General features: G+C 47.6%; 14 protein-coding genes and 3 long non-coding RNA genes across 34 annotated transcripts; 9 read left to right on the top strand and 8 right to left on the bottom strand.

Annotated features, from left to right (window-relative positions):
• The first annotated feature begins 2999 nt into the window (after positions 1–2999).
• Positions 3000–20934, top strand: ASIC1 (acid sensing ion channel subunit 1). Of its 3 annotated transcripts, none has more exons than XM_010720537.4 (12): positions 3000–3523; positions 4084–4478; positions 5313–5508; positions 16930–17080; positions 17479–17606; positions 17788–17938; positions 18016–18072; positions 18155–18308; positions 18384–18475; positions 18692–18771; positions 18901–19005; positions 19150–20934. In XM_010720537.4, the coding sequence occupies exons 2-12, from the start codon at positions 4114–4116 to the stop codon at positions 19252–19254; spliced, it is 1584 nt and encodes a 527-aa protein (XP_010718839.1). In that variant the 5' UTR covers positions 3000–3523; positions 4084–4113; the 3' UTR covers positions 19255–20934. The 3 variants fall into 3 exon arrangements, with proteins under 3 accessions (XP_010718839.1, XP_010718840.1, XP_010718841.2); XM_010720538.4 differs by having other exon boundaries at positions 3000–3700; XM_010720539.4 differs by lacking the exons at positions 3000–3523; positions 4084–4478; positions 5313–5508 and adding an exon at positions 8105–16029.
• A 361-nt stretch (positions 20935–21295) lies between these two features.
• On the bottom strand, positions 21296–24370 carry LOC146542457 (uncharacterized). The gene is made up of 2 exons (XR_014880271.1): positions 24234–24370; positions 21296–23597 (listed from the first exon to the last, which is right to left on the bottom strand). It is a non-coding gene; the product is annotated as an uncharacterized LOC146542457 (long non-coding RNA).
• Positions 24304–31439, top strand: SMARCD1 (SWI/SNF related BAF chromatin remodeling complex subunit D1). Its single transcript, XM_085212441.1, has 13 exons — positions 24304–24524; positions 24666–24853; positions 25993–26035; positions 26132–26254; positions 26516–26638; positions 27130–27246; positions 27586–27687; positions 27785–27946; positions 28059–28156; positions 28576–28711; positions 29058–29180; positions 29415–29516; positions 29741–31439. The coding sequence occupies exons 1-13, from the start codon at positions 24357–24359 to the stop codon at positions 29792–29794; spliced, it is 1539 nt and encodes a 512-aa protein (XP_085068567.1). The 5' UTR covers positions 24304–24356; the 3' UTR covers positions 29795–31439.
• Positions 31440–32151: 712 nt separating this feature from the next.
• GPD1 (glycerol-3-phosphate dehydrogenase 1) lies at positions 32152–36950 on the top strand. Its single transcript, XM_010720536.4, has 8 exons — positions 32152–32299; positions 32424–32601; positions 33032–33172; positions 33517–33655; positions 34344–34456; positions 34738–34971; positions 35149–35255; positions 35466–36950. Exons 1-8 carry the CDS (start codon positions 32259–32261, stop codon positions 35560–35562), a joined length of 1050 nt encoding a protein of 349 aa, XP_010718838.1. The 5' UTR covers positions 32152–32258; the 3' UTR covers positions 35563–36950.
• A 244-nt stretch (positions 36951–37194) lies between these two features.
• Positions 37195–38851, top strand: COX14 (cytochrome c oxidase assembly factor COX14). Its single transcript, XM_085212444.1, has 2 exons — positions 37195–38551; positions 38617–38851. Exon 2 carries the CDS (start codon positions 38625–38627, stop codon positions 38781–38783), a length of 159 nt encoding a protein of 52 aa, XP_085068570.1. The 5' UTR covers positions 37195–38551; positions 38617–38624; the 3' UTR covers positions 38784–38851.
• Positions 38852–39546: 695 nt separating this feature from the next.
• Positions 39547–57568, bottom strand: CERS5 (ceramide synthase 5). 2 transcript variants are annotated; one of them, XM_085212443.1, is made up of 11 exons: positions 57288–57568; positions 51774–51879; positions 49678–49808; positions 48664–48721; positions 48032–48082; positions 47281–47373; positions 45851–45979; positions 45460–45566; positions 43605–43761; positions 42422–42451; positions 39547–40829 (listed from the first exon to the last, which is right to left on the bottom strand). In XM_085212443.1, exons 1-11 carry the CDS (start codon positions 57476–57478, stop codon positions 40677–40679), a joined length of 1206 nt encoding a protein of 401 aa, XP_085068569.1. In that variant the 5' UTR covers positions 57479–57568; the 3' UTR covers positions 39547–40676. The 2 variants fall into 2 exon arrangements, with proteins under 2 accessions (XP_085068569.1, XP_085068568.1); XM_085212442.1 differs by lacking the exon at positions 42422–42451 and having other exon boundaries at positions 57288–57557.
• A 2759-nt stretch (positions 57569–60327) lies between these two features.
• Positions 60328–83261, bottom strand: LIMA1 (LIM domain and actin binding 1). Of its 4 annotated transcripts, none has more exons than XM_085212437.1 (12): positions 83135–83261; positions 79709–79847; positions 77403–77448; positions 74966–75424; positions 70387–70495; positions 69437–69585; positions 67580–67687; positions 65424–65478; positions 64795–64910; positions 62756–62794; positions 61758–61891; positions 60328–61355 (listed from the first exon to the last, which is right to left on the bottom strand). In XM_085212437.1, exons 2-12 carry the CDS (start codon positions 79825–79827, stop codon positions 60362–60364), a joined length of 2328 nt encoding a protein of 775 aa, XP_085068563.1. In that variant the 5' UTR covers positions 79828–79847; positions 83135–83261; the 3' UTR covers positions 60328–60361. The 4 variants fall into 4 exon arrangements, with proteins under 4 accessions (XP_085068563.1, XP_085068562.1, XP_085068565.1 ...); XM_085212436.1 differs by having other exon boundaries at positions 79709–79844; XM_085212439.1 differs by lacking the exon at positions 62756–62794 and having other exon boundaries at positions 79709–79844.
• Positions 83262–83323: 62 nt separating this feature from the next.
• On the top strand, positions 83324–90726 carry LOC104913601 (uncharacterized). Of its 3 annotated transcripts, none has more exons than XR_795504.4 (3): positions 83324–83763; positions 85613–85785; positions 86673–90726. It is a non-coding gene; the product is annotated as an uncharacterized LOC104913601 (long non-coding RNA). The 3 variants fall into 3 exon arrangements; XR_014880270.1 differs by having other exon boundaries at positions 85613–86300; XR_014880269.1 differs by having other exon boundaries at positions 85613–90726.
• A 1288-nt stretch (positions 90727–92014) lies between these two features.
• Positions 92015–111643, top strand: LARP4 (La ribonucleoprotein 4). Of its 4 annotated transcripts, none has more exons than XM_085212429.1 (16): positions 92016–92220; positions 96421–96565; positions 97211–97369; positions 97719–97794; positions 98302–98438; positions 98704–98807; positions 99736–99846; positions 100187–100240; positions 100875–101084; positions 101562–101665; positions 104422–104655; positions 105047–105095; positions 105279–105437; positions 105991–106112; positions 106349–106526; positions 106726–111643. In XM_085212429.1, the coding sequence occupies exons 1-16, from the start codon at positions 92203–92205 to the stop codon at positions 107059–107061; spliced, it is 2196 nt and encodes a 731-aa protein (XP_085068555.1). In that variant the 5' UTR covers positions 92016–92202; the 3' UTR covers positions 107062–111643. The 4 variants fall into 4 exon arrangements, with proteins under 4 accessions (XP_085068557.1, XP_085068555.1, XP_085068556.1 ...); XM_085212430.1 differs by having other exon boundaries at positions 96418–96565; positions 106352–106526; XM_085212428.1 differs by having other exon boundaries at positions 96418–96565.
• A 244-nt stretch (positions 111644–111887) lies between these two features.
• DIP2B (DIP2 acetate--CoA ligase B (putative)) lies at positions 111888–173373 on the top strand. Of its 3 annotated transcripts, none has more exons than XM_085212425.1 (38): positions 111888–112160; positions 139242–139313; positions 144938–145078; positions 145518–145643; positions 146860–147072; positions 149345–149488; positions 150234–150353; positions 150930–151127; positions 151356–151447; positions 151971–152063; positions 152708–152831; positions 153344–153453; positions 154199–154301; positions 154821–154885; positions 155143–155236; positions 155739–155858; positions 156559–156673; positions 157295–157434; positions 157524–157660; positions 157971–158051; positions 158308–158435; positions 158794–158908; positions 159848–160049; positions 160688–160797; positions 160938–161018; positions 161582–161705; positions 162684–162805; positions 163349–163460; positions 164097–164206; positions 164840–164970; positions 165545–165713; positions 166682–166852; positions 167355–167416; positions 167538–167595; positions 167934–168008; positions 168477–168654; positions 168833–168956; positions 169471–173373. In XM_085212425.1, exons 1-38 carry the CDS (start codon positions 112073–112075, stop codon positions 169721–169723), a joined length of 4701 nt encoding a protein of 1566 aa, XP_085068551.1. In that variant the 5' UTR covers positions 111888–112072; the 3' UTR covers positions 169724–173373. The 3 variants fall into 3 exon arrangements, with proteins under 3 accessions (XP_085068551.1, XP_085068550.1, XP_085068553.1); XM_085212424.1 differs by having other exon boundaries at positions 151971–152081; XM_085212427.1 differs by lacking the exon at positions 146860–147072 and having other exon boundaries at positions 151971–152081.
• A 1741-nt stretch (positions 173374–175114) lies between these two features.
• Positions 175115–188809, top strand: ATF1 (activating transcription factor 1). Of its 5 annotated transcripts, XM_010720530.4 has the most exons (9): positions 175446–175882; positions 179151–179264; positions 179361–179437; positions 181129–181257; positions 183026–183126; positions 184109–184239; positions 184801–184980; positions 185076–185235; positions 185995–188809. In XM_010720530.4, the coding sequence occupies exons 1-9, from the start codon at positions 175858–175860 to the stop codon at positions 186137–186139; spliced, it is 1062 nt and encodes a 353-aa protein (XP_010718832.1). In that variant the 5' UTR covers positions 175446–175857; the 3' UTR covers positions 186140–188809. The 5 variants fall into 5 exon arrangements, with proteins under 5 accessions (XP_085068558.1, XP_085068559.1, XP_003214277.1 ...); XM_085212432.1 differs by lacking the exons at positions 175446–175882; positions 179361–179437 and adding an exon at positions 175115–175347; XM_085212433.1 differs by lacking the exons at positions 175446–175882; positions 179361–179437 and adding an exon at positions 175116–175347 and having other exon boundaries at positions 179151–179220.
• A 1092-nt stretch (positions 188810–189901) lies between these two features.
• Positions 189902–193908, bottom strand: TMPRSS12 (transmembrane serine protease 12). Its single transcript, XM_010720529.4, has 5 exons — positions 193294–193908; positions 192684–192882; positions 191791–192062; positions 190980–191122; positions 189902–190141 (listed from the first exon to the last, which is right to left on the bottom strand). The coding sequence occupies exons 1-5, from the start codon at positions 193394–193396 to the stop codon at positions 189902–189904; spliced, it is 957 nt and encodes a 318-aa protein (XP_010718831.2). The 5' UTR covers positions 193397–193908.
• A 140-nt stretch (positions 193909–194048) lies between these two features.
• TMT1A (thiol methyltransferase 1A) lies at positions 194049–195955 on the bottom strand. The gene is made up of 2 exons (XM_010720528.4): positions 195208–195955; positions 194049–194422 (listed from the first exon to the last, which is right to left on the bottom strand). The coding sequence occupies exons 1-2, from the start codon at positions 195709–195711 to the stop codon at positions 194186–194188; spliced, it is 741 nt and encodes a 246-aa protein (XP_010718830.1). The 5' UTR covers positions 195712–195955; the 3' UTR covers positions 194049–194185.
• A 5088-nt stretch (positions 195956–201043) lies between these two features.
• SCN8A (sodium voltage-gated channel alpha subunit 8) lies at positions 201044–252764 on the top strand. Its single transcript, XM_085212103.1, has 27 exons — positions 201044–201156; positions 209673–210002; positions 216721–216839; positions 218034–218123; positions 218285–218413; positions 220662–220753; positions 224565–224786; positions 225189–225252; positions 225671–225812; positions 226274–226480; positions 226669–226956; positions 227706–228065; positions 230241–230376; positions 232049–232287; positions 232812–232985; positions 233574–233930; positions 234698–235168; positions 235576–235693; positions 236382–236536; positions 236917–237090; positions 241167–241289; positions 244727–245011; positions 245427–245480; positions 245788–245925; positions 246590–246694; positions 247217–247487; positions 247983–252764. The coding sequence occupies exons 2-27, from the start codon at positions 209727–209729 to the stop codon at positions 249128–249130; spliced, it is 5937 nt and encodes a 1978-aa protein (XP_085068229.1). The 5' UTR covers positions 201044–201156; positions 209673–209726; the 3' UTR covers positions 249131–252764.
• On the bottom strand, positions 249578–255089 carry LOC146542455 (uncharacterized). Its single transcript, XR_014880251.1, has 2 exons — positions 252749–255089; positions 249578–252392 (listed from the first exon to the last, which is right to left on the bottom strand). It is a non-coding gene; the product is annotated as an uncharacterized LOC146542455 (long non-coding RNA).
• A 15-nt stretch (positions 255090–255104) lies between these two features.
• On the bottom strand, positions 255105–256896 carry TMDD1 (transmembrane and death domain 1). The gene has a single exon (XM_085212102.1). It carries the CDS (start codon positions 256283–256285, stop codon positions 255464–255466), a length of 822 nt encoding a protein of 273 aa, XP_085068228.1. The 5' UTR covers positions 256286–256896; the 3' UTR covers positions 255105–255463.
• Positions 256897–257494: 598 nt separating this feature from the next.
• On the bottom strand, positions 257495–274783 carry FIGNL2 (fidgetin like 2). The gene is made up of 2 exons (XM_085212418.1): positions 274574–274783; positions 257495–261746 (listed from the first exon to the last, which is right to left on the bottom strand). The coding sequence occupies exon 2, from the start codon at positions 261733–261735 to the stop codon at positions 259582–259584; it is 2154 nt and encodes a 717-aa protein (XP_085068544.1). The 5' UTR covers positions 261736–261746; positions 274574–274783; the 3' UTR covers positions 257495–259581.
• Between the last annotated feature and the right edge of the window lie 3943 nt (positions 274784–278726).

Raw genomic sequence — 278726 nt, 5'->3', positions numbered from 1 at the left:
TGCATGCTTGGGCCTCATTTCTGAGGATTTAGATGTGGATATTCCCGATGGAAAGGTCTCTGAAACGGATAGCCGTGGTTGAAATAACAGGGGCAAGTGTGTCTTGAGTGCCAAGAGAAGAAATGTGAAGTTTATCCCTGCTGCCATCCACCCAAGCCATGATGGCAACACCAGAGGTTGACAAGGAGCAGCTCTGCTCACAGCCTTGTTAGTCCCACTGAAGCTTTGCCTTTTGGTAGATAATTAACAGCATGCTCAACAATTAGGAAGCCCTGGAGCTTCACCATGACCTCTGTGCAGGCACAGAAGCTGGTTCAAAGGTGGAACAAAGCAATGCCACCCCAATGGGGACAGGGAGAAGTGGTGCCCATCCCCATGCAGATGGAACAGCCCCAGGCTGCCCCACCAGTGAGGAAGGTACACATAGAAAGTCCCCACACTGCCTCATTTGAATACAGTTTACTTTTGCTAATGGTGTTGATGGCTATTTCCCCAAGCTAGGAAGAGTTTGGCCCCAAAAATGGGCTCCAGGAAGCAATCTGTAATAGCAGAGCTGATGGAAGTAATTTGCAACCCATCGGCAGAAATGGGCTCGGAGGATATTTCATGTGTCGCTCAGCACGAGTTTTAGGGGGGCTTGGATTCCCCCACTGCCTTCAAGATTCCTCCCCTCATAAGATGGGGATGATGAGAAAGGACAGACACTGCACAGTGTTGCAAAGCTCCCCCTAAGTGCAAGGCTTGGAGCAGTGGCAGAGCATGGAGCAAGCAATGGCACCATCTCACTGCAGAGCAGTCAATGCCACAGTGCTGCCTCCAATGCCTTGGAGCAAGGTCTCCATGGCAAGCCATATTTTAAATCAAACTCCCACTTTAAATACATGGAGATTGAAGGGCTGGTCACCCCAAGGGTGTTTCCACCCCAGGAAAGCAAGCAGCAGCATGCAGCTTCTCCAGCTCACGTGGTGTTTAATAGACTGCTAGGAATTAAATTGCCTCCCATGGCACAGCTGGGTGGCAGGTGTAGATAAAGAAGCAATTTGCCTGATCCAAGGGAGCAATAGAAGGGAGCAGCCCGGCCCTATGGGGAGGGAGAGCATCGCTTACCCAGCTTTGCCCTGGGAGTGATTTTGCCCTGGGGATGCTCTTCCAAGAAACAGAATGGAAGTTTGTTTCCATAACAAAGATCTGCATGGTGGAATGGAGACAAGCATTGCTTGGAAGTGGAAAAAAACCTATGAGGTTGGAGCCAGCCCTGGGCCCCAGTTCACAAGGTGTACTCCAGACACCCCTGCTGGAGGCTGCGCTGGGAGGCTCAGCAGTGCAGCACCTTCCCTTGATTACATTTTTCCTGCTAATTAGATCAGTGAGCACGGCTGACGCACAGCCAGCCGAGGGGAGCTGAGCATCCACAAGAGCTGAGCAGCCCCTACAAAGGATGCAGCCACAGCAGCTTTCCCCCTTCACACCCACTGCGCTCAGCTCCCAGCCCCGACCTTCAAGCCTTCGTGCCTGCTGTCTTGCTGCTACCAATTAACGCCTGGGGCTAATCGTTAACTCCCCACCAGTCCCACAGCCCTCGGTTGGCCTCCCTGCCTCTCTCAGCAGGAACCAACTCAGTCATCACGTGGCTCTCCCAAAAAATAACACGGAAATGCTCGTGCTCCCCACGCTCCACTCCTCTCCAAAGATGCAGCTGCATCCTTCCTGGCTGGGGACCAGCGGTGGGGAAGTTTCCTCCCGCTGTTCACCTCCTCCCCAGCTCCTGCAGGAGGTGGCCCTGGAATATTTGGGGGCCCCGTCAGCCCCCCCAGGAAATGCAATTTCCATTTGGAGGTGTAGAGCAGCTTTGTTGGGGTTTCTGGCATGGTGGGAAGCAAAGGTTTGCAAGAGCATCTACGTGTGCGCCTGCTCCAACCTGAAACCCCATCGCTGCCACTGCCGGTGCATTTACTGTCAATAAAACCACTGCAGAGAATGAGCTGTCATCTGGAAAAAAAAAAAAACCAACACAACAGGGTGTGGGAGAAACAACCCCTTTGTAAAGGTTCTGATCCCTCAGACAAGGAGCACATCCTTCACCAGGTTTCCACTGGCAGCCCCAGTGGAGAGGAGGCTGTCAGGAGGAGGTGTTGGCTTCATAGCTCACTAACAGGGCAAGCAAGGGGGGCACAGGCTCAGTGGGGCATCCCCAAAACTCATTTCTGTCCCTACAGGGGTGATGTCCCTATAGGGACCCACTGCAAAGCAGCAGATTTCTGCTCCAGCAAGGGAAGGGTGAGGTCCAAGACTGGGACAATATGTTCCAGAGTGGGACCAAACCAAGAATGTCCAAGACATGAGATCTGGGGACAGGGTTCACCTGCCTGACTTCGCTGTACCCTGAACCTCCCCACATTCCCATGAGGTGTAGGGCAGACAGTGAGAATGTGCTGGGAGGGCACCTTTGGGCCAGGTGACACTTTCAGGTTGAACCCAGGCTGTCCTCCCAACATCACATTGGAACGTGGAAGCGCTCTCTTCCATCTGACTGCAGCCACCTTCCTGGGCACGGCAGACAGGTGCCTGCTGCATGCCTGGGGCTGAGTGGGGGCCCCCCAGCTTCATGGTGGGGAGAAAGAGGGGAAGGGGCTCAGGGATGCTGCAGTGCTGGGAGAACCCTGAGCCCTCCTGCACTGATCTGGGGAGGAGGAGAACACCCAGCACCCCGCAGGGAAGCACCCAGGGGACAAGAGCACCATTCTGACAGCTTCAGAAACAGCCAAATGTGCACAGCCGGAGAGGGGAAGGGACAGCAGCCCTGCAGGGTCAGGTCCCCCCTGCAGCGAGCATCATGCTGGCGTGGTGTCCGAAAGTGAGTGCCACACTGCTGCCCCATAGCAGACGGAGCCATCAGGTGGGATCGGGCCACCCGCGGGTGAAACCCAGAGGGCAGCGGAGGCCGTGGCCGAGGAGAGCAGGGTCAGGGCGGTGTGGGGGGCGCGGGGGGAACCGGGGGGGTGCGGGGAGCTGCAGCCCTGCTGCGAGGCGCTGGGGGATGGGAGCGGCACACGCATGCACGCACACACACACACATCCCCACACGCACACGGCAGCAGCACCAACAGCCCCTGCCAGCAGCCTGCAATCGCTGGAGCTCCCGGCTCCTCCGCCTCTCCCTCCTCCTCCTTCTCCTCCCCTCCTCCTCCTCCTCCTCGCTGCCCACCGGCCTGCGGCACCCCTCGGCGGCCTCCGGCCCCACCAGCGCACAGACAATGACTTCATGCGGATTATGCATCTGAAGAAATCACCAGCTCCCAGATAGCCACAGGGGGAGGCATCCATCCATCCATCCATCCATCCATTCCTCCATCCCTCCATCCATCGCTCCATGTGGTTGGCAGGGCAGCAGCCTCCCGCTCGCCTCCCGCTCCTCTCCTCGCACCCATCGGTCGCCTTCTCTCCGGCAATGGTCGCCTCCGGTCCCCCCGCGCGGCGCTGAGTGAGGCCCCGACGCATCCCCGCTCCCACGCTTGCACCAAAGGTACTGCCGAGGCTATTTTTATTCCCCCCCCCCCCTTTTCTTTTCCGGTTCGCCCGCCGCTGCCGGGCTCGGTGCCGCTCGCACCCTCCATCCCCGCTCCCGGCTTCGTCTTCCCACCCCGGCGGAGGGAGGTCGGCCCCATCCCCGGTACCCGCGTCGCAGCGGCCCTGACTCCAGGTTTGCATCCTCCCCTCCTTCGTCTCTTTGTCGATGCGTTGGTGCCATTTGGGGGAGGCGGAGGGGATGCGTGCTGCGGGGGTGCCGGGAGGGGGGGGGGGGGCACAACACCTCAGTCGTGCTGTGGGATGGGGAGGGCAGTGAGGAGGTGGGAGAAGGGGGGGATGCAAGATGCTGCACCCCAATAAATGCAGAGATGGAATAGAGAGGGTGCGGGGGGAGAGCGGGGCACAGTGAAGCGCTGCCCCATGCGAGAGCGCACCCCCAGCAGTGGGGATGGCAGGGCTCAGAGGTGCACCCCAGCATTCCCTCACCAGGATGCATCAGGCGGCGGTGACACCCAGGAGGTGGCACCGGGCACCCAGGGGTCCCTTTCCCCACAGAGTGGCCCCCCCGGGCTGCCGGCGTGGACCATGATGGACCTGAAGGTGGACGAGGAGGAGGTGGACAGCGGGCAGCCGGTGAGCATCCAGGCCTTCGCCAGCAGCTCCACCCTGCACGGGATCTCACACATCTTTTCCTACGAGCGGCTGTCGCTGAAGCGCGTGGTCTGGGCGCTCTGCTTCATGGGTTCACTGGCACTGCTCGCCCTCGTCTGCACCAACCGCATCCAGTACTACTTCCTCTACCCGCATGTCACCAAGCTGGACGAGGTGGCTGCCACCAGGCTCACCTTCCCTGCTGTCACCTTCTGCAACCTCAACGAATTCCGCTTCAGCCGGGTGACCAAGAACGACCTGTACCACGCCGGTGAGCTCCTCGCCCTGCTCAATAACAGGTGGGTGTCCTGAAGTGGCCCCAGGTGACACCTCTGTCCCCAGCTCAGCGTGTCACCATGTGCCCTGCTGCACTGCTGTGCGATGCCTTCATCTCTGCGAGGAAGAGCATCCTAGGCAGCTTGGCTTTGCACCTGGGTGCAAGCATGCACAGCCCTACATGGAGGGCGTCCTCCAGGTTCTGCACCTGGGCATGGAGTTGTTCCTGGGGGTCCAGAACACCCTGTTCCAGCCCCAGTGCATGGACCTCAGCACACCCTGTTCTAGCCCCAGTGCATGGATCCCAGCACACGTGGTTCCAGTCCCTGTGCTTGGACCCAGCACATGTGATTCCAGCTTCAGAACACAGCTCCATGCTGTAAGGCCAGCAGGTGAAGCTCCTGCATGCTACCATTACACTGCAGCCATCCCTTGGGCTGCAGGACCCCACGGTGCTGTAGTCAGAGTGACACCCCTCACCCACGCCACCCAGCCCATCCCCATGCCTGTAGCAGCTCTTTGGTGCTGCCGAGCCACCCTCATGTTCCTGGGCCAAGCAGCAGTCTCTGCCTGTGCATATTTAGGTACATAGGGCATGCACCAGGCTAACCTGAGCTGGGACCTCTGCAGGTCTGATTGTGGAGCGGTTGGTCTGGGTTTGATGCTGCCAAAGGGGCTGTGGGGACCCTTTAGGAAGATGCTGATGGCTGAATGCATGGGACACGTCTTTGCCCATCCAAGTTGTGTTGCTGAGAGCCCTAAAGATGCCATGTGCTTTTGCCCTGGGTTGGGATAGGAGCAGCTCATGTGAAGCCACCACAGCCAGGCCTAAGCCTCTGCCTGCTCTTTCCCCTAAGATACGAGATCCCGGACACGCAGACAGCTGATGAGAAGCAACTGGAAATCCTGCAGGATAAGGCGAACTTCCGAAACTTCAAGCCCAAACCTTTCAATATGTTGGAGTTTTATGACCGTGCCGGCCACGACATCCGGGAGATGCTGCTCTCCTGCTTCTTCCGTGGGGAGCAGTGCAGCCCCGAAGACTTCAAAGTGGTGAGTGCCTCCACAGCCCCCTCCCCAGGCTGTGAATTCCATGCAAGAAATGCATTGGTCTGCCTACCACCGTTCCTCCCTTCTTTTGGATCCCAAAGAAGGGGAAGCAGCATCGCTGAGGGGGTACCAGGGGATGCTGCTGGGGCTTAGCACTCTGGGTTATGCAGGGCTGTGCGTGCTAGTCTGGATATTTGAGCCGGAAACCACTGCACATGGAGCGATGGATGGAGGGGTGGATGGAGGGATGGATGGATGCCTTCCCCTGTGGCTATCTGCGAGCTGGTGATTTCTTCACGTGTTGGTGGCACAGCAGGGAGAGGCCTGGCGATGGCCAGCAGGGAGCAGGGGAAGCCCTGTGAGCCCTTGGGGACAGCGGGTCCCAGCAGTGCAGTACAGAGGCTGCATTTCACACTGACGCGTGGCTCCAGTGCACAATAACGCCTTTGTGCCCCGGGGCTGCCTCTCCCCATCAGCTGCCTTGTCTGTTTGGCTCTGGTGTGGAGCACACAGCTCTGGGGTCCCCATCCCTGTCCCCACTGTGGCCTTGGGGACATCCTGCTCACCTCCCATGACAAAGCTGCAGCACGTGCTGAGGCACCGGCTGGGTGTCCCCAAGGCTGCTGCACACATCCCAGTGCTATATGAGGGATTTTAATCTCCACTAAATTCCCTTGGCAGGCTCTTGGGATAGAGAGCTCCTCTGTTGTTTGGTTGTTAAATGGAGGCGAGGGGGCTGGATCCTCCTCAGCAGGGTCAGGTCCCAGCCCACGTGTGCCACCACCAGCTTTGATGCTTGGTGCTCCCCTGTGTTTTCTGCACCAGAGCATCCTCAGGGACCCTCCCGCTGTGTTCTTATATCCGCCGTTAGGATCTAAGCACCCTCCTTCCCCCTCTGCTCGAAGCGGGAGAAGCAAAATAGACGTGCAGCTGGTTTATTATTACTGCCTGGATTATTCTTTGCAAGCAGGTTTGGATGATTTAATGGATTTGATTAGAAAAAGCTGGCTCAGTGCTGTATTTATGTTGCTCGTTGGATTCCCCTTGCAGCCGTGCGCCGGCGGAGCTGTGTGTGCTGGGGATGGGGATGGTGTTGTATGGGAAACCTTGGCCCTGTCCTCTCGTGGGTTTGGCAGCAGCTTTTGGTTTGACCCAAAGGTTCATTCCTTCCTCTTCACCACTCTCTCCTGTGTCTGTCCATGCTGAGCTCCTCTGTGCTGCTCTGGGTCCAATGGCACTAACTGAAACCAATGAGTGACAGGGCAGCAGTGGGACCATCCCTGAGCAACGCTCTGCATCCCTACATCACATTCTACATCCCCATGTGATGCCCCATCGTCTCCATGTAATGTTCCATTGCTCGTGTGATGCTTCATGCCCTTATGCAATGCTCCACATCCCTATGTGTTGCTCCATCACCCCTATGCAATGTTCTATGTCCCTGTGTGATGCTCCATGTGCCCGTATAATGTTCTATCACCTCTGTGCAATGCTCTATGTCCCCAAGCAATGATCCATGTCCCTTTGTGATGCTCTACGTTTCAATGTGATGCTCCATGTCCCTGCTTGATGCTCCACAACACAGTCCAGGCAGGAGGGATGCCTTGGCAGACACTATCACAGACAGCACTGCCCCTCCTCTAACTGATATAGAGGAGATGCTGTATCCAGGAGCACTTTCAGGGGGATTTTAGGGCTGCCCAGACTCCATATGCTGGAAGGAAGCTGTCTGTGTACAGGTGGGGAAGGAGATTGGTCCCTTCTGCCTCCATCACCTTTGCAACCATCTAACTTTGGTCCTATTTAGAGCACCAAAGCCTTTAAAGAGATTTGGGATTGCAGCATGGGTGCACCAATCCCTCCCCTGGCTCTTCTCCAGCACCAGGTGGGTGCCTGGGGTCCATGAAGCTCCCCCCCCTCCACAGCATTCTGGGCTGGGGATGTGTAGGGAGCTGCAACCACCTCCTCCCCCAGCCCCAAAATCCCAGCATAGCCTGTGGGCAGCCACAAAGTGTGGAGCAAATCCTGTTCTCCCAAGGCTCCTAGTTCTGTGGAACATGGGGTGAGGGCATCCTTGTCACCAGAGCTGTGCCCAAAGCCAACTCATAGTTCCTTATGTGATGCTTCATGTGCCCATGTGATGCTCTATCATCCCTATTTGGTGCTCCAAGGGATCCTTTATGGGAACAGGGGATTCTCCCTCCCTATTGCCTCTTTTCTAGGGCTGTGCTCATTACCAGCAGAAATCAGTTTCTTGCCTGCTGCCTCATAATGTATAAGTTGGAACTCCCCTGTGTGGCCCCATTGGATCCTTGCTTGTGTTTCCACTCTCTTCCCATATCACAGCCCCAGGAACCTCGCTCACACCCCATGGATCTGCTCCTCACCCAGCAAGAGAAAGGCCCAGGAGTCACACCTATAAGCAGGGCTCCAGAGCCCATTCATTTTCTTTGCATCCCAGGGAAAAGGAGGAGAAACATCCTCTGCACCCTGTGACTTGGGATGGGAAGTGGGGCTGTCCCATGCAAACCACCCTTAAAGCTGGGGGCAATGCTGTGTGCTTGGCTCTGCAAAGTCCCTTTTGGGCACAGTGTTGCTGAGATGACGCTGCCGTGCCCATTATGATACGTTTGCAGTTTTCCTTCTCGCATCTCTGCAGCCCATCCTGAGGGAGAGCCATGTCCACATGTCCCCATCCTCATTGTGCTTTGGGGCTCGGCAGCCTCTGGGCAGCACATGGGGGCACCGTGGATCACTGCAGAGGGTTGAGACCTCTGGACCACTCCCATCGGGCTCTGGGGCTGAGCTGGCACTGGAGAGAATTGAGTCTGACACAGGGATCATGGCACTGCCTCGTGTGTCTTCTGCCCTGGAAGCAAAGAGCTCAGGGAGGATGAGAAGGGAGGGAGCAGGAAGGCTCTGGTGCAAACCCATACCATGCTCCTCCTTTTCTTCCTCCCATCTCCGGAGCTGCTGTAATGGAGAACGGACCAGGAACACTTTGTTGTCCCTCCAGCCCCTCTGAGCCCCCCAGCACCCACTGATGGACACCAGCATCGTGAGCCCAGAGCCCTGCACTGAGCTCAGTGTCCGCACAGCAAAGTGCCCACGGATAACCAGAGTGTGGAGCATCTCCGACACAGCTGGGAGCGCAGCACTGCTGAGACCCCGCAGCTGCAGGGAGTTCCTAAACAAAAACCACACGGCTCCATTCACACTCTGCAAAACCAACCGAGGGACCTGACAGATGAGCCCTGCAGAGCACCGCGTTTACAAATGGTGTAAAACACGCGAGCGACGCACATAAATGGCTCCTAAAAGCAGGCTCCTAAATAACTCATCAGCGCTTGAAACCGTTCGCGTGTCGCTGTGATCTCCATGCTGTGTTGCACCTCCGGCGGTTGTCCCCGGGGTCCCCCAGCAGCACCGCCCGGCCCGGCTCCCCCCACGTTATTCTGTTGAGCTGTGGTTCCATTGACCCTGGAGCTCGTAGCATTTTCCAAGCGAATCGCGTGGGATCTGACTGCGCTGTGCGGAGTAATCGGAGGTGACGGAGCAGAGGAGCGGCCGCAGGTGGGTCGGGAACAACCCGGCTCTGCCCGCTTAGAGGATTTCTGCATGTTGGTGTTTTGCTCAAAGCAAAGCAGCCCTTGAGCCATGCAGCCCTTGGGCACAGAGCAGAGGCACTGGGAGCTCTGCTCCGCATCTCCTTGGCTTTGCTGGGGCTTTTCCAGCAGTGGGTGCCCTCAGGGTACGGAGTTTGGGATCCCTCAGCCATGCACAGCTCTGCTCACTCCGTGCCGTTTGCTCGAAGCCTGTTGCATTTCACCTGTTTTCACCGTTCCTACTCCTGCATGGGAGCGATGCCACTGAACCCAGTGGGATTTTGGCAGAGCCGAAAGCAGCAGAGGAGCATTGGGAACACCAGCACTGGGCACAGCACAGCGGGGGCTCATATGTGTCTGCACCCTGCAGCTGCTTCACCAGCAGCTCTGCCACGGAGCGGCTGCATCATTTAGCACCTGAAAGCTGTGGGCATGGAGCAGCACCACTCCCACCAGGAGGTAGGGAGGTAGAGAGGAGGACAAGGAGCAGCAGCAGGAGCAGCACAGGGCATTGAGTCCCCAGCCTGGTGATGCAGCCCACCCGGAGCTGCTGCACACGTGTGTGCACTGTGCAAGTGTGGGAACAATGCACACCCAGAGGTGTTGTGCTCAACCAAAGCATTTTGCTCACCCCGATGCATTGTGAACTCTAAGTACTTTCGGTCACCTGGAGATGTCAAATTCACCCAAGCACTTTTTGTATCCCAGTGCATTTTGTACACACAAAATTCTTTACACACTCAGAGGTGTGGTGCACACTCCAAGCACTTTGCATACACAGAGGTGTTCGTACGCCTAAAGCACTTTGCATGCCCACAGATGTCTTGCACAACCACTGAGGCATGCACAACTGTGCACACTCAGAGGTGTCATGCACACCTCAAGCACTCTGCACACCCCAACGCACCATGCACACCTGCAGGTACCATGCACACCCAAAGCACATGCCTTGCACACCCCAAAAAACCTTGTACAACTAATGCACTTTGCACACTCCAGTGCACTGTGCACACCTGGAGGTGCTGTGCACATCCAACACACTGCACACCTTCATGCATCTCGTACACCTAAAGCACTTTGCACACACAGTGCATAGTGCACACCCGTGGGTGTTGTACACATCCAAAGCACTTTGCACACCCCAATCCACCATGCACACCCAGAGGTGGCATGCACGCCCCAAGAGCTTTGCACACCCAAAAGCACATTGCACACCCAGAGATGTTGTGCCAAGAGCTCAGATGCACGCTAGGGCCCTGCAGGGCTGTTACTGTTCCTCTTGAGATGCTTTTGCACACAAAACCATTAACAAATGAATTATTAATTATTATTAATAAGGTTAAATGGTATCTTCAGCTGCTGAAAGAGATGAGGAGGGTGTGCAGATGGAGGTGAGGAATCCACAACCACAGAGTTTTGGGCACAGCCCCATGGCCACCGGCTCCAGGGGAAGCTGCAGGCTGGGAATGCAGCACCGAAACACCAGCAGGAAATGGGAATTCGTGCAAATGATTTCCCCTTCATCTCCTTTCCATATTGATCAGAGGCCCCATTGGAGCAGCAGCACCGGCACACAGCGTGATGGGCAACAGCAGCAATCTGGAAGAAATGCACAATTGGTGCAATTCCCCCTCCGTCCCCCAGCACTGAGCCAGGAGCCGGGGCAGAGGGGCACACTGAGCGTGCAGAGCGCTCCGTAGGGAGAGCTGAGAAAATAACCACCCCGCAGCCCTTCGCCTCAGGTTTAATTTCTCTGCCTTTTTATAGCTGCCGTTGTTTTACCATCTGCAGAGAGTTTGGTCAGAGCCCTCCGAGCTGCACTGCAACTCCTGAAACAGCCGTGACTCGAGATGCTCCTCACCGTCTCAGGCTCAGGCTTTCTGTATTTATACTGGCCTTCACAACTGGATGTTACAATTCTTGGTTTTAAATTATCATTATTATTCCCAAACATTTTTTTTCTTCCCCGCTGCATCCAGGCTGTCTCCCTAAGAACCAAACCAGGGCAGAGTCCCACATCCCTTTGCTTTGTGGGGGTTTCAAACCCCTTCTTGCAGCACCCGGAGCAGCTGCAGAGCGAGGCCATGCGAGCAGTTCACCTTGCTTGGATTAGATTAGATGTGAAAACCACGCAGCACACAGCAAGGGAACCGGATGGGAATACAATTTCCCCCCCACCAATAAAACCGTCGGTTTGGATTGGTTTGCACCGAGCACCGAAGCAATCGTGAAGGATGTCAGAAAGAAATCACAACTCAGCTTACAGGCAATTTGCAAACAGCAGAAGCTACAGGAAGACTTTTGGAAAAGTATCTGCACGGAGTAAGGCTGGAATTCACAGCATCCCCTGCACCTCAGCACTGACCTCCATATGCAAAAGCAATGCTGCACATGGGGAAAAAGTCACGCAGAAATATCTCGGTATTACAGATGCTTTTGGGTATAGGAGGAGAAATCGGTGCTCAGCACTTTGGGTATGGCAGTGGGTGCATGGAGGAGCACAGCTATAGGGGTTGGCCCACAGACCCTCCCCAGCAGTGGGGCTGCAGAGCCCTGCAGTGCTGCCAGCGCCTGCACCGGGCTGGGAAGCACCGAGACGAGGAGGTTTTGAAAGATTAATGGAGTTTAAATGGGAACGTTTGGAAAGGAGATAAGGCTCGTCTGATAGGAAATCACACGGAACAGCCAGGGAGGCCCCAGGTCTGTAATGAAGTCCACTTAGTGCGTTACTCACCATAATGTGTTTCTTATTAAAGTCCTGTGCTGTGGATGTGGGTTTGCAGCCAACAGCCCCAGGCAGGGTGGCATGGGGCCATTGGGGCAGAGTGCCATCCCCACAGCAGCCTTTTGTCCCCATCCTTTGTCCCCTGAGTCTGGAGCAGAGATCCCACATCACCCACCAGCTCCATTCCCCACAGCTGCACCCACGGGGACAAAAGACAGCGGTGGGGAATCATACAGATGGACAAAAACTTTTTTATTATTATTATTTTTTATTTAAATCATCGTTTTTTTCTGCATTAGAATGTGACATGCTAATCCACTGTGAAGCATCTAATCTGGGGGATAAAGGGGCGGATAACACCAGTACGCCCAGCTTGGCCGGTGGAGCGAGCAGAGGCAAGGTGGTAGCATCTGATAAAGGCGGTGGGATTAGTGCCGCAGGATCCCCGCATCCCACCCCACTCCTCCGCCTCTGAGCGACGGAGATTTCCTTATCTCCGCCTCGTGGTGGGGCACAGCCCCTCCGGGCACCGGGGCGCGTTGCAAAGCTGCTTTTCTCCCGGTTGCTGCGCAGCGCAGGTGCAGGGCAGCCCTTTTGCCCCATCAAATATCCCCTCCCTCTCCTGCTCCCGGCTGCTGCGGGGTTGCAATGCGTCCCATCGCACCCCAGCGCCTGGATACGGAACCAGGCGAACCCGCGGCACCTCCTGGGGCCGGGCTGCGGTTTGCATGCCTGGGATAACAGAGCTCACAGTGTTGTTTTCTCCTCGCCTCCTCGGGGATTGGTTTATCTCTATGAATAACTCCATCCCGGCTTTGATCTCCTCTGCCATTAAAGCGTGACAGGCTGTGAAATGCGCTGCTGCCGCTGCTGTCAAATCCCCCATCCGCCTCCCTCCTTCCCCGCCGCCTCCGTGCTCCCCTGCTCCGGGGAACCTCGGTGCTCCCGGCCCGTGCCGGCGCTGCGGGATCGGACAGAGGGCAGACACCGCGATGGAGCCAGGAAACACCGCTCTGCTGCCACGGTCCCACTGCTGTTGGGGACACGATGGCACCGAGCATCCCCGTTCCCCAGGTTGGGGCACAGTGGTGGCATCCCGGCACATGCTGCCACAGGGGCTGATGTCACAGTTAATTATAGCATCCTCCATCCTCCTCCCCCGCAAAAGCGTTACCTGGAAGAGGGTAAAAAATATCTCCTGCTGAGGGAGGAGCTGGAGAGAGCCCAAGGGCTCCTCCAACATCTCCCAAATTTACAGAAATTGGGACGGGACACAGTCATTAATTGCCCCCAGCCACAGGGTCAGGATGGGTTCTTCTGAGTTCTGCTATGCTTCTGGCTGTGACCATCCCTGGTCACTTTCATCCCTTTGAGCATTCACCCCCAGGCAGCATTTGTCCTCCCCAGGAACAGCCCCAGAGCTCCCCACAGGTTTCAGCCAAGTGAGACAATGATGGAGTGCTTTCATTACAGCACCTCCCTCACCCTACTGCAATTGCTCCTGAAAAGCACAATGAAACTCCCCCCCAGCCCCTTTTCCATTAGACTGCATTAACAATTTGCTCACACCAGAACCAGAAGAAAACCCACCCTGATCCCAGCCAGCTCACACCTGCTCATTCTCCAGGGCTAGCTCCTGTACCCCTGTACCACATCCCAAACCCCTTGCCTCACAAAACTGAACAGCACAACATCCCCAAGCCTTCTCCCAGCTGATGCCTTTTAAAGCCTGGCCCTGCCCATGGTGCAGCTGTAGCTCATCTCCATCCAAATACCAAAGGGCTGTGACTGGGCCCTGTGGCTTGCTGGTTTCCAGCTCCCCAGTCCCTGCTGCATTCCCAGGATTTTTCCAGCTGAGACTCTCCAGGTTGCTCCCCAAAGGCACAACCTAGCTCTCAGCCCTATGAAATTTCATCCTGTGGCTCTGGCACTTGTCCCCAAGGTCACCCATGCTTGCTTGCTTTCCCTGGCTTTGTGTCTGGTTCTTCTGCTTTTTCCCTTTTACACAAAGGGCCCTTTGGGGGAATACTGAGTGTGGGGACACCTGAGGTGGACCCTCAGGTAACACAGTGCTGCACCATCATTGTCCCATTGGCATTTATCCTCCTGGCTGGTGGCAGTCCCCTGTGCACGCCCCACACATTTCATCTCTTGCTCTGGCAAAGCTGATAACTTCACACAGGGATCAGAGCCGTTCTTCAGTGGTTTCCTGATTTCATTTGTTCACCCGCTTTGGAGATACCTGTATCCATGAGCTCAGATGTGCACAGGGACCAGGAGCCATTTGGGGAAGGATGCACAGCTGACGCAGGGGCTGGGGTGTGCTTGTTGCACCCATGCATCAGCCAAACCCCCTTGCCCAGCTTCTGTGAATCGAAGTGGTGCCACATGCAGAAGCTCCCCCCACTTCGGGCTGCCGATGGCGGCTGCGGTGCTGGGATGGGGCTGGAGATTGCTCTGTGGTCACATTGGATGCTTTTACGAAGTGCTGAGCGCAGGAAAAAAGCAAACCGCAAGAAGGGGCTGTGCTGCCGCAGGGCTGCAGGGAGTGGGGGGTGATGCCTTTGCTCCTGGATTCATCCAGCTCCAGCCCCATGCCGTCCCAAGGCTGCCTCCCAAATCTCATCCTGCACACCTGAACGCCGACTCTGGGGGTTCCCTGTGGCCCACATGGAGCAGAGCATGGGACGATGCACTGCGTGGCTCTCCAGGAGGAGGCATCGCCCAAAACATGACAATGCCCAAATCCTGCAAAAAGCAGCGTGGGCTTGGAAGACACCCAACCTCAGGCATCGCCTACGCTCACATCGCTGTCCCACTGTGAGGGGAGGTGAGCCCATGGGGATGAGTGAGACCGGGATGAGCAACATGGAGCACTCAGGGACACCACAGCATCCTCACTGGCACCGCCCAGATGGACATGACAGTGACACAGAGCTTTGGGCAATCTCTGGCTGCCACGGTGAAGAGCTTGGAGACCCCAGTGAGCCGAGCAGATGGAGACTGCAGAAACAGCCTGGCACGCAGCGGGACAGCATGGATGGAACCTCTGATCAGGCTGCCGGGGATGGAAGATGCAGCATACCAGGTGCCTGCACGCACAACATCCATGTAAACCCATCCACGCACCCCTATCTGTGCACACCCGTCCATGCACAGCTGTGCACCCCGGATCTGGCAGCCCTTCAGCTCCCAGCACAGCAGCGCATCCCAGAGCCAGCAACGTCTTCACTCCGTCCTGCCAGCCGCAGCCGGGCTGCTCCCGTGGGAGCGGGGAGCCCGCGGAACCGCCCCTCGCTCCTCCCCAGCTCCTCGTATCCCCTCCTCTCCAACCCCCCCCCCCCCCCAGCAGCCCTCTGCTCTTCTTCTGCTCCTCTCCCCTCGCTCTGCACATCACCGCACACCTCTCACTCCTTTTCCCTTCTCTTTCTCTGCTCCCAACTTTCCCCCTTCCTCCATCCCAGTCCCTCTCACCCACTCTATGAGGCACTGATTCACCACTGGAGATCCCCAACCTGCAGCAGGATCAGGACCCTCACCCCACACCTGGGATCCCCATTCTGCATAATGCCCCTCCAGATATTCTGCACCATCTCCTTCTCCAGCGAGGAAGCACCAAGAGATGCCACAGCAGCTGGGAAAGGAGAGAACGGAGCCGATGAGTTCCTGTACAGGCAGGAGGAGGAAGAAGAGGAGGAAGAGGAGGACACAGGGGCAGCCACAGACTTCGTGGCCTTTGCCAGCAGCTGCACATTGCACGGGCTGAGCCACATTTTCGTGGAGGGCAGCCTGGGTGCGCGGCAGGCGCTCTGGGCGCTGGCTTTCCTCCTGTCCCTCTCCGTCTTCCTCTACCAGGTGGCCGACCGCATTGTGTACTACCTGGAGTACCACCACGTCACACTGCTCAGTGAGGAGGACAGCCCCGAGATGACTTTCCCTGCCGTCACCTTCTGCAACATCAACCGGGTACGGGTCTCGCAGCTCAGCCACGAGGACCTGCTCTACCTTGCGCCCCTGGTTGACTACGAGCCTGGGATGGAGCTGGGCTTTGTCCCAGCCCAGTTCAGCTCTTGGGATGAGGATGAACCCCTAAATTTGCATGGGTTTTTTAACCGCACTTGCCACCAGCTGGAGGACATGCTGCTGAGCTGCAGCTACCGGGGCGAGCAGTGCGGCCCCGGAGACTTCGTGGCGGTGAGTAGCCCTGTCCCATTGCTCTGGGGACCAGATGGTGACACAGTTCTTTTGCCTGGCACTGTCATCTCCTGGCTCCTGTTGCCCCTAACCTGCCCAACAATTGCACCTTCTCCTCTCCCCTTTCCACTACTTGGGACTGCTCAGTGTGACGAGTGCCGCGTTTGCAGCTTGGGATGGGGAAAAGCAAAGCTCTGGGCATAGAGCAGGCTCCTGGAGGATTCCTGCTGCCTGTCTTCTGGCCCCATAAGGAGAGGAAAGGGATCAGGGAGCAGCTCCCACCAGTGTCGTGTCGGATCAGCCACAATGGGTGATGCTGTTCATGCTTGGGGACAGGCACCCAGGCATCCTGCTGGTGTTGGTGTTGATGAGACACCTCCATCCTCATATCCCCACCACACCTCGGGATCTGGGCTTGGCACTGTGCAGCCTGCAGCCTGCTGGCCCCAAATGATCCCTTTGCCAGTGGCAGCTCAGCAGCATGGAGCTGTGCTGGCAGCCAGAGGTGAGAGCTGGAATGGGTGAGAGGAGGGTGGGGGTGTGTGTTGAGGATCCTATCCAGACCCCATCTGTGGGATTGGAGGTGATGATGGGGCAGATACTGGTGAGGGCACAGGGCTGAGTGCCACTGTCCTGGTGCTGCCGGATCACAGTGCTGCAAATCTGCAAAGCATGTTCACTGACCTGCACCCATCGCCTCGGTGGGGATCTTGTTCTTCTACCAGGGTAAAGGCAGCTCCGATGCTAAGAGACCCCATGGGGCAGGGGCCTGGGTCGGGCTGTCCACCAAGCTGGGCGTGGCCACATTCTGGGGCGGGTTCTGGCTCCATGCCGTAGTGCCAATGGCAGTCTGGAGCCAGAAGAGGAGCCCCAGCCTCAGCCTTGTGTCCTCTCCCACAGGTGTTCACACGCTATGGGAAGTGCTACACCTTCAATGCAGGGCAGGACGGCAAACCCCGGCTCATTACCATGAAAGGGGGCACTGGCAACGGCCTGGAGATCATGCTGGACATCCAGCAGGACGAGTATCTCCCAGTGTGGGGGGAAACAGGTAACTCAGCAGCTCCTGGGCTACTTTCCAGCAGCCTCCCAGTTCCACACCCCACAGGACCACATCCCCAAGGCTCCTTCCTTCTTCCTTCCTTCTCACCACTTCAGGTCTTTGGCTTCTTTTTTTCCTCCTTGTCTATGCTATTTGCCATGGCAACTCCCTGTCGCTTTAGACAAGCAACCATCACTTGTTTATAAATAGAGCCAGGCACTTTCCACACTGTTCTTTCCAAGCTCCGGACCACAGGGCTGGAGGGGACAAGGACACGGGGTGGATGGATGGATGGATGCATGGACATGTGAAGGAGTGAATTCACCAAAGGGAAGGGTGGGAGATAGGAAGAGTTTTCTTCCTTCTTGCACCAGGGCTCAGCTCCTCTCTGCTCCTCTCTGCTACAGATGAGACCTCATTTGAAGCTGGGATCAAGGTGCAGATCCACAGCCAGGATGAGCCTCCACTCATCGACCAGCTGGGCTTCGGTGTGGCACCTGGCTTCCAGACCTTTGTGTCCTGCCAGGAACAGCGGGTAGGGGCTGTGGGCCCTGCTCAATCCCTCCCACCCCCTGGAGTGCTGAGCCTCTGCACTCCCTGTCTCCTGCCTCAGTGTGGGATGGAAATGGGGAGCGGCGCACAAGGCTCCATCCCCTCACCATGCTGTGGGCTGCAGGGACGTGTGCTTCTCTCCTTATCCCTGGCTTCCCTCCCAGCTCATCTACCTGCCACCTCCCTGGGGCGACTGTAAGGCCACAACGGGTGACTCGGAGTTCTACGACACTTACAGCATCACCGCCTGCCGCATCGACTGCGAGACCCGCTACCTGGTGGAGAACTGCAACTGCCGCATGGTGCACATGCCAGGTGAGCTATGCATCACTATGTCCCATCCCAAACCCAGTGGATACGGTCCTATGGGAAACCTGTTCTGTCTCCCGCAGGCGATGCCCCTTATTGCACCCCAGAGCAGTACAAGGAGTGCGCAGATCCGGCCTTAGGTGAGGCTGCCTGGTCCCATGGGACTGAACCGATGGCATCGGGGTTTCCGACATCCCCATCTAAATCTCTCTTCCTGCCCAGATTTCCTGGTGGAGAAGGACAATGAGTACTGTGTCTGTGAGATGCCCTGCAACGTCACCCGCTATGGCAAAGAGCTCTCCATGGTGAAGATCCCCAGCAAAGCATCCGCCAAGTACCTGGCCAAGAAGTACAACAAGTCGGAGCAGTACATCGGGTAACACACCACAGGTATGGGGCGGCAGTGCCTCTCTCCAGCACCACAACCTGACGCCGCTTTCTGCCCATGCAGGGAGAACATCCTGGTGCTGGACATCTTCTTTGAAGCACTAAACTATGAGACGATCGAGCAGAAGAAGGCGTATGAGGTGGCTGGATTGCTGGGTGAGCACTGTGGGGTGGTGGCTGTGCCGAGGGCTCAGGTTGGCACCCTTCAGCGTGACCCCATGTGCTGTCCCCCCAATCCTGGGGCACCAGGGTGTGCACACAGCGTGGGTGCAGGGCAGAGCAACCCCCAGGGTCACAGCAGTGACGAATTCTGCCCTTTCTCTGCTCCATCTGCCAGCAGTGCCCTGCTGACAGCTTTCCTCTCCCCTCCAGGTGACATCGGAGGACAGATGGGGCTGTTTATCGGGGCCAGCATCCTCACTGTGCTGGAGCTGTTTGACTACGCCTATGAGGTAAGCCCCAAAATGCTGTGCCCAATTCCCGTGGGGTCGGCAAGGCCCCCTTGGCACCACGTCCCCCTGTCGGCTGGGACAGCCCCCCGTGGTGGGGTCCATCTTGGAGCTGAGAGCCATCTCCTGCAGGTGATCAAGCACCGGCTGTGCCGGCGGGGCAAGTGCCGCAAGAACCACAAGAGGAACAACACGGACAAGGGCGTTGCGCTGAGCATGGATGACGTGAAACGCCACGTGAGTGCCGGGCAGAGGGTCTTGTTGGGGGGCACTGTCAGCATATGGGGGAGAAGTGGCAGCAGGCACTGGTGCTCTAGGGAGATAGGGCTCGGTTCTGGGTGAAACCTGGATGACCACAGCATCCCATCTCTGCCCCTGCAGAATCCCTGTGAGAGCCTACGGGGTCACCCGGCCGGCATGACGTACGCAGCGAACATCCTACCTCACCACCCGGCCCGGGGCACCTTTGAGGACTTCACCTGCTAACCGACGTCTGGATGTACAACAACCCGAGCTACCAAAGCCCTCCGGAGAGCTGCCCTTCTCCCAGAGGAGAGATACAGCCAGGGGACCTCGCTCAAAGCCACGGCGGGACGCGGACAAGAGCGGCGGCCTCAGATTTTGGGGCAGGCGGCCGGGCCGGGCCGCGCTGGCTCAGAGACTCAAGGAGGCTGCAGCCCAGCCGCGGAGCCACGCACAGCGGGCCGGGGCGCGGGCCTGCCCCGTCTCCTCCCCTTCGGCTCCCCTCGGCCTTTTTAACTAGAAACCCAGAAGCCAAGAAGAAGCAGCCTTCGGGCCGCAGAGTCTCCATCCACAGCCCTGTTCGTCTGTCCGTCCGTCCGTCGTCTCCATGCTCATTCTGCTCCCCAGGCTTCAGCCTGCGCCTGTCCCCGTGCCTGGCATCATCTCAAGCCCCAGCAGAGCCCCCTGGGCCGTCTGTCACCACGACAGCCCTGCCTGGGCGCCCACAGCCGCTCCATGTGCACAAAACGGAGCAGCTCCACCTCTCCAAAATGTCTTCCTCGGCCTCCGCCCCGGGGTTGGCAACGTTGGGCTGCTGGGTGGAGGGCTGTGCCTTGGGGGATCACAGAGGACCTGCAGCCTGGTTATGGTGTAGGGCTCTGTTATGGTGTGGGGCGCCATCATGGTGTATGGCTTTGTCACGGTGTGGGGCCCCGTTATGGTGTGAGGCTCCGTCATGGTATGGGGCCCTGTCACAGTGTGGGGCCTCATTGCCCTGTCACAGCGTGGCCTCTCTACCCCACAGTCCCCAGGAAATCTGGGGTTCCCCCCATGCGGCCCTCAAAACAACCATCCTCGGGGAGAAAAGCATAACTAAAGCTCTGACTTCCGTTGGCACCGAGTTGCCTGGGCAGCCATAGGAGCCCCAGCATCAACAAGGAGACAGATTTAAGGGACACTCCATGGCACACTGTCCATGGGGCTGCAGGCTCCCACTCCACTCCCAACCCCCAACAACGGCCACCCCCGGGGGCCATGAGCCCTGGGCACCATCAAAGCTCACGGCCCGGGCCCCCCAGCTCTCCCCATCGCTGCCCCCTCCCAGCAGTGGGGCCATTGGCCACCCTCAGCCCCCCGCACCAAGCAAGAGCCCTCCTGGGGCTGAAGTGCTTCTTCTCTTTAAGAGCTTTTGCAATAAGTCTTTTTAGTAGTTATTATTTCTAGACTTTTTTTTTTTTTTTCCCCCCCATTATTATCCTCATTATTATTATTTGCTTCCTGACCAAAATTAGGAACTGGGGGTCAGTCCTTTGTTATCCAGCAATCACCCAAAGACAAAAGGTTGGCCGCATCCATAAATTTTCTTATGGATTTTTCCTAATGTTTCACTGCATTTCATGTATTTATTTTCTTCCTTTTTCACCCGTTAAAGCTTTTAAAGATGGGGCTGGGATGTGACCTTGAGGCTCGCCTGTTGGAACATACAACTTTTGGTTTGTTTCTATTATGCCATCTGCATTTTATATTTCTTATATATAATATATATGACTATATATATATGTGTACATATATATATATATATATCTATACATGCATAATATCAGTGTAGATATCCATTCCATAGCATCTAGGCCTTGTTCTTGTGCCATTTTTTTTTCTGTTACTGATCTCTGAATGCCTTCAAGTGTATAAAGTGTTGAATTCTCTCTGGTATCTGTACTATGTACACACATTTTCATAGGAAGCACAATAAGATGACAGATGCATTGTACATCAATACCTGCTACTCTTAACGACGATATAAAGAATGATAAAATTGATGAGCACCGAGCCTGTCTGTGCTGGGGGAAATGCTCCTCAGTGAGCCTGGTGCTCAGGTGGGCTCCAGCCCCACATCCCGGGCCCTGTTCCACCATGAGCACACGCAATAGATGCTTTGGGGAATCGACTTCTGCTCCCAAAGAGAGGGAGGAGGATTCACATCTGTGCAGATGCTGATCTTCAGCAGCTCCAACGCTTCCGTTTTGGGACAGATCTCTGAGGTCAGCAGAAACGAGTCACTGGCTCAAATATTACCTGGTTTTATTTTAACCAAGTTAGTAGCAGCTGTAGTACAAGCCATTTGTAAAAACAGTTTCTGTCCTTTAGATTTCTAGCTCCAAAGAACAAAAGTAGCATGCCAAATCCAGCACTGGGCATTCAATCCATGGAGATTGAATAATAGCAAATGGGCAGTGGGCAGGGGATGCTGAAATGCCAAACTTGCTCCTGGAAATAGCAGATGGGTGGTGTGCATTCAAACTAGAAGAGATTTGCTGCTATTCCAGTCCTCCTCTGCCAGAGCTGGTGCTGCAAAGGCCACAGGGTGGGCTTTGAATAGGAACAGGATGATATAGCTAAGCCCAGAAGGGAATTAATGAACCTAAATTAATTGCAGGCAGACACTGTGAAGTCAGAGCAGCTCACTACGCTCACTACCTCTGCAGTGGCACTCAGCAGCTCCTGCTGCAGGGGCAGGCAGCAGCCCTGGCCCACAGTCTCTTCCCCAGCTGCCCAAGAACGTGCTGGGTTCCATCCGCTGCAACCTTGCATTGAATCCTCAGCCTCTGCCTGAGGTCTTTGCTGCTGATGGAAGCACTGTGCAAGCCACAGCCTGGAACAGCCTCGCAGAGGGGTGCAGGTACCCCAAAAGCAGCACAGGCAGAGCAATTCCCAGCCCTGGAGCCGGCAATAGGTGAGGGATGGGTGCATGGACAGAAGCCAGACAGGACCCAACGTGAGCTGTGGACAAGTTGTACATTTTCTGACTCCAGGCTCCAACGTGCAAACCATCCATATACCACCAGAGCAAGGAACAAGGATCATTGCATTGCTCAGGATTACAGGGATGAACTGCGAACAGCTGGCGGGTTGCAAGGTGTGTGATGCATGTAGAGTGTGCATCCAAGGCTGTTGGTGCACACTGTGCACGAGACAAGGAGTTAATTACACTCCCCAGGAAGCATCACTGACAATGCACGCGAGGACAAGGTGCTGCACGCCTCAGCCTGAGGTTGCTGGGAAGCACCTGCTTGCACACCGCTGATTGTGTGGCTGCTGAAACCCTACAGAGCAAGGATTAATCACGCACCATGCAGATAGTGGCAGCACAGATAGCATCACCTCCTCTCCTCCACAGCAATAACTCCTGGTTACCACTTGCTCTCTGCTAACGCTGCCAGCAGAAACAGGCTATAATTACACAGCCCTGGATGCTGCTCGGCTGCCTGGAGCTGGAGCCACGCGGGCTGGGGAAGGTTTCAACAGAGCTGCCTCATGCCAGCAGGTGCAGGAAATGAAGGTGCACGGGTAGCATTTCACTGAGCAGTGAACCAAGCAAACCCTCAGGCAGAGGGAAGGAGAAAGGACAAGTGTAAGGAGACACTGGGGTTATTTTCCCCCCCCGTTTCTTATGAAACACAGCTAATGACAGGGGACAAGGAGAACTGGCAACAGAACATCCCTGGAGAGAGGGAGCTGGGGCAACACTACACCCAGCTCACGCACTGTGGGATCTCTTAGTACCCTGCATTTTGTAAGTGTGGGTTACAAGAGTGGACAAGGGCTAAGCTGCTAGAAAGGAGATCTGCAGAAAAGGACATGGGTCTCCTGGTGGCCAACGGGGTAACCATGAGCCAGGAGTGTGCCTTGGTGGCCAAGAAGGCCAATGATTCCCTGGGGTGCACTGCACAGCAGGGTGAGGGAGGGAGGTGCATTCCCCCTCTACTCTGCCCTGGGGAGGCCACAACTGGGGAGCACTGGGCGCAGTGCTGGGCTCCCAAATTCCAGGCAGGCAGAGAACTGCTGCTGGAGAGAGTTCATCTCTCAGCTCAGCCCTTCCTTTCTCTCCCTCCCTTTTGTCCCTCCCAGCCACTTCCCAGCCTGCCCAAAGGCTCCTGCCGGGCTTTAAGCCTCACTTGAAGTTGCTGCATCTGAACAATACAGAGTAGATAAGTTCCACCGCTTCTCCTCTCCATGAATATTTCATCAGGCAGCCAGGCGCCAAGGCTGTCGGAGGTGGCATTACATTAACTGCATGGACACACGGATGCTGAGACAACAGCTAATGGCTGTGCTCACAGCATCGAGTTTTCCATCGAGGTCAGGAAACACTGAATTTGGTGGAAAAGGTACCAACATCTCCCCACTTCTCTCCTCAGTCAACAATGCCACGCAGTGTACAGGACAGCCTCCTAAATGGCCCATGATCATCATTAATTGCTTAATTAATACTTGCGGTGTGACTGCTCTCTTGGTTTTTATTCATGGATTAATGCAGGCTGGATGCAGGTCCCTCTGCTCTATGAACAACCACACGGATGAATGCCCTGGGGACAGGGAAAGTAATGCTAATACTTGCAAAAAGTGGCCTTTAATTCAGCGCTGTGCCTTCTGCAGCAGCTGCTGAGGGAGGGAGGAATCCCCCTCCGGGCATCCCCAACCCTGAGCAAAGCAGTCCCAGATAGGGGCACAGAGCACCTATGAGAATGGGGGACCCAGGGCACCCCCACCCCCACTCAGTCACAGCATCGAGGCTCGATGCCGCGAGCGCTGTCTCCCAGGACCCTGCACCCTCATATGCACCTCCCCATGCTCAATGCACCCCCCCCAGGACACTGCCCCTTCCCACACCTCCTGCATCCCCCCCACAAATACCCCATCCCCTCCGTTGTCTCTGAAACCCCCAAACCCAACGCCCTCCCATAGCCCTCTTCAAGTCGTCTGCCTCCCCCCCAAAGCCCCTGCCCCTCACACTGCCCTCCCCACTGCCTGCACACCCCCCAGCACCCTGCCATACCCCCGTGCACTCCCCCCTAGGACTCTATTCCCCCACAGTAGTGATCCTTGAACCCCCCTAGGATCCCTGCAGCCCCCGGGACCCTTCACGCTCCCAAACTCCCCCCAGGACCCGATTCCCTTCCCCCCCTCTCCAGGCCCTACTTCCCCCACCCCCCGCTTCCCACCACCATCAGCTCCTCCAGCCGGCAGGGGGCGCTCTCTGCAGGCGGTGCCGCTCTAGGGCGATGTCCGCGTGCTCTCTTTGTCAGAGCTCCGGTTCCGGTCCGCTCCCCTTTGTGCTGGAGAACATGGCGGCGCGGGCGGGCTTCCAGTCGGTGACTCCCAGCGGTGGCGGCGGCGGGGCCGCTGCCGGGGCCGGAGCGCTGGGCCCGGGCACGCCGGGCGGGCCGGTGCGCATGGGCCCGGCCCCGGGACAGGGCCTGTACCGCTCGCCGCTGCCGGGGGCCGCCTACCCGGTGAGGCAGGGGAGGGGCCGGCGGGGGCGTGCGGGCCGCGGTGGGGCGGGGCTGGGCGGGAGGGAGCGGGGGCGGCGGGGACGAGGACGGGGCCGGCCCCCCCCGGTGGGCACTGGAGCGGTTTTCTTCTTCCCCCCGCAGCGCCCCGGGATGTTACCGGGCAGCCGCCTGGCGCCGCAGGGCCCCTCCATGGGGCCACCCGGGTACGGCGGGAGCCCGGCGGTGCGGCCCGGCATGGCGCAGGCCGGCCTGGACCAGGCCCGCAAGAGGCCCGCGCCGCAGCAGCTGCAGCAGGTGCAGCCCCAGGCGGTGCCCAATCGCAACCACAAGTAAGGGCCGGGGGCAGCGGGGGGCTCCGGGCGTCGCCGGGGCAGCGGGGGGGGTGGGAGCTCAGGACATCCCTGGGACAACCCTGGGGCAGCCAGGCTCGTGGGACATCTTCGGGTGTCCCTTTGGCAGCAGGGAGTTCTCAGGGCAGTGGGTGTCCACAGGATGCTGCCAGGCATCCCCAGGGCAGTGAGGGGCTTAGGATATCCTTGGACATCCCTGAAATAGGAAGGGTCCCTGGAGCAGTGGGAGCTCTCAGGTCTTCCCCGTGCTCCTCCAGGGTGGTGGAGGGCTCAACATCCTTGGGCATCCTCAGAGCAGCAGGGATCCTGAGGACATCCTTGGGACAGCAGAGGAGTCATGGGTGCATTCTTGGGCGTTCCTATGGCAGCAGGGTTCCTCAGGACAACCCCAAGAGCAAGGAGGAGTCTCAGGGCATCCTTGGGTCCAGGGGATCTTCAAGGCATTCTCTGTGCATCCCCAGGGCAGTGAGAGTGCTCACGACATCCCCAGGTGGGCGCAGACACATTACTTTTCTCCCCACAAAGCCCCATGGGACAAGATCTGTGTTTCAGGGTGTGGGCAGGCACTGAAATCAGAGCGAGCTGAGTCCTCTCTGAAGGGGCAGACGCTGACTTGGTGTCATCTGCTGGCTGCTTATAGCAGCACAAAGCTTTTCTGTGTGTAGGGCCAGGCCTGGGCCTCTCATTGCTGCTTTTTGTTGGGTGGCTGAAAGAGACTTTGATGTTCTTGTGCAGCTTCTTCTCAGGGAGAGGGGAGATTCCAGCAGATAAAAGAATAATGTGCAGCTGCTGGACAAGAGCAAGTTTACGTTTGGTTTCTGGCAGTACAGTGTGATGCCTTGGTAACATTGGTAATGCATCCCTGAGTCTCCTAGAAAAGTGTCTAAAGCAAATTGAGCCATAAGCCCCTTTGGTTGCTCTGTCAGTGCTTCCTTTTCAATGTTGCAGCCCTGTTTTCAGTGCTTTCCTTGGGGATGTATTGAGGTGATCAGCTGCTGTAGGGCGGAGAGCATTGCTGATGCTACGGTCCTAAACCAGACAAACCTCATCTCCTTTTTTGAGAGTCCACTGTTAATTAGCAGAGTGGTTGTCATTTTAATGCGTTTCTTACTTTACAGTGCTAAAAAGAAGAAGATGGCAGACAAAATTCTACCTCAGAGGGTGAGTGGCACGTGCAGTTGACAGCCTCTGTTGATATAGAGATGTGGGGGAATTGACAGTGATTTGCATTTTTGATTGGCTTGTGCTCTGCTGTAGATTCGTGAACTTGTGCCTGAGTCTCAAGCTTATATGGACCTGCTGGCCTTCGAAAGGAAATTGGACCAGACGATCATGAGGAAACGCTTGGATATCCAGGAGGCTTTGAAACGACCCATTAAGGTAGGCAAGGGATGTTTAGAAGTTCTTACTGTAATCAGGAGAGTAGGAAGGCTCTGAAGGTTGTGTCATATCCCTGTAAGCATATAAAGAACCGTAGTGCTCGAGACTTAAGTGGGGGTAGAACAAGGACTGTGCTGTTTGTCCTGAGAGAGTGGATATATGAGGAAAAGAAGAATATTAAGCTTAGTTTTAACAAAACATAAGCAAGATTCTCATCTCTTTGCTTCAGAATGAATACTGAGCTGATGCTTTTTCTTGTAGCAAAAGCGAAAACTACGTATTTTTATCTCCAATACCTTCAATCCAGCCAAGTCTGATGCTGAGGATGGTGAAGGAACGGTGGCCTCCTGGGAGCTTCGAGTGGAAGGACGGCTGCTAGAAGATGTGAGTGTGAGACACCAAACCACAGAGTTGATTTTATGGATCTGGAATTGGCAATTGAACCAGTTTCCTAGTGTCTGGGAGTGTAGCTAAGGGCTTGATATCCTCCTTCATCTCTGTTTTCCAAGGAGTCTGATGGTGACGAGACCGAGAGCCCAACTCGGAGACCGATGGGTATCCCCATGGCAGAACATGAGTTATACAAAGTTCTGATAGCTATAAGAATTAATGGTGAGAGCCTATCAGTGGCACTTGTGTACCCTGGCTCTTAGAACCAGGGCACTCGCATTTTATGTAATTGCTGAGTAAGTTAATTCCTCCAAGCTCGTCTTTATCTCCAGTCTTTCACCATTTTTGACTTGGAACTTGATTTTCGAGCATGTATTGATGAATGTAAGTGTTCACAACTTAAAGGAACACTGTCATATGCCTTGCCTATTCTTGAGTCCTGGAACATGCTCTCCTGACTCTCTTCCTTCCTTTGTTGCTTGCAGTCTGCTTTGTCCAAATATGATGCCACCAAACAGAAAAGAAAGTTCTCATCCTTCTTTAAATCTCTGGTCATTGAACTTGATAAAGACCTCTATGGCCCTGACAATCACCTGGTAGAGGTGAGCTTGCTTCTTTTTGCTGGATTATCTCTACAAATGGGTTGCTGTTCCAGCAGATTGAATTTGTATGTAATTAGTAACTTGTGAAGTGGGGTATTTAAGGCTTTAACAAGTGGCTGGGAGCCAGGGCTGAATTCTCTTGAATTCTTATCTTAGCTTTTCCACTGACTTGCCAGGGCTCTGAATAAATGCATTAACTCTTGTTTCAAACTATAAATGGGAATAAGATGAATCTTCTGTTGTGGGTGAGGTTGGGAGATTGGGTGGCAAGCAGCAGGAGCAAAAGGAGTCGAGTGTGTGGGTGCAGCTAAATCCCCCCTCCTGTTGCACATATTCCAGTGGCACAGAACTGCTACAACTCAGGAGACAGATGGCTTCCAGGTGAAGAGGCCAGGAGATGTCAACGTGCGCTGCACTGTCCTTCTGATGCTCGATTACCAGGTGAGATGTTGGATAGCAGTGCTGGGCTATGCGGCATTTGCTTTGCTGTGTCCGTGGCCGTAAGTCCCACCTCACCTCTCTTTGCTTTTTCTTTCAGCCTCCCCAGTTCAAACTGGATCCCCGCTTGGCTCGTCTCCTGGGGATCCACACTCAGACTCGCCCAGTGATCATCCAGGCTTTGTGGCAATATATCAAGACCCACAAGCTGCAGGACCCTCATGAGCGGGAGTACGTCATTTGTGACAAATACCTCCAGCAGGTAACGGGATTTGTGGTGGGAATGAGCAACTGCTTCAGCTTTCCCTGGTCGGCAGGCAGCGGTCTCTGGCACAGCTTGTGTTCCTTCCCTTAGCCCTGTGTTTCTGTCACAGATATTTGAATCCCAGCGGATGAAGTTCTCTGAAATTCCACAAAGACTTCATGCACTGCTTATGCCTCCAGAACCGATCATCATTAATCATGTGATCAGGTGAGGCTTCGTATTTCTAGAAAGGAGAGAGGAAAGGATGGATGAGTCTGGCACAGGAAGATGATGTGATGTGCTCTGATTTTTCAGTAGTAGTTTCCCTGCATTGCCTGCCATTATTTCTTTACATAGGAATGGGCACTTCTGACATTTACTGTATCCCCTTCTTTCACAAGGAACTCATACTGCCTTTCATTACAGGGTGTGTGGGTAGAAATTTGCTTGGAACAATCACTTAGTCCATGTGCAGCAAAGATATCAATAAAGTCTTGCTGTTTGGTATTAGAGCTGAAGCTAACTCTGGCTTGACTTAGCCCTACTGGCAGTCCTTATGCTGCATCATCCTAGAGCAGTCACAATTTGATGTGGTGGCTTCTTGAACTACTCACTCTTTCTGGTTCCTTTCTTGTGGATGCCCCCAGTGTTGATCCTAACGACCAGAAGAAAACAGCCTGCTATGACATTGATGTGGAGGTGGATGACACCTTGAAGACTCAGATGAATTCATTCCTGCTATCAACTGCCAGTCAACAGGAAATTGCTGCTCTGGATAACAAGGTAAGAAGAGCTCCTTCCGGTCTGCCATCCTCTTTACCAGATAGGAGTGTATCTGTGGAGCAAGATGAGCTCTGAATGTGACAGTTCAGCTTTGCTCTGTTGGGCATTTATAAGCTGGAGTAGGGCAACAATGGCTAGATAGGTGGCTTTACCTGGAAGCAGAGTTTTAAAGCAAATGGTCAATGGAAAAACCAGTAACCTTTACAGCAGGAACTTGGGAGCTGTGAATCCTATCTGATAAGCCAACCAGAGAGTAAAGAATTCACCTTCACGTGTTGGATCTCTTTATGTTTCTCTGATACTTTTCCCTTTTCAGCAGTCCTGATGCTGTGCTTATCTCCTTCAGATCCATGAAACAATAGAGACAATTAACCAGCTGAAGACCCAGCGTGAGTTCATGCTGAGCTTTGCCCGAGATCCTCAGGGCTTCATCAATGACTGGCTCCAGTCCCAGTGCCGGGACTTGAAGGTAAAAGCTTTTCTTGTGTGGAAAGTGGATCCAGTCACATGCTTCCCTCATTATAACTAGCTCCCACAGAGAGAGAAAGGCAATTTCCTGCTCAGAAAGCAAGACTTGAACTGAAATCAAACATAAGGACTTGACCTGACTGAACTGAAGTGTCTTTCAGGCAAAGGAGGTGTAGTTTTGTTCAGCACAGAGCTTTCATACTCCCTGAACTGCTTTGTCCTTTGTGCTTTCCAGACGATGACTGATGTTGTTGGGAATCCTGAAGAGGAGCGTAGAGCCGAGTTCTACTTCCAGCCATGGGCTCAGGAAGCTGTGTGCAGATATTTTTACTCCAAGGTGGGTGTCCCCAGGCAGGGGTCCCTTCTAGACCCAGAGGCTTGGTTACCTGCCACTTCTTGGGGCTCATGCCCTGGTGAAAAGGGGCAGTGTTAAGCCTTGCTTTCAGACACTGCTAGTGCATTATGATCCCAGTTTGTGTTCAGCCCCATCCAGATGGGCCCTGTGGTACTTGAACTCTGCGCTGCTGTGTTAATGTTAATGCTGCAACTCTTCTCTTCCAGGTTCAGCAAAGACGGCAGGAGCTGGAGCAGGCCCTGGGAATCCGCAACACATAGGCCCTCATCTCCTCCCCAACCAGAAGGCATCAGAGCTGCTTGTGGAGACAGGGTGCTGCAGAGCACGCAGTTAAGGCTCACGTAACCACACTGTGGTGCCAAGGCCTGCACCATTGTCCATCCTGGCATTGTCTCTGCTGGGGCAGCTCTACGACACCTGGGGTCTTCTGGGGTGTGGCAAGCAGACAGGCTCCAACAAGTACACACTTCTACCTGGTTTTCTTCCTGACTGTTGCCTTGTCAGTCCCAAGGCTTCCAAGAGCCTCCCCTTGACTCCGTGCTGCCTGTAGTGTCCCCAGTAGCCAGTATGAATGCTGACTTTGAGCTCCTCTCAAGTTCAGAAACTCTTCCTCTTCCCGTTCCTCTTCAACTAGCATCTAGTTGTGGCACACGTGAGACCTGACTGGGAAGTCAGGATCTGCTCAAAGGGCGGAGTTCTGTGGCTAGTCTGGTCTCTGCCTCAGTTAGTAGCAAGGTGCCAGGAGATGGAGTGGGCAGGATGCTGACATACCTCCAGCCCTCCCCTCCCTCGCTGGGAGGGGGCTGCTGCACTGGGCTGCCTCACAGGTCACTCTCCTCCTTGAGGAAGTTACTGGACTGTATAGAGAATTGTTTCTTCCCTTGTCCCTTTTTCCTTGTCCTGCTCCCTTCACGTTTATGAAAGACTGCCTTGAGCTGGGAATCACAGGGGAGATGAAGCATTGTCTTACTGCACAGATGTGGAAGTGCTGGAGAGCTGAGAAAAAGACTCGGCTTATGGTTCCAGCAAGCCAGCTGCCTGCTTGCTTTCCCTGTAGCGGGGAGGGAACGCAGCAGCTGCCCAGTGCAATTGTGCAGGGGCAGAGTACTGTATGCTCATTCCTTTGGGACAGTTATCATGTGTCATTTGCTGTGGGGACCAGAGGCTCCTTCCTGTGGATCTGGGAGTGTGGATCCATCCCTTGGGAGTGGAGGGTAGCCCCAAGCATGTATTGAGTTAGCAGATGTTTCCATGCTGAAACTCCTGTGTTTTTTAGTCAAGTTATGGATCAGGAATGTACAAGTAGACTTTTTTACCATGGGGAGTAGCAGCCCTTAGGCCTCTTCATGGAATTATTTACTAGTGAACCAGTGGTCAGGTGTAAGAGAAGTACCTCTCTCAGCCTAGATCTCAGTATTTCTGCTTGGAACTGTAATGCAAATGGACTGTAATGCCAAGTTGGTCGCGTTCTCTTGGAACAGCTGCAAAACCATGTTACTGACAACCCCCTCCATCCCTGCACCCGGTTGTGGTGTGGTTGGGAAGGTTGCTGTGATTTTGGGAGCCCTACTCGTGTCTGTGTTCCCACATGTCTGTGAGTAATAGACCCTCTCCTTCTCCTTTGCCCCCTTTTGAAACTGCTCCTCTGTGGTACTGGGGTGAAGGTCTTGGTGCTGATGAAGCAGCCCACTGACTCCTCAGGGTAGTTGCACATGAAGGATGCTGAACACTGCGTAGGCAAACATAGCTGTTGCAGAATAACTGCTTTTCTTAACTATTACGTTGGTTGTTTTGTTGTTTTTTTTTTTTTTGGTTGTTTTTTTTTTCCCATGGACCAAACTTTTTTTTTTTTTGTACTGTATCCTTGTAGATGTCACCCAGTTTTAATAAAAGCCTGTGAAGGAAGCTGTCCTCCTTCAGTGCTGACAGTACACTTTCTCTCAGCAGCTGCCTTGGTGGATGACAACTTGTGTATTTGCCTGGGAAGGGAGAGGATTAATTTCACTTTTTAAACAAAGCCAGCTGGTTTAAGGAACTGCAGAGAAAATGTTCTTCCCACTTTAGCCTTTTACACAGTGCCTTTCTTGAAAGGATCTCTGGCTGCTCGAGTCCACTGAGCCTTTCCAGGGTGCTTTTGTGGTAAAAGAGCAAAGGATTTTGAGCAAAAAGGGAAATCCAGTGGCCAAGCTGCTGAATGCTGGCCAGCCTAGAGCCCACACCGCAAAACAGGGAGAAAAAGGTTATCTGGATGGGTTACGAGCCATGCAGAAGGGCTTTGCCCTTAGGTAACGCTTTGCACAAAGCTTGAGGACGCTCATGAGATCCTGAGCACAGAAGCAACGGCAGCTCCTACGGTCAAGCAGTCAGCGCTGCTGCTTACCGCGGAGGTTAAGGCTGGGTTGCGTTCTGGGTCTGCAGTCCGACGGTTCATGTTTCCTACTGGGGGGGGGGGAGAAGGGGAAGGCACTTATCGGGAGGAAAGAAATGGCTTTTCTGCAGAAGATGGAGAGGGGGAGAGAGGCAGGACAGCCGTACCGCCGGCTGCGAGCGGCCTGAGCCGCTCCTCCTCCGCTCCGGGGCTGCGAGCACCGCGGCCGGGCCGGTGCCTAGTTCGGCGGGGCGGATCGGGGCGGGCGGGGGGCGGGTCGGGCCGGCCCCACCGGGCACAGCCTTCAAATAGCGCCCTTGGGCTCCGTGCTGCGCAGCGCCCTGCGTCCCTGAGCCATGGGTGGCAAGAAGGTTTGCATCGTGGGCTCCGGCAATTGGTGAGCGCCCGCCAGGTCCCCCCATCCCAGCTGCCCTCCCGAGGCACTGCGTCATTCCCGGTGCCCTGGGATCCCCCGGTGCCCCCCGCCCACGGCTCCTTTCCTTCCCCCTCCCCACACACAGGGGCTCGGCCATCGCCAAGATCGTGGGCAGCAATGCGGCACGGCTGGGCACCTTCGAGAACACGGTGAACATGTGGGTGCTGGAGGAGGAGGTGGGCGGCCGGCGGCTCACCGAGATCATCAACACGGAGCACGAGAACGTCAAGTACCTGCCGGGGCACAAACTGCCCCACAACGTGGTGAGTGCCTGCTGGTGGCCTGCTGTGCACGAGAGCCGTGTTTTATCACCTTGATGACAGGTAATAAAAGCTGCTGTGCTGTCGCAGCCCCATGTGCCAGCAGCGTGAAGGAAGGGGTGCGGCGGGGGTCCTGCATTCCCAGTGGCCTCGTGGCACGCTTTGGGATGAGCTGCTGCCCTGGTTGTTCTCGCTGCCCACCTCTGCCCCTGCTCTGGCATCTCGCTTCTCTCGAGGCCACGTGTTGTTACCTCCAAGCTGGTGTGCAGGGAGCCAGGCTGAGCCTTTCGCTCTGCGGTTCTCCAGTCCCTCTAGAAGGGGAGCGTGGGGCAGTTTTTCCCCCAAACCCCCTGCACCCCTTGCTGTGGATTAGGGCAGACCCTCCTCTACAAAGCACTGGGGACAAGTTCCTGATGGCAACCGTGCTGTGCAGGTGGCAGAGCCCGACCTAGTGAAAGCCTGCTCCGGGGCTGACATCCTCCTGTTCGTGGTGCCCCATCAGTTCATCGGCAAAGTCTGCGACCAGATCAAGGCCCACGTGAAGAAAGGTGCTATCGGGATGTCACTCATCAAGGTGTGAGCAGAGGCATGGCCAGAAGGGTGATGAGCTTTTCAAGGAGAAACTGGAGTCATAGAATCTTAACATCATAAGATTTTTTGAGTTGGGAGGGACCTTTAATGGTCATCTAGACCAACTCCCCTGCAACGAACAGGTTTTGGGTTTAGAGCTGTGTATGTGGGAATAGGGCACTGCTTTGCAGGGATTTGGAGGTATTATGGGGTAGGAATGGGTGAGGGCCCATGGGTGAGGAGTGGGGTGCAGCTGAGCATGGGGGGCTTCTGGGATGGCAGGATTGGGGTGAATGGGGCCAGGACTCCCAGGCCACGAGCTCACCTCTGTCCCTGGTTGTCTCCCAGGGGGTGGATGAAGGACCGGATGGGCTGAGGTTGATCTCAGACATCATCCACGAGAAACTGGGAATTGAGATGAGTGTCCTCATGGGGGCCAACATTGCCAGTGAAGTGGCAGAGGAGAAGTTCTGCGAAACAACCATCGGTAAGGAGCCAACATCTGGAAGCTCCTGACAGCACTGACTTTGAACATCTGGCAGTCAGCCTGGCTGAAATGAATGGGGTGGCCACAAGGGAGACCCTTTAGGAAACAGTTCACTTACTTTCATTTCATTGGGCTTCAAAGGACACTCACCTGGACTTGTGTTGCTGCAAGCCAGGGCTGCTTCAAAGTTCAGCTGGTGGCAGTTCCTGTCATCCTCCACACTGTTTGTGAATCACACACAGCAGCCAAAACCAACAGAACTGTTCTCTGGGTTAGAAGTTACAAGATTCAAAGTGCCTGCATTTAAAACAAAAGCAAACAAGCCATGCAGGAGGCTGGAGAGGTGTAAGCAGGGCATGCTGTAACTGTGAACACGCAGGGCACTGCAGAGAGAATAGCAGTCTCCAAACCTAAATTTTGCAATCTCTGAAGATGCCTTTAAAAGTGGACCTGCCAATTCTGTGGTAGGGATCATCCCTGTCTTCTGGGAATTCCAAGTTTGAACCTTGGTTATCTGCCAGGCAATGTGTGCTTGGCACTCTGTGGGCCTGCAAATGTTTAGCCATGTCCATCATTTGGGCAACGGATTCCTCTCGCTGTGCTGAATGCAGCAAGACAACATGGGTGGGTTGGAATGCAGTTCTCCTTTAGGGTCTGCTTCATCATCTTGTCCCTTCTCTCTCATTAGGCTGTAAGAATGCACAGTATGGGCAGATCCTGAAGGAGCTGATGCAGACACCGAACTTTCGGGTCACAGTGGTGCAGGAAGCTGACACTGTAGAGATCTGTGGTGCTCTGAAGGTGGGTGAGCTGCTCACTGTGGTTTGCAGGGCTTGAGCTCTGCAGGGAGCACTGAGTGATCTCCTCTGGATATTGCACTCCAGCTTGCAGAGACAGCTGTGCAGAAGGTCTGGCTTCGAAGGAAGCTCTGCGCATATCCTGCTCAGCTGCTTGGAGGGTGGTGGTGACCAGACAGGCAAGGGCAGGCAGCAGTCTGTTGATGGGATCACACTGGCACCTGTGGATACAGCAGTGCCCTGGGCTTTGCTGGGAACACATCGCTCTGTGCTGTTGTTTTCCAGAACATTGTGGCTGTAGGGGCTGGTTTCTGCGATGGACTTGGCTTTGGAGACAATACAAAGGCTGCTGTTATCCGTCTGGGGCTGATGGAGATGATTAGCTTTGCCAAGATCTTCTGCAAGGGCCCCGTCACCCCTTCCACCTTCCTGGAGAGCTGTGGGGTCGCTGATCTCATCACCACCTGCTATGGTGGTCGCAACCGTAAAGTGGCCGAGGCTTTTGCCAAGACTGGGAAGGTGAGCAGAGCAGGGAGCAGCAGCGAGGGGAGCCTGAAACCTGCAACAACGTGGGGCCAGTTAGCACCAGGGTATCGGCCTTCGCTTGCCCAGTGCCATAACCCAGCTCTAGGGAGTGAACATGGGGTAGTGGATGGCATGGCAGTGTCCAACTCCCTCTCTGTTGGGTTGTTGTAGTCTATTGAGCAGCTGGAGAAGGAGATGTTGAATGGGCAGAAGCTGCAGGGTCCCCAGACATCTGCTGAGCTGAATCACATCCTTAAAACCAAGAACATGGTGGATAAGTGAGTGATCTCATCTCCCTTGTTTGATTTTTTTTTGAGGTTGAGCTGGGGGTGGAACTCCCCCCCCCCCCCCCGTCTCCCTCACTGTCTGCACTGCACTGGTGAAGCTTTGCACTGCCTGCACCCAATGAGCTGCAGTCCCACCTGCTGCTGCCCAGTGCACCAGGTGCTGTGACTCTGCTCTGAGAGATGGTGTTGGTCTTCCTGTAGGTTCCCCCTCTTCACAGCTGTCTATCAGATCTGCTATGAAGGCAAACCTGTTTCTGATGTCATCAAGTGTCTCCAGAACCACCCTGAGCACATGTAAATGGGCTCTGCCTGCAAAACAGATCCTGTTGAGAGGAGGGATGAGCTCCCACCTACACCACCTTGCTGCTGCTACAGCTTTGTGAGGAGTCCAGACTTCTGGGAGCCTTTGCAGAGCACTGCAAAGGCAGAGGTTCCCCTGTCTGAGCCTGGCATCTGCATGGAGGTACCTGCTGATCTCCCTTTTTCTCTGAAGGGCTCATTTAGCTTCTGCTGCTGCCTAGGTCCTGCCCTGAGCGGGGCTGAGTGTCTTCCTCCTTTCCCTTTCTTTTGCTTTGGTGGATTCAGTTCTCAGAGGGACTGTTAGGTCGTTGTGATCGATCCAGGCTGTGCAGGAGGCACTGCCTGGCAGGTCAGGCTTTGCTATTAGCCCCGTGGGGCCTCTTGGCATGACACCAGCTCTTCCCTGCTTGCTGCTGTTGCTTATGTCTTAACTGTCTTGCAGAGGGGCTGTGTCAGTTCCTTCCAGGCTCCACAAGAGACTGAAGCTCCCGAGGACTTTCAAAGGAGTTGATCATCACTCTTTTAAGAGGCACCAGCATATAAAATAGCTCTTTGACCCCTGCCATGTGCAGCTTCCTCAGTCACCACCAGCTGCTTCTGCTGCACAGCACAGCCAGCACTTTGCCTGTGTGAGGGCAGCTCCAGAGAGAGCCCTTGGACTCAATGATTTCACTTTTTGTTCTCACAGCTGACCCTGGCCTCTGACCCCTTTTGTCACTGATCTGCCTGTGCTAATTCTGTGCCTGCTGGCTGTCCCTGGCCAGCTCTCCTCCCTCGTATCAGCTTGTTCTCTGGCTAGCTTTGGCAATGCAGGGACCAACTGCCCCGAAGTCTTTCTGAGCAGCTGGCAGGCTGCGTAGCCCTTGGCAGTGTACCTGATAAAGCAGTTGGGCTGTTGCTCTTAGAGGAATGATCCACAGCAGCTTTTTGCCTTCTCTCTGGCTTGTTCCACTATGTGCCTTAGGCTGGCCTTTGCTTCTCTGTGTGCATTTACAAGAGCTGAGAAAGCAGGTTCCATGCTTTCCCTGCTCTTGTGAGACTGCCCACGGGCAGGACAAGGGGCAGCAAAGGACGTGATCCACAACAGGTACAGAGAGCCCTCCAGCAGCACAGCAGGGGACAGAGGTCTCATGCCTTGTGCTGTGCTTTTGAAACTTGCCCCTTGTCCAGCTGGCTGCCATGTGCCCCTCAGACACTGACTGTGACTTGCTGCTGCTGTCGCTCAGGGCACCGTGTCCAGTGGCTCGCTGTTCCCATCTGGGGCAGGCTGGAGCTGTTGCAGGTCTTGCTGAATGCCCTCAGGCCAGGTCCCAGTGCTCCAGGTTCTCTGACTGGCAGTGAACTTCATGAATGTGTAAAATCATAATAAATTTGGAGAGGGAAGGGGAGGCTGTTCATTCTGTGGTTCTGGTGCAGCGTTGTCTTTGGGTTGGTGCCTGCTGCTCTTGCTAATGGTGCAGATGAGGGCAGTGTCAATTCCTTCCTGGGGATGCAGCTTTGTGTGCTGTTCCAGATGTGAGTAATAACACACGGCAGGACAGTGCTGAGTGAGAACACAGCACAGCATCTCACTTGATTTTTTTCAGCAGCAGTTCCAGCACTAAGTCTTAGCTGAGGGCTGCAGAGTGTTGAGATTGCACTGCTGAGCAGGGTACAGAATCCCAATCCTACCTGGGGCCTGCAGGAACCAGGTCAGGATTCCGCTGTGCTGCCTGTACCCCAGCCCTCCCCTTCTTTGCTGTTTCAGTTCCTTGGGACATTCTGTGCTGTTTTATTCATCTCTCCCCAGCTTCTCTTCCCTGCCTAGTCACTGTCTTTCTCTGAAATGCATCTCACACTGAGTGACCTTTCCAGGCCCGTTAGCTCTCCACTCACCCTCTTGCTAGGGGAATTTAATCTGCTGGCACTGCAGTTGTTTCTGTGCCTTTTATTAGACACGCGTTCTTGGTGGCACCCTACGACCTTTAAATTCAACTGAGCTGAAAAGCACACAAAGTAGCCAGCTCTGGCTTTCTCTGATGAAGAACTTTTTTTAGCAAGGTTGAAGGGAGGATAAAGGAAGTCCAGTGTCTCCTTGCAGGGCTGGCACGACATCTGCTCCCCTTTGTCTTGATGGAATCCCACTTGCGGCTCATTCAGTGTGGCTGAGCTCTCCTCCCTTGAAACACTGCAGCTTCTCACCTCAGTTTGCTGTTGTCAGCACCTGCAGCAGGATTGCAGAGCTTTGTTCTGGACTGGAATTCAGCTGTTAACCCATCTGTTGTGGAGGTGCATCACTCTGAGTGGGCGTTTCTCCACCACTGCGCCATTCCTGCAGGCCTTGAAGGCCCCAGCTCTCACCTGGGGGTGCTCCATGTCCCCTGCTTTCCAGCAACCCACATCTCACACCAGTGTTGGAGTTCACAAGCTATAAAAAGTCTTCCCTTTGCCATTTGGAGTTATGTTCTGCAGCCTCAGCACATCTGCGTGCTGCAGCTCCTGCATGGCTCAGGGTTCTGCAGCCTGAGGAGCGAGGAGGGCTTGGGATGGAGGACAGGGACAACTCTCAGCGTCCTCCTGGAGAAACTCCTGAGGTTGGGAGCCCTCAGGGAGGGGGAGAGGCCCGGTGCCCCCTCAGTGGGAGTCCCTAAGCTGAAAGCCGTCTCCTCCAGGCCGCTGGGCCTCAGCCTCGAACAGGGCCCCTTTTAGTGAGCAGAGGCACCTCAGGGTGCTGAGAAAGGTCAGGAGAGCCGCGGGGAGCCGCAAAGCAGGGCAGGGCAGGCCCCGGGATGCAGCGCGGGGACCTGAGCGTCTGCGGCTCCGTGGAGGTGAAGGAGCAGCCCCGCGAGGGGGCGCTGTGGTGCCGCCTCCCGCCTCGGCGGACTGCAGCTCCCAGCAGGCGGTGAGGCTTGCCGTCACCCTCTCACGTGACGCGGGGAGGCGGGGCGTCGGGCGGAAGCGCGGCCCTGAGGCAGGCGCGGCGGCGGAAGCGGAGCCGACGGGCGGCGGTAAGGAGCGGGACGGGGCGGGCGGACGGAGCGCTGCCGGGTGTGAGCGCCGCGCTGTGTTGCAGGAGCGGTCATGGTGTCCGGCAAGCAGCTGGCTGATTTCGGCTACAAGGCCTTCTCCGGTTCCATGATGCTGCTGACGGTGTACGGCGGGTACCTGTGCGGCGTCCGGGCCTACCGCCTGCTGCAGAACCGCCGCGCCCGGCAGGCCTCGGCCGGCCCCGAGAGCTGAGGGCCGCCGCGGGGCCGAGCTGCGCTCTCGGAGGGGCCCGGAGCGCAATAAAACCACGTAGAAACGCCCGAGTGTGGTTGTGCGGCTGTCTGCGGGGGGAGCGGGGCGCTACGGCCTTGTTCCTAAAAACGCGCTTCACCACGGGAAGGAGAACGGGGATCTCGGGTCAGCACCGCCGCTGTGAGAACCACGGGGAAGGGCCCTCTGAACCCAAACCCTGCCGGCAGGCTGCAGAGGAAGCATCCAGGTGGGTTTGGGTCTCCAGAGGAGCCCCCCGACCTCTCTAGGCACTGTGTGCCAGGGTTTCCTCAGGGAAGTTTTTCCTTCTGTTCAGGTGGAATTTCTCTCGTTCCTGTTTGTACCCGGTGGCCCTTTGTCCTGAAAAGAGCCTGGCCCCGTGCTCCTGACCCCCACCCTTCAGACGTTGCTGAGCGTTGATCTGATCCCCTCTTGGCCCTCTTTCCCCCACGTAAACAACCCTCGGGCGCTCAGCCTGTCCCCACCAGCTCTGCAACTCCCACGGGGCTCTCCCAGCAGTTCCCAGTCTGCCCTGAACTGGGGAGCCCAGCACTAGGCCTAGTATCATCCTCAGTGCAGAGAAGGGAGAATCTCCCTTACCCTGCTGGTCCAGCACCGTGCAGTGCACCCTATCGTCCCATTGGCCACCAGGGCACACTGCTCGTTCACAGTCAGCCTGCTGGGCACCAGGATGAAGTCACTGATTTCATTTTCTTCAAATTAACTAAGTGAAACAGTTCTGAAATGCTTTGTTGGATTTTTTTTTGTTGTTTTTTTTTTGTTTTGTTTTGTTTTTTTAATCGAGATAAGAGTAAACAACAGTATAAAACGGTAACAACTCAAGAAGTTTCCAAAATTCTGCTCGTGACTGACATGCCCCCAAGTACCATCGAGTAAAAAAAGAAGCAGAGCCCACAGTGTGGCTGCTTTTCCAGCCCAGTGATTTCCTCCACAAAAATTGCAGAATGAGAGCAGCACCATTCTAACTTCTGTCCTAAAACACAGCTGAGCAGGACCAAAACCCCTCATTATGTGGAAAGCTGAGAACAGCCCCCAGCATTGGTCTGCCCTCAAGTTCCTCGCTCAGCCAACTGCACCCAGCAGATCTAGAAATGTCTTCAAAACCACAACTTGCAAAAGAAAAAAAAGATTTAAAAGGTACATACTGTGATACTTGTCTTAGGGGCAATAAGGAATCCCCTCCCCTGTTTCAGATGGCTGTCACTGAGGCTTCAGGGGGGCTTTCAGCACCAGAAGAGGCAGCAAATGCTGGCCTGGTCCCTCTTGATAGCAGAGTTAACAAGCTATAGCCTCCTTAGCACAGAGCACCCCAGAGAAGTTGGAGCAACTTTTCTGTTGTAGCACAACGCAACAGCAGAGCTTGGCTGTAGCACAACGGGATGAGTCTGCTGCAGCCAGTATGTGGGAAGCAGAAAACCAGGCACTCCCCGTGCTCTGAGCAGCTTATGGAGTGCACCAAGGAGACGATGCTGACCCCGCGTTGAATGAGCCGTCGTCGCTGGCAGTGCATTCACCAACCGTGGCCAGCTGAGCCCAAACTCATTCCACCTTGAGTTGATCCCAGTACAAACCAGTTTGTCAAATACAAAGATACCTCTGCAAACGTTGATGGGGCTAAGATTGAAGTACAAAATGGCTTATAGTGAAATCTGCAGCTTGCTCTTTGCCCTAGTAATTGGCTTTCTCCCTTCTGTCGTGCCAAGCCTTTGACTGGTCTGGATTATGCCCGTTTCAGATTTGCTGGAGGTTTCTGGGGAAGGGGTATCTTGATTAAAAATCACTTGGGAATGCAGAGTTCAACACATCTAAATATGTAGAGACAAGTTCGTGTTTGCTCAAGGCCAACCCAGGGCCTTATTCCTCCTCTGTCCACTGCCCGCCGGCCACGTGGCCGTTAATGCGGTTGGAGCCATTGCTCGAAGTGCTGAAAACTCCTTTTGTGCTGTTGGATGTCACATCCTCCTCCTCAGAGCTGCTTTCTACATCGCTGCGGTCATCTTTGGATACCTGAACAATTCAAGTGAGATTTGGTAGTGGAAAGGGGAGGAGAGAATTTGATAAATTCACAGAAAGTTACAGCAGTAGAGGGTTGTATGGAAGGGATTAACCAGCCCCAGTGACAACTGCCTTCTGTACCCCACCCTTATTAACTTAAAGCTTAAAGAGCCTGTTATCACATGCAGAACACAAGACAGATGTAGAAAAAGACAGTTGGGAATCAGGAGCTCTGCTTTCCGAACAGTGTACACTGTGAGGCACCACACTTCACGTTCACCACATCAGAGGACGTCAGAGATCTTGGCTTGCTTTTGTCTTCCAAGAGTTGCATTCTAGACTGGTTAAAGGCTGCTTTTCCAGATAAATTTGTTTTCAATAACAATAATAATAAATCTTCTCACACCATAATAATCAGCAAATACAATGACAAAATACATATCTATCAGTTCTAGAAAGAACACTTTGTCCTACAGGGACTGCCTTTGATATTTTAAAAATTAACCAGCTATATTTATCACATTATTGTTTGCACAAAGTGCCTCCCATTTTCACTGCTTGTCATTCATCCGTGAGAAGTCATTTACGAGGAGCAGCACAGTTGGGCAGCAGGCTACAGAACAGAGACAACAACCTAACACCAGCCCAGGAGCTGAAAAAGCATCTCAGCCTATGGGGAACTGCCCATGGTTATGGCTTTGACTGTAAGGTGACTACAGAATCAGCCACTGCATTTGTATGTGTGGTTCTGAACCTTTGGAACTACCCTCAGGCACAGCTCTGGTTCACATCGCTGCTACCTGCTGTGGGAGTGCCATGGAAATGCAGTGCACCAGGACACAAAAGAAGGGACCATAAGCCCGGCCCCAACTGCAAATAAGCACCTTGTTCGCTGGCTGGGCTCCAGGGCCATAAACTCACCATTGCCACCTGGATGCACAAATGGTTCCTGCTTTACATCCCCTAGGGCAGGCTCTCCACACTTCTGTCTGCAACTAACACCCCTCATTCACCTCATGTGCAAGCACTTTATGGGGAGATTGCTTTCAAGTGCTTCACAATTTGATTCTGCTCTGCTTGTTCTGCGCCTGGGTTCTGGCTTTCAAACAGCACCTGGTGGGAAGGTTTCAGCTCCAAGGAAGATGTTGCAAAAAGCCAGATAATGATCTCCAGGATGGGTTCTGATGGGCCTGTTGGATATATTTGCTTTTGTCTGTAGCCAAAACCTCCTCCTATACTAGAAGTTCAAAGGGTCACTGGAAGGAAGCAGAGATCTCTCACTCTTCTTCCCACAGCCGCTTTCACAAAAAGGATTGCTTTTCTGCTGTCCTCTTTCACTCAGCAGTGTGTTAATGAGCACTACAGACATCAGAGTCTTTGTGAGCCTACAAATCATACAGGTGAGGACATCGGAACAAGCCACAGAACACTGCTCAGACCTTTGGAGAACCTGCATTTTAAAACTGGATCAGGGCCAGCACTGCCATCAGCCAGGGAAACAAACATTTTGAGAAGGCACCACCCAGCTGAAGCCCCAAGACCAGAGCTTTGTGTTCCCCTCAGCATAGAAACAGGGTAGAAACAGAAGTATAGATCACACTTACATGCAAAGGATGAAACTGTCCAGCTCCAATCTGGCACAGCAGAGGAAAAGGAGTGAGAAAAGAGTGAAGAAGACAAAGCTCAGAATCCCTTCTCTGGCTAGGTCACCTGGACAGGAGAAAAGCAAGGAAAGGGAAAAGACACAGACCTGAGCTGTAGGAACAGCTGCATAGAAAATAAGAGCCTCGCAGTAGCAGTTGTGGGAACAGATGACAAACTCCTGTGCATGCTCTAAAATACATTTTCCCCTGACAAACACTGTCATAAACTGATATGTATTTCAAGGTTGCATTTCATGTGTGGGCAGCTAAGAAGTCAAACACAAAGTGTAGCTGTGAGAGAAACTCAGATCAAGATATCAGATAGATGACAAAAAAGGCATTTGTGCTAGCAAACCATCTGTTGCACTCTGGTAGATGCAAAGGAAGTGGCTTCTGATGGGCTGGCTGAGTGTCAAACAGTTCCTAGGCTGCTTGCCCTGTCTCACGCCTCCAGTTGAAGTGCAACTTTTAAGCCTGGCAACTTAGCCTACAGACAAACATCAGCACTGTTTGCTCTTAGGATAACATCTGCCAGTTACCAGCTGCTGGAGTCTCAACCCTCTCTCTTCCTAATGCTTCCCCCCCACACCCTAACTAAAATTGGAATATTTAGGACTGGAGCTAGACTGCAACCCATTAGCCCAGTGACAACCAGCTTGCTCTCCAGTACTTCTGAGAGTCTTTTGCTTCTGCAGCTCAATGCCTGGCTCCCACTGGCAGCCAAAAGCCATTCACTGCTAAAAGGGAAGATGAATAATTCTCAGTGCAACCCAAGAATCAGCAGATGTTGGAAAGCTAGGAGCTGAAAGACATCCTAAATGATTATTTGAAAAAGAGCTTTCTACCACCTTTAACTCCAAACAAAGCAACAAGCAGTCATCATCATATCTCAGTGTAATGCAAAATGGAGCTGTTTCCTTGCATGAACAGAACAGAGAGGAAAGCATCCCTGCCTCTGTATGTATTTGGCAGCTCTGGTCTGCAGAGCAACTAGGGTTAAAAAAAGAAACCAACTGCTTTACAAAGCAATCATGATGCAATTACCTTGAGAACTAGCACCAGCCCTTGCTAATGGCTCCGTTTCTCCTATTTCCTTCACAGAGCTTGTAGAAAAGGGGACCCAAACCAGCCCCCAACACCTTACCTTTCCCCGCACGAGGGCCTTGTAGGCAGTGCGAACGATGAGATAGGACCAGATGACATGCAGGATCTGCAGGGTTACCAAAAGGCCATTGAACAGCCACCAGGAAGGATAAGGACCAATCAGTTCCCAGCTTTCGAATAGGGTTGTATTCAAAATCCTAAGAGATCCAGAAACACATTACAGATCGGCTATGCTGGTAGTATGGCTTCCAGCTCTCCACTGAGATGACTGGCCAGATGCACAGCAGTTTGCATCTCACTTAAGCATCTGTTGCTTTGCTCCTGTCAGAACGGTGATGCATCTGATCTCTCGCCAGAGTTAGGAGACAGACTAAATCCAATTAGAAACACTGGAACTGAGCAACAAACAGGAGAAGATGCGAATGTTATGCAGTTTGGTTACGCATACAGATCTGCTGCCAATTTCCTTCTCAACAGAGTTTATAATAACTTCACAGGAAGTGATGTCAAACTGCTCTGGTCACTAAAACAACTGTTAACACATTCATCCTTCACCCATTTTTAAAAATCATGGGGATTTTATTTCTAGTTGGCCTCCCTCCCTTCCCTCCTAGTTTTACAGATTCCTCCTGCCAAGCTGGAAGACAACAAACTGCTTCACAGACAAAGCATTTTGCTTTCGTTCAGGACTGTTTTGCTGTTCTCATCGCTGGAAGTTATTGCCAGCACTTAAGTGATGTATTAAACAATTTAGACTTCATGAAATAGAGATGCGTGGAGAGACCTTTAAAGGCACCATTAGTTTTGCATAGCTTTTAACATTTCACAGGAAAAGAGAAACAAGCCTGTCCAAGAAGAACCCAAGGCCCCAAAGTGCAGCTACAGGAACTGTTAATTTGTGGCCAGCTTATTAGTGAATTGTATGCAGCTCCAGAAGTCTGTCAGTGCTTCACACTGCTAAATAGGGAAGTGAATATACGTGAGGTGAACTAGTATAAGGTCTGCAATACCACAGCAAGCTTGTCAGATTTCTCTATAAAGATGAGGAGTTACATTACAGCCAGTGGAAAACACATTAAAGATTTACAGGGCTGCTGAGTAATAGCATGATGCAAGAGCATCACCTCACAACAGACTACAGCAAGGAGAACAATGACAACAATCTCATCTGTCAAGGGAAAGAAACTGCAGACTTGAGTACTAAAACCTTCCTCATCTCGATTACCTTGATGCATTCGCTGGGAAACAAGAACGACTTTAATTGCAATTCTGATACCAAGACATAAATTTTCTGTGCACTCTTTCAACAGAAAGAAGGTGGAGAACATAACCACGACCACCCTCACTGAGCCTGACTTACTGAGAACCTCACTGTAGAACAATTAGCTATAATCTGTTTAGCCAGGGTTGTCCCTCCCAAGGATCTTCAGACCTATTTCAGGCTCTAAACAGTCACGACTCAAGGGCAGGACACAAGAAATCAAAAGCAGCACTGATGACTAAGCCAGATACTCAGAAATTAAATTTACTTCAAGAAATTATGCCTCTTCTGTAACTATTTCCAAAACTTCTCAAGTCAAGAGAAGCAAACAGTGCTCTGAGCTATTCAGATAGCAGCTGATTGTGCTCCACTAATGAGCACTGTCATCACTTTGCAGCATCAGAAAGAGAGGCCAGCTGTGTGTTAAGATTCCAGTCACTTCTCACACTCTCTCTTACTGACTGCTGAGAGGTTTCTTCATACTCCTCTTTAAAAGCACTGCTCCACACAGCACTTGGATCGTCTGCAACCTCAGGCTGCCATAAGGGACAGTCTGCACTGCTTGCAAGAAGTACAAATGCTTTTCTTAAAGGACTGGAAGGACAAACAAGACCTTACAGTTCAAGGTGCTTACCAGAAAGGATAAATGCCCAAACGTGTAACAATGAACACAAGACCAAAGAGCATGAAGAAGGCATCACAGAGACGCTGGTACTTGGCATAATTGGCTAACTTTGCAGCCTAGAAGAGATGAGAAACATGAGAATATTACTCCCTTTGTGCACTCACATAATTACCAGGCTGTAGAACTCCAAAATCCTCAATACATCATGCTTGTAAGGAGTTAGGAATACTTAGGGATTATTCTCAGCACTACAGCAGTTATGAGGAAAAGCTGACAAAGCAGGATCAGCAACGCAGATATTATAGCATGTTTAATGCTGCTCAGCAAAAATGGGGAAGTCTGCTCACTTCCCTGAAAGCACCCCAGCATTATGTACAGAAAGACCGAAAAGGAAACTCACCTCTAAGAGAAAATCGGATGCATCATGGAGACACAGCACGAGTGTTCCAACACGCACCATATTATTCATGTAAGAGAACGTAATGAGCCCAATTGTAGCCAAATGATGGACGAACATGATCAGGAAGTCCTGGAAACAGAAAAATGAATTAAGACCCTTTGGCTGTCAAACAAATACATTATGCCTGGAGCAGAGCCACAAAACTGACCAACTGAAATCACAAGAGGACTTCAGTTCAGACTCAGACTCCACACAAAGCACAGCTCATCACACATCAGCCACCATCACTGTAGGCTCCAGAAAGGTCTCTCCCAGCATGTGTGCTTCTATGAAGTTGTAACTGCATGCACAGGCACAGCACAGTCTCTTTGGCACAAACGCTCAAGACAGAAACAAGTATGGCTGCAGAATCCTCTGAAAGGATTGACAGGACAACATACGGCCCTTATTTTTGGTTCCCTCTGGCTTTACAGTCACACTGCCGGTCTTTTCAGCACTTGGCACAAATTATAAGTACACTGCTGTTACCGTTGTCAGCATGCAAAAGCCTGCCAGAGCATAGCAGCCACAGAACAGAAGATAATCCAACAGCAAGAGCTGGGCTGCTCCAAAAACTTTTTTCAATGCAATTCAGGGCTGTTTTCTAGTTCAGTCCCCCGGGTACAACGCTTACATTTTACATCAGTGCCCCTTACCGTTGGGACTGTAACAGAGGATATAGAATTAAATACTGTAAACAGTATCACAGATGCTGTTATTCACTTCCTTTCTGCAGCTCCATGATATTTTGCATCTTGGAGCTAATATTCCAGTACAGAAAAAACAAACACTTTTTCTTTTTTCCCCAACAGCTGATGCAAGAATGGGAATACTTTGTTACTTTGCAGTATGTACAGCAGAAGCAATAAGCCATGATTTACTATGAACTGTTTTCCAACAGCAACAATGAACCAAATCCTAGAATGCAGCACAACAGAATCAGATTCCAGCAATCATGATCAGTCATCATTCTGACACAACAAGACAAAAAATTATTTTCAAAAACACGTATTATTGCTTCAGTGTTTGCCATTTTCTCATCCTGCTCAGCAAGCTAATGCTTGGAGCATTTTATTTTCCTGTCCTCTTGAAAGCCTTAAAGTTAAAATCTTTTTTTTTTTTCCCAACAATTTGCTGACTGTTTATTAGGAGGTATTGAGTGATTCTGTTATTTCCCCTGAAGTCGAAAGAGCCTCTCAAGGATACACCAGGTCACACAGCAACTCGTTCCTCCAGGATTGTATAATGAGTAGAGGAGCTACAGAGAGGTGTGAATGAGGAAGAAAATTGAGTTATTACTACGTTTCAGCTCTACTGGCCACGCACATTCACAGTTTTTGTTAGCCTGGTCTATTCAGCAAAGCAGTTAGTGCAATTCTGGTTAACCTCACCTTCCGTTTAATGTCTGTAAACTGAGAAAACATGAGAGACCAGTAGAAGGCCAGCTCCAAGATATAATAATAATAAAGCCTGGATGTTAGAGGCTGGAAAACAAACAAAGACAGCACAGTTAGAAGACAAACTACTTCAAAATTTACATTACAATCTACTTTTTCCTTCCTTTCTCTCCTGCTGTGTTCCTTCAGAATGATGAGGCATGAGTTAAAAGATCCAGAATTAAGGCTTAGTTAACACAAGCTTAAGCAACAGCCGCCTTTCTACAGGCTCAGTCACACAAGCAACCTTGCGTGTTTGACAGGAGAATCTCAGGTTTTGAATAAAGTTCAATGTTTACAAATTACACTGCAGCCTCCTAGATTGGGAAAAACAAACACTGAACCACACTGGTTGGCCTCTCTACAATCACACTTGATGCATAATTAAAATAACACTGTGAATAAGTTACTTTTTATAATCTCAGCAGGAAAAAAAACCACAAAATGAATACGAGTTGAGTCTACTCTATCTGAGAAAACACCACTGTTGACAAACCTACATAATCAGAATTGGAAGACACAAAGCACTGTTATCTTTGTGCCTTCCAAGAGGGATGGCTCTTCACTACTTGGGAAGCTTACCAGGCCTGGGTAGCTTCCACAGAATGAGAGAAAGAGTTGAGACTACCCAACTACAACTTGCTGTCATTAATAGAAATATGAAATTGCACAGGAGATTTGAATCTACTAAGTTTTTATCTCCTACCTGAAAGGGGTAGCTGTACCAGCACTGTCGTGTGTCCCAAAACCAGGGTGCCTGAAGGGAAAAGTCAAGTTTATTATTCTGCTGGTCTTTTTAATTCCCTATTATCTAAGGCATCAACCAATACAGTTCCAGTTCACTGAAATTTTACCTTCGTTCCACGCTAAATTTACTGTAAGACAAAATAATAATTGGAAATAATCATTCTGCACCCAAAGGCAAATTGTAACTCAACAGAAATTCAAAGAAGCAGCAAGCAGGTCTAATAATAAAGACCCAGAGATAAATGTGTATCCCTATGGGAAGAAAACAAAACTTCTCCACACCAAGAAGGCAGGTCTGTCCTTTTCTGTTGTAACGTAACAAATGAACTTCTAGTATTTCCATAATGACAGATTTGTTTAGAAGCTTTCTTTTACTGTCAAAGTGGCCTTTACATAGAAACTCCAGGATCTCAAATAAGGGCACACAGAGGTGACTATCACCAAACTGCCCTTGTTTGAAGCTAGGTGCAAGCACAGAAGGGACACTGTAGTCAAAGCCCTGAAATTTCAGCACTGCAGTGCTAACTCAGTGGCACAACACACAGAAAAACCAGGTGGGAGGCTGAGGAGGGGTGTGCCAGATCAACTCACCGTCCAGAGAAACCTGATTCCATAAAGAAATATACTTAAATAGAATGTAAATCTCCACCTGGAAAAAAGAAACAAAATACAAAAGGTGAACCAGAAATAGTTTCTGTTTAACATTTGTAACAAAACCTGAAACAACTGAAAAAAGTAGTTCTGACACCTGAAAAGCATTCACCCACTCACTTAATCCTTCATTTGTAAACGTTGTGTGAGGATAAACTCATTTGAGGGTTTTCACACCACACTTGTTTGCACTGACAGCCAAGTTCAGAGTGAGCATGCAACATTCATATGCTTTAATATACAATGTCAAGATAACAAGAAAAGTAGCTGTTATTCAGAAGGTATCCTAATACACGTATTTATCCTTCTTACCTTGTGGCTTTAAGTAGGCAAAATCATACTGGGGGAAGAATTAATATGAAGAAAATTACTGGAAAGGAAAGAAACCAGCACAGAAGAAACAAGTCAGGAAAAAAGCACTCAGATGCTACTGCAGTAACAGGGGAACTACAAGCTCTCAGAAAGAAACAAAGAACAAAGGAATGAACTGAAGGGAAAAGCAGAGAAATCCAGGATGTGTCTATAGAGGTACATACATCGCTGTAAGCCAGAAGGTCACTGTGCCTGGGAAAAATGCTACAGCATAACTGTGCAGACAGCCAACTTGTCTTCAGTGTAATTACTGAATTGTGCACATGCAAATGTGTACACACACACTGAAGTGTCACTGCCCGCCTTATGGCCATGGCTCACTCTCACAAGCTGTACATCACTGGCAAGAGTAACTCCTGTGCAAGTGTTCTGGGTTTTCATGTACGTATATCAAACACAGCTGAATGCTATGAAGCCCTCCTCACATCTTCCACTCGCTTAGAGGAGAATTTCCCTCCCTCCCGCCAGCCAAGCCCCAGGCACCAGTTTAAGTTAACAGCTGACCACAATTTCAATGAGAAGAGAGAACAAAGAGCTGGAGCTCTGAGATGAAGGCACATCCCAGCCTCTGCACGAACATACATGCTCTCACAAAATTTAGTGATGGTGGTGGGTTTGTCCTGGTTCCTCCGATGCCGAAACCAGCGTTGGATCTTTCGAACATCCCAGTCTAGCTGCTTTGACAAGCCTTCTAACCTTTTTCCATCTGGAGACTGAAGGAAAATGAAACAAACGTCAGTTCTCCTCCTTCTCAACCTGCTTGCAGTTTGACATCCTCTGTACACTACAGTAGGATCCATGCGTAGATGACAAAACCCACGATGAAGGCACTACGTACATTTTTAACCCTGACACTAGTACTATGCCAGCAGCAGGAACCTGTTGCCATACTCATTCATATTTAACTCTCAAAAGCCACTAATTACTTAAGTACTCAGAATGCTTGTGGTTTAACATTTCCTCATCTATTTCATCATTTGACAGCATATCACTACAGAGAATGCAGTTCTGTTTCTTAGGAGGAGGAGAGGAAGGGCTTTAAAATGCCCTGTCCTAACATGCATATCGACTCAGGCTGTCTGAAACTCAAGATGATGACAGCTGAATACACTTAAGGGACAGTATTCACTGTGAAGTTTATAGAAACTTTAAAGTAAGAATTCGGTTTTAACACATCTGATGTTTATAGATTCAAAAGAGGCATCAGTGAGATGGCGTCATTTCCATTACTACTTTTAGAGTGCATGGATACAATTAAACTTGAAAATGGAAATAGTTGCACAATAAAGAATGCATCCCTGTTCTCTCACTGGAAACTCTACTGGCAGTTTGTTTGTTTGAACAACAACAGTGGATTTACAGGAGCAGAAAAAGTGAACAAAACCTGATAACTACCTCTACAATGGCCCATGCTGAGATAAGCCACGCTAGTTTCAGACCAGTCCTTTTAACAAGCTCTGCCAGGGAGCTCTTACAACTGAAAGATGATAAACACATTTCACCACTTAAGTTACAAACAAACCCAGAAAGCTATGTAAAATGCCCATGTAATACAGAGTCACCAGATTGCTGAACTGAAAAACAAGATAATCTGTCATCTGATTTGCAGTACTGAAACCAGAACTTTCTCACTGCAGATAGTAATGAAATCTCTTCCCTCTGCCTCAGAGCCACCCTACATTTCCATTCTCCAAATCTGACAGCACACAAGCATACTGGCATAGTTAAACGGAGCCCTGTTTTCACAGAAGCTAGATAAGTATTGCACAGCACGCAACCCCATGGGTTTCCTCAACATTAATTTCAAGGACTTCCACTGCATTAAAGTCCTCCCAGCAAATGGCATCAAATCACAGGGGCCTTCCTGTTCATGTCTCATCCCAAGTGCTCCTGAACCTTACTGTTCCCATGAGGTGAGTTCTCCTGAGGTTTTTATAGAATTTCCCTTCCATTCACCAAGTGCTTTTTCCACTCTGCTCAAAATGGACTTCAGCATCACCAAATGAGAACATAAAGCCTTCCATTTCAATATCTTTAATGAAAATCTATCCCACCACCTGTGCTGATTTAACTGTCAATATCCAAAAGCACGCAGCTCTGTCATTCTAAAGTGAAGGAGCACTGCCAGCTCAAGCAAGAGAAAAGCCATGAAATGTAGAATAAAAGCAATACCTGCTGCCAACATTCAGCATCCCACCACTTGTCAGGGCGCGCTTCCATGGACAGAATGCTTTTACTTAAGCAAGCGACTTCCACTTGGCACAGGAAGAGGAAAGCATTCCCCCAGATGGCCAATGAAAGCAGAGAAGCAGGTCACAGCAGAGCAGTGCTTTTCCAATAGGAAGTGAAAGATGCCAGGCAAATTTTTTGTAAACCAACAATTACTGCCCATTACAGCAGTAACAGCTGGGACAAAAGCAGGGAACTAAAGAAAGAAAACTCTTATTTTAAAAGAGGACAATTTTGATTCAAAAAAGATTCTTCTGTATGCAAAAGCACAGATCAGCCATAAAGAGAATTTACTTTCCTACAAGACGGACGTGTCAGATGCAATGGAAAATAAAGAACACATGGATGAATGCACTGTGGATGGAACACATTTCTTAAACCAAAGCAGTGGGAGACAGAAACCCACACCCTCACCTTTGCAGGTCTCTGTTCCTAGCAGTGAAACTCACCTTCGTGATGGATGTAAACACTTTCTCTAAAATCGCATTGGGCTGGGCTCTGTGAGCTCCACTGTCTTGTATGCCGAGGTTTATGGCACATGGCTTGGCAATAAACCTGAAACACAAAGAGATGGATTAAAACAAGGCACGTTTTCCTCGCCCAAGTCACAGCCCCAGCCTCTCACAGACTGCAAAACCGCTCCAAAATGCTTCTGAACATCTTCGCTCATGTTGCTCTAAGGAAAGTGTACCTTTAGTTAACCCAACTGGTAACTGCAGGGAGCACATATTGTAACACATTTAATGTGAAAACTTCAGTTCAAATGCCCTGGCCTTGCAGGATCAGGACATGTTTCCCCACGTGACTTGCACCACTCAAAAAATAAATAATAATAATAAATAATCACTAACATGCACCCTCTGCAAAGGGCTGCTAGAGCCTCTGGAGCACCACAGATCAAACACCTTATTTCCAGAACGCGTCTCTTGGCCCAGGAAAAAAAAAAAAAAGGAAGTTCGAGTCACAGAGTTCACAGAAGACACAAACACAGATTTATTTTCCCCTAAGAGGAAGAAGTGTAAGTGGCTTGCTTCCCTAGGCAAAGTAGGGAAGATATCCCAAGTCAGGCTGAGACCCACATCTCAGCATCTCACACCGCATGCAGCACGTTCTCCAAAAGCTGACTGAAGCTGACTGAGCACCTGGTGAATTTTATGGCACAGACACACTGAAAACAAACCTGGTTTTGCAACTGACACAAATACACGCACATTCAAAGCCAATTGTGTTTTGCTGTGCCTTTGCATCAAACTGGCTAAGAGACAAAACACACACATTACTGAATGCCTGAATTGCATTCTCCTGTTGGTGACAGGACAGTAAATTTAAAAAAAAATTAAAAAAAAATCAATTAATTTGAGAGCATGCAAAAACCTATTTCTCAAAAATGATTTTGAAAAGGACCCAACACTTGCATCACTAAATCTACTTTGCTTCAAAACACAGTTCCAGAGGCAACTTCATTAGACATATGTATTCCATTTAGAAGACTCAGAGTGTGATTAAGCAGAAAATGCTGCTTTTTCCAACCATCACATTTGCTGCCATTTCCCTTTGTGTTTAAAAGATGAGATTCAAATTCAACAGAATCATTATTATAAGCATTCCAGCTGCAGCCATGCTTGGGAGCACATCATCAGTGCTTCTGTTAGGAATATCTACAAGTACACTGCAGAACAGACACAGGTTGTAGGGTTTTCCCCTTGAGAAATTCTGGATCAGCTCACAAATAATCCTAAATGATCTCTGCTGCTTTTAGAAAATAACCCCCAAGCAATAGCAGCCGTAGTGCTGGGTTCCTGCCCTGTTTCTCACACGTCCTGCTTGCTTCAACAGCCACAGCTAAAGAATTAAAAAAAAAGAAAAAAGGAAAGGGTGATTTCCTTTCAGCTTGGCTCTTCCCTGCTTTGATGGCTCACTGCTTCCTCCACCATCTGGACCACCAGCCAGAAGTGATGTTAATGATGTTGTAAGTGCCCATCTCCTTGCTCCTCTTTCCTCCAGGATGCACCATAACAGCAGCAGAGCAGCTCACATGCGCTCAGCGGATGTCAAACAGTTCTGTTTCATTTTCTGGAACAGAGTGCTTAACAGCTCCACAAAGAGCTGCTTTTGTTTAAGAGCAGGTAAAGAGGAGAGGAAAAAGTTAAGGAAGCTCCTATGATCCATAAAAGTGGCATTATTTGGGAATTCAAAACCTGAAGCATCAAGGAAAGAAGAAACAGCATCGCCTCAAAAAAAAAAAAAAAAGAAAGAAGCAGAAATAATTCACTTCAGGACCCACTGATTACAAAACAAACACAATGAAGATTTGCACAAAATTGCTCCAGACTATAAGCTTCCTCCTCTGGGAAAATACAGATGTGTACAGAAGTCAGGAAAGGAAAAAAAATAAAGAGCAAGGCAGGGCTACAGACAGTGTACAGGACTCAGCCAAGCATGCAGGTGACCAAAGAGCAAAACAAAAAAACACACAAACATTTCTTGGTGCGTGGAGGCAAGCAGATATCAATGTAAGCAAAGAGGAAAAGTCATAGTTATGGAAGTAGAGGCACAGAAATAGGATCTCTATACTGTTAAGGAAGTGCAGCCCAGCGTGGTAATGCTGCTCCTCTCACCCAGCAATGGCTTCATGCAGCAGGGAGCAAATTCCAGCCCACAGCCAGCCTCCTGCAGGGCCCAAAAGCCCTCCCAAAGCACTTTCCCCACAGCAAGTTGCACAGGGAAACGTCCAGGTGGGTTTAGATCTCTCCAAAGGACTCTCCCACCTCTCTGACAGCTCTGCACCCTCTGGAGGGGTCTCCCAGCAGTTCCCAGTCTGCCTGGAACTGGAGAGCCCAGCACTGGGCCCAGTGCTCCAAGTGGGGTCTCCCCAAGGCAGAGCAGAAGGGAAGGGAATCTCCCTTGCCCTGCTGGCCACGTTCCCTGCAGCACGCCCTGGGGTCCCGCTGACCACCTGAAAATGCCACCCTAATTGTAGAATCCCCTCTCCCTCCAGAATCCCCACTCTTGGCCATGTTCACAACTGGACAGCACCACGAACAATTCAAGCTGATTTCAAGGCCGGTCCTGCTCTAAGGAAGGGATTGGACAAGGTGACCCAGAGGTCCCTTCCTACCTGATTATTTTATGATGCCACACAAATCTGCTGCAGGAGCTATTCCCAAGGTCAAGATTGTGCCGCGCCCTCCCAGCAAAGAGTTATCATCATGTAAATGCTTTTATTGCTGTTTTGTGAACCCATATTTGTTTATTGGCCTAAGTCACACCTACCCAGCTACATTTTCACCTCAGTTATTAAGACTTTGATATCAGCACCAGTTTTCAAGCACAGAGACTAGCATCTAACAAGCACTTTCCAGTCACATTGTACCTCATGAACCCTCTGTTCTGGAAGGTTCAGGTTCTCTGCTAACTCCCTCCTACAGCTCTGAAAAGAACAATTCCCTAAATTCAAGATTTACAGAGTAAGCACATTCTAGAGTCAACATACCCGAAGTGAGAGTTCATCTCTTCACGATCTCTCATTTTCAGTGCTCACCTCACTCCAGGACTGCCCCTAATTCCCAGATAGATTTGACCAAATGACATCTAAAACCCTCTTTTTCTTTTCTTTCTGCACCAGACTTAGCACAAGCCACAGATCCTTCCTCAGAGCCAGAGTGACTGTAAGCAAAAAAGGAGTTCCAGTGTAATTACAATCACCCTGTACAAGTAACAGACTCCAAGTCTTCCCCAGTACCTGTGAGGCTTTTTGTGCCTGCAGTGGGATGAGATGTGTAGGGTGAAACAACAGCAGTGGGGGGAAAAAAAAGAAATAACACACTAACTTGACATATTCATTAGCAGAAGTCCATCTTTCTCCTGCCTGGCCCAAAACCCACTTCCAGCTCAGCCAGGGCCTCTCTGCTCTGCAAGCTCAGTTCTTCATCACACATAATTCCCACACTCACTCAGCTCAATGAGTATTTTACCAACACTGTGATGCAAAGGCTGATTTACAGGAGCATTACCCACAGAAACGTTATGTCAGCATAACAAAAGCACTTCCTTACACTGAAGACCTCCTACAGAGGACAGAGAGAAATGAGGGAAAAAAGAAAAATAAGAGCAGCAGGAGAGCAGAATTTGAGTTCTGAGTCATTGAGTCTGATGCCACTTGTGTATCAAGGAAGACTTAATCATCCCAAAGGCCTCAGCTGGGATATGCACACAAGGGGATGTTATTAGACAAATCTGAACTATCATGACACGTTCAAAGTGACAGGAGAAAGAGGAGAACATTTCTTGAAACATACAGTCTTTTGAAACAAACATCCCAGGAACAGCCCTGGATTTTGCTCTCACAATCTGCTTTCACTTCAGGATATCACCAATGAAATACTGTTAAAGAAAAGGAAGCAAATCACACAGGAACCAGACCACAGTTTCCAGGTTCTACTGCTATAACATTTAATTCCTCACCTGAATCTTCCCTGAATTAACACAACAAAAGAAATTTAATAAACACAGTGTTACAAAGATAAAGTAGCCTCTAGCAGGATGATGTCTTATTAGGTGCAGCAGGATGCACTGTACCTCTCTGCCTGCCTCAGAAGAGAAAACAGTCTTTTGTATTTCCTCCCACAAACTACCTGAACCAACCAGGACTGGGGCAGGCAGGAGACTTCCCCTAACCCCCCCATACAGCTCTGCCTCCCAGATCCCTTTCCACATCTGCTGGGAGCCATGGATGTCAGGGGTGGGCTTTGGCTCTGCCACATGTTACCGGGTCCTCTGCACTGGTCTGAGCTGAAAGCAGCATTCTGAGGAACTGGGAAAGAGATAAGATTGATAGGGGAAAAAAAAGATGCTCCCATTTCTCTCCGACCCATGTTCTTTGCAGTTCTCTCTTTTTGCTCTGCTCAAGTCTCCTTTTTTTGGTTAAGCTCTGAAAGCTCAAAAAAAAAAAAAAAAAAAAAAGCACTTCCTACAGAAAACCTGAAAAATGAAACCAACTCAGTCCCTGGCCACTTAAATGCTTTCCACAGAGAAACACATCCACTCATTACATCCAGAAATGTAGGACTGACTCAGCCTTTAATGAACTATTTGAATAGGTACCTGAGGTGTCTTAATTGGCTTCTAACACCTAAGTGTTCTCTTTAACCAAGCCACTTTCCTAATTAGCATTGCTGTCAGCCACACAGCCTGCTCCACGTGCGGCTGCAAGAGATATCTATCGCAAAGAGCAGAAACTGCTGCCCCAGGGGAGAGGTAACACACGGTATGGATGCTGAACCGAGAAATGCTGCACCACACCTGTCTGTGGGCAGACAGCATCCAACCGCACCTCCGGCACTGCAGGGACCCACAGAGCATTGGGGAACACAGCAGGCAGCAGAGCAGGCCCGAATTCCTCAGCCAGGAACTGTCAGGGAGAGCAAATCACAGACAGAGAGCAGCCCAGCACCCTCAGTCACACACAGAGGGTTGGCTTCCAGGCAATGGGAAATAAAGGGGTATTCTCCTGACACCGTGCTGCAACCCCTCAGCACGCAGGGAGCTCTCAGGGCCCGCAGCACGGCACAGGGGAGCCCCGAGGGCCCCGAAAGGCACAGGAGCGCCGTACAGAACGGCCGGGAGGGCCGTGCGGGATTCCCCCGCCGTGACACACGCAGCCCTCGGGCCCCAACGGCGCTCCCTCTCCGCGCAAAGAGATGAAAGGAGCGCCGGGCGGAGGCCTGAGGCCTACACGGGACCTGAGGGGAGAACGTGACTCCGAACCGAGCCGGGTCGAGCGGAACCGAGCCGAACCGAAGGGGCGCCGAACCGAGCCGGGCCCAGCGCCGCGCAGCCCGCCCCGCTCCGCCGCACGTTGCTAAGAGACCCCGGCGGGCTCGCACCGCACCACGGCGCGGAGGGGGCAGCGGCCGCCGCCTGAGGGCCGTGGGTCTCCGGGAGGGCTCCGGCTCCGCGCTCACCTCTCGAACAACAGCCGCACGGCGAAGATACCGAGCGCCAGCGGGAAGGCGGAGAGGACGTGGCTCGCCCGCGGGTACTGCAGCCCGCCGTCCGGCTCGCCGGCCAGGTCGGCCCACGTCACGTTGTGAGGCAGCCAGAAACGCTCGTTCCAGAACCAGGCCCGCACCGCCGCTACCGCGGCTGCCGCCATTTTCCGCCACCTCCCTCCGCCTCGCCCCCCCTCCCGCCCCGGCGGCGGCCACCGACAGCGGGCGGAGCTCCGCGCCTCAGCCCGCCCGCTTCCGCCCGCCACTCAGGGTGCATGCGCAGGCGGCGCTGCGGGGCGGGGCTGCCCTGGTTACACCCCCTTCGCGGACCGTTAACTCGGAGCATGCGCAAAGCGCAGCCCGCGCAACTCGCTCCGCCCACAGCCCTCACTGAGGAGAATGGGCGGGAATCGCCCGATGCCGGGGCGTTCCTACAAAAAAAAAAAAAAAAAAAAAAAAAAAAAAAAAAAAAAAAAGCGCTGATTGTTCTGCTTTAAAAAGTCTCAAGATTGTCTTCCGAGCCCCCCAGCCCCCGAGCCCCGGCCTTCAGCTTCACCGCCACAAGGCAGCCGTTCAGCTCTCACATGAGGAGTTCATAGTGAGACAACAAGGGTTCGTTTTATTAATGCAGACGTGGTTTAGCATTTAAGTGCAGAACAGAGAGGTTCACACAGTGAAAACGTTGAAAACGATCCCAGTAGCTTTCAAAGCTTTCAGAAAATTATTTCAACGTGATGGGCTCGGGACTGAGGGTTACCAAGGAACAAAGGCTGTATTCTGCTTTGTAATTATGTTCTAAAGCTCTCCATAAAGGTACTCGGCACCAGCTTCCCGGTGCGTGGTAGCAGAGATCCATCTGTCCCATAATAGCCCTTCTGGCATCCATCCAGCTGAGAGTAAATTAAATGGCCCATTGAGCACTCACCTACTACAGTAACCAATGGGTCCAAGGAGGTGGTAGTTCATAATATCCGCGCTTTTTTCAGTGGAACAAGTTCAGCACTAATCTCCCTGTGAATACGTTCTGAGTGGTCGGAATCCTTGTATTTCAAGGACCCGCAGGTGGCTGAGATTTAACCAGAACAAATCTCTGTGAACAGCAGCCGTGCAGCTTTAGTATCACGTAAGAGGGGATGCAATTGCAAAGCTCAGCTGCATCTCCTGATAAACAAGGAGTTGGAACATCCAATGCATCCCATGTCCATGACCAATAGCTTCCAGCCAGAGTTGCTTGGTTATTTGAATTTAAGATCAAGTAGATGTTGTTAAGAAAAGGTAAGCATTTAGAGCCTAAAGAAAAGATGCACTTGTACATCAGCTTCCCTAGCTTTGAGATCTCCCTCTACCTGTTCAAAGCTTGGTTCTCCCTTAAAAATAACCAGCCCATTAGTTGTACGTGCCATGCCACGCAGCTGCATGCTAGCCCAACAGCAGGCTGTTCCCTTCTCTGTGCCACAAAGCAGCACATTTGCTTTGCTGCTGCACAGCACTCACTGCATTTTCATTACATCCAAACCTCGAACCAAAACTACCCCAGGTTTGAGTAAGGACAACTGCAATACACGGCAGCTGTAAGAAAGAAAAAATTAAACCAACTCTGTCTTGTCCTCAGCTGCCTGAGAAGCAGCTGAAGCCAGAAACGGGATCGTGAGATACCTGCGTGTCCTTCCTTATTTTGCTCACCCTTTTCTAAGCCCTCTCCCTCAGCCGTGCAGCCTGCTCGTGACGACCACAAAAAGTGGACCCACAGCGTCACCTAGTGGCACCAGAAAGTCACTGCCTGGCCTCCAGCTGCAAGTAAACCCCGGGATTTCACCCATCATTTCCCATCTCCTTTTAAAATGGTGCTTCTTTGTGAAACGAGTATGAATGCAGTCTTCAGACCTTTTTTTTTTTTTTTTAATGTAAATGACCAAACTTTATTGAAGTTAGCAGGACTGTTAAGAAAGCAGGATATTTTACACCTCAAATATAGTTAGAGTTAATTCTCATGTAACTACAGTACAAATAAAAGCTAATATAAAGGGATATCTTCCGTCCACCATTCAGATTCCATTATTTGTAAAATAAATGCAGTCAAGTTTTAAAATGTACTAAGCTTCAATGCTAGCAATCAGAAAGTTTCTGGTTCATATGATTTTATTCCAAAGATTTGCAATTGCAGCAGAATTTCGCAGCCATAATGAAAAAAAATTATGGCAGCTCGATACAAGTAGGATTTCAAAACTGTCAAAAGGCCTTAAAAATGTTATGTGCAGTTTTAAATGAATTATAATGAACTCTAAGTAAACAAAAAACCATTCAAAATGCATATAAAAATGCAAAAGTAATGCCCTGCAGGCTCCTGCAAAAATGTTGACTTGCCCTCAAGGAGTTCTGTCAGCACAGCGTTTGGATAAGCACTAAAATACATTTGTTCCAGCAGTGGGCACTCTATTCCAGTTGCACAGAGAAAAATGGAGTATTCATCTTCAACTGATCATAGGCAGTTTTGAAAGTTACGTTCTGCTCAGTTTAAGATGCTTTAGTTGTTGGACTCCAAGCCCCGAAAGTGTTTTTATTATAATAATTAAAAAGCTGTGCCCTTAACATGTATTAAAGTGCATTTAGTTACCATTTTTAAAGCAGATCAGAAAGTCCCTTTGAAACTGGTCCCTAAGCACTGCAGTAGCATTTTGTAGTGGTAAAAGTAGTGTATTACAGAAAGCCTGTTCCATACCAGCACAGAGTACAGGTTAGTGAAACAGGTCCTAGAGTTCCAAAAGAGTAAGACAAAAGGAGTTCAGAAGAGCTCTGTTCTCATCCCGTGGACAGAGGTTACCTGTCAAAGGCATCCCACAGCCACAGCTACTCATCTCCATGCACTCAGACATTCTTTCAGGCTTCCACAGTACTTTTCTGGCTGAGATAATTTGTATATATGATTCCCTTAATGTTGATGTGCAGTATAGCATCGCTTTCATACAGGACAGCTGTTTGTTAAAGCTAAAAACACCAATTAAAAAAGGCCCGGCACCTTGAAGCAAGTTTTATTATAAAAGGCCTATTTATTCTTCATCATCATCTTCATAGTAACGGTTCCTTTTGATCTGTTCTTCCACAGATAAATCTTCCATATCTTCACCCTCCCAGAAACCAACATCTTGGGATTTGCGATTCTGGTCAGAAGATTCCTTTGCAGTTACATTGGAGAAGCTGGAATGTTTTGGAGAATTTGGTTCAAGGAATTCTTCATTTGGGGTTTGCTGCTCTTCCACAGCATGTTCTTCCTCATCTGTCTCTGCATTCTCCTGGCCATTTTCTACAAAGTTGTGCTCTGCTGTTTTGACACCAGGCAATTCCCGCTCTTCCTCTACATTTTTCTCCTCAGCATTCTGCATGTTCCTATTCTCAATTTTTTCCTTTTGCTTTTTGTCTGCCACAACCTCTCTCTCCAGTTCCTCGCTTCTTTTCAACATGTCTCTCTCTGCCTTAGAAGGAGAGGATGAATTGTCTGTTTTATGGCCTTTCACAGATACTGTTCTAAATGAGGCTGCTACCGTAAAGGGACGACTTCTCTCCTTCAGTGAGGAAGATCTTCTTAACTTTTTGAGATCCAGATCCACATCCTCCAACACATCTGGCTTGGAACTCTCTTCTTCTGGGGGCCATTTGGGTTTTAATACTTTGATACCCTCATCCAAAGTGCTTCCTTGAGTACTTTGGTCAGAGGGAGGCGGCCAGGCAATCCTGAGCTTTTTTGTTTCTGCTGGTTTCTCTTCTCTTTCAGGCAAAGCTGAAGCTTTTGCTTCCATAGTTGCTGCCAGAACTCCTACTTTTGCAATTGGGGCATCCTCTACTCCTGGGTTTTGAGGACTCTCAGTTGCATTTACACCATGGAGAGTTTTCTCCAGGGATTCCTCACATTCTGTTTTGCTTGACCACAACTCCTTATGCTGTTTGTGTCCAAAGCCTTCATCATAATTACCTTTAGCTTTGAAGAGCTGATTGAAGTGAGGCTTGCAGTAAATATTCCCACGCAGAGATGCGTATGTCCCAAGACTGTACAGAGAGAGACAAAATCAGATGTTAGCATTCTGTTTCTCAGCTGCTGAGACAAAGGTATATTTGTTACATTCCTGAAAAAATTAAATTTCTTCCAGAAGGTTCAGAGAAGACAAGTCTGCAGTTTTAATGTGTTTGCATGACCCTCTTTTCAAGTGTCAGGAGGTGGACTTTATGAAAAGGTCCACTTTTCATAAAGTGACATTACAAGTTACAGAATACACTGCATTAAGTGCAAAGGCAACTGGCAGATCTAGGACTGCATTACCACGCTCCTATTCAATTCACTGGATTATAGTTGTTTTCACTTCTGCTAAGCCTGGACAGCATCTTACTCAGCTTCTGAGAATAGGAAAGCCACACTTCCTCGAAGGCAGCCAAATGGAGCAATGTGTTTACCTGAGTTTACTGTTGCAATAGGAACAGCGGAAACAGCTGATGTGGAACACCTGCTGGTTGGCCAGGAGCCTTTCCATTGGGTACACTGTCTTCTGACACCCAACACAGGTTTCCTTTGCTGGCAACTGAAACTTCTATGGGAAGAAGAGAAAGTTCGTTAGCTGGAAAATGAATCAACTGCTAGGAGACTTGGCTTGGATTCACACACAGCTTCCACGGTTGTCAGAAAAATGGCAGTATTTCTGCAACCTCAGTGCTAATTCTGATAGAGTGGGTTCTGGTGGGCAGAGTGAGGAAGAGGCTACAGCAAGCCCACAGGGATCGGTGTGGTTTGACAGCCAAGGTTATGCCCCAGTGAGCTGGGCATCACAAGCTGAGAAGGAACAATGGAAATGCTAGAACCCAGCTGTAACTTTGACAGTTCCCAGAAATCTATTATGTTTCTGCAATCTCATTTTTTTCTTTATGGGAAAACAATGAAATATTTAAGTAGATACAGTCATTACAAAACTTCCCAAAATAAAGTCAGCATAGAAAAAGATTTGAAAACCTCAACATAAAAGGTCGAGGCTGGGGAGAGAAGAGGAACAGTGCAGACCGCCCTCAGCAGTTTGAAGTCGGTTTTTGCTAAACTCTCTACTCTTTTAAAGAGGAGAAAATAGCCTCAGTGCAGATGTGGGCAGCAGGAAATGCTTCTGACTTCATTTGTAAGCAATTCCAGTTCTACAGCAAAAAAAACTGTAGTCGGGTTTCAGGACAAACAGCCCTCAAACTTGCTCAAGACTTAAAACTGAGCAGGGCTTTGAGGTTAAAAAGCTAAAACTGTTTATGTAGTTACCAAGAGAATTTCCTGAGAACTTAGTGCAAGGGTAAACTTAAACACTAAGGAGTCAAGCATCGCTGCCCTGCTATATGGGAACAGTTTCAGACTTTGTTTTTTGAAAGCATCAAGGAAGCAAGCACATTGTCCATAAAAAAGGTCACTTGGTGCCATTCACTTCTTGGAATCTGTTATGGTTGGCCAGCAGGAAAGATACCTCCAAGAAAAAAAATAATTTGCAGATGAGAAATGGGCATTCTCAGGCTGCTCAATGACAGCAACTACTTCCGCAGCAGCATAGGAATGCCTGAGCTCCAGATCCATGGGCTTGCATAGACACATTGATAGTACAGCATTTAAAAACTTCTTTTTTTTTTTAGACACAGAATTACCTGTTACAAACTTATTGAAAAGCTCCAAGGAAAAATACTGTGGCTAAAGAAAAAAAAAAAAAACAGGAAGATTGCAGGAAAACATAATCACAGCAATTCATTTATAACAGACAAGAAACAATGGTTAGGCAATGAAAGTTACAATATGCAAGGGACAGATTGCTGAAGACAGAGCCAGCTGAAGTCCGTTTGTCACAGCCATAAAACTTGCTGCCAGTTTAATTCCAGTTTAATAGATATTTCAACTTTTTAAGGTACTGCTTTAAGCTACAGTAGATTAAAGTTCTAATTATGACGACAACTAGACCAACAAAAATTTGGAGTTCGTTTTGAGAAGACCCACAATCCCTATGTGCTGCCAAAACTGCGTATGAACTCTGCATCTCGTGTTGCTAAATGAAATCTCAGAAAATGAGAGTTCACCAATTCAAATAAAACTCTGACCATCCTCTTTTGCCACAGGAAGAAAGGCAGCAACAATTTCCTTGCCCATCAAAAAGTGACCCCAAGAGCTCAGTTTTGCAACATTATATTAGAGTGCTGGCATGTGCTTCTGCAATGTGCATCCTCATCTAAGAAGAGGAACTTACTTGTATAACAATGAGCCCTGTGTCTGATGGAGAGGTGTTTTGGGGTGTGAAGAGAAAGAAATTCTTTTCCAGGTATACTACAAATAGGAGCTACAGGAGGAAGGTGAGGCCCAATAAGTAAAGAACTTGAGAGAAAGCTGAGAGTTGAGCTCACATTAGGAGGGAAGCAGAAGGCAGGAGTAGAGATTAGGAACCAAGAACAGGAAACAGAAGCTGGAAAAGACAAATAGGAACCTTAAGTGAATAAACAGCATCTAGGTTTCTATCTGAGCAGTGCAGCATCAAAAGCAGTCACAAGGTAGAGGACTAAAATGGTTATAATAATAGGAAGAGATTGCAGAGGACCAAAATACATAGCTTGCATGTACCTTGTATGCTTTCACAGACAGATTACAAAAACATTACAGGCAGCTCTAATTTCTTAAGCTAGCATTTATATCCCTGAACACTAAGAATCCACATCTCACTGGCCTTGCTTAGATCAGTGCTGTTCCTCTCCAAGATGGGGAAAACAACAAAAGCACACTTGTTTCCTCAGGAGTGAGCAGGGAAGCCTGTGGCAGCCCAGGGAATAGGCATCCTAACTCCAGACAGCACATGTGACAAGTGCAGTGTGATCAAAACGTTCAGAACTGCTGTCTGCATGGCTAATAAGATTAGCAAATACATTCCTACCCAAGAAGTGCTCCATCTGCTTTGGAGCCCCTGCTAAAGAAAATCTAACATTGGAGATTTGTTATTGAGAATGCCACACTTCATCCTCTGTGGAGTCACTCATCATTCACCCCTGATATTAAATTTCTACCAACTGCTGTTGCTTTGGGAACAGCTGGAAGAGGAGCGTGGAGAGGCAGGTCCTGGCCTACGGAAGGCTCTCAGGTTCAGGACCTCAGTGCCACCATCTAGGAGCTCTGACTTCACAGGAGGCACAGACAAACCCTGGCAGGATCTGCATCCCTGCTCAAACCCCTTTTTCCCCAAACTGAACAGGAACAGGCAGCCTCTGCACAGGGCAAACTATTGCAACAGCAGCAGCACAGCTCAAGCTTCATATGTGAAGAACAGAAGTTTTGAGATGCTTCTCCATTCAGCACTGAAGTTCCCTCACAGTCAGATCAGAGATTAATACAGTTACTTTGCTGACAGCTTGGTTGAATGAAGGCTTTTCACTAATAAAAAAAGAAGAAAGTTGTTTCTAACTGTTGCCAGTGTTTGAGAATAAATAGCTCCTTTACCTTCACCGTTTTTGGCAGAGATGCATCCGTCTGGCCAAGTGATTTGGAACCAAAGTTTTGCTGTTTTGTGCTGACAGGTTTCTGAATTTCTGTCTCACTCTCCAGGTTTTGTCCAACTAAGGGAAGAGAAGAGAGGAATGAAAAGATCATTAGAGTGACATGAAAACCACGGAAAGTTTATGCTGATAAGGCCAAATAGCAATCCTACCAGCTAGGGGCTAAAATTTAAATATTATCAGTCTACTCATGTGTCAGAATAGTTAAGTTGATACATCACTGAAACTTATTTACAGAGATCCAACACCTAACTGTGCTGTCATTTCTGCAAAGTGCTCTCACTCGGCCCTGAATTCAGGTGTAAATCTAATGCAGCATCAGGAGGATTTCACTGAATGGGAATTGTCTACCTCTGGTCAGTGCCAAAGGTATTTGGTAGTTGTTGTGCGTTAGCAAGTACATCCAGCCTTGCACAGGACAGACTTTTAGTATGAGAAAAGTGTTTATTAGGTCAAATTTATCATTTGACAGGAGTGGTCCTAAGCATCCTACCAACAACTGATGGGTAAGAGGGAGCACTCGTCCTCAGTCACACATCCTACTCTTGCTGAGGCAGAAAAATGAGTGCTTACCATTGCCATCCTCTGAAAGGCCGGAGGGGAAAGACAAGTTCTCACCTACAGAAACCTGCAAGAGAACATTGGGCAATGAGCACCTGCAATCTTAAGAAGTCTGAGAATCATGGCCCAGGTAACACACAGAGTGACAGCATTAGCACTCCGACAGGAAGATTCTGGCCGTACTACCGGCACACAAAGCTACTTTTTTGTTTTGTAAGGCCCAAGACAGAGTCCAGCTGACTGTCAAGAAGGTTCAGTGCTTGCTACAAGGCAGATACCCTCACAGTTACAGCTCTTGCAACATTCAGATCATCTGCTGTAGTGTTCACACAAACATTGTTTTCCTCCAAACACCTGCAGCCTGTATGTCTTTATCTCTTAGTCATTAGAAAGCCTCTCTGATTTTGTTGATGCATTTCCTAGTTCTTACTGAGAAAATCCTTGGCCGCCAAGCAATACATGTTTACTGGAAATCTCATGGCTCCCTCCAACATTTGACAAATCTATGATACTTAAGCATTCAAAGACAGTGCTTTCCAAAACAAAAGAAAACCCTAACAACAACAAAAAAATCCCTGATCTCCCACAGTTTTTTTTAAGAGGTGGTTATAAATCAGTTTCAGATAATGAACACATTACAGATAAAGCACTCGATGTAGAGTTGTTAAATTTGGTACTATTGCTATCAAACAGCTCTCTAAGTAGCTACACTGAGAAACTAAACTCCTGTAGCAAGATTAATGGCAGGTCATCATTAATTCACTTTAATGAGTGAATGGTCCATTGCAAGCAGCTGACATTTGCAAATTAAGGAGGTAACAAAGAGGCAAGTTAGATAAATTAACACGCGTTCGTTGTTGTACTGACAAAGTAACAAACACTGGTGTACCGGGAAGTGCATCCACACGGTCTGTGGGTGTTAGATTATCTGTCACACTTATCTGATTTCTAAATCGGTCATGGATTCAGTGTAAAAAATGGCAGAGAAAGCTAGCACGTTTCTCCTGCTCTCTTTTTGCCTAAGGGTTCCTATTGCTGACATTCATACCAGTAGTTTTAATTAGGCTTATTTCCAAATTTCATCATGCCATTTCAAATGGACGATCCTGATTCCTAAACAACGCTCTCTTCAGGTTCCTTATTACACCTGGACTCCTCAACAAGTAACTTAGCCAGCTGAGTAGATCACTTTTATTCAAATCTTCCATGCAACAGCAGAAAAGTATTCTGATTTCACAGGTGTTCTTTTAATTAACTCACCTTTTAGCAGAAGCAGCCTCAACCAGTTAAACACAGAGCTGCTCAGCTGTCAGAAACGAACAGCTGAAAGCAACAATTTGGCTCCTGGCCCAAGAAAGGCTGGAAAGCTTTAAAAGCCCTCCTGGCATTAGGCTGCCACGTGTTCAGAACGGTTTGAATACACAGTACCCCAATTATTATTCAGCTACTTTTATCCCGTCTGCTATCCCAGTTTAGTACGAAATGGTTGAGCGTGCTTTATTATCTCTGTATTCAGAGAGTAATTTAGCCTCAATTTACAGCTGAAGCTCAAAAATGGGAGCAAACCCAAACTGGCACTCTCTGCTACCTTAACCAAAACGTAGCTGCTAAAGAAGAAATGGTGACAAAGTCTCCTTCACATGCACTGCATCACACAGAGCTTTTCATCCTTTATGTTATATTTAAAAAAAACAAAAAACAAAAAAAAAAAACCAAAAAATGTACTTGAGAATCATTATTTTTGTTAGGGAGTATGACACAAAAGTTTAGTTGACTTCACCATAATCAAATATTAACAGTAAAGTCAAACAAAACCAACCTCAAATTAGATGTTTCAAATTCTCATCAGCTGCTGAAGCCATTAAAAAATAAGTATGACAACCATACTAACCATATGTCATTTTAGAGAAGATGGGAAATCTGCAAGAAAACTTTAAGACTTATCTCTAGAAGTTCTTTACAACTTCAGAAGTCTTCAAATGACATCTGCTAGCTTATAATGTAGATATAGTCTAGGTTACAAAAAAAAAATAAGGAATTCTGCAGGTATATAGTCACCTGCTTAGAGTCAGTTTCTAAATAGCATGGAACAAACACCTCAGCTGAAACTCAGCAATTTGTTCCACTTACAGTGAAGTCCTTGATCTTCACCAGCATGAGCATCTTACCTTCTCCCCATCCTGATAGGAAATGCAGTCCTCAAAACTTGGTGGCATATTCTCCTTCTGCTCAGATTTGTAATTCTTGATTTCATTTTCACTGGCTTGAATCTCATTCTATAGAATAAAGCACTTGAAAGTTGACAGGCACTTTTCTCCTAGGAAAGTACTTGCTTTTTTTTTTTTTTTTTTTTTGTAAGCTGTTTTCCTAGCACATACAGCAATAACTACGTGAAAGAGCTTAAAAAAAAAATCAATACACATTTGCAAAGTGATGGATTTTAACGAGGAAAAGAGATGGGCTGTAGAATTTTATTCTGTGAAGATAACGACAGCCCTTTTCTCTGACTGCAGATTTCCTTTAAGATCAACTCTTCCATTTTTGTCCTGCTCACTCCACATCTTCACTTTCCAGACATGTTAACTTTCCAAGATAAGCACCATATAGAGCACTGATTAATTGATAAATACAACATAAAAGCAAAACCTACTTGTTTCTATACTAGTAAAAAAAGGGGATAAAAAACAACTGTCATTTACCAAGATTTCTGTTCTTTACAAACTGTCTTAAGATGTACACAAAAGAAGCTTTCACACTTAATAATAATCCAGCAAAACCTCGTGTTTCATTGCCACAGGATTCGAGATAATTGGGGAAAGACTCACACCATTCACAAGGCATCTTCTTTGTAACATGGAAGACAGACAGCCAAATGCCAGCACTAGCAGCTGGATTCTGAAAGCCAAACAAATCTAACAAGTATGTAATTAAGTGCAGGTCTCTGACTATGCTGTTCTCCATCTCTCCCTACCTTTTCTGTCACCTGTGATGCTATTAAAAGAATTGCTTCTCACCATTCCTCTAACCCACTGCAAAAACATCCACCAGTTTTAATCCAGACCTAATTATACAACAATGCCCACAAAATAGCTGATCCTAGGAGAGATTATGTCTCTCTTTTGCAGCATAGATGTGACACGGTTTCGGAGATGGGAAATACAAATACCACACTGCCATATCAAAAGACACTTAGTTCCTTTGGCAGCAAAGAAGGAAAATAACCGAGACTTACAGATTCTATTCTAAGCATTGCAAACATTAACCTCATCAGCACCTTACCTGCTGCCCTTATTGACGTGCCAGGCCAAAACCAAAAGAAATTCTGCTAAATGGGACTTCCTAAGAGCTTGAGGCTGCACTGACACTCAAACTGATAGCACTAGGGAATTGCAAACGACAGCCTCAAGAGAAAAGAAAATCTATGGTAAATCTCTTGCCATTAGGACACACCTTATTGAATCGGCTGCTACTCTGAGCCACAGACTGGAAGAAATAGTCTGGCAAACTGAATAGAAGTAAGAAACAGGACTCAGATCAGCAATTTGCAGATAACAACGTTTGCTGCACTGGCTGCAGTGCCTTTTTCCACTCATGCCTTGAAGGTTACTAGATTTTCCTGCCAAGAGCTGCAGAATCAAATCTACACCACAGACAAAATTGAGAAATCATTTCAGTTAGGTGGAGACTATTTCCCTTAGCTTAAAGCTAGTGTATGTTATAGAAGTGAGGTTTTTGTTTATTTCTAGCATGCAGAGAGCTCCAGACAGGCAGAAAGAAAAAGAACGTCAGTTAAGTTTCAGAAGGACTGCAATCAGGACACCAGCAATTAATTTCCTGGAAAACTTTCAAGATCATTCCAGCAAGATGCAAATACTTGTTACTCCCTGCAGCACAGTCAATTCTTCGTTAGAAATGAGTCCTACGAGCACAAAGGTCTCTTCAAAACAAGATGGTTTTTGTAACATCATCTTTCCAGCCTCAGTTTGGGGCTAAAATTCACTTCTACTCAAGGCAAACAAACTTACCGTGGTAACGAGGCCTGCAGAACTGCCCTGCTTGGACACAGCTGCCTGATACTTTGCCAGCCTATCCTTTATTGAAGTTTCTGTTAACCGAGGCATCTCTAGGCTTTTCTTGGTCTCTACCTTATCTGGGCTGAGCGCTGGACTTCCATCTACAAGATGAAAAGAATTACATGAGTAAGAAGTAATTACATGAACACCAACAGCACACATGAAAATTACAAACCCCATCCCTTTACCAGTGTGTCAAATCCTTCAGTCGCAGGCTCTAAGCCCCGTAATCTACCCAGCTAGTTTCAGAAGCAGCACGTTCACCTGACACAGATTTCAGCCAGCGGTCTCAGAAGCAAACAGTATGAACACTGATGACTGTTATTGTCAAATGACAGCAGCTGTTACAGCAGCTAAGTGGAAATTCACATCACTGATGTAGAGGCACAGTTGTTCGTCTTCTAAAGAAGACATAGAACACAAGGAAGAGTTTTGCTTGCCAATTCCACTTTCTCCATGAAAATATTTACCACGTGACGTGTTAAAAATGAGGATTTCAACAACAAACATGTTATAAATTTCAGTTTAGCCTCACTCATCCTTGGAAGCATCGGGATACGGCGCAGGGACAAGAATTAAAACAAGGAAGACCCATCATCAAGTCACTACTTATTTTCTAAATTAGATTGACTATTAAAAGTAGTCATGGGAATGACTGCTTTTATTGATTAACACTAATTATCTCCTGTACCTCAGTTTCTTTGCTTAAGGGGGCAATGCTTTAACATTCTCAGCAAGATTGAGTTAGTTAAATGTGATGTTTGCATAGACTTTGCAGATGGGAGATAGTTACACTTCTTTCTACTTATGAAAGGCAAAATTTAATTCCATTGCGTTGTATATAGTATTTCCCTATTATATAAACTGGGGAAAACAAAGAAACAAACAGGGGGATTACTGACCTGATGCACTGTGACTCTTCTCTCCTTGGCCAACATCAAGGTCCTCTGAAGAGAAGCTGTTTTCAGAAATCCTCCTACCAATTGCTGTCTTCCTCTGGTCTCTGGCAACCTATTAGAGACAGAACCCACCTATCAGCTGCCTGGGCAAACAAAGACTGTTGCATTTAATCCTTTAAGATGCATAGGTGTCACTAGCAAATCTGCTTTACTAGAATAAACAAGTCTAGCAGGTGACATCTTATTTAACCAATATTAAGTTTGATCACAGAATACATGATGACCCTTCGTCACCTGGAAAACACTGTTGTGAAGAGGTTCCTAAATGTCCTTCAGTAAAATATCTTGGTTTAAAAAAAAAAATCAGAAGACCACACAGGTGAGCTTTTTAGCCATTTACCACTGGAAGCACAAAACATCAATCCAGATTTTTGCATCTCATACCACTTCTCATGAAATTAACGTTCAAAGTCATTTTCTGAAGATTTAAAATTGAACAGAATGATGAAAGGAGTAAGATAACACAAATCTGCATTCATTTTCAGCTACAGAAAGGAAAAAAATTACTATGGTAACAAAAGCTATCTAGAGCTATTTGTTTTGATTTGGATCTCTTGTGCACTCGGTACCAAATAATTCCCTAATTAGGTCTGATAAGGCTTAAGCTAGAGTGCTAGAGATAAATATTCTCAGATAAACAGGATAATCACTATTTGCAAGGCTGCACTGGTGGGCAGTTTTGTAGTTACACCCCAAGTGTTGTGGCTGGCTCAATCAAATTTAGGGCTCATTTGTTGAGACCAACTCCCCAAAACCTTGCGCTCAGTAAGAGGAATTGTGAAAAAAAATTCAGAGCAGCTGAATGCTCATGAAATGCAGTATTTAACTGGACCTCATTGAAATAGGACGTTTTCACAGCTGACAGACAACATTCCAAATACTAGAAGGTGATAGATCTTCGTTATCTCCCTCCTTAGGAAAGGTTAAATCACAGAGACAGAAATTACTTTTGAGGCTGATTAGACAAGAAGGCAAGGCAGGTTTGGCAAGATGCTACAACCACACATCCCCGCACCCCCACCTCCTTCCAACAACTTTCTTATTTGCTGGTCACCAACCTGAAGGAAATTCCAAAGTTTTATTTTAACAGAACTGCACTGTAAGACAATCACTGTGAAAAATCAGGCTGCTTTGGCACACAAAACAGCACTTTACCAGGAAAGGAAAATGCAGCTGGAAAACTTTTTTTTTTTTTTTTTTTTTTTTTTTCCATTAGCATGGGAAATATTTCTTATTTCTGTGGTTTAAGGCTTTGTTAACTTTTCTTACTGGAAAAGAGCTTAGCTATGACAAGCCTTTTCCTTCCACTGAGTGCGTTGATAGGTTCAGTTTGGGAGTGCCTGCACACTTGTAAGAACTTGCAGATTCCTTATTCTGAGCAAACTATCCTTAGATGATTCTTCTTCAGCCTATGCCTGCTTTCATGTCACCTTCAGCCCACACATCTGAAGCTCTCTCAGCTCAGAAATTGGCCCTACAAAGGGTCTAGCTTTTCACTAGCATACAGAAAATATTGTTATAGGCAAAATACACAGAAAGAGAGGATGCTGTAAGGATAGAAAAACCAAGTTTATTAGCCCACTTGAAACTCTGAACTGGTGAATTCAGATAAGCTGTGGGTGTTTTTTAATTTGTTATATGGATCACATACACTCTCTTGCACACAGCAGGACTGATGAAGCTACAAATGGAACAGAGTTTGTAGTACAGACACACAGGAAATTGAACTGGTGAGCAGCATTCACGAGGAAGACTCCACTGCTGGGGAACAAAAGTCTTAAGAAATTTAGATCTGGTGTCTGGATTCCAGCTTCACTGGAAGAAACTATCAGTATCTCTCTGGGAAAAAAAAAACCAGACTGGGTAAAGCTGATGTTGCGTAGATTTTATATCAATAGTCTCACACCGTGGAAGAAAAAAAGCACAGTAATAAGTGAAAAATGTTTACCAAAAGGAAGGTGAGAGACTTTCTCCATTACCACCAACAGCCTGACCACAAGTAATTAGGCTGATTAGGGTGCATGGAAGGTAACGCCGTTAGCATGAAGGAATCCCTTACTCCCTGGTTTAGGCTTATCCCACTCGGTTCCCTCTATAATTCTGGGTGGGCCACTATTCCAGCAGCTTGTGCTGCTTGCAAAATGAAATAAAATATTCCTCATGGCTGGAAAGCCCCAGTGTTCTAAGACAAAAGAAGGAGCGCAGAGGTACCACAGAGTTAACAGCATTTCGCCTGGGGCACAAGGAGCTGTTGGGCAAAAGACCAAAAAGAAGTTACACCTATTTCATTATAGACAACTGTGTCAAATGTGACCCTGAGCATCAGGTTAAATACACAAGGCATAATAAGTTCTTGCCTTAAAGGAAGAACACAAACCTCCATAGAGATAGCTTTTTAAATGAGCCTTGCAGAACTGCTTGCTCTTTCTTTTCTTCTGATCTTCCTTGGGTATGTTTCTGCAATCACTTACAGGAAGAATTCTTTGAAATTGATAAAAGACCCAATGTTTGGCCTCTGCTTAGCGCTGAGGCAAACTAGACCAATGTGTTCAGAAGTATTTGTGTCTTTGTGGAAGAAAATGATCTGCCTTATGTCGGAGTTGTAGAAGACAGAGCAAAATCTGAACAAATAGATGAATAAACTGAGAGAGTTTTGCCCTGAAAATCAAAATAGGTTTGTGCAGAGTCTGTGATCAAGTCAGGAAGTCCAGGCAGTAACCTGGAATCTTGCCATGGACTTACCCAGCGACCAGGCGAGTTATTTTATCTTTACTGCCATGAAGCTACAGCCATGTTGCCACATAGCTTATACACATGTTTTTGTCAGGAAAGCTCTGGCAGTGCTTATACCATAAGACTGAAGCAAACACCAAGGAAAATTACCATTTCTCAGGTGAAGGAAGCCTTGCCTGCACTTAAGCCAGGAGTTCATCAACCAACAGGGTTCAGGAAGAGTATAAATGGAAGAGAGAATTGCAGATCCTGCAGTCAGTTCCTACCTCAGTGAAAAAGATCTGTGTCCCCATAGCGCTGATCTATCTTCATTGTACGTGACTACATGACATCATCCTCCAATCCCCAGATAAAATCCCAGAACCAGAAACCTTACAATAGTGCTTTCTAATCAGACACCCCTCCCCCCGACTTAAACTTCAGAGCCCTTCGTGCCTTTTCCCTTCCAAAATTATAAAGTAACCAGATTAACTGGGAATAGGAACAGGATTTGAACCTAACCTGGAGAACTTAATATCTACTGTATGATATTTACTGCATTCACTCAGATTTCAACCACATTCAAATGACTAAGCTTAAGAGAATTATCAGTTCCAGATTCAGTCATCTCCAAAACAATTTTATTCCCCAGGCTAAGACAAAATTACTTCACGTCCATCTGCAGAATGGTACTTTCCTGAGGGATCCTGAAGGATTAATCCTACAGCAGAGGTTCAGAGAAGTGCTATCAGGAATTCACCCTCCAAGTCCCACCCTGCAAAACAGCCCTGATAGCATGGGTGGCTCTTGGAGAATGACAAAGACTACAAAATCTAAGCTGTGCAATTATCCTATACAGACCCCAAACTTACTTTACCAAAGAGCTGCCCCTCCGAATCTCCTGATACACGTTTTAAAAAACCTTTGTACAAAATCTGCTAGTTTTATTCAACAGCGCAAGAAAATCACCCACAGTAAAACAAAGCCAGAAGTATAGGAAAGTATGAGAAAACTGGAAACTCCACCAGCCTCGGGACTATGTTGCAAGTCAATGGCATATGCAACTCATTTTCTAGTTAAGCAATTCTCCCCCGGGACACGCAGTCTGCAGTCCACATGCAGCATCAGATTTCATGAGCAGTTGTAGGAAAATGCAAGCCCTGTGCATTTGCAAGTCAAAACGAGTGAAGGCAGCAGCTCGTGTGGCGATCTTTGCTGCTTTATCCCTGCGAGGATTTTCTGATAAGAAGCGTTTGTTAGGATACAGAGATGAGAGAAGAGAGAGGAAAAGACGGAGGTATTTCACAGCACTTCCATACACACAAATCTACATCTGGTCGTGTCACACACACACGGATACACACAAAGCTCTTCGCTCTGCCAGCGCATTCATCTCAACTGCGCCTGCCGGTACTGTAGAGCTCTCTTCAACTTTTATATACAACCACATCGATTTCGACACAATTCATGTTTACATAACTCATCTTCACAGGAGGTAAACACTCCCTTCACGCTCTGAAAAAAAATCTTAATGAATTCCACACATTTTTCTCATTTTAAACGTTAACCTTCTATCAAAAGCAAATTCATCTTACATCTGCAACGAGCAATGGACAAAGCAAAGCAGCGCTCCACACGTATTCATACAGCTCAAATAAGTTATTAACAGCAGCTATGCTATTTTTCAACTAAAACAATGAATACAATCACTCAGTCAATAGCTCTGAGCCACTCCCTCCGGGGATTTTTCCCGATGCCCAGGAGGCAGCAGTTTTAGTTTCCCTTCAGATTTGCACACTCAGATCCTTACCTTGGGCTGGGCTGCTTCACCCTTTTCGAACATCATCTTTAACTTGTTCAGCGGAACGCTGTACTTCTCTATCTTCCCTGAAGACTCTGTGTTTTCACTGGCTTCGGGCTTTTCCACTTCTCTGGACTCTCTCAGATAGTTTTCCATTTTACCACTCTCCTGTGAGTGGCTTTGAGACTTTCTGCTGTCAACACCAGGACACTGCAGCTGACCAGGGGTGCCAGAAGAGGCCTGGATGTGAGATGCTGTGCCGGCTGCCGGGATCTGCTCTGTGTCTGAGGAAAAAGCAAGGCTGCTTCCAACTCCCAGCTCGGGGCTCTCGACCCTGTGCCTACCCTCAGCACAGCTGCTTCGGAGCGTTTCCTTCCGAGATTCCGTTCCCGGCACTGGATTCTCCCACTTCTTCTTTAGGACGCTCAGATTCCCTCTCTTAAAATGAGGGGGAAGATTTTCTGTGCTCTGAAAGAACAAGAAGTTAAATTCCAGTTATGTGCCTGATGAAGCACTTCCTTTCTATGAGAAAGGAAGTTAAAGGCTCAGTACTGAGCTCAGCTCTCTGCTTTTTCAGACAGCTGTGAATAGTTACAACTGTGCCACATGGAGAAAGCATCCAGGATAGGAAAGGAAGGAGGGGGGAGAAGAGAAAAGTCAGGAGCTAAAGCAGGAAGTGAGCAAACAGGATGGCCTTATAAGGAAAAAGGGAGTCAAGGTCTAACGAGTTAAATGACACACAAAAGGCTCGAATCCACACACGAAGGGAAGGGGACCCAAATCCACATAACAAGGGTCTCTAGTCCCGGAACAAATAAACAGCAGCAGCCACAGAGATGTGTGATGTGCCAAGAGCTGCAATGTCTTCCAGCTGCTTCAGAAGACAACAATTAATAACCCTTCCCAAAAGCCACTGATTAGCTTCCAAAAACCAGTACTTTTTGATCTTTTGCATTTATGCTAGCACTAAACAGAAGCATTTCACTTACAACAGATCTGGCTTCAGTATTTTGTACCATGCAGAGAAAGGCTTAAGCAAGGCACAGACAAGATATTTCTGTTTGCTCCCATTCATAAATACCAGATCATTTGCTGGACTTTCTCTTCTGTTTCACTCAACACACTGAAAGCTCCGGACAGGAAACATTCACACAAAGCACAAGCGCTGCCTTACCACTGTGAGTTAGATGGTAATACATGGAGAACATTCAAATGCTTTCCATGTTAATTTTGCTCCCAAGCAGTTACCTCTCCTCAGAGTAACAGGCCAGCCCACGTTTGATTCATTCAAATCTATTACCTGCCAGCATTGCATTTTTGCTGTCCCTCCCTTACGGAGTCCACTGTGTATCAGACTCATTGCAAGTGGAGCAGGTCTGCAAGGCTTACAGGAATTAAACAGGATTAGCAGCTATATTAGGATTTAAGTCTCTCACCCCATTACTCTTCTGGTCACATTTTGAACACTGCTTTGCAAATTAACTTGAATCCATGTAGGCTTCAAAAAGATCAGCTCACTTGCTAACTGTACTTAAAAGAAGGTACTAAAGTTGTAAGGGAAATGTTGTAGTGTAACAGAAGTACTTGTAACTGCACAGCAAGTTTACACCTCTGCATATGAGACATATTGCTAAGAAGCCCAGGCATACTTTACAGCCCCAGTCATTTTTGCTTGGGACTTGCCTATTCATGATCATAGAAGCAATGAAGTAAACTTAAGACTGGGGAATAATTTTTAGAACACTTATTTTATCACTCCTGCATCCCAGAGAGAAGTAAAATGACTTCTGAAGCATTGCAGAGATCAAGTAAGCATGCTCCAGCAAAAACATACCTATATATCCTGCAAATATTGCTGGTCTTTTAAAATGAAAACTAAAAGGTCTGCTTCTGAACACCTGGTCTTCCATCAGGGTCTCCTGACCCCATGGCAGTAAGTGCAATGCAGTGGGAATGCAGGGCTCCAGCAGAGCCAAAAATGATGGCTCTCCCACATCCAGGGACAGTTTGAACTCTGTGCAGCATTTCAGAGAAGATCCCTTAACGGATTCTGCAGTTATCAGAGATGCACGCTAGATTTCAGAGAGGCAGGCAGCCTCTTTTTAAGCAGACTTTTAAATTTAGTTGAGAAAGGAAGAGGTACCACATAACTGCCTACAGCTAAGAACAAAGAGGTTGTGGTTAGAAATGACAGCCAACTCGTTCTGCCTTTTGCTTAGGAGCGAACTGGTGATTCAACATATAGCTTTGGGCAAGTCACTTGATTTTCTTTCCTTTCATTCACAGTCTAAAGAGAAGAGGGAATGGGTCAAAGGCAGACACTGTGTCTGAGTCTTCCGTAGGATGCACAGCAACAGCTTTGATATTTCCAAAATAAACTGCCACAGGAACATTTCATGCAGGTGATCCATTCTGGTTGCTTATTGTCTAGGAAACAGATACTTACGTTTCTTTTTTTCTCAGACGTGGCTTCTTCAGCTGCTTTCTGATACCTTTGGGATATAGGAAGGAGAAAAAAAAGAAAAAAAAAAAAAAAACAACAACACAACAGTTTTAAATTAGAATATTGAATGATCATGAAGAAAGCTGAGATTTCATTTCCACCTAGGACTCTGTGCACTTACCAGACCTACTAAATAAAACCCAAGGCTGGAAAAAACAGTAGTGAATAGCACCTGAACAATGCGAAATGACAGACAGTTTTGAGTCATCCAGCTTACAGTAATGACATGCGCTGATAATTTTTATTAGCTAAGCACTCTCATTCTCAAATCAAGGCAGTTTACCTTGGAATAGCTGTATTGTTTCTCCCACCCAGCTGTCTGCTGTGTCCCCTCACAGGAATATTGCCTCAGCTATTTATACAGCAGCTGCTGAACCGTAACAAATTACAGCTTGGCATACACAGAAAATCTACATAAGTGCCAGTTTATCGTACCATGCTGGGTGGTAAACTGCACCAATTCAGCAGTTGCTTCATGAGCAGCTGAACCACCCCAGCAGTGGAAACGTTAATCACAGCCCTCTGAAGATAAGCTACCCTGGATCATGAATCAAAGTCCTTTAAGAAGCAATCTGCATGCCACTCTGCTGGGACGGAGCACACCGACCTCACTGATCAGCACACTGCACACAGTGATTGCACTTTGCTTCTGAAATGCACAAATTAATCTGATTAGACACATTTTGCCATTTGTAACCAAAGCTGTGCTTTTCAAAGAAAAGAATCACCTCTCAACGTGTTTCTGTTTTTCTTGTCTGTGGCTCTTTCTTATCTGTGCAATTCTACTTTTGATAAAACTATGAATATGCTACAGGCCATAAAAATGAGTCACTAAACTATAAGTCATCAGCTTCAGACTTTAAATAATGGCTGGTATCAAATCAAGAACTAATGTATATCAGGGGCACTAAGGAAAAAAAAGCCCCTTAGAAGGACCAGGTTCTTCCTAAGGAAGAAGAAACTTACACACAAATACCTGTCTTACAGCTGATGAACCTCAGTGACTTTGTTTTCCTTTTGTGAATTGTGTGCTCCTATGTAGGTTTCTTCTCTCCTCATGCAGAAGATCAAACAGATTGCACTCTTGTTTATTGCTGCTCTAGAAATCGCATTTACTGCACAGACTGAAAGCTGCTGAAGAATTGTAGCTGGCCTTCTTTAATTCATACAGATGTATTAACCTGTGTCTTGTATACTGCAGAGCTTCCAAAATTGGAATGAGACACGATGAGAAAATAGTTTATGGAGGAATAGAGATCAATACTACTGGAAAAATCAACAGAGACATGGGGATGGAAGTGCAAACTGGAAAACATAAACAAGCACTGAAAAGTTTCAGGCAGCACTCAGTCAGTCAGCCCACTGCAGCGCACTGTTTAAGTTTCTGCTGTTGCAAATTTGCATGTCTCTAACCTGGCAAAACTGATAATTTAAACACTACGGGGATTAAAAAAATATTTCCACGTACAAATATTTAGGTAATGACAATTTAGAAAAAAACACTCCTCTCTGTCAGTGTCAGAGTTGGCAAAGCCAGTAAGCAGTGCTGTGTTTTTGCAAGGAACTGACGCTGCTTATGTAGAGGGACTCCACTCGATTAAGGAATAGCAGTTTGGATTACTTCCAATAAGCCCTTTCCAAAGGATTACCAACATTTAGCAAGATGACTAGGTTCTGTAATCAAGTTTCAATGAGTGAATAAATTACCTTAACGAGACTGGTCAAAGCAAGCAGCTTCTCCTAGGACAGGGTACTTACAGAGCAACATCTCTGTTTGTATGAAGTCCAGAACGTAATTATCCTTCCTCTGTTGACTCCAGAAAGTTTCTCCCATTCTCAAGATTTAAATAAAACAACGCTACACTATTAATGCAAGTCTGGGTCACTTGGCTGCCCAGCTCCCACATTAAGTGAGAATCCCATACAGCTCAGGAAGCTGCAAAATCCCATTTTTCATGAAGTAAAGTCCATCAGCAGTAGCTGCCTACACTCCAACACTATATCCTCTGAATCTAACTGTAATCACACACTTTCTGACAGCAGAAAGAAGAGATTATAACTCTGATATTTGAAACAACGTCAGCAACTAAAAGCAGTTTTGCACAGCTATACTGAACCAGAAATGCAAATGCCCACAGAGCAATATTATTTTAGAGAAGCAAAGCAACCACCAGTGAAGCAGCAGTCGTTCAGTATCTCAGCTTTAACCTCCCCACGCAGACTGTGTTCAGAATCCTCGCAGTACTTACCTGGAGAACCTTTCCACAAGAGCTGATGACTTATTTCTGTTGACGAGAGAAAGCTCTTTTGCAGTGATTTTCAAAGACTGAGAAGTCCATTGTCTTCTATTAAATGGGGAAGGCTCCATCTTATCACCACAAACACCTGCTGAGGAAGAAAGCACAGTGTGTCAGTCAGTAGGAGTTACATGAGCAGAAAAGCAGCTCCACAGAGTGATTTGATCATCACCATCTGAACTCAGTTCACGAGATGCTGATCTACTCGTGCCACCAAGTGCTGATCATCCAGAACATGTCCCTCGACTGACCAAAAATTACCCCTCAGCATCAGATTAAAGTCATAATTTCCTCTGCAGATGCCATTGAGATGCTGCCCCTGATAAAACACCAGCCACAATGAATGGGGCAAGAGATAGATATGAGCCAGAACACGAGTAAGAAGCAGGCTGTGACTGAAAGGGATGCTGACACGAAGCTCTGGCTTTCCTTTACACACACACAGGCTCCAGGAAGCCCTACTATGCCCTCTCTTGTTCTGCTTTCTGAACCAAATGCTCTGGCATTTATGTAAGAAGGCTTGAGTTATGAAAGCTAAGAGGATGTAATTCCTATGCAAACATTTTTCATTCACTGGTGGTGTTCACTCTTCATGCAGCAGCCGTTTCCTCTGTGAGCCAACATCAGTCTTCTATTCACAGAGGCAGCTGTAAATCTCTTGTCACAAGAGCTAGCAGTTACCTAAAGGAATAGTTTTGATTACTTTTGCCTTGCCGTAAACTGGAAGAAATTTTGTACAGCTTTTCACAACATAAGTCAACAAGTCAGTATCAGATATACATATATGTATATTTATTTATTTATTATTTTTTTTTTACAGTTTTCTTTTGTGGAGGAGGAAAGGAGGGGAGATTAATTTAAAGAGTTCCTTGATAAGACAAAAATAAAGCTTGCGAGGCAACGCCTTTCCTTTTTTCCTATTTTCTTTTACCCCAGCCTCGAGTCGCACAATGCCTGCAGCAAGTGCACCGCCTGATCCTGCAGTGGTGACATCAGGCAGGCTGATCTCTTTCCCGTTTTTTTCCATCAGTTTTTTAGCTGACCATTAGGTTACAGAACTCCAGAAATCTGAGTCTTTAAAAGGCAGCTTAGGAACTTGCTATAAACAGTAAAATTTAGGGATAACCATCTGAAATCCGCACACGCATATAACGCAATTTCTCGAAAGCATCGAAGATTTGGGGTTCTGCAGCATCTCAGTCCAAAAGAACTCAGCTGCAGCAAGTGGAACCTCACTGATCTGATGTGGAGTTGAGGCAGAAGAACCTGAACCAATGCTGACAGGGGAGAATGGGTCTGCAAAGTGCCTGCTGGAAGCAGAGGAACCACTCCAGTGCTGCACCCTGCTGCTGCGCAGAGATAAAACACGCAGCTGATGAACACCTCGCTGCCTGGTGGGAATCGTCAGGAAGAATGGGGCTTTCTCTGAGATTCCTTTATTCACCTGATGTAATGCAGAGAATGACACACCAAGCCAGCACATGTTTTTCAAGATCGTGATTTAGATGGTGCTTTTAGCTGTACAGGTTGAACTATCATGGCAAACCAGAAAAGTTACACTATTTTTGTCGTGGTGTTGAAACACACTGAAACTACTTATCAGCATTACGTTTCCAGTCGCAGCTTGCTGCAGCTTCAGGCTCCCATCTCCCACTGAAGGCAGTCTCCAAAGTGCAGCCATCGCCCCTTCCAACAAGAGAAACTCAGACCGAAGAGTTACTTTTTGAAATTCATGGTTTCCAGAAAATATTTTGCATCCCTAAACCACCTCTTCTGTTACCCTGAGGAGTTCTGTCAGGACTGAACTAGAATAAGGATGCTCCCTGGTTTTCAGACTTAAAAAAGCTGTCACTCTTTACCAGCTGCACAAATGATCATCCACAAAGATAATGGTTCTAATTTGAATGTGAGGGGTGCTCAACATCCTCCCTTGTTAACAAGAATACCTTACATGCAAATAAATCAGCGTTTCTGTGATGACAAGACAGAGCCCCTGCTGTCAGTGTAGCAAACACTTAGCACAGAGATTCCATAAAGGCACGAAATACATCCGCAGAGATTGCAGATTAAATTTACTCCTGAAAAATGCGTCTGTTGAAAAAGAAGAAACTCCGAGCCAGCTGTCTAATGCTACAGCTTCAACTTCTGTTTGGTGATTAATCTGGAGCCAAGAGAAGATCATCTGAAGCCCCACTTTGCAGTTTAAATCACCATTCTCCAAACAGGAGTCAGTTCTGCCCAGGAAACAGTAGCAGGGCATTCATTAGAAGCCTCTCTTGGCAGACAGCAGCTTGCTGACTGACATGCACCTTACACGGAAGGACAGTTGCAGTAAAACACTGAGAAAACAAAATCTAGTTAAATTGTGCAGAAAATGGGCCTTAATTTGATACCTATGCAAGGAAGCCTTCAGCAATCACTGTTTGCGGATGAATTTTTCCACCATTGTGTTACTGTTTGGTTTCCTCACCATTTGCTGCCTTACAGCCACAGGTGCACCAGGACAATCAGCACTGTTTTGGCAAACTCTCTGTGCAGAAGTAGCAGCCGCTGCTGCGACATCGCATGGGAAGTTAAGGAGCATTCATTCAGAGGCTCAGCTGCTGTAGGGACACGAAGCGGGACTCCGAGATGCCCAGAAACGTCCTGCATTCCCAGCGCCATTCCACGCTTTCAGCCCCATTCGCTTTCAGTTTCATCTCATTCAAACACCTTTGCCCTTCTTTTGCTGAAGAATTATTCCAACCCACGTCAGGAAGGAGCTCTTTGTTGTACGATTAGAATTTAAACAAGATCGTGAGCATTCTGCGTGCTGCGACAGTTATGTTAAAGACGGAAAGGAGTCCCGAGGAGGAGGAGGAGGAGGGGAATCTCGAGTCCTGCAGGACGCCAGGGAGGGAAGGGCCGCATTGCAGCAGCACAGCGTGGGACTGAAACCCACCCGTGTGGCAACGGCCCGAAGGAAAACCGCTCCTCAGCGACCGCCCCGCAGCCCGGAGCAGCGCTCCCGGCACCTGCATCCAACCGAGCAGCGCCGCACCGCAGCACCTCTTCGTCCCGCACCCACACAGCACCCTTCTTCCTTACTTTTAACCCTCGCTCCCTCTCCGCTCCCCGTGCTGAGCTTAGCGACCGCCCGACCCCGCTGCCACGGGCCGGCACCGTACGGACACCGCTGGGCTCGAGAAGGGCAGCCCGAGAACAGCCGAGCGGCCCGCCGGGCACCGCCGCCCCTCCCCACCGCCGGACCCCGCACCCGCAGCCCAGCGCCCGCTCACAGCCCGCCCCGGCACCCCGGACCCCCGCTGACAGAGCCTCAGCGGGCAGAGCGCCCCCCTCCGGCCCGGCGGTCCGCGTCCCACCTCCCTCCTCACGCACCTGCGGCGGCTAGAGGCGCTCCCACGCGCACACCTGTCGCGGACGCGGTAACAACTGCACCTCCGCGCCGGCGGCGGCGCCGGGCAGCAGCGCTGGCCACGCCCCTCACCCCTCTAGGCCACGCCCCTCCACCACAGACCACGCCCCAATCCTTACCGCGAAAGGGGGGAGGGGGGTTTCTTCATCCAGCGCATGCGCAGCTCGGCTCGCCGAAGGGTCTTTTCCGCGCGTGCGCGTCGGTCGCGTTGTCGCCTCGAGCCGAGGGGGGCTGCGGTGTCGTTGATGGGGGTCGGGGTCGGTACGCACAGCACTCAGCACCGCAGGGCTGCCCTCGGGGCTCAAAGCCCGGAGCCGAGAGGTGCGGGCGGGCAGCGCGTAGTTGCGTGGTGCTGCCGTACCTGGAGAGCGCCGTGCCGGGACGATGAACGGCCGTGATGGGGTCCCGCAATGCCCGAGTGTATTTAAAGACAAAAAAAAAAAAAGTGGTTTTCAGCAGCCCGACTTGATAACCCGCATTCCTGAGATGCTGGGCGTTTGTGCATCTTCATTAACGTGACAAGAGCCTGAGTCTGCAGCCAGAAAGCGGCTCCTCCAGGTGTTTATCTGATCAGTGCGCTTCAGGAATTGCTGTAGGTGCCCTTTTATTTGTTTGTTTATTTTTGTTCTCTCTTACGCCCTCTCTGTCGTTCCTACTGTGTAAAGTATGAAATCCTTGAGTTAAAATGCTGGGTCCTCACTCCCACAGGCTGGAGCTCAGTGAGGCTCTCCATCCCAGCTCTGCCCAACGCTCAGCACAGCTCTGTGCTGCAGAGCTGCTCGCACACCTCTCCACTCACCCCAGCCAAGGAGCAGGAAGCAACGAGTTGGAATTGATAACTGGCATTGCTTGCAGAGTAACCTCAGCCATCAACATGTGAAACGTGCACTTTCCAGTGAAAAGCACGGGCTAGAAAATACACACAGCTTAAATTAAGGGCTTTGTGACTTCACCAAACGGCGCAGCGATCTGTGCTGGAGGCTCAGAGGTGCGTCCAGGTGGAGCAGATGTGACTTCTGCTAAAGCGTGTCAGATAAACTCTGTGGTGCTATGAAAGGCATGGCTTGCACGGGGAATTACTGTTTGCTTTGGTGATGTCAGCAGGGCACTGCAGGCACGGCTCAGCTGCTTCTCAGAGCTGCTGCCGCCATTCCAGACGCCGGGACGTCCATGCAGACATGGGACTGCCGTGGGATTGAGGCCCACTGGCCTGGCCTCCCTTTCTCTGGTGCTAGGAATGCTGCAGGACACCAGTGACAAATATCATAGGAAAACAGTCAAACTGCGCATCTGAGACAGCTTTGAGCCCGTGCCACACCAGCAGCTTCCCTCTCTGCAGTGGTTCCTGGAGCTGAGCTCAGCAGAGCTCCTGCAGGATTGGAGCCTAAATGAGGCCATGCTGTAACGTGAGGCACAGCAGCGAGGAGGGGCTGAGAGGGAGATGAGTGCAGCAGTTAGGAGATTCCACGATGACTTAATTAGTTATGGGCAAGGTTTGGGGGATTGCATTGGTTGAGCTGGGTCTTCTTCCCTCCAGCATGCTGAGTGGGTTAGAGAGGTTAAAGGGTGCATCGTTGCCCTTTAGCAGCCATTTATGTGCCTGCTGTTGCTCATGACTTGCTGTAAAACCTTTTAAACACGTTGGTAGTCTCCAGTTTTCTGTAACAGCAGGTTCCAGACTTGCATCAAAAAGTGCTTTGTCCTCTCAGCTGATCTTACAGTTGTGAAGTGTTCTTCTGTAGGCAAATTTGGTGAATACAAAGTCTGCATTTGCTTGTTCTACCAACCTCACGCCTTTAAAAGCCTCACTGAGATCCTTCTAAGCCTCCTCTATAAACTGAAGAGTGAATCTCAAGAATTTTGGTAGCTCCTTATGAAGACATCTGCTCCCTGCCCTCCTCTGGACCCTCTGTACCTCCATCACGTTCTTCTGTGCTGCTGGGACCAGAATTGCTCCAGCTGTGAGCAAACTGAGAACTTTTCTAACAGCAGAGATGAGGACTTTGGCCTCACCATGGTGTCATTCTTGGAAACAGCCAACATCCAGTTGGAGCTTTTGGCTGCTGTTGTATCCTGAGCCGGTGGCCTCAGAGAAATGTCCATGGCAATGCTGTGCTCTCCTTCCCCAGCTGCAGCTGGCAGCTCTGAGCCCAGCAGAGACTGAAAACGACCGCAGCATTTTCTGGTGTCTTGGTGGTTTAGTAAGAGATGGTAGTGAACTGCAGGGAGAAAGGCTGATGAGTCAGTAAGAAACAGCCATCATATCCCAGGAGAATAATCTCAGGTGTAATTATTAACAGGTTTATGTTTTATGTAACAGGTGTTTGGTGTTTTTCGTTAATGTTTTTTTTTAAAGGTACAGCATCATTTCTAGCATAACTCATAGAGCATTATTTATCCTAGAGAGGGGAGTGCAGATAACTTTTATTTTGTCTTTTCAGCACTCTCTTCTTGATGCTCCACCTGAGGGTTTCTCTCTCGCTGCAGCAGCGCTTCCTGAGGGAATCTGCATCCTCTGCCTGACTTCTCTGATTGCTGGAGCTGCTGAACGTCCTACAGAAGAGGCCCAGCAGCAGCAGGTAGGGTGAGGCAGCTGCTGAAGAAACACTCAAAGGTATGGACAGTGCTTGAACACCCACGTGGCTTTTTTTTCTTTTTCCTCCACCCAACCAATGAACTTCATGTGACCCCTCCCAGCAGCACCACTCATTTGTTTAATCAGCGATTAAACTGGAATTTTACTTCACTTCCAAACACGCTCTATCAGTCCTTGCATTCCCTTCCGTTTATTTATTTATTTTTAAGTAAAAGGAAGGCAGTAGAAAAATACATCATTAAAGCAGCATAGCATAACTTAACGGAGATACCATCGCAGATGTGGTGACTGTGGGACCGAGGAGGAGAGGCTTTAAGCCCTACAGAAAACTGCTGTTCCAGAGAGACAGAAGTAGGACCCAGTATCTCTTAGGTGTAAGTTACAGCACAAGTGCCCTTGCTGGCTCCTGTAGTCCTTTCCAAGCTCTCCTTTAGGCACAGTTTAAGACTCCAGGATTGCTTCTTTCGCACAGCACGTGTCAGCACCACAACAAAGAAAACCAAGCAAACCACACCCAAGTGTTAACCCTGCAGGTAAAGTGCAATAAAAAAAACGAGTGCTGGTATCTTGCAAGATCAATGCAGATTTCTTTTCTTCCTTGTTGTGTTTCTTTTTAAAAATACTGCTTGTTTTCAGCAGTGAATGCAGAGCTCACTACCCCATGATTCCACGAGCTCTTTTCTGAGTAGAAATAGCAAACTTAGACTTCATCATTGTGTAATTACAGCCAAGCTAGCTTTGCCCCTTTCTATTTGCATTCATTAGCATTTTGTTTTGCCTGTAGTTTGATTGCCCAGTGGTGTGAGATTCTTTCCTGACTCTTTCCAGTCAATTTGGATGCCCTGATTAGTTCCATATCCATATCACGAGTAGATCTCTCACTTCACTGTTTACTTATTTTCCAGCTCACTGGTGACTCTTGTACAGTTTGGGCCTCTGCACAGATGCATGCTTTGTTACTGCTCTCCACACTGGAGGTTTATAAAGCAAGTCTGTAGTTATGGTGTGACTTGGTGCGCCCAGCACAGTGCAGACCTGCAGAGATGAACTGATTTTATCCATCTCCTTCCTGGAGTTTGTTGATTGCTGTGAGGCACTTTGGATTTGATTTTCCTGCTGAAAGGTGCAATTGCTGATCTGGCAACTGAGGAATCATCACCATCACCAGCGCATCTCCTGGCAAAGCAAAGCACCTCCTTTCATAGAAGCTGGTGATTCTCAGGCGCCTTTCCCTAAATAGGGGATTTTTGGTGGAGTTAAACATTAACACTGTTCACAGTTCCCATCTGTTCAAGGTCCAAGAGAGAAGCCGTGCTGAATCAGCCTGGCAGCTGTATTTCCTGCTCCGGTTCTCTCCTGCATGATTCACTCACTCCAACTCCCTGCCAGGAAGTCTTGGTCCTGGGTGAGACAGTAAGAAACAGGGATGCTCCTGCTGTCCTGCACCAGGATACTGGAGACCAACTCCTGTGTGTCCTGGCTGCCCTGCAAGTAATGTTGGTGCTGCAAGGAAAGGAGGGAAACTCACACTCAACAAAAGACTTGCTCGAGCTATTCAGGAATTTTCTTTGGCTGTTAGCAGTCCTATGCTCTTGCCACATGTAACTTTTCCTTCCAGGCTGTGCTGGACAATGGCTTTGAATGCACGGGACAGCTTATTGTTTGGCTGTGTATGTTGCTCTTGTATGGGCACTTGAACTAAAAGGGTAAATCCTTTTAACTGTGGTGTTTTCAAGAGGAGCACATTAGCCAGGAAGGAGGGTGGGCAGATGAGAAGAGCTGTTTTATTTAATATTGCTGCCACAGTAGTACACTCCAGCACTGCCAGGACTTTGGGCGTAGCCAGTCTGACATGGGAAACTGATTGTTCAGCGCTGTTGCCTGGCTGCTGCTTGGAGCTGCAGCTCTGTGCTGTCTGCCTGGTGCTAAGGGTTGGAGTCAGACCCAGCAACTGCTGCTCATCCACTTCCAGAGGCACCGATCCCACGCTGGTGGGTTTGGTTCTGCCTGGACAGCACTCAGTTTGCTTCAGCACCGGTGGCAGTTTGTGAAAATGCAACTGCAGGATCTGCTGAGCTCAGACCTGCAAACGGAGCCAGGAGTCTCTCTGGCTTTGGATAAAACTTTGCTGTGGTTACATGGATCATGTGATGGCGCAGCTGATCTTTCCAGCATTCGGTGCTCTTGCTTTAGGCTTCCTCAGCTGTGCAAAAAGTTCAAAAATTGTCCCCCCCTGATATAACTGCTACTTATTGATACTAGGACAACAACTTCCAGGAGTTGTTGAGGAGACTCCTCTGCCTGCATTCCTGTTTATCAGAGACTCCTTCCCAGCACGCCAGCCCATCCACAAAGCCTTCAGCATCCTCAGCTGTGGGATTTCTGAACAGATGCAGCTCCTCCCTGCAGCACAATGGCACTCCCTTCCCTGCTCAGGACAGCGTGCCACGTCGGTCAGATCCTCAAGAGCTTTGGCTCTCAGAATCGAGTGAGTTAAACCAGGTCTAAGCTGGACTCTGGGTCCTCTTTGGGACATGTTGACAGAGAAATGTACGCCTTGAAACAACTTGAAAAGAAGAACTGTAGGGAGGGAGGAGAGTAGGAAAAGGCATCGGCTGTGAGCGGCCGCCCTCTCCTGAGTTCTCCCCCCCTGCAAAGAGTGCAGCCCTGGCTCCTCTGTGACCTCTTTCTTCCTGCAGAGTAATGAAAGTCAGCACGCTGTAATGGCAGGCTGAAAGTCAGCTGCTCTGCCACAGGGTTTGTCCTCCGGATAGATGAAAGGAAAGTGGTTTGGTGTCCAAACGACTGTCACAGCTTTAAAGAAGAATTAAAGCCAGATGTTTCCAACCAGCCTGCTGAGAGCAGCCTTTTCTGACATATTTGCCAAGCCATCAAGGAGACCCAGCCAGTGTCTGCAGTGCTGCATGTTGGGAAAACACTGTGATCCCAAAAGCTGTGCTGCAGTTGCTGGAGCACCCAGGCTGTCTGTAATGAGTGCACCCACAGGGTTGGGGCACAGTGCAGCCAGCTCAATGTTTATGCACCATTTATCAGTATTTACTCCTCACTGATAATGGAGATGATAGCAAGATTGTAGTAAACACATCAAATTCAACACCTTTTGCCTTAGGACAAGGTATTGTAGGTATTGAAGGTGTTGTAACTGGGCTGGCATCAGCTCTCAGGTTGGTGGCTTGTAATGGTCAATGGAGTCCAGAATGTCATCCCTGTCCCTGGCTGCGCTCAGGCTGATGTTCAGTCTAACAGGCAGATTGAGCTTTTGCCACACTGGGATCCCATCAGAACAACGAAAAAAGCATTTTAGTCTCGCCTCACACACACAGCGTTTGTATTCAGCTGCGGCTGAAGCCAATGACTGTTCCTGTGTGGGTAGAAGTGAGGTGAAAGCCGAGGAATAGGGAAACGGAATCCTTGCCTCAGTGTAATCAGGGAGAGATCGGCACTTCCCACTTTGCTGGGAGCAACACAGACCTCAGGACTGCTGGGTGTGTGGTTCCAGCTCACACCCAGAGGTAATTAATCTTTTTGCCAGCGTAGCTGCTCCAGGCTTCTGACTACAATAGGTATTGCTCTTTGCCTTTGTCAGCCTGCCTTGTGGTTACAGCGTTCACCTTCTGGCCTCTTCAGGATAAATTCCTGATGCTGTGCCCTCAGCGCTGCTTCGAGGTGGAGTTTCCTCTTGCGAAATCAGTGGGCGCTGGAAATGTCCTCTTGGCTCCAGTGCCTGGGAAAGGTTTTGCTTCCTGATCTATGGGGATGTGTCGCAGCCTCCTCTTCCTCCTGCCAGCATGCTTCCTCCTCTGGAGCGGCAGATGAGGTGCTCCTGAGATGCCATGTGCCACCGGATCACTGTCTATTGCAGGGAAGCAAATGATAAATTCAGAAGGTGCAAAAATAAATAGAGAAGAGGAAAGATAGGATGCGGAAAATCCCAGTTTTTACTGGCATCCACTCATAATCAGATAATTTGACCAATAACAAAAAATAAATCCCTCTCTCGTCTGACTCTACAAAGCTGAGACATAAAAAGGAGCTTTCTTCCATGCCCTTCATTTGTTCTCACAATACAACATCTCATTTCAGCGTGTGCATCAATTCATTCTGCTCCGCCACATCACGGACAGAGGCACGATTGTTTCTGCTGCGATTCCAAAACCAACTGTGCAGAGAAAGCCTTTGGGAGCTGCTCGGTGAGGCGGGCTTTGGGCTGCTGGCACTCCGGGTGGAGCTCAGGGAAAGCTGTCGGCCTCACCACCCTCCTGTAAATTAACAGAAGACGGTGACTAACAGGAAGGAAACCGGACTGTGGTGTAAACACAAACTTTCAGATGGGTATTAAATGTTATCTGATTGTAGCTTGTTTCTTGAATAGTCCCAACTGATTTGCTCCCTTGGAAGACAGACAATTATTGTTGCAAAATGAATTATTTAGTAGCTTTATAGACTGGGTCTGTTTTTCTGCCCCTTCTGCACTTCAAGCCCAATGAGGTTGTAGGTGAGTAAGGGCTCTGCCAGCAGTGGAAGTGTTTTTGCAAACATCTGACCAATGACTTTACCAGTGTGATTAAATGGGGAGATCCTGCAGGAGCAAAAAAGAACTGGGGCCTCCCTGAGCTCCTGTGGGATTTCCAGAGCTCAGTAGGTCTGAACACGAGGCTCAGAACAATTCTGTGCTATGATTTCCCCATTGCTGTGATATTGCGATGGGTGCACTAAAAATGGATGAGCAGATTCTGAAGATAAAGAGGCCTGTAAAACAGGGATAATGCTTAATTACTTCACAGGAGGGTAAAAGGATTAATGAATTAATGTTTGCAAATTGCTTTGAAGATGAAATGTGCTAAGTCTGATTATATCTGGTGGGGTGAGGGATAAGAATGAAAAGGAGGTGATCAATTCCATCCTGTAGCCCCCAGAAACAATAAATAATGATCTGAAGGGGTTTGTTCTGCTGTGCTGGTTTGGATCCCCTGGCTGAAGGTGCACTTTCAGAACAGATTCTGCTGTCGAGAAATGGGCACCTTTCATTTCTTCTGCCCAGAGTTATTTATTCTGCTCCTTCTGCATTATTTTGCTTTTCTTTCTCATTTGGGTGCACCTCAGATGTGTCGCTCAGTGAGATGCCTGTGGGATCTGCCATCTGGGCCATCAATTTGAGGCACAGCTTGTGCCACCACCTCTAATCTCTTCAATGGACTTCGATTACCTCTCTGGCTCCAACTCACGCGATTTGCTGGGCTGTAATTGCAGGTAATGGTGTTAAGTGGGGCCTGGGGTTCCCCTGCAGGGCACGAGGCACTGCCATGGATCTGCATCCTTCGCCCACACTGAGTCCACTGCAGGGCTGCAATTCTTTAATGGAATATTTCTAGATCACCCAAAGCCCAGAACAATCCCTGAGATTTGACGCAGTAACTTTGGGGCAGTCTCTGTCTGTTACTTTGAGGAGGTTTGGAGGTGCTTTCCATGCAGGAGTCCCCTTGATGGTGTCACTACTGCTGGGTCCGTGTGGACAGTGAGTGAAAGAGTGCAAACCTTGTGTTCACGAACCACAGAATCGTTAAGGTTGGAGAAGGCCATCCAGTCCAACCCCAACCCACCCCACCATGCCTATAACCATGTCCCTCCGTGCCACATCTCTATGGTTCCCAAACCCCTCCAGGGACGCTGACTCCATCACTCCCTGGGCAGCTGTGCCACTGCATCTCCACCCTTTCGGAGAAGGAATTTTTCATACTGCCCATCCCCATGCCTCCAACAGCGCAGCTTTGTCCCTTCCTGTCAGTCAGACACTCATCTCCAACGTGAGAGTGTCTCCAATGTGAATATCCATCGAATAAGAGACTGAAGCTCCGGTGGGCTCAGCTGAGCCCTTCCCACGTGGATGTGGTGATGCTGAGCTGGGTGAACAGAGGTGGATTTGTGCCATTTCTGTATCAGTACCATCTGGATGAAATCCTGCGGTGGCTGAAGCCCTCTCCTCGTCTGCGTGCGCTCGCCCAGTCGTGGGAGCCCCGGCTCGCTCCCCTGACGTAGGGCTGAGGGCGAAGGATCAGAATTTGGACTTGTTCCCGTACAACGAAGCGCCAGAACCTCGCGTGGCTCCGGCGCAGCGACCTCCCGTCCGCAGGGGGGCGCTGCCTCCCCCCGTGCGCCGTGCGCTCCACCCCCGGCGGGACGCGTGGTTCCTTCCCGCCCCGCACGGGGTTGGGCCGCTCCAGCTCCGCCCTCACCCCGGAAGCGATCCCTCGCGCCCCGGAAGTAGGCGGCGGGCGGCGGAGGGAGACGGGGCCGGGCCTGGCGGCAGCAGCCAGAGGCGGAGCCCGGGTGTCCTCGGCGCTGGCGCGGCCGCCGCCGGGCAGCGGGGAGCGCGGCGCGGATCGCGGATCCGCCGGCCAGAGTGCGGGGGACGCGATGCTGCTGTTCGTGGAGGTGAGGCGCGGCGCCGGGCCGGGCCATGTGGCGAGGAGGCCGCGCACGCCGCGCCGCGCCGGGGGGAGGGGACGGGGCTGACACAGCAAATCCGGGGCCGGGGGGCGCGGGGCGCCGGGCGGGGAGGAGAGGAGAGGGTCGGCGATCTGGAACGTTCCGGCGGGGCCTCCGCGTGGAGGCGGCGGGGGCGGTGAAAGGCACCGCGGTGACCTTCGGGGAGCGGCGGCGCTGGGCCCGCCCTGAAGGTGACGCGCGGCGCGGGGCCTCGCACCGGGAGCGGCCTCGCGGCGGGCCGGGGGTCCTTCCGTTAAACTGTGAGCGGCCGCAGCGCAACCGCCCCGCAACGCTCGGCCGCGGATCGCGGCGCTCCGAGCCGGGCTGCACGCCGCGCCGCGTGCGCTCAGCGCGGTTCCCGAACGCGGCTCCGGGTTCGGCTGCGCCGCTCGGCGTTGAGAGCGTCCGGAGCGAACGGCTGCGGTAATGGGACGGGAGCGAGGAAAGCGAATCGATCTGTAACGGTGTGTTGTGCTCCGTTGGGAACGCTGCTGACACGTTCTGCATTGAAGAACATGTGAATCAAAGTGTTTGGGAACGCTCCTTTAAGGCGATTGCTTCGGTTCTGCAGCTCGAGCTGTATGGAAAGGGGGAAAAGGAAAGGCTGTGCAGACATAGAAAAGCAAATTGCGAGAGTTGGGTTTTGCAGTATGGAAGCTGAGGAGGAGCTGTTAAAGCTCATGAGCAGTGCTGAGCTGAGTGTGGAGGTTCTGTGCTCCCACTGGGCTCAGAGCCATGCGGGTGTGAATGAATCCCACAAAGGCACACACCGTATTTTTGTTGTTTTCTTTGATCTCCTTCCTTCCTTTTTGTCGATAAGCATTGTTAGTTTCTGCCATCTTTGTTCAGGAACCATCAGTGATGTTCTCAGGAGCTCCAAATCAAACACATCTGACCTTGTGAAGGCGCTTTCCCTTCCAGTGTCAGCTCAGAGCTGGCTGTTCTGAATTGCCAGAGTGCAGCGCACTAAAACAGAGCCCGGCTTCACCTCTGGTTCTGTGGGGCTGCCTGAAAAACCCTGCAGAGTGGGGTTGTGCTGGAAGTCGTGGAGCTTTGGGGAGGATTAATTAGCTCACCGACTTTAGCTGTCAGTGCTGTATTTTTAGGCTTAGCTGAGGTGTGCATGTGCTGATTGCGAATTGATTTCTTCACCGTGTGCAGCTCAATTTGCTCTGAAAGTCTCAGCTCAGAAAACTTGCTGAGCTGAGGTAGTGGTGTAAAGCTCGTTTTTCACATGCTAATATTTGAGATAGATGTTTTTTGCTTGCAGCCATGGCAAGTATGCTGTTAGCATTTGATATTTATTGGAAAAATTTGAAATCTATGCATTCAGGATGGCTGAAATGCTGCCCTAATTGCTATCAGTGGTGCTTTTCCGTGAGAAAACCAGGACTGTGAGCGCTGAGATGGCTGACACAGTTCCCACGGAAGCCATTGGTTCAGGTGGGGGTGGCACCGTCTCACAGTGCCTTTGCATTACAGAGGGCTACAGGAGGAGCTCCCACTGTGCAGAGCAAAAACATCAGAGTTCAGTGGTTCTCCTGTGATCGCTTCCTCATCAGCATTCATAAGGTTTCTCTTTGTTAATCTCCCATAGATTTGCTGACTTATTAATCTTTAATTATTATTATTATTTTCCTCTGTTTATGTTTTCCCTTCTGGAAAACGTTTACCTTCTCACATCACAAGTTTTAATGAATTCTCTTTTAGATTTTTCACCTAGGTGCTCTTTTAGGGTGTCAGTTTGCTCCATGGAGTCTGTTCCAAACTCAGCGTTAAGATATTGCAGGATTAAAATATGCTGTAAAAGAAGCTGTCTTTTCATTTTTGTAGGCTCACTTGAATCTGTGGAAGGTAACATAGACTGATACAATAAAAAGCAGTGTTCTTTGCCATCTTCTCAAGAGCAGAGATGCTTCAGTGACCAACGTGGAGAAATTTCTGGAGGGGAATCTTTGACCACATTTGCTGGAAGTGATGTGAGGTGGGGGAGGCTCAGCTGAGAGCTTTGTCAGCTCATGGATGCCAGCGAGTGTTCCTAACCTTTGTATCTCTGTAAAGCTTTAACCTCATCATGAAAGTTCCCGATAGCAGCAGGGAGGGTTGTTCGGCAGCCAATGGAAGGGCCTGGTGTTTGTTAACCTCCCCTAAAGAAGCAGGAATTGGTGTTTTGGCCTCCTCTCCCGTAGAACCACTTGCCAGAACAGCAGCACTGCTCTCAGAGCACAGCACATGATATTCTCTAAAGGCTGATGTAAATGAGGGACTTTTTGTCTGCTCAGAGCCTGTGGTGTCTTGCTATTAAGCTGCATGATATCAGGGCTGGGTCTTCCAGAGCTCCATTATGTGTCATTAAATGCTCTACAACAAAGAGGAAGTAGCCCACGCTCTGTTTCAGGAGTGTATTTCAGATGCTGTATTAATAGCCTCATTCATTTCTCGATCAGCCTGAATCTGTTCAGTTTCTTACCCCTTTTCTCTGGCACCTGTGATTTCGGAACTTCCCATTAACGTGTGTGACTTCCAGGATGTGCTGCAGTAACTCACACTTAACCAGGGTTGCTTTTCAATTCTGATCTGCTTCAGAGGTGTAGTGATACCCCTGAAGTCTTTCAGTTTCACTTTATCATATTTGCACATTACAATTATTTTCATCTTGAGCTAAGTTTCTACCTGTAAGACCTAAGGCAGAGAGTTAGCATTTGTAAGTAACGAATCACCTCCTGGATGCACGTTGGTATTTGGTTTTAAATTTGATGAAAAGGAAATTGAAGGAAATGTGATGTTAGTTTTCCAAAGCAGATCCCTCTGCTGCCACAGTGCTACATCACAGAGGGAACGAGGGTGGGCAGAGCACAGTTCAGAGTTTGCTGATCTGCACTGGGACTGATGGGAATGTGCTGCAGCTGCGTACTGAGCTTTGGTTCCAGCACCTTGTTGGAGAGGAACTGCTCTGTCCCTTCACACTGCACTACTGCTGCTTCTCCTTCCCGTTTCCAGCCACATTATTCTGCTAATGTTCACAAAACCCATCGCAGTGTGGACTGAATTCATTGTGCCTAGAAGATTTTGAATTCTAAAAGCTTCTGCACGGCCGCCTTCACCTCTGCTTCACCCTCTGATGTGTTTGCCTTGAACTTCTCAGCGGTTTGGAGGCTTTTTGTTCCTGGGTTTGGAATTGTCCTCGGAGCGAAGTGCTTTGGAACTCAGTGCCACCTTGGCAGAATTGTCTCCAAAGCTATTGCAGCTGCTTCCTTATCCTCCTTTATGTTCGAGGCCTGGGAGTAAACCACTCCTTGATTTCAGACTCCTGGAGGCTGACGTCTGAAATATCAAATTTCCTCATTCACGAATTCGTGTGATAAGGGCTGAGATGGGCGGCTTTTGCCTTTTGAATTCAAGCAGGTGATGTGAATGAAGTGGGCTGTCCATGAAGAGGGAATCAGTTTGGAAGCCAGTGTGTTAATTGCTTGGAGGAAATTAGGAATTCTTATTCTAATTGTGGTTCTTGTTGCCCAGTCTCTGTATCCTTACTGTGGGTCTTTGGGAGCATTTATCTCTTTGGTTACAAGTTCACCAACATCCAAAATACACTGGTGTCTGCTGACAGCTTTCTTCAAGTCATAGAGACATCAGGCAATGAGGAGTCCTGGCCCAGTGTAAGTGATGCTTTGTTAGGAAAGATGTCACCAATTAAGTTCTGTAACTTGTTGCTAACTCTTCCTTTCGGAATGTGATGGGCTTTCTTTGTTGTTGTTCTGTTTTTTTAATCTTCCTGTCTAGGATAGGATGTGGAGGGAGGAAATCCTCTTTTCTGCTGAAAGGTGATAGGAGGACTGAAAGCCTTTACAAGTTGGAGGCTGTGCATCGCAGCCAGCAGCTTCCCCTGCTGCTGATGGCATGTGTCAGTAAAGAGGTTGGAGGCAGCGCTTCATGGAGGCAGAAATAAAATTCTTGGGAAATGGAAATGCCAGAGATTTTCCCATTTTGAGTGATGAAAACTGACGGGGTGGTTAGCAGCGAGTTGGCCACCTCGCATGTGGATGTGTACAGCAAATGACAAAGTTCACCTGTGCCATCGGGCTTGCTTGTTGGAGCATCTGGAGGTTATTTTCCGTAATGGAATCGTTGTGCTCTTTTCAGCAGGTAACATCCAAAGGAGCTGGCCTAAACCCCAACGCCAAGGTGTGGCAGGAGGGTCCCCAGGGCAGCGGCGAGGCGGCGCTGCCAAGCAATGGCGCAGAGCACTCATGGCACGAACCGGCGGCTGTGGTGGGGACTCAGACTGAGGGTGAGATGAGCCAGCGCTGGGTTTTGTTATGGGCTGTGGTGTGTGGGAGCTGAGTAGGAATTTAAGGAGGGATCCAGAGCTCCGCTGTGATGGTGATGGTACTCAAAGGGCCCGGTGATGACTGTAACGCGCTAAGAGGGAAACGAGATGCTAAATGTGTAGAGATGGGTTCAAGATGTCTTTCTTGCCATTGCTGCACTTTAGTATAAACTTGACCCTGTGAACAGGAAAATAAGTTCTGAGGGCTGCTTATAAAATCCTGGAAGATCACCTGGTGTTGCTGAGAACTGTTGCACAGCAGTGCTCTTACTGGAGTAGAAACTACAGAGCAGTTCTTCAGAGTTTTGTGGAGCGTTAAATATCTTAAATTTCAGCAGAGAGTCTGTGTGTTAAATCACCCCTCTGCTGTAGGGGAATCTTATCTGACAATTTCAGAACCCTGTTATTCACTGAGACCTTTGTGCAATCCAGATCTTTGTGAAAATAGAGAGATGGGAAGTGTTGTCCTCTGCAACGTAGGCGTTGAAAATCCAAGCCTTGTTATTACTGCATTCTCGAGTATTTTTTTTAATGCTGACATTCTCAAATGGAAATTATTCTGAAGCTTACAGCTGGTCTTCTGCTGTTGGTGCATTCTTCTGCCAGGTAACGTAGAGATTTCGGAAGATAGCTGCAAGCAATATGAAGTGATGTACTCCACGTCGTGTGAAGCAGCAAGAAATGGCACAGGAATCGACGAAGCAGCTGCCAATGGAATTGTCCTAACAACAGAAGATCTTGGATACCAAATCTATGAAGTGGCCGGTGGGTACTTGATTAAGAGCACCACTGTCAGTAGCTGTAACTGCAGTGCATGCTGCCCTTAAGATAGGACTTGTAAATTAGGAGTGGGAACTTTGTCATTTCCCAGTCAGTGTGTACTCAAGGAGATCCAAACCAGCCGTTGCAGTCGGCCAGGTAGATGAAGGCTGTGGGATCCAGCTCAGCACAACAGGAATGACAGCCTAGAGTGCGTAGTGTGGTCATCTTTAAATGTATCTTCTGTGACCTTTTCCTTTGTTACCCTGAGGGGTTCATAGTTGAATTGTGCAATGAAAAGGGTTTTTGTATTGATGTGAAACTGAGATCTGATAGTGAATGTGATAAATTTCAGGTGAAGGCAACTCCGTTGTGTCCACAGAAGATATTAGAGAATGTTTGAGGAAACAACTCGAGTTCTGCTTTTCACGGTACAGTCAGCTCAACTTTGTGTGAGCTCTTTATTAAAACTGCTACCAAATACTTAGTTTTGTTTGTTTGATTAATAAACACGTGAGCTGTGGGTGACAGGAGTTGGTTGCAGTATGGAATGAGGTCTGCTGGAATGCTGCAGAAGCGCTGTGTTGCATTTCAGCCCCATCCGTGCATCCTTGCCAGGAATGGGAACCCAGGCTGACCTCTGTGTTGTGAGGTGCTGGAGTAATTTAGAGAAGAGATGTCTGGCAAGATTGTTTTAGCAGAGAAAGCAACACAGAGCGTGCTTTAACTTTAATCAAGATAGTTGTTTTAATCATCTTACTCTTTGTGTTGATCTGCTAAGACACTTTCTAAGGGATGAAATCTGAGTACATTTTGGCTGTGAGTGGTGTTGGTGAGCTTTTAAGCCTTGCAGTAAGTATGTTGTTGTAAGGCATCTGTTTAAAAAAAGAAATAAAAATTGTGAGATTTTTATAAAATAATGAATTTGGTTTTTTTAGTGAGAATCTTTCAAAGGATCTCTACTTGATGTCCCAAATGGACAGTGATCAGTTTGTTCCAATATGGACAATTGCTAACATGGAAGGTATTAAGAAGCTGACAACTGATATGGACCTTATTCTGGACGTTTTGAGATGTAAGTCTGGGTATTTGGTGTTTGGTAAATGCTGAAGAGAACCTTGTACGGCAAAGAATGCATTTAAGGGGCTGTTCCAGACTCTTGAATTCTAGTTATGCTTTGTTATAAATGTCCAAATCTGTCTTAGTGAGAGGCTGCTTTGGGAGAGCATTCACATTTGCTGAGTGTACACCCAGTTCACTGCAAAGAAGTGATGCTGCTGAGGTGATTTTTGCCTTGTACGTTTTCCCATTTTAAGCCAGTTTTTGCATTTTTATTGTAGCTTCTCCTATGGTACAAGTGGATGAGACAGGGGAGAAAGTCAGACCAAACCACAAACGATGTATTATCATTCTCCGTGAGATCCCTGAAACAACACCTGTAGAGGTAAAGAGTTCTATAAGAATGGAGAACTTGGTGTTTTTTGGAAGATTCTTCAGCACTGCTTCAGACAGCAGCAGGAAGTGTTGCTTAAAAGGTCAACTGGTGTTTAATTAAGCTCTAAGCTCTTGTAAACCACAGAAGAGATTTTTTTTTTCTGCCTCTATCTGTTGACAAAAGAAGTCAAACTGAAATGACCTTGTCGCTGTTGTCCTGTTATTTTCTAATGCATAAAAATGTTCTTAAGTAAACTTTCAGCAAAATGGAGCTGGTGAGGCTTTTCTGGAGGGAACTTTGCACTGATCTCTTTAGATCCAAAAATGAAATCAGCCCAGAATTTAGTTCAGGCTGAATTTCTGTCCCAGTGGTGACTTGACTTGAAGTCAGACAGTTGTTTTGGCAGCGAGAAATGTTCTTAAACACACACATCTCCCATTCACTGTGACCCAGTGAGCTGAGCTCATTATGTTCAGAGAAAGGGGATAATAAAATTCCTACTGATATTTGGCTAAGAGAATGATTTAGTTCTTTGTTTCTTAAAGTTGTAACATGGGGTGTTTGTCTGCTAGCATGTCCTGTCTGAAATACGATTGATTGTTGCAGAGCTGTCAAATGAGGAATATCCTTTAAAATCATGACTGTGTGTGACCTGATTTTTTTGCTGCTACTTTCATACAGAAGTATCACCAGTTTTACTCCGGTATTGATTTTTTTTATCATGATGGTGATTCTTAATCAGTTTATTCCTCTTTACTTTGGGAGGAGTTTTACTTGGGGAGCTCGGTACGCTGCACTTGCACTGTTGAGTTCATTAACTGGTAGAGGATAACCTGCTGTTCTGTAAAGGGAATAAAAGAGCATTTCTGATCAGGTGAAACTTGCTGCTGAGGAGAGCTGGAGAACCATAAGTAGCTGATGTCTTTCTCTCCCCTAGGAGGTTAAGGCTTTGTTTAAAAATGAAAACTGCCCCAAAGTCATAAGCTGTGAGTTTGCTCACAACAACAACTGGTACGTTACATTCCAGTCTGATACAGATGCTCAACAGGTAAGGCTGCCTTCAGCTCTTAATAATACTTCTGTTTTGTTATTGGTGCTTCCCTGCTCGAGAGAATTGCATGCGTGCTGCCCACAGCTAAAAGTATTCTTTGTTTATTGATTCTCCCTCTTGATATTGTAAGAGATTATTTCCAAATTCTGGTTAACGTAGAAGTTAGAAGGCTGTAGGATTTCAGTTCCCTTGTCTGCTTGCCACAACTGTGATATCTAACACTTCAAATTCAGGATACCAGATAAGTTAGCTGAGCTAACAGGGAAGCACATTAAGTCATATCTCTTAAGTGGTACAATTTCATCAAGGTATTCTAATGTTAATCTCTTCTATGCAGGCATTTAAATACTTAAGGGAAGAAGTGAAAACCTTTCAGGGCAAGCCAATAATGGTAAGGCTGTTTTATAAGGGATTTCAGAATGAAATATTGTTTCCATTGGAATGACATTGCGCATTTGTGGGAGTGGGGAGTTAAGGAATTAGCAGTGGGAAAGATGTAAACTGGAGATATAATCTGTAGTTCTGTAGGTCATTGACTTGAATGAGGTTGTGGACAGCATTGAGAAGTTAGCATTTGGTGCCTACAGGTGAGCCACAGTGCTGCTTCCAGTGAGGTGTGAAATTCGTTTCTGTTTAATCTTCTCTACTTCCCTGGGAATCTGGGCCTGCAGAGCTCAGGAGGGGGACTCTCCTTCACGAGGCTCTGCTTCCTTAACTGCACTGCAAATAAGGCTGAAGCCACTGGTTGTGCTGTGAAAGGAATTGTCTAAGTTGGAGTCTGGATAGTTACTGCTACAGAAAGCAGTGTTACCTTAAACTTCACCTCTAGTTAAAGCAGTGTGTGTATCCTGTGCTCCTAAGAGTGTAATCTGATTCATTTTTATCAGTGTTTATTTGTAAAAAGTAATCAACTTGCTTCCTCTTAGTGTCCCTTGTGTTACAATTTCAATAGGCAAGAAAGGTGTCATGTTCTACTTCTCCCTTTCTCCCAGCTAACACACGGGATGTGATTTGCTATCTTACAGGCCAGGATAAAAGCCATCAACACGTTTTTTGCTAAGAATGGTTACCGGGTAGTGGATTCCAGTGTTTATGCTCAGCCCATTCAAACACAAGCACAGTTTGCCTCACCGCTGTTTATGCAACCTGTATATAGTCCTCAGCAGTACTCTATTTACAGCATTGTGCCTCAGACATGGTCTCCAAATCCTGCACCTTACTTTGAAACACCACTGGTGAGTAACAGCTGCTGAGTGATGAGAATGGGGGAGATAGCCCAAAGCATCAGTAACGGCCTGGATAACAGATCAGTGGGCTTAGCAGGCTCTGCAGCTGCAGGATGCAGGGGTTTTCAGTCAGGTGGCTCTGTTTTATATCAGGGACCTCATAAAGCAGGGCTGTGAGAGCGGCAGTGGATCTCACCATTGTCTGCCATTGTCAGATTTTGGTGTGCAGTTCTGTTCTCCAGTAGTTGATGTTAGTGGATGAGCTCTGCAGCTCTTTCAGGAAGCAGAGGTCTGCGCTGAAGGAGATCTGCTGGTTGTTAACCTGGTGGGGTTTTCTCTCCAGTGGTAAGGTTACAGCATGCTGGCTGGAGTAGCTCTGCATAAAAGTTTGTGCAGACTAAATGAATAACTGCTGAAAATGATCCCGTGTAACTGCAAACATTTTTCTTTGATGTTCAGCCATTGAGACTCTTCTGTCTGTTGCAGGCCCCCTTTCCTAACGGTGGATTTGTGAATGGCTTTAATACACCAGGATCATATAAAACAAATGCTGCTTCTTTGAGTATAGGTCGCCCATTCCATAGGAATCGGTAAGATAGCTGCCTCTGTTGTTTGCTTTCTGAGAACTTACAGTACTGAGACCCCACAGTGTTCTTTGCACACCTGTAGAGTGCAGTGCCTCCTAATGGGACCAGTTTATTTATTTTAACAAATAATCAAAGTGGTTTTTTTTTAACTTGACTTATACCACAAAATAAGGATCGAGGTAGCAGCTTAAAAGCCTAAAATAATGGCCATGTGCACTGGAGAGAGCAAAGGTAGCTCCTTTAAAAGCCTCAGAGGAATTTTTGCAGACAAATAACTTCCTCTTAAGGTAATACTTCTAATTATGTTTGTCATGTGCAGATTACAAACTCATGCAGTGCAAACATGAGCTTTTCCTGCTGTGTGCTTAGTCCTGCAGAGCCACTCAGCGTGTGCAGCTCAGTTGCATCCCTGAATGCTTTGTGCTACAGCTGCACGACGCCGTGTGTCTGTTACTTGTAGTTTATTTACTTTATCCCCATCTTTCCTGATTAACTGTAAAGACTGCTCAGATATAAACAGTGGGGAGGAGGGAACAGCTTTGTATTTGCTGGAGCAGTACTCTGTAAATACAATGGAGTAGTAATCTGTTTGTGTGGGTGGAAATGGGTTTATTTGCAAGCTCTTCTGCTGCGTTCAGCATGTGGCTGGCAGCGTGGAAATGGAGCTGTGTTCTGTTTGTGGAGTCAGTTGACAGCTGACGGTTCTGCAAGTGTTTGTGTGATGCAGTTAAGGTTTGTGGTTGTTGGCAGAGGATGAACTTGGAAATGTGGTCTCTGGTGACTCAGCAGAGCCTTAATGCTGGCTCTGCAGCTGGCAATTCAGCTTAGGAGATGGGGCAGCTGATTCTGTCACAGCTGCACATATCACAGCTGTGATTCTGAAGTTCATTAATGTTGGTTTTTTTGGTTTTTGCCTTAAATTGTGTTGAAACTTACAGCTTGTAAAAACTGCTAATTACGTGGGTCATCTCAGAGGTATGGATGCTGAAAACATGCAAGAATTGTATGTGCCCAAAGATTAACATCTAGGAATGCCCACACACTCACTGACTTCTTGTAAATTGCACCTGCCTCGTCTTTAAGGTTCTAAAACTCTTCTGGTTATTTAAAACTTTCATTTGCCAAAGTTCAGTAATTGAGAAATTATAGCTTCAGGGTCAGGTGTGTGCAGGTTCTGCTGGTCTTTCTTGGTTGTCTTATCTTTCCTGCTCATCTTGCTGAGCCACTGTGCTTGTACCAAGCTCTGCTTTCACAATAATAAATCTTAATGTTCCAGAAGCAGACAGGGATTATACTTCAGCAGGACTCCTTTGCAAGCACAAGACTGAAAGTTTGGCCCAGTGATGATCAAGTATCGCGCTAAGAGAGAACAGGTCCAACAGTCAGCGTCTGGGCAGTCTGCACTGCATGCTTTTCCTTCTTTTTACTCTTTCATGTCACCTTTCTTTCTGTCTGCTTTTTTTTTTTTCCCTCCTTATCTTTTCTTGTCTCTTCTGCTTTGCTCTTCTGCCCAGATAAGATTGTGGCCTTCTCAATGATGGCTAAGATTATGAGATCTGAGGGCTGAAGAATGACCTGAGAAGATGTTGCCTTACTGGGGCCTAAGAACTGGTTCTCAGTGCTGCTCAAAGCTGTGAAATATGAATTAATCTTAGTTTGATGCATCTTCTCTTGAACTGTAGAAGAGTTCATTCAGAGAGGTTCATTCAGCTGCTGCTTTCAGATTTGTCCTGGCTCATTAAGCTTCATTTTTTCTGTCATAGAGGCAGTCGCTAGTTAAATATTGGATTTTTGTCTGTAGCTAAACATTTGTCTAAGCTGGTTGTGTTTGTTTTGCCCTGATTTGCTGCAGTGTCCTTGTGGGAAAGGAAGGTTGGGTTTTGTGAGAGAAAGTCCTCAGTGTTAGTGTTGGTTAAGTTAAATTGATATCTTCTGCCCAGCCATCTAAAAGATGATTTAAAATGGCTTTGGCAAAGCAGATGAATTTGATCACTCAGAATTTGGCAGAGACAAGACAGGCTCTGTTCTGCCTTCCGGCAGGTCGGTTTTCCTGGGTAGTTTTCTGTTTAAGACCCGGAGCTGTAGCACACAGTAACACTGAGTGTGCACAGCCACATGTGGGTTCAAAGGAGATACAGCTTTGATGCTGACTAGTCAATAAATGGGTAAAAGGTCTGGAAAACCACGGTCACTGTGGAGGTGTTTGATAACGGGAGCACTGGGGCTGAGATCCTGGCTTTTGGGGAGGAGGGCTCTCCGCTTCCCTGCTCTGATCTGCCCAGGCCCCTTCAGCACATTCAGTCATACATCTGCTCCAGCTTCTTGTTACAGTTCAGATTTTTTGCTTGTGCTGGAGTGAGGTTTCTTCTTTAGGTTTCATTCTGCAAATAAGTTGCCAGAACCCAGTGTCCATGCAGCAGGTACAGGTCGGGGTTACGCTGTCTTTTCTACTGTGTCAGGTCTTTGGGGATTTTGTTTTCTTTTGGGATCTGTCAGGCAGTGACCTCTGTTTTCTGCTGACAACATTTGATGAGAAGAGAGGTGGCAGGAGAGCTAGAATGGAAGGAATAAATGGAAGGAAGGAATAACAGTTTCTTTGTTCTCGACAAGTGTTGAGGAAACAAGACTTCTCTGATGGAGTTCCAGTACATATTGACCTCCTCCTTTTTGTCAGCTACAGATTAACAGTAGGCAGTGGAAACTTTGCAGTTTGTTCTTTAAACTCTGGGTTACAGAGCCTCTTGCCATGTGCCCTGCAGTGTGAAGCCTCACTTCCGATCGTCAGGCAGCTCAGAGCACGCTGCGGAGGGTCCAGCTGCTGCCAGCACTGTGTCAATGGGGGATGGACCACTGAGCAGAACCAACTCAAGGAATTTTGTTATGGAGCGACATAACAGCACGCTAACGGGGCACCAAGAGCAAGGCTATTCCCAGAAGGATTCTCCTACCATGCAGATGGAGCAGAATGGGGATTATGGCATTGGCAGGGGCAGGTAATGCAGCAATGTGTTGGAGGTTCGAATGATGCTGAGCCAAGGATCATCAGCCATTGGCACAATAGACGTTTCTGTCAATTTTCACTGGAGAAAACTGATATTTAAACAGAGCATGATAAATACTTAGCTGTTAGCATGAATACCTGCTTGACTGAATAGCTGACAATTCTTCTGGCAAATACTTTAAGATGTCTTTATTCCAAAATAACTGATTTGCCTCCGGAATCGTTTCCAGAACATTTGATGAATTAATGTTGGTATTTGTACTGGCATAAAGAATAAATAAATCTTCATCGATAGGCTGTTGTGAGTCCCTCTGCTACGGGTCCCCTTGTGATGTACTTTGGCTGTAGATAAGTGACTGAGTGGCTTGTTTTTCCCTTTAAAGGAGAAACATCTTCAGAGGTCGGAGGAGACGAGAAGATGACCGGATTTCAGTAAGTTCCACTTCCTTTACTGCAAGTCATGCATTTAGTGAAGGAATGGCACAGTCTTTAAGTTCTTAGATTACACCGCTAGTAGTCACTGCTTGTCAGGAAACTCCCTAATGCTCAGTTTCAGCTCTTTCAGTACTACAAGTCATGGCTCTATTAACTAACAGATATTTTCTTTCCCTGTAGCGACCTCAGCCTTCAACAGAAACAAAGACTCAGACACCAAAGTTTGATTTGTTAGCATCAAATTTCCCACCTTTGCCTGGTAGTACAGCAAAAATACCAGGAGAGCCTGTGCTGGAGAGCAGGATGTCTGATGTAGTCAAGGGAATCGGCAAAGAAAAGGTACCTGCTTAAGTCTCTGGCAAGAGCACAGTAGCTCACCTTGCTGTGTCTTCCTTCTCCCCTGCCTAAAGAATAAATCATTCTTGTTAGAGCTGTGCATTAGAGTGCTTTAAGACCAAAAGTTACGCTGTTTTAATATAACAGCACATCTTCTGTCTCTTCTGGATTTCCTTGGCTTCGTGGGAGTATTCAGTTGAAGCTTCTGTAATTACAGAATTACATATCGTGTAAGCTCAGTTCTGGAGTGGAATAAAGGAGGGAAATGTGGGTTGTTGGTTGTTGTAGGAACAGTTTGTGTGTCGTCTAGACAGGGGCTTCTCCAGGTGAATCTGCTGCTTGAGCACTTACTGTGGGCTTTATCCACTGTTTGTTTCACCCACACAGATGGTGATTGGCTTAGAGGTGATGCTCCAAAAGAAACAGAATTCCTATAATCTGGACTTGAGTTGCCTTTGGAAAAATCCCACTATTCCGTTTTTGTGTACTGGCACGTTGAGGAGCAATTCAAGCCCGTGTACCATCTCTTCATATTTTGCATTTTCTTTCTGCACAGGAAAGCAAAGATTTGCTGCCCAGCTGTCCGGCTCCTGCTCAGGAGGAACAGACGCACAGCATTGTCCAGCAGCCTGTGACGAGCGTGAGTTCATCGGGTCAGACTGAAGCTGTGGTGTTAAGGTATGCAGCTCACGTGAACCGGGTGTGTTCAAATCTGTGTCTGTGGCCAAGACTGTAGCTGACATCCTGCAGGATGGCAGTAATGTTTGTGCTTCCTTTCCCGTTTGTGGAAGGCAGCTCCTGTGGAGGCCACAAGATGAAAATCATGGCAGTAAAAGCTGCACCGTTCTGCAAAAAACATGGCTATGGCTCTGAAGTCTGTCACAGACTTTAATGTTAAACTGTTCTTGATTTAGCAGCGCAGTTCAGCCAGAGAGCAAACCAGAAGTGTCTGTTCAGAAGGATGTTAAAAGCCACATGTCCCCACCTGTGTCTGTCTGTCCTGTCAGCACTGCAAAGCCGCCAAGGACAAATACCACCAGTACCACCTCGTCTCCTACTAACACAAGTGCAGCTCCCGCGGTGTCGGTGCAGGTAAGGCCCAAAGCAGGGATGGAGTGAGGAACGTGGGGAGCTCTCCCTCAGTGTGCTGAAGTAGCACCTGGATCTCTTCAGTGCATTTTGCCACAGCTGTGGTTTCAGCACTCATTGTGTGCGTTCTTGGGACCGCGTGGAAGAGCACGGTGTGTTTATTGTGGTCTGTAAACACCGCTCTTCTCCCTTGGTCCCAAAGGAGCCGCGCAAGCTGAGTTACGCGGAAGTTTGCCAGAAGCCCCCGAAGGAGCCGCCTCCCGTTCCTGTTCAGCCTCTCAGGGAACTTCGCACCAACATAGTTCCCCCAGCCAAAAACGACGACAGTGGTACGGCCGAGAGGGCTTCGGAGAAGGCTGCTGACAAAGCTGAAGGTCGGATGAAGGATTACTCCGGGTTCCGAGGCAGCGGGCCGCCCCGGGGAGCTGCGGGGAAAATCAGGGAACAGAGGCGCCAGTTTGGACGCAGATCATCGCCTCAGGGAGCGCCGCGGCGTGTCGGCAAGGAGCAGTACGTGCCACCTCGGTCACCAAAGTAACGCCTGTCCGGCCCATTCCTCTGTTTAATTTGAGCTGTGGACTAATGAGCAGCAAAGGAGACTGAGAAAGAAGTATTCGTGAAGGGGAATACTGAACTGGAGTGTGGCTTGTGTGGAGCAGGTGCGGAGGGTCCCAAAATTCATCTCTGAAAGTGATTTCACAAATGCTGGAGGATTCCAATCAATATGAATATAGAGATTATAATTTTTGTATTTTTGTTTTTAATTTGCAGAGGGTTTCCTGCTTGAAATCTGTTTTGGGGTTGTGAAACTAGCTTTTTGACAAAGTGAAAGATTGTGAATCGACGAATGAACATGTCACTTGGTGTAGGAGGAGAAGGATAAGAGATTATTATTTTTGAAAAAAAAAAAAAAGAGCATTTCTGTAAAAGTAGAAGTTTTTTTTAACCTATTTAACAGTTGGCTTGTAGGATGATGTGTCTGCCATTGATGGCCTTGCATTGCAGAGCGTGTCTGCAGCCCAGGTGCTTGGTCGGTGCGTGAGGTTGGGTGAGTGCAGCCAGGTATGTTGTCATGGCTTAGTTACCGATGATAAAAACTGAATGTACTACTGTAGTGAACTTTGTGTTTCCAGCTTGGAGTATATCTCTTGACCTTACTAATAACTCATTCAGCAAGCTTTTTAAACTATAATTTTTACAGGAGACTGGATTGTAGGTCTGAGCACATGGACGGCAAAACCTGTCTTGTACGTGCAGTTGGAAGGAGGCAGAAGGGAGCGTGTCAGAACTTCTAATTTGACCTTCCTCGCCTCCTTGAGGGAGACGTGATGGGGTTTTTCATTTGTTTTTATCTCGCTTTTTACTTTCTCTAATCTCTTTATTGCAGGCTTCTGTGCATTTATCTTGGTATGTTTTCGTGAGGCAGACCCAGTATAGATGGGTGATGGACAGCTGCACGGTCCGTGGCGTTAGCTCCATGTGTAAAGAGCCTGGAATTGTGGAGTTGTGCCCCACAGAGCCCTACCAGGCTCGGGCTGGGGTCTGCTCTGGAATAGTTAGCAGCTCAGGCGCGGCTGGGTTTCTGTACGCTGACCTGTCTTTGTGATCTGGAATAGGGCATGGGATGCTGTATGCTAGAAATCAGGGTTTAGGTGTACTGGGAACTTGTTTACAGCTGATACAGTAACAACTGACTTTGAAAAACTGTTCCAAGTGGAACTAAGGATAAAGAATTAAACAAAAACCCTCGTGTCCAGAGAAGCTGCTCGAAAGGTAGCATCTGGCCTAGCTGTATGCCGACTGAATTTGCAACACTATTTGTGTAGTAAGTGGTTAAGTTTGAAGGTGATTACCGTAATGACTGAAATGGGAAAACTCAGCGCATTAATCTGCCAAAATCAGCATGCCAGGGTTCAAAGTTCTGTGTGAAGCGTTAGGAGGAGGTTCCAGCAGTAAGAAATCACGCCTTTTTTCTTTCTGTAGCGAATAGCAAGTGTACAAACTTTAAGTCGTAAGTTGTGAACACTGGAAAACTCAATTGTGATATATACCGTAAACATCTTAGTAATATATGTTAGTGTTGCCATTAGAATGAATGTAAGTGGCAGTTAAAATAACTGTGAAAATTTTCATTTTCTGATTTCTTAGCCAGATAACCCTTGGCAACTTCTTACTCAGTAGGCATTCTCTATCAACTGCTTTGAGAACACTCATATCTATTTTTATAAATATATATATAAAGCCAGAGTTGTCATTTCTCTAACTTATTATTCAGCTTGGCAATTGCTTTGATTTGATTCATAACACGATATGATGTATTTATGCAGTTAACTGTTCATTTCTACGCATGTTATATATATATATATACACATATATATTAAAAAAAAAAAAGAGAGAACCAAACCAAAATCATTACTCACTGTTAAACTACCTGTACTGGGTTTGGGAGGTTTTTTTTAATTTAGTTAAAAAGAAAATAATAATAACTGTTGATCATGTCTACAGTTTAGGAATGCTTACAGAACCCTTCTCCATTTATTTCAATGATGCTACGTTTGTTGGAATGATAGAGAAATTCAAATATTTTGAAATGTTTTAAGTTCTGAAATGGAATTCAGAATTATTTTTGATCCGTTTAAAGGCTACAAAGGACGACTGCAGTCAAACTGGAAAAGCTGTGATAGTCACAGATGTGTGGGTAGACGTGTGCTGTCACTGGGGGTTCAGGAAGCACTGGGTGCTCTCAGTGCACCTGGTAACCATGTAGTGCTCCAAGGTGGAATCAGAGCTTTTAACAATTGTGAAATGGAATTTTTTTAAAAAAATTATTTTATTACTTGTGGGGAAAAAATGAACTGCAGTTCAGTCTTTCTTGAACAGTGACTGGGAAGACTTGACCATGGAAAGGATGCTTTGTGTGTCCTGGATGTACATTTCCCAGCAGCAGAGCATGGCTCCTGTACAGTGTATGCGAATGTCTGTAAACCCGTTGGCTCTTTTTTTTTCCCCCCAGCATATTAAGACTTTGATCAAATTAGAGCACTCATAATTATTTATTTAATACTTATCTGCAAGGATTTAACATTAGCATTCCCCTTCCTCTTCTCTCCTGCCATTGATATTGTTGTTTTCTTTCCTAATCTTTTGTGCATTGGGGGAAATAACCAAGTCAATGTAAAGGCTGTGAAAACTAGTGAAAAAATAGTTTTGTGTGCAAGTTCTCCTGCAGTACTTGTATTGCATGGCAAGCGTTTCACTTAAACAGGCTAGCTGCTACGTTCTCATCCCTGTAATAGACTCAGGCAAGCTGCTGTGTGTGCCCATCACGTCTGCCAGTTCTGACAGACTGCGGGACACAGGGACAGAAAGGCGACTTGAGCCAGGCTGACTGCTGGGGCAGCCCATGGCTTTCATTTGAATCACATCACCTCAGCATTAGAGGTGAAACTGTCCCTTGTTCAACAGCCGTGTTCAGAATGCACCCGTAGTGACACAGCAGCTCTCAGCAGCTCCGTCCCACGCGGTGTGAACAAAACCTGTCCTACTCTGCGGATGATCCATGCGTGCAACTTTCATGAACTGTGAGCTGTGTTCAGCATTGCCGACTTCTGTTCCCTACAGAAGTGTGCTTCCCCTTTTTAAGTTCTTTTCCAAATTATTGTGAATGGAAAGGATCAGGCTGCTCTCTTGCATTTTTGCTGGAGAGTGAAAAGAGGAGTAATTATTTGCATGTGATAGTAAAAAGTGCAAATTTTTTTTTCTTTTGATTTCTAAAATTAAGTTAGTTTTATAGCATCTTACATTCCTGCTATACTTGTTTTTAAAAAATAATAAATAAAAAAAATGTTAGCCTGGCACAGTATGATGGTGCAGTTTTAGCAGTAGATTTATAAAAAGAAAAATAAAATAAAAATGTAACCCACTCTATTAACCAGAAGAGAAAGGTGATACTGTGGCAGATCAGTAGCAAATAAGTGACTTAATGCTTTACTGTAGTTCAATAGCTATGGCCTTACTACTTTGTCAATATCAGCTTAATTGTCTTGAAAATGTCTGCTATTTTTACTGTACCCGGGGGTGTCAGCCTGGGGTGAAATATCTGATATGTACAGATGATATTTTAAATTTGTAAAATGCACCATTGTATTACAGACGATGCAACAGAAATGCACTTCGGGGGGAAATTGCTTCTGATGAGTTTTTTTGTAAATCCTCGATGACTACAGATATGCAATAGAATTGTTTTTTTGTTTCTAATTTTGATATTTCCTTCTGAAACGTAACGATTGTTGCCATTAATCTGAATGATTTCTCATGCTCTTTGTGTGTATATATTACCTATAGTCTGAGCTTCCTTTAGGATGGTACATAGCTTTGGTTTGTTGTGTTTTAGTTAGCTCTTCTCTAAGTGCCTTTAGCACAGGCACTGCAAGAGGCTTTTGGAGTCTGTTTTTAATGTACAGTTGGGAGGACTTGAAATGGAGTTAAAGCAACTTATTTCTGAAGAAAAAAATAAAAATAAAAATCCATCCGGAAACTAACCTGTAACAACCTAAAAATTTTATATTTAAGAAACCAGAGGTTTATTTTTATGGAGCTTCAGTTATGGATACAGTTTCCAGAAAATGCAATTTCAGCTATAAACAGACTGTGCATAAATGGTTGGTTTTTTTTTTTTCTTTTTCTCTTTTTTTTTTTTTTTTTTTTCCCTCCCTGATTTTTATAGAAAACAAAAGATTCAGATAATATATTGAGCTCATGTGAGTACAGCCCTCGTGTTCCTCCCGGATTAATCCAGCTCCCCCACAGCATCTCTGAGCTCCTCATAGGGCAGGGCTTGAGTGAAAGGAGAAAAAAAAAAAAAACATCTGGCTTCTCTGTCTGTCCTGGTATATTCCTGTTGTCAAAACTGTCCAAAAAAAACCCCCACAAATTTGTGTCAAGTAGGTTCCATGCTTTAAATGTTCAAATGATGATACTTGTATTTGTATTTGTTTTTGACATTGCCAAGGTGCTATGGGAAATTGAAATAACAGTTATAGAAAAAAAAAATAAAAAGCTGATTTAAAAAGAAAAAACTACACACACACAAAAAAAAAACACACAAAAAAAGCCACCAATAGTCTCTCTCAGCGCTGTCTGTTACGCGTGTGGGGATTTGAGGGGACGGGGAGGCGGGAAGCGGCGGCTTCGACTGAGAGGCGCAGAGCGGGCGCGGGAAGCGGCGGCCCTGCGTGAGGGGACGGGAAAGAGCGGGAAGGCACAGCTGCGCCTGAGGGACGCGCGAAGCTCCGCTGTGTGGCCGCCAGGGGGCGCTGCGTGTGCGGGGGGAGGCGACGGGGCTGCAAAGCGGTGACGCGAGGTTCGCGCGGTGTGACGCGGCGCTGGGGCGGCGCTGTAGCCAGCATGGCGGAGGTGGCGGCCGCTCCCGCTGCGCCCGCGACCCGCAGCCCCCGGCGCTGAGCCGGAGCCGCGCCGAGCTCGGCGGCCGGGCCCGCCTTTATTCCCCTTCCCTTTCTCCCTACCCTTTACCTTCTCCTTCTCCCGCCATGGCCGAGCCGGCGGCCGCGGGTATCTCCTCGTTGCCTCGCGAGGTCCGCGAGCAGCTGGCCGAGCTGGAGCTGGAGCTCTCGGAAGGTGAGCAGCGCCGGGAGCCGCACCGCCCCGCCCCGCCCTCGGGGTGCCGCGACCCGACTTCGGGGCTGGGGGGGCTCCGTGTGGGAGGGCTGAGGAGCCGGAGGAGGGCCGGGCCCTGAAGGGGTCCTTTACGTGGGGGGGGGGAGGATAGGGGAGAAGTGTGTGAGGAGGAGGGCTGGGGGTAGCTCTACGTGTGGGGAAAAATAGCTGGGGGTCGTGGGGGGATGGGGGTCATCTTTGTGCGGGGAAAAAAAGGGGAGGGGGAAGAAGGGGGAGCCTTGTGAGGACACGGGGGGCTGTGCGGGCCGCTCTCCTTCCTTGGCCTCAATTCTGCGCCGTGCGGGCTGTGGATGTGGGGTGGGAGGGACTGACAGCAGTGCGGGGGCTCGAAGGGCCCTGGGGTAAACAGCAGCGTGCAGCCGGATGTGCTTTCAGCCTCTGAGTTCTTTTCCGTAGCTCTTATCAGGGCGACGCGCGCACTTTTTGCTGAGAACAAAACCCACCGAGTTTGTTTCCCGTTCTGCACGGCCGTGTCTTTGTTTCCTGGAGCTCACGGTGCTGCAGAGCTCTGGGTGTGCATTGCCAGGAGCCCGTCGGCGCTCAGCTCGGTGCCACAGCAGTGCCTTGTCAGGAGAGACCGCACGGGTGCAATAATCCCCTCCATCATTAACAAATTGACGACAAATGGAGCTACGATCGTCTTTGTGCTGTCGCTTTGTCCCAGAATGTACAGAACATAAAGGAGACTGTTTACAGCTGTAAAGATTTGAATTCCTTCTCTACCGTGTTGGTATGCAGTGCTCCGTGTATTGCCGGATGGAAAGGCAGTGGTAGTGCTTTTTAACACTGGCTGTTTGTAGTTGGGCTTAGTGCTGCCTGTTGGCTTTTGTGAGTGTGTGTGTGTGATTTCTTTTTAATCCGACTTTTTCCAGATAATGCTTTCTGTAAACATTTAACGAAGGCGATAACCCTACCTGGTGTTTGGCTTGGGGTACTCCACGCTAACAAAGAACTGGAGAACATCCTCTTCACTCACTAGAAATAAAATGAGAAGTAACTGTTGGGCTTTGGAAGAATTTGCTGAACGTTTTGAAACGTTCGCTTCTATTTTCTGCAAGTTGTTCCATGTGATACTGAAAGACTGTTTTATTTTGAGCCGCTGGCATAGAGCACTGCGAGCCGTGCTTGTTAAGGTCCTTTTGGTAGAAGGGTTAGCTGTGACATCATGCTAATCTTTACAGAGCTTCTAACAGCTTCAACTTCCATGCTTCGGAGCGAAGTTTCCTGTGTTATGTAATTCTGTGAACACTAAATCCATTACCACTTCATGGATTTAATACCCCGGTGTTTTAATGTGCGTATGACGAGTTTCTGTGTGCTAATCTCTTTTCCTATCAGAAAGCCTTGAGTGCAGCTGATGGTGTTTGGCCGTGGCCCTGAGATAACCGAGGGGACCCGTGAGGCAGGGGGGTCAGTGGGGTAATGCCATTTAAAACACGCCCGGTTTGAGACTTCAGGTGGACTTGAAGGTGCATGCGTGCACTGTGAACTGGGTATAACTACAGAGCTGTTTATAGTAAACAATATTGGATGGAAGGGTTTTATTACAAATGGCAGTGGTGCTCGCTGTGTGACTGATTAGCTCTCGCTCAGATAAGAGCACTTGATCCTTCCCCCCCTCCTAACTGCAGCTTTATTTTCTCAGATTGTCTCTTGTGTGCTCCGTAAGTGTTTCAGTTGGGGTTTCTACGCCTCTCTTTGGGAGCGGGAGAGGAGCTGTACCTGCAGGGACCCAAATTCAGCACCCTTAACACAGGGGCTGGGAGATGGCTGTGCCTCAATGAGTGATCCCACATGGGGGGTGCTGAGAGGCAGTGTGAAGGAGGGCTGCCCTGCAGGTGAGCTGGGAGCACAGATGCTGTGGGCTTCGTGTGCTGCTGTGTCCCCACTCACCTTCATGGCTTGCGGAGTCAGTAACAGTATGGGGGAAAGAGAGTATTGAAACCTTATCTGACTTTATGCTCGTGGAAGGTGCTGCAAATAGGATGCAGAGTGGAGCAGAAGGACTGGGTTAGTGTATGCTGAAAGTAGAAATCATAGTTTGCAATGATCTGCTAACTATGGGAAGTAACAGCAGTACCATTCCTGAGGAACTTGAAGTGTTCCAGCAGCACAGTGGGACGTGTTGCAGGAAGCAGTAATTCTTTTTCCGTTAACCAAAATTGTTTTCATTTATTTCTTTCAGTCTTTTGTTGCATGTCCTTATTTGGCCTCAGTGATTGATTTGCGTTTAATTCATTTATTTCTAAATGAGTTTAGGTAGGAATTCAGTTGTCTTCTATAATGTGTTATATCCAAACCTTGAAGAGCACATTTTACAGACCGATTCTTTACAGAAGGGATCAGTGTCATTGCCTCTAATGAGAATGATTAACTGTATGTAAGCAATGAATTAAGTCATGGAGCTACGTGGAACCTGGAACCTACTGATTACTCATGCTTTCCTTCTTTTCTTACTTCAGTTTCTTTTTCTTTCTCGTGCTTTTTTTTCATCTGTCAGTAACACCCACATTATGCATCAGTAATGATGGGAAGGGCTGGCTGTGTGTTTGCATCTGCTGCTGCTTGATGAGGAGAAGCACCAGAGGTACGAACTTAAAGAGGACTTGCCCAAACTGTTGATAAGGCTCAAAGAAATGAAGAGTTTCACATTTCTCTGAGTGCAGGAGCTCTGTTGGGGCTGAGCCACAGCTGTGTGATGGTGGCTGTGGGTGCTCCCTAACAGCTTTGCTTCAGAGCTCGGTGAACACCTGAGATCCTCCATGTCCAAGCTGAGATGTCGGCCCAGCAGCAGCACTCAGCGTGGAGGTGTCCGGGCACTCTGTGCTTTGGGGACAGTTCTTAAGCATCTCTTCTCACATTAACCTCATTGCAGCTGTGCTAACAGCGCTAAAAACTCCGGTATTGCTGGATTCATAGGTTCTAATGAAGCACATTCTGTACGTTTGTTTTACGCAGTGCGTGCTCCGAGGTTCTCGCTGGCTGCGCAGTGAAGTTTGTGCCCTTGGTACGGAGTGGGTGGTGGTGGCACTGGAGCTGCTGCACTGGAAGTAGGACAGCTTAGTGCTCTCCTGGAGGGCTGATTTGGCTGCTGGCTTTTGTCTGACTGCGGCTTCTGTCTGTTTTTAAGCGGTAAAGGGATGTGAGCGGAGTGAACTTCAGCTCGTGACATCTGTGAAAGTATGAGGTAAGGGGAGGGGGAAAACCCCGCCTAGTAATAAGGAGGAATTCCTGTGATTGCAGTTCAGGCTCTGAGCATGATTTGCCCTTTCTGGGTTATGTGACAGCGTTATCATATCACTGCTCTTGCTTCATGTACAGAAGGAGGTGGTTTCTGTTGACTTTTCTGGTTAAACATCCATTTGGCTGTCTGGTTTGTGATTCCGTGTGGGTGTTTCTGTGAATGGCTCTGCGCACCTGTGTTTGTTCCTTCTCTGCTGATTGTCTCTTAGTGGGGAAGTGAGGCAGAAGGAAGCTGTGTGTAAGGACTTCCAGAAGCAGAAGGGATGGTGGCTGGTGTGGAAAACGTGGTATCAGCAGAACAGCTGAAACCCGGGGCTGAAGGCCAGCCAAATAGGATAGAACCTTACTGGAAGAAAACATGTTGACTCAAGCAATTGGGTCAAGTCTTTGTTTTGTTTGGCTTGAGAAATTCCTGAGGAATCCTGGTGTTTTTCTCTTCCCTCAAAAGCTGTGCTTTTCACTTTTCATTCTTAGATTGCCAGGCACCCATCAAAGTAGGTGAGGATCTTTTCAATAGATGGAGTAGATGAGTTATGGAATCTAAATAGATTAGGGAAGAACCAAAGAAAGTAATTGACGGAGGAAGGTCTGCTTACGTGGAGTTTGCTGAGTGGGCAGAGAGGTTTCATTTCAGTTTTCTCCCTATTGTTCAGAGGGGAACTGTGACTATGGCAGAGAAGAGGCTGAAGGAAGCTTATGAGCGCAAGCAAGTCAGATCTGATTGTCTTGTAGCTAACAGGACTCACAGGTGGTTTTTGTGCTTTTATGCAGCGTTGCACCCACAAGTCCTGCATTAGGCAAAACTGGTAATGGGAAAGCTTTTATGTTGCTTCTTTAATTTACCTGCAGGACTGACAGCAGATGGGTACCAAATCTGCTGAGAAATCTCTGTATGGCTTTGACACAGCTTCTCCGTATGCAGCCAACAAAGGTACAGTTCCGAGGCAGTGCTTTGAAATGCAGAAAAATCCTTCTGGAGCACGTCATGGAGAGCTGTTCACACAAATTCAGAGGTGCTCATCCCTGCCTCATGTGGCTCTACCAAGATCCCCATAAGAGCCTTCATTTCTAATGATATTGTATTAAACTTTACGGCAGGGAAGGAAGTGGTGTGAGCGTGATAGCCGGAAGGAAATACAGCTCAAGTCATCGTCAGCAGAGGAGCAGGGCAGCAAAGCTGTCCCCAGTCCATCAAACAGAAGGTCCATGAGGACATCGCATTTATGCCATGCAGATGGTCAAAGCAGAGTGCTGAGTGATGAACGGTTTGGAGAAAGTTAAACGCTGTGATTGTGACCGAGAGTAGGTTATAATGTGCAAGAGAAGTATTTGGAGCATCCAGGTTAGTATAACAAAGAACAACCAGGAGAGTTTAAGAATGTGCATCTGGTTGCGTCGTCGCTCCTATTCTTAGGAAATGAGGTGTGGGTTTGGGGCTATTTTTAAAAGCTGCAGCTCTGACCCTTTGCCTTGGGGAGAGGAGGAAATTAGAGGCTTTAAAGGCACTCCTCCACCTCCTCCCTTGCTTCTCTGAAGCCTTGCTGGAGTTACAACCAGTTTTCCTCAGCTGGGCGGAGGGGACATCTGGTAGCAATGATTCCTGTGTTGCCTTTATGCTGCTTGCTCTTACTACTGCTGCTATTTGCAGTTTCAGTTGGATGCTTAGGCTGGAAGTGTTGATCGGAGCTGTTAGCCTGGCACAGCTGCAGTAAAGCTCTCTCTGGTGTTTTCTGGTGGTGTCCTAGATCTTCAGCTTCCTATTTTAATTTCTGTAGCATGAAACATTAAGGGGTAGATGTGATGGATGGCAGCAGAGCTGTGTGCAGCCGGATTGCAGGTCTGGCAGGCGTGCATCTGCCTGAAGAGCACTTGGAGCTCCACAGAGAAGTGGGCGTGCAAAGGACCCCATGTGTTTGTAGTTCATTGGTGCTGTGTCAGAAGGGGTGATGGGTTCCTTCCGGATTCCCTCTCTCTAATTAGTTTTTGTTATGAAGCTTTCTATTCATTGGATTTATCATGTTTATTCAGTGGCAAGTTTCTGAAGCCAAAGAGTGAACTAATGGTGAGACATCCCAGAGGTGCAAGCAGAAGCGGAATACTTTCCTGTTTTGATTTGCCTCAAATATAATGTCCAGATAATTTCTTCACATGGTTTTCTTGAAGCTGCTTGCCTCGAAGTTACAAGAGGCATTTCCTGAGCTCAGTGCTCTGCTCAGCTCCTTCTGGGACATTGTTGAGTAGTGGAACTGAAGCGTTCTTCTGTTAACGCTGGTTCAATCCAACATTTTTCTTAGACCTTATGAAGTCGGGGAGAGTCATGAGGCTGCCTCATTCTATTAATTAGAATGGAAGATTGTTAAATTTGCACCACGTGTGAGGGAAATGGTGATTTATGGCTAACGGCTGCTGTGCGGGCGGCTGCCTTCCATCTGCTACACACATTTTCCCATTGCATTTTGATGACGAGTCTTGGGCAAAGCCTCACACCTGTATTCCTCACTCTGAGTAACGCTCTCCTCTGCTGCTTTTTCCTCTTGCCTGCATTATTCTCTTGAGTCAAACACCTGTTTCTATCAGCATGCACTTTTTTCCTTCAAACTTCAAAGCTGAATGTGTCTGCAGCACACCTCAGTGTACACACAGGTTGTGTTTGTACCAAAGACAGTCGATGCAAGAGTGCCTTGTTCCTTAGGCTCTAGTGAATGAACACCTTGTTTTATTTAGTGTAACTTCTGAGAGAAAAGAAAAGGCTTGCTTAAAGTTTTAGAACTTTTCTGCCAACATCAACTTTTTCTAATTCTTCTGAGCTAGAGAAGTGCTGATATGAACTGTATGAATTCCGTGGGGGTGGGAGCCCACGGAGCCTGCAGGGCACGCACTGCGTTTGGGAGCCTGGGATGTGAGTTACTGCTGCAGTGATCAGCAGCTGAGCCGCTCAGAATTGTTCCCCAGCAGTCAGCCAACCTGCGTCCAGCAGCTCCATGTCCCTGGGGAGCAACAGCAACCACGAGAGTTGTATCCCAGCCTGATAAAATTAGGTCTTCTGTAATCTCTCTCAGGGCAGCCGGATGGCTGGCTGCCTTCAAAAACATATGTTTGAATGCAGGAGTAATGCATTCCATTTCGGATGGCTGTAGCCGTGGGAGCTGGGTGACTTAGTGGATAAAGTGCTCCCATTTTGCCTCTGGGATCAGGACTGATGTCAGACATCAGGTCTAAAGTGCAGCACTGGAAAAGGATTGTTTGGGATGCTTTTCCTCTCCTTTGCCACTGTACCTTAGTCATAAAGGATTTGGAGAACAAAATCTTCCTGTTGTTGGAAATAAAGCACGTATTGCAAAGAGGACTTAGCTACAACCTAGAAATACACACGCTCGTTCTGCATTAAGAGTATGTACTTTGGAATAGCAGTGCTTTTGTTCCTCTCATGTAAGTCCATAATACATTTCTCTCTGAGCAGCACAGGGGAAAGAAGTGTTGGTTGTTTCTTGTCCCTGCGCCTCCTGGCAGCTCCTGCACTGAGGGAAGCCATTGCAGCCATGCAGCTCTAATGCAGGCACTGCTGTTCTGCTGGGAATTGGTGGATCACATCATACTCCACTGTCTGTTGCTGAATTTCATCAAAGGAAGCCAAGGATAAGTATTTTTCTGCTATGAGTTTTCCCTGTGCTCAGTAGCTGCAGTGCCAGGAGGATGGCTGGTGCTGTGCAGGTGGCAGCGAGCTGTGGGTCCAGGTTCCTGGGAAATGTAGGGTTGGGTGAGGCTGTGTTAAGGAAACTTTTGTGTTGCTGCTGTCTCACCTGTACTACCTTCAGTGCATCAGCTTTTCATTTAGAGTGCTGACTGATTTTTGAAATGAAGAACCTTTTCAAATGTGAAGCACCTTTTCTGGAAATTCTGTAACCTCCTGGCTGAGAACAGTGATGAATGCACATATGTCACTGTGGGGCTCCTGATAAGAGTGCTTTCCTTGCCCTGTCGTCACGTCTTCATCGTCACCTTTCCCTGTAATTACCCACTGGGAGCTGTACGTGCTTCTGGAAGCAGTGATCACACAGATATGTGTGATCACATTTTGCCCAGCCAAAAAAAACCTTGGGGGAGGGGAAGAGGCTTTGAAGTTTTCTGGTCACTTTCTAGAAAGAGCGATGTGCAAAGTGGAATGGTTGTTGAGGTCACTCTCTGCCTTTCTGAGGAGAAGGTGAGATGTGTCCCTTACAGCTCTGTGCTGAGCAGCTGAGCTCCTGCCACACCGTGCACCATCACTGGGCAGTGAGCAGGGAGCAGGGAGCTGTGAGCATTGAGCAGCAGCGTTCCTCCCAGGAGCTGGCAGTGACACGGCACATTCCAGGCACTGCTTATTCACCCTGTGCTGGAGAGAGCAACATCAGGTGATCGAAGGGAGATAAGAGTGCCTCGATCCTCTTCCGTGCTTCTGGTGGAGGAATAAACAGAGCTTCCATCTTCCGTTTGTGCTTCTGGATGGAGAGGGGTGCTGCTGGGAGATTTGCTTCTCACACACCTTCCTGTGAGTGCTGTGCAGTGCCCTCACCCCACAGCCACATCTCCTTACAGAGCTTCTGGCAGCAGGGTTGGATCCCACCTCATTGTGTTTCATCACCAACAGCCCAAAGTCTCAGCTGTGTGCTTTGTGGAGCTGTGAGCTGCAGGGGATCATTGATTAAGCTTTTAAGAATGTATGTTTCCTTTTCCACAAAGAGGAAGTCGAGTCATTTACTTCATTCATGTGTGCAGCAAAATGTTGGTTGTAAACCAAATTTATGAATTATTTTTGTAAGGTTATTAAAACTTTACTGGCAGTCCTGAAGAAAACACTGGACAACACAGTGAAGGTGTGGTGTTAGCAAAAAGTAGATCTCAGGGTGCTCATGTCAATGGTTTGGGGTTTTTTTTCAGACTGAGACCTGTGTTTATTCTTAGGGCAGAAACTTTAAGTGATCCCTTGTGGATTAAAAAGAAGAAAAAAAAAAGCAAACAATTCGTATTGTAATTAGAATGAAAACCTCCACTTCTACACAATGTCGGATTGGAAATCGCTCCAGTGAAAAGGGGGAAGTGTTGTTTTCAGTTTGCAGGCAGGAAGCTGGGATGCTGAGCAGAGCTCAACAGCAGAGCAGAGCTCAGCCCCAGCTTTGTGCAGCCGGCTGCCTGATGGCTGGCCAGGGAAGAGCTGGGAAGATGCAGCCTGGTAAGTGCTGTGTGTCTGCACAGCGTGCTGAGCCCTCCTGTCCCTGCACACTCAGGTAATCTCAAGTTCAGCACTGACCGTGGTGGTGTGTTTGGGCTGAGCTCATTGGTACAGTCTGTATCTGTGGAATTGCCCCTCTCTGCTTTAAGTTCTTGAGTCCCTCTTGAAAGTTTCCCGAATTAAAAAAAGTATCTATTTATATCCTGTTTTGTAGGGAAAAAGTCAATTATTGAGTCCTAAAACAGGAGAATCACGGATGAAGAAAAAGCAAATGAGTCAGATATAAATAATCCTATTATGTCTTGGCTGCTGCCACACCTAGAAACCTTGAACAAACACTGCTGTTCTGCCTGGCCATTCCTGTGTTTGATACACTTTACTTGTTAAGTCCTGTTTAAAATTGCAGCATGTACAAATGGCGTAAGGCTGCTCACCATGAGTGTGAAATACTTCAGAAAGTTGCTTTGGTCACTTTGAGCACAGACGCAGATGTCTGAGCACAGCAAGTTTGCTGTCATTGTTCCCCCAAAATCGGGAAGATCCAGAATCTCAGAGGTGCTGTTGCTGTCGAGGGCTCTCAGAGCAGTTCTTTTATTGCTGTGGGCCTTTGGAAAAGAGAAAAAAAAAAAAAAAAAAAAAAAAACCTGCCTAGAGCAGCAAACAGGAAGATCTAATTCCCCTTTGGCTTTTGTGTATCCAAAGGTTATTCCTTGTGTGGAGTCTCGGTAAAGCGCTTTTGGAATATCTCGTGGTGGCATGGGAGGTGTAAAGAGAGATGTTTGGATCTAGTAGAGTCATATTTGATGTATTGTGATTACTGCCATGCGTCTTCCAAGGTGATTACTTACTTAATAGCTCATCTTCTTCGTGCTTCCAAGGTGGATAAGTTGATTTTAAAGAAATCTGAATGAAAACAGTTTTGAAAATTAAGAAAGCTGAACCCTTTCTCCTCCTCTCACATTCTGATCCTGCCGTTGCAGCTCCTTCCAAGGCCCAAAGCCCTGTCTGCCAAGGGTGGCTGTCACCACTTCCAGGGCTTTTTAGGGGAGGTTAGGGTTGGGTTGTTGGTTCTTGTCCAAACATGTATTGTTCACATTGTTCTTTTGTACTGACTGCTGTCCTCTGGGTTTGTAAGGGGCTGTGAAACGTCCTCCAGCCCAAAGGAGTTGTCCAGATTTGTCACGTATGTGCTTACCTGCAGTAATCTTTTTCAGTTTATCAGTGCTGCGCTGTGATAGCTCATGATATACAGCCCATGTATTGCCCTGGAATGAAAAGGTAATTTCTTGTTTTAAACTTGAGGAAGAAAGCCACATGGAAACAAAGGTTGTGTCCTGACAGCTCTTCAGGGCTTTGTTCACAGGGGCTCCCTCTTCTCCAGTGACAAAGGCAGTGCTTTTCTTTCCATGTTCTGTGGACTGAAATGGATGCGGCAGAGCCATGGGGGAGGGGAGCAGCAAGTAAGGCAGAGGGTGGTGGCAGAATGTGCTGAAGGAGCAGAAATCATGGAATCATAGAATGGCATGGGTTGGGAGAGACCTCAGAGACCATCCAGCTCCAACCCCCAGTCGGCTTCCAACTAGGAATCTATGGACCTGCTTCAAACAATCCCTTCCAAATAATGGAAGCATTCCAGTGCCACACAAGATGCCATAGCTTGGCCTGTTCTCTTAGGAAAATTACTGTATTTCTATTCTTTTCCTTAACACCCCAGAACAGCTTCCTGTGAACTGTAAAATGGTGTGAAAGGGACGCAGGCATCGCACAGCACTGCAGGCTGTGCTCCTCTTCCAGCCGGGACAGAAATATTTGGGCAGAAGGATAAAAGCAAAGGCTTGGCATGGGGAACTGGGGAAGGAGTAAGTAGTCTGCTGTTAGAAGTGAGTTTGGCTGCAGGTTATGGCAGCAGCACAGCTCGGGGTGTGCTTGCTGCTTTGTGCAGTTCCTGCCATGCAGTGACAGCCTCAGTTGTGTGGGTCCAGCCACAGGAGCTGACAGCCTTAAAAAATGAGTAGTATTCCTTTTGAATATTTGACATAGGAGAGAACAGCCTGCAGAGCAGCCCAAGAAGAGAAGAATGAAAGGAACTAGTGAAGCAGAGAGATTTGGGCAACATAAGACTGCTTTTTCTGTAGTTCTGCTTTCAAGAATAGCTATTTTAGAATAGCTTCCATTTTCTGTGGGTGAAGTGTGACAAAAAGTCTCCAAAAGTTATTGTTGCATGGGGCAAGCCTACAGTTGTTGGGTTGTTTCCATGTTTTGAAGGGATTGTTTGAAGCTGTTTCATGGAATCCCAGCTGAAAGGTAGATTTCTGCTCCTTCAGCACATTCTGCCCCAAGCAATTGCAGACAGCATCTCTCTCCTTAACTCACTAAACCAGTTGATGCTTGAGCTTTGAACGTACCGTCTGCTGTTTAAGTGTTACATGCTGTTAGATACGAAAGGGACTGTGCTGGTTGTTCCAGGGAGTTAGCTCATGGAGGGGAAAAGCTGACTTGGGTTTCCTGTGATATCCTTTACTCTGATTGTCTGCATTCAGAGCCGTCCTGCGTTATCTGTGGATGGAGGCATATATGAAAAGGAAGAAGGCAGCTAGGCCAGGGCAGCTTGCCCATTGCTTAAAGCCTTTGTTAGAGACCAAAGGAAACCTGCTCCCATTTAGGCACTAGTTCAGCCCCAGGGGCTTTCTTGGCCTCATATGTAAAGAAGATGAAGGCAGCCGCATGGAAATGATTGCACACTTTTGCATGTCAGTCTACATTAGCTTTTTGGACCCTGGTGGTTGCTTGAATGCTAGGATCTCGTGTTTGATTCTCAGAGTTTTCATCCAGTAGGTCTGTCAGTGCAGCACTTAACCCTTCTGGTGAAACTGAGCCGTGAGGAAAGGATCTTCTGAGCAAGAGCACTGGCAGAACTGGTCTGCTATTGAACTGCTCGGAGCCTGTCTGCAATTGTGTCCTGGTGACAGGGAAGGAGATGTCTGCAGTGGTCAGGGGCGGCTGTGTGTCTCTGATGGCTGCTTTCTCCTGGTATAAATTCCTACTTCTTGATTTGCTATGTCCTTAAATAAAAAAAAAAAAAAAAAAAAGGAAGGGGAAAGGGGGAGATAAAAACTCCGCTCTCAAAATAAACTTCAGTTTTAAGTAGTGAGACTAAGCAAATTAGAAATGGACACACTTTGAAATCCGCAATGCTCCGCTGTTTCCCTTTTCTCTGCGTGGAAAGAAGGCTTTAGTATCATGTGTAGCTGTTCCAGCAATCACATCACATCACTGCTCCGCTGCACTGCAGGAGCTGAGGTTGGCTCCTGCAGGCTGCATTTCTGGGCTGACTCTTCTCCCTTTTCAAGCTTTCAGCATGAAGTATTCAGTGGTATCTGCGCACAGAACAGTCGGTACAGGCGGCATGCCGCAGGGAGCTGCAGTGAAGGTGTCATGTTGTGAGCACAGCCTCTGTCCGTGTCACTGACTGAGCGTGACCTCCAGGCTCCAGGAGTTATGTTGCATCGTCCTGTGCAGAATTAGGGCAGTAGGGAATTTCTGGGCAGTGTGTCTGAAGAGTGTCTGAAGTACTGCTGTCTGTAAGGGCTTTTTTTGGGTACTGCAGGTTGGCTGAGACAGCCAGCATCGTGTTCGGTGGGAGCATCTAAGGCAAGGAACTGATTTTGTTTGTGTTTTATCTGCTGTAATGGTTTGTGCTTGTAGAATGCCAAATACTTAAGAAAAAAATATCCTCTTGCATAAGGCATAATGAAGGGAAGTGATTGCTTTATTTCCCAAATACCATTATTTTTCTTTTACAGATTTTTCTTATATAAACTGTATGGAGCCAGCAGGCCGGTCTTACTGAACAAATTGGAGGGCAGCAATCCAAAACTGTTCCAAATGCCTTTGTCTACATTCCTCCTTTTTCAGAGGTTTTGCTTCATTGCAGGCTTTCTCCTTGGACCTGTTTCTTTCTGGGCAGACTGTCTTGCCTTAAATTCCTGCTGTCAGCACGGCCTTAGCCCTTCCTGCTCCCACCTCCAAACTGTAGAATAGTCTGTGGTGCTTCAGACTGCTATTAAAACAGCCATTATGTTTGCAGTTGAAAGCAAGGCCTGCTGCAAATGTAGTGTTTTATCAGAAAGGTACAAGTGTCTTCCTGTTAACATTATTACATTGGCAGACCGGTTTGATAAACATTTTAGTGCTCTTTGAAATGGGTGATACCTGGTGATTACGGCTCCATTAGGTGTAGTAACAGATGGTTAATGCAAGTCCTTTTTATGTTGTCATCAATCGCAGAAAAACTAAAGTGCAAGTGTTAGATTCTGATCTCTTCGAGCGCAAGGCTGGGAGTGAACATGAGAAATGGGGGAGGATCTCAGCAGGCTGTGCAGAGTAGGCTGGAGAGGGATAATGAGTCACACTGGAACACGGACACTGGGATGAACTGAATGCCAGTGCAGCAGGGCCGCAATTGGGATGGTCCTCAGATGGGCAGAACGCAGTGCTGTGTAAAACTGCCAGGTCTAAGAGTGGGGAGGGCTCCCGCAGTTACGGAGTTAGAGGGAGAGGCCTGGAAAGTCCCTGCCTTTCAGCCAGCCAGAGTAGAGGTGGAATTAGGCCACGGCCATCAGATAACCGTGCCGAGGTCGCGCTGGGGAGCTGAGCCAGCAGCTTTGCCAAACATCTGCAGTTTTGCCCTGCATACCCGCATGCAGTTCTACCTTCCATCAGGTGTTTTTAAATGGGGATCAGAGACCTCTGTGTCCTTGCTAAGATAAGAATTGCAGAGGGTGTTAAATTAGACTTGTTTTTTTCTGGCACTAAACTTTTAGGTTTAGTCCTGTTTGTTTTGTTTGTTTGCTTTCTAGACACCTTAGGGTTGTATGTTCTTAAATCCCTCTATACCCCTACCTAGAGAGAGCATAGTTTGCCCTGCAGGCTTTCTTCCTGTGAGAACTGGAGCTCACACTTCGAGGTTTCTGTTTTAGATGAATAAGTTGAAGGGCTTACACCTTTCACTTAGTAAGAAAACCAGGCTAATACTGTTAGAATGAAATGCTAGTGGTAAACAAAGGGTTCTGTTCATTTCTTAAAGTGGTGCTTCTGACTTTAAGGGAGATTGGCTGTTGCTGAGGGGAACTGCACAATCACCCTTGCATTAAATTTGTTGCAGAATGAAAAATTAAAATATAGTCTGTCATTAAAATGAAGTAATTTATGTCACCACTCCATTAGATTTTCTGGGAGCTTTTGGCAAGTTGCTCCAGGTTGTTATTAACACTTGATCAGCCAGCATCCTTAAAACAGAGGGAACAGGAGAGAGCTCTCTGTGTAACTGAAAGATATGAAGGAACATCTCAAGGAAATGCCCAATGAGCAAAAACCAGCCGAGGCAGTGGGGCTGCCTGAGGACCTTCATGGAGGTGTCTTTCTTGAGGTTAGTGAGACCAAGTCAAAGCAACAGTTTGCAATAAAGCTTTTAATGCATTTCCCTCTTGAGGTGCATGGCTTGGAGATGACTGAATGTGATTAAGCATCAGAAGTGGAATTTGGGAGGGAAGGGTTCTGACTTTATCTTCAACATGGCAAACAGACCCAGAAGGTCAACCCAGTACTGATAACCGTTCAGCTCTGCTTTTCATTAACTGACATAACAATTAGCTGCTGTTAGTCCTCAGTGCGCTGCTTGGTGCTTTGTCAGGCAGCTCTCAGTTATCAACGTGTACAGCTGTAGCTTGTTTTTTTGGTGTTTTGTTTTGTTTTAGTTCATAATCCCATCTAGCATGTTTTAAATAAAATTTGGGAAAAAAGAAGTGCATCCCTGTTTGCAAGAAACCTTTCATCTCTAGCTCTGGGCTCTGCAGAACTGGAGTGGTGAGGAGCCTTGTGTTTTTGTGCTGGCTTCATCCCTTTCAGAATATTAATATTTAATTTAAGGCTTTTTAAAGCTTTTAGCAGATTTAGGCTTTCTTCCCTGTGGTGGTTGTATGTGAGGACAACTTGAGAGAGCGCTCTGATGAACTTACAATATGGAATGTGGTTTTATTCATTTTGATTTATGACTTGAAAAAAACTTTCAAGAAGTTTGTCCTGTTCTGTAAGTAGCTCTGCCATAAACAGCCACAGAACAGATCCAGCTCTTCTCCCTTCCCTGCAGCTCGAGCCCAGCCAAGCAGGTACTGCTCACATCCATAACTCCTCCTTGCCATGAGGGCTGATCTGCAACGGCTCTGCAGAGAAAACCACAGGTGAGCAACAGTCCCTGTGCAGTGTGGTGCCTTCCCGGCAGCTCTGCATTCAAATGGAGCCTGCATTGCTTTCACAAAAGCAGGCAGTGTTCGATGACAAGGAAGCACTTGGCTTTTGCTGAGATGTACTTATTTACACATTTTTTTACCCAGCATTTTAATGATACATTTTGCTTTTGGACAGACTGAACCTCATTAGCACAAATACACCATGACATTTCTACCTGTTTGTAGAAATTGAGTTTTGTCTTTCCAATTTAAGATATTTTCTTCACATGAGGAGCACAGGACGTGAGAGCAGCCCTCGTTCAGGTTGGTTTCCTTTCAGGGCAGGAGGAAACCTGTGAAACACTTGGAAGCAGTTTAGAGATTGATCTTTATTGTTATTTTTCCCCACTCTTCAGCTGCCTGTGGTACAGAAGCTCGTGGTGGTTTTGCATCGTGCTCTTTAAGTTCTTCATCAGAGCTGCAGAGGGCTTTGTGCATGACAGCTGCCAGCACCCAGAGGCATGACTGAGCCCCACTCTGAGCATCCCGAAATCTGCTGTTGGTGGTTCAGGCTGCAAACAACGAAGGGGAAATGCAGTCAGCATTCTGGTTTCTGCAGAGCACGCTTTTGTTTACCAGCTCATGTTTCTTCCCAGTTGGCTGGATCAGTCGATCTGTTGTTCAAAGTATTTGTTTATAGTTGCGCTGTCCTTTGATTCTTTAATGCAGAATTTACTAACAGGAGCTTTTAATTTACCTACCGAAAGCTGTGTCATTTCCAAGAGAATGTGTTTGTTTTTCTTCCCATTTTATTACAAATAAATCTCAATGAGTGTATTTCCACTGTATCAAATGTCCCTGGCCTTCGTGGGAAGAGGGTGCAGGAACATCAGAGCCAAAGAGAGCAGTTTGGAGAGCAGTTGTGTTGAGGTGTTTGCTTATTCAGCCAAGCAGTGTTGCCTTTCTGCTGTGATACGCCGGGTGCCAGGTGTAAAACACGCTTCCCTTTTCATTGATATTCAGCTCCTGTGTGTAGTCCAAAGCCGACTCATTAATATTACAAGTGTCATATATATTGTGTTGGGGCCAGTCCCTGTTTTTTGCAGCCCTCTAAAGTGGAGGCCATGCGGTTGGAAGCTGCCCAATTTGCTCTCTGGTCAGTGAGATGATTGTGTGCTGGTGAGTCTCGTGGTGACGGCTTTGCTCCTCCAGCAGGAAGGTTTTGGTGCATGGACCCTCCCCAGTGCTGCTGTGAGAAGCGTCCCTTCCAGAGAGGAGCTGAGAAACTCTGCCTTCCGAGGAGCTCTGCAGAAATGGTGGCGTAGGTAGAGCCGGGAGGAATTCAGATGAGATGTTTTCTCAGCCTCGCTATGGGGCTGCTGGGGAGGCTTTAATTATTTGTTGTGCGAACAAAGCAGTGATTGTCCAAAGCTCTGTGTTATCCTCTGTTCCTTGTTTGATGGAGTGCCTCTATTCCCTGCTCGCTGAGAACCTCGCACAAGGTGGTTTGGAGTCATTTGTTTTGTGATTACTTCGTTGTCATCTCCTCCTTTATTTTTCACTAATGAGAAATCAGCGAGCTGGAAGTTTTCTCCTGTGAATTTTTCTTACTTGAGTGTTTGGTTGGAAACTGCAGTCTCAGGAATGACTTTTTAACGAGGCCACAGTGACACATTGTGTGGTGAACACATAGTACTTGGGAATATAAATACAGGAATTCTTTACAGCAAAATAATATTCTGTCAAAAATTTTGTCTAAAACCACGTCAGTGACTGCAGTATCTTTTCTGTGTGCTCTTTCATTCATTTTGTTTGTGTTCTTTTCCTTTTTTGGCAAGTTGCTGACTGCATGCTCTTAAATAATCTCACTGATTTCTCCATACTTCCTTCCCTCTGTAAGAAAGACGTTTGAGAATTCAGTTTATTGAAATTGGAAAAGGAGATGCTGCACCCTTAAAGAGGCCCCGGTAGGGAAATGTGCTGTGAGCAGTAATTGTGATTCTGGAGGTAGCTTGTTGAATGGGGTCTTCCTTGCTTCTAAGCCTGTTTGTTTAGGTTCAGGGTCCACTGGTGTTGCAGAAAGAGTATTTGCCTTCAGTTCTGTGAAAGTACACTGTGACAGTGGTGTCGTTTTGGTGCAAGGCATGAAAAACACAGCTGGTGTGGTCCTGTCATTTTGGAGCAACAGAAATACATGTTGTAATTGATCTGAGTGTTGCAGCATCCTGCATTACAAGGCCAGCACATTGAGCTGGGCTATTCTTTCCCTTACAATAATAACATGTTTGGTTTTTTCTACTTCAGTATTTTGTAACAAAAATTGAATGCAGTTTTTATTTGTGTGCAGAATTAGACAGGAGCAATCGGTATGCTGGGAGCAATGCTGAATTCCCATTGAAGTATTTACATTCAGTAGCATTGCTATAAATCTTGTGGAGGTTCTCAGCTCCTGGGCTGGGCCGGAGCGTGGTGCAGCATCTGCAGCCGGCGTGCTGTGTGTGGTATGTGCTGCAGGACCGTGTGCTGCCCAGTTCTGGGATCTTCCACACTGCTTACAGGCGCTGACATCGGGAGGATCTTTCCACATCCTGCTATCCACCGTCTGAACAAAGTGCTTCTGAGGCAGACGCTTTGGCTCCTCAGCACGTCAAAAGAGCCTGAACAGAAGTTGCTCCTTGCATGATCTTTCTTGTAAAGAGCATTGCAGCTGACAGTATAATGGGTTTTCTTAGGCTCGCTGGTGACATGCCAACATGGTTTCCTTAGCAGTGAAATTCCTCAAGAAGCCAGGCTTGCTGATGTAAACAGAGCTGAAAGCTTAACACTGCCCGCACTGAGCGCAGGGCTGAGGCCCGCTGCTGTGCCATGCTGCCCCAGTGCATTTTCTTCTGTTCTTTCTGTTCCCGTTGGGTTTCCCATGCTTGCAGCCAACTTGAACAGGGAGCACTCTTTAGTGCGACGCAGGCGGCCTCATCCCTGCACAGAGCAGCAGTCCTGGCACAGCGTGCTGTCAGCTGGAGCACAGCTCTGCTTTCCTGGGACTCTGTTTCTGATGGGGTTATTCTGAATGACCATCTGCAAAGCAGACTTAAGGATATTTGGCAAAGCACAGATGATTGTTGATGTCTTTGCTTGGATTCTCACTAGGCAGGCTTAAAAGAAGTGAAAAAGCAAAACTAAGAGTGATTTGTTTATTAGCTGTTCGCTGACTGTGCCTCCTATCTCTTTGTCAAATATGCTTTTGGAATTTAGTAGGAGTTTCTGAAAGTGAAATGTCTGATGTTGCACGGTAATTTGAGGGTGGATAAAAATTAATAATTTTGTTGCTTTGATGTTAAGTAGTGGGATCCTACTGCTGTGACTAATAGTGTTGAATAGCAACTATCTGAGAGAAAGCACTTGTTAATGCTGTAAAATGACTGTGGTGTGTGTTTCAGATTTGAATGTTTGGGAAAAACAGAGCATTTTGCTGTCTTAAGCAGCCATCACTTTCTCAGCTGCCTTTTTCTGTGGAATGGGAGTGCCATCCTCATGAACACACGCCTGGTACCACTGCCTTGAGGGAATCAAGACAGGGGGACATGGGAGAACATCGTGACAGAAGTCTCATCTCTTTAGTTTTGCTGAATTCATTCTCATTATTGAGATTTTTTGTTTGGGGGGGTAATCCTTCTTTTAAGTGCTAATGCTTTTCTCTGAGATATCTTTCTTTGTTCCAACATGTGTGATCATCGAGCTCATCCGGTTACTTGCAATAGCATTTTCCCATCTGGAAATACATAATTATTGTGCCCTAGTGCAGTGTGACGTGCCAACCTGCATGCTAGCTTGCTCTGCTAACACTGTGTTTAAAAGATGAGAGTTGCATTTCCATACCTGAATACTTTGTGTTGAGAAGCACTGTTTGATCAATAGATAGCGGAGTAATTGCTCTTAATTTCTTTCTTTTCCCGTTCCGACATGGCATTCAAGAATCTAGCATTTAATTACAAGGGTAACCTGAGGTACAGATGGCCTGGAACAGGTTGCATCTCCAAACTGCTTTTCCAGATGGCTTCCAAAGGTGTTGCTGTGGTGTCAGACCTGGAGCAGGGTTGGCTTTTGTTAGAGAAATCAAAGCCTACTTCAGGAGCATTATTTAAGTATTGCCATGTGTATGCCTTGAAAGGGTAAGGGATGGGTGTTGCACGCAGGATAAGTAAAACTTTAATTTTAATCTTATCGCAGGCGAATCCACTGTGAAAATAATCAAGTGGTTTTCATAGAACCATAGGATGGCTGTGGTTGGAAGGGTCCTTAAAGATCACAGAACCATTGAATGGGCTGGGACTGAGTTGAGTTAGAAGAGCGTTTAAAGGTCCCTGGACCATTGAATAATAGAATGGCTTGCATTGGAAGTGTCCTTAAAGATCACAGAACCGTAGGATGGTTGGGTTGGAAGGACCTCCAACCCCCTCCAGCCCCACACCCTGCCCTGGGCTGTCCCACCGCTCCATCAGCTGCCCAGGGCTCCATCTGTGGTCCTGAGCATTTCCAGGGGTGGAACAGCTACGCTTCCCTGGGCACCCTGTTTCTATCCGGCCACATCTGCTGCTGAAATAAATCAGGATTTTGTGTGTAAGAGCAGAGGAGGAAACACCCCCATGAAGAAGGATCTGCAGCCCCTGAGGCTGGGAGCTGTTTGGTTTCATTGGCTTTCCAGATGAGTCTTAATTATTTTGAAGCAAGATAAGGAGTTCTCTTTGGATGCTTGCATGTATTGCTGTGTTGAAAACAGGCTTGATTTGGAAATTCCTTCCATGCTAGCCTGTCTTGTGGAGAAAGTGTGCTGTTTTGGATAGGTGAAGAGTTTGTGAGCTTTTCTAGTTGGGCTGGATGGACCACTCCTAAGAGAAGGTTATCAAAGCTCACTGTTGTAGGAGCTCAGTTTCTGCCTTCAGGAGGACCATGATGCACCCAGTGAATAACTGCTGAATCACAGGGCTGCTGCTCTTGCACAGAGTTTAGTCATTTCCTGGGAAACTTTTGTTTTCAGTCTGGTGGTGGAGGGTCAGGGCTGTGCATTTGTGCAAGGATTAAAAAAATGTGAATTTCTGCTGGGGTCTGTGATCAGCAGGTTAGTCAGGAGAGTGTCCTGCCTTCTTATGGCTGATCTGCTTCATTGGGGTTGGAAGATGCATCGTGAGTTGTTTTACTCAGCACTTTACTCAGTAAAGTAGCTGTGAGCTTAGTGAGTTCTTAGATACATGCACGTGGTGCTTGCTGCTTCTTGTTTAAATGCAGTGTTTTGGAGCACTAGGGGTATTACAGACGTAATTACAAACACCTGAGCCCAAATTCTGCTGATGGACTTTGTGTTCAGAATAGGTGAAAACGATTCACTTGAACAGATTTTTGTAAAATGGCACTTGTGACAAAGCTGCCGTTTGCTTTGTCATGTGTAATACTCCGAAGGGAAATTGTATTTTCTCCCCATGACGTGCTGCAGTTATTGAAAATAGTGTTATTTTTTTCCCCAGGATGGGGTTAGATGCAAGATTTATTACTTGTTTATGGGATTAAGCTATTTATGTGCGTGTGCTGGCTTTATTGGTAACATGTAAAATTTATATGGCTGCACTTTGCAACGTAATCGCTCGTATTAAAATGGACCTCAGTAATTGTATTTTGCAGATATTCGTTAGAGGCTATGAACCAAGCAAGTATTTAATAGACTAACAGGATTTAGTGCTGTGTTTAAAGGCTTTGAGTTTGTACTTACCTGTTGTAAAAGAAGATGTTGCTGATTCACATGTGTATCACACGTCCTTTTGCTACAGGTCTGAGCATACAGAGATGAAAGCATCTCTGCCTTGCAGTTCTTGCATACAGATGAATTAGAAGCAGGGCTTAGTTTGGCTGCATGCTCATTTGAGCAACTTACCTGGGGAGCTCCTTGGAAGAACCAAAGCCCGGAACGCTGGGGTCACGTTGATGCTGTGAAAACCGTGCACATGTAACGTGTAGGAATGTCCTTGTGTCTGCTCCAAGGAGAAGAACCAACAACCCCGCGGCTCATACATGAGAGGCTTTTTTATTTACAGTGGGAAGCTTCCAAGTATTTTTCAGCGTCCTGAACTCATTTTGCTAACTCAGGACAGTGCTGTTTTCAGCGGCGGTCACATTGAGATTCCATACGTGTCTTTTTTTTTTTGTGGGAAAAGGGAAGGCTTCTTAGCTGGAGCTGATCCGGTGCCACCTCCTTCCCGTTGCCCACCCCCTGCTCACAAAGACAACTCAGCTCTGTCCTCAGCTCACCCAGGTTGGTGATGTACCACATATGGCATCTAAGATTACAGCCCGTAATACACGGGCCGAGACGGGTGACACGAGGACACTGGGTCATCTGGAGCTCTGCAGTGCTGTTGTAAGACGGAGATCCTTCACTGAAGTTTCGGTAGTTGTGTTTGTCGTCTAAAGGTAAAACAGCAGCAGCAGCAAATGAAAAAGGCTTAAGGCACACACAGAGCACTGCGTGACCTCGAGTGGCACAGAGCTGCCACCGAACCGCGCCACAGAAATCTCATCCTCAGCTGCACTGCTTGGAAGAAATAAATGCTGAGATTAAAATACTTTGAAAAAAGCGTGGAGCGGAGTCTGTGAGGTGCTGGAGCCAAGTAGGCTTGTAGTGGGTATAGATTAATCTGGAGCTGATCTGTCTGTGAAACTTCGAGTGCTGAACCGTAGCAGTGCAATGCTCCCACTCAACAAACACAGCTTTGTAAATCTGTTTTTTTCAGCCACCTATTCATGCTCTTAATGGGAACAGAATGGTGCAGTTAAAGGGAAAGTGCAAGGCACAAACCCGTTCTGTTTGTTTTCCTTTTGGAGGGATGTATGGATCGAGTAAGGCTTGCTTTCTTTCTAAGAAATCATTGACTTTTTTTTTTCTGGGAGACTGTGTAGTTTGCAGAGCTTGGTGTTGTTTTCAAGGAAGAAACCTGATGTATGCCTTCACCAGAAGAGGAAGGGATCTCTGAAGCTGCATCATCACCTGGAAAGAGAAAGAGGGAGGGGACTGACTAAACTCAAAACATAGTTTTACTGCTGAATTCATGGCCAGAGAGCATTGGGAGTGCAGGACTGTTGGCAGGTACGCTCTGTTTGGACACGTGGCCTTGGAATAAAGGTCCCAGTGTTGCCTCCTGGGCTGCTGCAGCCTGGGATTGGGAATGTCCTAGCATCCAACCCTGGTAAAACAGTGGCAGGGTGTGCCTAGGAGCTCCCTGTTGTTCACAAGAGGAAGAAAGATGAGCTCTAACTCGAGAATAAATGAAGGAGTGGCAACAGCATCTGTTCCTGAAGTGCTGTTTGGTGTGATGGCTGTTTTCTGCCTGGGCCATAGCTGAGATGCTCCGAAGTGCTGAAGTGCGTACTTTTCTTATTTTGAATTTCTCAAGCATGCCATCTGATGCTTAAAAGGCCTAATCTGGATGTGGCGTGCACCAGAAGAAACTCTGGACTTTCAGCTGCACTTCTGGGGTTTCAGCATCTCCACTGGTGTCTGCTTCTGGACGAGGACAGGGAATCCAAAACGATCGGAGTGATTTTTGTGTTCTTGCAAGGGAAGTGAGAGGTGATAGAGCTGCAGGGGATCGGGCTGAGGTCTGTGCCCAGGGATCCCAGGGGGGAGGAGGGCAGAAAGGCAGAGCCACGAAGGTCGGTTGTGTGAGTAAGACCTGAAGTACAGATGCAGTGTTGATAACGCAATTATTTCCTTTCTTAACATGATTTTGTTACGGTGTTTGCTGTTAAGTAAACAGAGCAGGTATCCGTATTTTGGAGCTAATGAACATAACAGGAAGCATTGTCGAGGTTCTCTGTTAGCAGGAGCTGCGAGAAACATCCAAACCGTGTTTCTGCTGTTGTTTTAAAAGCACACGAACACTTTTTCAAATGCATACACGTTCATTTTGAATTTGAATCTTCTGCTTGATACAGTCGAGTGTTTGGAGGCTTTGTTGGAGAGATGCTGTGCGCTACGTGATCATTTTCCTTAATTTCTCCAGTGGAGTAATTATGGTTTTGTTAGACAGTAAATGATTCAGTGTTCTCATTCCATGGGGGAAGGGGAGCGTGGATGTTGAAAGAGGAGCATTGTCAGAGCATAGCAGGATTAGCTGGTGTTACCACCTTACACTGATTGAGCACCGCTCTTTAGAGCAGATCATCAGCGCTAATTGCTAAAAAGCAGCCTGGCGTCACAGGGCGGTGAGGCTCCTGAAGTTTTCAGCTCCTCTGTTGCAGGATTTGAATATAGGTGCAGCTCTGGGCTGGTGGTTGGGGCTGGCCGGGCGTCCTGCTGCCCTGCGGAAGCCTGTGAGGAGTTCATCTCTCAGTTCTCAACAGCTGGAAAACACAGGTTGGATGCATACGATGGGGATGAACTCTGTGAGAAGGGAATCTCAGGCTCCATTTTGGCACTTTTTTAGGGAATTCCCTTAAATGAGATATGTTTAATCACAAACAAGCAGAGCCTCCTGGATTTCATCATGGACTCGGGACCCTTTTGGTATTCCAGGCAGGGAAAAGTGGCTGCTCCCTTTGTTGTTTCTATGAGCCGTAAATCGAGTCATTTCCCACTCTGACTCCAAGGAATGGCATCCCTGATGTGTTTGCAAGACCTGCTGTGTCTTGAAAAGTAGAATATTTTTAACTTCTTGTGAAACTGTCAGAAAGGAAGCACTGGAGGAGGGGGGGTGTTACAGGGATAGGCAGCAAGGAATGGCTGAAGCAGTGCAATAGAGGAACCTGTCCTGCTTCTGCTTCACCGAACTCTGTGCAAACGAGCAGGAAAACTGAGCTGCGGCGGCACAGGAGGAACCTTCTCACGTGGGGATGAGTTATCCTCTGCATGGTGGAGCTTTGGTTGGGATGGAAGAAGCTGTGAGAGGGAAACGGTGTGTGCGAGGCTGATGGGATGGGTCACAGCAATGGAGGGGCTGTGGCTGTGCTTCAGCCCGTTCTGGTGACCCTTGGCTGTAATTTACCAGAGCTGAGACCTTCAGGGTGAGGAGGTGAATAGGATTTGCTGAAGTTGGGCTTAAGGCAGCGTGGGGAAGGGTTGGCTTTTGAGACACCAGGAAAGGCTGCGATGTGGGAATCTTAAATGAAGCTGAAACTCTGCTTTCTTTTGACAAGAATTCCTTTTCCTCAGCAGGGCCTCCTCAGCATGTGGAGGCACGGCCATGGCTTAGGCTATGGATAAATATAGCCCACAACTGAGCAGAAACAGTTGTAGCTGGGAGAGGGCCAGAGGAATGCCTCAGCTTAAGTGGTTTTGTTTGTGACTTTCCTAGGGATGAACAAATGCTGGCACCGTTTTAACGCTCCATTGTCAGCTCTCCTTGCTTTGCTCATGCTTTTGCATCTGTGCAGAGAGGGGATATTCTTCTTGGGTTGTTTGTTAGCTATTTGGGAGAATTTAACACATCAAATGTCACGAGACATTGAATTGATGGAAGCGGGGTTGATGGAGATTTAGCAGGCTTATGGAGCAGGAGTGAATGGTTCTGGAGATTGCAGCCCCGTTGTCTTTGTTCTCTTCCTGTTGCTGTAATTTATGATTTTCTGTGAGGAAATCCGCCATCAAGCCGTGTCCATTTCCTGTGGAGCAGCAGAGAGGAGAGAGCATGGAAGAGAATTTCTCTTGGTGGGTCTTTGATTTCTGTCTCAGTGAATTGATACCAAATGTGGACTGTGTGGGACCAGAGAGATCACACCGTGCGTTCGTTCCACTTGTGCAGCACTTGGAAGGACATTTGTTTCCAAGCCTTGTGGTGTCAGCTCTGCCATAGCTCTTGTGGTTGTGGTAACCAGACTTCGGCTTTATTAAGATGATCTCATACCTATCACCCATAGCTGCACACAACCTTATTTTTCCTGAGTCTTGCTGCCTGTGTCCTGCTGGTGGTTTGTGTGTTTGTTTCTGCGTTTGTTTACAGGCTGTATGTGGAAGTTCAGCAGAGCAGAGCTGCGACGCTGCAGGGAAGTCCCAGGAATTTCTCATCTTGATTTCGCTTGGGTTTGACTCCTTGCAGCTTTCCTGCTCTTGCCAAATAGCAAAGAATTTTTTCTCTATTGGTTCATGCCCTGAGAATCCTTTCAAGCAATAGTGATCACGTGGTAGTTAAGGTTGCACATAATGTTTTGACCTGGGTTTCCTTGTGTTCTTCAGTAGTATTTCACCTCCATTTCAAATTTCCAAGTGCAGATCTGTGACCCGTAGGGCTTGCATTCCTGTGATGATGGGTTTGTTTTGCTGGTGGGATATTAGCATGGAAGAAGCGACTGGAAAGAATTCTTTGCTGCCCAGTATGTAAAACAGAATGTGATGCTGTGAGTGCTTAAACAGAGCACTGGGATCTGTTTGCAGTGCCCTGGTATTCCTGAGTAATTCCAACAGCTTTCTGTGGCAGACGTTTCATTACATACACCGTGTAACCACCAATGTCAAGAGTCCAATTAAGTGTTGGGGAGAAATTAATCGCAAAATAACAGACTACAAACAGATCTGTGGGTTGGCTTCCAAGGGAAGTCCCTCCCCTTCCCATGCAGGTTTGTTTTTCCTGACGTGGTGTTGGCCACCCAAAGGAGACGGTGCAGGGAATTGGAATTGCTCCCAGAACGGAGAAGCAAAGCACGGATCAGTTTGTAGATCCAGCTTATGTGCTCAGTGGAAGTATTACCCCTCTGGTGCATGCTCTCTGTGAGGCTTTTCTGAAGGTGCAGTTTTCTAACACGAGCAGCATACCTTTCTTATGAGCTGGATTAATTGGACTGAGCTGTACATTGCAATCAAGCATTAAAATTAATGCTTTGCTTGGCATTTCAGTGCTTCGTGGACATTCTAATTTTCTATTGCTGGATTAGCTTGGACTTGTTGGGGCCTGACTCAAGCTCAGTAAAAGAGAAGTGAGATAAAGTTGCGTGTGCAAGTGCACACCCTCTGCCAAGCAGTGCCTTTATCCACTTCAGCCCTTGCTGTAGGTGTTGAATGATGGAGATCTGACTGTCCAGGAAAAGGAGCTCACTCCGTTCCCTCTTCAAGCGTTTCAGTACTGCAGAATCACCTTTATAACCAGAACGGCCACTGAGCTGTGCTCCATCAGCCGTGCTGGGGGGCTTTCAGCCTAAACCTTTCTGATGTGACCCTCCATGTCCAGCTGAGCTGAGCTGAGGAGCAGCAGCCATTGCTGATCAGCGCCTAATTCTCTGCAGCCCTGTGCTAATCAGGCTCATGGCAAAGCAGCCTGCTTCTCACCATCACTGTTTCTTGCTGTGACACGAATGTGGGCTGTACTTCAGCTTGAGTAAGGACTACCAAATAACTCTGTTTTCTTATTGCTGTGTATTTGATCACTTCCAGTCTTGGAGCCCTGAGAGAGATGAGGTTATAAGTGCGGGTCAGGCTAAGAGAAGGCTTGAAACGCTGCAGGGCTTTTTGTTTTAATCCCTTCAAGGTTTCCTTCTTTCTTGTGGTTCTGATGTAATGTGAGAAATTAAAACAAAAGACAGCAGCCAGATGGTACATCTCCAGGATCAGACAGATTAGGGTGTTTTTTTTTTTTTTTTTAAAGGGAAAAGTTTACTAATACTTCTAGAGTTTTTGCTTCTGTGGAGCTCAAGCTCCTATCTTCTGCATCATTCTGCTAGCAGGCAAACGATGGAATTACAGCTATCAACAAGTTAAAAAACAAACAGCAGCTTGCTTTCACTGAATATCAAACCAATGCAAATAAGTCTGATTCTCTGCATCACACCACGTGCTTCCGGAGCAGTAGTCTTGAAGTTGGCTCTGTTCACCCTTACTTCACTCTGTAGGTGCTCTGAATGTTCCTTCCTGCAGTGGGCTCACTTTTATTTGCTAGAAGCACTTCTCAGTTTCTTTACTTTAGGACCAGGCTCTGAATGTGCACTTTGCCCTGTTGTTTGGGAATGGCTTTGTACAGCTATAGCCAAGTTGGCTTTGTGGTCACACGGTATTTTCATGTACTCCGAGTTTTCCTTTTTAGGTTTTCATGGCTTTGATATTTGATTTAGATAGCTGTTCTGATTCAAATTATTGCATTTAAATAGTGTGTTGTGTATATCTGTGATCCCAAGGGAAACTATGGGAACTGTATTATAAAAGACTTTGAAATCATGATGTACTCACATGGATTTGGTTTCAGATTTCCTTTGGCAAATGCATTGACATGTTCAGGTGAAACCTTCCTATCACTGAAAAGAAAAGCAAATGAAGCTCGACCACATCCTCAGCGTTCTGTTTGTTTTAAGTGATCTTTCTTTTCTTGATTTTAGGGGACATCACACAAAAGGGTTATGAGAAGAAGAGAGCAAAGCTCCTGGCTCCATACGTCCCTCAAACACAAGGTAGGTGCTTCTTGGGGTTGTTGTAATGCTTTTGCATAGCCTAGACATGAAAGGGATCCATGAAATGGCTGTGGAGCGAAGTCCTGACGTTTCATCGTCCGCCTCTGAGCCATTCTGTTTAGATTTGCGTTTCCTTAGCTGTCTAATAATTACACTTGTGCAGTTTGCATGGCTGCCAGGAAGTCATGGGCAGTGCCTTTAGTTCCCTGGTTCATCCAGAGCTCCAGGGATTCCTGCTGGTTCCGCTGTTTGTTGGGGCTTTGTGGGGTGCCATCTGCACCCTGTTGTTACCTCTGTTGTGCATAAATCACTTCCTGCTCCCTTGTCAGCAGAGAAATCAGGGCTTTGAATCAGTCATAAAGTGTGAGGTCCTCACAAATCATTCTTGAAAATTTACAAACAGATTGACTGCAGAGTTGGTCCATATTGTGCCTTTCTTTCAGCCATCTTAATTCCAGTTAGAGAAACATCAGCATTTTCGTTTTGCGTTGGTTTATTTTACTGCTGAGTTCACATACTTTGTTTACATCTGTTTCTTTTGGATCAGAGATCCTCAGCTATAGGTCTGACTCACAGCAGGATAATGATACATAGCTTTAAACTTAAAGACAAGGCTGAAAATATGTCCAGTAATTATTATGGGGTTGCTTACCCAAAATAATTGTGCTTCTGATATGCTTAACCATTCAAAACTAATCCGTCTGGCTCTTAGCAGTGTGGGGAGTGAATGGCTATGATAGGCAGCCGTGACTGGACTTACTGTAATTTACTGAGACTGAGCCACTGCCAAGAAAAGAAAAAAGCAAAGGCTAAAAGTGCATTTATTGACAATCAGCACTGCTTCCACCGGGGAAAGTTTGTATGGGTTTTCTGAGGAAATTGCAGCAGTTCAGGCGAGTGCTTGAGCAATAGAAAACAGCTCTACTGCTGTTGTGTGGTAGCACCTGGACTCTGCAGCTCCAAACCACCTGGTGTCTGGGTTGCTGGGCTGCCCCATCCCTGGTGTTTCCCAGCTGCATTTTGTTTGCATATTCAACAAGAGCTGTTGCTGTATCTCCTGCGTGAGACTGGCTGCTACAGTGGGTGCTTATGTACAAAAGCAGTGTATTCTGACGGACTGAAGGAAGCAAGGCAAGCACAAGTTGTTTTTCAGCCTTCAGATTGTTGCAGGCAGCACCCTGAGTGAAGACTCCTCCCTGAACCATGGATGTGATACGAATCTCTGAGGTCTCAATGTGCACAATCAGTACTTCGGTATCAAATCTGTTTCTGTTATTTAAGGAAACCCAAAATTAATGCATGTGACAAACCCCTCTTTACGGTCTTTGTAAATTGGTGTTTGTCAAGCAAGTCTTGCAGTCTCAGTCCAGTGTGTACACCAGCAGATCTTGAGCCATCCAAACTCCTCTTCAATGTTCAGGTGCGTTCTTGGCAGATTGGCTTTCATGGAGCCCAGTGGAGGCTGACGCTCTTCAAACTATTTTTCATCTGCCTGCAGGACGTGCCCATCACACCCATCACTTCGTGCACATTTGGTTTGTTTCAGAAAAAAAAAAAAAGGACAAGACTGTCTGTGGCCCTGCTATTTTAATTGTCGTGCTTTGCAAGTCTGCAGAATGAGCCAAAGTTTAGGAAGAGACGCGGGTTGATAGGAGGACACCAATTAAGATAGCATTTTGACTGCTGCTCTGGCTCAGCCCTCAGCTCTTTATATATCCTGTAGCCAGATGCCTCTGTGTCTGGGAATCTCCAGTTGTAAAAATGCCGTTGAAGTCATGCGTGAGGGATACAGAATCAGGTCACCCTTTAACGAGCGGAAAATTAATTTAGCTCCCAACAACAACAGAAAAATGTACTCCTGGCATTTAGCACGTTGCACTTCTCAAAGCTCGTGTATTGTCTCCATTTCGTAGATGTGAAAGGAGATGAAGGAAGGTGGGGTGACATGCCAGGGCTTGTCAGAACTGTAATTTGGGAGATTCTGATTGCTAAACCTGTGCTCATTCCCATTGCCTCTGGGAACTTGCCTCTTTATTTTTGAGTTAAGGCAACAATGTTGATTACCTAAAGATACGTGTTTTGCTGGTGCAACATCCATTTTTGTAAGTGGAACGCACTGAAGCGATGGAGATACCATTCCTGCGTTGTTACTCCTGCTTCCTGCCGGCTGCTGCATAGAAAGGCTTTGGAGGAGGAATTCTGAGCAGTGCTCCAGGTTCTGCATAGTGAGTAATGCAGCAGATCTCAGTGTTGCTTGTTTCACGTCATGCTGCTGACCAACCTTCTCCAAAACCCGAATGCCACCCTGCCGTCACCTCGTCGTTAGTGTCTTTCTTAATGAGCTTAGCTGTAGCTAAATGGAAGGCTGCAGGGAGGTGTTGCTTTTGCTGGAATAAAGCTGGTGCTTTGGAGGAACTCTCAGCTGTGTGACAACTAAAAAAGACGTAATGCAGTGCAGTTTCTTTGTGAAATGCTTGTTGGGTGAACTGTTCTGGCACCTGGAGGTGGCACAGTAACTCAGTGCCCCTTGGAAGGAGCCTTTGCTGTGGGCTGCAGGCAGATTTCTGCCTTGGGGAGCAGCTCCTGCCCGGATCAGTTGCTGCAAACCTGGAAAAGCAGTTAGGGCTTTTTAGCTCAATCAGTGCGGATGCAGGAATACCTTGTGCCAAAATTAGCAGCCCTTGCACAGAGACTTTTGGCAGAGTACGTTTTCTTGCTATGTAAGATAATTCTGTTCCTCTGCTAATGTGTAAAGGAAATTATATTCATTAGCCCTGACTCACTTTCTTTTCAGCTTCTGAAGTTCTGTGGTCTTGCCCCTTTTTCTATTCTCATCAAAAAAGAAACAAAACTATTTAAAATGACTGCATTTGGAAGGGAATATGGAGTGTGTGCTGAACAGAGGGCTGAGCACAGCTGGGTGTGTTTTGTGGGAAGGGTGTTGGAAACTGGGGAAACTGATAACGTTCAAAGCTGGTACAGTTTGATCTCTGAATTTTTGTAGTTAATGTCTATTTTGTCCCTTTGTTCATTTTTGTTATTCATGGATAGGTGGAAACGTTACAGCTTTGTTATTTTACTCCTTAATTTCTTTGGAAATGAAGTGTTTCTGCTGTGCTTTGCACATGGGCTGCCATGCGTGTCCTGTCCCCATAACCCAACACAACTCTGCTTTCCATTTTTCCTCCTCTTTTTTCCTTTTTTTTTTTTTTTTTCCCCTCTTTCAGCACTGCATTATTTCAGACAGGAGCTGAAGTGGAATGGTAATAACCAGTGATAGAACAGCTTTGCCTAAACCTGTACATCACGCACGCGCTGCAGCTTAGTGCTATTGGAAGAGTTTCACCCTCTTACAAGATCTGACTTGCAGCTGCCACACATGAGGAATCATCCCTGCTGAGGTCTGAGAGCTATCACAGTTACAAATAAAGCTTAGCACTTGGCTCTTAGAAAGCAATTTGTCCATCTTTGAAATCATTTCCAGGACTAAATCAATGGGAGATGCGATTTCTCCCATCATGTCTCGCACGGGGCAGTGCTGAGATCCATCTCAGTCTCTGAAATCTTCACAGCATGATGAGTTTTCAGCACAGGGAGAGAGCAGGAAAGATTCTGGGAGTGCTGCTCAGGGTTTGCAAACCTCAGCTCTTTGTGTTTGTTATTTACACAGTTTTTATTTGGAAAGCTGTGGTATAAGGAATATCCCATACAAATGCTCTGTGCAGAGCTGTATGCAAAACAGTAGAATAACAGGTTTGCTGCAGTTTGTCAGATGAACGAGCCCTTCTGCCCTTGTTGTTCACGTGAATGTTTCTCCTTGTTGATCATATGTGGTGCTTTTACTGATTCTTTTAGTCTGAAAATATTTTTATTATAAAAATTGCCAAAATCACCTATTGTCCACCTTCAGCAAACTGCCAGGATCAGAAAACATCCAGTTCTGCTAAAAACACCCAATATCAATTAAAAATCCATCACATCCTTCAGAAACAAACCTCCAACCTCTTCTCTCATCTCTGCAGTTCGCTGTGTTGCCAGAAGAAGCTGCAGCTGTGGCAGCATTGCTGTGAAGGGAGCGCTGGGCCGTCACCCCTCACCTGCAGGGCTCAGCTCACCTGTGTCACTTTCTTATAAGCACACGTGATCTTGCAGCTGTACACACTGCTCCTGATGTGTGCTCACATGCTCTACTGGGCTCCTGGGACGTGTTGTTAAGTCACTTCAAGGTGTACAGACGAGGCACTTGGTGTGCTGCGTTGCTCACTCACAGATGCGGTCCCAGCGTAGAGGGAGTGTTGTGTTTGCCTGGCAGTGCCCTGCAGAGTGGATAAGGTGGTTCTGCAAGGCTTAGAAGAAAGAACTGAATATGAATTCAGTATTTTATTACAAATAGTGCCAAATGTGCTGCTGACATCTAGTGGGTACTCAACTTTGTAAGTGCTTAAATATCAGAAAGAGCGACGCTTCTCTTTGTTGTCTGTGAAGTTGCGTTGTCTTTGGATCAAAATAAAACTTTCCTTTATGATGAGGATAAGCATGGCCCAATCAGGGGGCAGTTCTCTACTGCTGCTTGTATCCTAGATGAGCTCACTTTGGCATTCAAAGAGATAATTGACCTCATTTGGATCACATGCAGTCTGTGCTTATGCAAATTTAACACGCTTGGTGCTATGCAAAATATAAGGAGGCTGTCTGATGAATTAGGATGTAGGATCAGGATATATTAAGCTGTCAATTTTAAAACTTTGGCTTACTGATCTTGCTTCAACTTTTGGATGAATGATGCTGAAAAAAATAACAGCTTTCAATGTAACAAATTAATATTCTGCTCTTTAGGATGTTGGAAGGTGTAGGAGATGGCTGAAGGTTTCTGCAGCAAGTTGGGTGTGATTTGCTGGTATTCTAAGTACCCTGAACTGGAGATGCTTGCTTTAAGTTGTTTACGTAAAACCACACACTAAGAAAGTGGTGTAACTGGAATTGGAACCCAGCATTTGTGGTTTCCTCTTCATTTCTCTAATCGTTCGGTAGTTTGTGAGAATTCATAAGCAGTGCATATTTAGGTGACACAATTGCTCTTTTCTTGCGTGACTTCAGGTGACAACCTCAGGGTAATTGCAGCTCTGTGACCTTTGGTTTTAATCTTCAAGAAATTCCCACTGAGGCATGGATTCTAAAATTAAAATTCAGTAGCAACCATTGCTGACGTGCCTTGGTGAATTATGTAAAGCAGTAATTTCTTATCAGATTCACTGTATTCATGGGAAAAACAACCTTTTTTTGTGGTGCTAAAGCCACTCACTTCTTGGCACATGGAAGTTGCCCGAGCACTGGTTTGGTTATGTGAGCACCAAAGGCTCTTGCCACTGCTGGTGCATTACTGGTTTTCCTGTCAGTAAGGCGCACTGATCAGTGTGGTGCTGGGTATCAAACAGCTTCTGAACAGATTTTTCTATGTATTTTTGCAACTGAGGCTTAACTTGTGATGTGATCAGTCAGAGCCCTTTCCTCGCCGTGCCCTTAACAGCAGTGCCTAAAAGTGTTGTAAACGAGTATGATCTCTAAAAACTTGCATCTGTAACTGCACCACCAATCACACTGCTAATTCTGAACTGTCTTCCCAGGGGTTGATCCAGCTCTACAGAAGGAATCCAGAACTCAGACACCCACTCCATCTGCAGCTCCAGCCCCAGCTCCCTCCTCATCATCATCCAAATTTCACCGAGCCCGCTCAGGGGGAGCCAGAGATGAACGCTACCGATCTGGTAAGGGCAGATCCCCATCACCGGGGGTTCTTGATGGTCCCCTGACCAAAATCCCTACCTTGGCTCTCTGTGAAGGAACATCAAACTTGTGGGACTGTAGCAGCTGAATGCAGAGTAGAAGATACCAGATAATTCTTTGCCTTCTTGATTTTTCTGGCTTGAATGCAGCTCTTCAATACCAGATTTTCGCAGAATGAAAAGCCAATTTTAACCATGTCTGTTGGTAACCAGGTTTGGTGAAGTGGCTGATAATAATTTGTTGGTGATCAACTCTAGGAAGGCTTCTCATGAGATGGCAATATTTAGTTGTTCGGGAAGGTGCAGTAAAGTGGGGGTTGCATGCGTGTAGAAGGCAAGCAGTAGTTGAGCATATGTAAGCCTTGTGTGTTTTTTCTCCTCTATTGTTGCAGAATTGAGCACATTAACTTCCATTTTGCAGATATCCACACGGAAGCAGTTCAAGCAGCACTGGCAAAGCACAAAGAGCAGAAAATGGCCCTCCCCATGCCCACAAAAAGGCGATCTACTTTTGTTCAGTCTCCAGCTGATGCCTGCACTCCTCCAGGTTAGGTTCTCACAGTGTGACTGTCTGTGTGGATGTTAAGGTATGCGTTTGTAACAGTTTCCAAAATTAAGAGGTTGCAGTTTTCAAAATATACAAGATCTTCTGCTGGTGTGTGGGTAGCTGCTACTCCTGTAGGGCTCTTGATACCTTTGAGCAGCTGTTTTCATGGAGCTGCTGTTGGGACAGAGAAAATGAGACCTCTTCTGGGAGCTTTAAAGAATCAATTGTCAGGAACTGAGCAGGCCTTCTGTACTGAGGCTTCTTTTGCTTCCCCCACACTTACTTCATAAGCCCTCATAATTAGGAATTCACATGAAACTGCACTGTTAGTCCACTTCACTCATAACTGTTCTTTTACCTCCTTTTATCTCTGTTTCTTTCGGGTGCCTTTTCCTGGTGTCTGTCCAGGTCTCAGCTTTATACTAGTTTGTTCTGTACAGCAGCAAATTCTGAGCTGTGGACACCACACAAATAAAGGTTAGCATTCACTTAGCGTCAGCTGGGATCAGTCTTTTCCTCCAGCAGATAATCACTGTGAAGAACAGGTAAGTGTTTGTGCATAGCACTGGCCAGCTTAATGTGTCAAGTAATGAGTGTTTTATTCATGGTAGATTATTATTTTGCAGCTTTAGGACAACAAGGTATCTGTTTGCATGAAATGCAGGATGTGGTTCCTTTTGTGGTTTTTTTTTTCCCCCTCCCCCTTTTTGTTTTGTTTTGTTTTCTGCCATTGAAAGGGACCCATTTAGAATACCAGACAAAAGCGTTTTCTGCATGTGGCCTTGGCACATTTGTTTCCCAGTGCCTGCATTCTGCTTTGTTGCGTGAATTTTCACTTTTGACAGAGAGACTGAGCCCTCACTTTCCATTTCAGAATTACCAGGGTTAGGCAAGGCAGCATCTGATAACAGAACATGAATGGAAAAGTAATGAGACAGAATAAAACACGGAGAACCCACAAGAAGGATACTTGCCTGTGTTGTGTCTTTTACATGCAGTAAACAGGGGCAAAACACCAGGAGTAAATGTATTCACACTGGATATGTCTGCTGCTTTAACTTTGTTTTGGCCTATTTAACATTTTTTGACACAGCCTGTGGAAAAAGATCTTCATATTATGTGCCTGTGCCATTGATATGTGACTTGCAAGGAGAGCATGTTCAGTGCAATGTGCTTTTCCCTAAGCAGCTGGAGTTTCTTTTCTGCTTCCACACAGACACGTCTTCCGCATCCGAGGATGAGGGGTCACTAAGGCGTCAAGCTGCTCTTTCTGCTGCATTGCATCAGAGCTTACAGAATGCTGAGTCTTGGATCAACCGATCTATTCAGGGGTCATCCACATCTTCATCAGCATCCTCTACACTTTCCCATGGAGAAGGCAAAGGGACCAGTGGGTCACTAGCTGATGTATTTGCCAATACTCGAATAGGTAGGAGATGGGTACGAACAGAAAAATTGCTTCAAGTTCAGACTGTATGTATAAAGCTGGAGTTGTCCGTTGTGTAAGGGAAATTTGGAACAAGAGTTCAGTTCTGGTGAAACTTGATAGGATCACAGCTTTTTTTCCTCTGTAGGAGTTTCAGAATACTGGGTTGGTGGCAAAAAGGGGAAATGGGGAGTAGGAGGTTACTGAAGTAGGAGAGGTTCTGTGGTGTGATGAGGGCACTGACAGTGGGCATGACTTTGGTTCTGTACACAGCATCACTTATGTCTACAGCTAGCTGAAGGTACTGCGTGCACAAAGCTGCCATGTGCAAGTAGCATTTGACATCTGATCACAGGACATGGGCAGTGTCTTTGCCTACTGAGTGGAGGGAATGCTATATTTTAACATTCACCGAATGGTTTATTGTTTGTGTTGTATCAGAAGAAAAACAAACAAACAGAAAAAGAACCCCCACAAACAACAGAGCAGCCAAATAGGAGAACAGCTGAGCATGTCATTCAGAGAAAATGGCTGCAGTGAAGTGAAGGTGTAGCGTAGATCTTTCCTGACTAGTCTGAGAAATAATCAGCGTCGTGGTATGGAGAAGATGGAGCAAAAACCTACGGATCTGGATACCCCAGGCTCAGTTTTTTGAGGCTCTGAGGTGCTCCTTGCTGCTGATGCTTCTGTATGAAATTGCAGTTTGTTTTTTGCTCTGTGTATGTTTCTTTTTTATCTGCTGTTAAGGATACTACTGCATCTTAGGAAATGTCTGTTTGTTGTGTGCTCTCTGCTTTTGCTTAACTGGTTTGGGGCAAGCAGTGCCTAGAAGTGCTGGTATTTTTGTTTCTCTTTTGTTTCCCCTGTGTTATTTTTCATTTGTTTGTTTCTTTGCTGCAATGCAAGTTGTCTTCTGAAATGGCAGACTGGGGGAGTTGCCTGTAAAATGTAGTCAAAGTAGTGAATCTGTTTATGAAGCAAAGAGGTTCTTCTTAGTTGGGGAATGCAGAAAGCTGCATTAACTTCTGTGATGAATTAAGGTAATCTAGCTTTTTATCTATAGAATAACTGCTGTCTGATGTAATTAGAAGTTTATGCAGGATAGCATTGGGATTTTTTGCTGCATTGATGCCACATTCATCTCATAGTAACACCTAATTCAAAAGAATGGGAATTCTGGTATACACAACTTGGTGCAGCTCTGTGGAGAGAAAGATAAAAAGCCCTGCAAATATTTGAAGTTGTATAAAATCTGAATCCTGCCCAGTGAGCTTAGAAGTTCAGCGCACGAGAAATATTCCTTGCCACCATATCTCCAAAGGTATGCAGTTCTTTCTTAGAGAGAGGAGCAGAGAGAATCAGTTGCAGAAACCTTGCTGAATTCCTTCAGACTGTAGCTTTGTAAGCTCATGTGCAGTTTCAAGATTTGTTTTTATTCACCTTCAGAAGCAACAGTTGCTACTTCTGTTAAGCTAGAACATTTGTGCCCTATCAGATAATTGAGCCTATACAACAAATTATAATAATAATTGAGCCTATACAACAATATAAAGAAATCCCATGTAAGCAAAAACTGCTTACTGAAGAAGTTGACGAGTATGAAATACGCAGTTATTGCAGTTTTGAAGCTTACAAACTCATCTGAAAAGCAGAACAGTGTCTTGCAACTTAAAGGAAAAGACAGACCCAGCTCACAGCTCGCAGGCTTGCACTGTGCAGCCACTGAGCTGGAAGAAGTGTAAGCCTGGTGTGGTTGTTTGATGTTCTGTAGTCAACAGACTCCTGCTTGTTTGGTTTTAGAGAGCTTTACTGGCCCAAACAAAAATTACATAGTAGAGTTCTAGCAAGAGAGATTACAGTACAGGTGATGCAGGTTTTTGTTTTGGGGTTCTGAATATTTCAGACATCACTTGGATTTCAGACTTTTTTTTTTTGAACAGTACTGAATGTCAAGAGATAAACTTGATTTTGAAGACTTGTGACCAAAAACAAATTATCTAAATATTTTACCAAACAGCTTTCCTGACGTGGATAAAGCCACTCATCTTGTGCCTTTGTTTTCTGGAATAGATAACATATGCTTCCCAGAGTTGCTTAATATTTAGGAAGCAACATGTTTAGCGTTATTAAGAGACCTTATAAATGCAACCCATTGAATTATTTTTAGACTGGTTGGTAACAGGTAATTAATGCTTTGCTTTTTCCATCTGATAATAAGAGGTATATGTTAATTGTCACCTCAATTATCTCCTTTTTTTTTTTTTTTAATTTTTAGAAAATTTCTCAGTTCCCCCAGATGTCACAGCAACTACCTCCTCTTCCTCCACGCGCCCAGCAGCAATTGACCTTCCTCCTTCAGGGATCGTGAAGGGCATGCACAAGGGATCCAATCGGTCCAGTCTGATGGACACTGCCGATGGTATGGAACCTTTCAGAGCACACAGATGTCAGAGTGGCCTTAAGGAAGGACTTGGGTTGGGAGAACAAAACACGTGATTACATTTGTCCCCTTTAAGCATTTCACAAGTTGGAAATGCTTACGTGCTATAGTGGTCACCTACTTGAACTGAACTGGAGAAGATTATAGCAGAAATAGCAGACTTTTTTTCTAGAAAGCAGTAGAAATGCACGGGTAAACTGTTAGCTAAAGTTATTGTCCTGGAGTCCTGAGAATCACAGGTAAGATGAATGAAAGCATGTAACTTTTAGCTCTAATTAAGATCTCATGGTGCTGATAATACTCAGTGTAAGCTGTTTGGCATAAACCTTTGTGTGGAGGGGTGGCATTAATGTCTCCCCTCTGTACCCCCCCTCTGCTGGCGATTCTTCCACTGCAGTTGATCAGTACTGTGTGCAGTGCAGGTCTGTAGCCAATGATTTACATTGAGTGCAGTTTGTCAGAGGAAATCAGGGAGATCAGACTTCAGAATGGAGTAAAAACGCCTTAAAAATGAGTTTTTATTCCTAGCATTTCCTCACCACTGGGTTAATTATAATAGATATTACACTTATTAATGTCATCCTGCTTGGCACAACTTTTAATAATGGAACAATAGTTGAATGAGTGGACACATCAAGAGAAGTATCCTGCAGTGGAGGAAGGTAGGTCATGTACATTTATAGAGGTGATGCACACTTTTATTAGACAAATTCTTTCCCTTCAGGTGTTCCTGTGAGTAGCAGAGTCTCCACAAAGATTCAGCAGTTGTTGAACACCTTGAAAAGGCCTAAGAGGCCACCTCTGAAAGAATTCTTTGTGGACGACTTTGAAGAAATTGTGGAAGGTAATAGCACTCTATGTTTTTGTGAATCATTTTTGATGCACACAGTCCTGTATTTATTTATGCTTTTGTTTTTGATGTTGACTCAGATGGATTTGCTATTTGCAGCTGGCAGTATGTTCGTGAAGGGTCTGATTAAAAGAAAAAATGAAATAACACTCTATGCTGCTGAGTTTTGTGGGGCCTCCTCCATGCTGACTTCTTACAATAACTAAATGTACTAACAAAAACTAGTTAAATCCTTAAAAACTCTTCCTCTGCTTAGGCTTCTTCACTTAGATTTCCAAAATTAATTCTCTTTGCTGGTTATTTCATTACGACCTTATTTTCTAAGCTTTTCTTTTATCCAGTTCTGTGTTACCTTCCTCACTATTGTACTGAATACTTTTTAATAGCACTTTAGGAGAAGGCAGATGTATTTTGGTTTGTGCAGGACTTCCTAGAGACTGAAGTGTCACGGGGTGGTTAAACCTAAAAGCTATAATGAAAAGGCGTTTGTTCTCAACGTGTCTTGTGGATTTAACTGCTCCAGAACAAATAGTGCAAGGTGTATTGGAAACATTGTTGAATTTCCTTCAGTTCCACAGCCTGACCCAAATCAGCCCAAGCCAGAAGGACGCCAGATGACGCCTGTGAAAGGAGAACCACTCGGAGTTGTTTGTAACTGGCCCCCTGCCTTAGAAGCAGCACTGCAGCGCTGGGGAACCACACAAGCTAAATGCCCCTGTCTGACAGCACTGGATGTTACAGGGAAACCAGTTTATACCCTCACCTACGGTGAGTTGAGCCCTGGCTTCCATTGCTGAACTGTTCCGTAGAAGCAGATAGAACACAGGATTCTTGGTGTTAGTCTGGTTGCAAATATTTTCCTGTTTTGTGGAGCTTTGCAGCGTAAGTGAAACAGAGGAAGTGACTGTGGATGGTTAAAGCAGTCAGGAATTGAAGTATTTTCTTGTATGCTGGATTGATTTAGAGTTGAGTGAGTCTCTCTCCTTTGTGTTCTAGGCAAATTGTGGAGCAGAAGTCTCAAGCTGGCCTACACGCTGCTTAACAAACTGGGGACCAAAAATGAACCTGTGTTAAAACCTGGAGACAGGGTAATGATTTTGGGACTGTCTGGTTTTCCCTGTGAAGCACAAAGAGGGTTTTGGGGGCCTGTAACTTACAACAGACACTAAAATCTTGTTCACCTAACAGCAAGGCACTTATCCCAGGAACAGGCTGCTGGGGAAAGATGCTTTTGTGACTTTTCAGTCCTCCTGGCTCTTCCTGAAGCAACTTTTTGGCTCTGGACCTTGCAGGACATGTAAGGGAGGGCATTGCAGCTGGGAGAAATACAGAGTTTTAGAACTCTGTTTTGACTTAGAGAGTTTTAGAACTCTGTTTTGACTGTGTGCATCTTCATATGTGTGTGGAATATGGGAATGCTGATTGATTGCTTGAGGAGTAAGTGCATGAGTAAGTACAGATATGTGGAACAGTGCTTGAAGAAGTCCCGTGAAAATTGCTTTCTTAGAATAAAAACTAACAAAGTCTTCTGACTTTTAGTCACTACAGATCTGAACTCTGTATTTTTTTTTCTTCATATTTCAATTAACAAAACATTTCTGTGAATTGCAGGTAGCCCTTGTGTATCCAAACAATGACCCAGTCATGTTCATGGTGGCATTTTACGGCTGTCTCCTAGCAGAAGTGATACCAGTGCCTATAGAGGTACCTCTTACCAGAAAGGTAACGTTGATGGAACTTAGAGGAGTAATAGGCAGATGTGGGATGAAAACCAAGTCAGACCACCAACCTCTGAAAGCATTTCACAGCACAAAGCAGCTGCCTCAGCTGCTATTAACACAACGTGCGAGACCGTCATGAACATGCAGTAGGAGTTTAAAAACATGGAAAAATATATTGACCAGATAGCTGTGCTGAGCAGCTGCAAATGGTCCATTTACCTCAATGCTGTAGTTTGGACAACAGTAGCATTGCCTACTGTTATTGCAAAAAATTCCTTTGGTACAGATAATATTGTGTATCTGCCTTCTGACTGATGTGATGGGGTCTCGTTTCAAGCCATGCTTCACATCTGCCAGTTTTTTTATTTTTGTTGGAGGTTGAAGATGTGAAGTATTTTGTAAATACTCAACAAAAGCATTTTCTTTACCCTTACCAGAACTTTTACTATGTTGCCATATTACTTTATATCAGAAACTGTCTAAAAGTAAAGAATTTAGTAAGAGGAAACCAAGAATAACGGCAAATTTCCAGAGCATTACCAGTCTTTAGAATTTGGTAAGGGAAAAGCTGACTAATGTCATCTTTGAACAGGAGTGACTCTTCCCCCTCTTCTTCTCTTTCCTCAGGATGCTGGTGGTCAGCAGATTGGTTTTCTTCTGGGAAGCTGTGGTATTGCTTTGGCCCTCACCACTGAAGTCTGTCTGAAAGGGCTTCCAAAAACCCAAAATGGAGAAATTGTTCAGTTTAAAGGTGAGATCGGTTATGTAGTCACTTTTGATTGTACTTTTGCCGGAGCAGAACTGTTTGAAATTAGTTGTCAGAAGTCTGAATGCATTTTTCAGGGCTTAAGGTGAACAACTTTCCCAACAGCATCTCTTAATGTTGTGGGCTTTGTGTGTATGGCACAGATTGATTTGATGTATCTAACATCACAGAACGACTGTGTTGATCTGGGAGTGCAAGTGATGGTTTGTCCTCGTATCCCTTCAGTGACGTTTGGCAGATTCAAAAACAGTTTTATTAATGATGGAACAATCTATATTTAGAAATACTGCAGGGATCTTTCCTGAGTAGAGGAAGTGCCTTGCTGCCCACTGAACTCCCTGATGAGAAATGCCTTCTGGCTACCAGCGTGGATTGGATTGTTACTGTGTTTGCATAACTAAACTTGGATAAATGATCTGTTTTTGTGTATTCTTGCACAATATAAATCTGTCACTAAGTAAACTGTTATTAATGCTCCACTTTAATTTTGGCTCTAGGTTGGCCTAGATTGAAATGGGTTGTGACAGATTCAAAATACCTCTCCAAATCTCCTAAGGACTGGCAGCCCAACATCTCAGCTGCAGGAACTGAGCCAGCATATATTGAGGTAAGGAGTGAATGGGGAATAGAAAGTAGTTTCTGTGAGCTGAATTTAATGTTCTAATCATCAGAGGGAGAATAATTTCACCTCACAACCTTAAATTTCTCAGTTTCTAGTCACTGAAACAAATCTCACTGTATATGACCTGCAGTGAAGTGTATTTTAGTTGTGAATATTTTTTGTGGCCTTTCAGCACTGCTCAAAATGAATTGGAAAACACTCTTCCTGTTCCAGAAAGCTGGTAGTTGAGTCAGCCAGGCTGAGAAGTGTACTTCCTGTGCCCGATAACATGGATTTCTGGAACTACTTAAGCCAACAGCATTTTGAATTTTCTCTTCTTACTAGCAGAGTTTATTTTTGTTCATTGGAGGCCCCAGTAAGGCATCTCCTAGGAATTGCAGTGACTTAAGTAGTAACAGTAATTTGGCTATTCTAAATTTACAAATTGATTTTTTCAGTTCACTTATGGACACAGAAGGAGATGTTCTGAGAAGCAGTAGTAATGAAGTAAGCGTGAATACATTAAATTGCTGTCTTCATCTCTGGACCTAATCTGAATCTAATCTGAACGTTTGATACCTGAGTCACTGTTTTTGCTGTGGCGAACCTTGCTTGTACAGGAAAGGATTATTTTTTTGTGTACCTCTCTGGAGCTTTAGAGGAGCAAAATTTCATTTAAGATGGATTCTCTTTTAATTTCCTTCGTGTGTGGAGCCCAGGGTCACACCATGACCTTTTTTTCCTTCTGTAGTACAAGACCAGCAAAGAGGGCAGTGTTATGGGTGTCACAGTGTCTCGGATTGCAATGCTGTCTCACTGCCAAGCTTTGTCTCAGGCCTGCAACTATTCTGAAGGTAGGTGAAGCCACAGAAACATCAAAGAAGTGCTGAGGGGGAAGAGAGGGAAGCAAATCTGTACATCCATTGACTGCAACGTTATTTTTAGAGCTGTATGTCATAGTACTTTAAAATGCAGAGTATGTCTTTTGAAAGCCATCACTTCATCACTTTTAATTTCCACTGCTTCTGGGAGCCAGCGCTTGAGCGATATTCTCTACTCTCTTCTGCTGCTGCTCATGCATAAAGAGGTTAAGGCCCTTTCTATTGATGTCCATTAAATGCTGGAATGTGGTTTTCTTACAACTTTCTGGGATGTATTTCTTCTATTAAATTGATGTTTGGTTGCCTTCTTTTTCATAACAAGGAATTCTGAGTAGTAGAATGTATAATCAGACAAACAAGGCTCTGCACTTGCTGCACGTCTTGGAGCAGATCTGACAGGGTGAAATGACAGATCTGAATTATGCAGATTTGAGCATGAATAACAGCTGTCCAGGCACATCTTACTTCTAAACTACAACTTTCTCTTTCCAGGTGAAACAATAGTGAATGTTTTGGATTTTAAGAAGGATGCAGGGTTGTGGCATGGCATTCTCACGGTGAGTTGAGCCTGTAAAGACTTTCTAGAGCGTTCCATAACTTTGTAACTGACATTTGAGGAGGTGGTTTAGGGACCATTAAGTCAATCATACCTTTCTCTCTCCAGAGAATTGTCCATCTGGCAGAAAGCGTAGAAGCATCATCAGTAAATTTAGGTGGCTTTGTAGTATGGAGAGGGTTTGGGGGCTGAGGGTGACTTCTGCTTTGTAATACATTTTGTGAGCATTTTCTTAAAAGTCCTTTTTCTGCTTTTCAGAATGTAATGAACAAATTGCATACTATCAGTGTGCCCTATTCTGTGATGAAAACCTGCCCACTGTCATGGGTGCAGAGAGTTCATACTCACAAAGGTAACTGTATGTTCCACAACTTAAGCTTGAAGATTTCAGAGTACATGAGAGAAGAGCATTAAAATCTAAAACGTTTAGGAGCCTCTCTTTTTGCTCTTCAGTGACGAATCAAACAGACCAAGTCTCTAATTTGTTTCAAAATGTGCACAAAGTCTTAATCAGCAAACTGCAGAGAACTTCATGGGGACCTCACAACCTGTGTCTTAGGAGAGAAAGAAAATAGTTGAGCACAGAGAGATCCGTTGATCCCAAATCCTTAGTGAGGGTGTTCGGGAGGTGGTAATGATTCTGGCATCTTGGAGAAGGGGCTGCAGCAGCTCAGGTGGTGGGAGGTGGCCTGCATTTAAGAGCAGATGCTGTTCTGTGTTAGGGTTTGCTATCACTACAGGCTCAATCGCCTTAGAGTTTTCTCATCTGTAGTGTTAGAGTGTATGTTCATATGAAAATGACTCATGGAAAACTTTCATTTATTCTGATACCGCTTTTTTGTGTTGGGTTGCAGCAAAAGTTGCTTTAGTCAAGTGTCGAGACTTGCACTGGGCCATGATGGCCCATCGAGACCAAAGAGACGTCAGTTTGAGTTCTCTACGCATGCTGATTGTAACTGACGGTGCAAATCCCTGTGAGTATGCCCACACTGCTGTTCTCCGGAGAGATTTCTCAGCAAGTTATTACCACGTGCTCAAATCCAACTCCTTTTGTAGATGCTTGCAGAAGACATATGTTAGGGTAACTGCCTGGTAACACCAGAGCAGTGGTGTATGGCAGCTGCTAAGTCATGGTCTGAACCACTGATTGAGCACCTGGGGAGAAGACCCAGATAGATGTGAGAGCACAGGTGAAGGCAATTGATGTGTGAACTGAGAAGATGAAGCCCTGGTCCAGCTCTCTTAGACCTCATGTATGGCTAGCTAAGAGACATAAAAAAGTATTTGTCTGGGTCATACCAACTGGAGGTGATGACTGGAATACTGTTAGACCAATTTTTGATTACAACCACTGCATGGAGGCAGAGCCTATGTATGTCTGCATACTGCTGGAAGTTTGGAAAGTATTTGCATTCTTGTTTTGTACTATTAATGTGTTGGGTTTTTTTATTTATTAAAAGCAGGCATCCTAAACCACTGTGGAGCAGAAAAACAGACTTGGTTTATCACAAGTCCTGTTCAGTAGACACTGATATCTTACAAGATGTCACCTACAGTTTTTGGTAGTGATACTGTATATATTCTCTGCTAATAAGCTGCACTTATCTCTGGGCAGTTTTGGAGACTTTAAAAAAATATATATGAGATTACAGTTGAGTATTTCGTTTTTTCCAGGGTCTGTTTCCTCATGCGATGCCTTCCTGAGCTTATTTCAGAGTCACGGGCTTAAACCAGAGGCAATTTGTCCATGTGCCACATCTCCAGAAGCGATGACTATTGCAATACGGAGGTAATGGCTGTTCAGCACTGCAGTTTATTTGCTAGATGAAGTGATGCTGGCTAAGGCTTATTCATCTGTTGGTCATAGTTGACTTCAGCATGTAATAAGTTCCACTGACATTTACTGTGTGTACTCAGGGTATTCAAGTAGCTAAATTGTTCAGCATTTCTCTTAAGGTGAGTGTTTTTTTTCTCTCTAAGATGGGCAGTAGCTCAACAGGACCGTCAAAAAATCTGCACTGCTTTCTTCTATCTTGACTTCTGAAGCTGGTGGGGTGTTGTTTGAATCTGAGTTGAAAATTAGTATGACATTAGACAGCCACTTTCATAGTCTGTTTCTGTCCATTGCTGCCCTCTATAAATCAGTAGCACTGTAATCACCTGTGAGCTGGTATTTAACACAGGTTAAATTAAAGACCTGGATAAGAGCTGTGATTCACATGATGTGTTGCATTTGCCCAAGAATAAGTTTTCTTAGAGATTGATGCCTGGTTCTCATCGGAGGACACCTCTGCTCCTATTTTACGGTTTTAAATTTGTTATGCAAAGAACAGACACTGAAGTATGCATTCTTCAGGTGATCTGATATGTTATGTGTGATTTGGCATATTGACTTCTGTGTCTTTCAAAGGCCTGGGGTTCCTGGGGCACCTCTGCCTGGAAGAGCCATACTGTCCATGAATGGGTTGAGTTTTGGTGTGATTCGTGTCAACACTGAAGACAAAAACTCTGCACTCACTGTTCAGGATGTTGGGCACGTGATGCCAGGAGGTAAGAATGCATGGGAGTCCCTCCTAAGGATGTCTGAGAATGCTCTGGAACATGTTGGAAAAAGAATCACTCTGTTTAATTGGTCCTAGGAATGATGTGTATAGTGAAACCCGATGGACCACCTCAGCTGTGTAAAACAGATGAGATTGGAGAAATCTGTGTTAGCTCCAGAGCAGGAGGAATGATGTATTATGGGCTGGCAGGGCTGACAAAGAATACGTTTGAGGTATGTACAGCAGAGTGTTTATTTCTTCCCTGTTTTCCTCTTAAGAAGAAACCTTGGATGTTCTCTTGTTTTTGTAACTTATGTGTTAATGTTGGCTTTTGAAGAGAAACCCAGAAAAACTCATTACGGTTAAATATTTTCTGTGCTTCCCCTTCGTGAGGATGCCTCACAGTTCTAAAATGATTGCAGCAGGGATTTCCTCCTTGTTTCACTCACATACAATACAGCTCTTGATACTGAATCATGGGAGCATGTTTTTCTAGCCTCAGGCAAATCCACTTTGCCTCCAACGTCCTCCCTTCTGTTGCAGGTTATTCCTCTGAACTCAGCTGGCTCTCCAGTGGGTGATGTGCCATTTGTCCGTTCCGGCTTGCTGGGCTTTGTTGGACCTGTATGTAACAGCTTCTTGAGCTTGTGTTAGCTTGTGCTAATGGCCTAGAATGTTTAAAAGAAAAGCATTTGTGTTTGGAAATGTGTGTATGTGGTTGCTTGCTGTGAGTGACGAGATAGTTGAGAGAGAATTCTGTTGATCTAGCTACTGAAACCAGTAAGAGTTGCAGAATATGCAAATCCTGGAATTTATGTCTGCTTTATATATATTTATATATGTGTGTGTGTCACTAACTGTTACCTTTCTTATCTTTCAGGGCAGTTTGGTGTTTGTGGTTGGAAAAATGGATGGATTGCTGACAGTCAGTGGGCGGAGACACAATGCTGATGACATTGTTGCAACTGGGTTGGCAGTAGAGTCCATAAAAACAGTTTACAGAGGAAGGTTAGTAAATTGAAACTCACCCCTCCCCTAAACTTCTCCACGTAATAGAATGAAATGGGATCTGCAGTATAATCTCCCACTTTTTTTCAGTAACTCGCTTGTTTTGGTAAGTCAGTTAAAATAAAAACATTTTTGGCCTAGCCATTAATCAGCCTGGTGCTGTTCTGCTATCTTATATTTTTTTCTCTCTATTTGCCCCATGGATTTGGTTTCTTTGTGGGGATTTTTTATTTTATTTTTTTTGAGAGAGAGAAAGAGAGAGAGAGAGAGAGAGAGAAAGCTTTATCTTCTTTTGGTCGCCTGTTGCCAAGGAGTACATTCAGAATTCCTGCCAATGTAGCTCTCCTGTTGTCCTTAGGATTGCTGTATTCTCAGTATCTGTCTTCTACGATGAGAGGATTGTGGTGGTGGCAGAGCAGAGGCCAGATGCATCTGAGGAGGACAGTTTTCAATGGATGAGTCGAGTACTGCAGGTAAGGCCAGTGACAAAGGTGGACAAGGGGAGTTTGTGCAGTTTTTCAGTGTGGGGGCTGATCAGAGGCCATCAGCATGACCTAGATGGAGAGAGCGTGGTCTTGTGATCCCTCTTGGCACAAGGTAGTTTTACAAGGTTGCAAGCTGGGTACATCTGCTGTGTACAAGCTGTTCTGTTGTGTCCTGAAGGTCCTGGGAAAGTGGCTGCAACACAGAATAAGCTCTGACAAATTTATCAGCATTGCGCTAGCACAGTGGCTGTATAGAGAAACACAATTGCCTTTCAACACTGCAAAGCAGATCTAGTGCTCAAATGCAGTAATTCTGCTACTATATTAGATCTTGCTAGTGTTCAAAGCCAGGTTTTAAAGTTGCCCTTATCTTTAAGACATATTTTCAACAGAAAGGCAGTAAACAGAAAATAGTTAAAACAGCTGAACAAGCATAGTCCTGAGAAAGTAGAACAAATGGCAAATGCTTACTTTTGAGAGCTGCATGCAGGAATGTGGTGAGGTATGCAAACTAGGCAGAGAAATCAGGAAAGTACCTGGTAACCTGAATAATGTATTAGTTGCCTGAGTGCTGAGGCAGACTAAAAAAGAACGGAGTGATGATACAGTGGAGAGACAGATGGATAAAATCCTAGGATCAAAATCATGTGATGTTGATCACAAGCAACTGTGTATATTTTGAGATTTTAGTCATGAAGAGTTTAAAAATGAACTTCTGGTATATGGATTGGATTAGGGATGCAAGCAGGCACTTAGCATTGAGTAACTAATGTTACACAGGTGAAATTGAAAGATGGTGACTGCCCTGCTCCTTCAGTACCTTACAAATGTAGGGTTTTGTTTTGTGGCATGGCAGTGAAGCCTGTAAACTACACCATCTCCAGTAATACCAAAAATTCAAGTGACCTTCTTTCTTTCTTTCTTTAGGCAATTGACAGCATTCACCAAGTGGGTGTATATTGCCTTGCTCTTGTGCCAGCTAATACATTGCCAAAAACTCCCCTGGGAGGGATCCATATCTCTCAAACTAAACAGCACTTTCTGGAGGGCTCTCTGCATCCGTGCAACATCCTCATGTGCCCGCACACGTGTGTGACAAACTTGCCAAAACCCAGGCAGAAACAACCAGGTAACGTGAGTCCCTTTTGTTTAATGTTGGTAAATTGAAGCTCACTACTTCAGATACAGGAAGCTGTACGATGCCTGTGACACTGAGTGTCCTGCTTGCTAGAAGCAGGGACTTATGTTGTTGCCCATGGCTAGTTTGTTTGATGCCTTTCTTGGCACGTGGCGGTCAGGAATTTTGATTCCTACCTCTGAGCTCATTGAGACTTATCTCTGCCAATGAGTAGGAGACGAGCCCTGCCTTCTGAACTGTATTATCAAGATTTCATTGCCTCTTCTCATCTGTGCCTGGGAGCAGTGGGAGCCAGCAGAAAACCTTTCTGCCTTTGCGTTTGACAGATTGCAGTTCTAGGCCGGCTCCTTATCGTTTATATTACAAGTCCTGACTGCAGTGCAGACCTCGATCCTCCTTTACAAAGCAGCAGCTTTTCTCCTTGTGTTAAGTCTGGTTTTTGGGTAGAGGAAACTTAGTCTGCCTCGCATGTGACCACAGGAAAAGTCACTTTGTTATAAGTTGCTACGAGGCCTCCAGAGCTGTCAGTTTTTGCTTGTTTTAAACATTACTCTGCTGCAGGTAATACTGAAAGATGCCATTCAGAGCATGTGAGTGCATTCTGATTCTATGTGGCTCTTAACCAACAGGTGTTGGCCCTGCCTCTGTGATGGTGGGGAACCTGGTTGCTGGGAAGCGTATTGCTCAAGCCTCTGGAAGAGATCTTGGTCAAATAGAAGACAATGATTTAGTTAAAAAGGTAAATCAGTGTTTGTTACAACTGGAGTATGCGAGAAGAGTTTATCCTACAGTTGAATGCAAGGCAGCAAAATGAGACAAGCATAGTATTGCCTAAGTTCCTAGAGGAACTAGTATTTAATTACTGCCTCTTTCTTTTAGCACCAGTTCCTGACAGAGGTGTTACAGTGGAGAGCTCACACAACTCCTGACCACGCGCTCTTCCTCTTATTAAATGCCAAGGTACAGTCTTTTTTTTTTTTTTTAAGGTCCGCAGCATGTTATTCAGCCCAAGTATGAGACTGTGTTTGCCCACTGCAGTGTCCTCTATTTAGCCTCTTTGTCAGATGTTGCCCTAGGATTTCTAACTTAAAATCTGCACCTTTTGAACCTGCAGGTCACTTGTCATCTTAATGCCCACAGTGGTTTGATGCTTCATTTTAAAACTGGGCATGTTTTTAGGTCCCACTGGTTCCTGTATCATTTAATGATGTATCCCTGTTGAGTATATTCTGGCAAGGTTCTGGTGCAAGAAGACTTGAACTGACTCCTGGAAGGTAGAATTTTCTAGAGCAGATCTAACTCTATTTCTGTCTTTTCTGAATTGTAGTGGATAAACAGCTCAGTGAGCACCAGCAGCATATAGGTATTGACAACTAGTAGCTATAGACTAATGCTAGTGAGGAAGGTTGTTGGGTTGTTCTGTTTTTTGGTTTGGTTCCAGCAGCTGTCTTACTGACATGTGTTGTGCTTGATGGAAACTAGTGTCAGAGGCTGTGATTAGAACACTTCTGTCTCTTTTCAAGGGAACTGCTGTGTGTACAGCCACCTGCCTTCAGTTGCACAAAAAAGCTGAGAGAATTGCATCAGTGCTCTGTGACAAAGGACATCTCAATGCAGGAGACAATGTGGTGCTTCTTTATCCTCCTGGTAAGCAAGCTTTAAAAAGAACTGCATCCCATTGTGAAAATGCAGTATGGTGTTTCTTGGAAATTTCATTGAGATCTGGAAGATCGGGGGGGGATCATTGAAACACCAACATCAGGGACTGCACGACTTCCTGATCTAGTTTTGACTCCATAGAGGGCTGTCCTCATGTCTTGCATTGCAGTATCACAACTCCAGCATTGATTCTTTAGTTTTGGAAGAGCGGATTTGTATCTTCTCAATCCTGGAAAGATGCTCTCAGCTCTAGGGATCTTACTGTCTCCTGATGTTTAGGATAAAAACTCTTTTTTTTGTGGTTATCAAAGAACTTATGGTATGATGACGCTCACTGTAAGATTACTAGGAATGTGTGACCGCATTGCATGTGCTGGAGAAATGCATTATGTGCCCTAACAGAGACCTCTTGGCTCCTAGTCTGTTCAGATCTTGTTTGCCTGAAGTCACGATGACAATTAGCAGCTCTTTATCCAGGGAAAGCTGTGAGAAATGGCAGGGTGGGTTCTGGTACTGACTGGTGCCATCACCTTCAGCTCTGTTAGCTGCCTCTTCTACAGCAGTAGGTTGGGAACAGTGGGAAGTGTGGTCTGTCTGCTCACACCTTTATCACTTGGCGTGTGTACAGTGCTCACTGCTGATGAGAGGTGCTGTGTACTTCCACTGCCAGAGATGTTTTGAACTGACTGACTTTTGAGTCATTCAACACTGGGATATTCTTTTCCTGAAAAATGGATATGGTTTGCTGTGGTCATTGTTCTCTGCTTTCCCAGTCCCCTATCCCAAGCTTCCTTAGCTTCCTTGCCATACTGGTCTAACAGTTTGGTCTGCTTATGTTGGACACCTGTGCTGTGGGAGTGTACCTTTTTCTAATGAAAATTTTCACTGATGCTCAGAGGAAGCTCCTCAGGGGAAAGGCTGGTGTCACCAGGGTGTTGTACACTACAGCCTGTCGTGTCCTTGCAGGCATTGAGCTAATCACCGCGTTCTATGGCTGTTTGTATGCTGGCTGCATCCCTGTGACCGTGAGACCACCTCATGCTCAGAGCCTCACTGCTACTCTGCCCACTGTGCGAATGATCGTGGAAGTGAGTAACGGGGCCTTAGCGTGGCTGGAGCACTCTTGTTTCAGCCTCTCCCATTTGAATAGTTAACACAGCTGTCTATGGTATTTACATGATAGTGGTGAAGGACAACATTCTAATTCATAAGATGCAAGAGAGAACCACCTCTCACATGGAGCAGTTGTTTCTGAGGGATACTCATATGATGGTACTACCTAAAATTTCATATTGATCTCCTTACTGGAGAGTGCAAATCCTGCTATTGGTTATTTTCCAAGTCAGTAATCTAGACAGGATATCTCCACATTATAAACACAAAGAAGAAGTTAGAATTTGGGCTGTTGAAATAATTTACTTGCTGTAAAGGTTCTGCCCTGGTTGTTTGCTTTTTAATCTGAATTTGGGGTTTTAATGAAGGAAGTGTTGGAAAAGCCACAGCAATTACTACGAGTCTACCAGGGAGAAGGTGGCAGGTGGTAAAATATATTCTGTGAATATGAAATCTTGCAATGAACAGTGTCTGAGGGAGTTGCCTTTGTCTTTATTAGCAATTGTTTATCTTTTTAGGTCAGCAAAGCTGCCTGTATTCTCACAACCCAGACCTTAATGAGACTACTGAAATCTAGAGAGGCAGCTGCTGCTGTAGATGTGAAAACCTGGCCGACCATCATTGATACAGGTGTGGTCTGTGGACTTGGAAGACTTTTTCAAGTTCTGTGGAAGGGTTACTATTGACTTCCAAAGGGAGAGGCTGTTCCCTATTCCAGATGTTAACCAGATGGCTCATAAGGTTTTGTTAGAATGTTCAGAAACATGATGAAAGATAGAAGCCAGATCTTTGTTTGCTCATCTCTTTTCTCCATTTGTTGAACTATTGATGGATCATAATTTTCATGGAAAGCCACATTGAGATAACAGTAATTCCTTGATGACAGCGTTTCATGCCGTGGTCGATCTACTTGGCCTCCTGGTCTGGCACTGTAGAGTGACTCAGAGGGCATAAGAAGCAGAATATGTTCCTGGATTGATTGTGTCTCCTAATACCTGGTCATGCTTCATCCTTTGGCCCTGGAGTTTAAGAAAATTTTAAAAAAATTAAAATCCTGTATTTAAAATGTTTGGTTTACACGCAGAAGAAAATGAATAACTTTTTCCAGGGGAATTTTTGCAAGACTCTCTTTATGTTCTGTGTGTCGTCTTTGTAAAATGTTTTAATCAAAAGATTTATGGTCCACCTCAGTCTTTCTGAAAACTGTTCTTTTAAATACTAATTTAGTAATAAAAAATTAAACATGTTTGTTTCTTTCTTGCACAGATGACTTGCCCAGGAAGCGGCTCTCTCAGATCTATAAACCACCTACATCTGAAATGTTAGCATATCTAGATTTTAGTGTTTCCACAACAGGCATGCTTACAGGAGTGAAGGTACAGTAAAATGCTTCTAGAAGACAAATTTTTTGGTGTCTTGTCTTTGGCTGATAATCCAGACTGGCTCTCCTGCTTCCCTCCACCAGAACTGGCTTTGTATCTCAATTAAATGCTGTACTTTTCTGTGAGCAAAGCTGTAAATTCCCTGCATGCAATGCAGTGTGACTTCAGACTGAAGAATCAGCTCTGCTATATAGAAAGAGAGGTCTCTGCAGTGGGCATCAGGAGTTCTGCTGCCTCCCACCAGAGAGCAGGCTGACAGGAGAGCAGTGGGTGTGAGGAGCACAGCTGTGTGCTTTTGCTTCTCCCCCCAACACTAAGAGCAAGATAGGAATGCAATTGACAGAGAAGATGATATGAAACTGAAAAATGAAAGCCTTAGTGTGTCATTAATGATCAGCTCTGTTTGGGGTCTGAGAAGCCCCAAACCTTTCAGCAGTAGCTGTTCTCACAGTTTCTGGCTCGTATGGTTCTGTAATGCTCTGCATCTGCTGTGGGAGATAAGGGAAGAAGAAATACTGTTTCTTGAGAAATGCTATCAAGGCAACTGTCGTTCCTACCTGCCTGTCTTTGCTGAAATCTCACATCACAGTAGGATTTCATCCAGTTTCTCTGTCTTTGGTATTGCAGATGTCCCACGCAGCAGTGAGTGGTCTCTGCAGGGCCATCAAGCTTCAGTGTGAGCTCTACTCCTCACGGCAGATTGCCATTTGTCTTGACCCCTACTGTGGACTGGGGTTTGTGCTCTGGTGCCTTTGCAGGTAGGATCCTTGAGGGAGAAAAGGGTAAAGGTTAACTCTTGGTAGATTTTAAATGGGGAATAGCAGTCCACGTCTGTAATGAGGCATATATTTTGGCATTATAAAATGACTAACTTGTAGTAAGAGGAGAATTTGTCTTAAACTGACAATAATATGTTCCCTTTTCCTGCAGGTTAGCAAGTTGTTATCCCATGTTGATTATGCATATTTGTGCTGCCAAATATTACTGGCTTCAGAATGCTTCTCTTCCTTTCTTCCTTGATTATATGTTGCAGCAAGGGAATTTTCTTTCTGTAAATTGTGTGGTTGAGCTGATTCTCTTCCTTTGCTTTCAATGTGTGCACGCTTGTGTGCACATAAATTGTTGTTCTTGTAAAGTAAGTTGTATTTACAATACATTGTTGCTGCAGAATGTGGGCATTGGAGCTATCATCAGTTTGCCTCAGATCAGAGTCCCACAGCTTTCTTTTGGTCTATCAGGAACGTAAGATGAAATGAAAATATAGTAAATATTAATTTAAAGATTGCTACCTGCTACACAAAAATATATTCTTCTCTTTGATGTTTTTCACAGTGTGTATTCTGGACACCAGTCAATTTTAATTCCTCCTATGGAGCTGGAATCCAATCTTTCTCTCTGGTTATCTACTGTCAGCCAGCATAAAATAAGGGACACTTTCTGTTCCTACTCAGTCATGGAACTGTGCACAAAGGGACTTGGAAACCAAGTTGAAACGTTAAAGGTGAGAAATGTTTCTTGACTATTACACTACATAAATTAATGAAACTGCTGTAGCAAGTGAAGTGACACGGTTGTTAGAGACAACAGCATAATGATGCACAAGCCTGCTGCCCACAGCTTGCTCAGAAAGCAAATGCAACAAAAGAATGTTTGGAGCCCCAGGAAATTAAAAGGATTGAAATTGAATAAGGTGTATGTATTACAGTGTAGGTGGCACATTGCCAAGGAGTGTCAGAGACTGCTGGGCAAGCCCTGAAGAGAGGATGCCAGCAGCAAAATGCTCTGCGGAGGAATTGCTTATATAACAGTCTGCAGTGAAGGCTCAGATCAGTGCATGATGTAAAGCACATGCATTAAGCGCTTGGCTAAATAAAGGTGTTTTCTCCTGGGGGTTGATAGGAAGGGAAAAACAGCTGCATAAAAGGCTTGAGGTGTTTTCTGCTTGGGGTTTACTGAAATAATTTGTGCGCTCCGTCTAGAAGGTTAAGGATCAGTCTTGTTCTGTTGGTGGCATGGAATCCCTCTGCCTTGTGATGTGTCACCAGTTAACAGAATAATGCACGGGTTTGAACTGCTAATGCTGTTCAGTGCATTTATGATATGGTTTGGAAGTAATAATGGATCGATGGATTCTGGTCTTGGTTTGGTTAAAGGCTCAGTGCAACCTCCATAAATGACTCCACATTCTCACTTGGTTTGGTTTCCATCTATATAAATAGGGAATAAAAGGTGTAATGTTAGCTGACAAGCTCTGCAGAAGCACATGGTGCTACATTCTCTAGCAGAGGAAAGGAGCAGTGCTGATGATCTTGTTCTACCAGTGTTTTTAGGCTCTGGTCAGACATTTTACAGTAACAAATAGGAGCTGAAAAGAGGGCACTGAGCACAAGAAGTCACTTTCTCAGGGGGGTTAGATTACGGTGCAGTGTGGTGGAGGACCTGTGCACTCATTTGCACGCTCTTTTCTAGGCACGAGGAATTAATCTGTCCTGTGTCCGGACGTGTGTGGTTGTTGCAGAGGAACGACCACGAGTTTCTCTCACTCATTCATTCTCAAAACTCTTCAAAGACATTGGCCTGTCATCTCGTGCTGTAAGCACCACCTTTGGATCGAGAGTCAACGTTGCTATCTGTTTACAGGTAACAAGAATGCTTTCTAGGGCCAGTGTTGTCACTGCCATCAGGTTTCCACGTTACCAATTGAGAATACAACACAAACTTCCTAAACTGCATGTGATTCTCCACTGTGAGTGTAGCCCCACATCTGCTTTGCAGAGAACAGCTAGCACAAGATTTAAGCAACTTCTTCTGTTTTCAGCTGCCAGGTTCCATCACAAATACCCAAAACAACTGAAATACGACCTTTATTTAACCTGTGACTCCAGTTGCCCCAGAGCTGATAGCTGAGAGCACTTAGGCTGTCTCTGTAGCAGTTTCCCTCCTCAAGATGCATCCTGCACTGGTGTTACGCTTAGTAAACCCAGGATACTTCTCTCTGTACTGACATGCTTCCCTGAGTGCAACTATAAAGATGGGGAAATGTGGATGTGAGGTTTGCTGTCAGCATGAAGCCCCTGGAAGTCTTTGAGCTCAGGCACAAGTTGCCTAAAATATATATATTTTTTAATGTTTACTTTTTTAGGGAACCTCTGGGCCTGATCCCACCACAGTGTATGTAGACCTGAAATCCTTGAGACATGACAGGTACAGTAAGTTTGCTTTACAAGTAACTCATCTATAATATGTTGTAACAGTACTGAGTTACCACTCCTCTCAGTAGATTTCAGCTCTCTTCTTTCCCTGACTGTGTTTTCTTTAACTTCAGAGTACGTCTGGTGGAAAGAGGAGCTCCACAAAGTCTGCTGCTTTCGGAATCTGGGAAGGTAATTTCATGTTTCTGCCCTACCCCTCATGATGCTGACATGCAGCTGGTAGCGGTGGCCTTGTGGCATAGCATGAGGAGTGCTGGTTACACTGCTCCTCTGAAAGGTTACTTTGATTTATAATGGAGTAGAATGCCTTACCCGTGTGGCTCTCCAGACAGGAAATACTTTTGTTCTGATAGTGCTTCGTCGTACATGCCCTAGCTTGTTTATACATGTTAGTGATTTCCATGGGTGAAACCACGCCTTTGTGGAAACAAATGAACAGCCTTGATGCTTTAGTTGTGGGTGAAGATAATTCACAAACTGATTTGCATATTCCCTCTTATGATTTTTAGATTTTACCTGGAGTCAAAGTGGTTATTGTTAATCCTGAGACAAAAGGACCTCTTGGAGATTCTCATCTTGGAGAGGTAAGCACAGACGTTACTTTTTGGGTAGTTTTTCTGCTGTCTGCTTCTTAATCCGTATTCTCTCTTTGATTATCTAAGTTGATGGTAGCCAATACCTGTGGACCTCTTTAAGTTGAATTACTGCCGGAGCATTTCTGCTCGTATGACTGGCTTCTAAACAATCTAATTTATATTTTGCTCTTGCTTATCTCAATAACACAACAGTATATTCAGTCTGTGTTGAAATTATAAAAATCCACAGGTTTACCATATCTTCATTTTAATGTTATTAGCAAAGGATATCTGCAAGATCCATTTTTAGGATGCTTGGCAGTTTGAGCTAAATGTGAAACGTTTTTGGACCTGGAAGGCCTTAACCATCTTCATACCTAACGAGACCCTCTTTGTTAGTTTATTATTTGCTTTATTTAAACATGAAAAAGATGCCCTTTTGTTGTAACTTGCGGATCTGTTTTTCCACTTCTGCAGATTTGGGTGAACAGCCCACACACAGCCAGTGGCTACTACACCATCTACGACAACGAAACCCTTCAAGCTGATCATTTCAACACTCGTCTGAGCTTTGGAGATGCAGCTCAGACACTCTGGGCTCGGACTGGGTACCTTGGTTTTGTGCGTCGGACAGAACTTACAGCTGCCAGTGGAGGTAGGGCAGAAACGAGTCTTTATCTTTCAAATGAAGAGTTTTCTCCCATCATGGATAAGTTCTCATCAACGTACCTGTGTAAAGGAGACACTTGACTTCTATCCAAATGCCATTTTCTGTCTGCCTCTTCCTGTTTTCGTAGTGTGCATACATTTCATTTCTGATTTCTCCTCTCTAGAGCGCCATGATGCACTGTATGTTGTTGGAGCACTGGATGAAACTCTGGAACTGAGGGGGCTGCGTTACCACCCAATTGATATCGAGACGTCTGTATCTCGGACACACAGGAGCATTGCTGAATGGTAAAGCAGCAGGGGAAAATGAATTCATCCTAATATAGATGGAACGTAGCAGTGTTTGCATAAGGATGCAGGATTTAATAAGGGGGAAAAAAAACCTGTAAACACGGAACATAGACAAAGTCTGATAGTTTTTTTTTTTTTGTGTATTACCATCAGCAAGTTGTGTGATCTTGATATACATCTCCTTTCCCATCCATAGATAAGAATAACACTGGGCTGACTGACTGTGAATCTTGTCTCACAAGCCTTAATTCAAAATAGAAATTACAATTTCCAGTTCTGTGATTATATTTAAGTCAGTGAAGGCAGCAATTAATTCATTTGTCAAGTTGATTTGTGTCTGAACTGATGTTTGACATACTGACACTGGTTATTCATTGGAGTTATGCTACTTGGTAGTGCAATGCAAATCAGGTGGTAAATGCCATCTAAGGAAAAAAATTAGAAACTCTGCATTTTTTATATTTGTGAAAATAACTAGGTTTTCTGTTTGTTTGTTCTTTGTAACTTTCAGTGCTGTATTCACATGGACCAACTTGCTCGTGGTCGTCGTGGAGCTGTGTGGCTGTGAACAGGAGGCCCTGGATTTAGTTCCTCTGGTTACAAACGTGGTCCTGGAAGAACATTATCTCATTGTGGGAGTGGTGGTGGTAGTTGATCCCGGAGTTATTCCTATCAATTCCAGGGGGGAGAAACAACGGATGCACCTCCGTGACAGTTTCCTAGCTGACCAGTTAGACCCCATATATGTTGCTTATAACATGTAGTGTGTGGGGGAGTGATGCTCAGAAACTTTATGGGTCCACCAAACGACAAAGGGTGGCCGTAGAAATGAAGCTGGTGAAAATTACTAATACTTGATATAAAGTTTGAGATTGCTGCCATATTCCCTTCATCTCATCCTGTGATATTAAGATCACATTAACTACCAATGGAAAAAAGGAAATGTGGTAGACAATGGAAAACATTTGTAACGGTTTACTATTAGCTTTATAGCAAATGCAAAGTTGACAAGCATGTGAGCTACAAAATTCCTAAGGCCTTTACAGTAGTGTTACTTTTTTCATCTGTTGTACATATTTGTATTTTTATCTAATACTGTTTTAGGATTCTCTAAGGGGAGGGTTTATTTAGTTAAGATAATAAACTATTAAGAGGAGGGTCATTGGAGTTCTGCAGTTCCCTACTATATAATGTACTTTGCATCTGTACTGTAGCTATCCATTCTGTGGGATCACACAACTTATTTAAAATTGTGCCATGACCAAATCAATAACTTACGGAATCTAAGAGTTACTTATTCAGATAGATATTTCTTGAATTTAAAAAAGAATTTTGCCTATATTTTAAATATGTAAATATTATTATACATAATTCACTTAGATAGAAAATTAACTTGGGTAATGATGACAGCTGAAGGTAGAAATTAAGGACAGGTAACTTTTGTGGTCCTTAGCATAATTCCATTTGGTTAGACAGCTGATGTGAGATACGAAGATCTCACACAAGTTTTCTTCTTTCAGTATGTAGTCTTTTATTGCTGGCCAGAAGCGTGTCGTAGCACATAGAAACCCATGATTTAAAGGCACATCTTCCTAAACGAGGCTGAGATATTTAAAGAGTTGCATTGAATCTGGTAGAAATCGCAGTGCTAAGTCCAAAATGCTTGACTGAAATGATGCACTGGAGTTACAGTCTCTGCCTCCACTCTGAAACCTCGTGTTTAAAGGAGGAAAAAAATCCTATGGATGAACATGCAGTTAAATTCACTGTTTGTGCAGTTCAGTCATTATTCCATCCAATTCCCTTGGGGGTATAGCAAGAATCGCAGTAGATGAGCTCTGCTGTAAGCTGGGAGATGGTGACCCAGATTCCTTCCAAACGTTCCCTGGAAGCAATTTGATATTTCTGGGGTTTTGGCTGAGAGTTCTACTACTACAGAAGGAGGCGTAAAAATGCAACAGCAGTTCTGGTAAATGCATCGTTAACATTAACATCCCAACCTTCAGAATGCTGTGTTAGCTTTCACACTGGTCAACATAAAGAAGCAGAAGCTGTAGAGCAGCAGGTCCAAGTTCTTCCTGCTGCCAGGGAGCGACTGCACGCTGGGCTGAAGGGAGAGATGGCGTTTATGCTCTGACTCAGAACGACCTTTATTCAAGTAATCCTGAATAATATTCTAAATTCCTATGGGTGTTAAGGAAATACGATTTTGGAAGCAATGAGAGTTGATACCAGATATTGCAGCAGGGTTTTTTGAGTCAAATACGGTATACAGTGTAAATAAACTTGTTATTAAAATGCTCCTCATTACCTCGTCCCAAATTTGTAGGTGGTTTTTAAAAGGTTTATAGGATGAGCTCTGAAGATCCTGTGGCAGTTATCAGCGCAGAACCTGGCGGATCCGTAAGCAAATCACAGTTTGGTTCTTGAACAACTCCTGATGCATTCTGTTAGCTCTGAGGACAGGAGTACTGCAACACAGATGGGAAGTTCTGAATATTTTTGGAAAATATTCAGTGCCGAAATAGAAACTGCGAGATTCTGCGGCACGTCTCGAGTTGAGCTGTTTGCAAATGGTTCAGTTTATCAGCATGTATCAGTTTATTTTTTCCTGTCTGCCCCTGTAATGAGACAGCAGATGAAAGTTCTGTGGTGTTGTGCTGCTGTGTGGATGTGACAGGTTTTCTGCCGCTGGTGTCTAATTCCTTACAGCATGATCCTACAACACCTTTACATGAAGTTTGGTATGTTTAGTTTTAACAAACTGGCCACAGTGTAAGGACAGCAACAGGTGTAACTGTGATTAATACAGTTGGTACTGCAGCTGCTTATTTCTAGTGTGAAGTGCACTGAAGTTGCTTTTTCAGCTGTGCACCACTTTTTTTTTATTTTTCTTGCACAGCAAAGCGACCTGCAGTGCAGCTTCACTTTGTTGTTGCATATTTCATGAAAAAAGCAACAAAGGGCCTTTTTCTTACTGAGATTAAAGTTTTGGGGAAGTTGTTTCAGCAAACCCCTCGTTTGTTCGCAGAAATGGATTTAAAGTACAGATCTAGTATTTTATTTTACTTCCCTTTTTTCTTTTCAGAAATAAAAAGTGGATATATTAATCTGATCAGAGATTCTCAGTACATGGCAAATTGACTTTGTGAAATGGAATTTTTTTGAACGGCACACCTGACTCGTTTTTTTTTTTCCTTTGGTCTTTATATGGAGAAGTATTGGATAGTTTCTCAAATTTTGGGCTTCTGTCTCACAAGCTTACTGCGTGCTCTTAATCTTTATCTTCTGGTATATTACATTTCTCTGAGAACTAAATTTACAGTCCTGTCCTTAGAACGAGATAACATTCTACTCTTGATTGCCAGTGAGTGACGGATAAAGCTGGCTGGGTTTGATTTCTTTGAATGCTTTTGTCTGTGTTTGGCGCAGTGAAAAACTGTATTGGAGAGGAAGGAAGAAGTATGGAGCTGTGAATCTGGAAACCCTGATTTCTAACTCCAGCTCTGCTAATGACTTGCCACAAGGCCTTCAACAGGTCATTTCACTCCTTCAGTTTCTTCATCTGTAGATGAGGATATTACCTAATCCTTACAACATCCCTGTGAGGTAACTAACTGTACAGCACTAAGTGCTAAGTATTTTTCATTGCTAGCCTCTTTGAGGTCAGGGTCAGTTTGTTCTTCCAAACTGATAAATGATTATTTGATTGTCTTGGGAGGGCTGTCAAGAGATGTGACCATTTCACTTTCAAATGCTTGCTTGGTGTCTATGAGAACTGAGATATTTAACTTCACTAAACTTGCAGGGCCACTGAAGATTCTGATGTCATGTGTCCAGGTTCAGAGTTGGGTTCTGTTCCATAACTGCTGAATTAAGTGGTGAGTCCCAAGCAGCAGACTTCCCATGCTTGTTTGGCTTTGCAGCTTACCCAGTTGCAGAGGACAAATAATTTCCTCTTGCCATCTGTCAGATTCCGAGCTACCAGCTGCAATGAAACTTAAACTAGGAATTTTTACCAGTTGGAACTAAAATATTTTGTATGTCTTACTGTTTATGAATACTCCCTAAGCAAAATGTGTTGGGTACAGGTAATTTCGAGTCCTGTTTCGTTAACATTTGCACTGCATCTCTGGTTTAAATAAATGTAATTAAGATGTGTCATACTAACTGTCCTAAAAAGGTTGTAAAAATGATCAACTCTAGCCCTAAATGCAATTTTTCTTTAATTTCTGTCAACCTATTTACCATTGTCAAATTCAGATTACAGCATTATGTAATTATGTAAAAAGTTTTTATTTATTTAAAATTAGATTAGATATACATTTTTAAATTTAACATCTGGCTGGACAGTGTTCCATTAACGCATTGATTGTGTTTCCTTTGTCTTGTGTTAATAAATATTGATGCCTGATTGCTCGTTTAATTCTTTATCTGCTGTTCCCCTGAAGGATTTTGTAAAGAACCAAGATTGTTTAGCACTTATGCCTCTGAAAGGGAGAACTTGTATTTTTGCTTAGGTTGCTTCACATAGGAATGCATGAGACCTGAGCCTGTGAATAGCTGAGCTCCCTGCACTCCCATGGCAATTCCCATCAGGATTTGGGGGTTTCTCTTCACTGGAAGAACAAAGCAATTGTGTAAGGCTCCATAGTGAGCTGATGAGACGTGCCCTGGTGGCACTTGAGATTGAACACTAGAATCTCTGCTGTCAAAAACTAACAGTGGAATTTTTTTTATCAGGATTTACTTAACATCTACGAGTGTTTTAAGATACAGTTTATTACCAGAGGATGTAATTATGACCATCTAACAGCAGCTACCACTGATGTACGTGCCTGTTAGTGGTTACGTGGCTCTGGGTACGAATACACAAACACATTATTTAGTACAAATGCCAGTTTTACAGTGGTTTCTCCTGTGCACATTTCAGTATATCTTTATTAATATTGGGAAACCTCTAAAGGAAAATGAAAGGAAAAAAAAATCTTAGAATTGTTCAATTAATGAAACTGAAATAGCCAATAAATCTTTTCATAAATGTTAGATTTGAGTGATCAGATTTCTTGGGTGTCTGAAGATTCTTGTTTTGGTTGTCACAGCCGTGGCTCAGGCATGTTATGAGATACCTTACCCTCCCAGTACAACCTACAGGTGTAGGTAAAACATTGAGTCGTCCTCAGAAAGAGGAATCCTGAGCTTTTGCTGTGGAGAGCGTTACAACCTCCTCCATGCCCACATCAACTCCTGTCTGGGGGGTTTGGTTGACTTCTGTGGGTGTTTTTGATGGGGTGCATTGTAACAAAGCAAAGTGGTGGTGCTTACAGGGAAACTGAAGGTTGGAGCCTGGCTCCAGCACCCTGATCCTGGGAGCAGGGAATTCCTGGGCGTTCTCCTGCCCTCTTATGATATCCAATGGCACAGGCAGGTGCTGGTGTCACCTATTCAATGCTTGTGATCTCTGGCACCCATCTGATAAGGAGCTTCTCTACAACGCTTTCATATTGGACCAAAGCTTTGATCAGAACCCTTTTAACGCTGCTTTTTATGCTTGGTGCTGGGACAGCTGTTAGAAACATTGAAAATCATGGGAGGGACTTCCAGGGGAGATTAGAGAACAGAATTTCCTTTATGTGCTGTGAGAATTACTATGAAAAGCCATTGCTACCCCACAACCTTTTGTCTTGATGACAACTGTGAGCAGCAGAGGGAAAACCCTAAAATCACCCCGGGGTGCTCAAAATCCTCCCTGCCCATGGACGTTTGTCCTTAATTAAGGCTAAAACAGTGCCTGAAATTCCTTTTCAGTAATAGAACTGTTCTTAATAAATAAAAAGTCAGCCAGAAATTACAGGGCAAAGGTCTGTGTTCTACAACACGTCGTTATCTCTTAACGTGCCTTTTGCTGTGGTGAAAGCCAGCGCCAGTGTACTTTTGTGCTTTATTCTACGCCTGAATTTGTACAGTTGAAAATAAAGAGAAGGTTTTACTCGTTTTCGCTAGGCGAACGCTGCCCCGGCGCTCTGTGGAGAAGAAGGCCGCGCCCAGCCCTGCGCACGCCACCTCAACCGCCTTCCCGCCCTCGGGCCGCAGCGGCGCTCTGCCTCCTCTTCTCTATGGTCCCCGTCCTCGGGAACAGCCGGATGTGGGTGGTGCCAGAGCGGCGCTCTAGCCCCCGCCTCCGGGGCTCTGCGCTGTGAGAACTCTATGGTGGGGATTTCTAGGCGAGGCCTCCGCGGAGACTCTATGGTCGCAGCCCGCCCACCCCGAGCGTCCCGCGCGGGCCCTCCGTGTTTACGATGCCGCCGGCGCCGCTTTCCTGAGGCGGAGACGGGCGCTGCGGGTCTCCCCACGCGCGGCCACCGGCGAGGCCTGGAGGGCCTCTGAGGTAAGAACGGGTGAAGGAGGCCGCCCCCTCCCCGCCGCCCCGCCCCGCCCCCGCCGCCCCTGGGCCTAGGCCAGGCCGCGCCGCTCCCCTCGGCGCCGGCCGTGGGGTGCGGCCTAGGCCCGCTCCAGGCGCTGAGGCCCCACGGGCCCCGCCTGCGGGCTCGCCCCGCTGCGGGGCTTGGGGAGCGCGGAGGGCCGTAGCTGCTGGGCGGCCTCTCCCCGTGCGGCTCCGCGAGGCAGAGGTGGCGGTCCTGTGGCGCTGAGGCCGGACGCGCGTTTCCATCCGCTTTGTGCCCCGCAGCCCCCGGGCCGCTTTCAGGTGGCCGTGCGGTGTCGTTTCGTAACGATCTCAGCGACGTTTTCCCTCACACAAATCCCGAGGTCCCCACGGGGCCGTCTGCCTCGTCCGTGCGGAGGCTGCGGGGTTTTGTTTCTCGTGTTCGGAGCGCTGCTGAGGCAGAAACGGGGGGCAGAGTGGAAGGAAGCACTCGTGGAAAGGCCTGCCGGAGCTATGAGGAGCGCTCGGTGCCAAGGCTGTGAGTTGAGCGGGCAGTCTGACTCGGGGCTCCTCCTGGCTGAGTGCACGGGATGCGCTGTCCTTCACTGCTTTGAGTGGTTCCTAAAAAAAGAATTGCAGCTCTGTCCGTCTTCTGGATGAAAAACGCTTTCCTAAAGCGTCTTCGTTGTAGGTGAAGCAGAAAGCGTTTTAGCCACAAACGTTTGCTTGTGAGGATGGCGCATTTTGAGGCATTAAGGAATCCAAAATTTCAGCAGTTGGTGGAGTGGATTTTCACCAGATGGTTGAAATTGTTTTCTGTGATTATATCCACCCATGTTTGATTATTCACAGAATCACAGAATGGCCTGGGTTGGAAGGGCCCTCAAGGATTGTGAAGATCCAACCCCCCTGCCACATGCACGGCCACCAACTACACATCTCGCAGCAGCCCAGGCTGCCCAGGGCCCCATCCAACCTGGCCCTGAATGCCTCCAGGGATGGACGGGGCATCCACAGCCTCTCTGGGCAGCTGTTCCAGCACCTCACCACTCTCATAGCAAAGAACTTCCCCCTGAGATCCAACCTCAATCTTCCCTCCTTCAGCTTCAAACCATTTCCCCTTGTCCTGCTGTTATCCACCCTTTCAAAGAGTTGACTCCACACTTAGCACTGGAAGAGAAAACTCAGTCTCCACTATTCTTTGAATTCTGACTTTATAGTGTCTTACAGCATTTCAATACTGAAGTATAATTTAGGCCTTCCACTTGTTAGATTTAAGAAGGTGGGTTCTTCCTTTGGTGATCCCACGCTGCAGCTCGCAGTGCTTTGCCTTATGCACAGCTTTTGTATTCTGTGGTTTCATTCGTTGTCCCCCAGTTGTGCTTTGGGGCTCCATCTGAGGCAACGAATCCAAACTCACATCTGAAATGGAGTTGGAAGTGGTAGCGGTCGCTTCTCAGAACTTTTCAAACAAATCCATTCTTTGTAGTGCTGCCGTTGCAGTATCCTTTCACGTAAATTAAAGTGATTGTGAGGTTTTGTTCTGGAAAGCATCAATCTTGCCCATCTAATGATAAAAAGTGGTTTTCATGGAGAGTGCTACAAGCTCAGGTGTACCCTTCTGTGTCCCCTCATGGTGCAAAACTCTTCCTTCACCCCAAAACTATGCAGCCAGTTCTGATAAATGCACGTTCTGTTGTTGCTGGAGGCAGCTGTAGCTGCGCTGTGAAGGCTGCAGCCTTCCTATCTCCCATCTTCAGTACTTCTCTTCTGAGCTGAGAGCTTCAGGTTGAGGTTTTTCGCTGGAACTGAATTTCTGAGAGCTGAGAGATGGCAATCAGCATTCCAGGTGTTCAACTGAGGCCCTTCCTGTGCCAAGTTCCTGGTTTTCCAGGTGCGTGGGTTGTTGTGGCAGGACAGAGGCACATCAGGCAGAGTGCAGAGGCTGACCGTGGAGGGTACCATCCCATGGAGGGTATAAAATGCAAGAATAACTTTCACCATGTGAAATTTGTCTGCCAAATCTCTTTTATTTTACCGAAATTGATGGATGTTGGCTGAACCTTTCTGCCGAGCAAGTAGCGTTGCAATGAACTTGAGAAAATGCATTTGTAATGGGAAATATTTTGTTTGCTTTATTCCTGTAAGTACAACTTCACACCTCTCAGAGAAAGATCAGCATAGGTTTCTGTGCTCTCTCCCCAGTTTGTTTATTTTGAGTGGTTTTCTATCAGTTTCATTGTTTCTTGCAGTCAGTTTTGCTGTTGTTGCGAGTTTTCATGGGACAGCCAAGCAGAGACAAGCAGTAAAGGAGTGGGGGAAGCGGGGAATGTGGTTTAGCACTACAGAAATGAATGGGTTATTTCTGCAGCACTGGAAATTTATGCTAGTTTTTTGCTGTTGACTGGATTTCAGTTTGACGGTGCCCTGTTTACTGGTGACATTTGGTACGTATCTCCCTTTGCCCAGGTGCAAAATGCAGATTTTCCTTGGTGAAGCAAGAGGAGGGGGTACACAAAGCTGCGATGGGTGCAGTTCATTCTGCTCTCTGTTCTTTGTAGCTTTGAGATGTTTGAATGCCTTCACTTCTCTATTTTATCTCCTTAAAAACAAAGCCAGACAGCCCCTGAGACGCTGAAGTGAGCTCTGCAGCAGCAGCAATGGGAGAAGGGAGCGCATGGGGCTGCTTGGCTGCAGCTCAAGCACTGCTCCTACGGACCCACTCTGCAATTCAGCCTTCCTCGTGCTGCTGCAGCTGAATCAACGGGCGAATTGCACAGCAGTGAGCACAGTGGGAAGCTGGACTGGGTGTTTGAGGGTGTTTGTCCCGCACTGGGAAGGACACAGCTTCGTGTAGCACCAAGGCATTGCCCTCTCCTCACTTATCCCTCCATAAAGCCCAGGTTTGAGTGACTTCCTGAGGAGTTCTGCCCCGGGACTCCTCATTGCGTGAACGAACGCCGCTCCTGGTGCGTGCTGACTTTTTACCCTCTGAGTAAACGTCAGGCTGAGAGAGCTGTGGTTTATCTCAGTAGGGAAAAATCAATGACTCACATTTCCACAGAAAGAAATGTAATTTCCAGTCTCATAGCAACTGTCCTCTCAACAGTTTGAAACCTTCTGTGACAAAATGTTTAACGCTCACCGATCATCTCTTACTGCTCCCGGCTGGTCCACCCACTCACCCCACCCAACAGCAGGCGTTTTTACATCACCGTATCCCCCAACATGGGGAGGGCTTTGTTGTCAGGTCGTGTTGAACAGTTAAATATAAGATCTTGGAGATCTTATATATAAGATCTTGGAGAGAAGCGTTACTTGGTTTGTTATACTGAGACCCATTTACTCTCGCGGGGTTTCAAACTCAGCTCTGTGTTCTTTGAATTCCTGATTTGTGTTTCTGTACCTTCAGCTGCTGGAAGATGGATTTGGCTGCGAGCTCGGCGAAACGTTGGGAAAATCATTTTCTTTAAGAGCTGCTTTGTTTAGGTTTTCTTCCCACATGTCGTGATCTGATGGTGCGTTTTCACCAAAACTCGGGATATTCGGTAAATGTTTTTAACAGCAAAGTTCAGCTCTGGGCCTGAGGCGGTGCCAGCGATCAGAACTCAGCCGTGTTGGGCCATCACAGACACTGCTTTGTGCTGCTCTGAGGCCTGGGGAGGCAGCGTGCTAATTGAACTAATTAAAAAGGTGCAAGTGAGGCTAAAAGCACCACGCGCTGAGACTTCCTGAAGCATCGCTCGGGCTCCCACCTCCTGGTCCAAGTTACTGTTAACTAATTTAACTTGTTCCTTCTCTTGTAGCTGATTATGGAAGAGGTGCACAAGAGCAGCAGCAGCTCCGTGCCGCCTTCCCAGCCCTCGGCCGCACAAGGTACAGCACTGCAGGCAGCTCAGCTCTCTCATATTGCTCAACAGGTAAAGCCTGGGCCAAACCTCGGCAAACGTTTGAGGTGGTTAAGAGCCATGGTTTTTTCACACGTGCTACAAACTGTATTAATTCTTGAATTTTAGAAACACTTGGAGAAGGAAAAAACGAGAGAAGGTTGAGAGAAATATACATATTGATGGACAGCACAATTAATAAAAGGGTGTGTATTCAGAAAACCAAAATTAATGTCGTGTGAGTGAGATGGGCAGATGCAGCCCAACAGTTGGGTTGGGTGGAATGTGCTCTGACACGGCCAGCAGCCTGACTTGCAGGAGCTGCTCGGTAACGAATCGAGGGCCTGACTTTCATTTTTTTTCAGAAGAAGCATTTGCAGCTCCTTTTGTAGCAATGGCAGTTCTGGGTGCTCAGCACCATGGAAACACTTGGATTTTAGCCCAACATGAATATATTTAATGTGATAAAGCGTATGGAGTTGGAAATTTGACATAGTTTCCTGGAGGTAACATCACATTCAAAGCTCTAACCTGACTTCCTCGTGATTCAAATGTCTGCATCTGAAGCACCTTTCTCTAGGTAAAGTCTGCAGCACTCTTGTGAACCAATGTTTTGCAGCCTGTCCGCTGTGTACTCTATGGAAGCGTTTTAAATCTGATGTAAAACTTGGATAACTGCATGAGTCAAAGACTGCAGAGCTCCAGCAGGCGTCCTGCTGTTGGTCTGCAGTGGGCTGATCTTTGGATCTGGTTTTACATAAGGATGCCAGTGCAACTTGATATTGTGATGCACTACAGGTAGTATTAAATGCAAAGTTATCAGTGTGAGTTTTAAGGATTCCTTCATCTTGTCACACACTGCAGATTAATAAAGCTGGTGGAGAGGTGTGGTGAGGAAACTTGTGCATCTGCGTGTGTAACTTGATGAATTTCAAGCACAAAGGCTCGTGCAAAATCCACACAGAAATCCTCTGCAGACCTAATAGAACGTGATTTATTTTACAGTCTTTTATACAGGAGCAGCAGCAGTAATTAAGTTTTGCCAATTAAGCCTAGATTTCAGCTACAACATTAATTGAAATCGATGGTTGCAAAACATTAAGAAGCAAAATATTTTAAGAGATGCCGTAATTTTTACTCGGAAAAATCTGCTCTTTGCTCTGCTTGCTTGGCCAGAGCTCGTGTTCCTTGCCTCATTTCTTTACTCTCATGGCTGATACTTTTCATACCGCCCTTCTGCCTTGCCTTTCCAAGTAGATCAGTCAGCTTCTGCTGTGCTCTGCTCCTGTCAGTCCTTATCTTGGATATCTTTGCACAACGGCTTCATGGCGTTGCTTAAAAAAGGGCAAGAAGCCCGATGTGCACAGGAGTTGTGCCACCTTCTGCATTGCTTTGGTGCTGTTGGTTTGATCTCAGCCCTGGGACTTGTTGATAGTTTCGTCTGGGTTTAGATCTCAGTGCCCCAAACTCCTACTGACTTTGGTGTCGCCCTTGAGATGAAATCTAACCTGTGACAAAGGTGAAGTGCTATAAATGTGGGCCTTTAACTGGGAGCACTGATGGAGAAATATGGGAGCAGTCGTGCTCTGCTCTCCTCAGCATTGTGGTTCTGAGGAATTCTGCTCTGTTGTCCTTCAGTTTGGACAACCTGTATTTAAGTCGCAGCATTTTAATCATTTGCCCATCATGCATATTTGATTTTCTCCCTCACCTGAGGCAAATAAGTAACAGTTTCAGCCTTTTCATATGCAGATATATACCTGAAAAATGCACATCTTAACTTCTGGGGCTTAACTTAAAAGAAGCTTCTGCTGATGCATGTTCTCCTCTAGCTTTCCTTCATGTGTTCTGACTGCTGCAGAAGCTGTGCTTGTTCACGATCTCTGATTTGTTGCAGATGTCTCTGCGAGGTCCTGCTCCTCTGACAGTTGTTCAGCTTCCTGGAGAGCAAGTCCAGGTCCAGGGAGTGATTCAGACAGCGCAGTCCTCTTCTGTAATCCACTCACCCCAGGTGCAAACAGTGCAGGTAACCACAAAGTGTCTGTTGAATAACCAAGAATCCTGTTCTACGTGCATGAGAAGACTTGTAAAGGCTTGTCTGATGCAGCTCAGTCTGCTAAGTATCTGTGAGAGATAGTGAGAGTGCAGAGAAAGGGTGATGGGAATGCATCATTCTTACTGAATATTTCAGGTAGAAGTTATTTGTATTGCTAAAATTGTCACTGAAATTAAGCTGTTTGATATTACCTCCCTTTATAAAAAAAGAAAAGCAGACAAACCTGACCACAACTTTCTAGCTAATGCTCTTAGCAGACATGCAACCAGCATGCTTCAGTAACTCAGTAAGGAGAGCACAGAATAACCCAGTGAAGAAAATGTGTCCTTGGAAAAGGCAGACCTGAGTGATGGTGGGGGAGCTGGTGGTTGCTCACCACGTGTGCTGTGACTCCATTTCTGTGGTACCCAACTGCTCTGCTTGCTTACTCACTCGCCATGTGATTTTTGCTCAAGCCACTTCAGAGAGGTGCCCTGGGGAGCGACAGCTGAGTCTGTTACAGCTCCATTCAGTTCTGGGCTGCAGAGACCTCTGGGCAGCAAGGCACTGAAGTTACACTGAGAAATAACTGCAGCAATCCACCAAGCGAGTGGAAGAGCTGTGCTGAAACACTCCTTGGTTACTCATCTTTTTAGCTGTGCTTATCTATTCATGTGACATTCAACTGATAAACCATGAGAAAAAAAACACTGACACTTCTTCAGCTACCATTGTTGCTATAACTGGTAGTGGAAAAGAAAACACATTTCACCCTGCTGAAAACAGCTCAGCACCCGATTTACTGGGCTGTCTTGAGCCCCTTTCCTGTTATATTCTGACTGCAGGGTCCCCAGTGAAGGTACCCTTGTATTTTTGGGTAATTTATGAGCATTGTGGCCTTGTTGCTCAGAGGGAAAAAGGTCATACGTGAGCAATATGGGTTTTTTTTTTTTCAAGTGTTGATAGTAGGTTGTGCTTTTTATCTCTGAGGCAGTGGCAGCAGTTAAGTGAAAGAAGCTTTTCTCAGAGCTGTGTGCATTCTTGTTGCTGGCACACAGATAAGTACAAATACGTGTTTTGTTAGCTTGTATTTAATAAGGAGCTTCAAGGAAAGGAATAACACTTGGCAGCTGGCTGAGAACGCAGTGGGACAAGGCTGGAGATAACACTTTGCATACTTACTCCCTGATATGTTTCTGCCTTAAATATTATTTTCACTTGGTTCTCATCTTCTGGCCACCAAAACATGCTGCTTGTCTCTCTGCAGAAAACATTTATTTCATGTGTTTGTACATAAATGGTTTCTGTTCCCTCGGTCTCCTCAGACAAATCCATCTGTGGGAGCAGTGTATCTCTGCAGGCCACATCAGCTGTTTAGGTAGTTGGGTTTGTAAGAGTTTTATTTTTATTTCTTCAAATTGTTTTAGAATTTCTGGTTGGATTAATCCTGCAGTCGTAGAACAGTTGGCTTCAGATGGTGGAAGTTCATCAGTTTATGGTAGGAGAATCTCTTGAGTTTTCTTTTTATAAGGAGTTGATAGGTTTGCATCCTTTGCTTTTACAGTGAAAATGTTCTGTTTGACTATGAAAATTAGATAGCACTGAGTCTAGAAATCCACCATTTTTTCTTCCTCTGTGTAATCAGCTGCATTTGTGTCATTTTCATGCTGCTGTAGCTCATACAAAACTAACACGTGTGATCTGCTCTGCATTTCTGTTACGTAGCACACAGGGTAACCACATGGGATGTGTTTTTTAGGTGTCTTCTTTGTCTGAGAGCGAGGATTCTCAGGACTCATCAGACAGCATAGGCTCTACTCAGAAAGCTCGGGGGATCTTAGCGCGTCGTCCATCTTACCGGTAAGTGCTGCACACACTTTATTTTGTGCTGATACTTGAATCCAAAAGAGCAGCTTCTTCTGACAGCTTTCTCTGTTCCGTCGACCCCTGCGTTGTTTTCCTCCTCTTGAAACATGGGTTGGATCTGCTCGTGCACTGCACAAGTTGAGGATGCCACGTGAGCTATCGTTTGCTGCAGGGAAACTTTGACTTAACGGACTGGAGGTTGACTTGGAGGTGATGTGGCCCAGGGAAAATTGTTTATCAGCTCTAGTTTCACTCCGTGATGTCATAAATGCAGGGAACAAGTAAGCAGTCTCACTGTGTGCTGACAGAGCAAGGGATCTTACTTTAAACTTTTCGGAAGTAACTTTCTGGTTACTTTTCCTTTCTTGTTTATTCAGACATTAGACAGAGCAAACTGGTTTTAACTGAGTATCCAAGGTTTGTTCTTGAGAGAACTGAGTATCAAGTTGTAACTCAGAAAAATCCCTTCCTAGGCCAGCTATGAACCCCTGGAAAAATGTTTGTGGTGGAAACTCTGATGCAGGATTGTACTGAAATGAAGTGATGCAGCTGCAGTATAAGACAGACTTCAGTACGAAGTGTTTTGGCACGCTGGAGGTTACTGAAATCTACTCTGTGTGGTGCAGGTTCTCACTGCAGGTTTACCAGTCCAAGGATTTCAGGCTTTTAGAGGATAATTACTGAAAATGTGGGATTTGCACTGACCTGCACATACAGATCTCTTATAGATCAGTAGCTGTCTTGAATTGCTCTTAACACATGAAATGATTCAAGTGATTAAATAAAAAACCTAGAATTTAAAAACTACAGAAATGTAATTACAGAAAGAGTTGGATGCAGTCAACTCATGCAAAATTCTGGTAATCCTCAAACTCTTTTCTGCAAAGCAAAACAGGGACAGTAGATGGCAACTATTACTGCAGTAATTTGTGATCTTTGCCTGCTGTTACAGCTGATAAACTCTTCTTTTCCATAGAAAAATTTTGAAAGATCTCTCTTCTGAAGATACAAGGGATAGAAAAGGAGATGAGGAAAGTCCTGGGGTCTCCACTGTTACGTCCATGTCTGTTCCCACACCCATCTACCAGACAAGCACTGGACAGTACAGTATGTTGTACAAAATGTGTGCCTACCTCCATAGATGTCTGCTGAACTTACAGTAAAATACAGATCTGTTTTTTATACATTCGAGACTAAGATGAAATTCAGAAGGTTTGGTTATTTATCTGATAGTTAATAACATTAGTACTGTTTCCTATCTGAAACTAGACTGGTGTCTAAACTCTGCTTTATTATCTTAATTTTTGCACACGAGGCGTTCAAAGGATGTTTTTATGAAGCACAGAACAGTCTGTTAGATTTAGTCCAAAAGGTGTGATTGGGTACCACTGTATACCTGAGATCTGCACCAAAAGGCTCTTTGTAGGCTGCAGGAGATGTCTGGAGGACCTCCTGTCCCTGTGTTCTGTGGCCTTGGTGTTCATATTGCTGTTTTTCACTTTTTTCCCCCCTTGGCCCCAGGGATGGGTTCATTAAAAGCCTTTTGAAATTAGCAGTGCTTTTCAGCAGTGGGTTGAGATACAGATTTGCCGACTGGAAGAGTTGTACATTCTACAGCCTTATCTGTACAGTGACAGATATTTTCTTGCATATCCCTTTCTCTTTAAGTTGCCATTGCTGCAAATGGATTGCAGCTGGCCAGCGCTGGTGCTGATGGAGTGCAAGGCCTGCAGACTTTAACCATGACGAATGCTGGTGGGACCCAGCCTGGGACAACAATCCTGCAGTATGCACAGACATCAGATGGCCAGCAGATACTCGTACCCAGCAACCAGGTGGTAGTGCAGAGTGAGTATGTGATGGGTTACAAGTGCTGATCAGTGACACAGGTGTGTTTTGGTAACTCTGCCACGTTTTGACGTGTTATGCTGTGACCACCACAGCTGCATCAGGAGACATGCAGACCTACCAGATCCGCACCACGCCGACCACCACGTCCCTCCCCCAGACCGTGGTCATGACATCTCCTGTCACCCTGACATCACAGTCCAGTAAGACAGACGATCCGCAGCTGAAACGAGAGATAAGGCTGATGAAGAACAGGTATGTGAGTGCACTCGGGCTGCCTCGATTGTGCTGAGATCACAGAAGCACAGAATGTCAGCGATTGGAAGGGAGCTTGAAAGATCATCCAGTCCAGCCCCCCTGCTGGAGCAGAAACACCCAGATCAGGTCACACAGGAGCGCATCCAGGCAGGTTCTGAATGTCTCCACAGAAGGAGACCCCACGGCCTCTCTGGGCAGCCTGTTCAGTGCTCTGTTACCCTCACCATGAAGTTTTTTCTCATGTTTTTGTGGACCTCCCATGTTCCAGCTCTCACCACTGCCCATTATCATTGGGTGTCACTGAGTAGAGCCTGGCTCCATCCTCCCGACACCCTTTACATATTTATAAACATTAATCAAGTCTCCCATCAGTCTCCTCAAAGCTAAAGAGACCCAGCTCCCTCAGCCTTTCCTCGTCAGGGTCGATGTGTCTTCAGAGGACAGGGATCAGTTGTAGGCTAACACTGCTGCCATCATATGCTATAAACAGTGACCAAAAATCAGAAGTTTTGATCAAAATGTGCCATGTGCTCTGTCTGTCCCACACCATCTAAAGAAAACAGTTTGTTTTTGTCCCTGCAGATTGATGTGTGCTACCAGGAACTGCTCCATGTCACGCTTTCCACCTGTGGTGGTGCAGCTTTCCATTCGTTTTGTTCATGATTTCAGTTCTTTCCTCGTGTTGGTCAGTGTTGTAATGCTGGTAAAAGAGACAAATCTCAGATAAACAACAGTGAATTCTGTTCTGTGTTGCAGAGAAGCTGCTCGAGAGTGCCGTAGGAAGAAGAAGGAATATGTGAAATGTCTGGAGAACCGAGTTGCAGTCCTGGAAAACCAGAACAAAACTCTAATTGAAGAGCTAAAAACTTTGAAAGATCTTTACTGTCATAAAAGTGTGTAAGAAAAGGAGGTAAAACTTTGGTGGACTGTTGAAATTTCAGAGAATTTTTTTTTTTTTTTATACTGAATTTTTTAACTAGATGAAAGGTCAAAAGTGAAACTTTTCTACCTAGATTTCACAACCTAAAGACTGTATAGATTTTATTTACAACGTGTTGGTGACAAAGTACAAAAAGGAGACAAGAAAACCTCACCACAATTCCTGCTGGCTCAACTGGAAACTTTATATACAGTCAAGATTGCATCTACAACAAAAGGATATTGGCGTTTTACCAGGCAGGTGATCAGAATTTCTCTGGCAGTTTTTACCTCTTATACTGGGGACAATATTTGGTTTCAATTAAAACGTGGATGGAATGGAATCCTTGCCATAGTTAACATTGTTAGTAACATTTATAACCAGTGTACGTTTTGATTTCTTAACTCTTTCAATCCTTGCTCTTCCTTTCAGTTATCTGTATGTAAATATTTTAATTTGAACCTGTAAGTTGCTATTTACAGGTGCAGGTGATAAGAAGCTAATCCTGTGCTCGAGGCATAAATTATGTTTCCTCTTTTTCAGCTGACAGTTTTACAGGTTTTTCTTTTTGTTTTTTTTTTGTTTGTTTCTTTTTTTTTTCCTTCAATGTTTGCTGTGTTTATCAAATTAGGGAAGGATCTGCAGAAAGCAGCGAGAGGAGCAGCCCTGAAAATGCCTGGGGTGCATGGATTGGTGTTGACTTCAGAGAGCTCAACACATCCAAATGTTTTAAAGCACAGTTTGGTAGAATGAGGAACGGTGCACAGAGGTTTCTGGAGGATGATTTCACAATGGTTTGTTTTTAGTTGCTGGGCACAGTAGGCATCTATAATGGAACAAGAAATGGTGTGCTGATTACCTACACGATTAAATATGCACTGTTTATTCTGTCTGGAGATTCTCCTGTGCTTTGGGACGTAAACCAAATAGAAGTACGATAAAGCAGAGAACAGAAGAAAATACCAAAGGGTTTCATGAGATTCTATGGTTTGTATGCTGAAAGTGGTGCGAAACTTCTGGACTAATTTTGTAAAGTAGGTGATATTTTGCAAAGTAATGGTATCTTTGTAAGAAAATACTCTATTGAAAACAGGTAGACGGTCGGTATATTTTGTAGCTGAATTGTGATCTTTACAAGTTCCAAAATTAAGTTTATATACGTATTTTGACAGTTTATATATTTCATTTTAGTAAACAAATGAAATATTTTGTGAACCAGATTTTCAAGCATATATTTTTATGGATAGCACAAAGTCAAATGAGATCCTCTTTGGTGTAGGAGATATTTGAATTAATTTTATATGTCTGTAGGCAACTTACAGAAGAAATGGGTGTTGGGGGAAAAAATGAATCGGGGCTTTTTTCCCTACAGTTGATAATATCTGCACATTAGATCTGATTGCTCTCACAGATTCTGGTCGGTAGCACTTTGATTTGTTTCAGGCAGGCGTTGTGTTTGATGTGACCAGGGCTCTTTCTGGGTGTTAAAATCCACGTGGGCAGCGCTGGGAGTCCTCCTCACCCCCAGAGCTCCCTCCAACCTCAGCTGTTCTGCCATTCTGTGACACAGACAAACGCGTGCGCAGAGCTTCTTGCATGATGAACAAATGCACTATTCTCCATAGTTAGGATCGGATCCTGCTTCCAGAGCTGTCAGCAGGAATTGCACTATGGGCTACGTGTGTTAGAGCTACGTGTGTGTGCTGTGCTGGCTCAGACCTGAATGAAATTAGGCGATGTGCTCATTCCCTGGATGTGTACTGCTTTCCCTGTGGTCAGTTTTTATTTTACTCATTTTGAACTCATGGGTTTCTGAGCAAGCAGAGCTTGCAAGTGCTGTGAGAGAGGCTGCACTCCACAGTCCCGCTGTTAGCAGGCTTTAGAAGCATTTTTGTTCCAGGCTTTCTGAATAGAACGCGTCCATCATCCACAACACATTTCCTTTAGGCCAGACTGGAGCGTACAGTCCTGTTCTCAGTCATGTCAGACACAAAAAGAATGCTTTTGTTGCACATCAGCCAGAGCAAGCAATGCTGAGAAAGCCATTAGATGAGTAAATTGCTCCTGGGGAGTGCTCAGCACCTCCAAAATTGGACTGTCACTGTCTGCCATCTCTGTGTGTACACTTCAGAGGGACTGATCTGCAGTGCTGGGACTGGTGTGACAGCTCCTCTGTGCAGTATCCTCATCCTCACTGCGTGCTGTCCTTCCTTTACCTTCTTTTGTAATACGGAATCATCATCATAAAAGAAGTCATCACATGTTAAGACTGTACAAAAAAATGGTGGCCAATTCTTTCTGTATTTCAGCAAGTGGAGCAAATACAGAGTGCTGCCAGGCGTAATGTTAGGCAGTGCTTATCCTCTTTTGGAAAGAGCAGCTGGATTTTTCATCATGGAGGTATTCACCAGTAACACGGGTTTGCTCGTTAAGTTATCACTCATCACAAAGTACTGATTTTGGATTTATTTCAAAACGTCAACAGTAAGAGAACAAAATTTGTATCCTGAGAGTGAGAGGTGTAGTACCAAACACTGCTCTGCTGTTTTGTTCCAAACCAACGTATGTGCTTTATATGAACTGTAAATATTTGTCAAAACAATTAGATGGTTGCAGATTTTGACCTTGGTAAATAAAGTCGCCAAAAGATAACTCTGATGTTCCTTATTTCTTGTCCCAACTTGCTTTTGATTAACACAGGACTGCAGCAGCTCTGAATGTCTGTGTTGTGTAGCATGGGGTCAGAAAGCAGTGCGTGATGATGAAGCAGCACCAGAGGTCTCTTCCCACGTGTGTCCTCCCGGCACTCGCAGTGCTGTGCTGTCCTGCAATCCTTAGTGGAGCACCTTTGGTCTTTCTGCAAATATTTGCTTCAGTTCAGCCTCTGCTAACCGAAACCATGGTGCTTTCTGCTGACATTCACCCAGCAGAGGGAGCATCTGTGCCATCCGCGGAGCCGCGGTGGGATTCCATAGTCACCACGTTTCTGACAGCTGGAAAAGCATAGAAGTAGGGTAGGGAAAAACACTTCCAGCTGGTGCAGTTCCTATACTCATTTTCACTATTAGGGTCGAGGTCGTTACCATTTCTTCTCCTGTCAGAACAGATATAAGGCAGAAAGCAGAAAAGATGGTAATGCATTGCACACGTTTGGGAGCACTGGGCAGTGTTTTTAATGTTAGATTTCAGGCTTTTAGGATTGCTCTCATAAAACTAAAACTCTCATAGTCTCCTTGCAGGTCCGTGGGAGAAGTTTTTCACAAGAAAAAGCCACCGATTTATCTCAAGGAAATTGTGTTTTGTTGTAAGAATGCTAAGATACTCAGTGAGACACATTGCAGCACTCCTTTAAGTGAGGGTAGAACGCACTGCATAAGGTGGTGAGATGTTAAATCACTGCTTCCTTCTGACAAACAGACAATTGATAATCACGTTATCATCTTGTTATCTTGTGACATACACTAATGAGTTTTAATGTAATGAATTCATGTAACCTCAGAAAAGATGGGAGGTTATCACGGTTTGAAACCTCACATCCTTAAAAAATACTGCTGGATGCGTGTATTAACTATTGTTACCCCGCTGTAGTTCCTACATTTACAAGAAATGACACAACCCCAGATTTTCTTTAAGTGTTGTTTACAATGCAGGTTGGATGCACACAAGTAGGGCCTATTGCTCCACGACCTGTTGTGGAACGTGAGCTGAACGCGCCGGCCGAGCTGTGCTGATGCTGATGCTGCTTTAGGAAGTGTACAGGAGCAGCATCCCTATGGCAGTCAGGGGAAGGGCGGTGCTGGCAGGAGCTGTGGCTGTGCTGCTCAGCAGAAGTTGGGATTTGATCCACTTTCTGTATGGAGCCGATCGGACGTAGATGCCGGGGAATTTGGGATGGCCGCAGCCGAGCCCAAAGCTGGTGACCCCCATCACGTAGTATTTGTTGGCTATGGGGTGGTGGCACGCCAAAGCCCCTCCACTGTCTCCCTATAAATAAACAATAACAGAAATCAGTGCCTATATTCTCCTCCAGGAAACGATTTAGAAGCACTGGTAATGAATCCACTTATTTGAATGAGTTACTGGGAGCAGCACGGAGCTGTGTAGGGTCAGAAATACGCTCTGACTTTGCATTCCGAGTCCTGTCCACACAGCTTTGTTCCTTGTGCAGAAGACACATTCTGACACTGCAATAACCAGGAAACACAGCGATGAAAACACAGCCTGAATCTGTGCCAAATCACTTGCTTAGAGAAAAAGAGCTGAGGGAAGCAGGAAGTCTATCAGACTAATGACACACTTAGGAATGCATTGTTTTTTAATTATAAATGGCTCCGCATCGCAGCTGATGCCTCAATTTTAGCACAGGGCTCCTGACCTGAGAACTGTTGCTTCTGAGAAAGAGATACTGAGCGCTCAGCATTTCAATGCAGCTCTTGCTGCTGAGCGCCCAGTGCTGGTGCTGCCTTTCAAAAGCACAAAACCACGCAGGATGCATCGTGGTGCACACACTGCATGCACACACTGTGTGTGCACACCTGTTTCAATAGTGCATGATCCCTGGGCCACCACGTGAACTCTGTGACGCCTGCACACCACGACGGTGCCCCTTTCGTTAGCTCAGCCTTTCCTCCAGCTGAGCTCTTTGTGCACACTTCTGAGATGTGGGGTTTTTTTTTGGATACGCCGTTTCACCTCTATTTGTGATACCTCTTTTCCAGTTGGATCTATTTTCATTCTAGCATTTGTGCCATTTTAATTAACGATGCTATGAACAGTGGTCACCAGGATGCCCTCCATGGTTTCTATGGGGGGAGGATTTTACCTGGCAGGAATCAACGTCTCCTGATGAAGAGCCAGCACAGATCATGTTGGCGTTGATCAGACCTCCATATGCATCAGAGCTGTTACAGACATGAGAAGGAATGATTTCCACTTCTGCCTCTTGCAGCACAGACGAAGTTTTGCCTTTAGTGGAATACAGCAGAAAGAAAAGTCAGGCGTTGCTGCTGCTGTGTGTAGCAGTTCCTGCTGTGGTGTCCTGTCCCTGTTTTGTTAGCTTAAAGGTACCCGTGTACCTGCTCAGACATGTGCTAGCATAGAGGTCTGCCTTCCCATGGCACAGTGTGGCTCGTTGGCCTTGCTGGAAATGCCACAGGTTCTGTTCTAATGATGACACAGCCTTCAGCTCTCCTCCAAATCCCCTCTCTGTGCACGGTGCCAGCTGGGGTTGCATCACCTGCACTCAATGTGGTGAAAGAGCAGCCACTCCTGAAACCAACTGGGACCTCTGAGCTGAGAGGGCACTTTGTGAGAGCTGTTATTTTTCGAGATAAAAGCTCTTTTAGAAGAGCTCTTTTAGAAGTGCTCTTAAGCGTATCATGACCCTGAAAGCTGTCTTTCTTTTCCTTTATTTGCATTATCCTTAGCAGGAAGGCCACGCGTTGATGCCTTCAGTTACACCTGGGCAGCCTTAATCTGCTTTCAATGGCAAAAGCACTGAGAGCAGATCGTCAGCTGCAGAAGGATGAAATGATGCTATGGGGTGAGAGCACAGCCCGAGCAAATGCAAAGAACGCGATGAACTGAAACCTCACATCAGCACCGGAGCTGATGGTGTATCAACAAACCCTTACCTTTTTCTGCTATGCGTCCCCAGCCACTGATGAAACACCTTGTTTCATTGTCAGGGTACAGCTGAGGGTGTGCAGGAGGTAAGCAGATGGGTTGGATGTAGTCGCTGTAGTGCACAGCAGAATGAAGCTTAAATAACGCGATGTCGTTTTCAAACGTCTCTCTGTTGAAGTCGGGGTGCACGGAGATCTGGGCGATGCTCCTTTTTGCTGCATGTTTGCTGTGTTTCCAAAGGCTATTTGTGCCCAGCACAGCTCTCCAATAATACGGGTCCCTAAGGGAGAACGCAGTCAGCATGAGCTTGCAAAAACTTCTGTGTAGATTTTGCAACTGTGTTAACAACTACAGTGTTGGGATGGCCAAAATGCAGCTTTGGATGCGGTTAAAAAGCCTCTTCTGAAAAGGTTTGTGCCCACATTGTCAAAGAAAAGGAGTTGTGTTGAATTCGTTGTTTGTTAAGCAGGAAAAAAGAAATGGAATGGGGGAAAAAACAGTGGAGCTTTACAGAGTTGTGTTTCTCAGCTGAGCATTGCAACGTTTTCTTTTTGCGGTGAGCTTTGCTTGTTTAGAAGGGTCAATTAAATCTCTGCTTTGCTTATTTAGAAAGGTCTATCGAAAAACCAAAAGCTCACGGGGAAAAAAAATGGGCAAAGCAAAAAGAAAGCCCCCAGCCCAGCAGAGATGTAACCTGGGCCCAAAAGGACTGAGCCGAGCAGTGCGTTCCCAAGATTCAGTGCCACCCGTGGGGCTGCAGATGGGTTCTGCATCAGCTGAGCTCTGCCCACCCCACGTCCCATTCGTTGGCACTTTGTTTAAAGGCGCCCACAGTAACGATCTGCAGATCTGCTACACCTTCCCCCTGCGCAACAAAGCAGCTGTCAGCAGCGATACCCACATCCGTCCCGTCGTGCAGTGGCCGGCGGTGAGCACGGAGTTCTCACTGACCAAAGCTCCGCCGCACACGTGGGCAAATTCCACCCCCACGAGGTGCACCTGGAGGCTGACGGCCCACGGCCAGGCTCCCAGTAGGGCTTCGTGGCCGCCCACAATCCTGGATTCTAAGCTGCCATCCACGAGCGGCCGCCGTCCGCACTCTGCAGAACAGAACCAAGTTGGCTGTGGGGCTCGAATGCAGCGTTTGGTGCATTGGCTGCAGTGTTTGCTGGTGGTGTTTTTTCTGTCTGCTGTGTTACTTGCTGTGGTTTTTTTTAATGTTTCAAGCTGGAGTGCTGATTCTGGAGAGAAAATGTGGGTGTTTTATTCCGCATGAAGCGCATTTTGCCCGGTTGCAGGCGTATTTCTTGCGTTCAGGTTCACTGTGCACATAGTGAGGGTGTCCCAGCCACTGCAGCTTTGTGAATTCATCAGATTTGGGGACAGACACAGTTTTTACATGGAGTTTTATGTGGCAGCTGCACAGCAATAGGCCCAGCCCTCCTCCTCCTCCCCACCGCCTCCCAGTGTTCCCCCAAACCGCCCGTTGGCCACCTCCATCCCATCAATACCAACAAAGACCTCCAAGGACATCCACGGTGCCACCACAGCAGGCATGGTGCTGCCCAGGACCCACAGCAGCAGCACGGAGGAGGTGGGCAGCCGGGGCCGCATCCTCCTTCGGGGGCACAAGATGGCGGCGGGGCCACCAACGGCCACCAACAGCTTCTGATGACCACTAATGGGGCTGAGGTACCCATGGGACACCTTAAAGAAATCCCTGAGTGTGTTAAGCACAATGCTTTTAATGCTCTGCTGGCGAGCTGTGTTATAACCGAGGGCCACACAAGGGCAGGCGGGCAGCCAAGCAGTGAGAGTGGCAATGGGCGTTATCCTCCCAGTGTTCTTTCTTTGCAAATAAGTAACTCTCTGTTGAGCAAAGATTGTGTGTCAGAGGCTCTGTGTTGGTTTGATAAGGCCAGAGAGCCTTCAAAGTGAAGGGAGAGGGACGTGAATGCCAGTGGTGCCCTCAGCATGGGGCTGGGACCTCAGTGGGGAGCGGGGGGCACTTCCAGATGGAGGGGTTCACGTCTTTGTTTTGTCTGCCAGGCTTTGCTGTTCTGCTTTTTTGGCGGTGTGGGGGTCCCGCCCTGTCCATGTATCTGGGGACAGTATTGTTGGTAGGTGGGTGGTTGGAGCGGATACCTTAGAGGTCTTTTCCAACCTTAATATTCTGTTGGTTCTATATGGTTCCAGAGCCTTTACTGCACACCCAGCAAAGCACTTTTAGCTTAAAAATATTCACAGAACTGACTCTCCTCCTCCATTTCACATCTGAATCAAACATTTATTAAGGTTTTCAACCACGCTGCCTACATTCATTGGCCCGAATTAGCTGATGCTCTTTGTGCTCTTTGACCATGCCCAGGAGTTGTGGAGGTGAACAGCACGAAGTGCTCCATGTCATTTCACGGCGTACCCAATGATGTGCGGCTTAATGGGAGTCCAGGGCAGCGGCACGCTGATGTGCTGCAGTTTCAGCTCCGAGAAATTGGCCTCTTCCAGATCCTTCCATATCTCCCTGGTCAGGCAGCAGCCGTCAAACACGAGTTTCCACGTCGGGTGGCAAACCTGCTGCCAGAACAGCTTCCAGCTGGAAGGGCTCGCGGCCACGTGCTCCAAAAAATAGAAAACGCCTCCCTGGGGGTTGAACACAGCTCAGTGCCATAGGAACACACACTGCCCTCCTCACTGCTCAGTGCCCATCACCCCCAGCTCCCTCAGCCCACTGAATTCTCCATCCCCTCTCTTTGCTTTTCTGATGTTTACTGGAATTGATATCAGCATAGACTCAAAGTGCATATTTCAGAAGCGTGAAGCATGTCCCTGTTTGGTCCCTCCTTCATTGCAGCAATAGTTTGTTGCCTTTTTGTTTGCACTACAGTTGCTAACGTGCTGTTTTGTTTCAGTGCAGACTGAGAGGTCTATGTAAGCCCCAACAAAACTCATTGGATTTTTGCAGCCCAGGGTGTTGGCTTGGAAATAGCATTTTAATGGCTAAAATCCTATTGCAAAACAAAACACAACAACAACAAAAAACCAACAAAATGAAAACATTAACACAGCTTTCCCTTTTTATTTTTATTTTTTGACTGTATGTTTCCATTGCTTTGCACCACCCAGCACTGCAGAGTGCCTCTAACTCTTACCTTACAAACCGGGCCTGGGTTGTAGTCTCAAAAACAAAAACTTTCTTTTTTTTTTTTCTTTTTTCTTTTTTTTCCCTTTTTCTTTTCCTTTTTTCTTTTTTTTTTTTTTTTTTTTGCCTTTTTCCTTTACCTTCTTTTTCCCTTCCTTTTCCCCTTTCCCTTCCTTTTTCCCTTTTCTTCTTTTTCCCTTTTCCTCTCTTTTTTTTTCCCCTTGTGCACTGCCTCTGCAATAGCTGCTTACAGCACTATCCTAAAGCTTCTCCTCCAAGCACTCACCGGTCTGAGCACGCGCTGCACTTCCTTCAGGGTTTTGCTCACACTCTGCACTGAGCAGAGGACCAAAGTGCAGACAACAGCATCCACGGAGCCATTGGGCACCTGGTGCAGGTCCTCCCCGGCCGCCGTGAGGAAGCGCTCGTAGTGGATGTGCTGATTCTTGCTCATGCTCCTGGAAAGGCCCTGCTGGAAGTTGGGGTTCACATCACTGCAGGTGACTTTGCAGCCCGGAGGGTAGAACTGGAAGTTGGCTCCGCATCCTGTGCCGATCTCCAGCAGCTTCAGCTCTCCCGACGGTCCGGTGAAGTCGGGCAGATTTCGGAATAAATCCTGCTTCTGCTTCTTGGTTTTCCCGTTGTGGATGGCAGTCAGCTTCTCTAAGAAGAAAGGGAAAAAGATCTTCTTGCAGAACGGCTCCCATATGCCCAGGAAGGACAGCAGGTAGATGGGCATGGCCAGCAGCGCCAGGCAGGCGCGGAGGAAGAGGATGGTGAGCTCCATCATGGGCAGGGAGTCCAAATGGAGCAAAACTGGCTCTGCTGAGTCTCACAGCCCCGCAGGCTCAGGCAGAGCTGCACCAAAGCGCCCCCAGCTCGCTGCCTTGTGGGCCCAACAGCGGAATTTAAAGTCCTCTCACACACAGGGAAGGGAAAACCAGAACTGCGTAACCAAAGTTACAGCTGCCTCCCAGCTCCGGAGCTGCCAGCAATGTTAAGTAACCCCGGCCAGTTGGGCAGCACAACCTCGTGCTTCAGTGCTGGCAAAGTGTCAGCAAGTGCCCAAATGTGGAGCTTGCAGTTTCAGGTTACATCTCTCAAAGCAGAACAGTGCTGGGTTTGTGAGCACAAGGAAGTCGGCTTCAGTTCTGGGTTTGTTGTGGACGGTTAATTGGGAGTTTGACGAATATTGCAGCTGAGGCACACTTATTTGTCATTTCTTGCCCCATTGCAGATGGGATCAACCCGTCTGCTGCCTGAACTGAGCTCCCACAACAGCAGTTTTCAGTGTTTGGGCACCAAAAATTCTTCATTGCACAAACAGGGGCTGCTTTGCAGGGAATGGTTTTGCTTTTCTTGTTACCTTTGAAGGGAGTCATGGACCAGAGAGGAAACAACTTATTAAGTCATTAATCACTGCACAAAGTGGGCAGCTCGGTTCTATTGACTTTACCAGCTCCAGTCAACAACTAATGATCTATTTCATACTAATTGCAGTCTGTCAAACTTTTCCAGCGTTGCAGTCAGCAGCACCGGGTGCAGTGCGGATTGGCTGCTGGCTTTTAATTGCTTTGGTTCAGGTGACCCAACTGTAGGGAAAGGACTGCAGGTCCCGAATTCCATCCGTTCCATTGCAAACCACCAGAGAGAAGTTTGTTTTTGTGCCGGCAGCCCAGCTGTCCGATGAGTTCCCTCCTCCCTCTAGTGGCAATAAAGCAAAACCCAAATCCAGCACACGGCTCTGTCATCATCAGAGTGCTTTATGAATAACCTCTGTTGTTACACCTTCACACCTCGTGGTATCTGAGCAATGGGAAGTCCTTTGGATGTATGTTCTGTGTAGACTGATTGAGTCAACCAACACCAATTTTCTCCCGAGGTGAGGGGAAGTCCATCCTTCTGGTGCATAGGTTGCGGGTTTGGGTTCCATCTGAGCTGACAGCATTGGCATCATACAGCCGGAGAGAACCGGGGAGAGAACTGCTGCATTTCCCCAGATAAACTGAATTCCCATCAGGGAGGACTTGTGCTGCCACTGGGGAATGAATGGGAAGACAGAAATCAAAATACTTGAACTGATGCTGTATCTACTATGTGTGGGAACATCAACGGTTGGGTGTTACTCTCTGCCATTAGGAAATCATTAGCTCTCTGCACTTGCTTGCATGTATTTCCTGTTCCCTTTCTTCCATCTCTCCCTTCTTATCTCCCTAAAGTGCACAATCCTCCTTTATTTAAGATGTTTTCTCTCTTCTTTCCTGGTTTTTGTGCAACAGCTCTAAGAGCTCTACTCAGAAAGCCAGTCCCACAAAAGGAGAGCATTATTTGCTCTGAATGAGCTGTGGATGCTCCCTCAGGTTCTGCAACTCAACCTCCTTTCCTAGAAGCCACACATGCAAGGTTTGTATTTGCTTTGGGCTTTGTCATCTCTGTGGCTGCCTCCCATTTGGTTTTCACTGAAGGAGGTGGCTGTTATGGGATGACTACAAGTTTATTGGGCCTGCAGATTGTCTTTGGTAGTCGAACAGGACTCGATTCTGCTTGTAGGCTTTGGGGCTGTAGGTTGGTTGCAACCCTAGCCGTGATATACAGGAAAACTTTGTTACAGAAGGAGTCCCATAAGGCCACACGTGGGGTGGGATGAGGAGCTGGGTGCAGCTCTGGAGAAGGGCACAGAGCACCGTCCATATGGAGCTGTGAAGGCAGCGGGTTTGCACCGAGCTCTGCATGCAGCAGGTGTGCACGGAGCCCTGGAGCTGTTTCCTGGTGCCAGATTCCCCCTGAACCGGATGTGTCTGTCCGTCTGGCCGCACTCCAGAATCTGCCTTAAAGCAAAAGAGCTGCAGTCTTACAAAACTGCCTGAAGGGGGCCGGGAAAGCAAACCCTGCCGAGCATCCCTGCTTCCCGCAGCCAACATTGGAGGTGTAACTGTGAACGTCCAAGTCGCTTGGAATGCTTTCCCTGCGGATTAAGGAGCACAACGAGTCTGAAAGCACTCAGGTCTGCTCTGAGCTTGGTCAGGGGAAGCAACCACCCCAACCCTCACGTGTGCTTTGCCTGTCAGCTCTGTGCACTGCTGTCTCATGATGCTCTCTGACAGCAGCACACCCCTCCCCAGAGCTTGCAGGTTTTGGGTATTGGCTCATCTCACTAAGAGGACTCCATGCTTGTGCAACACCAGGATTGCACTCACGGTGCAGTGAATCCTCCTCGACTATTGCAAACTCTTTGGCTGTCTGCATCTAACAAGCTGTCTAACAAGCTGATAGTCATCCCAACTACCAAACTTTGTTCAGCTGCACTGCTCCAAGCAGTGGTCACCACCGTATGCTTTGCAGGGGTATCTCTGTGTCACATTCCTGCCCACAGCTTGGGAACGGAACGTGCGTTTCAGAGGTCACTGCACAAAAAGGGAAGGGAGAAGTGAGGCTGTAGTGATGAAATAAAGAGGATCTTTATCAAGCATGCATTGATTTGCACCAAACAGCCACATGCTGCTTAAAGAGAGAGCACAGTGCCAGGAGGCAACTGCTCAGATTGGGAATTACAGTTATCCTGGTGGTGTTGCATGAGTTTGGGTGGCTTTGTTCTCTCTGAACCCAAAGGAGGGTTTTCTGTCTCTTGCTTGCTTTACTGGCCTGATGACAGGCAAGCAACACCATTCGTGGAGTCGTTATGGTTATCTGCTTCTCAAGGCAGCAGTATTTGGGAATACTTCTGATCTCTGTGTGTTTCTTTTCAGCCTGGTTTGGACCAATGCTCCGGGTAGAGCTGATGGTCGATCAGAGCTGGGCAGACCTGATGGGCAGAGCCAGCAGAAGGATGAGCAGAACACTGCCCAGAACGTGTAACTGCATAGGGGTTGGGCTGAACCTCCTGCCCTGGGTCCAGGGTGGTCTGTAAGAGGCTCTGCTGGGACCCCCTGTGTCAGTCAGGAGCTTCTTTCATTGTTTTCATGATCACTGATCACCCTCTGAAGGCACTGCCCTATGTATTCCTTATAGTGGTGTGCTTAAGGACGTCTCGCACAAAGCGTAATTACAGCCCTGGGGCTGCAGAATGTCCTCAAAGAAAGTATTTCTGGTGGCCCCATGTGTCCCCTGTACTCCCCAGCTCGGGGGCACCGATCCCATCTCCACATCTTGTTTCGGAGCCATTTGTAAACAGCAGATTGTTTTATCCCTCGTTTCCTTGGTTTTATTTCCACTTATTTTGCATCTGTTTAGGAATTCAGACCCTGAGGGAGAACCTCAGCACTGCAAGGAGGTGCTGTTAGAACCAAAACTGTCTCGAAATCGGCAGCTCTGCGCAAACACAGATTGGATGTGTGTGTTGTGATGCGTTGTGGATGGGGAGATGGACATTTATGAGGCTGTGCCTGCCCTGGTGTCACACTGGAGCAGTTCCATAAAAGCCAGCAATGTAAAGTGAGGGCAGATTCAGCTCCTGTGTGGTAACCAAAGTGAGATGAATGCGTCCTGTTGCTTTGTCAGCTCAGCACACCGCTCCTGGAGCGCTGCTCAGAGGGCAGAGATTTACAGTTTTATGGAGAGGACACTTCCACAAGGTGGATTTCTCCTAAAGCAGCAGCCCGACCCCACGCTTCAGACTGTGCTTTTTGCAACGCAGACGCACTCCTATGGAGAACAAGAACGACGCAGTGATAAAAATTGGTCCTAAAATTCCATTCATAGGTACCCACAGTTGTTGGTCACCGGACTGATCCTTCCCTTGGCCACTGCTTGGTGGTTGTACTGGGAGGCCACGCGCTGGGAGCAGCGAGCTGGCCACTGAAGCAAGCAGCATCAACATGCAGTACATCACAGTGCAAATAGAGGGGGTTTTCGGTGGAAACTCCATCTTCCCCTGGGTCAGCTAATAGAGACTGGGAAGAGTAAATGGAATTTTAGGTGCCACATTCTGCACACGGCTCTCTGCAGGTCTTGTGTCTCCAAATTCATCTGTCTTCCAATAGTTTGACTGATCGAAGATATTTCTCCCCTAGAGTTGTGCTCTGATTACACCAACACGTTTCTTCCTAAAGTGACAGTGAGCAAATCCACTCCTGTGCTGAGGGTGTGTTGCAGCAACACAGAGGAGCAGAGGTGTCCAGCCCTCAACCAGCATCAACAGCTTCAGCTTTGCCTCTGCTTCCATTGCCTTTCCTCATTCCTCTTTTTGTTTTCCTCCAAACAGTAAATTTCGCTCTTTCTGCCACTTCAGAGCTCTCTTCATGTCCCAGCTCTGCTCAGTGAGACGCAGTGCTGCCCATAGCAGCAGTCCCTTCTTAACCCAATGGATCCCAAACAACTCCAGCCATGGAGCCAGCTTCCATTCGTGCACCTCCAAGCAGCTGATGCCTGTGCAGGTCCAGGGCTGAGGTCACGGAGCAGTTCTTGTTGACACACCAGTGTTGGGCACGGCTGCTTGAGATCCTCAAGATTTGCCTTATCAAGAACACGAGAAGGTGTTGGTTGGTTGGTTGGTTGGATGGATGGATGGTGCAAAGTTTTCCTCTTCCTCTCGTTGCCACTTTCACCCATTGAACCAAAGCACATCCTGAGTTGGGAGGGACCCCCACGGGCCATGCCGCACATGGCATTCTTTGTTGGTGGACTTTTTGCACTTATTTCTGAGTAGTTCCGCACGGAGGGCGGGTCAGCTCGAAGCAGAACATTGGACTGAACAAAGCCCAGCTGCAGCAGGAACAGCGGCCGCGTTCCATTCGTCCCCAGCGGCGTTCGGGGCCGGTTGGGTTCTCGCACATTTGGGGTTATTTTCCACCGGAACAGCGACGACGCCGAGCGACTCCGACAGTCCCAGCGCGGGGAGCGATGCCGAGCGCCGTTCCTTGGCCGAAAGGGAGGCCGGCTTCCAAACTCCGCGCACCAACCGCGCTCTTCCAGCACCGCACCCCGCGGTAAGCACCTCCCGGTCCCCCCCCGGAGCCTCCTCCCTGCAGCGCGGAGCCTGGAAGAGGAGGAGGAGGAAGAGGAGAAGGAGGCGGAGGTGGGGGGGGGGGGGGAAAGCTCGGAAGCTCCCGGGCGGACTCCGGGATTTTTGCCACGCTCCCTCCACGGCCGTCGCCGCCGCAAAGAGCCGAACGCGCATCGCGGGGGGGGGGGGGGGGGCAGCGCACCAAGATGGCGACAACCGCAGTTCCTCCTGCAGCTCCCCCACCTCCGCAGTCCAGCAACGCCTTGCGGGAGACGTGCTAGCGCGGCGGCCGCAGTAAGTGACAGCCCGGGGCGGGGGGAGGTGAGGGGGGGGGGGGTACGGAGAGCATCGCCTGTATTTTATTTTATTTATTTTATTTTATTTTATTTTGTTGTTAATGATGATGATTTCGTACCTCTCGGTGCCCCACCGCCAGCACGCTCTCTACCTGCCGTCCCCCTCCCCCCAACACACGCACGCATGCTGGGTGGGGGCTTTGCCGCAGAGTGATTTTCCAGCTGCTCCCCCCGCTTGCTTGTGGGGCGATCCCTCAGGAGGGGGGTCCTGGGGGTCGCCCCCTCCCCGTCCCCTTCCCTCCATCTCCCCCTGTTCGTATGGGGGAAGTGCCCGAGGGGCGGGGGGTTCCCCGCTGCAGCCGTCGCTGTGCCCCCGCGGGTGCCCGTTGGCAGCGGGGGGGACTGCGGGATGCCCCGATCCCTGCCGTGCCCACCCAGCACCGCGCCCGGAGCTTTCCCCTACCCCAGGACAGCTGCTGTCCCATCCTCTCCCAGCTTTGGCCTATGGGGAGGGGGCACCGCCACTGCCCTCCCCCCCCTCAGCCTCGGTCCCGGCCTTTGGGAGGGGGCGGCCTCAGCCCGGAGCGGTGGGAACCCCCTTATGGCCTCCCTCCTCCATCCCTCTGTTTGGGGCCCTTCTCCCAGGCCCCAAATTCTGGGCCGTGCTCTTTGTCTGCATTGTGGGGAGGGAGAGACTGAGGATAATTGGAGTTGTTCTCAGGATCCCTTCCCCCTCAGCCCTAGCTGCAGAGCTGTACATCCCTCCTCCACCCTCCCTGTTCTCCTCTTGTTCAGCATCCCGAGGCTCCCGCTGCCAGGGGAGGGGGAGAAGTTGGAGGATGGAGTTTTGTGGGGAGATGCATGGGGTGGCTTTGAGGTTCCAGCCTGACCTAAATGTTGGCATTGTGCTTCATGTGCTTCATGCTCTTACTTTCTTCCACCATACAGATTTGGGGCAGACTTATTTTTTCTTCCCAATGAAAGCTAACTGCACATTCTCAAGCTTTTTTCTATGAAAAATCTGGGTGTCTTCTTCCCCTCCCCACCCCCTTCTTTTTCTGGTGCAAATTCTGCCCAGCTGATGTGGGGGTGGGGAAGCTGGAAGGGATGTTCCATGGCTGCAGATGATCTGAGGTGAAGCCTAAAAGTCTGATGGAAGGGAAGTGTGTGCCAGGGGAGACACAGGGGGGCTGTAAGGGGCTGGGGCTTAATTTTGGAGAGAGATCCCAGCTGTGGTAGGTTAACTCACTGCTTGCTTTCTATGTGTGCTGTGTTGCAGGTGATTGGCATGCGATCGTTTATGAGTTTCACTGATGGGGTCTCATTAAGGGGTGCTGGTTGTATTTCTGCTGTGTGTTGGTGTGTAATCTGGTCTTTGTAACACTGCAGCATTCCACCCCCAACGGGAACCCATGACCTGTATGTCCTCATTTCACACTGGGAAGGATTAAATTAGTAGGAGCGAGGGTGTTCTAGGAGCCTGATTGCCCCCTCCTAGTTGTATCTTTAGCAGCAAAAAGGGAGGAAGCGTTCCATCAATTGTTTTCTTGCTGTTGCTGGCTGACAGTCCGTTTCAGTACTGCTTCGGAGGGAGGGAGACCGCCGATATCCTTGCGTAGGACTGCTTATTTATCCGTGCCACATGACGGATGCTCGTCTGAAAAGAGATCGAGATCCAGGAGGGGCGATGTGCAGGACGGTGCCCGCCGGGTTTCGCTGCCCCGTCCCGCCGTGGTGCTGAACAGACAGCTCCCGGCGATGGGCTCGGCTACGGGCGCGGCTCCCGGCACGGCGTCCAGCGAGGCGGGGCAGTGCCGAGGGAACGACCGGTGGCTGTCGCGGGGGTACTTACGTAAAGTTCCTGAGGCTGCTAAGGGTGTGCAAACGTCCTCCGGTAGGAAGTGACACGAGAGCAGTGAATGGCATGGAGCTGTGTCAGGGGAGGGTGTTAGAAAAGGTTCTTTGCCAGATTGTGGTGGGCATGGCCTCAAACTGCCAAAGCTTAAGGAGAGTTTGGACTGCGCCCTCAAACATCAGGCTTAGATTTTTGAGTGGTCCTGCGTGGAGCCTGGGGTTCGACTTGATGATCCCTGTGGGTCCCTTCCAACATGGGGCATTCTGTGGTTCCATGATAATGTATTTTAGAGTAATAGACAAGTTGTTAGCACTCATAGGAGCACTTTGTAAAGGCAGTTATCATACAAGCAAAACATGAGGCCTGTCAGAGCTCAGCTAGGTGTAGTTTCCGCCAGCTGTGTGTTTAGATAGTCCACGTACTTAGCTTGTGTGATGTTTAAATAAAATGATTGGCAGTGTGACTGAAGGGCTACTTGATCCTTTCTTTCATTACAACGCTTCTACAGTGTCATTGTATTTACATTAGTCAAATACATGTACTAATGTACATTGTATGTACATTAGTCACTTCATGCTGAGTGCTAGGGCCTGCATCTGTTACAAATAATTTAACTGGTTATATAAGCTCATATGTATGGCTTATATCCAGATCACGGTACAGATAATATAACTTGCTCCAGTGAGCAATACTAATTATTTGACTACTTTGTGAACAGAGTTGTAATGCTAGGTTTATAAATAAACAAAAGAAGGAAGAGTGGTTGCATGTTGCAAGAAATTGAGCATGAGCATGTTTTCTTATATGCAGTTAAAAGGAGATGAAATAAAATAGAAACAATGTCAGTATTGAATGAAAGTGAAGTAGCTCAACTATCTGAAATATGGTATCACCTTTCTTCTGTTGGTTATTATGTTAGTATTCACTTGTGGGTTTGTTTAATTGGTTTGGTTAGCGTGCATTAAAATGAACAGATATGGCCTAATATCTTTGTTGTTACTGAATATTTTTCAATGACTCGAGAAGCAATTGGCTCCATCAGCCATATGTGACTCCTGGGGCATGCAGTGTTCATGTGGTCACAGGATTTCCATTCACTATTGATCGCCTTCCAACTGAAGCGGCTGCAGCTGTCATTGAAATAAACAAATACACAGAGATCGATAATTCATCGTTGTGCTTGGAGAAATGGTTTGGATTAAAGATGATGTGGTAAAATAACAGAACAGAAGCTTCAGCATTGAGAATAAGCATGGGAAAAATAGTTTAAGAAACCACAGAGAGGAAATTGCATGGTGTGGCTCATGTTGCTGGTAGTGCCACTGAGAGCTCGTCCTCGTTTGGTGACTGGTTTGTATCCCGTGTGGTTCAGTGACTAAATGATCTGCTTCATCGCTTGCTTGGACTGTGCTGGTGATCTCGGTCCAGCTGATCATAGAAAGATGAATGTGCTGCAGAAAAAAAAAAGTGTTAATTGTCTTTGATGGCAGTTACACCAAAGAATGGTCAGAAAGTCCATTCCTTGGGCTCTCTGCTTAGGCCTTGTTATTCTCGTTCAGTGCACAGTGGACATCGCAGCTTTAGTGATTTAAGTGCAGCTTATGTGGTGCGTGGGCCCTTCAGTGTGAGGGAAATTCACCTGGGTGGGAAATGCTGTAGAGCTGTAAGGCTGAGCAGCACACGCGCTGTGCCAATGACGTTCTGGCCGTAGCAGGAGGTGAACTTTGCATTGTCTTCCTAGCGGGATGGCCGTGTTATCAGAGCCAGGAACAGCTGATGGCTGTAGCAAGTGATAATAAGGAACTGCCAAACCTGCATGGGTTGTATTCCAGAACGCCGTAGAAATTTTGTGATCTATGCTGTGTAAGGGCAGAAGACTGGACAAGGGTTTGTTTATTCTCCTTCCTTCCGTGTTTGCCCATGTTTGCACTATTTTTAATTGTACTCTTCGAGCTCTCCGCAGCCCTAAATGGATTCTTCCAAAATTGTTGTAAAAAACAAGTTGCCTTTCTGCTGTTTTATGGGTCACTTATAGGCTGGATGGATTGTGAGAGGAATCAGATTTTGCTCTTCTGAGCAGCTGAGTCTTCACAATTACACATGGCTATTTTGAACAATTCTCTCTTCAGATTGGGCTTTTGAAAGGGGAAGCCAAAGTGCTGTGTGTGAGCTGGCATAGCTTGTCCTGATCCCCAGATTCCTCAGTGAGGTTAGTGATAAATGCAAGTCAGCTTTGAGTAATGTCTAACAGAACTGGTTCTGCTATTTTTAGTTCTCGTAACTCACCAGGAAACAATAAAGAAGTCATAACCCTCCTGATAGGCACCGAAAAGCCCGCAGTACTAGATCTATTTTTTCAGTAGTGCTTCTTTAAATGCTAGGACCAGCATTTCTTCAGACATTTTTTTCTGTAGCGTTTGGTGCTGCTGCACTTCTCTCCCCTCCCTCTGTTTCCGTTCCTTTTTGACCTCTAGATGTGTTTCATTCAGCTTCGGTTCAGTCGCTGTTTTAAGAGCATCACCTCTCTCCTGCCCTGTCTGGAGTCCTCCCTCGAGCACAGCTTGGAATCGAGCACATGGGAAACCCCTGCAACGTTCAACGTAGGGTGGGGAAAGCCACCAGCAGCACAGTGATAAATACTGCTCGATAGTGAAAGCATTCCTTTTTTCCTTCCACCTTACAGCATCAAGCATCACATGATGCCTTTCCAAGGGAGAGGCTTCCTCCCGCATCGCAGCCGGTTGTGCTGCCTTTCATTGATAAAATTGGCCTGCTCCAGGCTCTCGGAATCCACTGCAGATAGAAGAGATCTGCGAGTCCCTTGGAAGGCTGTTTGCAGCCATGCATTTTTCTCATGCATATATGTTTTGATTTGGGGTATTTTAGGCCCTCGTGCAGAAGAATTTCAGAGGGCTTTGCATCAGCACGGTGCTTTCCTTTCTGCCCCAGCACTGCGTGTTCAGTTCCAATCCACGTGCGTCTATGTGGGTTACATAAAACCTCCTGTGGAAGGACTTGCTCTCTGGGGGAATGAAAGTCGGACTGCAAATGACTGAATCTTGCAAATTAATAAGTGAAGAAATGTATTAAAGCGAAGATACTGCCTCAAAAGTGTTTTTTTAATTTCTTTTGACAATTAGCTTGAATAATTTATTAGGGTATTTCATAATGGACCAGTAAACGGACTGCTGGGAACATTTATAAAAAATAATTGTCTTCGTAATTGGGCACCACAGTGCAGCATTTTCTTTGCTGGTGTAAAATCTTTGGTCTATGAAGCACGTGCTGTTCTGAGCACTGAGCTCCAGGTGCACGGGGCGAATTTTGGGATGTGCAGTGATGCGATTCCGTTCCCAAAGCAGTCACCCAGCACTCAGTGCAGCACTCATCTCTGTGTCACAGTTTCCCATGGGTTGGGTGTTCCAAGTGCTTCTCCTGTTGGATGTTGAAGAATCGATGGGAAGAATGTGTTTTGCCAAAACAAACTCTGCTGAGCTGGTGGCACGGCTGTGTACTTTGAGTATATGATGGTGAGCGTGGAAAATGTGGTGGGAATGAGTAGCTAGAGGCATCTCAATTTATCGATCTGTGTGATTTTTGTAACAACATTGAGTCCCTGAAGGACCCTGGTGGTTCTGTCGCTGTGCGCTGAGTAAAGGCAAGGATCAGATGTTGGCTGTGGGAGATGCAGAGCTTGACTCGTCATTGTGAGGATATAAAACACGATGCCATCAACTTTGAAAAAGGGCATTTGGGTCTGATTTAAGGAACTGAATGTGCGTTCCATTCCCATCCTTTCAGTTTACATCCCAGTTTTCTCCGTTCTCTTAGCATGGGGTGATTTCCTGGGGAAACAAATGAAATCAGGGTAGGCAGAACTTCCCAAGGAATGGGAATGCTGAATTGCTGGTGTGTAGTGATATCGAGGAACGGATCCCAACAACAAAGCAACAAAGGCAGCCACAGCAGAAGAGACTGCAGCCACCCAGAATGAGTACAAACAGCACGAAGCGAACTTGTAGCCGAGTTTATCTGAATAACATCAGAGTGTCTCGTGATTTATTAATGGGCAGAACCCCTTCCAAGGACGGGAAGTATTTGCAGCAGTCCCCTGGGGATGGGGAGAGTTGTGATGTTTTTGGCCAAGATGTGAAGCAACGTCGGATCTGAGAGACTTTGGGGTTTGCCTTACGGGAAGGGGAGTTTTCCATGTCAAATATGGAGGGACTCAAGAAGTGAGAGACCTTTACAGTCACTCTCATCTTATAGGAGGAGTCTGCTTTGGTATACCAGTTTTTTTTTTTGTGTCATTATTTTTAACTTTAAATGACCACTTATGGTATTATCATATTATTTGCTTGCTTCCATTCACTGGTTGTGTCACTGCACATACAGATCAGGAATTCATTTGTGCCTTCTTTTTTTTTTTTTTTTTTTTTTCCCCAATTTTTTATGCTCCTGTGTCCCTGAGCTACTTTGGTTTCTAAATTCAGGCTTTGCATATTTATCTGTGCCATTCAATTAGACCACATCCCCAATGCTGCTGTATAGTTTCACAGTATGTGGAAAATTTGGTAATTAAATGCATGCAAATGCTGCGAGAATAGAATAAATTAATTTTTTTCCTTAATATCAGTAGGATATTTTGTGATGCTTCTAGTGGTAACATAACCAAGATGCTGGCATTTCTTCCTTCTTCTTGCCTTGCTTTTATTGCATTTACTCCAGAACTATCTGGTCAAATTTAAATGGAAAGAACCCCAGCCCCAGCTGCACTGTGAGTTTCCATGAGGAGTAAGATCTGTACTTCAGTTTTTTGGATCTACAAATAAACTCCAGTTGGAAACGCTGCTTGTTCAAATTCTGTATGTGTGGGGCAGCTTTAGATTGGCATGCAACGTACAAAAAAACGTGCAAATGGTGTTGTCATGGCTGGAGTGAAGCTGTTGCAAGGAATAACCTGCAATCGCATGCAGGGACCCTTTGCAGTAGTGGTTCTAGTTATTGGCAATACCCCAGGTGCTTTATTAAAGGTTGGGTGGGATCTCCAGGTGTTTTAACAAAGAGAACTTTAATATTTCAAAGCTGTGTTTATTTGTGAAGCCTGTTGAGGTTTCTAGCAAGCTGCGATTCTCAGTTTTGGGGTATGTGTGCCCATTGCTGAGGCTGGGCAGTGTGTCCCAGCCCATCCACAGGGACAATGGCATGGCTCCATGTTAGTGCTCTCTGCATTCCCCCTTTAATTCAGGATGCTCTTTCAAACCAGGACGTGAAGAGGCCATTGGTGACCAACTTTGTGCTGAAATAGCTGAATTTTAATGGTTCGATTCTACAGTGCAGTTTTCGTGGAATCTGAAAGTCATTTTTCTATCAGAGGTGCAGGAGCTTTTGATACATGTTTTGATGCAATGTGTTTGTTAGAATAAAAGGCCATGTTACTGGTGGTCTTTTCTCCTTTGTTAGGAGCCCTAATCCCACACAGTGTTTGGGCTCTTTCTGTGCCATGTGCTGGTGTTTTGTTGCTACTCTACAGCCCCTGGCTGCTTTGTATGTGGGTTCCTCCCCGAAGGCAGCAGCCCGGTGTTCCTGCAGCACTGCAGTGTGTTGCATCAGTGCAGACTCGCAGTGATTCCTCGGCTCTCTTGGCCTCTTCCTATTGTGCGAAGAGCCCAAAGTGGGAGCACCGTCAGAATTGCAATGTGTTCTCCTTGCTGGGTCTCCAGCAAAAGCTTGGCAAAAGGTGCAGAGCTGCAGAGGGTTTGTAGGCGGGCTGGATTCAGATGAACGTCCCAGCAGCTTTTCTCTCTTGCAGGAGGAGAAAGCAAGGTGCTCTCTGTAGGGACAGTGTGAAGCCCTGTGCAATGTCCGTTTTACAGGCTGGAAGCTCTGTGAGCCCATCCTCAGCTTCTGCCTTCCCTTCCCTTTGTGCTCTGTGCCATGGAGAAGAACTCACTTCTGTTGCATCTGAAAGAGGACTCTGTATTTAACCCACATAGTATGGAAGTTTAGTTTTCAACAATGAATACTGTACCTGACGAAATTCATAGAAAACCTGAAAAGTTATATGCAAATAGATATGCAAAGTAGATTTTCTATTTTCTGAATATTTATTCTATATGAGTGCTGCCCAAGGTCCTGAAGCTGCATAACGGGAGCCCCCTGGCTCATCTATCCCAATAACTTCAGGAGGGAAATCTTCCAGAAAACCTCTCCTAATCTGTGATAACGTGTGATGGGGCAGGAAGGGCCATTTTTGTCAAAGCCCTGGAGTTGTAGTTTTGGTTAAAAGAGCCTCAGTTCTGTGCCTGTTGGCCTGACCCCAAGGTGTTCCTCTTGGTGTGCTGGGAGGAGTGCTTTGCTGAAGACCTTGTTAGCAGGAAGGTGGTAATGCCTGGCCCCTTCCAACATGATGGAGCACCTCATCATGACCCTGGAACAGAGCCGAGTTGGATTTTATGTCTAATAATCTGTTTGCTAGAGAGCATTGGCTAGTAATGAGAGAGAGCAACAGCCCCAGCTCTGAGAGCACCCTGTAGGTTGCATGGGGATGGAAACCCAGCAGTGCTTGCTGAGCACCTGCAGACCTTTGGGTCCTTGCTGTTTGTTGTCCTGTTTTTGCCACTGCTGACTGTTCTGCCTGTGCTCTTTGTCCCATGCAGAGCTGACCTGTCCGGGCTGCAACATCACTAAAGAAGCTGCTGCAGGATGAAAAGATGGCAGCACGGCTGCTCGCACCACCAGGCCCTGATAGTTTTAAACCTTTCACTCCGGAGTCTCTGGCTAACATTGAGAAACGCATTGCAGAAGAAAAAAAGAAGAAGCGTCCGAAGCAAGACAGCAGCCATCGCGACGACGATGAAGACAGCAAACCAAAACCAAACAGTGACCTTGAGGCGGGGAAGAATTTGCCTTTCATCTATGGGGACATCCCTAAAGGCCTGGTTGCTGTACCACTGGAGGACTTTGACCCTTATTATATGACCCAGAAAGTGAGTCTGCAAGAAAGAAGTCACTAAACCGCCTTTCTCGTAGGAGGTTGCAGGTTTGGGTATGGTTTAAATAGAAGACAAAGAATGGAGTCTTTGGATGGGGATTTTTTGTTATTGTTATCTGTCCTTTTCTTTTCTTGAATGTTAACAGTATTTCTCTTGTGCTTCATGCACCTTTGGAGCACTGACTGCGTCCAGCTAAGATAGAGATGATCAGTCTGTAAGCACCTGCTTGGATAGAAACAGCAGAACAAGGTCTGGAAACTAAAAATAGACAAAGTTGTGCTAATGTGCCAGTTTTAACCATGAGGGCAATGAGAAGAATATAACTGAGGGGGAATGGTAAACGTTTCAAGTGCAGAAATCGTTTTGAAGTTGATCATAACGAAACTGTGGTATATCAAATTGTGACCAAAAAAGAAAAAAAAAAAAAAAAAAGTGAGATAACTTGTTTAAATTGCTTTCATTCTCAGAATTTTTACATTTTTTTTAATCGTCTGTGGAATTAAGTTGATATATGGCAGGAGACATTTGGACATTTGGTGGTGCTGAAATGTCTTAAGAAATGAAGTGGTGTCATTGAGGGAAGTGGTGAGTAAGCAAAAGCTGCTGGAAACGAAGGGGGGAATTTCCTGGTGAAGAAAGAGTGAAGGTTGGGTGACAAAACTGAGCTTCTTCTCTGCTCTTTAATTGCATTGCTTTCTTTGATAGAGATTTAGTTTGAATAAGCTGAGATAATATCGTGAAAGAAAAATGGCGTGCATGACAACAACCATGAGTCTGCTTTGTGGTTTTGCAAAACTTGGATAGTATGGCTGTCATAAAATCAGTAAGCTGGCAAGGGTAGCAAAATGTGTCATGACTTTGTGTTGGAGCAGACACTTCTTGACACACTTGAAGGCGGTCCTGCGACTCACAGGGCAACGTTCGAATGAAGTCAGCTGAATTTGGCTGCTGAAGTTTAGAGTAATTAATTCTCCTCTAGGTTTGCACTTTAGTGCTCATTTGTTTTGTTAGCGGTGCTGAGAGAACAGGTACCAAAGATGGATGGTTTAAAAATGAATTATATTGGTGTTCAGATGGATGTTTGAGTTGAGGAGATGAATTGACAACTGGTGTTGTTGGTACGAAGGAAGCTTATGCTATCCCTCAGAAATATTTTCTCTTTATTAAGCAAATATTTTCTCATTATTAAACAAATCTGTTGTTGCCTGGCTTTGGTGTGGGCAGGCTGTGAAACACACGGAGCTGAGAGTGGTTCCCAGGATCTCCGGCTGTGGCTGGCCACTTGCACCCCGCCACGTTGGGAACTGGGAAATGTCACTGCAAATCCAACAAGGAATGGTTTGTAGATGTGCGTTGGAGGATCAGGCGGTATTTCTTCTAGCTAGAACAGGAAAGCATTGCTCAATGGGTAGTACGTAACGCCTGGAGCATTGGGCAAAGGCTTGGTTGTCTTTGGTTCCACCAGAAGTAGGAGATGGGTTGAGCGCCGTTGGCCCGCGTGCTTTCTTGGTCATCAGATTTGCCTCCCAACACAGTGCTCTTGATAAATCTCCCGGTTTTAGGAAAACTAAGGCAGATTCCCAATTCCAGAGACATCTGCCGTGCCTCCAGAAGAGCCATGCCTTTCTGCATGGAGATGCTCACAAGGTTTCTGCTCGCCGCGGAGCTGCTGCAGATGGAGGGAAGGTTCTGGAGGATGGAGCAACCCACCTCCTCCTTGCTGCTCTGCAAAAAAGAGCCTCGCTCGCCCCGCAAACACCAGATTAACATTTTGCTGGCTTTCTTGCTTTTGCATCCGCTTCAGGATGGCAAGAACTTGGGTACGTGTTCCTTCTTTGCTGCTTCAAATAGTCGGTGACTTCCCACAAGGAATTTTTTAGGGCCATTAAAAAAGGCCCTTCTCTGAATCATCAGGAATTGTGAATCTGCCTGAATCATGGGAAGTTTTCCAAGAGATTTTTTTTTCCTCCTCTCTAGCATTTGCCAGAAAGGTTTGCATCATAGCTCTTTTCTATGCATACATAGGAACAAATGAGCTGGTTACTTTTCCTTGCAGTAGGACATGGTGATCTTGGTTTAGCTAAAGAAACTGAAGCTGCATTTTAACTGGCAAGCTGAACTTCCCAGTGTTTTTGTCTGACTGCTTTGTTTTCCTCTGCTCAGTTTCTTTGCTTTGCAAAGTGGGAGCAGTGACTCCTGGTAGGATCAGGAAAATCCATCTGCTCACAGGTATCCATTTATGGAGCTAAGTGGCTCCTCTTTGTCTTTATATAACTGCCAGAGAGAAATTCTTCCATGGGCCTTTGTTTTGCCAAATAATAATCACCTTCCAATTCCTGGTGTGAAGCACGTGGTAGAAGCATGACTTGCCCATGATATCTGGTGTGGACATTTGGAAAAATTTCAGTTAAAAAGCAAAAACTCACACATGAACTTCCTTGTTTAAATGTACAAACGGAATTCAGAGAACACACCAATGTGAGCATCCATGGCAATGAAAGCAAACCAGCTGATTGCCATGAAGAGCTGAGGTGGAGTTTGTGCATTTTCCTATTGCCAACTCAGTTCAAACACCTTCTGCCCTAGCAAGTCTTGGGCATTTCTTGTGAGGGGTTTGGGCGCCCTTGGATGAAAATATTTGTAAAAGTACCTGTGATCTCCTGCAGTGGGAAGAAGAACTTGTCACTTAATTGCATCGTCATTCTTGTACTCTTGAACCACAGGGCAGAATGGGGAGAAATGGGAGATTCCCCAATTCAATGTGTACCATGGAGTTGAACATTCTTCAGTGCTTGCTTGTGCAAGACTTAAGGTCGCCGTCCTCTTTTGTTTCTGCAAACTTATTTCTCATTTTTTGTATTTTTTTTTAGGCCTCTCTTTCTTTCTCCTCAATTTACAGGTTGGCTGTCATTCCTTCTAGACAATTTCCTGCCTCTTCCTTTCCACAGAATGTGGCTTTGGCCAGACTGTGGCCTCTCTCCTTCAGTAACTTCCATCCATTTTGCTTGGTGAATCTCTTTCCTGCTTGCTGCAGAGCAAGGTGAAGGGTTCAGATGCTTCTGCGGTTGTTCCATTTAGGAGGCAGTAGAAGGTCCCTACATATTCTGCAAGTGATTGGGTTGGCTTCAATGGAAAAAACAACCTTGGATTTGTAGAAAACTGTTTTCCCATTAGAGTGGGATTGTCAGAGGTCACCTATATCTTGCAGATGGACACCTGAGGATCCTGCTCGCGGTTACGTGCCAATGGAGTGACTTGCAACTTCATCAAGTCACATGCATCGCTTGGAAACAGGCCCTCCAGCCCAGAATGTCACCTTGAGGGTGTGGAACTGGGAAAATTACAGGGATGTGAGCAGGCAGCATGGGAGAGGCATTTGTGTAGCGTGTGCTTCAAGAGCCTCCACTTAGGACTTCTCTATGGCCCTATGAAGGGATGCCGTTACTGAGCTTCATGAGCATCTCAAGGAAGGAACAAAGGGAAGAAGTGAGAGGTTGGGGCCATCTCAAAAATCAGGCTTTTAATTGCATTTCCAAAAGCCTTTTCCAGGACTTGGTGCCTAGCGGTGTTTTTCTCCGCTCCATCTCTCCAGTAGGCTTAAAAGGAGCAGGAATGGGAGGTGAGAGAATCTCAGCTGCGATGGGTGGAAGGCAGCAGCATCCCTTCTGCTTCTGAGATGGAATGAGTTTTGTTATGTAGAGAGACTGTAGTGCTCTTAAATTTCAATCTAGATATTACATGTTGAGCGCTGCTTATTTTCTTAAATGCATCTTTTTTGGAAATGTTTTATTTGATAAATTTCAAAAAGATGTCGTGTATTTTTCCTATATTGGGCTGCAAACAAGAGGTTAAAATGAGCAGAACGTGGCAGACAATTCTTTTTCCCTACTCTATAAATAATTTTTCCTCCTTTTTGTAGGGATGGAAAAATGTTTTCTGTATCAGAAAGTACAACTTGATGAGCCAAAAGCAGACTTAAATATGAATGTAAAATATTATTCAATTCTTTGTGCATATATACGTATATATAAAATATTCTTCCAACATTCGGGGTGCTGGAGTTCCCTGTAAATCCGTCTTGGAAATAGTTGTGTGAGAGGAACTTGCTCAGATTGCTTTCAGAACGTCTCTGCTCTCTTCTGCTTCGCGTTGGGAGTAAGGCAGTCGTCATGTTACCACTGCAGGAATGTGGTTCCATATGTTCATGTGCTGTTCATAAAGCTGTTTTCTTCTTCAGCCTTCTGCCCACTCCTCCTCACTTTTCAGCCATTACAGAAGTGCTTAATGTAAAACCAGCATGAAGCAGGATTAGTCTAAATCTTTGTATATCTGGAGTTCTTTTTGCCATCACTCGATCACTTCCATCATACTCTCCAGCATAGCTTCTTTCATGCATTATTTTGCAAATAATTTTAGAGACAACTTTTGTGATATTACTTCTTTTATACAAGAAATGTTTTAAGCTTTTTAGAACCAATGTTAAGAAAACCAATGTGTCCAACCAGTTGGATGTCCAACCAATTGCATTTATAACCATTCTGTCCAACCAGCTGGATGTCCAACCAATGGGATTTCTAGGTAATGTTAAGAAAGCTGAATTCGGCAGAATCTTTTTACAACTCTTTAACATCAAACAGAGACTTTTGGAAGTTCAGCCAGGCTTTGTCTCCTAAAAGAAGACTGCAAAATGCCTTTTTCCAGGTATCGCCCTTCTCTTGAGTTTTATGCTTTGCCTCAGCAGATCTTAAAAGAGCTTAAGGATGTTCTTGGACCCAAACCAGAGAATGTTTTAAGAGCATGCAGCCATTTTGAAATTGACTTTTAATATGTCAGCAGCATACAGAAGAACGAAGACAAGATTTTAAATTGCCAAATGCGTTTTGGCTTTTGTGCCCATCATTCTATTTAGAAGGCCAAGTGGAGATTTACCCAGGATTTTATAAGATACACCTGGGAGATCTTGGAAGCACCGGAATCGATGAGCAGACTGGAATGCACCAGGCTATTGAAAGGCCCAGTTTTGATGAGCTCTATAAGCAGTAAGTCCAATGAGCATTACAGCGTAAAGAGAGAAATTTGGCCAGTGCATGGAAGAGAAAACACAGAACGGCCTCATGGAAGGTCATGCAACAGGAGATGGACCAAGCTGGCAAACAGAATGCGGAGTTCATGTGTGGTGGGCAGTCGCTGATCCCTGGACAGCTTGTGTTACCAACAGGGTGTGCCAAATTTCTGGCTCGTTCCTCGTGAAATGGCTTTTGCAAACGTGTGTGACCCTCAGCACGGAGCTGCTTGCGTCTGCTTCCCGTTGAGCCTGGCTTGCTCTTCTAGCTCAGCGCTGAGTCTTGGCAGGGCTCACATCCGCGGTGCAGCATGCATCGGGCTCCAGGTGAGGAGTGGATTTGCTTTGGGCTTGCAGGTCGGAGTGCTGTTGCACACTGATTCCCCACGTAGAATGGAGGCAGAATGGAACTCGCCCATCTCGCACGACCATTGCACGGTGACTTTCAGGATTTTCTGTCTTTGCCCGCAGGATTTTCGGCACAGTCGCACTGGAGATTTCGTTCCTTCAAAAACTAGCAGTGTTGGGAGTTACTGTTGTGCTAGGGCTACAAGTGGAGCCTGTGAACGTGTGGTGGACGTCCCCTCTGAATCTGGGGATGAGAGGAGATTTAAGGTTAAGTGTTGGGTGAGCTGTGATGAGTTTGCTGTGTTGGGGAAGGAGAGAGAGCTGGGTCTTAAAACTGTGATGCCCTTGAGCACCCTGTAATCAGCAGCTTTGAAAAGCTTCTGGCCTTTTATAATATTCTTACGTGTCAAGGTAATCTGTTCATTAATTCTTCATGCTGCAATTTAAGAGCTCTCTAAAGTTGTCTTTAAAGCGCTCTTTGTTGGGAGATGCATTAGTGGTTGTGCTAACTAATACTTCTCACTTAGCATTGAACCACAATCTGATTTTCATTTCCTTCTCAAATAATTCACCGCTCAATGGCCTAATTTACCCAAATGAGCTGAAACATGTCGTTTCCCTTACGAGGAGGGAGATGACAAACCTCTGAAGATCGATGCTCCTGGGGGAGCGCAACGGCTGCGTAGGCAAAGAGCCCCCATGGGTTCCCCTCTGCAGGGCACTGGGAGCCCAGATTCACTAATTTTCACTCATGGTCACTAATTAACAGCAGTAAGAGCACGTGGCGACGACTGGGGCTTGTGGTCTCCTGGCAGGTAAGGTTTGATAGTGGTTAACAAGGTGTGGGAAGGAGGCACAACCCCAGCTGCTGCCCCACAAGGACGGGCACGTGCACGGGGCTGTGGCTTGAGAGCTGGGTTCAGCTGCTGCTTCTGCAATGAAATTTGTGTTCCTTGGGTGCCTTGGACCTTGGTTCTTATGTATTGGATAGGGATAGTGCTTCTGCCCTATTGGATGGAGGTACGTGCTCCTGGATGGGAGATGTTGCTTCTGCTGTCTGTAGTGCCTCGCGGAACGGATGGCTTGGAGTAGAATTATTCATGATGTGTTGGTGGGTTTATTTCACCCTAATGGGAACTTCTTACAGGAGATTATCATTTAAAAACGCAGAAAACACAGGATTTTCGTTTCCATAAAAGTTGTTGGTCTTTTCTTTGTGCTGTTCATGCTTTGATTTTCATGCATTAACTCTTTCTCTCTCTCTCTCTTTCTTTCTTCCTTTCTTTCTTTCTCTCTCTACAGACCTTTGTAGTACTAAACAGAGGGAAAACACTCTTCCGATTTAGTGCCACACCTGCCTTGTACATTTTAAGTCCTTTTAATCTGTTTAGAAGAATAGCTATTAAAATTTTGATACATTCATATCCTTTTTACTACTGTGGTATTTTTGTCTTTATTGGTTAAAAGATCTCTTGCCTATTGTCTTATTGCTCAATTCAATCATTATTTATTAACTACACTTCTAGTGGAGTTTGGGTTTGTTATGAATGAAGAAGCACAGCCTTTTAGTCAAATCCAATCAAGTAAATGTTTAATTTATGCATTCCTTGCTAAATTGTGCCTTTCTGTGTCCACTCCACCATCAATACGTGGATATTGCTAAGTCGGGCATGGTGGCCATGGGTTGACTGTTGGCCTGGATGATCCTAAGAGGTCTTTTGTGACATTGATGACTCTACGAGTGGGCATTATGGGGGTGGGTTGGGATTGGACTTGATCTTAGAGCTCTTTTCCAACCTTAATCACTCTAGGATCCTAAGCATTGGGACAGACAGCTGTGAGGTTGTGCTCTACATGAAGAGCAGTTGAGCTTTAACTAGCTGCTGGAATGGTTAAATAGAATTAATATTCAGAGAAGGAGCCAAAGACACTTTACAATTAGATACCAACTAATTTCCGGCTCCTCTGACAATTCTTAAACCTCCTTCTAACGGGAAAACTCATCCAAAATACTCTGCTTCTGGTCTCCAAGTGCTCTGAAACATCACCTGCATGTGCTAGTAGGAGAGGAGGCACAGAGCACTGCCGTGTTTGGTGGTTTATTTTCAGAAGGTGACAGTAAAACACATCTATGAAAGCACCTTCATTAGCTGCCTTAGGGGTTTCTCCTTACTGGACTCACGCACCTCAAGAAGAAAAGGGTTTTCCATATCCTACTGCTTCCATCTCCGCTAGGGAGCTGAGGCTGGGAATGGCATTTTGGGTTCTGTGCTACTCAAGACTTTTCCTCCCATCTGGGGTAATGTATCAGCAGACTAGTTTTTGATGACTCTGAACACACAGAATTATTTGGGAATACGTTTTTATCAAGGCCTGTGATCTTTGCATTGCTAAGGCATACCAGAAAGCAGAAAACAAAGAGACACAGAAGCACTATTTGTATATATTTCCCCCCATTCTTATCTCCCATGACTGCAGGAAGCGTCTTGGCTCGTTTGTGTAGCACACAGAGAATAGAATGGAAATGGTTGTTGGGCTGTATTGTTGTGCAGAGGTCTTTGGGAGCTGGGAGAAGAGCCACCCCAGTGTGCCTTTGATCCTTGACTTTGTTCCACAGTATTTAGCATGATCATTATGTGCACTATTTTGACCAACTGTGTATTCATGACTTTTAGTAACCCACCTGAATGGTCGAAGAATGTGGAGTAAGTAATATTTCTTCTATTTTTATACAGAATGTTGCTTTTCTTCTCTTCAGAGTGCAAGTTGCCTTTCTATTCACTTTGTTTGTAATTCACCTGTTAGCATGCCTAGCAATGCATGCCTGCAAAGTTTTCAGCACAGCTCTCTTTGTTCCTTTTGACAGGTATACATTCACTGGTATTTATACATTTGAATCACTTGTGAAAATTATTGCAAGAGGTTTCTGTATAGATGGCTTTACTTTCCTACGAGACCCATGGAACTGGCTAGATTTCAGTGTGATCATGATGGCGTAAGTGGCATTTTCAGATTATTTCAGCTATTTGTGGCACATGGGAGGGAATGAGACCTCAGGAGGAGGGTGGGTGTGTATGAAAAAGAACAAACAGAGGGAAGCTTAAGCGAACCCTTACATTATTATTATTATTTTTTTTTAATAGAAAGCCTGATACAGAGGCATAGATCTCAATTGCAACTCCATGGATGTAGCGGCAATGCTGCTGTAAAAAATTATTAAAAAAGCAGTTTTCTAAAAATTGCCTTTGTTAGTACAAGATTTTACAGTAGTATCTAGCATCTAGATGAGCTCATGTGCCAGAGCAGCAGCATGTTGTGTTGGGTGTAGGATTAAGAGCCAAGCATCTTTACATTCTGGTCTCTACCACCCCTTCCCCTTTGGGCTTGCATGCTGGAATTGTTGCAGGTTGAGCAATTTCTGATGAAGATGCGGTGTCAGGAAAAGGAGACGCCTTTTTTTCCCTTCCTCCTCCTCTTCTCTTGTGCTGGATCAGCTTCCATTGGGCTCACAGTGAGGAGTTCACGTGGATGCCTGAACTCACAGCTGGACCTGGGGCTGTGAGCTGGCAGTTGTTGGTGGAAGATATATATTTTTTTTCCCTTTTCTGCGTTTTGAAGTATTCAGCATGTACATGTTCAGGCTCCCATAGTCAGTGGTGGCCAGCAAAGACTGGAGGACCATGCAGAAGGCTGAGGAGCCCAGTTCTCAAGGGATGGGAGCAGTTGAGTTTGAATAGAGTGAAATACTTTAATTGTTTGAACTACCTGGCCCTGGTTGGGCTGTATTCCAAGCTCTGAGCCACAGCTTTTCCTGAGCAGTTTGTGCGTTGAGTTGAGTTGCAAAGAGTTGGACGTTGCACACAGAAGTTGGAGAACCCGCAACTCACTGCCATTTTGTTTCTGCTTGAAGATGGGCAGGGATCTGCTGTGTGCAGAGTAAACCTTTGTGAGCCACGCTCCCAGTAGATGAGATTCACTGTTAATTGGTCACTTGCTTTGTTTCTTAATAAATTAACAAGGAACAGCGTGCCAGCTTTAAAAGGCCCAAAGCACGGATATTAAATCTGCCAAAACTGGAGCTGACCTAACTATGGAATAACCCTAGCTAGGGCCCTGGTCTAGTTGGGTTACCTTGCTGTAGAAGAGTCTGGTCCTGGAAACCAAAGAAAATAAGATAAAATTCTTGAAATAAAATGCTCCTGCAGCAGGAGAAATCTTGAATACAGCACATTTTCATGCTTTTTGGTGCCCTCCTCCTCACCAGACAGCACAGCAGAGAGGGATACGACCTGACTCTGTAGCCCTGCACTAAGCCTCTTACCCTCTGTGTGCCTCAGGTTTATCCCTCTGTAAAATGGGGATAATCCCATCTACCTGTGGCTCGCAGGTAAAGCCAAGCGGATTAGAATGGAGCAAGCAAAGCAGAAGGTGGTGATGCTTTGTTGAGACTCAGAGGAAAGCAAAGCAGATATCCCTGAACCCACTGAACAGAGGCGATGCCACCAAGACTCCTGGCATATTTGGCCGTGGGGCTGCATTTCCCTTCTTCTGCAGGGTTAGCCTCAGATTTTCATGTCCCATGTAGTCAAGAATGCAATTTCCATCCATGCAGCTGGCCCAAGAATTCTACGTTCCCTTCTTTCGTAGGGTTGGCCTCCCATTGTCATGCCCTCTGTAGTCAATGCAATGTCCATCCATGCAGTTGGCCCAAGAATTCTACGTTCCCTTTTTTTGTAGGGTTGGCCTCCCATTTTCATGCCCTCTGTGGACAAGAATTCAATGTCCATCCATGCAGCTGGCCCAATCTGAAGAGTCTTAAACTGAATTTTCCCTTTAGAGTTCTCACTCTCCTTTTAAACGCGGATTCTGAAGGGTTTTAAATGACGAGCTGTTTCCTACAAACAGCCAGCTGTGTTGCAGGGTGACCCCAACGGTGCCATTAACTCTGGTTTAATTCTGCAGGTATATAACAGAGTTTGTAAACCTAGGCAATGTTTCAGCTCTGCGCACTTTCAGGGTTCTGAGAGCTTTGAAAACTATTTCTGTAATTCCAGGTAAGGCGTCCTGCGGTTGGTGTTAGCTGTTGGGTACAGGGCCCCTGTGAGTGATGTATTGCTCTGTCTGTAGTGGTTGTTTTTTTTTTTCGTTTGTTTTTGGTTGTTTTTTTGGTTTTTTTTTTTTGTTTTTTTTTTTGGCGTGTGTATTGTCATTGTGTTTTTTGTGTGTGACCTCCCTCATTGCAGATATGTCACAGAGTTTGTGGACCTGGGGAATGTCTCAGCATTGAGAACTTTCAGAGTTCTCCGAGCTTTGAAAACTATCTCTGTAATTCCAGGTGAGAACCATTAAGCATTAAAGGCTGGTCTTGCTGTATCTCTTTGATAATCCCCCCCTTGTCCTGCATTGCTTATTTCTCAGAAGTGGCACTGGGGTATCTTTGATGGGTTTGCAGTCTGTATGGATGGGATGGTTGGAAATTGAGGCTCCTGGGCCATTGGATGAGCAGCCTGATGTTCCATACGTCTCTGTCCCTGTGTACACGTGTGGCTCTCCAATCTCTGAAATGAAAGCCAGACTGAAAGTAGAGTCCAGAACGAGTCAAGGATGAGTTTGGAATGAGTTGCTGCTCTCTCCTACTCCGGGCTACCCTGTGGCCCAAACTGCTGTGTGAGCTTTCATGAAGCCCAGGTCCTAATTCCCAACATTGCCCATTTTGCATGGCACCCCCAGAGCAGGGCTGTCCCTTACAGGGATGCTTGTGGACTTTGGGTGCCAAAGAATGAGCGCTGCCCTTTGCTGCAGGAGAGCATGGAGCATCAGGGACTGAGAGTATGATCAGAAGTGAGAACCTCTCCCAGCCCCGTACAGGAAGCACTGGGGACACGTGCAGAACCTTGTGCAGAGGTGGCTCCTCAGGAGCATCCCTCATTTTAAGGTCAAGCTTAAGACTCAATTCACTGAAGCAGCTGTGATTTTTTCCAGCTTTTGGGTGCTTGACTTGTCTCACCCTCAGGAACCACTTGATATGTTTTGCTGTTCTATTTCTTCATGTTATTCTCCTGATGCATTAACTGACGATGGATATTTTCCTTACTCAGGGTACGCTCTCATATACATTTACCAGAAAATGAGCTATGGATTTGTAGGGACCCATCACTTTGTCCCCATTCCAGACTGCTAAACCCATCAGATGTACGTGGCTGTTGTGCATGATGGTCTCAAGTGGCACCCGCTTTCCTTGCACTGAATGAGAGAATGCCAGAATAATGTTCTTCCTTCCCTTAGTGTCTGGCAGTGCAGACACAGAGAGCAAAAGGTATTTTGGTAATTGCTGTTAGCAGTGCACTGGGCAGACCTGGAGTGCAGCTGCGGTTCTATCAGCTGCCACAGGTATTGACTGCATTGCTTGAACAGAAGCATCATTGTTGGAATAAATTTCGTCTGTGTTTTGCTTTTGTAATCGTAGAAAAATGAAGGTGATGCAGCTTTTATGAGCTGGTTGCTATATGTGCAGCAGCATGCCTTGCCTTTCTATGGGAAGGAGTAGAACAATTTTGTATCGTTCCTTCCATGCTGCTCAAAACCAATGGGATTTTCCCATTATTTCAAGTGGCAGCAAAGGATGAAGGGATCCAAGCTCTCAGTTCATTGCACACTTTTCCTGCACCCAGCTGAGGGACTCCTGGCTGAGCATTGGGTGCTCTGCATTTATCCATGGCCAGGACTCACTGTTGGCCAAACTTGGATTGGTTGTGTGCGTTAGGCTCTGGGATAGAGTCGCCCCAGTTGTGGTTCTGCAGCATGGACCCAAAGCACAAACCTTGCTCCTATTTTGGTTTTATGACTGGCAATATATGAGGAATGTGAAGCATTTGTGTAATTAACCTTTCTGGTTACTTAATATGCAATTAGGTTTATCAAGTCCAAGAGCAGAGGTGAATATATTCGACATAAAGGGGTTCCCTTTCTGCTTCACTCTGTAAAGGAAAAGATTTTTAACGTTGTGCCCAATGAGGAAGTGATCTTATTGTCATGAGAAGTGCTAATTGTCTTCCATCAATAATTGGAATCATCCTCGTGGTGTCTTATGGACGAGATAAAAGTGGGAAACCCCACCAGGACATTACATGCCACTGGATGAAAGCAGGTGGAGGCTGTGTGTGGAAACACAGAAACGTCAAAACACTGCATCCACGTTACAGCTCCTTAGACCACATCAACCCATGGTGGTTTATTATTGGCACTTGGGTTATTGCTGACTTATTTTTCCAGTGCCATCAGCTGTCAGCCTGACACATCCCACATGAAATCACACCCAAAACGAGGCTCAAAGCCACAGTGAGAGAGCACCGTGCAAAACAGAAACACAACTGTTGGGGAAGTAGCTGCATGTGCAGGGCAGAGCAGTGGGGCGATGGGATGAGCATGCAAACAATGTTGTAATGGGCATCTGTCTGCCAGAACTAACAGCAAACAGCCTGCTTGGTGTTCGAGTCGGGCTTTGGCATTGACTTAAAAGTTCTGACGGAAACAAAAGACACTGTTAAAAAATTATTCCGCCATAAAAAATCCCTTTTTACTTACTTTAGACTCTTTCTGTTCCTGATATGGATCCAAACCTCTGTTGGTATAGAGGTTTCTTGTCCAAGGTTTATTGCAGGATGCTCAGTGTGGCCTCAGACAGAGACCTTAACCCTAGCCCTGTACTAATGGATCTGCTTTTTTTTTACCCTTTTTTTTTTTCTATTTTACTCTACACTCTACTTTTATTTCTGAGCTGGGTCGTTATGCAGCCCATTGATTACCAGGATATTTTGGCTCCTTCACCAAAACTAAGTATTGAAATAAGACTGAAATGATTTCTTGAACTTGAAAGTACTTCTGCTGATTGAGTCTTTAAATTCTCCAGAAGAATAACGTCTCCTTTAGTGCTAGCATCACTGATACAAACATGAAAGCACTGGGAGATGGGGTAGGGCAGAGGTGTTGGGGCATGGATAGAGTGGATGCTTTGGGAACGTAAAAATGGGCCAAATTTGGGTAAAGAGAGCACAGTGTAGAACACACAACTTTTAAATAAGTGCCTTTTCAGAGAATGAATTAAAGTACAGGAGGAACTAATTCTGAGTATGTGTTATTGGTGTGGGACAAGAAAAAAGACTTTAAAATGGTTTTTAAGCAATGGGCAGTGCTTGACCTGGGGCAGCATCTCCTCTCTGATCTCTGTTCTGCATTTCAGCATTTCCAGCTGACTTTGATTTGAATTGTTCCTTTTTCGTGTATTTTATTGCTGCCCTAAGTAGGAGCATTCCTGAAGCACTTAATGACTTTGTGCACAGAGGCAGTTTGTTAAATACAACTGCTGAGCTTTGTGAAGTGGGTGGTTGCCTTAGGAATTGCCAAGAAATGGGGAAAAGGGGAATTGCTCCTCAAGCTTTGCGTAAAAATCTGGGAAAAGTTTGTCATTTTCCTCCTCCCTCTCTCCATCCTGCTTCTCCACTCATTTACAGACTCCAGTTGACCCTACTTGATGTCAGAAATGTTAATTAATGGGCAGTGTTCCTGCGTCCCAAATCCTTGCTTAAATCTGAATGCTGCATTTTACTCCAGTAACACAACCAGAGAGTCACGTATGGTTCCTTTTCCAGACCAGACAGTTTAGGAAACGAATGGGATTTTGTCCTCTTGGCTTTTATCATCGAGCCTTGCTTAATGACCCTAAGAGCTTTGATATCAGAGCCAGCACTGAGTGCAGCCCTGCCCCAGCTGTAACAAAACCCCTTTGATTTCTGTGTTCAGACAAACCCAACCTCCAACACAATGACCCCAGAGCACAATCCTCATCCCATCCAGCAAACCTCAGATACTCTTAGGGCTGATCTCCCTATTTCTTGATCTCATATTGCTGCTTCACCCCGTAAACTGGTGATCCCACAGCTGGCACGGGGATGGGTCATCCCTCACGTGTACTGAAAATCCTAAATGCAAGGATGCTCTGGAGCAACGTTGGGTTCCTGAAACCCAACCCCTTTATGGCGGTGTTATTTTGCCACCCCATAGCCATGATAAGGTACTGTATATATTTGGTTTTTCAATGACTCTGTGTTCTACAGGAGTGATTTCCAGTCTTGCTCTCCTCTCCACAGGCCTGAAGACCATTGTGGGTGCCCTGATCCAGTCGGTGAAGAAGCTGTCGGATGTGATGATCCTGACGGTGTTTTGTCTCAGTGTCTTTGCTCTGATTGGGCTGCAGCTGTTTATGGGCAATTTGAGGAACAAGTGTGTGATATGGCCAATTAACGTCAACGAGACGTTCCTGGATAACGGCTCCCGGGGCTTTGACTGGGAGGAATACACCAACAATATGTGTAGGTATTTCTGCAGTGATGCTCCCTGAAACCTTCCTGTTTCACTTAATGCTGCTGCCCAGAATTTCTGACCTGGCTATGATGCGGTCTGCCAACTTTATGCAACGAAACCCCTTTTGTGGATGTTTCTCCACTGCTATACACCTGACTTTATTCAAGTGCTTCAGCTGACCCCCGGGCTGAGGGTCAGTTCCTTCCTTTGGTTCTGGTCAGCTCTGGAGCTGCTGGCACCCATCTGTGCTTTGCAGCATCCCCGTGCCTGTGCTAAGGAGGGAGATTGATAACCTTACCAACACTCTGGCAGACAACACTCCAGTTGAGGTTTTTATCGTGCTGTAGTGTGTTAGATCCTCTACTTCCATATGTGTGGGCATGTAATCTTCTCTTTTTCATCTCCTTCAGCAAATTTTTACATAATTCCTGGTGCCCCTGATCCTTTGCTCTGTGGTAACAGCTCCGATGCAGGGTGAGTGGTTGAGCTTTATTAAGAGGAATGACTAATTACCACTGATGTTTGCTAATGATGACAAAACCTTTGGAATGTTTCCTGTTGCTTTGCTTTGTTGGTTCTGCTGTTATTTCAAACGTGAACTGTAAATCCCTTAATCTAATTATGAAGCCATTGTTGCTGTCTGTCGCACCAATGTGATGTGAGCTGGCATTTCTTGTGGCATCTCCGGGGGTTGGGATGCCTAATGATGATGTCTGGTGGCATTATTTCCTTCTGTGTCCAATCAAAGAAATAAGGGATGGAGGCTCAGAAACAGAAACTTTCCACCTGCCATTGCCTCCAGTTGGTTCTCAGTGCTAACATGCATGTGATGGATTTACCATGCCCCTTTTGCTGCATCAGTGCCCTGAAATCTCTTCCCTCTTCTCCGCAGTCAATGTCCAGAGGGTTACACGTGCATGAAAGCAGGACGGAACCCAAACTACGGTTACACGAGCTTTGACACTTTCAGCTGGGCTTTCCTGGCTCTGTTTCGCCTTATGACTCAGGACTTTTGGGAAAACTTGTATCAATTAGTAAGTGAACGCTTTGCTTCGGTGTTACGCAGCATGAGAACCAGGGGAAAAGACAAGGGAGAAAATGTCAAGCTTTATTTGAGTTTTTCCTCGGAACTTTGCTGAAATGTTGTTTGTTTGCTTTAATTTCATTTTGCTTTCTTTTGAAGGAGTTTAGGCTTTGAGTTTTGCTTTGTACACCCAACTTCAGTTTGCGTGCGTTGGATGATCCCTTCAGAAGAGGGATGTCGCCTTCTGTGTTTATGGCTTTGAACATGCAGGGTCTTTGTGCTTTGCAGTGGAGGCACTGAGATTTTTGATATTCAGCACCACTGATATCTTAAATATATTCAGAAAATACTATAATTTACTTAGGAACATTCAGGCCAAGAGACTTTGGATTGGCTCACATACGTGCATTGCTCTGGAAATGGCATTCCCATCTCCTTTCTTCTTCCCTCTACCATTCTCTTTCCTTCCAGACCTTACGAGCGGCAGGAAAAACCTACATGATCTTCTTTGTCCTGGTGATCTTCGTGGGCTCGTTCTACCTGGTCAACCTGATTCTGGCTGTGGTGGCCATGGCTTACGAAGAGCAGAACCAGGCCACATTGGAGGAGGCAGAGCAGAAAGAGGCCGAATTTAAGGCTATGTTAGAACAATTGAAAAAGCAGCAGGAGGAGGCACAGGTGAGTGTTTTGATTGTCAATTCTTTATTCGTTTGCATTTTTTTAATTATCTATTTCCCTGTTGTCGCAGGGACGTATAATAAGCAATGCAGCAATGCCAAGGTTGGCTTTCTGGCACTCTTTCTTAAAGCAGCAAATGGAGTGTTGTTCATTGAGAAGCTCTGATTTATTTCTCTGTTCTCCTTCAGGCTGCTGCCATGGTCACTTCGGCAGGGACGGTCTCTGAGGATGCTGTGGAAGATGATGGTGGAGGAAGGATGTCTCGGAGCTCATCGGAGATCTCTAAACTGAGTTCCAAGAGTGCCAAGGAGCGCCGTAACCGGAGGAAGAAGCGGAAGGACAAAGAGCTGTCGGAAGGAGAGGAGAAGGGCGACAATGAGAAGGTGTTCAAGTCAGAATCGGAGGATGGCATGAGGAGAAAAGCCTTCAGGCTGCCAGATAACAGGATAGGAAGAAAGTTTTCCATCATGAACCAGGTAGTATTCACTTCCTTCCTTAGTGTTTATGCTTATTTGTAGTCAGGATCATACTCTGTTTAATCCTGATTAGAACATCAGAAGGATCTGCCCCCTATATTGACATGTGCAGGGGATCAGGATGTCACTCACTGCCCAGGTTTGCAGCCCTTCCATGAATTGCTGCTGAGATTATTGGTTCTACCCAGATCAAACTTCTTCACCAGTGTAGCTCAGCCAAGAGTGAACAACATGCTCTGAGTGGTGGTGGTTGGACCTGGAGAGGAGCAAAACTGCATTCACAGCTCTTATCATAACGTCACAGCTTGGTTTGTGTTGGAAGGGGCCTTCACAATCATAGAACGATGGAATCATAGCATAGTTTGGGTTGATGGGGACCTTAAAGAGCCATAGGATGGTTGGGTTGGAAGTGCCATCAATGCCCCCCAGCCCCACCTGCTGCCCTGGGCACTCCCTGCCCCCATCAGCCATCCAGGTTCCCACCCATGGCTGTGAGCACCTCCAGAGATGGGGCACCCACACTCCTTTGGGCAGCAGTGCTGGGGCCTCGCTGCGCTCTGAGCAATGAACTTCCTCCTCATATCTCACCTCAGTCTCCCCTCTTTTACCTTACAGCCATTCCCCCTTGTGCTATCACTATCAAACCACGTACAAAGTCGCCCTCCATCTCGGTTGCAAGTACTAGAAGGTCACCAGGGTGCTTTGTGTCCATGCCACTCACCCCACTGCCCTCCATTCCCTCTTCCCAGTCTCTCCTCAGCATCCCGGGCTCCCCTTTCCTCTCCCGACACAACAGCAAGAGCAGCATCTTCAGCTACAAGGGCCGATTCCGCGACCCGGGCTCGGAAAACGAATTCGCCGACGACGAACACAGCACGGTGGAGGAGAGCGAAGGCCGCAGGGATTCCCTCTTCATCCCCATCCGCGGCCGCGACCGACGGAGCAGCTACAGCGGATACAGCGGCTACAGCCAGGGCAGCCGCTCCTCGCGGATATTCCCCAACCTCCGCCGCAACATCAAGAGGAACAGCACGGTGGATTGCAACGGCGTCGTGTCCCTCATCGGCGGCCCGCCTTCCAGCATGCCCGGCGGGCGCCTTCTGCCTGAGGTGAAAATAGATAAGGCAGCTCACGATGACAGCGTAAGGAGGCTGATGTGTAGCTAGCGTAGGCATGGCGGCCTTGTCGTACTCCTCTACTTCCCCGTACGCCGCCCTCCAAGCTGTCTGGGCATCCCGATGAGTGTTGGTTTGTCTGACTGCAGAGGCCGGTGTCTGTTTTGGGTTCCAATCCCCACGCTTCGGCTTTCCCCGTTCTTCCCTTAATCAGACTTATCGTAACAGCTCTTATCATAACATCACAGCATGGTTTGTGTTGGAAGGGGCCTTCACAATCATAGAACGATGGAACCATAGCCTAGTTTGGGTTGATCACAGAGCCATAGGATGGTTGGGTTGGAAGTGCCCACCGCCTTCCTCCCGTCTTCCAAAAAAAGGGTTTGGAATGTAATAACCCTCAGGACGTCAGGGTGCTTCTCATGGAGCTTTTTGCAGCGCTGGGGAAAGGGGGCCAACTAAAACTTCTTGCAAATGCTCTCTACTGTAAGATAAACCTGGGAGCTTAAAGGGAAGTTGAGACAGCCATTTAGCCCTCACTAAGAGGTCTCTTTGAATCTTCAGAGGAAATGGCTGTACCTTGGAATACCAACAAGGAAGTTGTCTTACTATAGAATGGGTTGGGTTGGAAGGGACCTCAAAGATCATGGAAGCATGGAAGGGGTTGGGTTGGAAGAGACCTTAAAGAACATTCAGTTCCAACTCCCTTCCACAGGCAGGGTTTCCAACCACTAAACCAGGCACTAGGACAGGTTGCCCAGGGCCCGATCCTACCTGGCCTTGAACACCTCCAGGGACGGGAAGTTGACTTTTTGTTTGTACAAGGAAATACAGAAATCCTGAGTGTTTCCAACAGTCTGCAGGCTGTTTGAACCCAGATCCAACTGCAGGTCTTTCTCAGTGCAGACCCTTAAAGTATGTCGAGGGAAATACCTGAGGGATTCTACTTGTTTCAGAGCTGTTACATTTTGAAGGGCTTGATTTTCCAAGGAAAGCTATTAACAAGAAATTTCTTTAATTTTAATTTTTGAATTTTCCTGGATTTTGGTTTTTCCTTAATTAGTTGGTCAAATTGGTATTGAGTAGCCTTCTAAGTGCATCAGGAACTCAGGAGAGAAACACAGCTCCAAAATCATAGCTCAGAAGGGAGGGCTAATGAGAATCTGGAGATCAAAAATCATTTCTGAGCAAAGTCTGGTTACCACGCCTATAAATTCCAAGCAATTTTTAAAAACTGTTTCAATTCTTGCAACCTAATTGACCCTAATGAGTTACGTTAAGCATCGGTTGCTACCACTTTTATTTTTCTTCCCCTATTAGCATGTTAATACAATATTTTGCTTCAGTATTTAATTATCTTTTTAACACAGCATGAGCCGTGGTAGGAGTCGTAACCTGCATGATGCATGCATAAAGGAGGAAGTTTTACTTGGCAATCCAAGAACTGCTTTTATTGCTGTTTTCAGGTGCAGATTTTGAAATGAATGTCAATACTATGAAATACTCCAGTGGTAAACTGTAACCGTTGCCTCTAACGAAGCTGGGATTGAATTCTCACTGACCAGACAGGATGAGGCATGGGCTCGTTAGGAATCATTGCCTGCCTGCTGTTAGTAGTAGAGTAGAAACTGCTTTGCAATGTAGCAGGGTTCATTAGAAATGATTCTTAGGATATAATCCTCCCTTTGCCTGAAGCTGCAAAGCAATGGTTTGAGCAGAAAACGAGGGCTTGAGTTTTGAATTGACCACTTCTGTAATATCATCGTCTTCGCTGTAGAATGGGTTGAGTTGGAAGAGACCTCAGAGACTGTAGAACCATAGGATGGCTGGGTTGGAAGGGACATCAAAGATCACAGAGCCATAGGATGGTTGGGTCGGAAGGGATATCGGAGATACCCAGTCCCAACTCCCTTGCCATGGCCAAGGTTGCCACGTGCTAGATCAGGTGTCCCAGGGCCCCGTACAACCTGGCCTTCAGCACATCCAGGGATGTGGCATCCACTGCTTCCCTGTACAGCCTGGAGGAAAGTGGAAAGTCTAGCAAGAATTAAGATGCTTGTTGTTTTTCTCTTTTCTCTCTTGGCTATGCCTTGCGTATTCCTAGGCTTGTAGCACGCAAAACACCAGGAAGATGAAAAGCTCGTATTAATGTGCATATGAATGTTGCAGGGTACAACTGAAATTGAAATTAAGAAGAAACCTGGTGGGTCTCTCTTGGTCTCGATGGATCAGGTGAACGTCTCCTATGGAAGGAAGGATCGTACCAACAGCGTGATGACTGGCTTGACCAACACCCTCGTTGAAGGTAGGAATGGTTTGGAGGTTTGCTTTTGGGTTTTATGAGTGTGCATGGATCGATTGCCCTCTCGTGGTGTGTTTTAGGAAGGCAGAGGACCCATCCACCAGGCGGTTGTGTACGTGCCTCGCTCTGCTGTGAGGGTCCACATCTGGATTCCTTGTGCTGAGCAGGGCTGGACACACATTGCCCCGTTTGCCCAAGGGGATGCTGAATGGTGATGCTGGACGTTGTGAGATGGTTTTGGGGTGGCTGGTATGACTAGAGCGATAGCTGCTTGCTAATGTTGGCCTTCCTTGGACTAGGGAATATAGGAATACTAGACTCAGGTCAGGGCTGGGACTTTTAGAGCTATACTGCACACTGAAAATATTAACGCATTGTTTTTACCCACATCTGCTTCTTTCAAGCCAACATTAATACAAAAGCATTTATGAGACTTTATTTTGCTTGGTTTTAAATATAAACCACGTAGGTGTGGAGGCAAAGACAACAAAGAGTTGTAATTTCACAATAATGAATACACAGTTATAGGAGTAAGATAATGGTATGGGTGCTCTGCCATCTCCCGAGGGCTGGAGGGACCCTCCTTTGCTTACAGCCTTGGGGAGAAAAGGTTTGAGCTGCAGTAAGATCTCCAGTGCAACAGCTGTGAAAGGAGAAAGGGGCTTCTGCACGATGCAAGTTCTGAAGTACACAGTGCATAGAGATGCAATTTCCAAATACGTTATAGAAGAGCCAGCAAGAACTGGTGAGCAGCAGCCATATGAGGTTGATGATCTCAAATTCCTGCTGTCTCCTGCAATAAAACTGTATGAAAACTAAATATACTTAGAAACAGAGCAAGGCTCTTCTGCTGCTTTCCTCCTGCGCATACGCCTACAGGCTCCAGTGCTACGGTCCTCTTTTTTAACTTCAGAAATTCCAAGGCAACTCAACACTAGGCAACCAGAGAACCAATGAGAAAGGGAGTAGTGGTCTTTTCCCTCCCCATAAAAAAAAACAGAACTTCAGTGAGAACAGCTGTACAGCCTCAATAAAACCATCACCAAAGTCAAAGAACGATGGGGGAAAGCTCCTGATTTATTTTCTTTCTCAGCACTTGAAATAAGCCAGTTTAAAAGATGGACGCAGCCTTATGCTTGGTTTCTGTACATGAATGTGTTATGTCTTAATCAGGTTATTTCTGCTCAGAATCCTTTGCAGCATGATGTCATGCATTTCCTCTTTTAGATCATGCCTGCGTTCAACACAGAATTAATTTAACTTCAAGTTATTTAAAAACTGGCACCAAAGGCAGCTTAGAATCTGCAGCTTTTGTTTAAGCCATTTTACCTTGGTCAGTTCTGAGTTAAATATATCCTTTCATTTAAAACAATTAGAGCTCGTCCTGGCGGTCTGTGTTACTGGCCATGGTCATCAACTCCATTGCTTGGTAACTCTTTGTATTAAGCCATCACCACACAGCCTGGATTTATTTCTTTGGTTTTGGGTATTGCAGAAGAGAAGGCAAAATGTAACTTTGCTGCAAGAAAGTTAAGTCATAGTGCAAGCAGAGAGACAGGGGAGAGGATCAAGACGTCCAGGCTGGGAGCATTTTAGCCATTCTGAGAGCCAGGCAGACCCAGCAGTGATAGAAGGGAAGACTGAACTCTGTTGCTGTTTTCTTTTGTGACTGTAGAGCTGGAGGAGTCCCAGAGGAAGTGTCCCCCATGCTGGTACAAATTTGCCAACACGTTCTTGATCTGGGAATGCCACCCCTACTGGATCAAGCTGAAGGAGATAGTGAACTTGATTGTCATGGATCCCTTTGTTGACCTGGCCATCACCATCTGCATTGTGCTCAACACTCTGTTCATGGCCATGGAGCATCATCCTATGACCCCAGAGTTTGAACACGTGCTGTCTGTGGGAAATCTGGTAAGATAGCGTTGGTAAATATTCATAGAATCACTGAGGTTGGAAAAGGCCACTCAGGTCACCAAGACCAACCCCAACCCACCCCACCATGCCCATAACCACATCCCTCAGTGCCACATCTCCGCAGCTCTTGACCCCCTCTAGGGATGGTGACTCCACCCTGGACAGCTGTGCCACCGCATCTCCACTCTTTTGGAGAAGAAATGTTTCCTAATACCCAACCTCAACCTCCCCGCTCCAACCTGAAGCTGCGGTCTGTGGCAGCTTGGAGATGTTGGGTGCAGCTTTCTGGACAAAATGTAGTACTACTTAAAAATCCATCCGTAAATCTCTGGTATGCATGAGTAGGTCAGTGAGATTTGTGCTAGTGAAGCTGAGAACTGGGGACAAGCACACGGCGTTGAATTCACCGTGTTTGAACTGTCACGATGAATTGAAGGTTCATCCCGGAGACTGAAGATCACAAAACGGACAGATGTGAATCTGTGCCCGTTCTTTTCTCTGTCTCTCTCCCATCACCCCAGGTTTTCACGGGAATTTTCACAGCAGAAATGTTCCTGAAGCTCATCGCCATGGATCCCTACTATTATTTCCAGGAAGGCTGGAACATCTTTGATGGATTCATCGTCTCCCTCAGTTTAATGGAGCTGAGTCTGGCGAATGTGGAAGGGCTTTCTGTGCTGCGATCTTTCCGATTGGTATTCATCTTCCAGTCCTTTATGAATGTTACTGTCTTATCTAAAGAAAAGGAATATTCCCCTCCAAACTCCGTTTTTTTCTGCTTTTGGGGAGGACAGTGGGTGGAGTTGTATTATTTTCTTGATCTCTTTTTTCTTCACAGTGCTGTTATGTTGTATGAAATCTGACGCAGCGAGGGGTGACTTGGTAGTGTCTTGGTTCAGAGTACTTAATACGGATGTTGTTTGACCTCATTAGAACACACCTTTCATTTTCTGTGGTCTCTTGAGATAATTTAACAAGTCAAATTTGCTAGGCAGTATGTGTAGCTTTTCCTTTGCTAATGGAGATCAGTATGTGGAGGAATATCTAAGTACAGAATACACAAAATTGAATTGACAGAGGAGTTAAGCAATCTCTATTGCCAATGATTTCAGCAGCAAGAGCAGGAGGTCATGGCTGCATAAAATTCTTGATGGCTCTGGTTGATGAAGTTCTGCCTGATTGTGCCCTTTTTTTAAAAAAAGATGAAATTAACTGTTGTTTTTCTGTTTTTTGTTTTTGTTTTTGTTTGTTGTTGTTGTTGTTTTTTTGGGTTTTTTTTGTAGCTGAGAGTCTTCAAACTGGCCAAGTCCTGGCCCACTCTGAACATGCTGATAAAAATCATCGGTAACTCAGTGGGTGCTTTGGGCAACTTGACCTTGGTGTTGGCCATCATCGTCTTCATCTTTGCGGTGGTGGGCATGCAGCTCTTTGGCAAAAGCTACAAGGAGTGTGTCTGCAAGATCAATCCGGATTGTGAGCTGCCCCGCTGGCACATGCACGATTTCTTCCACTCCTTCCTTATTGTCTTCCGTGTGTTGTGTGGGGAATGGATTGAGACCATGTGGGATTGTATGGAGGTGGCAGGACAGGCCATGTGCTTGATTGTCTTCATGATGGTCATGGTCATCGGAAATTTAGTGGTCAGTAAATGGTTACTGATGGGCTTTATCATTTCCTTCTGGGTGGGGTAGAGCATGGGAATACCTCAGGACAAGGATAGAACCACAGGTCTAGGGTATCTCTTCCAGTTTGGTTGGGGTCCTTCATGGCCTTTGATGGATGAACAGTCCTGTTGACTTTGGTAGTAAAATATTAAGGCTGTGCTTTGTTTGGCCTTAGCCAGTTGCCCCCACTTCCCCTCCTCTTTATCTAGTGAGGATGTATCAAGCTGTAGCCCAACATGTAGTATGAAGCAGCATCCAAGCAGTTTGCAGTAAAAACTTCTCAAATTCCAGGAGAGGAAGGTCCTGAAGTGCTAAAATAAGGCTGGAGGTTTCTTCTAAAATCTGCTAGTTCAATCCTGCAGCGTTACTGTGTGCAGGAAGGGGCTGTTGAAGTGGCACAGGCTGTCATGTGGGAGCTCAGACTGGATCAGGATGTTTCTCTCCAGACTTGCATTTTGTGAAGAAAAATCTATGGAGGAAAACATAAGCAAGATTGAAGCAGAGTGAACGGTTGTATATCTTACGAGTAGAGTTTGAGCCTTATCTGAAAGGACTTGTTTCTCACTAAAGGGATTTAAAATGTGCCCTGGGACTAGCAGTAGACGTGGGCAAGGAAATAAATCTGGGAGCGATCCCTCAAAATGCCCCAGTGTGGCACATTTCCTTTGAGCTTTAGATGGGCCCAAGGTGGAAATCTTGCCCTCGTGTGTAGGCTCTGCCAAGTGTGACCTCTTCTCCTTCAGGTGCTGAACCTGTTCCTGGCTTTGCTGCTGAGCTCCTTCAGCGCAGACAACCTGGCAGCAACGGATGACGATGGGGAGATGAACAACCTGCAGATCTCCGTGATTCGCATCAAGAAGGGCATTGCCTGGATCAAGGCGAAAGTGCGTGAATTCATGCAGGCTCACTTCAAGCAGAGAGAGGCAGATGAGGTCAAGCCTTTGGACGAGCTGTATGACAAGAAGGTGAACTGCATTGCCAACCACACAGGGGCCGATATCCACAGAGACATCGATTACCAGAAGAATGGCAACGGCACGACCAGCGGAATTGGGAGCAGTGTGGAGAAATACATCATCGATGAAGACCACATGTCCTTCATCAACAACCCCAACCTCACCGTCCGGGTGCCTATTGCTGTCGGGGAATCAGATTTTGAAAATCTCAACACAGAAGATTTCAGCAGCGATACGGATCCTGATGGCAGCAAAGAGGTATGTGGAAATGCTAATTATCCATTCTTGTCATTTTGACGTCTGAGCACCTGGAAGCATGTTGGGAAGGAGAACTAGATAGTTCCAGCACCAGACTTCTGTTTGCATTATGATGTTGTCTTGCACCCAAGACAGAAGCTTCTTGTGCTGGTTGCTTTATGGAGAACCATGCGTACTTGTGTATTTACTTACTGCATCTGGGTATGTGATTAAAGGGACCAATGGAATGAGGTGTCTGTCCGTCCTATTGACGTGAGATGTAAGCTGGGTCACGGTCTTAATGAGGTCAAGTGAGGAAACAGCTTTCTCTACAGTAAATGCAGCGAATGACTTGCTGAGTCACCACGAGCTTCGGTGTTTGGTGGGAGCTAATTATAGGTTGGAATGGGTTTTATTTTGTGTTCAAGAAACTGGATGATACCAGCTCCTCCGAAGGCAGCACCATTGATATAAAGCCTGAAGTGGAAGAAGTCCCCGTGGAGGCACCAGAAGAGTATCTGGACCCGGATGCGTGCTTCACCGAGGGTACGTTGAGTTAAATGGAACCTCTGAGCTGTTACTGGGACCCTTATCTGCTGTAAGCTTACCTTCAGCTTAGGTCTGGGGTTGAGTTTTAGCTTCTTTTGAGAGCCTTCTTGGGCCCTCCATCACAGCTGAAGTAGTCAGGAAGCATTTGCAGGGTGGAGGCCTCAGAGATGTAGCTGCCATTGCTGAGATCTAGCTGACTTACAGGTAGGGAAAGCTGATCTTTTGCACAATTAATGTGTTGAGTATTTAGAAGCAGAAGCTTCAGAATCTGCTTCTGGTTTTGTTTTCTTTTTTTTCCTCCCCTCTCTGTCACTGGCCTCAGTGTCTTTCAGCAGCCAATTCATTACAGTTATTCCCATGGCAAAGAGATTGTAAATGGCTCGAGGTTATTCTGTGGGCAAGTTCTCCATTCCTGTTCTGTCAAGTGCGTGGATTTCTCACCAAATATAACTAGCTTAACCTGTTCAGGAATTCTTGTTAATTCAGGTTCCCAGGTACAGAAATGATGGAAGTAATCCTAAAAACCCCAAAAACACACAGAGTTTTAACTGAATCTCAGCACGCTTGATATCATGGGCATCCGAATCAATTCCAGGCACTGAAAATGTTACGTTCTTACAATATCTCATCCCCTACCCAACAAAATTTGGGGCTCACCCCTCCTTGTGCATCATTCCCTTTCCAGGTTGCATGCAGCGCTGTAAGTGTTGTCAGGTCATAATTGAGGAGGGGCTGGGGAAGTCTTGGTGGACCTTGAGGAAGACGTGTTTTCTGATCGTGGAGCATAACTGGTTTGAGACTTTCATCATCTTCATGATCCTGCTGAGCAGTGGAGCTCTGGTAAGTGGCATTCAGAAGTATTTGTAGCTGGGGGACGTTCGCTTGGGAGCACTGTGTAGGGAACTTGGTGAAAAAGGAAACTGTGATGGTTCTCACTTGGCAAACAACAGATCTGCATTGTGGTAGGTGCTGGACGAAAGTCTTTCTCGTTGAGTTTGTTTAGTTTGAACCAAAAATGAAGATTCTGAGCGTGGATGTCTGGGTTCTGGCCGTATTTTGAGTAGAAATGTAGTAATTTGAGATAGTTGATGCAACTACTAGAGCAGATGTGTAGGGAATGTCATCCTACTGCTCATCTCAGTATTGTTTGAATGAGCTTCTGGATTAATTGCCACGTTGACCCGTGGAGTAAATGACAGGAGTACCTGGTTATTCCCCAGGCTTTTGAGGATATTTACATAGAGCAGAGGAAAACCATCCGGACCATCTTGGAGTACGCAGACAAGGTCTTCACGTACATCTTCATCCTGGAGATGTTGCTGAAATGGTGTGCCTATGGGTTCGTCAAGTTCTTCACCAACGCCTGGTGCTGGCTGGATTTCCTCATTGTGGCTGTATGTATCCTCTCCTCTCTATTTCTGATTGGGAAAAAAAACACGTTAGTTAGCAGGATGTTGGGGTAATGCTTTCTCCAGAGAAGTGTCCTAACTGAGTCATGCATTTAGTGTGGATTCAAACCCAGATGTGTGTCCAAAACACGTTGGAGGGTTGAGCCCTTTGAGTATGGAGAGCATTTCCCGTGCAATTTTGGGATCTCAAGTGCTTGCATTCTCTTAAAAACATTTTGCCACATCCAGTTGTGAAGCAGCATTGTAGTGAGTGCCCCAAGAGCAAATAGAATGCAAAAAATCTAAAAACCTTCCAAGGCTCTTGTTGGGAGAAGGAACATTTTGAACATGATTCATTGATGCCGAGTTGCTGTTCAGCAACATTATCACTCTGGAAATATTTCTGAGTAGGTGGAGGAACTATCCTTGGAATTCAGGGGCAGAAGTGACTCAGGATGTCTACATTTCCTGTGGAAAACTGTCTTTATTTTATATATATATATATATATTTATATTACATTTTTTTCTTACAAAAAGCTCTGCTCCCCATAACACCTTTCCTTCTTACACACATCTCGAAGAAGTAACTCTTCTTTTCTGAAAATAACTCTATCTCTGTCACTGCCTTAAGCACAAGTGCTAACATGAGAACCAATGCTCGCTGCCACCTATTCCTCTGTGCTGCTCTGGGGAGAGAGTTTGACAAAACGAAATCCTTTGGGGTGCAGTATTGCAGAGAAGAGCAGCTGCTCAGCAACAGAAATAACACTCATGGACCTTATGCTTCATGTTCTGAGTCGAATTCCAGCTGTTGGGAACGAGCAAATTGCCATTAACGAATTGCACTGAGTGTGGTCGTGATAGATTTGCAGGGAATGAGCAAGTGCAGTCCAGTGGTCCATGCAAGGAGCAAGAATTCACAGTACTTAGGGTAAATTTCTCTTTGCTTGCTACCATAGATGGGAAATTCGCATGTTTTAGTCCACAAAAAATAAATGGGAACTTGAGATGCCGAAAGCTGTAGAATAAGCTGATGTTGCAATGAATGAGCCGAGGCTGAATGTTACTCAACAAAACCTCAGCTCTGCACAGTATCCTGTAGCTGTTAAACACGTTTTATTTTCAAATTCTTTAATGTGATGTTGATGGGGTTGAGTGGAGTCACGTGGTGGCAGCCGTAACGGATAGAGAATAAGACTTTGCATCATAACGACCCTCTTGAATGTTATTTTTCAGGTTTGGTAGCATTGTCAAATAACTCTCCTCCTCTGATCCCCAAAGCTTGCTGGGTGTATTTGTGAAGACAAAGTCTTGTTCTGGGTAATCATGAAGGCTTCTGCTTTTCAGTCAATCTGGGATCCCTTTGGTCTGACATCGGTGCCTGCTGTGTCTTCTGTTGGAGTGTGCCAGAGAATAACACTGGAAAGGCCCCATGAAAGCTGAAAGAGCCTTTAGACTTTTTCCTGCCATTCTGATAGGTTCACGCTCAGGAATGAGGCGTTATCCTGAGGGGAAGAAGCTCTAAAAGTGCGGATTCAGTGAAGTCTGTGTTTTGTATAGGGAGTAACACACCTTGGTTCTGTCTCTACCGACCATAGACCCCACAACCTCCAAACACCATTTGACGTTGGTCTCACCTCTAGCCCATTTTTTGGGTGATTCCTCGTAAGCCTTCCCATTCTGTTTGTTTCCAGCATAATTTTTATGTTCTCGCTTTTTTGTGCAATCGGAGTCCCAGCCTGATGTGACGTGGATGTGCCAGGGTTGCATTGCCCTTGGTCCCATCCCACATAGGCTGGTTTTGTTTCATGAGGGCTTAGTTTAAAACCTTGGAATGCCTTTGACATTTGTTTTTTTTTTTCCAACAATATAACTTAAAAATAAAAAGCAAACAACCCAAAACGACATGGGGAAGCCAAAGAGCCCCGTTGCCTTGTATTGTAGCATCTTGGTATTTAGTAGCATTTTGGGGTGAATGCAAAGATAGAAGAAGCATGAAGCACACACACAGTTAAGCAAGGCAAAATCTGTGTCTTTCCAACATCCCTTTACCAAAGAGATTGAAATTATTCTGCTGCCTGGGTGGCATCAACCACTGTTGTGAAGATGAGTAGAGCTCATGCACTGGTGTTGGATGATGTGCTTGACCCACAGAGGGTAAGAGCTTTTCCAACCCATCACACCAGCAGATGATTCTTTAGGTCAGATGGTGTTGCTTTATGCCCCTCTGAGCCCTTGGTTTGGTCTTACATATCAGGTGGGAAAAGGATTTTCACAATTGGTGAAGGCAGTCCAGAACAGAGAGCAGGAATTCCTCTGTGTGTGTTTGTGTTTGAAATCTGAATATTTTTCCTGGAATACGTGGTGTTTCATAAGGATCATCTTTGTAATTAATTTCATGTTAGCATTTTAATGTCCGCTTTAAAAAAGAAGGAGGGCAAATGGGAAATGTCCTCTTCTGGGAAATAAGATCAAAACAAAAAACAAGAAACCCACCAAAACACACTTGCTAGAGGAGGTCTCGTGTTTTTCCATTATTTGTTGCTGCATATTGATGTCTTTTTTTTTTTTTTTTTTTTCCCCTTACAAAAGATTGACATTTCTGTTCTTATCTGTGTCTGTAATGTGATGCCAGCCAGAAATGGAAGGTAGTGGGATGCTGATGGGTGGTGTCTGTAGATGCTGTTTCATACGGCCGAGTCATGCGTAATCCAATCCAAGGAGTTTCCCGTGGGCTCACCTGGGGATTGGAGCGCTGCCCTAAAGGCACGTGCCTGCTCCAAAAAGAGATGGCTCCACACTCCCAAGCTTTTCCTCAATGTTGTGAGAGCCTGGGCTGCACCACTTGGCCAAAGGCAGGAATTCATGGAATCATAGAATCTCGGAATCACAAGGTTGGAAAGGACCTACAAGGTCATCTTGTCCAACCGTCCTCCTATCGCCATTACTACCACTAAGCTACCAAATTCTTCATGGGGTCATTAAGGTTGGAAAAGGTTTCCAGAATCATCAGCCAGCCGTTGATCCATCCCCAATAAACCATGTCCCCGGGTGCCACATCTCCGCAGTTCCTGAGCCCCTCTAGGGACGGTGCCTCCTCCACTCCCCGCGCAGTCCGTGCCAATGCATCACCGCTCATCCAGAGGAGAAATTGTTCCTAATATTCAACCTGATCCTCTCCTGGTGCAACATGAGGCCGTTGCCTCTCATCCTAAACTCACGAGCGTGGAGCCTGGCCTTGATTCCAGGCTGTAAGCAGGATGTGTTGTCTTCGTGGCGTTGTAAAAGGGGCAGAAATGAACCAGTTCTGCTGTCGTTTTGGGATTAGAGCCTGAGCAACCGTGTAATCCTGCGTTCCCCCCATCAGTAAGATGCTGATCTACCCTCACCTGTCCCCGGAGATGTTTCCCCAATGCTGCTTGGGTTTATGAGCCACCAGAGCTGGGATCAGCCGCCGTGGCCGCGTGCCCTCCCTTGGGTGCTCCCATTTTTCGGGGCCGCTCTGCCAGAAGCCAGCTCGGCTGCTTGCTGTACAAATGGAGCTCAGGTGGTGCAGTGTGTGTATTTATCTGTATTCTTTCTCATAGGTACCTTTAACATTTGTCTGGCTTAATTTAATGGGAGCCGCTGGGATCCTGCAGACATTACAGGGCGAGGGTAAGGTTTTTGTCATCCGTTTGGGCTCTTCCTTCCGACAGACCCCTTTTTCTCCGTCTGTGTGTCTCTGCCTCTCTCTCACTTCTCTTTCCCCTATGTTCTTTTCTTATTGCCTTTCTCAACCGCATTATTTCCTTCCAGGTCGTTTCAGTCAAGTGAAGTAGGCAGCTGGTGTCATGTCTTCGGTATTTCTCTATGGGGGCCGCCCAGGCTGGCAGCCGGGGTTGGGCAATCAGGGCTAGGGGACTCGTGCTAACAGTCTGGAACCTTTTTTTTCTTTTTTTTTCTCTTTTTTTTTTTCTTTTTTTTTCTTTCTCTTTTTTTTTTTTTCCTTTTCCTTTCTTCTCTCTCTCTCTTTTTTTTTTTCTCTCTTTTCTTCTCTTTTTTTTCTTTTTTTTTCTTTTCTTTTTCTATTTTCTGTGTAGGTCTCTTTAGTCAGCCTTATAGCTAATGCCCTGGGCTACTCGGAACTAGGTGCCATAAAGTCCCTTAGGACCCTAAGAGCTTTGAGGCCTTTAAGAGCGTTGTCCCGATTTGAGGGGATGAGGGTAAGATGCCATCAGCAGCTGATCCTTCTGCATGCCCGTGGAGCGGTTTTTTTTACGCATGCTAGAACTGATCAAAACGGGTGGAAAAGAGAATTCCAATCAGAAGTGTGGTGCAGCTGCTGACTCGATCACCTCGACCGTCGATGTCCCCCACCCTGCCCACCGCTGCGCACTCCCCAATTAAGAAAGGGAGAATGCATCCAGCTGCCTCATTACATTAATGACCGGCCCCAACCACGTGCCATTTGTAGACGATGTTAACACTTGGCTGTTCTCATTGAGCCTGGCTTTGACCTCTAGCATCCGAGGGGGCTTCTCAGCTGTAACTCTTCTATCTAGGGAGAATCACCAGGTGCAAAGAAGCAGAATTCGAACCACCCCAGGCTCTCCGCCGCCTCTTGGTGGGGTCGGATGGAAAGAATCTCTGAGGGGCTGCCAAAAAATGCGATGCAGGGGGGTGAGAGGCTCCAGGAAGGGACCAGCGGGGAGCTCGGCTGCTTGCAAAAACGGCCTTGGTTTAATTCCTCTTGTTGCACCTTGTTGTTCTCGGTCCAGTCTGGCGGTGACTGGAAGCCTTGTCTGGTAGTGAAGCTTTTTCCCTTTCCACTCCCTCCCTTGTACCATGCTTTGACGGTCCCCTGTCCTGTCGCCGTCACACGAGCCACGAAGCACAAGCAAAGCATTGAACTTAACAAGCTTTCCTCAAATTGTTAGCCAGATTTGAAATGATTCGAAATTATTTCAGTGTCTTCTGCTGCTTTCCCACTCATATCTGTATTTTGGTGCCTATGTGCTTTTTTTTTTTTTTTTTTTCATTTGGGATTGAAACACTCTTAAGAACATGCAGAAAAAATACATGTAAGTGAAGGGTTGTCATATGGATGGATTTCCCAGTTGCTCCTAGGTCAATAATTTAGGTCTTTTTTGTTGAATCCCGATTGGCTCACAACAGGAGAGATTATGAGAGCTAAGGTTATATTATTTATATTGAAAGAATAGGGGGAAAAAAAAAGAAAAAAAAGGGAAAGAAATAGCATCTGCACAGTTCTACAGTTCTTTTTTTTTTTTTTTTTTTTTTTTCCCATGGTCTGACTGGAGGATCCCCCCTGAGTCCTTCTGATTTCCTTTGGATTTGCTCTGCTGTAACTGAATGCAGAGTGCAGCACAGAAGGAGCCACAAACCGATGGGGAATCCCCAAATTCTGCAGGAAGTGGTCGAAAGAAATGAGAGAATAAATCCAGAGAGGGTTATCTCTTCCCCAATGCATTCTCCCCCTACTTTTTTTTTTTTTCTTCTTCTTTTTTTACCTTACCAGGCTCTGTGAGCTTCATGCTAAGCTTCACAATGCAATGCAACAACACAGGATGGCAATTCCTCCATTGGCACCCAGCGTCCATGTGCCACTTCATCCCTTCCTTGCACCCATTGGGCTCCTCTGTCCCTTTTTTGTCCCCATAAGCCAATAATGCTGTGATGCATTTCATCAGGACGGAAGGATTTCGCCCCCAGCACGCAGCCAGCACTGCTCTAATGAGTTTTACTGCCACAAAAGCACGTGGTGGTTTTTGCACGTGGTGGTTTTTGCACGTGGTGGTTTTTTGCACGTGGTGGTTTTTGCTCATGGTGGTTTTTGCACGTGGTGCTCAGCAGAAGGGCTGCTGGGGGCACATAGGAATTAGTGCTAAGCCTGGAGGTAGAAAAAACCCACTGAGAAGTGGTGATTTGTAAAACACCATCAAGATATTCCTCGAGTTGGGAATTTCCATGACAGCAAAACTGATGCAGAGTTCTGACCCTGGAAAGCCCATGAGTTACCAAAGACCAAAGTTTTTTTTCCTTTCTTTTTGATTTTAAGATGAGTGCTGCTGCACTGTAAAGCCAGAACCATCCTTCAGAGCCAGAGATTGGAAATGCCTTTGCAAAGGAAACGTGCAATGCAGTTCTTTGCTTTTCTCTACTCCGTAGTAATCTGCATTTTAAAGAGTCTGCTCTGCTCTTCAGTTGTTCAGGGAGTCCGACAGCAGTGCTGTGAAACATGCATGCCTTTTTGTCAGTTGCTGGTGTTCAGTCTGTGCACAAAAGCCATGTTCCTTCGCTCAGATCTTCTTCAGTGGTGCACAAATGTCACGCAATAATATGTAATGAGGTATGAATTTATTTTGGGAGGGTATAGTGCTTTCTTTTGATGCAGTGCAGTGGATATCTGAAGCATCTTAGAACAAAGAGGCAGGATGCTGTGCTGGAGCACATCCCATTTGGACAATGGAAGAAAAGCCTTGTTATCTCTAGGGCCTGGCTCTAATCTTTGCCTTTTTAACCCTATGTAGACAGGGGATGAAGTCGTGAGGTCATTTGCTAGTTGTTGCATTGCTGCTAATTGCCTGGATTGCTGCTTTCTTCAGTTTTTCTCTGTGCTGGAGGGCAGGCACTCACTACAGAGCTCATTGCACACGCAGTGACTGCATCAAGCAAACAGATCTGCTGGGACAGTGTCACACTGCTGTGCCAGGAACAGTGGCATTGCTCTCTGTGTGCCCAAGCTCAGGCAGAGGGGTTAAAACAGTTTAGATTCTGCTCCTCTGTTAAAGGAACCTGATTTAGGAGCACATAATAAAAGATTGAATATCCTGCTGCCCTAACTCTATTATTATTATTCATTTTGCTCCCGTGGTGGCTGGGGATGCTGAAGGACGTGGTGCTCCCAAACGAGGAGAGGCAAAAATTAGGGGCTGGTGCCCACTGCCGTCTTTGTGTTCGCTGCCATTGGAGGGAGGAACATGGCTTCTCTGTCTTCTTGAGCCTGCCTAGCTGCATGCTCAGCTGTCTGCCTGAGACGACACGGTTGGCCTTGCTTAGTCACCCGGAGACCTTGTGAACAGAGCACTTCTGCCTTGGTCCCGTTGCCACCGAAGTCGGCGCCGCGTTGGGTGGTGACCTCGGTGGGAGCTGGAAGCGGGCATCCGCGCCATCACAGCCTTGTTTGACAGTGGGGAATGGCCGTAAGGGCCCCTGGAGGCCAAGAGCCACCAAATCCATCAGCAAACGCACCCTCAGACGCGCTCTGAGTGGGCTGCAGTCGGGAGCCAACGTGAGATCACTAAGCCTCGCTAATTAATGCCCCCATCTCCCTTTGGGTGATTAGAACGATGGGAAAGAGAGATCGTTGGCCTAAAGAAGCGACTGATCCAAAACCAAACCCAGCAAATCCAACGCTCTGCCCTGTTTTAATTGGAAAACAGAGCTTCAGAGGTGGATTTATGAAGGGTTTTTTCACAGCTTGGAATAAGTTCACTGCCAACTTCTGCGTGGAGTCAATGCCACCGATCTGTCCGTGGCCTTACCTCCTATTCCCCCCCCAAAAAAGTGCTGTATTGATGCTTGCCGTCTCCTGCCTCGTGTTTTGTACTGAAACTTTTTCCCACCCCTTCCAACACAGGTGGTTGTCAATGCCTTGGTTGGCGCTATCCCTTCCATTATGAATGTCTTGTTGGTCTGCCTTATCTTCTGGCTGATTTTCAGCATTATGGGGGTTAACCTGTTTGCTGGGAAGTACCATTACTGCTTTAATGAAACAGCCGAGGAGCGCTTTGAAATAGAGGTTGTTAACAACAAGACAGACTGTGAGGCGCTGATGCCACCCAACTCCACTGAGATCCGATGGAAGAATGTGAAAATCAACTTTGACAACGTTGGGGCAGGATACCTGGCTCTTCTGCAAGTTGTGAGTGTTGCCTTCATCTCCTCCACAGTAGTGGTAAAAACAGACTTTTTCTCATGTATTCTCTGCTTCCCCCTCTCCTTGAAATAGAGCATCCCATGGATTCCACCCAACTTTGGGCTGGGGGTAGAATCCCTATCTTATTGTTCATCCATTGGCCTGATATGGGTCCCCCAGCACAACAAGTGGCCCCAGCTCTGCTCTTTAAAGATTGTGCCCAGTCATCCATGGGCTGACAGTAAACCTGCCCATAAATATTACTTAATATGACTTAAATATTAATCTTTCCCTCTATGAGTTATTTATAAGGGGACATTAAGGGTGCCACTGTGACACAGCTGGCACAAGTCAGATTTGTTTGGTTTCCAAGTTATTTCAAGTAATTTCTCTCTAAGGGAACATGTGTTTTCTTTGCTAGGCAACATTCAAGGGCTGGATGGACATCATGTATGCAGCAGTAGATTCCAGAAAGGTACAGTGCGTGGCCACAAGTACTCTCACCTCCAGCAGCTCTGTTTTGCTGTCATAAAATCAAGAGTAAAAATGGTAGAGCTGTGTTTATTTCATTTTGTATAACGTGGTTTTTCACTTGCTGGTGTTACTGTGGTAAGTTAAAAGATGCTGAAGCAAATCCCCAAAAGAGCATTTCTTTGGTTGCGTTAGCAGGGGCGGGGAAACTCCCGATTGCCTGAAAATACATTGAAAAAAGATCTCATTTTGACTCCATGGGTAAGATGTCTTTGAAATGTCATTTCCTTCTCTTCTCATCTCCCATTCAGCAAGAAGAGCAACCCAAGTACGAGGACAACATCTACATGTACATATATTTTGTTATCTTCATCATCTTTGGCTCCTTTTTCACTCTGAACTTGTTCATCGGTGTCATCATTGACAACTTCAATCAACAAAAGAAAAAGATAAGTGCTTGCTGTTTGCTCGTGGAGGTCAACACCCACTTGAGGAACATTGCCTCTCTGTGCCAATGGGGCTTTCTGCACCTTGAGGCTGAGGAGCTCCATCCCCAGCCCAGTCCCACCTCTCTTAGAGCTGAGAGTTGCAGAACCACTGTGAACTGAGGCAACCCAAAGCTTTATATAAGAACTCAGCTTGGATGGAGCTTCTCCCTAGTAGCATGAATTTGCATGTGCTTGTTTTTTTATTTGCTTTTCCTTGTCTGAAGTGCATAGGCTTGAAGTAAGACGTCTTCCTTGCCACTGTCATCTTCAGTATCTCTCTCTGCTTTTCTTCCTTGGAAGACAAGCTAAGGATTTGCATGTATGGAGCGCTTGCCAAGTGGCATCAGTTTTAGTAAGAACTCTGACACCTCTGCTGCGTTTTTATCACAAATCGGATAGAGGGGATGAGGAAGGAGAGAACACAGTAAAGCTCTATAGGAAAAAATATTCCATTTTCTTTAAGGGAAAATTGGTACATCTTGGGTATTAGTGCAAGTTATTGCTGTCTAAAATAGCTGCCACCAACTTGCCATATGGCAGGTATCCTCATGACTTGCTGCTGTGTTCTTCCTTTCCCTTCTGGTGCTTGAACTGATTGTAACCAGTTTTCCTTTTGCCCCTTTACTTTGGAGGTCAAGATATTTTCATGACAGAAGAACAAAAGAAATACTACAATGCCATGAAAAAACTGGGCTCCAAGAAGCCTCAAAAGCCAATTCCCCGACCTCTGGTGAGTGCGTTAGAAAGGGAAAAAATGCAGAACAGACTTCTGAAGGAGCTTCAGTTCCAAAAGCATCCTTTGTTCTAACTCATGCTGAACAGCACATCATCATCTTGTCTCCTCTTAGCGCTAGAGTAGGGTCTTGGGCCATATGGTTACACCAGTCAGGACCTAGGCACATTTCTCTGCTTTGTGAAAGGCTTTGCACGGTGAGTTCCGTAGGTAATGCCATGGGTAAGTCATCATGGGTAAGTCATGCTGCAAGGCAGACCTGCTGCTTCCTCCAGTTGTGATTGGAATTGTCAGCTTGCCTTTGCTCCCACCAGAGAACGAGATGCTGGTAATAGGGATGTAAATAACAGCATCTTCCTGCCTTTCCCATACAGAGTGATCTGTGGCTAGAGCGTGCCTTGAAACCTTCAAAGGGTACTGAGAAACAGTGTCCTCATCTTGTGCTTCTACCAATTTGTTGACTGATGGCAGATTTTTGTTCCAACCTGTTTGGCTCATGGCCTCTCTCTCGTTGCACAGAACCGCATTCAGGGAGCTGTCTTTGACTTCGTCACTCAGCAAGCATTTGACATCGTCATCATGATGCTCATCTGCCTCAACATGGTGACCATGATGGTGGAGACGGACACGCAGAGCAAGCAGATGGAGGACATCCTCTACTGGATCAACCTGGTGTTTGTCATCTTCTTCACCTGCGAGTGTGTGCTGAAGATGTTCGCCTTGCGGCACTACTACTTCACCATCGGGTGGAACATCTTTGACTTCGTGGTCGTGATTCTGTCCATTGTGGGTGAGTGCAACACCCATTTTTCTTTCTTGGTGTTTGCAGAGAAGGTGCATTCAAAGAGAACATGTAGGTAGCTGGATTTCTGGCTTCCCTTTTCACCCGTGGCAGTTTGGCAGCTCAAAGGCCCAACTTGCCTGCCTTCCTCCCTCTGTCCTGGCATTCATTTCCAGTGGTATGGAGTAAAACACTTGACAATCACTCTCCTTATCTTTAAAAACAGACTTTTTACTCACCTCCTTGGAATGCTATAATGCTTACCAACCACTGAAAATAGCCCTGCAGCACTTCCTACATCAGCATGTGATTTGCACTCTTGCTTTCTGTTTGGTTGGGAATTGAACTGAGCGGTTTCTTCCAAGAAGTTTTTGTTTTTAGTGGCTAATCTGTGAGATGCCTGCAACCTCCCAAATGCAAGTTACACAAATGCAATTTAAGGATCATTTAAACCTGGCTGGCCCAAACATGCTGACAAAACCCAATCCTTTTCTTCTTCTCCAGGAATGTTCCTGGCCGAAATCATCGAGAAGTATTTTGTATCCCCCACTCTCTTCCGAGTCATCCGCCTGGCTCGTATCGGACGTATCCTGCGTTTGATCAAAGGAGCCAAAGGGATCCGCACCTTGCTTTTTGCCTTAATGATGTCTTTGCCTGCCTTGTTCAACATCGGCCTCCTGCTCTTCCTGGTCATGTTCATCTTCTCCATCTTCGGCATGTCCAACTTCGCCTACGTCAAGCACGAGGCTGGCATCGACGACATGTTCAACTTTGAGACCTTTGGCAACAGCATGATCTGCTTGTTCCAGATCACGACGTCGGCTGGCTGGGATGGCCTCCTGCTGCCCATCCTAAACCGGCCTCCAGACTGCGACCTGGACAAGGAACATCCCGGGAGCGGCTTTAAGGGGGACTGCGGGAACCCCTCGGTGGGGATATTTTTCTTTGTGAGCTACATCATCATCTCCTTCCTGATCGTGGTCAACATGTACATTGCCATCATCCTGGAGAACTTCAGCGTGGCGACGGAGGAGAGCGCGGACCCGCTGAGCGAGGACGACTTCGAGACCTTCTACGAGATCTGGGAGAAGTTCGACCCCGACGCCACGCAGTTCATAGAGTACAGCAAGCTGGCGGACTTTGCCGACGCTTTGGAACATCCTCTGCGCGTCCCAAAGCCCAACACCATCGAACTCATCGCCATGGACCTCCCTATGGTAAGTGGAGATAGGATCCACTGTTTAGACATCCTGTTTGCCTTCACCAAACGCGTCCTGGGGGACAGCGGAGAGCTGGATATACTGAGACAACAGATGGAGGAAAGGTTTGTGGCTTCCAATCCTTCCAAAGTGTCTTACGAGCCCATCACCACCACGCTGCGGCGCAAGCAGGAGGAGGTCTCGGCCGTGGTGTTGCAGAGGGCTTACAGGTCGCGGTTGGCGAGGCGGGGGTTCATCAGCCGAAGACCCCTCCCCACCAAAATGGAGAACGGAGGAGCAAACAGGGAGAAGAAGGAAGGGACGCCCTCCACCGCGTCGCTGCCGTCCTACGACAGCGTCACCAAACCCGAGAAGGAGAAGCAGCAGCGGGCGGAGGAGGGAAGACGGGAACGGGCGAAAAGGCAAAAAGACGTCAGGGAATCCAAGTGTTGAGACAGAACGCTGGGATTGTACAAACCTAGGAAAAAAAATTATATCTATATTTGCAAGCGGAAAAAAAAAAAAAAAAAAAAAAAGATTGTTTACAAACTTGGTGAAATATATCCATACAGAACAGCTGTGGAGACACTTAACCTGAAGATCTTATACCAAACGTAGTCTGCTTTCCTGTGTGACAGCGTTGCATCTAAAGCAGTGACCTTCCACCTGCTTAAAGGACCCCTGTGTCAACAAACATTTAAGACAAAACAGGGAAAAAGAGAAAAAATATGGATTTTCTATTGTTCAGGCAGGTGGATACTGCATGTTCCACATCAGTCAATGCAACTTAGGACAAACAAGCAAAATAAAAACACACACACACACACACACACAAACACACACACAGAAATAAAACCCGCTGCTGGGATTCATATATTTTCCAAAGCAGCCAAAAATGGATTTTATTTTCCCATTTTGTTGGTTATTATTGAAAGAAAACCCAGAAGTCACGATGTTAAGGGGTTTGTTCATGCAAAAGTAGATTTGCATTTAGTTAAGCAGCAAGACAAAACAAAACAAAAAAAAAAAGGAAAAAAAAAAGAGAAAAAAAAAAGAGGAAAAAGCAAAAACAAGCGAAACAACAAAAAAAGAAACTAACCACCCATTTAGCCCATGCCATTTAATTAATTGTCATAGTTTATTTGATATTTATTATCTGCATTCTACTTTCTACATGGGCTTTACTTGGTTTGGGAGATGGGGTAATCGGGAACCTTCAGCCTGGAACCAGCTCAGGCTGAGCCCCCAAAAATAAAAGTGCTCGTTCAATGCATAGAAACGATTTGCATGATGGCATGCCGTGACCAGGAACCATGCATGAGGAACCATTAAACCACAAGACACTCAATAATCTGTCCACAGCAGTGTGTTAAGCCATAAATTCGAGGCACTCCACTGACTTACCGTACACTGTATTTGGAGATTAACAATAATTGTGCCCTTCACCGGTACTGACCCGTTCTCAGCAATCTTTCATAGACCTGCCAGTAGGAAACAAAAACAAAAACAAAAACAAAAACAAAAAAAAAAGAAATGAAACAAGCAGATGAAATCCGTGTGTGTATGTTTGACGACGTGTCTTTCTTTTCCATCCAGCCATCTTTTTGCACACCGAAATTGAACTCAACTCAATGCTGCTCTGGACCCAGTCCAAGGGGAGACGTTAAGAACTGGGAATGGCTTGTTCTACTCTTGTCACTGTAAAACCAAAATCTAGGGCTCGGATACCAGTCAGCACGTTGATTTGTATCCTGCAATAGTTTGTCGTTAGCGTTAATTACGATTCTGCCTCCATCCTGCAGCGTAGACACACTTGTTTTTGTTTTTCAGTCTAGGGATAAGTGCTGAGGACTGGTAGAGACAGGGGGAGCTGGCAGCACACGGCCCCCCGGTAGGGCTGGGGAAGGAGCCATCACTCAGCTGTGCCATGGCCGTTGGGTGGAGGGGATGGCAGGGAGCTCCGAGCCCCTTCTGCTCCTCCGTCAGCGCTGCGTGTTGGCGCAGCACAGTTTGGTTTTCTTGCTTCCGTAGCCACAGCGATTTTTATTGTGACGATTCTGTTGCCGGTCGGTTGTTCTGGACTTTTTTTTTTTTTTGTCTTTCTTTTTTTTTTTTTTTTTTCCCGTTCGTTTCAAACAAAAGGCAGCACATGCCCGTGGTCAGTGGGAAAGCACCAGCCCGGGGGTGCAGGGGGAGAGCCGGGCGCCAGGTGCCTTCACCTCCTTCCCATTTCTTCCACTTCCATCGAGTGGCGAACTCGAACGGCCCTGCAGGGTGGGTAGGAATCAGAGCTACCTCTTGCCTAGTCTTCTCGCTGCAGCAGCAACCGATGCCACAGAGGAGAAGTCCCAACGTTTCTTTTTTCCTAATGACCGCAGCGTCCTCGGCACCCAACCACCGCTCGGTGGAGGTTCGTTCTTCAGGGCCAGGATGGGTTTTTCTTCCAGGGTAGGAAGGGCGGCGATGGCTGAGGGCCGAACCAAGGGGACCCCAAAGAGTGGGAGAGCCAGGACCTGGCGGTAGCAGGAGGACAGAGGTTGGCATCATCTCATGGCCCACGCAGGGTGCCCAGCGCCGTGCCCACCGCGATGGCCGTGGAGCCATTCTGCCGCCCCAGGAACACGGCGAGGAACCTTTTCTATCCCGTCAGCTCTTTGCCCCAGTTGCTCCTAGGATATGATGTATAATAAAACAGAGAAAACATACATATGTACAGGCTACATTGTAAACAGCACAAGAAAAAAAAAAAAAATAGCTGAAAAGTGTGGTTGAACTTTTTAAGAGAATATTATAAATACTGTAATATATCATTTTATTTTATCAGCATGCCTTTTTGTAAATACAAAGAACTACAAAAATAATAGAATGGCTTCTGGCTTATGCCATTGTCCATGTTTATTTTTATTTTTTTAATATCTTTCTTTTTTCCTTAGACTTTAGGTAGCCAGGAAATGTCCCCCAAAGGAAAAAAAAAAAAAAAAAAAAAGCAAAACCAAAACCCTACCCCCGAAAAAAATAGATTTAAACAACAACAACAAAAGCTTTATTGCAAATGGACTTTGCAACAGCGAAAGTATATATTTTTGGGTTCCAATGTGCAATAAGTCGACCACTTCTATGCAAGATTTGGCTAAACTTCATAATTGTTCTTAAGCTGGGCTATTGACTCGCAGGTGAAGCTTGGTGCAATTAGCATTCACGCTGGCAATCCCATTCAGCCACTCAGTTCCTTCTAAAGGAAATCCCTTCAAACTCTGTATATATATTTATTTTTTTAAAGCATTAGATCCGTACTAAACGCAAGAGGTCGGTGGTGGCGTTAGTTGGTGGCAAAGGAACAGGAACGAAGGGTTTCTTCCACTGTTCTTCGGCTGAACGGAAGGTTCTGGGTTTTTGGTGCATTCTCAACCTCTTCGTTTCCTGCTCGGGGCAGTCGGTGCCATCAGCCACTGCAGCCGATGGATCTGCGTTTCTGGACATCTTCACTGGGTGAAGCCAAGGACAGAGGGGAAACTTTGGTCCAAAAGCACGAAGGACGTCGGTGTCTGAAGTCAAAGGCGTACGCTGGGATTTATATTCCAGATTCAGGGTTATGGGAACAAAGCTGAGGGTGTTGTTGTCAACGGAAAGGACGTAGCCAAAAAGCCAAGACTACAGCAAGTAGCTCTCTTCCCTCCCCCCGTGTCCAAGTCCTCCCTTTTTGGTTCATTTGTTACTGTGTAAAAGAGCAGAGGGGAAGGGCAAAAAGGAAATACCAATTTAAGCTGCTTATTCACTTTTCCTGTTCACCTTTTTTTAAAAATATAGAAGCCAATGTTGAACAACAAGAAGAAAAAATAAATTAAAATAAAACCATGATGTTAGAGGCCACACCCGAGTTCGGATTATTTAATTTTCCGCCGCAAAAAAAAAAAAAAAAAAAAAAAAAAAAAAAAAAAAATTGTTAAAGCTGTAAAAGATCAATAGTGAAGATTAGTGTATTAGAAATTGCATGGTGGCTCATAATGATCTTACCCAACATGATTAAGGATTACGTTACTATAAGCCAAAAGACAATAAAATAAATGTTACCCTTTTCACTGTACAAGGTCGGGTTGTCTCGGTGTCCCAGTTATTTGCCTGGTTGTCCTCTCCATCCTTCCTCCAAGGTCTGCTTTGGTTTGGTTCGATGTTAACGCGATGACCGCAGTGAGACGTTGGGGTTACGTTGGTCCGTCATCTCCCGGTGGGAGCTCTGTCTTATGTCACACTGGGGACGTCCCTGGAGATGGGCTCGGTGGTCACGGGGCATCACACGCCCACGTCCCCAGCGCTCCCTGCCCTCGGCCATGCGGCGTCGGTGTGGCCGGACAGCTCCGGAGCAAGAGACACCCAACCAAGGATGGTGCCATCACCCATCCATTGGGCTCTTCCTACAGGACCACCTCTTTGCTCCCTGCTCGCTCCGGGAGCTCAGATCCCGCATTTGGTAACAAAGGGACATCAAGGACGGATCCTCTGGCACAGGGCCATAGGATCATAGAATCCCCCCGAGGTTCTGCTGCATGGCGTTGCTGCCTGGCCCCAGAAGGGGATGAGGTTTGAGATGCTCACAAGCTCTGTGCTTTGCTTATCCAGGGGTTAGGATCTAACCTGGAGTTGTTGCAACTAAAGGGCCAAGGGAGAACCTTGTAATAATTCTCCTAGTAGAGTTTTTGTCCAAATTATTCATCGGATAGGAATATCAAATATTTGTAGGTCTCTGTTTGGTTAAGGTTGGTGCCTTCACTCTGCTCCCAGCTTGGTCTGAACGCTGTTTCCTATCCTTATCACCTCCAGGTTTTTTTTCTCTGCTGTTTTACACGAAGAAAGGAGGAGGATGGAACTGGCTGGGGTGGGAGGGAGGAGGAATGCCTCCAGGGAGAGCAGTGGGACGGGCGCTCTGTGTCTGAACATTGAGTTCCTTTGTACTGTACATCTTTTTACTTTGGAATTTGCAATAAAGAGCTCTGTCCATCTGATTTTAACACCTTCTGCTGGCTGCCCTGTCGTTCTGTTCCCCTCACGTTAACAGAGAGTATTCACCATCAAAAGCAATGTGCGAATTCACCCTGGTGTCCGGGCAGCTCTGGGAATGGGAAGACACAAACTCCTTTTTCTGCCCCAAAAGCACAAGAAGCACAACAGTAACATGACCTAAGTCTGGCCAGGGATGTGGTATTGGAGCAATGCACACAGGGCTGAGCTTTTGGGATTGAGGTTGGCCGTTTGCACAAGGTGCATTGAGCCACTGCAGTGCAGAGGCTGCTTTTGGCTCTGTAAAGAGTTCTGCAATGCCTTGAGCCCAACCAAGTGATCACTGTCAGAGTAGAAACAAAAGCTGTTCTTCATTCCCCAAGCAGAGGGAAGAGCCCTGCGGAGGCTTTATAGAGCAATGCTTGGATGCGGTGCGTCCTGAGAGAGCACCTGAACCCACGTGGGACCAGGAAATCCCCATTGCAACAACCGCACGGAGCTCACCCCAAACTCAACGGGGCACCCTCAGGCTTTTGGAGAGGCCAACCTGCACTCGTAGAAACATCCTGCTGTACCCGCTGTGCGTGTGCTCCACGATATCCTCCTCCCCCTGCAAACACACAGCGCTCCCACGAGCCCCGAGCAGCACGCAGGGCCAGCCCTCATTCCGCTCCAGAGTTAACACTGCTGCCCTTTGCCTGGGGCTGGCAGGGACGCGGTGGACGACGTGCTGCAGCGCAGCAGATGGCAAAGCAGCGTCCGGGAACAGCGGGGCGGCCGTGCAGCTCTGACCTTCCCTTCCTGGAAGAAACAGCCCCGAGAGGAGCAGCGCTGTGCCAGGAACCCACGGTGCTGCTGCTCCAGGAAACGGCACTCTCTGAAGGGAAGGAGATACAATTTCATTTATAAAGCATTCTGTGGTTAACTGCTTCGCTCGTCTTTCAAAGGTGTCGTCGGTGCGACTCAGCCTCTATTTTCTTCTCTTTTCTTTTCCATTTGTGTGGATCGGTGCAAAGCGTTTCTTGATGCAAAGTAGAGGTTTTAATTCCAATGACAGCAATGCAGATGGTGGAGTCAGATCCGGAGCAAAAGAAGTTTCATTCCTGCAGAGGACTTTCTAAGAAATGGAGACAAACACTCAGACACAACATAACAGCAGCTGAACAACAACTGCTCCCAAAACAAAGCTGCAGGAGAGCAAAGGATGCTGAAATGCTCAAACGGGATTCCTGTAGGGCTGGGGATGTTCCCACATGAGGGAGGAACAATTTCCCCATCCCCTTCCCAGGCATCCTGAGAGTATCGTGGCAACGGTCGCAGCAGAGAATCCCCCCCAGTGGGGGGAAGGGAAAGAAGAAGAGCTCAGAGATCCCATGCTGCGCTTGGGGACCACAAGTCCAGGGGATCAGAGACCCAACCAAGGCTTGGAGACACCTCTGGGGACTCAGAAACCCAACCAAGGCTTTGCAGACCCTATTGAAGGCTGGGAGACCCCACTGGGGACTTGGAGACCCAACCAAGGCCTTGTTGACCCCATTCGATGGAGAGCTCCAAGGGCTGCAGCGGTGATGTGGCCAAGGGAGCTTAGCCTGGCTCCATCCCTACCCAAGGAGGTTCCAACACCCGGTGACAACTCACAGGAGATGCCCAATGGACATCCGCCTTCGGATGCTCAAGGCAACCTAAGCCAAGAACAACACACAGGGCTGCTCTCTGGCTCCACAAGTCTTTATTGCTTCGTTTTCCCACCAGCGCCTGATGGTGATGCTCCAGTTCAGTCCTGCCCCCACCTCACGAGGTGACCGAGCCCAGAGCCCAGTGACAGGAGAACACAGTGACCACAGCAACGAGGACGGAGGCGATGAACCCTCCGAGGATACCTGAGAGCACGGGGCCCACCCAGCCCAGGGGGCTGCGGGTGTAGGGAGGGGGCGGCCGCCTCTCAAAGCGCAGATCCCCCACATCCCCCGAACCCCTCCTGCTCCGTGCCATGCCGTACTGCTCGCCCTGCAGCAGCAGTGAGGAGGTGAGATGCTGCACGCTGCGGCCGTACTCCTCCACGTTCTTGCGCAGCTCCAGGCTCCGGTCCTGGTTCAGGTTTTTCCCCAGCTCCCGGGCGATGTCAGGGCGCCCGATCTGGCGGAGGCTGCGGGCCAGTTGGTCCCACGATGTCACCTCTCCCTCCATTTCCAGCCACCTCCGTAGAGCCTCCGAGCAGCCGGGGCGGTGGCGTGGGACGCGGGGATGAACGCTGTCCTTTGGGTTGCGCTCTGGTCCCCTCGTGTCCTTGCTGGTTCCCATCAGCTGCCCCTGGAGCTGGCGGCACTCAGATGGGGACAGCAGCGCGGCGATGCGGGCCATGGTGTGACGGCCAACATTGGCTGCCACTGCGTCCTCACAACGCCCACCCACTGCCACCAAGAGCAGGACGAGCCCCGCAGGTGCCAGCATCGTTCCAGTGCCCATTGCCATGACGATGTCCCCAGCTGACATCACACAGTGGCACATTCCAGGGATGTGTCTCAGCCCCTTCCCAGTTCTGAGCATCTCCTGCACTCCGCTCAGCCCCAGACCCATTTCTCCCCCCAAATTCTGCACGAGGACAGCCAGCATGGGCGCTCCATTCCCAACAGAGCAGCACCAAAAACTGCTGCTGTTTAAGAACCATTTGGTCGATGCCCTCAGACGCTGGGTTTGATTTTGGGCTGTGCTGACTGGAGCCTGGAGTCGGATGCAATGATCCTTATGGATCCTGCTTGGGGTGTCCTACAGAAGGGCCAAGAACCTCGTGCTGCCTGCAAAGCGCCTCAGGGCACCTTTGCCACTTCTAGCAGCATCTGTCCATCCGTCTGTCTGTCTGTCCATCCGACTATCCGTCCTTCCGTCTGTCTCTCCATCCACTCATCTCTCATCCATCCATCTGTCCAACCATCCATCCATTCACCTCTCACTCATCCAGCTGTCCGTCCATCCATTCGTCCATCTCTCCGTCCGTCCGTCCGTCCGTCCGTCCGCCGTAACCACGAGGTGGCATTGCAGCTCCGGTCACAGCCGCCTCCCATCGGCTCACCCCGTTCCCATCCCGTTTCTGCAGCTCCGCTCTGCTCCGCGCTCCCCAGCACAGCCCCAAAAGTGGGGCAGACCCAGGAGCCCCTGAGAAGAGATTCCCCCAAAGATTGCAGCCGTCACACAGCCTTAACGAGATCACTTTTTCCACTCTCACCTTTGCATTTACAACACTCCCTCCCTCCCCTCCCCCCCCAAACTGCCCCTAATGAGGGGATGTGCAACACCTGGACCCCCCTCAAATGAGGACTGGGGACACCTGCACCCAAACTGCCCCTATGGAAGGGATGGGCAGAGCTGAGCCCCAGCTGCCTCTATTAAGGGGCTTGTCCCCTCCCCCAAGCTGTCCCCTATTAATGGGATGAGGCACTCCTGGACTCCCCCAAAACACTCCTAGTGAGTGATAGGGGCACACTTGGACCCCCTCTGACAGCCCCAGTAACGGGACAAGGCTCACCTGCCCCCCCCCAACGGCCCCTAATAAGGGGATGGGTACATCTGGAGCCCCCCAGCTTTTTCCTGCTCCAGGGCACACCTGGACCCCCCCAACCCACCCCTAACGAGGGATGGGGCACACCTGGACCCACTGCCCCTCACTGCAATGCTTTCTCCTCCTGCAGCATCCCCCTTGTCCCTCTGTCCCCCACAAAGTCCCCTTGTCCCTCCCTGCTCCCCCAGCCACCCAGTTTGGGGCTGAAAATGATGAGATGGGGCAAAAGCTGGTGCCAAAACCATGGGATCTCCGGAGGGTTTTCTGTAATCTCTTTAATACTGTGTAATACTTTTCTTTTTAAAATACAGTATTTCTTGAGGTAGACCATTACAGCTCGAAAGCATTTCTTATTTTCAGACATCAATAAGACATGAATTAAATATTTTCATGTACAATACGTTGCAAAATGAGGTAGAAATGGTTACAGAGAGTGTACAAAGTCAAATAATGATAATTAATAATAATAATTAAAAAAAAAAAAAAAAGTCTTCAGGAACCCAGTACCACTTTTTGGAGGAGGTGGGGAGGAGGCGGAGGTGCATCCCCATTAATGCCCTTTGTGCAGGGGCTCCCGTGCACACTTCAATGGGAAAATGAGAAAAAATGGGGAAAAGACCCCCCAAAATTGGCTCCTTTGGCATCCTGAGCACTGCGGGGGGGGGGAGCACCCCGTGCCCCCAATGCTCTTCTCCTGCTCTGCATGCGCAGACCCTGAGGTTCGGGGGGAGACCGACTCCCAAACACAGTACATAGCACTAAAAAAAAAAAAATTATTATTATTATTATTATTATTATTATTATTATTAAGCAGAAAATCAAACAAACCAACGAACGAAACGAAAGCGAAACGCGACGACCCAACCAGGCAGGGCGTCAAGAAGGGAGAAAGAAGGAGCCAAAAAGTGGTGCTGGGGGACGGCTTCAAAACCACGGCGGGACCCCAACGCCATGAGGGCAGCGGGAGGGAAAACAAAGCCACGAAAACGACGGCACAGCAAGTGTGAGGCGCACCCAAAATACATTCAACTTTCATCTTTGTAACAGCTTCAAGTTTTGTTATGGGTTTGGTTTTTTGTTTTTTGTTTGTTTGTTTGTTTTCTTCTTTTTTTCTTCTTTCTGTCACCCTTTTTTTTTTTTTTTTTTGGAAGCAAACGCACGAGGCAGCTTCATCCGACCTCTGCAAACCCTTCAAATCTCTCTTTTTTTTTTTTTTTTTTCCCATTTCTGAGAAGATTGAAAGAGTTTTGAAAAACACGTTTTTTTCTTTTTTTTTTCCTTTTTTTTTTTTTTTTTTAATGCTGAGGTAATTCATTTCCTGAGTAGTTAAAAAGAAAAACGAAACAAAACGAAAACACCAAAAAAAAAAAAAAAAGCCACCAAAAAAAAAAAAAACAACCTACATACCTTACAAAAATAAAAACGAAGTCTAGTATATTAAACAATCTACAGTATTTTACTCCAAAGCCCTGGGTTCTGCGGTCCCCCCACCTCCCCCTCCCTGTGCCGCTTCCTCCATCGCTGCGGTCAATGTTTTGGTTGGGAATAAGTGAGAAGAAGGGAAACCTCTGCACGCAGCACAGGGACCCGTGCACCCATCCACAGAAAGCTTTAATCGTGGCGTTTTCAGCTCTGCTCCTTGCATCTGAGCAACGCCATCGAGCTGTGGATGTCCGCGGGAGTTGGAGTGGGTGACCCTTCAGGTTCCCTCCCAGCTCAACCAATTCTGTGGTTCTGAGATGGAGGTGTGGATGTTCACGACATGAGGGTTGCACTGGATGATCCCTAGGGGTCCCTTCCAACTCAGCCAATTCTATGGTTCTATGGAGTGTGGATGTTCATGGCATGAGACTTGCACTGGATGATCCCTAGGGGTCCCTTCCAACTCAGCCAATTCTATGGTTCTATGGAGGTGTGGACGTTCATGGCATGGACTTGCACTGGATGACCTTCGAGGGTCCCTTCCAACTCAACAATTCTCCGGCTCTATGACTGAGATCTGGATGGCCCCTGCACAGGAGTTGGAGTTGGGTGACCCTTCGGGTTCCCTTCCAATTCAACCAACTCTGTGGTTCTACGACCAAGATGTGGATGCTCAGTGCACGGGAGTTGCACTGGATGACCCTTCAGGTTCCCTTCCAACTCAACCAATTCTATGGTTCTATGTTCCTATGGTTCTATGATCCTAAGGTTCTACGGTCTGGAAACGGCTGCAAGGGGAGGCGGGTGAACAATAAATAGGTTATCCTGAGTTCAACGAGCGACTGCTTCAGAAAAACAAAGGACCAAAAAAGCCCAGTCCTATCAGAAACCCTAAGAAAGAGGTATGTTGGTTGTGGCCGGGTCTTCCCGGTCAGTGCCTGGACCCGTACATCTTATCCCACTCAGCAAACAAATCCAGCTCCTTCTGCGAGGCGGCGGGGCGGACCTTGCAAAAGGCCTTCTCAAAGTCCTTGTAGGAGGTGGGTTGGATCTGGCCCGGCAAGCCATGCAGCGTGGTGGCCCCGGCGTGCTGGCACAGCTGGATCAGCTCGCTGCCCGAGAAGCTCTCGGTGTGCTGTACCAGCGATGCCATCTCCCGCTCGCTCAGGCAGGAGCTCTGCTGAGCCAGGGCGTGGTGGAGGATCTGCCTCCGGGCGATGCTGTCCGGTGGGGAGATGTAGAAACGTTTGGCAAAGCGCCGGTGGGAAGCTTCGTCCATGCTGCCGGGCCGTGAGGTGGTCCCTATGATGACCACGTTCTGCTCGGTCGAGGTAGCTACATTGTCCAGGTAGGAGAGGAGCTGCGACTTGAGGTTTCCAGCCTGGCCGCCATCCTGGGCCACCAGCAAGGATTCCACCTCCATGATGAGCACCACCGAGGGCTGCCGGCACTTGGCCACAAAAAAGACGGTCTGGAGGATCTTCTCAGCTTCGGCTTTCCAGGTGGTGAGCAGGGCAGCGGCGCTGAGCTTCAGCAGCGTGGAGCCCAGCTGGGTGGAGATGCAGCGGCTCAGTAGGGTCTTCCCAGTGCCGTGTGGCCCAAACAGGAGGATGGTTCTGGGCAGCCTGCTCGCCCCGGTGTAGGCACCGGGTCGCAGGATGGGCCACACCAGCTCCTCCTCAATGGCTGCTTTGATGGAGACCTGCCCGGCGATGTCCGTCCATTGCACGGGCGGCCCGCGCTCCACGATCTTGGTGTTCACCAACTCCAACACCAGCGGGTCGACGTTTTTGGGCTGCTCCTCCACCGGTTGGCTGCTGAAGACGGGCGCTTTGGGTGGCAGCCTCAAAGGGAAGGGGTGTCCCGGCTCGGCCGCCCGCTCCCCGTTGGCGAGGGGAGGGCTGAACTTCTCAAAGGACTCTGTGGGTCGCAGCGGGGCGTCCCCAGCTCCGTAGGGTGGTGAGACCACGCTCTTCATCGCCTGCCCACCATATTTACTGCTGTGCTCCTCAGCGCTGCCCGCCGGCCGCTTGCTGGCACCAGGGAAGCCGTTGCCTCGGCACTCGCTGTTGTCCGACATGGGGTAGGGGGACTTTGGCTGCTCGTAGCTGTATTTCCGATATCTGCCCTCTGCTTCATCCTCCCCACCGGAGATATCGAAAGCTTTCCTCTTCAAGGTGCCCGTCGCCTCGGTGCCCAAGGGCGGCACAGCCAACGAAGCCAACCCGGCGGCTTGGTAGCCATAGGCCGGCACCACAGATGGGCGAGTGGTGGGCCCGGGGGCCGGCAGCGGGGTGGGGGCTGCGATGCCTGAGGGCAGGTAGGAGGCGGAGGGATGGGGCGGGTGGATGGCTCCATAGCCCGGCTGTGTGGCGTAGCTGCCCGAGGCGTAGTTGTAGACGGGGCCGGAGGAACCATAGCCCGGCACCAGGGCGGATGAGGGGTGCGTGGGCTGCAGGAGCCCCGAGCCGTGCAGGGTGGGTGGGTGCGGAGGGGCAAGTGCTGTGCTGGGCTGGCCGCAGTAGCCAGAGGGCAAGTAGGTGCTGCCGTAGCCCGCAGGGTACTCCTGAGATGAGCCCAGCCCGCCGGAGCCGGCCGCTGCTCCGCATGAATTCCCAGCGTAGATGGGATCAGCGAGGTTGGCCGACACCACCGGGGAGCCGGCGAGCCCCAGCGGAGCGCCACCGGCCGGCACGGCGGGCGGCACCACGGCCTTGGCACCGGGGAGGCCATCGTGGATGGGGGTCAGTGGGTAGGCGCCGTCGGAGCTGTGGGGCACGGGCCAGGGCTCGCCGTCCCCTTTCTGCCCGTTAACGGGCCCGAAGGCACCATCCCCATAGCCGCTCAGTGCCGGGCGCTCGTAGGGCGCATCCAGCACCCCCGAGTACTTCTCGGCGTACCTCTTGAGGAGGTTGGAGGCGGTGAGTGCGGAGATGTCGTCGTTGGCCCAGGCGTAGTTGAAGCGCTGGCGGGTGCTGGGATAGAGGTCGGACTTGTGGGCTGGTGAGGAGGTGGTGGAGGAGACGTCGAGGTGCTGCTCTGGCCACTGGTTCAGGGACTGGGCATGCTCTGGTGACCAGTGCATCTTCGACAGACCTACGGGACACAGGGATCGTGGTATCACTAATGGTGTCAAAGACCCCCAGGATCATCAAAGTCTAACCCATCAAGCCATGTCCAGTAGACCATATCCCCAAGTGCGACCACCAAAACTGGGACAAGTGCCCTCCTGCACTGCTCAAAACCCACCAAACCACCCCGTGCCCCGGTCCGTGTTGCACCTCCTAATCCCAATCAGACAGAATTGTGGAATTACAGAATCACAGAAAAGCTTGCATTGGAAGGGACCTTCAAGACCATCTACTTCCAACCTCTGTGTCCTACATCACACATCTTACAGTCAAAAATCCCCCCGACCACCCTTTTGCATCATCAGTGCAAACACCTTGCACCACTGATGCAGACACTCCCAGCAAGTACTTCAGAGCAATCATCCAGCTCAAGCTTTGATGATCCCAACATCCAACAGAAGACAACAACCACGTCATCAAACCAACCCATCACCCAACAGAAAATAACAACCACATCAAACCAACCCATCACCCAACAGAAAATAACAACCACATCATCAAACCAACCCATCACCCAACAGAAAACAACACCCACATCATCAAACCAACCCATCACCCAACAGAAGACAACGACATCATCAAACCAACCCATCACCCAACAGAAAACAACACCCACATCATCAAACCAACCCATCACCCAACAGAAAACAACGACATCATCAAACCAACCCATCACCCAACAGAAAACAACATCCATGCTATTGTACGAGGCCCTCCCAAACCCCAGCAGCAGCTCCAGTTCCAGCATCCTGCTCCCTTTGTTTCACCTGGACTAGAAGCCAGGTGTTGGCTGGCCACTGCACACCCAGCATTAACAACATATTAATAGATATATAATCATTACAATGAATGGAATATGAATAATGGCTTGCCCCAGTGATTGAGTACCTGGTGGGAAGGCAGGGCTAACCCAAGCCCTGCAATGCACCTGAGTGATGGAAGGGCTGGAGCCAGGATCCACCTTTTCCCAGACCTCATTTAAGGGTTGGCAGTGGAGGGGAGGGCATCTCTGTGGTGATCCCTGTGTACCTGAGGCTTTCTGAAGGTAAGCAGCTTCTTTCCTTTGTTTCTGTGTCCCTGGCTGTTGCATTTGAGCAAGTCCTCACTTGCTGCAGCATGAGGCTTCGCTGCTCTGCTGTCATTGTTGCACTTTGCATCGCATTGCAATAACATATTAATTGTTTGGGGCACGTTATCTCTGAATTGTAGAATATCTTGGGTTGGGAGGGACCCGTAAGGATCGCTGAGTCCAACTCCTGGCTGCATGCAGGGCACCCGTATTAATTGCTCTGCCAACGCATTAAAAGCATTTGGAAAATTCTCAGCAAGAAGAGAGCTGGGAGAGCACAGACAGCTCTGCAGCAATGCAATGGAGAGGGTGCAAGGGGGATGGAGCAGTCCCAGGCAACCCCACACATCCCACCTGTTCCTGCTCGGGGAACAAAGCCTGGGTGGGAGCTGTGCATCTCCCCAGTCTCCACGGGAGTTGGGGACATGGGCTTGCACTGCACACACATGGAAGCACTGTCCCACCTGGGCCTGCATCCCTCTGCTCAACCCCTCCTAGTGATGCACATCCCTGCTGGGGAAGAAAAGCAGAAGAGCCAGGGCAGCCCCCAGCCCCATTGTTATCTGCCGTGCTGAGCCCCCCAGCAGCCCCCCCAGCCCCACACAAAGCTGCAGTGGGAGCAGGAGGGCCCTCACGCCCCATTCAGCCTTTAAGCCACTTTGTGACCGCAGCACAATTAGATTACTTAATGCTTTAATTGACTTATATGGCATTTGTACTTCCACTTTGGATATCAAACTTCCACAAGAGGATTTAAATGGCGGCTTTGCCTGGCTTCATCTGCCATCCCCCCCTGCATTTACTCACCATTATTAAAGTGCTACCGAGAGATAAACGCTCGGCCAGAGCTGGTGTGCAGGAAAGGGCCTTTCCATTGAGCACAAAGAGAGAGCTTCCCAGCAAAGCTCTGCTTCTGCTGCAGTTTTTGCCCTGAGCTGTGCATGAGAAGAATGGAGTGGTAAGGGCCAGAAGGGAGCAGAGGCACCGAGGAGCTATGGAAGGGAAAAATCAGGCTTTGCTGAGGAGTGAGACATTATGTAGAGGTGTATTTGGTGGGGGGGGGGGTTGAAGCACCATGAGTTTCCATCCTTGCTAGGTGCTGTGGCACTGAACAGAGATATGCTTTCTAGATTAGGACCCAAATGGTTGCTGAGCTGCAAAAAAAAAAAAAAAAAAAAAACCAGTTTGGGCCTCAAAATGCTTCCTATGGGTGCTCAGAACCCCCTCAGTGCCGAAATGCCAAGCAGAGAAATGCAGTTTGCTTTTCCCCCTGGAGCATGGATGGATGCCAGCACCCAAAAGCTAAAAATCCGCGCTTAAAGGAAGCGCAGTGACTGCTTTGCAGCGCCCTGAGGAGGGTGGGCAGCCCCGGGGTCGGCTGGGATGCGGTCCTACAGCTCCATCCCAGAGCAGCAAAGCCGAACCCCACGGCACGAAACGCAGCCGTGCATCAGCGCAGCGATCAGAGCACGGAAGGGCTGCAAAACCCGGCTGCAAAACCCGGCTGCAAAACCCGGCTGCAAAACCCGGCTGCAAAACCCGAAGCGCTTCAGCGCAGGGCGCAGTTGGGAAAGGGAAAGCAAAGCCATGCGAACGCCCTGCAAACCCGGCGGAGGGGGAGGGTTGGTGGGACGGGGAGAAGTTGTCAGGGGGGCCGCGATGTGACGTGAATGAGCGCTCGGAGCGGGGACAGATGTTTCAATGCTCCCCTTGGCAGTGTGAGAAAATTACTGTCCAGTGACCAAATGGCACGGCCGGTTCCCACCCTCGCTGCTGCCCCATTATCCACAGCGCAAGACAAAGGCGGGCAGGGGGGGCTGGGCAGGGGAGAATCCTATTGTTCCCTCCCGCCCTAATTATGGAAATCTTGTTAATCTATTCAGCAGCGGCTCTGAAGTGGGCTTTTGTTCGGGGCCCTTCTTGCTGCGCGCAACCGGGGCGCTGCGCCGAGGGTGTCCCGATGGCGCAGGGTTGGGGTCCGCTCCCCCCACGACCCCTCCTGAGGGGACCTCGTGCAGCTGTGGGTGTCAAACACGTGTGTAGGCAGCAGTGGGTGCTCTCAGCTCTCTCAGCTCTCCCCAGAGGAACGGGGTTCCCACGGATGTGGAGGGCAAAGAAGGTTTCCATGCATAGCATCGAGCCAACGATGCGCTGAAGTTAGGGTTGAAACCCAAGCAAGCACCTGTGCTGGAGCAGCCCTGCAAATGCTGAGTGTGCCTCGGTTTCCCCTTTGCTTTGCAGCCACCAGCCAGAGGAGGGAGGGAGCACATGCAGCAGAAGCAAACCGATGAGCCACTCATTTTGCTCGTACTGCTGTCATCTTGCTGAGGGCTCCTTTTCAGGGGGAGGATTTCTGCTTCTTCAAGACTCTGCTTAGCTCCATCATCCCCCCACTGGCCCCAGAGCAAGCACACTCAGCTGCTGGGGGTCCCACCTCTCAGCCCAGCCCCTGACATTTCCCATAGTCCTCACAAACGCTGCTCACACCGGTCTCTTTCCATCACACAGATGCGTTTTCCCAGCAGGATTTTGCTCTCAGCACCCCCAGCTTGGTCCAGGCAAGGCCCTGTCGCATGCCCTCGCAGCATGGGTGCAGCTATTGCACGAACAGCTTTGCTGCTGCAATAGGATTTGCCTCGGGTCTTGAACCGTGCCTCAGCGCTTTGTAGCCCTGGGGTTTTGCAGCCATGGTTCAGTGCTTCGCCACTGCAGGAGATGCGGTGCTTCACCGGAGGCCGAGCAGCACGAGGCTCTCCAGTGCATGGGAGGGCGGAGGGGTGGTGGTATTTCTTGTAAATGAGGCATTTCCTGATGATCTGTGCAGAGCTCGGCCTGGCCCGGCTCACCCCTGGCTCACAGCAGCACCACTGGTGTTACAGCGAGTCAAATCCTGGCAATAAAAGAGAATTATGGCCAATGTGGGCGCGCTTGGAGCTGGGGGCTGTGGCGAAGTGCTGAAGTGTTTTCACAGTGCTGCTATAGATCACAGTGATGTTTTGGCTGGGTCACCTCCAGCACATCCCCAGGAACCAGAGGGGACCCCCTGCACCCGGGCCCACAGGGTGACATGAAGAACCAAGGTCTCTGCAGCACTCCATTCTCTGATGGGTCTTCCAGATGTTCCCTTCTTTCTTTGCTGACACAGCACTCCAGAGGCTGCATCTCCCCTCTGCTTGCAGAGATGGTCGGATGGATGTCAGCTTTGGCAATGCCCCTACAGCTCCCACCTTCTGTGCTTCTTGCACAGCTATTTTACTTCTAATCAGAGCGGGGAGAGGAGCACCCAAGCCCCGTGGCACAGCTCAGCCGTGAGCTCCATCTGTCCGTGGTGGTGACACGGGGACACCTCCCTCTTCCACTCCTCCATGCCCAAGCTGTGCAGCTCACGGTCCTCCAGCACAGCACAGATTTGGAGTTTTAGGAAGCTGGCCACCAAGACAGCAGCTTGGGTTGCATGGTGAACCCAACACGTTCCCAGCTGCCTCCCAGCAAAGAGAAGGACAGGACAGCGACCACAGCACAGCCAATATAGGTGAGGTAAAAGGAGGGTGGCAGCTCCCACGAGCCCCATCCCCACCCCACAAGGATCAGCCACCACGTGGGAGCTTGAGGCTCAGCCATTCGTACTGCCCAACCGTATATCACACCCGGAGCAGCTGGACATCAGGATGCAATGCAGAGGGCAATGGGCCACAGCCCATCTGTGCAGCTCCAGGATCCGTCCGGAGAATGAAAAATTAATATGTGTCTGTTCAGCCTGGCAGCAGCTGAGCATCATCCTCCATCTGGAGAGGCAGTGCTGGGGGTTGGAGGAATCCCCAGGATCAGAATCCCCAGGATCAGAGGATGTGGGTGGGAAAATGAGGGTCTCAGTGATAATGGGTGCCACTGGTGGGTTTGAGGCGTTTTGTTCCACCTTTCAATATCTTAAGACGGATGGGAGAAAGAGGGGTGACAAAGATCTGAAAGGAAGTGGGAATTATTGGCTTATTTCATCGCAGTATCACACGGTTCTGGTCCATGGGTGCTCACTGCTGGGATCTGCCTGCAGGGGATGAAGTGCAGCGTGAATCCATCCCTGTGCTGCCCACTCTGCCGTAGGGACACCTCAGCACATGCAGAACCCCAGCTCTTTCTGTCATTTCCTCTGCCATCACTTCTCACCCCGCGGATGCTCTCCTGCCCCAAAAGCCCTCAATTTTGTCAGAAGTTTGCTGGGCTGACATTTCAGCTGCGACCTCCAAGCAGAGCCCAGCTTGAAGGGCAGCTCCCAGTAGGAAGGGCTTTGGTAGAAGCTTTGTTGAGGTCATTCGAGTCCACTTAGGGTAAGCGCTCCCTTCCCACAGGACGTGGCCCATGGATGCTGCTCCCAGCACCAAAATCTGCCACCAAAATCTCATTCCTAGATGCCATGCGAACTCTCCAGAGCCAGACTTGGATGTGGTGCATTGGACCCATCCCATTTCCTGAGGATTCCAATGGGGAGGAAAAACAAAGGTCCATTTCTGATCAGCGGAAGCATTTCCCCAAGCAGAGGTGGTCCCAGAAGAGGTGAAATGGACTCAATTTGCATACAATCTGCATAACAATGAGTGCACCACAACGCACCGCTCCCAGCCCTGTTCCCCATCCCAAAGGTGTGGGCTTTGCTTCTGCCCATGGACCTCTATAGGGAGATGCAGGGGAATTGTCTGAAGGCATCTTCGTGCCATCCTCTGCTCTGCTGCTCCACGCCCTCAGGACCATGGAATCCTGTGATCGTTAAGTTTGGAAAGGACCTCCAAGTTCACCACGTCCAACCCATCCCACTACCCCTGTCCTGCTGGTGCACCCACGGTTTGATGGGCACCCAAACCACATACAGACCATCTGCAGGACAAATGCATGGACGCCAGAAGGTTGAAAGCAGTTCTGCTCTCCTCCCGTTGCAAGAAGAAAGCATCGCAGCCCTCATCTGCACCGCAGCCTCGCACAGACCCTCTGCAGCCCGCAAGCACCAAATAGGTGCACGACACCCAAAAGGCACAAAGCAATTGTGCACGCTTCCCTTTGCAAGAGGAAAGCATTGCAGCTCCATTTCATTACCCCACAAGCAGCAAACAGCTCTGCCTGGAAGACCCCCAGCCTCAACCCCCAGCCGTGGCCCTCCCTTCTCCGGGTGCTTTCCACGCTGCAGCTCCAACAACGGACTCCCCCGGGGGCAAAGCCACTCCAGCAGCCCCCCCCCCGCTCCCCCTGTGCTCTGTGTGCTGCCATAGGGCCGGGGGCTGCAGAGGAAGCTGCAGCACGGAGATAATTTGCCGCGTGCAGCGGAGCCTGGCGCAGCGGTAGCTGTAACGCTCCAGCTCCTATCCTCCATGGAACGAATCAATCTTAATTAACTCTAATTCTGGATAGCCTCCCTGCCCTAGCCAGCACCTTTAGCAACGCGGTTGGATGTTCTGCCTGGCTGCCTTCCCCGTGCAGCACGCTCCGAGGGGGAAAGGAGCAAAAATCTCCCATTTTTTACACCAATCCATCCCCGCCGTGCGCCCCGGGGGAAGCAGAGCCCATCCCACGCCCACCCCAAGGCACGCACCGTGCAGAGGCCTCTCTCCCTCGGTGCCTTTTGTTTTCCCAAGCCTTTTGACTCCCCGATTCTTTCCTAAACGCCGCCCCAGCAGCATGAAAAGCCAAAGTCCCTCCTGCACTCCATTCACTAATGGATTTTCCAGCAGTTCCCTCTTTGGGGATTCTTTCTTTGCTGACACCGCTGCCCTATGGGCTGCATCTCCCCTCTGCTTGCAGGATGGATGTTGGGTTTGGGGACCTGCACATCCCTGCAGCTCCCACTTCCTGCACTCCTCATGCAGTTATTGGGCTTCTAATTACAGCAGGGTCAGAACATCTCTGCTGCTTACGACAGAACGCTGCAGGGCTGCTCAAAACCAGAAGGTAAAATGTCAACCAGTTGGGAATTCGCCCCCAGCACATTGGGCACTGGCCCCCGAGAAGGTGGGAATTCGCCCCCAGGAAGGTGATAATTCACCAGAACAAATTGGGAATTTGGTCCCCAAAAGTTGGAAATTCACCCCAGGATTCGTCCCTAAAAGGGGAGATCCTGACGACAGCATAGACCTATGAGGCCAAAAGTTGCTTCTCCAGGTCCTGATACACCATGGGAAGGCTTCATCCCACTCACAGAGCAAAAGCATGGATGTTCCCAGTGCTGGGAGATGGGGAGCAGTCCTGAGCCACGTGCAGCCTCCAAGTGTGCATCGATCGCACAGCGCTGGGCCCATCTCCGAGAGCTAATCCTAAGGCAGAAATAATTCATTTTCCTCCCTTTTCAGCAGCCACTCATTAAAAAGTAATCACCTCGTACCAGGAGGATATGAACAGCCCAAGGTCAGATCCATAACTGCGTTATTTCTGCGGTGCGTACCTGGAGCGCGCGGCCAACGTGGTGACCCATGGGAGCTGAGAGCTGCCCCAGAGCTGTGCTTGGGGATGGGATTGGGGTTGGGATGGGATAGAGATGGAGATGGGGATGGGATGGGATAGAGATGGGGATGGGGATGGGATGGGTGACACATGGCAACGTGTCCACCCCAACCTCCCGCAGCCCACTGGTGACGTCGGGGGCACAAAACCTGTATAATGGCACGAGATCACAGCCCGTCACCATTTAATTACACCATTCTGCAGCCATCTCTGCTAATTACTCTACTTCCCCCTGCTCTGGGAGGCAGTAGGATGTAGGACGCGATGGTGGTGTCTTCGTGAGCTCTCCCCATTGTAAAGGCATGTTGGAATGGAAACATAGATTGGTTGGGTTGGAAGGGACCTTGGGATCATACAACCATAGAATGGGTTGGAAGAGTCCTTAAAGATCATAGAAGCGTGGTTTGGGTTGGAAGGGTCCTTAGAGGTGGCAGAACCATAGGATGGTTGGGTTGGAGGGGTTCTTAGGATGACAGAACCATAGAATGGCTGGATTGGAAGGGACTCGGGATCATAGAAGCATGGTTTGGGTTGGAAGGGTCCTTAAAGGTGGCAGAACCATAGGATGGTTGGGTTGGAAGGGACCTTGAAGGTCATGGAACCGTAGAATGGTTGAGTTGGAAGAGACCTCAGGATCATAGAACCACACTCTGGGTTGGAAGGGACCTTAGAGATCATGGAACCATGGAACGGGTTGGAAGGGACCTTCAAGCCCATTCGGTTCCACCCTCTCCTGCTCCAAACGCATCCTTCCTTAGGCAAACAGCACTGATACACACAGACCCTATGGGACAAGGAGCAGAACTGGGTGCAACCCCACTGCTGGAAACATCCCCTCACTTCTGCTGACAATGCCAGCCCACAGCTGATGCCGTCGCTTTGGGAACAGGGAGGGAGATTAATGACAGCGAGCAGCTGAGAGCCACTGAGCAAGGATGGGGAATGGGCTGCAGTGTCCCTGCGGCCACGAGCCCCTTCCCTGCTCCGTGCTGCTGCACCTCTCCTCTATTTACACAGCAAATTCTTTGTTGGGGATGGCCTCCTCTGATGAGTTTGGCCGGGGCAGGAGAAAGGGGCACTTATTCTGCTATTATTCAGCCTTTTTTTTTTCTTTTTTTTTTTGTAGACAAGACAAGTGTGGGTTAAAGTGCAATTTGTCTTGACATTCGTTTTCACTTTCTTGGTGGGGAAGAAAAAAAAAAAGAAAAGTGGCTCTTTGGAAGGAAAGCACGGCAGCCTGAAGACATCGCAGCCTGCAAATGGCACCAAAATGGGGCAACCCAGACCAGGGCATGGAGTGAGGGGCACATCTGCAACACCAGCAGCGAGGGCACTGCTGTAATTACGTGCATCTGTCCATTCTTTCCATCATCAAGTGGTCTGCACTCAGGAGAAGGGAGGGAAGCCATGCAGTGTGCACCCTGCCCCGCTCCAAGCTGGAAGCAGAGAGGCCTTGGCTGGGTTTATGAGGGCCCCCATAAAGATCAGGGGTTGCTGATAAGTGGCCCCAGGCATGCGCTGCTGCGGGAACAACAGTGCTGGTGATCTGTACAATTTAACCAACGTTAACTGCAGCTGATGACAGGGCACGGGGCTGGGAGAAGGAGTTTGCAACGGGGATTTTCTCACCCAGCAAAGGGCGTTCTCCCATCCAGCAGTGGGAATTTCCCATCCAGCAATGGGGATTTTCTCAACCACCAATGGGAATTTTTCCATCCAGAGATGGGAATCCTTTCAGCCACCAATGGGGATTTTCCCATCCACCAATGGGGATTTTCTCAACCACCAATGGGGATTTTCCCATCCACCACTGGGAATTCACTCATCCAACAATGGGGATCTTCCCACCCACCAATGGGAATTATCTCAACCCCCAGTGGGGATTTCCCCATCCTCCAATGCCATCCAGCAATGGGAATGTTCCCATTTGATGCTGACAAAGCCGGTTTGGTCCCGGTGTCACAAACCCAAGCGGTGGCAATGAGTTTTTTGGAGCCTGGGGGTGACAGCGGTGCCGAAACCTGCACGAAGCCACACATTTGGCCAATGCGAGGGGTGACAAAGGCTCTGCTAAGAGCCATAGAATCACCAGAGCTCAAAACCTACAGCTGAAAAGTGTTTACAATGGCATAAATGCAAAGGTCAGCGTCGCGCAGAGGTCAGCGCCGCTTCTCCAGATGCATTAACGTCAGCTCCGAGAAATTCCCTGTAGGAATCCTCCGGCAAATCCGGCACCGTGGGGGCATTCCCCTCCCTGAGCAGCAAAAGGGAACTGCAGGAGAGCAGCCAATCTGAGCAGGAGGAGGAAGGAAGGGAGGGAGGAAGGGAGGAAGGGAGAGAGGAAGGAAGGGAGGGAGGGAGGGGGGAGGGAAAAAGGAAGGAAGGGAGGAAGGGAGAGAGGAAGGAAGGGAGGGAGGGAGGGGGGAGGGAAAAAGGAAGGAAGGGAGGAAGGGAGGAAGGAAGGAAGGAAGGAGAAGGAAGGAAGGAAGGAAGGAAGGAAGGAAGGAAGGAAGGGAGGAAGGGAAAGGAGGGAAGGGAGGAAGGGAAAGGAGGGAAGGGAGGAAGGGAGGAGCGTGTTGGGCTGTTGGCAGAAAAATCCACGCCTTTGGGAACATCTCAAAGAGGAGGACGCAAAAACACAAACGCTGCGAGCGAAGCAGAGGGCATCTGCAAATGGCAGCAGAACCATGGATTCTTTGGGGTTGTGGTTCCTGGGATAGGGGTCCTGCTGTGATGGATACGGACCCACACTGCGGTGCCTCCTCGAGCCCTCTCTGTTTGCTTTTGCCATCAGAGGAGGAGGAGGTGGCCCTGCAGCTGCTGCTCTGCCCGAGGTTTCGCCCTCAGCGCCGGATTTGGGCCCGTAGCAACGGATGGATGCGGGATGCAGACCCCACACTTTCATCCCGATGGACTGAAGGGCAGACCCCAAACTCCATGGATAGGATCCAGAAATACGGAGCTGGGAGCAGCCCGGGATGGATCTGCAGGAATTGTGGCCCCTCGATTGGGATCAAATACAGACAGCATCTCCGCATCAGCTCCGGCGATCCGCAAATAACACAAACAGAGCTTTGGCCACTCACTGCGTGGACCCACGGCCACAAATTCCCGCTGCTCCCCTCACGGCGATGAATTTTCCTTATCCCAGCAAAGCCCACTTTGGAGCTTTCCCTTAATTCAAGAATGAACTCCTATGGGATGCGAGCGCTTTGTGTTACGGGAGCGCGGCCCTGGGGATGCTGATAGAGCCCCGATGTCGGGAGGGAGAGAAAGGCTGCGGGGGGAAAGGAGGGAGGAGAAAACACCGCTCCCAGATAAGCAATTGTTAACATGATCCATATGGTACAGAACTCGCCTTTCTGTTTAACCAAAATGATAATGGCAAAAGGAAAGAATGCGGCGGGGGCTCCGCGGGAGAACAAAGGCACTGCCCAAAGCCTTCCCTGCAGAAAAGGAGTTGGGAGAGGGGGGGAATCTCTCGCTGGTCTGTGCCAAAAGTCCCCCCTGAGCCCTCAGAACCCCTCCACGGATAAACGCCGCTGCGGTCCCACAGCTGTCAGCCATAAAATACCCCGACACGAATTAACGGGGATGCAGTCCCCATCCATAATAAACTTTGAAGGAGAGCTGCGGCTCCGGAGCAGCGCTGCTGGAATCACAGAGCTCACTGAGTGCCGATGAATCCAGGCTGTTGTGTTTACGTTCCTGCAGATCCCGGAGCGCTCCGAGGAGCACAATGCAGTTCGTGCCATTCATTATCCCCAAAGAGAAAATGTCAACACAGTTCTGCTGCAGTGACCGAAACCAAATGTTGGGTTTGATAACGACAGCAGCACTGCCACCCCCAGCATTGCCCACAGCCGTGTGCCTCCGTGCTGAGAGCTCTGCAGTTCTGGTCTGAATGCAGACCCACGTTCAGCTCCGCACTCGGTTCCACATTCAGTTCTGCATTCAGTCCTGCAGTGACTTCCGAATGCAGTTCTGAATTCAGATCCACACTCAGTTCCACATTCAGTTCTGCACTCAGTTCTGAATTCAGTTCTGAATTCGGTTCTACTCTGAATTCTGGATTCAGTTCCAAACTCAGTTCTGAGTTCAGTTCTGCATTCAGTTTCTCACTCCGTTCCAAATCCAGTTCTGAATTCAGTTCCACATTCAGTTCTGCACTCTGTTTTGAATTTGGTTCTATATTCAGTTCCACACTCATTCTGAATTCAGTTCCAAATTCACTTCTGAATTCAGTTCCACATTCAGTTCTACAGCCCATTCCACACTCCTCCAAATTCAGTTCCGAATTCAGTTCCAAATTCAGTTCTACATTCAGTTCCGAATTCAGTTCCGAATTCAGCTCCGAATTCAGTCCCACACCCGGTCCTGCATTCAGCTCCGCTCCCATCTCCCCACGCAGCTCCCATTTCAGCCCTGCACACTTTTCTCCCTCGCAGCTCTCTCCCCTTACGAACCGCTGTCTCCCTTTCGCAGCCACGCGCATTTTGTGCTCCGGGATGGGACGAGGCGCACGGAGCCCCCAGAACCACCGCGACAGAGAGAAGCAATAAACGCCGCAGCACCACCGCATCGCCGTTCCGTTCCGCTCTGTGTTGTTTTTTTTTTGTTTGTTTTTTTCCCCAAATGCCTTTTGTCCTCCGAGAGGAAGAAGCAAACCTCAAAACAAACCCCCCCAAACTCCCCCCCCCAAAAAAAAAAAGCGCTTTCGGGAACGGCTCCCCACTGCGGCGCGCACCGCTCGCAGCCCGCGGCGCTTCGGGGCCGTTTTGACGTTCAGGATCGCGCATTGTTCGGGGTCGGACCCCCCCGGGGGCACAACCAGGACGCGGACCCCTCCTCCTCCTCCTCCTTTCCCCCCCCCCTCCCCACGATCCCCGTTGGTGCGCGGGTTATTTATTTATTTATTCATTTATTTATTTGGGGGGGGGGGGAGAGGAGGGGGGAGGGAAATGGTCAAAGCTCGGGGTTCGGAGGATGCCCGACCCCCAGGGTGGGGTTGGGACCTCTCTGCAGCCAGCAGAGCCGAAATCGTCTCATTTCACTCCCAAAACTCGTTGAATTCCGGAAGGAAGTGCCAAAAGAACCGAAATCGCCGTATTTCACCCCAAAACCTTCCGAGATTCCGGCCTGGATGGAAAGGGTTCCCAGCACGGGGATGCGTGGCCGGGAACCGCCCCTCCCTCCCTCAGTGCCCCCCCCCCCCCCAGTCCGGGGACCCCCCCACTCACCTCCTCATACCGACGGGCCTTAACGCAGCCCGGGAGGGGGCGGCCGTGCGGGGACCCCCATCCTGCCGCTGCCCCCGGACAATGCGGGGCGGCCCGCGGGCGGCGGGGGCTGTGGGGCCGGCGCTGGGGCTGTGCTGGGGCCGAGGGTTGGGGCTATGGGGACGGCCCCCACGACGCCCACGGACCGCCCCCCGTGCACCGCTGTGGGGCGGAGCGGAGCGGCGGAGCGGAGCGGCCCCTCGGGCGCAGCGGGGGTGGGGGTGGGGGGGAGTGGGGTGGAGCGGGGGGGGGGGCGGAGGTGGATGCGGAGAAGGGTTCGGGCCCGGGTGGGGTTGGGGAGGCACAAAGCGGGGAGAGAGGGGCGGGTTGGGGGAGACCGGCAGCTCTGAGCCCGTGCGCCCCGACCTCCCCCATCCCAGCAGCCACGGACCACGGCATCCTGCATCCCAGCAGCCGTGGGTCCCAATCCTGCATCCCAGCGCCCTGGTGCCCCTGCACCCCAACATCCTGTGCACCGTAACAGCCGTGTGCCCCGACTTCCTGCGTCCTGCATCCCAGCAGCCATGTGCTCCAACCACTTGCATCCCAGCATCCTAACATCCATGAACCCCGGCCTCCTGTATCCCATCTTCCCAGAGGCTGTGCACCCCGACTTCCTGCACCCCGTGGCCCATGAACCGTGGCATCCTGCATCCCAGCACCCAACCTTCTGCATCCCAACGTCCCACAGCCCACACGCCCTGACCTCCCATCAGATCAGCACCCAGTCACCTCAGTCTCCTTCATCCCAGCACCCCAGTGCCCATGCACCCCGACCTCCCGCGTCCCAGCACCCATGGACCGTGGTGTCCTGTACCCCACTGCACCCCAACCTCTTGCATCCCAGCACCCCAGCATCCATACACCTCAGCCCCCTACATCCCAGCACCAACGTCCTCCTGCATGCCACCCCCTGACACCTTGCACCCCAGCATCCCAGCACCCATACACCCTGACACCCTGCCCCACAGAATCCCATCCCCTACATCCAAGCCCCCCAGCACCCATGCACTCCAAGACCTCATACCCCAGCACCCCATCCCTCTACATTCCAGCACCCCAGCACTCTGACACCCCACACCCAGCACCCCAGCACCCTGGCCCTGAACACCCCATCCCCCTACATGCCAGCACCCCAGCACCCTGACACCCTGACAACTTGCACCCCAGCACCCCAGCACCCATGCACTGCAACATCCTGCACCCCAGCAACCCACTCCCATGCCTCCTGCACCCATGCACCTGACCCACACACTCCGCCTTGCTGCACCCCATGCACTCCATCCCCCTACATCCCAGCATCCCAGCACCCACGCCCTCCAGCTCACAGCCCCCGACCCCCACCATCCCAGCACCCCTCATGCCAGCACCCCACTCCATACCCCAGCACCCCCATCCCTGCCTGGAGGAGCACAGGGAGCCCTGGGCCGGATGCTCAGCTGCTGAGCGGCGCTGGGAGGAATCCCAAATACCTGACATACTTTCCTACTATTACTTTACCACGCAAAAATCAAACAGTTGCCCCCAAGGATACTGTGTCAACGGGAGGTGTCGGGCAGACAACCCTTTATTAAGGCATTATCCGCCCCACCGGGTTGCACTGCCCCACAGCAGCAGGGCTGGGACGGTATGAGAGCTTCTCCAGACCCCAAAATTTGCCTTTTTAAGGTCATTTTGCAGCGAGAACACCCAGCAGCCACCTCTCCTTTGCTGCTTGAGCCCCTGTTCTATTTTATCGAACCAGATCGAGACCTTCCCTGATGTAATCACATTACAGCCCTAATTCCCCCTGCATGAAGGCTGGGCTGAATCCCTCAGGGATTGGGGCTCATTTTTCCTCCCAGGAGCAGCAGCCATGGGGGACGCAGCTGCAATTCCCTGCCCACAGCTCAACCCCAGCACGGCGTGGGGACAGAGTGGGGACAAGGCTCTGCTGCTCTGCTGTGTCCCCCTGCAATCCGTGCGTAGCAGTATTGCTCATCCCCTTTGCATGGGAATATTGCCTGTTCTATTTGTTTGCATTCTGTGCACGGGAATCTTGCTTATCCCATTTGCAATCCATGCATGGGAATCTTGCTCATCCCTTTTGCAGTCTGTGCAAGGGAACATTGCTCACCCCTTCTGCAATCCGTGCATGGGAATCTTGCTCACCCCTTTTGCAATCCATGCATGGGAATCTTGCTCTCCCCTTTTGCAATCCATGCATGGGAATCTTGCTCACCCCTTTTGCAATCCATGCATGGGAATATTACTCATCCCATTTGCAATCCGTGCACGGGAATATTTCTTCTTCCATTTGCAGCCCATGCACGGGAATATTGCTGACAAAGCAAAACCCCACCACCACCAATTAATGGGATTTTTTCCCCGGGGGATGAGCAGAAAGCTGTGCACAGAGGGACAGGAACGCAGCGGGGCACTGCTACGGGCCGGGACCCCGCAGGAGGGCCGACACAAAGCGCTAATTGGGCTTTCGCCATTCTCCCGCGGAAACGAGCTCTGGCAGCTCGCTGCTCCATCCGAGCACGCTTTGCTCCCACCTCACATTCTCTTCATTCCGCTTCTTTGCATGCCCAACAAATCCTTAATTTCTGATTTTTCCCATCCCGCTCTGATTCAGCAGCAGGGAAGGGCTCTGGCACCGCTTCCTGCAGCAGCCGCTCGGTGACCCACAAGGGTTTCCCTGCTCTTCCCACACTGGGGTTTATCCTGGCACCGGCGCTTCCCGTTCACTTTCCATGGGGAGGAAATGCTTTAGAAGTGACTCCATCAGATCAGAACCCCTCTGTTTTATGTCAGAGCTCCGAGTGTTGCATGGTGGACCTCCAGAATCTGATGGGACGTGCGTAAGGTACAGCACAGGTGACCCCAACACCAGGAGGGGTTTTTGTGCACGATGCCAAAACCCCACAGATGCGAGCACCAATACCAGGGGTTGGGGGTGAGCATCCCTCTCACAGCAGTTTTGGGGGTTTTTGGTACCCAACCCCACATGAGATCTCTGGGAGATGCAAATTTGGAGCCAGTGCTTTTAGATATCCAACCACAGATGGGACACTTGGGTGATGCAAGGTGGGAGATGATGTTTTTTGGTATCCAACCACAGATGGAATAACTGGGAGACACAGAGTGGGAGCCAATGCTTTTTGGTACCCAACCACACATGGAACATTTGGGTAATGCAAAGTGAGGGCTGAAGCTTTTTGGTATCCAACCCCACATGAGACTTCTGGGAGACACAAAGTGGGAGCCAATGGTTTTCGGTACCCAACCACACATGGATCTTTTGGGTGATGAAGAGCAGGAGCCAACATTTGTTGGTACCCAACCACACGTGGCATCTCTGGGTGACACAAATGGGGAGCCAATGGTTTTTGGTACCCAACCCCAGATGGGACCTCTGGGCAATGAAGAGTGGGAGCCAATGGTTTTTGGTACCCAACCACACATGGGATCTCTGGGAGATGCAAAGTGGGAGCTGACTTTTTTTGGTACCCGATGACATTTGGGACTGCAGTGACGTCACCCAGCGGTGCAAATCTGGCAGGAGAACTCTGTGCCGCATCACCAGTAGTGACCAACCAGGTGGGTTTTGCCATCCTTTGGGTTGCACTGCCCTTCACGTAGTGAGATGCCGGATTTCCAGCCCTGCTCCACCTCCCCTCATTAGTGCAGAACCTCCGGATGGGAACCGCGGGGTCACGCAGTTTGTTTGCACTAATAACTCCCCGTGATGCCCCTAAAAAATGAGCTCCCCATCCAAAGTCCGAACGCGTTAATTACATCTCTGTTTGATCAGAGATAGAAACCATCAGCAGAAATGCGTGCTGACACCTCCTGCTTCGGAACACCGGGGTTCCTGTGCTCCCACAGGGAGGGGACATTCCTCGGGTCGCGTGAGGGTTTAGTGACAAGATGGGATAATCCCAGGTCCTGCCATGCGATGTGCAGCGTTTGCTGCTGTTTGGGTGATGGTTCGTGGAGTGGTGACACCGGTTGTTGGGTGTTGTCCCTCAGTAGGGTCGGGGGATTGGGAAGAGCTGTGCGTTCTCCTCGTGGCGTGTTTGGGATGTGAGCACAGCTCCCAGCAATGGGGGTGGGATGGGGATGGGAA

This window comes from Meleagris gallopavo, chromosome 31 (assembly GCF_905368555.1).
Source record: "Meleagris gallopavo chromosome 31, MGAL_WU_HG_1.1, whole genome shotgun sequence".
In the NCBI taxonomy this organism is placed as follows: domain Eukaryota; kingdom Metazoa; phylum Chordata; class Aves; order Galliformes; family Phasianidae; genus Meleagris; species Meleagris gallopavo.
The sequence above is the reverse complement of the archived record's forward strand: the minus strand, read 5'-3'. Positions and strand labels throughout refer to the sequence as shown.

Bases quoted from the DNA above. Each gene is read 5' to 3' on its own strand.
- ASIC1 (XM_010720539.4), top strand. From the start codon at position 14,506: ATGGAGCAGAGCATGGGACGATGCACTGCGTGGCTCTCCAGGAGGAGG. The intron at 16,030-16,929 runs GTGAGTAGCCCT...CCTCTCCCACAG, and splicing joins GCCCCGGAGACTTCGTGGCG to GTGTTCACACGCTATGGGAA. The intron at 17,607-17,787 runs GTAGGGGCTGTG...CTTCCCTCCCAG, and splicing joins TGTCCTGCCAGGAACAGCGG to CTCATCTACCTGCCACCTCC.
- SMARCD1 (XM_085212441.1), top strand. From the start codon at position 24,357: ATGGCGGCGCGGGCGGGCTTCCAGTCGGTGACTCCCAGCGGTGGCGGC. The intron at 24,854-25,992 runs GTAAGGGCCGGG...CTTACTTTACAG, and splicing joins GTGCCCAATCGCAACCACAA to TGCTAAAAAGAAGAAGATGG. The intron at 26,036-26,131 runs GTGAGTGGCACG...GCTCTGCTGTAG, and splicing joins ACAAAATTCTACCTCAGAGG to ATTCGTGAACTTGTGCCTGA.
- GPD1 (XM_010720536.4), top strand. From the start codon at position 32,259: ATGGGTGGCAAGAAGGTTTGCATCGTGGGCTCCGGCAATTG. The intron at 32,300-32,423 runs GTGAGCGCCCGC...CCCCACACACAG, and splicing joins ATCGTGGGCTCCGGCAATTG to GGGCTCGGCCATCGCCAAGA. The intron at 34,457-34,737 runs GTGGGTGAGCTG...GTTGTTTTCCAG, and splicing joins AGATCTGTGGTGCTCTGAAG to AACATTGTGGCTGTAGGGGC.
- COX14 (XM_085212444.1), top strand. From the start codon at position 38,625: ATGGTGTCCGGCAAGCAGCTGGCTGATTTCGGCTACAAGGCCTTCTCC.
- CERS5 (XM_085212443.1), bottom strand. From the start codon at position 57,478: ATGGCGGCAGCCGCGGTAGCGGCGGTGCGGGCCTGGTTCTGGAACGAG. The intron at 43,762-45,459 runs GTAAGCACCTTG...TGGATCTCTTAG, and splicing joins TTGGGCATTTATCCTTTCTG to GATTTTGAATACAACCCTAT. The intron at 40,830-42,421 runs GTAAGTGTGATC...TGAATTGTTCAG, and splicing joins GACAGTTTCATCCTTTGCAT to GTATCCAAAGATGACCGCAG.
- LIMA1 (XM_085212437.1), bottom strand. From the start codon at position 79,827: ATGGAGCCTTCCCCATTTAATAGAAGACAATGGACTTCTCAGTCTTTG. The intron at 67,688-69,436 runs GTAAGTTTGTTT...TTTATTCTATAG, and splicing joins CTGCAGGCCTCGTTACCACG to AATGAGATTCAAGCCAGTGA. The intron at 64,911-65,423 runs GTAAGCACTCAT...CTCTTCCCTTAG, and splicing joins CCTTTCAGAGGATGGCAATG to TTGGACAAAACCTGGAGAGT.
- LARP4 (XM_085212428.1), top strand. The intron at 97,795-98,301 runs GTACAGTCAGCT...TGGTTTTTTTAG, and splicing joins CTCGAGTTCTGCTTTTCACG to TGAGAATCTTTCAAAGGATC. The intron at 105,096-105,278 runs GTAAGTTCCACT...CTTTCCCTGTAG, and splicing joins GAGAAGATGACCGGATTTCA to CGACCTCAGCCTTCAACAGA.
- DIP2B (XM_085212424.1), top strand. From the start codon at position 112,073: ATGGCCGAGCCGGCGGCCGCGGGTATCTCCTCGTTGCCTCGCGAGGTC. The intron at 152,082-152,707 runs GTAACGTTGATG...CTCTTTCCTCAG, and splicing joins AGGTACCTCTTACCAGAAAG to GATGCTGGTGGTCAGCAGAT. The intron at 168,655-168,832 runs GTAGGGCAGAAA...TCTCCTCTCTAG, and splicing joins ACTTACAGCTGCCAGTGGAG to AGCGCCATGATGCACTGTAT.
- ATF1 (XM_010720530.4), top strand. From the start codon at position 175,858: ATGAGGAGCGCTCGGTGCCAAGGCT. The intron at 183,127-184,108 runs GTAAGTGCTGCA...TCTTTTCCATAG, and splicing joins GCGCGTCGTCCATCTTACCG to AAAAATTTTGAAAGATCTCT. The intron at 185,236-185,994 runs GTATGTGAGTGC...TCTGTGTTGCAG, and splicing joins ATAAGGCTGATGAAGAACAG to AGAAGCTGCTCGAGAGTGCC.
- TMPRSS12 (XM_010720529.4), bottom strand. From the start codon at position 193,396: ATGCGGCCCCGGCTGCCCACCTCCTCCGTGCTGCTGCTGTGGGTCCTG. The intron at 192,883-193,293 runs GTATTGATGGGA...TCTGTTCTGCAG, and splicing joins GTCCTTGGAGGTCTTTGTTG to AGTGCGGACGGCGGCCGCTC. The intron at 191,123-191,790 runs GTAAGGGTTTGT...ATTCCACTAAAG, and splicing joins GGGACGCATAGCAGAAAAAG to GCAAAACTTCGTCTGTGCTG.
- TMT1A (XM_010720528.4), bottom strand. From the start codon at position 195,711: ATGATGGAGCTCACCATCCTCTTCCTCCGCGCCTGCCTGGCGCTGCTG. The intron at 194,423-195,207 runs GTGAGTGCTTGG...TTCAACCCCCAG, and splicing joins TGCAGCGCGTGCTCAGACCG to GGAGGCGTTTTCTATTTTTT.
- SCN8A (XM_085212103.1), top strand. From the start codon at position 209,727: ATGGCAGCACGGCTGCTCGCACCACCAGGCCCTGATAGTTTTAAACCT. The intron at 225,253-225,670 runs GTGAGTGGTTGA...TCTTCTCCGCAG, and splicing joins GGTAACAGCTCCGATGCAGG to TCAATGTCCAGAGGGTTACA. The intron at 236,537-236,916 runs GTAAGTGGCATT...GTTATTCCCCAG, and splicing joins TGCTGAGCAGTGGAGCTCTG to GCTTTTGAGGATATTTACAT.
- TMDD1 (XM_085212102.1), bottom strand. From the start codon at position 256,285: ATGCTGGCTGTCCTCGTGCAGAATTTGGGGGGAGAAATGGGTCTGGGG.
- FIGNL2 (XM_085212418.1), bottom strand. From the start codon at position 261,735: ATGCACTGGTCACCAGAGCATGCCCAGTCCCTGAACCAGTGGCCAGAG.